The 288,358-nt window shown below is 45.7% G+C and overlaps 1 protein-coding gene and 2 pseudogenes across 5 annotated transcripts; 2 read left to right on the top strand and 1 right to left on the bottom strand.

Annotated features, from left to right (window-relative positions):
• Window positions 1-99,036: 99,036 nt before the first annotated feature.
• On the top strand, window positions 99,037-284,959 carry PFKP (phosphofructokinase, platelet). 5 transcript variants are annotated; one of them, XM_063922151.1, is made up of 23 exons: window positions 99,037-99,552; window positions 119,139-119,212; window positions 146,339-146,416; window positions 147,514-147,703; window positions 150,806-150,971; window positions 176,666-176,710; window positions 176,813-176,921; window positions 183,162-183,257; window positions 185,952-186,044; window positions 191,501-191,626; window positions 193,406-193,470; window positions 196,075-196,144; window positions 198,101-198,118; window positions 214,627-214,773; window positions 234,371-234,441; window positions 234,575-234,662; window positions 240,782-240,934; window positions 253,751-253,915; window positions 256,372-256,433; window positions 269,162-269,273; window positions 272,359-272,458; window positions 281,401-281,506; window positions 284,369-284,959. In XM_063922151.1, the coding sequence occupies exons 1-23, from the start codon at window positions 99,468-99,470 to the stop codon at window positions 284,520-284,522; spliced, it is 2,373 nt and encodes a 790-aa protein (XP_063778221.1). In that variant the 5' UTR covers window positions 99,037-99,467; the 3' UTR covers window positions 284,523-284,959. The 5 variants fall into 5 exon arrangements, with proteins under 5 accessions (XP_063778221.1, XP_063778224.1, XP_063778220.1 ...); XM_063922154.1 differs by lacking the exon at window positions 198,101-198,118 and adding an exon at window positions 235,149-235,301 and having other exon boundaries at window positions 99,038-99,552; XM_063922150.1 differs by lacking the exon at window positions 240,782-240,934 and adding an exon at window positions 235,149-235,301 and having other exon boundaries at window positions 99,038-99,552.
• LOC134930734 (5S ribosomal RNA) lies at window positions 106,923-107,041 on the top strand (annotated as a pseudogene).
• On the bottom strand, window positions 158,775-158,892 carry LOC134930702 (5S ribosomal RNA; annotated as a pseudogene).
• Window positions 284,960-288,358: the final 3,399 nt, after the last annotated feature.

Below are 288,358 nucleotides of genomic sequence, written 5' to 3'. Positions count from 1 at the left end.
TCAGACTCCCAACTCGTCACTTCCGGCCGGCGGGCAATCAGATCTATTTCCTACAAGTCCCATCCTCCTTTGCCCGCATCTCGGGCTCCCGATATGTCACTTCCGGTGGGCGAATAATCATAATAATAAAAAAGTGCCTCTGTAGAATTTCCAGCCCATAAACTAACGTTGTTTACATAGATAGTTGGAAATGAATTGAAACAGATGTATAATTCTCAGTGGAAGACATAACGCTGGAATTTTTATGCGTATACGTCATTTCCGGGGACATTCCTGGACAGGCAGACTCGTTACCATGGAAACGGAAAAAAGTATTTATAACATGTATTAAGATATATTTAAATACATTAAAAAGATATACTCAATACTTTAAAAATAATCACATTTCTCATTAAAAAACAATAAAAGAGACTCTAGTTTAAAAAACATTTGATTTCAAAGTCGGCATTTAAGCCGCCCGGTTTTAAAGTGCCTAGTTCATATATAGATTGCATTTCTACTCTCGCCAGCTGGCTTGCTAAATCTTTTTTCTCCAATGGTTTTTCACATGTTTTATTCCGCAGAAACGTTTAATCCCTGTTACACTGCAATTATGGTGAACCCTAAAATGTTCAGAAAGCGCATGGGTCGTAAGGGCCTTCTTAATATTTCGTAGGTGCTCACTAATCCTAATTTTGAGGGGTCTCGAAGTTCGCCCTATATACCATAAATTGCACGTACACTCAATTGCATAAATGACGTTAGCAGTGTTACAGGTTATAAAATCTGTTATTTTGCAATTAATACCATTAATTGCTACCTCTGTTAATTTGCTGCTGTTACTTGGGGTGTTTTTACACCCCATGCATAATCCACATCGGAAGAAACCCTTCGATTTTATAGTACTCATTGGTTTCTTAGTAGGTAGTGCACTTTTTACAAGGTTGGTTTTCAAATTCGGGGCCCTTCTAAAAATACACTTGGGTCTTTCTGGTAATAGTGCACCAATAACAGGGTCTTTTTTTAGGACCCCCCAATGTTTATTGAGGGATTTCTCTAAAGTTCTATATTGACTGTTAAATGAAGTAATAAAGGCCCAGTCACAATATGACCCTTTTTCTCTTCCCTCTTTCTCTTTGGGGTGCAAAAGATCTTTACGATCAATTTTTGCGATTTTCGTTTGTGCAGTTTCTATCTTCCCCATAGGATACCCCGAAGCTTCAAATTTTTTCTTCATCTCCTTCGATTGAGATTCATAAAGTGCAGAATTCGTGCAGTTGCATTTCAAGCGCGTAAATTGGCTATCTGGAATGGAATTTAAACAATTAGAGTGGTGACAGCTGGTGGCATCAATGTAGGCCCCCGAGTCAGTTGGCTTAATAAAATTTTTTGTTTCAATCTTATTGTTTTCGATAAAAATAGTTATATCTAAAAAATTAATCGTCTTCTTACTACTTTCAAATGTTAAAAAAATATTATCTGTATTGCAGTTAAGATAATTAAAAAATTGTTCCAAAGACTCCTCACTTCCCTTCCAAATAAAAAAGATGTCGTCTATGTATCTCTTCCATGACACCAGGTTCGCCCCATGGGGACAATGGTTCCAGATGGTTGCATCTTCCCATTGTCCCATAAAAATATTCGCATAACTTGGGGCGAACCTGGTGCCCATAGCGGTCCCAACATCTTGGAGGTAAAAAGAACCATCAAAGGAAAAATAGTTATTCTCCAGAATGAAGGACACCCCTTTCTTGATAAACTCTTGCAGATGTCCATTTAAATCGCTATCCTGTAAGGCTTTGGCCACCGCTTCCAGGCCCTTTTGGTGCTCGATAATCGTATAGAGCGAGCGTACATCTGCCCCTACCATAATATAATCGTCTTCCCATTGAATACTCTCTATTGTGTTCAGGAGGTCTCGAGTGTCCTTCAGATGCGAGGGGTATTTGATGACTAAGGGTTGCAGATAATAATCCAGGAATTCCGATAGATTCGAGGTAATCGAACCGATACCCGAAACTATCGGTCTTCCTGGAGGGTTCTCCGAATCCTTGTGGATTTTAGGTAGGACATAGAGAACTGGGATAACTGGTTCTTCAATCAGCAGAAACTTCTGTTCTTTCTCTGTTAAGGTCCCAGATGAAAAAAATTCTCCCACAATATTTTCAAGTTTACGTGCAATCTTCTCTGTGGGGTCCGATTTCAACTTGTGATAAGTATGCCCATCATTTAATTGTCGGAGGACTTCCTTATTGTAATTGTCCCTTGTCATCAGGACAATTCCCCCCCCCCCTTTATCTGCTGGTTTTATGATGATATTTTCACACTCTCTTAGTCTTTTTAAGGCTTGGCGTTCGTTAATTTATTCTCCATCTCCTTAATATCGTCTGCAACCAGTTTTGAAAACGTCTCCAGGAAATTCCCTTTTAAAAAGGTGGGATTAAAAGTGGACTTAGGTTTAAATGGGGTTTCCTCCACTTTTTCTGAACTACTCATTTCCTTATTCAAGAAAAATTTTCTTAAGGTGAGCTTCCTTATAAATTTTTGCAGATCTATAAAAGTGCTAAATTTATTTAAAGGTATAGATGGTGCAAATTTTAGTCCTTTTTCTAAAAGTGATATCTCCTCTTTCGCTAATAGATGATCTGTCAAATTGAAGATTTTAATTTTCCCTTTGTTGTCCTCCTTATTTATTTGTGTTGTTAATAAATCTAACTGCTCCTTCCTTTTGGGCTGTTTCCTAATTTTTTTCTTTTTTAATTTCTTTTTTGCCAATTTATTTTTCTTTCCCCCTCTGCAACCTCTATACCTTATCTTCTGGGATATTGCTTCCTCCGCCTCCTGCCGTATATGTCCAGTGGTACAGCCATATAATTCCAGTGATACTGCTGTATATGTCCAGTGGTACTGCCATATAAATCCAGTGGTACTGCCATATAAATCCAGTCCAGTGATACTGCCGTATATGTCCAGTGGTACTGCCATATAAATCCAGTGATACTGCCATATATGTCCAGTGGTACTGCCATATAATTCCAGTGATACTGCCGTATATGTCCAGTGGTACTGCCGTATAAATCTAGTGGTACTGGCGTATAAATCCAGTCCAGTGATACTGCTGTATATGTCCCGTGGTATTTCGTATAAATCCAGTGGTACTGGCGTATAAATCCAGTCCATGTGATACTGCTGTATAAGTCCAGTGATACTGCCGCATATTTCAAGTGGTACTGCCGTATAAATCCAGTGATACTGCCATATGTCCAGTGCTGCTGTATAAGTCCACTCCATTGCAGTTGTGCTGTGTTGTCCTGCATCAGTCCAGTGGTGGTGTCACAGTGATGCTGTATAAGTCCAGTGGTACTGCCGTATATGTCCAGTGGTACAGCCGTATATGTCCAGTAATACTGCTGCATATGTCCAGTGATACTGCCGTATAAATCCAGTGATACTGCCGTATATGTCCAGTGGTACAGCCATATAATTCCAGTGATACTGCTGTATATGTCCAGTGGTACTGCCATAAAAATCCAGTGGTACTGCCATATACATACAGTCCAGTGATACTGCCGTATATGTCCAGTGGTACTGCCGTATAAATCCAGTGATACTGCCGTATATGTCCAGTGGTACTACCATATAATTCCAGTGATACTGCCATATATGTCCAGTGATACTGCCGTATAAATCTAGTGGTACTGGCGTATAAATCAAGTCCAGTGATACTGCCGTATATGTCCCGTGGTATTGCGTATAAATCCAGTGGTACTGGCGTATAAATCCAGTCCATGTGATACTGCCGTATAAGTCCAGTGATACTGCCGCATATGTCCAGTGGTACTGCCGTATAAATCCAGTGATACTGCCGTATATGTCCAGTGGTACTACCATATAATTCCAGTGATACTGCCGTATATGTCCAGTGGTACTGCCGTATAAATCCAGTGGTACTGCCATATAAATCCAGTCCAGTTATACTGCTGTATATGTCCAGTGGTACTGCCGTATAAATCCAGTGATGCTGCCATATAATTCCAGTGATACTGCCGTATATGTCCAGTTGTACTGCCATATAATTCCAGTGATGCTGCCATATATGTCCAGTGGTACTGCCGTATAAATCCAGTGGTACTGCCATATAAATCCAGTCCAGTGATACTGCTGTATATATCCAGTGGTACTGCCGTATAAATCCAGTGGTACTGCCATATAATTCCAGTGATACTGCCATATATGTCCAGTGGTATTGCCGTATAAATCCAGTGGTACTGCCGTATAAATCCAGTCCAGTGGTACTGCCGTATAAATCCAGTGGTACTTCCATATAAATCCAGTGGTACTGGTATATAAATCCAGTCCAGTGGTACTACCGTATAAGTCCAGTGATATTGCCGTATATGTCCCGTGGTACTGCCGTATAAGTCCAGTCCAGTGGTGCTGCCATATAAGTTCAGTGGTGCTGTCCTGTGCTGTATATTATTTACTCCAAATAAAGGGGTAGTTAATATTGAATCCAAATTATTTTTTCAGCGTTTGACCTGTGTGGTGTAGAGGTACACTCTCCATTGCTGCATTTTGTTATATAACTCCAGAAAAATAATGGACAACAAAAATTTGGAGGATAAAATAGGGAAAGATCAAGAACCACTTCCTCCTACTGCTGCTGCTGCTGCTGCTGCTGCTGCTGCTGCTGTTGCTGCTGGGAGTCGATCGTCATCCCAGAGGGAAGTCGGAAGACCACTTGTACTACTTCAACTAAGCAAATGACTGTCCAACAGTCCTTTGTTCGAGGAAGATCAATTATGACAGCAGTCTTCCTGTTTCAAAGTGGATAACTGAGGCCTTGACAGCTATGTTGGTGTTAGACGTGCGTCCGGTGTCCGCCATTAGTGCAGTGGGACTGCAGTGCCAACCCTATATGGGCCAGGTGTTTGTGCTGCACACTTGTGTTGCTTATCTTAGTCATACAGCTACCTAATTGCACCTCTTTGCATTATGTGCTGTTTGGGGACTAGTTTGTTTTAAGTGCTATCCTGTCTGCCACTGCAGTGCTACTCCTAGATGGGCCAGGTGTTTGTGCTGCACACTTGTGTTGCTTAGCTTAGTCATACAGCTACCTCATTGCACCTCTTTTACTTTTTTGCATGATGTGCTCTTTGGGGACTAGTTTTTTTTAAATGCCATTCTGTCTGCCATTCTGTCTGCCAGTGCAGTTCCACTCCTAGATGGGCCAGGTGTTTGTGCCGCACACTTGTGTTGCTTATCTTAGTCATACAGCTACCTCATTACACCTCTATTACTTCTTTGCATGATGTTCCATTTGGGGACTAGTTTTTTTAAGTGCCATCCTGTCTGCCACTGCAGTGCCACTCCTAGATGGGCCAGGTGTTTGTGCCGCCCACTTGTGTCGCTTAGCTTAGTCATACAGCTACCTTATTGCACCTCTTTTATTTCTTTGCATCATGTGCTGTTTGGGGACTAGTTTTTTTCTGTGACATTCTGTCTGCCACTGCAGTGCCACTCCTAGATGGGCCAGGTGTTTGTGCCGCACACTTGTGTCGCTTATCTTAGTCATACAGCTACCTCATTGCACCTCTTTTACTTCTTTGCATGATGTGCTGTTTGGGGACTAGTTTTTTTAAGTGCCATCCTGTCTGCCACTGCAGTGCCACTCCTAGATGGGCCAGGTGTTTGTGCCGCACACTTGTGTCGCTTAGCTTAGTCATACAGCTAAATCATTGCACCTCTTCTACTTTTTGCATGATGTGCTGTTTGGGGACTAGTTTTTTTTAAATGCCATCCTGTCTGCCACTGCAGTGCCACTCCTAGATGGGCCAGGTGTTTGTGCCGCACACTTGTGTCACTTAGCTTAGTCATACAGCTAACTTGCACCTCTTCTACTTCTTTGCATGATGTGCTGTTTGGGGACTAGTTTTTTTAAATGCCATCCTGTCTGCCACTGCAGTACCACTCCTAAGTGGGCCAGGTGTTTGTGCCGCACACTTGTGTCGCTTAGCTGAGCCATCCAGCTACCTCATTGCACCTCTTTTTCTTCTTTGCATGATGTGCTGTTTGGGGCCTATTTTTAAAATCTGCTATCCTGTCTGCCACTGCAGTGCCACTCCTAGATGGGCCAGGTGTTTGTGCCGCCCACTTGTGTCACTTAGCTTAGTCATACAACCACCTCGGTGCACCCTTTTGGCCTAAAAACAATATTGTGAGGTGTGAGGTGTTCAGAATAGACTGGAAATGAGTGGAAATTAATGTTATTGAGGTTAATCATACCGTAGGATCAAAATTACCCCCAAATTCTGTGATTTTAGCTGTTTTTATGTTTTTTTCAAAAATCATCCAGATCCAAAATCAAAACCCAAAAGGGTGGTTTTGGAAAACCAATCCAGATCCAAAACATGAGCATGGAACTAGAACCAAAACAAAAACACAAAACACGAAAAGTGCCCACTGCACATCTCTAGTATCTTTCCCTGTCAGGGAATCCCTTAAATCAAGAGGAGGGCTCTGTGAAGCATGGCATGAACCTGGGGCTCCCTTACCCTCTGTCATATACTTATGCCACGGAAGCCACTTCACAGTGGGGGAAAAGAGGGCAGTAGAATACGGAATCTTCCTAGTCTCCGTCTCGAAGTGGAAATGAGTTTTAGAGATGACTTTTTCAAATGGGGGAGGGGAGGGAGATTTCCAGTGCTGAGCAATAGTATCTCTTGTGGATATTAAAATGTGGCCAAGAACATAATGGAGGACTTGGGAACAATACTAGGATACCAATGGAGGAGGACAAAAGAAGGATCCTGAGTCAACGTAACGCCAATAACCTCATATATAAGATCAAACACTTTTACCCAAAAAGGGCGCAGGACAGGGCATGGAAAAACATGGAAAAGATTACCTTCACAATGGCAAAGGTGATAGCAAAATTTAGAAGTAGCGGGCCATATCCTATGCAATTTAGATGGGGTAAAGTACAATCTATCTAATAATTTACTATGCATCTCAGCGTGATTGGTGCATTTAGATAGGGAGAAAGAGGAGAGGTGGATACATTCCCACTGTTTGAGAGTAAAGGTGTGGTGGAGGTCAGTCTCCATTTAACTTGAGCAGAAGATTTAACCGTAGAGTCTGGGGGTGACAGTAAACCGTACCAAAAGAAAATGGCACCACAGGATGAAGATCTAGTCAATCTATTCAAAACACGGTCCGTGAGGATTTGGAAGGCATTGGGGCTAGTAACCATGTCATCTACCCAATGCTTAAGTTGAAAATAATAAAAACCAAGCTGAGGGGCCTAGATTGAATTCAACACTCAAATCGGTGAACGATAAAATAAGACGAAGCACATTTTAAAAAATGATTTATTTATTTTTTGTTTACCCTTTTACATTCGGTCCATGAGGGCCTTCAATTAAGTTCTCTCTCCAACTCTGGATTAATCAGGGTCTCAGCATTCTGCATACCGAATGGCATGCATTATATTTCTGAAGGTTTGTATGGCTGAGACAGGCCTATTCAATGTTTGAAAGGCCCTCCATCCAGCGACCCATGTTAACTTAATAACTTAATAAAGTTTTTCTTTTCCTCATAATTTGTAGATTTTTTTTATGTTTGTTGTTCCTTTCTCCATTACCTCACTGAGGCTGATATAATTAGAGTTTCACAGTCAGACCACTACTGAATAATGGTCATCTCTGACTTCCACCTAAGCCCCCTGGTTCTCAGCTCTTTCTTTTATTGTTGTCACAACCAAATGGCTAGATGCGTCATTGCTTGGAGAATGAGAAAACAGAGAGAGAAAAAGTACCAGCCAATGAGCTCCTAAATGCCATGTCATATGCTGTGTTTGAAAAATGACAGTTAGTAGCTGGTTGGCTGGGACTTTTTCTCTCTGTTTTCTCAGTTTCCAAGCATTTCTTCAGGTTTTGTGATCTTTATTCTTTACTTGTAGATGTGCATTGAGCTTTTTCTGATTGAATCAGAATCTAAATAACCTTTTGGTGGAGGATTGTTCAAGCTTACTTGCGGGTCAGTATTACCCATATAGTCAAATATAAACAGGGCTGCCATCAGAAATTATGGGGCCCAGGACTGACAAAATAGACGGGGCCCAGGACTGACAAAATAGACAGGGCCCCTCCCTCCCCCCAAAAAAAGATTCTGCCGCATTGCTTCAACGCTATGAGATGTCATAAATTGTGACGTTACGTATAGGTGGAGTGTTGCCGACTTACAGAAATGGTTTACAGAGAGCTGATGCGCAGATAATGCTTGTTTTAAGAAGTCCTCCTTGCGCATCAGACTGTTGTTGATTTACAGACTGGTGCAACTCTATAGGTATTGACAGTCAGGGCCGGTTCTAGACCCTTCGGCGCCCCGAGCGGAAAATGGGGGTGTGGCTTCATACAGGGGGCGTGGTCAGTTACGCCCCCTGTACAGTGGAGTAGCGCCGCTGAAAAAAAAAATACTTACTATCCCCGCTCCCGACCGCTGCAGATCTCCGACGGCGCAGCTCCTTTCCTCGGATGACAGACACTAGAGGTCAATTATGACCCCCAGCGTCTGTCAGTCCCACAATGCTGTGCGGTGCGCGATGACGTCATCGCGCACCGCACAGCAAAGGTCCTCTACACGAAGGGAAACTAGACGTGTAGTGTCTAGTTTCCCTTCACAGCGGGGGACAGCGGGACCAGCGGGGGACACAGCGGGCAGCGCGGGGCACAGAGTAGCGGATCTTGCCATGGTGCGGCGCCCTCCGGAAGGCGGCGCCCCGGGCAAAAGTCCTGCTTGCCCGTGGCAAAATCCGCTACTGTTGACAGTAGGAGCCAAGGGTAGACCCCCCTCTCTGTAAGGGCCTGGGACACCAGTCCCCACAGTCCCCCCCCCCCCCCCCGCCTTGATGGCTGCCCTGAATACAAAATATCTTGTTCTGTAAAATGACGGTTTGCAATAAAGGAAAAAGAGTCTTGGTGATTAGCGGACACACTCCTATACTGTATATATGCCAACAATCCCCGAGTGTTCCAAGGAATCCAGACCACTCCGAACATAGGGGATCTGAGTCCACCGTAGCTGCAGCTCGGGTGTTCCCGGCAGACTCGGATTCCAAGTCAATATTTGCCCTACTCCCAGTATCAAATTCTTGCGGGAGTTGGTGCCATTTCACACTAATGCTCGCTGAAGTATGCTGCGCTGTACTCTGCTCTGAGGATGTGCTGTGTCCAGACTCACAAGTGGCTTTGCTCTATAGTGACTGTGTATCGGGCAACACTGCAAGCTGCTATATGCTGCTCTGTACTCTGCTGTATTGGCTGTGCTGTGTTCAGACTCACAAGTGTCTGTGCTCTGTATAGTGACAGTATAGGGGGCACACTGCATGCTGCTGAATGCTACGCTATACGATGCTGTAAATTGTACCGTTTGGTGCGCTTTACTAGTGCTCTTTTTTATGTGCAACTATAAGCCCCGTGATCAACACAGTTTGAACTGAGCTGCAAGTTAAAAACCAGAAACAAATATATATATATAGAAACCAAGAATATGGGCACAAGCGACCAATGGTGTCTATAGTAAAGGAACGTAAAAAGATTTTTTATATAGAAAGTAAAAGCATATTTATTTTACACGATTAAAAAACACTGATATACTTTAGTTTAAGAAAACATGCTTAAGCATAAGAATTCATAAAAAATGTGAACAAAAATATGGTTAAAAGAGAAGAAAAAATCTAAAAGTACAAGGTACACATGTGTAAAAAGTGCTTATCTTAGGTTCAGGAGGTTGGTCTGGGAAAGATCATGGAATGCCCAACGCGTTTCGTCCTTCAGGACTTCATCAAGGGTAGTGTGGTACTGGGACAGGGCTCGTATTTATACCTCTGTCAATTAGAAGACTATGTGTGACATCACTTCCTCCCACAGTGATGTTTAGGGAGAACAGAAATCTTAGTGTTTTTCACATTTAAATAGTTTGTATATCAGTAATACAAGTGTCTCTAAACAAAGCTGATCCTTATCACATATTTCAAAAACGAGTAGTTGTGAAGGTTAACTTACCACAAGTGGCGCTATTTTTTCCTTTTTTGCAAATATATATATATATTAGTGATGAGCGGGTGCGGATCCTCGGAATCCGAACACCCCCCCCCCGAACTTCACCCATTTTACACGGTTCCGAGGCGGACTCGAATCTTCCTGCCTTGCTCGGTTAACTCGAGCACGCCCGAACGTCATCATCCCGCTGTCGGATTCTCGCGAGATCCGTATTCTATATAAGAAGAGCCGCGCGTCGCCGCCATTTTTCACTCGTGCATTGGAGATGATAGTGAGAGGATGTGGCTGGCGTTCTCTCAGTTTCTGTGTTCAGTGTGCTGCAAATATCTGTGCTCAGTGTGCTGCAAATATCTGTGCTCAGTGTGCTGCAAATATCTGTGCTCAGTGTGCTGCAAATATCTGTGCTCAGTGTGCTGCAAATATCTACATTCTCTGCCTGAAAAACGCTCCATATCTGTGCTTAGTGTGCTGCAAATATCTGTGCTCAGTGTGCTTTATTGTGGAGACTGGGGACCACCAGTATTATATAGTAGGAGGACAGTGCAGAGTTTTGCTGACCAGTGACCACCAGTATTATACGTTCTATGCCTGAAAAACGCTCCATATCTGTGCTGCATTGTAGTATATAGTAGTAGGACAGTGCATAATTTTGCTGACCACCAGTATATAATATATAGCAGTACGGTACAGTAGGCCACTGCTCTACCTACCTCTGTGTCGTCAAGTATACTATCCATCCATACCTGTGGTGCATTTAAGTTTTTGTGCACAGTATATATATAGTAGTAGGACAGTGCATAATTTTGCTGACCACCAGGATATAATATATAGCAGTACGGTACAGTAGGCCACTGCTCTACCTACCTCTGTGTCGTCAAGTATACTATCTATCCATACCTGTGGTGCATTTAAGTTTTTGTGCACAGTATATATATAGTAGTAGGACAGTTCATATTTTTCTGACCACCAGTATATAATATATAGCAGTACGGTACAGTAGGCCACTGCTCTACCTACCTCTGTGTCGTCAAGTATACTATCTATCCATACCTGTGGTGCATTTAAGTTTTTGTGCACAGTATATATATATATAGTAGTAGGACAGTGCATAATTTTTCTGACCACCAGTATATAATATATAGCAGTACGGTACAGTAGGCCACTGCTCTACCTACCTCTGTGTCGTCAAGTATACTATCCATCCATACCTGTGGTGCATTTAAGTTTTTGTGCACAGTATATATATAGTAGTAGGACAGTGCATAATTTTGCTGACCACCAGTATATAATATATAGAAGTACGGTACAGTAGGCCACTGCTCTACCTACCTCTGTGTCGTCAAGTATACTATCCATCCATACCTGTGGTGCATTTAAGTTTTTGTGCGCAGTATATATATAGTAGTAGGACAGTGCATAATTTTTCTCACCACCAGTATATAATATATAGCAGTACGGTACAGTAGGCCACTGCTCTACCTACCTCTGTGTCGTCAAGTATACTATCCATCCATACCTGTGGTGCATTAAAGTTTTTGTGCACAGTATATATAGAGTAGTAGGACAGTGCATAATTTTGCTGACCACCAGTATATAATATATAGCAGTACGGTACAGTAGGCCACTGCTCTACCTACCTCTGTGTCGTCAAGTATACTATCCATCCATACCTGTGGTGCATTTAAGTTTTTGTGCGCAGTATATATATAGTAGTAGGACAGTGCATAATTTTTCTGACCACCAGTATATAATATATAGCAGTATGGTACAGTAGGCCACTGCTCTACCTACCTCTGTGTCGTCAAGTATACTATCCATCCATACCTGTGGTGCATTTAAGTTTTTGTGCACAGTATATATATAGTAGTAGGACAGTGCATAATTTTGCTGACCACCAGTATATAATATATAGCAGTACGGTACAGTAGGCCACTGCTCTACCTACCTCTGTGTCGTCAAGTATACTATCCATCCATACCTGTGGTGCATTTAAGTTTTTGTGCACAGTATATATATAGTAGTAGGAAAGTGCATAATTTTGCTGACCACCAGTATATAATATATAGCAGCATGGTACAGTAGGCCACTGCTCTACCTACCTCTGTGTCGTCAAGTATACTATCCATCCATACCTGTGGTGCATTTCAGTTTTTGTGCACAATATATATATATACCACAGGTATGCATCCATACCTGTGGTGCATTTAAGTTTTTGTGCACAGTATATATATATAGTAGTAGGACAGTGCATAATTTTACTGACCACCAGTATATAATATATAGCAGTACGGTACAGTAGGCCACTGCTCTACCTACCTCTGTGTCGTCAAGTATACTATCCATCCATACCTGTGGTGCAATTAAGTTTTTGTGTGCAGTATATATATAGTAGTAGGATAGTGCATAATTTTGCTGACCACCAGTATATAATATATAGCAGCACGGTACAGAAGGTCACTGCTCTACCTACCTCTGTGTCGTCAAGTATACTATCAATCCATACCTGTGGTGCATTAAAGTTTTTGTGCGCAGTATATATAGTAGTAGGCCATTGCTATTGATATATTACTGGCATATAATTCCACACATTAAAAAATGGAGAACAAAAATGTGGAGGGTAAAATAGGGAAAGATCAAGATCCACTTCCACCTCGTGCTGAAGCTGCTGCCAGCATCATAACTACTGTATATGCATGCATCTAAATACACTTATTAGTGAATAATCCCATATACCCTAACTCCAGGCTATTCCTGGTAGTCCCCCCTGGCCAGGATATTGTTGGTGCACTTTCTAAGGAATGAACGAATGAGCTGAATGTTATTTTGCCAAGTTTGTAAATCCACTAGAAAATGAGTCAGTTTTGAGGGTTCTGCAGTCTGGCTGTAAGGAAAGTTCAATGAGCTAATACCTGTTGTTTTGGGTCATTCTCTCTCATGCTTGTTAATTGTTATATGACATAGAGACAGGGCATTAACAGTAAACAAGGTTACTTTGCTGTCCCATATGTTGAGAGTCGATTTATAGCTATTCACCTATCATTATAACTTTTGTTTTGATGTTGCAATACAGTTTATAGGCTTTGGAGGCAGTATTATGCAGATGGAGCAAATAGGGAGAAGCTGCTCTAAGAAGCTTCTGCTAGTCCTTCCTTTTGAGGCTTTAGACAGTTTTGAGTGACTGATGCGTTAGGTTAATACTGTTCCCCTATCATATACTGTAGCCAGGTGTTATGTGAGTAAATCATTAATGGCCAGGCAGTCTCTTAACACGCATGATGCTATTTAGCACTTGTTCAATTGAGGGTTAGCTGGCTAGCTATGGCAGAGGGGGATATTGTTCTGCTCTACACCTGCTGCTAAAAGTGTTGTGCAGCATTTGCAGCCCTATTGGTATTAGGGCTGGGCCGCATAACTTGGTTAGGCTGTGCGAAAGTGAGTTACATATCACCACTGCTCTCTCCTTCACTCACGTCCCTGGACAGCTGCTGCTTTACTGCGCCCCTCCAGGCTCTCCTTAACATTTACCGATTGCAGTGGTTGCTGGGGGCTAGCCTCAAGTGTCTTTTCCACCAATAATATGTCTGCCTCCCATAGCCTCCTGTACTCTGGGGCAGATGTATTAACCTTGAGAAAGCATAAGGAAGTGATAAAGCAGTGATATGTGTAAGGGGTAGAGACCGACCTGCCTGCGTCCCTCTAAATCGGCTATGACCCCCCCATGAATAGACGACTCGGAGGCAGGATTTTTGAATGAATAATCTGGTCACAGTTTTATTTTTGTTACCGATGTTGCAGGGCACCATAAATAAGCAGTGGGCAAGGCAAGCTTTCGTTATCCCCCATATTATTTCCCAGGGGTGTGTCCGCCTACCCGGTAGGCGCCACAGCCACACCCCTCTAGGGAACCCGCCCCCTGTGGCGCATCTCACGCTCGCTTGGCACGCAGCCCACATGGCCCAACCGTCCAAAGCTGGTGCCGAGCGTGCGGCCATTTTCCGAGGGTGAGTCTGCAAACCACGGCTGGTTCCCCCTTTACCTATGCCTTGCGCGCTGCTTGTTTCCGCCAACCGAGGCTCTCAGGCCACCCTGAGAACCGAAGCCCCCCACCCTGCAACTAATGCTCAACAATTGCCTCCAAAGCCTCCTGCACTGCGTTGTTAAATAAATCAATGCCTACGTCTGACAGATGCACCCCATCCCGTCTGTACATCCCCTCCCTACAGCTCGTAATATCCCCGTGTCGTATTGTGCTGCCCCCCCATTGCCGTGACCAGCTTACTCACTGCTGCGTTCACTTTTTTCCTTGCTCTATCCACACCCGCCCCCCTCCAAGCTCCATACCACGTCAGCCTGGGAATGATGCTAGACCAAACCAACTCGGCCGAGCTCCAGCAGTTCTTCACCCATGCCAAGTCTAACCCTATGGCCTTAAGCAGATCAATAGATTTTACCTTGCCTAGGTCGTTGCCCCCTAAGTGCAGCACTATCACATCTGGGCAACCCGCAAACTCTTCCGTGAGCAAAAGAGCCCATGCCATCTCATTCCCCTCCTCCCGAACCAGAATACCTTTCCGACCCTGGCCGGGAGCCCCAGCTGCCGTCCATAGGGCCTGGCAGCGGCCCTGTTTGCCGCCCAATAAACGTAGGAATGCCCGACAATCCATATGCGCCTCCTTCCGTCGCGACCTGTTGGGGGGGGGGGGGGGGGGAATACTTATGTTAGGGAGTTTGCTGGTACACTTCCTACTATGGGCCTGATATATGTCTTATAGCTTTCGGACCGCCACCGACCTAGCGCCTTAATATCCTCTATCGGCCGCCCCTCGGTGGCTGCTGAGGTTGCAGCCCCTATCCTGAACGAGCGCGTTCCAAATTTCCGCACGTCCCACCCCAGCTTCCTAATGCATTTCTTAAATACTGCCGTGAACTGGAACTTAGTTAGCGAAGTCGCATCTCCGTGTACAAGGAAATTCTTTCCCGCCATAGGCCTGACGCCCAGATATTCTCTGACTGCAATCACTGGGCACACCGCTGCTTTGTGTTGTGCCTTCAACCGAACCCATCTACCCTTGCCCCCCTGATCCGTCTTGGACTTCTGTATCTTGCACAGCACCGTGTCCTCTGCGATTGTGACGGTCCCAGTCTGCAGTCCCGAGCCGAGTGCATGCTTGCTCTCGGCCACCAGCTCGCTCACCCTGAAAGCTCAGCTGAATGCCATAATGAAAGCTGTTCTAAACAACATAGCCTCACGCGTGTCCCTGCATACCAAAGGCACCGCGCTGACCAGCTTTTCTAGCCTTTCTATGGTCACTGGCTCTTACTGTCCGGTTTCTTCCCCTCCGCCCGGGCCCAGCCCTTCATTATTGCGCGCACCACGAAAGCCTTGGTCTCGTCCTGGCCGCCCTCAAGTTTTGTAAAAAAGGAAATACCGGCGAGTGTAGTGCTAACCTGGGCCCTGGAAGCTCGCTCCCTTCTTAACATACCTAGGAATGCCAGTAATCGCTGTCCTGCGGCCTCACCCTCCTGGCCTGGCGTGCTCCTAAACTATTGCCACTTCTGCCAGCCGGCCTCGTATGCTCTCCACGTCTTCGCCGCCAGTGATTGCTTGACGAGGTCACTCAAATTGGCTCGACTATCTGCCAAAGACGGGAGGGGCATGTTAAGCCTGACGTACGTGCCTGCGGCGCTAATGCCTTAAAGACCTCCCACTTCTGCCTGGACAATGCATCTGCTAAAACATTCTGTTCCCCGGGTACGTGTTTGTCCATGAATGTGATATTATGCCTGAGGCAGGCCGCAACTAGCCTCCTTACCAGCCTGATAACTGGCCGGGATGACGCACTTTGATTGTTGACAATCTGCACCACCCCTAAGTTGTCGCACCAGAACAGAATGCGCCTGTTGGCCAGCCTGTGCCCCCAGATGTCTACTGCCACTACTATTGGGAACAATTCCAAAGCTGCCAAGTTCTTGGTCAGCCCTGTGTCCGTCCACCGTGCTGGCCACCGCTCGGCGCACCACTCCCCCTGCAGATAGGCCCCGAAGCCAGTGGCCCCGGCTGCGTCGGTGAACAGCTGCAACGCGTGATTGTGCAAGGTTGCTGTTTGCCACATGCACACTCCGTTGAAGTGTAGGATGAATTCCTCCCATACTCGCAAATCTTCTCTAAGCTCCCTGGAAATGCGGATAAAATGGTGCCTTTTTCTAACGCCTGCCGTGGCTTGCTCCAGCCGCCTTTTAAAGATTCTTCCCATGGGAATTACCCGGCACGCAAAGTTCAACCTCCCTAACAAGGCCTGCATCTGAGCCAGCGTAACCTTCGTTGCTTTTACGCGATGGGCGACCTCCCTACCTAACCTCTCCACCTTGTCTGCCGGCAACCTGCATTCCCCCTTTTCCGAATCGATCTCTATGCCCAAGTATGATATTACTGCCTTTGGGCCCTCGGTTTTTTCCTGCGCAATGGGAACCCCGAATTCCCTTAGCATGCTCTGGAGCTCCTGCAACAGCCATCCGCACTGACTCGACTGCGGTGGACCTGCCAGCAAGAAATCGTCCAAGTAGTGCACTATGGCTTTCGCCCCTGTGCGCTCCTCCAGACACCATTGTAGGAATGAGCTAAATGCTTCGAAGAACGCGCATGAAATTGCGCATCCCATGGGCAAGCATTTGTCAATGAACCAGTACCCGTCAAAACGGAAACCCATGAGCCTGAAACTTTCTAGGTGCAGGGGCAGGAGCCTAAAAGCGGATTCAATGTCCAGCATTGCCATGAGCGCGCCCTTGCCCTGCTTCCTCACCATCTGTACTGCGCTATCAAATGATTGGTACTGCACCGAGCACTGACCCTTATCCAGCGCATCGTTTACTGATGCTCCTTCTGGGTATGATAGGTGCTGTATGAGCCGGTATTTTCCCTGTACTTTCTTAGGGACCAGGCCCAGCGGTGAAATCACCAGCTCTGGTACTGGCGGGGAACTGAATGGTCCCGCCATCCTGCCCAGCACCAGCTCCTTTACGATTTTGTCTTGTACTACGAGCGGTTGCTTCGCGATGGACTTTAAATTTCTGCTATTAACTGTTGGTGGCACCCTTCTTGATATAGGAATCCTGAACCCCTCGGCAAACCCTGCCCGCAACAGCTTGGCTTCATCAGGCTTGGGGTACCTGGAGAGCCACTCCAGGACCCTGCCCAGGTTGACGGGGCTAATTGCTTTTGCCAGCCCCCCCTGCTGCGGGTAACTTTTGTTTGTAACTAGCCCTTTTCTTGTTGCAGTTTTTTCCCGAGTGATTCGCGTTGCAGAAATTGCAGGCATGCTTAAACTTGCACTGTGACTCGTTGAATGCCCAGCATTTGAATTCCTGCTTCTGCGTGCTAGGCCTCCCCGCGCCGGGCTTCTGCCCTGGCAGGCCTTTCTCCAATGAGCCGCTTGCTTGCGCTCTGAGCCACTCATCTAAATCCCTGATTCCAAAGTTAATGGGCTTATCGTCTGCCACGTTCCGCCTAAATGCCTCGTCGTATGTGCGCCACACCGCGCCGCCGCACTCCTTGTATGCTGAATAAATAAGATCTGTATACTTTAGCATGCCCATGGCCGCGTCCGGATAGGCCTCCGTATAACAACCCGTGTAGGCAAACATGCCGCTCAACCAATTCTCTATTGTCTTGTAGGAGTCTGATGGCTCGCCCCCCTTTGGCGTGGCCTTCTCTTTGTCCCTCAACCCTGCCACTGTAAGCGAGCAAATATCTACGAAAGCTCCTTTCACAATTTCTTTCTTAGCCTCCTTCGGCAAGCGCATGGCCACTGACCCCAACTCGCATCCCACCGACACCCCTTCTTCCTTTTCTTCACGTGGCCCATCTGGCTACCCGCCGCATCTACCCCTGGGTTGCTAGTCTTCTTCTTTTTACTATTTTCCCTTGCTAGCTTCAGCTGTTCCTTTAACACCTTAACTGCCTCGTCCTCTTCAGATTCTGAAGAACTACTGTCCTGCGTATTGACCCGCACTGGTGACCTACTACCGCACACACCTGTAAACCTAACAATAGCATTGCTAACGTCATGCACAACCCCCGCATTAACATTCACAGTATCAACATTGCAATTATTACTGATGTTCTCACCATCCTTGCGCGAAGAAGAACCGTCTGTCCCGCTGCTGGTGTCCACTGCGACTCTTGGATTGCTCTCGCTGGCTGCGGCGTGAGGAAGCTGCGTTGCTGTCGCTGAGGCCACGCTGAACGTAGCGATGGCCGTGCCGTTTAACGTGTGCTGGGCCGCTGGGCTTGGTGACGTATGCGGCCGCTGGAGTAACCGCCAAGGTTGCTGCCTGTCGCGCTGCTGTGGTAGCCGCGCTGGGTGCGGCGTGGGCCGTGCTGCGATTCCCCGACGGTGTCTGACTGGACCCTGATGGCGCCCCCCCCTGCTGATGCTCCTCCCCTTGCGCTGGCTCGGTGCCTTGATGGTGTAGCAGATTGCCTTGCTGTTCGCTCCTGCCGCTGCGTAAAAAATGATGAATGTCCTCTCGCATGTCCCTATGATAGTGTCTCTCAGAACGCTCCCAGCAGCAGCGGCAGCCGTGATGCTGCATGCTGAACTCCTGCGGTGGTGAAAAAGCGTAGCAAGTGGCCCCGGCTGGCGACCTTTGTGCCCTGGTGTATCCGTGAGGGTAAGGGCAATGCCGTATGCTCCTGGGGGGGGGGGGGAAGAACTGTGGGGAGCTCTGCTGCTGATATGGTGACCTGGCTGTTTGATCCTCATGCTGTCTCTGCCCCCTGCTATAACGGGTCTCGAGCTGCCCTCTGTCCCTTGGTGTAAACGGCGGTGGCTGCACCGCCTTTTTAAATAGTTGCGTGGAGGCAAGATACACCCATGCCCCCTGCGAATCTGCCGCCGGGTCATGCTCACTGCTAAGATCTTCCGACCCCTGTTGCTGCCCCCCTGCCCCGCTTTGATGGACCCCTCTGCCCGCTAAATATGCCGGGGAGGGGGTATGTGACACTGTCTGTGATGCTGGGGAGCTGGGGATAAAAGGCTGCTGCTCGTTACCGATCTCCTGCTCCTCCCCTCCCGCCCCAGGCACGTCTGCGTCCCTAGCCACGGGCCTCCTCTCCGCTGTCCCCGGGGTGGCACTCACCGATTGCTGCCTGGTGTTGCTGGGGGGCTCCCTTGCTTGTCCCTTATTCCTTGCTGCCTGCGCTCTGTGCTTAACCCTGAACCTCTTCTTCTTTGGGTCCTGCTGTGGATGTTCGTCCCTCCGACAACCAGGGGGAGCTCCGGCCGGCCGAGCTCTTGCTACATGCTGCTGCTGGCTCCTTCGTCTATGGTCCGCTCTGTGCTGCATGCTTTCCTGCCCGGCTGGCTCCCGAAAACGCTGGGGCAATGCTCTCCTCCTTGCTGCCCTGGCTTGTGGGATCCCTTGGGCCTCCATGCTTGCGGTAAGGCCCTCTTTTGTTCCCCGCCTTGTGTGATGCAGCAGCGTGGTGAACGCTGCCCGTGCTGCTGTATGAATCCTCCCGTCCCCCACCCCCGGCTTTTAACCCCTTCTGGGCCACCCCCTCCCTTGCGGCTTCCTACTGGCCGCTTGATCCCCAGGTGTGAAAGGGGGAGTGCCCCCCCTTTCTCCCGCCGTTGGCCCGCGGGCCGCACGGCGTCCCTCCCCCTTAGCCTGCTCTGTCGCCATTTTGTCTCCTGCGCTCCTGTAAGGTGATAAAGGCACCAGCCAATCAGATCCTAACTGTTACTTTACATATAGGAGCTGATTGGCTGGTGCCTTTATCACCTTGCACATATCACTGGTTTATCACTTCCTTATGTCTTCTCCAGGTTAATACATCTGCCCCTCTGTGCACACCAGACCACTTGTTATAGGACAGCAGGGATCCTGCTCACTGGACCGTTACCTCTGCTCTCCCAACTGTCAGTCAGAACTTTTATTCATAACTTCTGTCAGTGCTTAAAGTGGTCCTAGAGAGGTGGTGGAACTCACCCCTCCTCCCCCCGGCGCCCATGCAATAAAAGTATTGCGCGCGCCTATGGCGAGCGCCCCCCAAAATGGGGTGTGGTCTCAATCCGAAAGGGGCTGGTCACACAATAGTAATAATGCCCACTGTAGTAGCACCACTAATACACATAATGCCCACAGTAGTAGCACCCTGTAATACACAATGCCCACAGCAGTAGCGCCCCCTTTACAATACAAACAAGAGAAAGGTGAGTATATACTGCGCCCACAGATAGCAGCAGTGAGGGTGTACAAGGAGATGTCACTCTCTCTCCACAAAAACATTAATAGAACAAGAGCAAGAGTCCACCTTCTGCTGCGCTATCCGTAAGTACTCAGATGGAAATGAATGACAATTCTTCAAACAAAAGAAGACAGTCTCAAATTCTAGAGTCCATGAAAGAGAGTCATCCACAATCTGGATAATTCTAGGAGGGTGGTATGTGTGGATCTTCAAATGACAGTACTTGACAGAAGTCTAATTCTCACGTGTAAATAAGGAATTCTTTATAGGTACGCACCGTACTCACATGTACAAAGTGCGTGCAGTATCCATAACGGTATCTTTCTCCTCCATGCAACTTGATCTTCCTCCCTTGCAGACTCCCCTCAAAAGCAAGGAAAGAGAAGAGGGGTATGGAAACCCCAATAGTGTAATACGTTCAACACGACACACAAGATACACAGAACTTCCAAAGACGTTTTAAATCTTATCCGTAATTGGGAACATACCCAACTCACATAAGTAAAAACGTAATACTCCTATAAAGTAGTGATGAGCGGGTTCGGATCCTCGGGATCCGAACCCCCCCGAACTTCACCAATTTTACACGGGTCCGAGGCAGACTCGGATCCTCCCGCCTTGCTCAGTTAACCCGAGCGCGCCCGAACGTCATCATCCCTCGGTCGGATTCTCGCGAGATTCGTATTCTATATAAGGAGCCGCGCGTCGCCGCCATTTTTCACTCGTGCATTGGAGATGATCAGGAGAGGACGTGGCTGGTGTCCTCTCAGTTTCTATGTTCAGTGGGCTGCAAATTGTGCTGCAAATATCTGTGCTCAGTGTGCTGCAAATATCTGTGCTCAGTGTGCTGCAAGTGCAAATAGCTACGTTCTCTGCCTGAAAAACGCTCCATATCTGACTGTGCTCAGTGTGCTGCAAATATCTGTGCTCAGTGTGCTAATTGCTTTATTGTGGGGACTGGGGACCAGCAGTATTATATAGTAGGAGGACAGTGCAGAGTTTTGCTGACCAGTGACCACCAGTATTATATGTTCTCTGCCTGAAAAACGCTCCATATCTGTGCTGCATTGTAGTATATAGTAGGAGGACAGTGCAGAATTTTGCTGACCACCAGTATAACCTCCATCCATACCTGTGGTGCATTTCAGTTTTGCACAGTTTGCTGACCACCAGTATAACTATATATATAGCAGTACGGTACAGTAGTCCACTGCTCTACCTACCTCTGTGTCGTCAAGTATACAATCCATCCATACCTGTGGTGCATTTCAGTTTTGCACAGTTTGCTGACCACCAGTATAACTATATATATAGCAGTACGGTACAGTAGTCCACTGCTCTACCTACGTCTGTGTCGTCAAGTATACTATCCATCCATACCTGTGGTGCATTTCAGTTTTGCACAGTTTGCTGACCAGCAGTATATACTATATAGCAGTACGGTACAGAAGGCCACTGCTCTACCTACCTCTGTGTCGTCAAGTATACTATCCATCCATACCTGTGGTGCATTTCAGTTTTGCACAGTTTGCTGACAACCAGTATAACTATATATATAGCAGTACGGTACAGTAGTCCACTGCTCTACCTACGTCTGTGTCGTCAAGTATACTATCCATCCATACCTGTGGTGCATTTCAGTTTTGCACAGTTTGCTGACCACCAGTATATACTATATAGCAGTACGGTACAGAAGGCCACTGCTCTACCTACCTCTGTGTCGTCAAGTATACTATCCATCCATACCTGTGGTGCATTTCAGTTTTGCACAGTTTGCTGACAACCAGTATAACTATATATATAGCAGTACGGTACAGTAGTCCACTGCTCTACCTACCTCTGTGTCATCAAGTATACTATCCATCCATACCTGTGGTGCATTTCAGTTTTGCACAGTTTGCTGACCAGCAGTATATACTATATAGCAGTACGGTACAGAAGGCCACTGCTCTACCTACCTCTGTGTCGTCAAGTATACTATCCATCCATACCTGTGGTGCATTTCAGTTTTGCACAGTTTGCTGACCACCAGTATAACTATATATATAGCAGTACGGTACAGTAGTCCACTGCTCTACCTACCTCTGTGTCGTCAAGTATACTATCCATCCATACCTGTGGTGCATTTCAGTTTTGCACAGTTTGCTGACCAGCAGTATATACTATATAGCAGTACGGTACAGAAGGCCACTGCTCTACCTACCTCTGTGTCGTCAAGTATACTATCCATCCATACCTGTGGTGCATTTCAGTTTTGCACAGTTTGCTGACAACCAGTATAACTATATATATAGCAGTACGGTACAGTAGTCCACTGCTCTACCTACCTCTGTGTCATCAAGTATACTATCCATCCATACCTGTGGTGCATTTCAGTTTTGCACAGTTTGCTGACCACCAGTATATACTATATAGCAGTACGGTACAGAAGGCCACTGCTCTACCTACCTCTGTGTCGTCAAGTATACTATCCATCCATACCTGTGGTGCATTTCAGTTTTGCACAGTTTGCTGACAACCAGTATAACTATATATATAGCAGTACGGTACAGTAGTCCACTGCTCTACCTACCTCTGTGTCGTCAAGTATACTATCCATCCATACCTGTGGTGCATTTCAGTTTTGCACAGTTTGCTGACCACCAGTATATACTATATAGCAGTACGGTACAGAAAGCCACTGCTCTACCTACCTCTGTGTCGTCAAGTATACTATCCATCCAAACCTGTGGTGCATTTCAGTTTTGCACAGTTTGCTGACCACCAGTATATACTATATAGCAGTACGGTACAGAAGACCACTGCTCTACCTACCTCTGTGTTGTCAAGTATACTATCCATCCATACCTGTGGTGCATTTCAGTTTTGCACAGTTTGCTGACCACCAGTATATACTATATATACAGCAGTATGGTACAGTAGTTCACTGCTCTACCTACCTCTGTGTCGTCAAGTATACTATCCATCCATACCTGTGGTGCATTTCAGTTTTGCACAGTTTGCTGACCACCAGTATATACTAAATAGCAGTACGGTACAGAAGGCCACTGCTCTACCTACCTCTGTGTCGTCAAGTATACTATCCATCCATACCTGTAGTGCATTTCAGTTTTGCACAGTTTGCTGACCACCAGTATATACTATATAGCAGTACGAGACAGAAGGCCACTGCTCTACCTACCTCTGTGTCGTCAAGTATACTATCCATCCATACCTGTGGTGCATTTCAGTTTTGCACAGTTTGCTGACCACAAGTATATACTATACAGCAGTACGGTACAGAAGGCCACTGCTCTACCTACCTCTGTGTCGTCAAGTATACTATCCATCCATACCTGTGGTGCATTTCAGTTGTGCGAAGTATATATAGTAGTAGGCCATTGCTATTGATATATTACTGGCATATAATTCCACACATTAAAAAATGGAGAACAAAAATGTGGAGGGTAAAATACGGAAAGATCAAGATCCACTTCCACCTCGTGCTGAAGCTGCTGCCACTAGTCATGGCCGAGATGATGAAATGCCATCAACGTCGTCTGCCAAGGCCGATGCCCAATATCATAGTAGAGAGCATGTAAAATCCCAAAAAATTAAGCTCAGTTAAATGACCCAAAAATCTAAATCAAAATCGTCTGAGGAGAAGCGTAAACTTGCCAATGTGCCATTTACGACACGGAGTGGCAAGGAACGGCTGAGGCCCTGGCCTATGTTCAAGGCTAGTGGTTCAGCTTCACCTGATGATGGAAGCACTCATCCTCCTGCTAGAAAACTTAAAAGAGTTAAGATGGCAAAAGCACAGCAAAGAACTTTGCGTTCTTCTAAATCACAAATCCCCAAGGAGAGTCCAGTTGTGTCGGTTGCGATGCCTGACCTTCCCAACACTGGATGGGAAGAGGTTGCGCCTTCCACCATTTGCACACCCCCTGCAAGTGCTGGAAGGAGCACCCGCAGTCCAGTTCCTGATAGTCAAATTGAAGATGTCACTGTTGAAGTACACCAGGATGAGGATATGGGTGTTGCTGGTGCTGGAGAGGAAATTGACAAGGAGGATTCTGATGGTGAGGTGGTTTGTTTAAGTCAGGCACCCGGGGAGACACCTGTTGTCCGTGGGACGAATATGGCCATTGACATGCCTGGTCAAAATACAAAAAAAATCACCTCTTCGGTGTGGAATTATTTCAACAGAAATGCGGACAACTGGTGTCAAGCCGTGTGTTGCCTTTGTCAAGCTGTAATAAGTGGGGGTAAGGACGTTAACCACCTAGGAACATCCTCCCTTATACGTCACCTGGACCGCATTCATCAGAAGTCAGTGACAAGTTCAAAAACTATGGATGACAGCGGAAGCAGTTCACTAACCACTAAATCCCTTCCTCTTGTAACCAAGCTCCTGCAAACCACACCACCAACTCCCTCAGTGTCAATTTCCTCCTTACACAGGAAAGCCAATAGTCCTGCAGACCATGTCACTGTCAAGTCTGACGAGTCCTCTCCTGCCTGGGATTCCTCCGATGCATCCTTGAGTGTAACGCCTACTGCTGCTGGCGCTGCTGTTGTTGCTGCTGGGAGTCGATCATTATCCCAGAGGGGAAGTCGGAAGACCACTTGTACTACTTCCAGTAAGCAATTGACTGTCCAACCGTCCTTTGCGAGGAAGATGAAATATCACAGCAGTCATCCTGCTGCAAAGCGGATAACTCAGGCCTTGGCAGCCTGGGTGGTGAGAAACGTGTTTCCGGTATCTACCGTTAATTCACAGGGAACTAGAGACTTGATTGAGGTACTGTGTCCCCGGTACCAAATACCATCTAGGTTCCATTTCTCTAGGCAGGCGATACCGAAAATGTACACAGACCTCAGAAAAAGAGTCACGAGTGTCCTAAAAAATGCAGTTGTACCCAATGTCCACTTAACCACGGACATGTGGACAAGTGGAGCAGGGTAGACTCAGGACTATATGACTGTGACAGCCCTCTGGGTAGATGTATTGACTCCCGCAGCAAGAACAGCAGCGGCGGCACCAGTAGCAGCGTCTCGCAAACACCAACTCGTTCCTAGGCAGGCTACGCTTTGTATCACCGCTTTCCATAAGAGGCACACAGCTGACAACCTCTTACGGAAACTGAGGAACATCATCGCAGAATGGCTTACCCCAATTGGACTCTCCTGGGGATTTGTGACATCGGACAACGCCACCAATATTGTGCGTGCATTACATCTGGGCAAATTCCAGCATGTCCCATGTTTTGCACATACATTGAATTTGGTGGTGCAGAATTATTTAAAAAACGACAGGGGCGTGCAAGAGATGCTGTTGGTGTCCAGAAGAATTGCGGGCCACTTTCGGCATTCAGTCACCGCGTGCCGAAGACTGGAGCACCAGCAAACAGTCCTGAACCTGCCCTGCCATCATCTGAAGCAAGAGGTGGTAACGCGGTGGAAGTCAACCCTCTATATGCTTCAGAGGATGGAGGAGCAGCAAAAGGCCATTCAAGCCTATACATCTGCCTACGATATAGGCAAATGAGGGGGAATGCACCTGTCTCAAGCGCAGTGGAGAATGATTTCAACGTTGTGCAAGGTTCTGCCACCCTTTGAACTTGCCACACGTGAAGTCAGTTCAGACACTGCCAGCCTGAGTCAGGTCATTCCCCTCATCAGGCTTTTGCAGAAGAAGCTGGAGGGATTGAAGGAGGAGCTAAAACAGAGCGATTCCGCTAGGCATGTGGGACTTGTGGATGGAGCCCTTCATTCGCTTAACCAGGATTCACGGGTGGTCAATCTGCTGAAATCAGAGCACTACATTTTGGCCACCATGCTCGATCCTAGATTTAAAACCTATGTTGTATCTCTCTTTCCGGCAGACACAAGACTGCAGAGGTTCAAAGACCTGCTGGAGAGAAAATTGTCAAGTCAAGCGGAACGTGACCCATCAACAGCTCCTCCTTCACATTCTCCCGCAACTGGGGGTGCGAGGAAAAGGCTAAGAATTCCGAGCCCACCCGCTGGTGGTGATGCAGGGCAGTCTGGAGCGAGTGCTGACATCTGGTCCGGACTGAAGGACCTGCCAACGATTACTGACATGTCGTCTACTGTCACTGCATATGATTCTGTCACCATTGAAAGAATGGTGGAGGATTATATGAGTGACCGCATCCAAGTAGGCACGTCAGACAGTCCGTACATATACTGGCAGGAAAAAGAGGCAATTTGGAGGCCCTTGCACAAACTGGCTTTATTTTACCTAAGTTGCCCCCCCTCCAGTGTGTACTCCGAAAGAGTGTTTAGTGCAGCCGCTCACCTTGTCAGCAATCGGCGAACGAGGTTACTTCCAGAAAATGTGGAGAAGATGATGTTCATCAAAATGAATTATAATCAATTCCTCCGTGGAGACATTCACCAGCAATTGCCTCCAAAAAGTACACAGGGACCTGAGATGGTGGATTCCAGTGGGGACGAATTAATAATCTGTGAGGAGGGGGATGTACACAGTGAAAGGGGTGAGGAAGCGTAGGATGAGGAGGAGGTGGACATCTTGCCTCTGTAGAGCCAGTTTGTGCAAGGAGAGATTGATTGCTTCTTTTTTGGTGGGGGCCCAAACCAACCAGTCATTTCAGTCACAGTTGTGTGGCAGACCCTGTCGCTGAAATGATGGGTTTGTGCATGTCCTGTTTATACAACATAAGGGTGGGTGGGAGGGCCCAAGGACAATTCCATCTTGCACCTCTTTTTTCTTTCATTTTTCTTTGCATCATGTGCTGTTTGGGGACTATTTTTTTGAAGTGCCATCCTGCCTGACACTGCAGTGCCACTCCTAGATGTGCCAGGTGTTTGTGTCGGCCACTTGGGTCACTTAGCTTAGTCACACAGCCACCTCATTGCGCCTCTTTTTTTCTTTGCATCATGTGCTGTTTGGGGACTATTTTTTGGAAGTGCCATCCTGTCTGACACTGCAGTGCCACTCCTAGATGGGCCAGGTGTTTGTGTCGGCCACTTGGGTCGCTTAGCTTAGTCACACAGCTACCTCATTGCTCCTCTTTTTTTCTTTGCATCATGTGCTGTTTGGGGACTATTTTTTTGAAGTGCCATCCTGTCTGACACTGCAGTGCCACTCCTAGATGGGCCAGGTGTTTGTGTCGGCCACTTGGGTCACTTAGCTTAGTCATCCAGCGACCTCGGTGCAAATTTTAGGACTAAAAATAATATTGTGAGGTGTTCAGAATAGACTGAAAATGAGTGGAAATTATGGTTATTGAGGTTAATAATACTATGGGATCAAAATGACCCCCAAATTCTATGATTTAAGCTGTTTTTGAGGTTTTTTTGTAAAAAAAAACACCCGAATCCAAAACACACCCGAATCCGACAAAAAAATTTCAGGGAGGTTTTGCCAAAACGCGTCCGAATCCAAAACACGGCCGCGGAACCGAATCCAAAACCAAAACAAAAAATCAGAAAAATTTCCGGTGCACATCACTACTATAAAGGTATCTTTCAGCAATTCAGGAAAAAATGGGGGTGATGCGTACCCTAAACTCACGTTCTACAGGATTCATGAAGACACATCAGGGTTTCTTTAGAGGGTGGTTTTCCTGCCTCTTCTCTGTCCCACTCTCCCTAGGGCCGCCAGGTGTATAGAACCCACAAAGAAGGAAGGTTTTATGGTAATGTGTCCATTTATTGTTGAAAACAATTTAAAACATTCGTATAAAAGCATAATTCACCATGCAAACAATGGAGGAACACATCCAAATACACCCGGTGGTTAAGGAGGCACGCCCCGATACCCAGGAGATCAGTACTCAGGAGTGTGGGAATCCGGATGTACCGCACCCCAGGTCTGTTTTTTCACAACTACCTCCTAGTATTTGGATGTGTTCCTCCATTGTTTGCATGGTGAATTATGCTTTTATAAGAATGTTTTAAATTGTTTTCAACAATAAATGGACACATTACCATAAAACCTTCCTTCTTTGTGGGTTCTATACACCTGGTGGCCCCGGGGAGAGTGGGACAGAGAAGAGGCAGGAAAACCACCCTCTAAAGAAACCCTGATGTGTCTTCATGAATCCTGTAGAACGTGAGTTTGGGGTACGCATCACCCCCATTTTTTCCTGAATTGCTGAAAGATACCTTTATAGGAGTATTACGTTTTTACTTATGTGAGTTGGGTATGTTCCCAATTACGGATAAGATTTAAAACGTCTTTGGAAGTTCTGTGTATCTTGTGTGTCGTGTTTAACGTATTACACTATTGGGGTTTCCATACCCCTCTTCTCTTTCCTTGCTTTTGAGGGGAGTCTGCAAGGGAGGAAGATCAAGTTGCATGGAGGAGAAAGATACTGTTATGGATACTGCACGCACTTTGTACATGTGAGTACGGTGCATACCTATAAAGAATTCCTTATTTACACGTGAGAATTAGACTTCTGTCAAGTACTGTCATTTGAAGATCCACACATACCACCCACCTAGAATTATCCAGATTGTGGATGACTCTCTTTCATGGACTCTAGAATTTGAGACTGTCTTCTTTTGTTTAAAGAATTGTCATTCATTTCCATCTGAGGACTTACGGATAGCGCAGCAGAAGGTGGACTCTTGCTCTTGCCCCTTTTACAATGACCACAGTAGTAGTGCTCCTTATGCAATGTCCACTGTACTGGTAGTGCCCCTTATATAGAGCCCATAGTAGTGGTGCCCCTTATGCAATGCCCCCAGTAGTAGTGCCCCTTATGTCCCCAGTAATGATGCCACTTATGAAGTGCCCCCTTTACAATGCCCTCATTAGTAGTGCCCCCATTAGTAATGCCCTTAATGGTAATGGCCCTGTGTAGTATTGCCACCAGTAGTAATGTTGCCTGTAGTAATGCCCCCAGTCGTTTAGCCCCTTTAGTTTAGCCCCAGTAGTTATGCCTCCAGTAGTTTAGCCACCAGTAGTAATGCCCCTGCAGTTATGACCCCAGTAGTTTACCCCCACTTTAGTTTAGCCTCCCAGTGGTAATGCCCCCAGTAGTTTAGCCCCTGTAGTTTAGTCCTCATGTAGTTTGCCCCATGTAGTTTAGCCCCAGCGGTAATGCTCCCTGGAATTTAGCCCCTGTAGTTATGTCCTCAGTAGTTTAGCCCCCCCAGTAGTAATGCCCCCAGTAGTTTAGCCCCATGTAGTTTGCCCCAAGTAGGAATGCCCCCAGTAGTTTAGCCCCTGCAGTTATGCTCCCTGTAGTTTAGTCCCCCAGTAGTAATGCCCCCAGTAGTTTAGCCCCATGTAATTTGCCCCAAGTAGGAATGCCCCCAGTAGTTTAGCCCCTGTAGTTATGCCTCCCTGTAGTTTGCCCCCTTGTAGTTTAGCCCCCCCTGTAGTTATGCCCCCAGTAGTAATGTGCCCCTGTAGTTATGCCCCCATGGCTACAGGGGCTGCCAGGCAGTGCCGCTGATGCTCTCATTCATCCGGCTGACAGCTGCTGCAGTCCCAGAGCCGGATTAAGGGGGGAGCCCAGGGGACACTTTACCCTGGGCCCCCCAAATCTTGGGGCCCCCCGTGCCTGTGTCAAGCACTGGCAGTTTTGCATGTTTTTTTTTTTTAATGAAGTTCAGCAAATTTCCCCTTCCCCCGCAGACGAATTGTGTTTCAGAGACGGAGACAGCCTGGTCTCCGTCTCTGCACCCGGCGGGGCCACCCACAGGCACTAACGAGCAGCTGTGAATGCTCCTCACACAGAGCTCTGATCAGCAGAGCTCTCTGTACTGGAGACATAACTCACCGTGGAAGGAGCTGCTGAGCATGTGCAGCAGCAGCAGTAGCTCCTGTGCTCAACTATCTCACATGGACTCCGGCAGAATCTCCTCCTCTTCTCTTAAATTGGTTAGTGGTGTGTGCAGAGCCGGCCATAGGTATAGGCAAACTAGGCAATTGCCTAGGGCATTTGATATGCCTAGGGGCATCAGCAGCTTCTGCTGATTAAAATGATATGCGGCATGCCTATATTCTGTGTGTAGCATTTCATATGCAGATACAGCCACAGTCTCACACAGTATATAGGCATGCTGCATATCATTTTAATCAGCAGAAGCTACTTGTGCATCCTAGCCACATAGCAATGCAAATTAGATGCATTTTCATTAAAAAAATGTGCCCGTCGTTAGCATTGAGGCAAGATTTATGAGGACACATCTGTATCCAAGCAGAGGCAAAGGTCACAGTGTTAGTGGCAGTGTGAGTGCTGTGTGCATGTGAGTGGGTTGGTTGTGCAGTAGTGTTCGTAATACTGTATGTGTAAGAGCATTATGTGTGTCATGTAAAAATGCATTAATAATGTGCAACATATGTGTAAGGGGCACTATGTGTGTCATTATGTGTATAAGGGCATTAATAATGTGCGGCATATGTGCAACAGTACTGCTGTATGTGTGTCATAATGTGTATAGGGGCACGAATAATGTGCAGCAAATGTGTAGGGGGCACTGTGTGTCATTATGTGTATGAGGGCATTAATAATGTGCAGCATATGTGTAAGGGACATTATGTGTAAAAGGGCATTAATAAAGGTTGTCATAATGTGTAAGGCGCATTATGTTTATAAGGACATTAATAATGTGTCTCATATGTGTAAGGGCATTACTGTGTGGCATTATGTGTATAAGGTGCTCTACTATGTGGCATTGCATATAGAAAGGGCACTACTGTGTCGTCTAATGGGAATAAAGAGCAATAGGGTGTGGTGTAATGTGAATAAGGAGCAATTCAGTGTGATGTAATGTGAATAAGGGGCTCTACTGTGAGGAGTAACGTTTATAAGGTAAAGTGATACTACTGTGGGATGTAATATGAATTATGGACACTATCGCATGATCAAATGTGAATAAAGTTGCAGTACTGTGTGGCGTAATTGGAATTGGGGTTACTATTGTGTGGCCATGCCCCTTGCCAGCATAAACACACCCCTTTTTGGGCTGTGCGCCAAATGTGCAAACTGTTCCTATTTAAAATATAGGGGGTACAAACACCAAAATAAGGACTGCTATGGATGAGGGGTGATGGTGCTGGGAAAGAGGTGCAAGGTCAGAGGCGGAACCAGTGGTGGTGCTAGTGGGCACCAGCCAAAATCTTGCCTAGGGCATCATATTGTTTAGGGCCGGCTCTGGGTGTGTGTGTGTGTGTGTGTGTGTGTGTGTGTGTGTGTGTGTGTGTGTGTTGTGTGTGTGTGTGTGTGTGTGTGTTTTTGTAGGTATGCTGTTTGTTTGTAGGTGTGTAGTGTGTGTGTGTGATGTATGCATGGTGTGTGTGTGTGTGTGTGTGTGTGTGTGTGTGTGTGTGTGTGTGTGTGTGTGTGTGTATGCTAGCTATCATACCTTCCAACTGTACCTGCCAAAAAGGCTTTGTACCAGTTTTTTACTCTACTTTACAATGAAAGCCCCCTTTACTCGTGACCACGCCCCTTTACTTGTGACCACGCGGTTTTGTGTGTAAAATGTTGGAGGGTATATGTGTGTGTGTGTGTGTGTGTGTGTGTGTGTGTGTGTGTGTGTGTGTGTGTGTGTGTGTGTGTGTGTGTGTGTATGTATGCTGTGTATGCTGTACAGGGGCAAACACATGTTTTGTAAAGGGGGTGGAGGCAAGCATAAGGGAGCAGATAGATATATATATATATATATATATATATATGGTAAAAGTCTGGGGAGTCGATAGATAGATAGCCAGCAGCAGTATCCGGTGGCGGTGGTAAGAGGGGGACGTTTGGGACTCGGGAGGAAGACAGTGTGTCACTCAGCCAGCTATCCAGCCCCATAGAAACTACATTACCTGGCGGATGATCTGTGCACTACCTCTGCAGCTACCCCCCTATCCCCAGCCAGCAGCCAGCTCTCCTCGTCGGAAGGGGGGCGATCGCATTGGATCCTAGCATATAATAATGCCTACACTCTGATTCACCTGAATACCTACCCATGGCATGAGACAGTTACCTGATTGTATTTATTCTGTATTGTACAACTTTGAAGAAGCTGTTAATAATAATAATAAAAAATTATTATTATTATTATTATTATTATTATTATTATTATTATTATTAAGGGGCAAACGTAATTAAATACAAGAGCTCCTGTTATTATAATCCTGCCAACACAGTGCAGTAGGGATGTGTGTAATTTTTGCATCTATAGATAACCAGACACATCCAATATATGTAGAGCCTACACATCTGCTGACTGCTTTAGGCAATGGGCTGCTGCTGACTGTGAAACTATAAGTGTCAGAATGATGAGACTTGCAGTTCCACTCCGTTTGCCAGGTACTGGCACCAAGGGGTGAGACTCACCGATGTGGTGCCCTCCTCCCGGGCCATATGCATCCTCTACATCGTCCTGATCAGCAGCTCCTGCTCCCTCCCTCCCACCCTCTGCTGCAAAGCTCTCAAGCAGCTCAAGAGCCACTTGCGGGACCACCCTGGACACCGACTAAGGGCCGCACTGCTTGGTCAGGTCCTGTAGCTCTGAGCCCGGGCTCTTTGCTATGCTGAACACATCGTCCAGGGACAGGAAGGCCGGGATCAGCAGCCACACCATCTCCTGCTGCTCCTCCATTACCGAGACAGTGTGTCTCATCACACTGAAAAGCAGCAGTGTGCTAGGGTAGGCGAGCGCCCCGATCGTTCCTCTCTTAAATCTGTGCCCGTCACCTACGGCGATGTATCGGCAGCTGGGGGGGTTTCTACAGTGTGATATTGTTTTTCTACAGTGTATACATATGCTAATTTTCTATTCAATAAAATGTGCTATATTTTGTTACTGCCTCCAACAGCTTTCTGCTTATACTTTTATCTATCTTAGTTAGATAGTTAGATAGATAGATAGATAGATAGATAGATAGATAGATAGATAGATAGATAGATAGATAGATAGATAGATAGACAGACACATGTAAGGAACCTCCCCTTCCTATATACACTATATTTAGTCCTCCGGGGCCCCCCTTGTCTAAAGTACCCCGGGCCCCCTGGAGCCTTAATCCGGCCCTGTGCAGTCCTATCCCGTCTGCCTCACTAAGAGGGGCGTGACTTATTGTGGGCTCAAGACACGGCCCCCTCAGTGAGGCAGATGTGATAGCTGCCTCCCCTGGTGTTTTTTCAATGCAGTATTACTGCCCACAGCGTCTCCCCGCCCCGCACTCCAGTTAGTTTCTTATTATGAGGGGGGTGGCTGAGCTTGTCGCTGTCTCACCTCTTCTCTAATAGTATTTGCAACGCGTGCTGCAAATTTTGGAAGGTTTGTCTATGAAAATTATTAAAATAATACAAAGAAGATATTAAAAACACAAAATCAGTGTTAAAATGCATTTATCTTCTTTGTATTATTCTAATTATCAGATTAGTGGAATAGGACAGGTGAGGCACACAAGTGGAACAGCTCCACCATTGAAACCATTCACCTTAGCTATAGTTTGCAACCGATGGTGATGGTTATTGCTTTTGGTTGCATGCTTTGCTCTGATACAGTACATTTCTACCAATGGTTGGTGATCTAACCCCAAAGACAAACATTGAGTTGGAGGCAATACTCGTTTGCAAATGCTCTCTCTCATGTGCACAAGTCTACCATTGATGGCTTAAACTATCAAATGCTATAAACAATTCTGATGGCCAAATTCAGTGACTCTAATGCCACACAGAAAGTCCTTAACCAGGTTACTGGATGTAATAGTAACTGCAGCTACAGGGTTAATGCAGGTAATGCACACAGTGGTATTGCAGGGATTAAAACATTAGTATTATAGTGTGGCAGGCTGGAGTACACAGGGGTTGCTGGGAATTGTATTGTAAAGGCAACGTGGTGCTAGTGTACTTTATTAGTGGTGATAAAGAAAAGACTGAGAGTAGTGTCATCCATTCAATAACAACCTCAAAGTACTCCTCCCCCTGCCCCTCCAATGTACACCTCACAGCATACTTGCCTACACTCCCGGGATGCCAGGAGGCTCACGAAAATCGGGCGACGCTCCTGGCCCCCCATAAGAGTGGGAAAGTCTCCCAGAGCAGGGTGAAGTGCTGCTGCTGCTCTCCTTGGGGGAAAAAAACTGCCAGAAACGCTAAAAACCTTATGTGGGTTGGGTATGCGTTACAGGACGTGACCGGCAGTCAGGAGACATAACTACATCCCCCTTATCGTTAGCAAGAGCTTTACAAAGCAATATCTGCAGGAAATTATATCCCAAATTAGGAACACAAACTATAGCCATTTAGTGGTTTCCTCGTATTATTTTATGTTTATTTTTTATTACTGTATGTTTATCATATATATATATGTATATATAATCAATCAAGGAAAAAATGGCGTCACTCCAGGTCTTAAGGTGGTAAATCTTCAATCAAAATAATATAGAAACATCACAAAAAACCAACGTTTCGGGGCCCGTAGCCCCTTTGTCAAGGTGTGTGTACACACTACACACACCTTGACAAAGGGGCTACGGGCCCCGAAACGTTGTTTTTTTGTGATGTTTCTACATTATTTTGATTGAAGATTTACCACCTTAAGACCTGGAGTGACGCCATTTTTTCCTTGATTGTCTATACTCACTGCTGTGGAGGGCACCCAGGCATTTATACACTATAGGACCAGGAGTGCTGGGCACTACATCTACTATATATATATATGTGTGTGTGTGTGTGTGTGTGTGTGTGTGTGTGTGTGTGTGTGTGTGTGTGTGTGTGTGTGTGTGTGTGTGTATACACACATAAAGCACCCATAGGATACCCTGTATAATAATTCTGATTTATTTATTTTTTCACACAGAGCATTTGTGGCATATACTATTTTTGCATCAAAATAAATAAATAAAGCATCAGAGCTTAGATGAGTGTAATCATTACACTTATCACAAATTAAACACCCACTTCCATATAATGCAAATTAGACCCATCCATCTCACACCACCAGTTACATCTTCAGCATTCCCCAAACCTCTTCCATTTCTTGAATATTTTTGTGTTCATATTTGATCTTTAAATATACTATTGTCATGTAAAAAAACTGAATGCATATCAAGCTAAAATGCTGCAGAATTCCTACTGATTCACAGGTTAATGCAAGTTTTTAGATCAGTCCAAAAATAGATTTTGAACGGTTTTGAGCATCTATTACCCTTTAATGCAATTTCTCTGATAGTCCACAAGATGGTGCTAAACAAACTAAAGACGGTGCCAGCACACAGTACTCAAATACAAATGACAATATGTCCATGCGTGACCTACATTTTCTTTGAGTTGAAAAAAAAAGTGATTGCCATGTCTATGTGGCCAATCTGCTGAGAATTCTCTGTACACTTTTAATTAAGGGGGTCATTCCGAGTTGTTCGCTCGTTGCCAATTTCAGCTATGCTGCGATTTGTTGCTAAATGCGCATGCGCAAGACACGCAGGGTAGTTATTTCACTAAAAACTTAGTAGATTTGCTGTGGAATCTGTGGCGCTTTTTAGTCGCTCTGCTGATCGGTGAATGATTTACAGGAAAGGGGCGTTTCTGGGTGGTAACTGAGCATTTTCCGGGAGTGTGCTAAAAAACGCAGGCGTGTCAGGGAAAAATGCGGGAGTGTCTGGAGAAACGGGGGAGTGGCTGGCCGAACGCAGGGCATGTTTGTGATGTCAAACCAGGAACTAAACGGACTGAGCTGATCGCAATCTATGAGTAGGTCTGGAGCTACTCAGAAACTGCAGAGAATTATTTAGTAGCAGTTTTGCTAATCTTTCGTTCACAATTCTGCTAAGCTAAGATACACTCCCAGAGGGCGGCGGCCTAGCATGTGCAATGCTGCTAAAAGCAGCTAGCGAGCGAACAACTCGGAACGAGGGCGTAAGTGTACTATGGGCCTAATTCAGACCTGATCCTAGCAGCAAATTTGTTAGCAGATGGGCAAAACCATGGCCCTCATTCCGAGTTGTTCGCTCGCTAGCAGCTTTTAGCAGCATTGCACACGCTAAGCCGCCGCCCTCTGGGAGTGTATCTTAGCTTAGCAGAATTACGAAGGAAAGATTCGCAGAATTGCGAATAGAAATTTCTTAGCAGTTTCTGAGTAGCTGCAGACTTACTCAGCCATTGCGATCAGTTCAGTCAGTTTCGTTCCTGGTTTGACGTCACAAACACACCCAGCGTTCGCCCAGACACTCCCCCGTTTCTTCAGACACTCCCGCGTTTTCCCAGAAACGCCAGCGTTTTTTCGCACACGCCCATAAAACGGCCAGTTTCCGCCCAGAAACACCCACTTCCTGTCAATCACACTCCGATCACCAGAACGAAGAAATTTCTTCGTTAAGCTGTGAGTAAAATACCAAACTTTTTAGCAAATTTACTTGGCGCAGATGCACTGCGAACATTGCGCAAGCGCAGTTTGCGACAAATCGCTCCGTTGCGGAAAAAACTAACGAGCGAACAACTCGGAATGAGGGCCCATGTGCACTGCAGGTGTGGCAGACATAACATGTGCAGAGAGAGTTAGATTTGGGTGGGCTATTGTGTTTCTGTGCAGGGTAAATACTGGCTGCTTTATTTTTACACTGCAATTTGGATTTCAGTTTGAACACACCACACCCCAATCTAACTCTCTCTGCACATGTTATATCTGCCCCCCCCCCCCCCTGCACTGCACATGGGGGGTAATTCAGAGTTGATCGCAACAGCAAATTTGTTAGCAGTTGGGCAAAACCATGGGGGTCATTCAGACCTGATCGCTCACTAGCTGTTTTTTTTTACGTAAACTGTTTTTATTGCGACAATAGATATACAAATTGAACAACATATTTCTGACAATAGAAGACAAATTCTTAGCAGATCAATCATAGTAATAAATCATCACTTAGTCTTCTAAAGTATGAAAAAACATTGTCTATTTTCAGACCCAAACAAAAATATAGGAATAACAGTATGATAAAACAGTAGAAAGAGAGAGGCTGAGAGAAAGGAGAAGAAAGAACGGAAAGAAAAGAGAGGGGAGAGAGTGTAGGGATGTAAAAAGTAGATATGGGTAAGCTTGTCTAGAAGCCCAAACGGGCCACACAATAGGTTAGAGGGAGGGCACAACTAGCAGGTGACCTGAAATATATTGAGAAATTAGCAGGATTAGTAGTAGGAGAGAGTATAAATAGACATGTAAGTCTTATATATGGGTGACTCCTTAAAGTCATACCAGGGGAACCAAATGGCTGTGAAATCGATTGATCTTCCTAATGAGAAGGAAATAAGATCCTCCATATCTAAAAAGTAATTGATCCTGTTAAACCATTGTTTGATCGAAGGAGGTGAGGTCGACCTCCAGAGAGTTGGTATTACGGCCTTGGCCGCATTGCTAAGATGTCTCAGCAGTGATCTCTTATAGTTGTGTGAACCTACCGAGGTGAGGCTGAGGAGCCAAAACTCCGGGTCTTTAGGGACTACATCTCCCAGTATCAATTTAGAACACTTGAAAACTTCCCTCCAAAAGGAAATTATGAGAGGACAGTCCCACCATATATGCAAAAAGCCCCCTGGAGCTCCCTTACATCGCCAGCAAAGGTTTGAGAGAGAAGGAAACATCTTATTAAGCGCCAAAGGGGTCCTGTACCATCTATATATGAGTTTATAAAGAGTTTCCATCGTTGACAAACATAGAGAGCTGGCCTGAATATTCCGGAATATAGATTCCCAATTAGATTGTATCGCCAACTTCGGTAATTCCCTCTCCCAAGCACTCATGAAAGTAGGGGGTTGTGGGAAAAGGTCCTCCATAATAATCACATAGATTTGGGATATGGTGTGTGGGGGGGGGTTGAGGAGAAACGCACATTTTTTCAAAAGCAGTAAGATTTCGGGTTATGTCCGAGAGATTCTTGGAGGATGCTAAGAAATTATGAACCTGGAGAAATTTCCAAAAAGCAGGATTCGGTATATCCCAAAGAGATTGAACATCTGAAAATGAACGCACCCTACCCGAACTCACCAGCTGACCGACTCTGAAAAGCTCCAGCCCCGCCCATAAGGTGAAGGCCGTTCCATGGAGTCCCGGAACAAACTCAGAGTTAGAGAGAAAAGAAGTTAAGGGCGACCATTTGGAGGATATATGACTTCTCAGCCTAAGTGTGTTCCACGATTTAAGCGTGGGTGAGACCGTGGGATGGGAAACCTTCGGGAGGTTGGGAAGCCACGGCATGATTTCTATATAGTGTGGCAGGCAGCCCTCCTCCAGAAGAACCCATTGCTTACAGTCCTTCGCCCGAGTCCATTCCAAAATTCTATTTACTTGTACAGCATGGTAATAACTGGGGATGTGCGGAAGCTGCTGCCCCCCCTGATGTTTTCTCCGAAATAGTATGTCGTGTTTGAATCTAGGTGTGTTGCTGCCCCAAACAAAAGCTCGTATAAGATTCTGAATGTCTCGGAACCATTGGGGAGGGATGTGGATGGGGAGGGTTTGGAGAAAAAACAATATCCTAGGCAGGGCATTCATTTTGACTTCATTAATTCTGCCAAACCAAGATAATCGTAATCTCTTCCACTTTTGAAAATCTACACGGAGCAAATTCAGTAAGGGGCTAAAGTTCAGGGAAAATAATTTAGACAAATCGTTAGAAAGCATAACTCCCAAGTATTTCAACTTATGATCATGCCAAGTGAAAGGGAAGGAGCATTTCAAACCCGCAACCACAGTAGGGGAGGTAGTCAAATTCAGTGCAACAGATTTGGAATAATTAATCTTGAAGTTTGAAAGGGCTCCGAACCTGTCAAATTCCGACATCAGGTTAGGGAGTGAGGTGACCAGGTTCGAAATTAAAGCGAGTAAATCATCAGCATATAGGGCCAATTTGTATTCGTTCCCTCTCACTAGCAGACCAGAAATATTTTGATTAGCCCTTATACTTCTAGCTAAAGCTTCCATACACAAAACAAAAAGTAGCGGGGATAATGGGCAGCCCTGCCTTGTGCCATTCGAAATAGTGAAAGAATCTGATAAGGAGCCATTAATTCTGATTCTGGCGGAAGGGGTAGCGTAAAGAGACAAGATCCTATGGAGACATGCGTTGCCTAACCCCAGATGCTTCAAAATACCAAACAAGAAATCCCAGTCCACCCTATCGAATGCCTTCACAGCATCAGTCGATAACAGGATCGAGTGGGACCTGGATTGGTTGGCATAGTGGATCATACTAAGCACCTTGGTTGTATTATCTCTGGCCTCGCGGCCTAAGACAAAACCAGCCTGGTCTCCATGAATCAAATCCGGCAATAATAGTTTAAGACGATTTGCGACCAGTTTAGCAAAAAGTTTTATATCAATGTTCAGCAGCGAAATCGGCCGGTAACTAGCACAGAGACTGGGATCTTTACCCTCTTTAGGTTGAACTGTAACATGAGCTTCAAGGGATTGAGAGGAGAAAAGTGACGTGTCAGAGATGGTGTTGAAGGCTCTCGTAAGGAGGGGGGTCAATTTCTCTTTGAAGGGTTTATAGTAGGCAATAGTAAACCCGTCAGGGCCCGGGCTTTTACCATTGGGCGAAGAATCAATGGCCTTCATGACTTCCTCGGCAGAGAAAGGGGCATCCAAGCCATCTGCATCTTCTTTGGACTATGTTGGGAAGTTTAGGGAACTCAGATAAGCAGATATATCTGCTCGATGGGATAATTTATCTGCCCGCCCTGTCGGCCCAGAAAGATTATATAAAGTGGAATAATAATCCTGAAAAGCCTTAGCAATTTTAACAGTCTCATGTTGGGGTCGGCCTACATCATCCTTAATTGAATGGATAAAGGTAAGTGCGCGTTTTTCGCGAAGAGCCTTACCCAACAATTTCCCTGGTTTGTTACCCCATTGGTAATACCTGCTTCGGCACTTCCGATAAGAAAACTTAACCCTGTCAGAGAGTAATTTGTTTAAATCGGCCCGAGCGGCCTCAAGATCAGAATAGTGGGGGTAATTCCAAGTTGATCGCAGCAGGAAATTTTTTTGCAGTTGGGCAAAACCATGTGCACTGCAGGGGGGGCAGATATAACATTTGCAGAGAGAGTTAGATTTGGGTGGGTTATTTTGTTTCTGTGCAGGGTAAATACTGGCTGCTTTATTTTTACACTGCAATTTAGATTGCAGATTAAACACATCAGCCCAAATCTAACTCTCTCTGCACATGTTATATCTGCCCCCCCTGCAGTGCACATGGTTTTGCCCAACTGCTAAAAAATTTCCTGCTGCGATCAACTTGGAATTACCCCCAATTTTTATGTAGAAGTTCTAGGGATTTAATTTTAGATAATAAGTCATCTCTGAGTTTTTCCCTCTGTTTTTTGCGAACGGAGCCTAACTGGATACACCCCCCCCCCCCCCTTAGGACGCATTTATGTGCCTCCCAGACAGAGATTTTAGAAATATCCTCTGTGTCATTAGTGCTAATGTAGGAATCTAAGGCTGCGTCCAGTTGTGAACGACATATCATGTCTTGCAACAAAGTATCATTAAATCGCCATGACCATTGACGTCGCGTACCGGACCGTAGACGTATTGTAAGATTAACTGGAGCATGGTCAGACCAAACAATTTGCCCAATGGAGGAGTCAGAAATCAAATGTAAATGTCGATGACTGAGAAATAGATAATCGATTCTGGAATATGTCTGATGGGGATGTGAATAAAAAGAGAAGTCTACCTCAGAGGGGTGCATCAGCCTCCAAGAGTCAATCAGCTGGTGGTCAAGCAGGGCACGTCTCACTCTCCGATACTCCTTCTCTGGCCGAAAGGCAACCTTCTTAGAAGTATCTTGAAGGGGGTCGAGAGTCCAGTTTAAATCACCCCCCATCACCACCACCCCCTCAAGGAGAGGTTCAGCAGCCTCCAAAACTCAAGACAGAAAGGAAGGCTGCTTAATGTTGGGAGCGTAAACATTTAAAAAAGAAAAACGTTGGCCATGTATATCACACTTAACCAGTAGCCCCCTACCTTCAATCAACCTGTGGGAGGATACATTAAGGATGGGTAGGTGACGGGCCAATAGAATGGCTACCCCCAACATCTTCCCGGAAGGATTGTTAGCCGTAAAAACATGGGGGTAGTAGTGACATTTAAGCGACAGGACGTTGCCAATCTTAAAGTGTGTTTCTTGAAGAAGGGCAACGTCCACTTTCTCCTCTCTAAGCCATTTGAGGAGTTTAGATCTCTTTTCAGGAATATTCAGGCATTTTACATTAAGGGTAGTTACACGTAAATCATCTGGACCCATTATAGTATAAGCATCAACAAATTGGCAAAAGGCATCCCTACCACAGGAGTATAGAGGGGAGAAAGAAGAGCATGAAGAAAGGACGATAGCTTGGAAAGGAAAGCAGTAAAAGTAGAAGAAGAAATTGCAATGTAGAAAGAAACAGTGCAAATGACATCAATAATAAACCTTGTTAACAGTAACATGAGAAAGAGAACTGCTGCAAAGGGGATGGAAGCGGAAGCCTGTCGTCTCCCAACCCAAGGAGATAGAGGATGCAGCATAGTGGGGATCTTACGGGGGGCCAAGGACGGCGACCACCCACGGTACAAAATTTACTCAATACGAAAAGATTTACCTAGGAATAATGATGAATATCATATGAAATACATGAGAGAGAGATCGAGATGTTGTGAAGAAAATAATGTGAGCATAAGCAAACAGATCGCTAGCTGTTTTTTGCAGTCCTGCGTTCGCATAGTCGCCGCCCACCGGGGAGTGTATTTTAGCTGTGCAAGCGTGCGATCGCATGTGCGGCTGAGCAGTACAAAAAAAACTTTGTGCAGTTTCTGAGTTGCCCAGAACTTACTCAGCCGCTGTGATCACTTCAGCCTGTCCGGGACCGGAATTCACGTCAGACACCCGCCCTGCAAACGCTTGGACATGCCTGTGTTTTTCCAACCACTCCCTGAAAACAGTCAGTTTACACCCACAAATGCCTTCTTCCTGTCAATCTCCTTGTGATCGGCTGTGTGAATGGATTCTTCGTAAAACCCATCGCACAGCAATGATCCGCTTTGTACCCGTGCGACGCGCCTGCGCATTGTGGTGCATGCACAGTTCTGACCTGATCGCAGCGCTGCAAAAAACACTAGCGAGCGATCAGGTCTGAATGACCCCCCATGTGCACTGCAGGGGGGGGCAGATATAACATGTGCAGAGAGAGTTAGATTTGGGTGGGTTATTTTTGTTTCTGTGCAGGGTAAATACTGGCTGCTGTATTTTTAAACTGCAATTTAGATTTCAGTTTGAACACACTCCACCCAAATCTAACTCTCTATGCACTTGTTATATCTGCCCCCCTGCAGTGCACATGGATTTGCCCAACTGCTAACAAATATTCTGCTACGATCAGGTCTGAATTAGGCCCAGTGTGCGAGTTCTCCCATTTTTTTTGAAAGTGCCAATCATTTACACGGCAACACTAACCTTGCTATTACATCCACCCCCACCCCTCCAGCCCCCCCCCCCCCCCCCCCCCAAAAGAAGAGTATTTTGAAAATGACTTTAAAGCTCCCATATGAATGTACCTGTATTTGTGTGCCATATTGTCCACAAAAAATGCCCCTCCCCCCCCCCCCCCCCCCCCACACACACACACATCCCAGCCCTGCATTGACATTTTAAAGAGGGAACACTTGCGCGCGCCTCCTCTGCATGTCCAAAAAGGGGGCGTGGCCTTGTTGCAGTGGGTGCAGCATAACTGCAATGGGTATGGTCTTGCAGGAAAAGACTACCTTCATCCCAGTTTTCCCTCCTGATATAACACTTTTTACCTTGCTCCCCCACCCTGCTTGTATAATGCCCTGCACCTCCCCCCTGCTTGCATTATGCTCTGTCCCCCACGCTTGTATTATGCTGTGCCCCCCCACCCTGCTTGTATTATGCTCAGCCTCCCCCACCCTGCTTGTATCATGCCTTCCCAGCCCTGCATGCATTATACTCTGCCCCCCCCACCCCCTGCTTGTATTACACTCTCCTCTCCTGCTTGTTTTATTCCTCCCCATCCTGCCTGTATTGTGCTCCCCTGCTGGTATTATGTTCCCCACTGTTGTTATGTTCTGCTTTCCCTTCCCTGTTTATAACACACTGTCTGTGGGTGAACTAAAGACATTGCCGCAGCTGCCTGCCATCTTCTTGCCTAGGGTCGGGTCTCTCTCGCCGAGTTGCTGGTCACTGGGCTGTTCACTACGCACCTCCTCACTGCTGCTCTGCTCTAAGATGGCGGGCACCCCCTCCTCCATGGCGTTCCTTAATGACGGCGCAGGCTACTAACGTGACGTCAGGATGTAGCTGCCCCATTTACAGTAACTCTGCCCAGTGAGTGGAGTACTAGGGGTGGGAGGGAGCACCTGGAGCAGCTCGGACTTCAGGCAATAGCAGCCAGCAGGTGTCACGGTGGGCACCCCATGCATTTGCACATTTCGCTTGACGGTAGAAACGGTCCTGCCAGCAATGGCCCCCACCAGGGGCTGGGCTGAGGAGGGGGGCAGGGTGCCATCTGCCCCCAGGCCAGTGCAATTTAAGTGTTCCAGGGCCATTTGACTGCAGATTCCCTGTGAAAAACTGTCCCGCTTGCTTGAGTTTGCCCCCAGGCTGAAAGTTGTCAGCCAGCCCCTGGCCCGCACGCATGCATGGCGAGCGGACGGATCATGTGGAGGTGTCCTGCAGGTGTCCTGGCACTGGAGTGAATTAATCGCAGGGATGGGCTCCTTTCAGAGAGCCTGTCCCTGTGTGTGCTCCTCCTTTGGGTGGGTAATCACATACTGCAATGCGATCTTGGGTGCTAATATTGCACCCAGATTGCATTACAAATGCGATTATTGGAAAATTATTGATTATTGATAAATGGACCCCTTTGATTTAACAAAGCACCATCTTCTCTGTGCTACAAAGTACAATGTCAAGGTGTGTCTGCCTCTGAAAACTTTTACATGACTCAATTACACTGGTTATGTAACTGCTGCCATTATTCTACTTAGTCAATGAATGAAGCAAAAAAAAAAAAAAAAAGAGCCTTTCTTTTGCCTCAGTACAAGAAACTTCTGCAATATCAGAGCAACTAAAACCTTTGATCTATCTCTGCACTCCAGGATCAGCAGAGCTACAGGTGTACAGCACAGTAACAAATCCTGGCTTATATGGCTTCAAATAGGCTTTGCGAAAGTTTTCTATTTTTTTATTTTTTGTGAAAGAGTACAAAAAATGAAATTGCTATTTTCTGTAGCATGTTTTTTACTTATTGAACTCCACTAAACTTTTCCATAGTAGAGCGCCCTTGGGAATGGGCAAATATCGGTGGTGGTAATGGTGGCCCAGTCTGTACTATCATTTTGGGAAGAGGGCTTCACTACTAGAAAAATAGTTTTAAGTAGAGGTCTTTAAACAGAACCTGTATTCTGGATTCCTTTGTATGAGGGTGGTTCAGTAAGGGAGGTAACAAGACCTCTCACGTGTGTAATGTTCTCTGTTTCATTCTAATTTCCCACCAGGACAGAGCAGGTAGACCACTGCTTCCCCTCATGGCCATTAGACTTCGCCTCATATCAGTCTTACTGTTCCAACATCAGATGTAAGATGGTGTGCCTGGCGGAAACATGATCAAACACTGAGATACGTAGTGTGATCAGCAGCTGAAATTTATCACCAATTTGTTGAGGTGTACAATGATAAGGGCATGTCACGGAAACATGTATGGGGCAGCCGCACGCGTGATTTGTTACATCGCTACCATTGGGAGGTATGGGACCATCCTCCCTGCAGCCCTGACCTGGCTCTGAGTGATTTCCATCTCTTTGGACCATTGAAGAAGCACCTGGATGGAATGTGATTCGCAACCGACGGAGAAATTCACCAAACCATCATGTCTTGGCTTCAGGTGCTTGACACTGATTTCTTCTGTGCTGGGATAGATGCCTTGGTGTACTGTTGGAACAAATGCTTATTCAATTATGGGGATTATGTGCAAAAATAATCTGTACCAAGGCCATACTATTGATTATACTTATGTGTATGAGTTGAATAAATTTACGCAATGAGAGGTCTTGTGTCATTTTTATTGAGCCACCCTCGTGTTTATGCATGCATGGTAACATGAACTAGGAATATATATGTTCTGCTTCATTTGCATACGAGAGCACCTATAAGATAAGCTTACTCAGCATGATTCAGAGGTGGACGCAGTGGCAATGTCACATGCAAGCGGACTATATTAAAAGTCTGCGCATGCATGTAATACGCACTGCACGTATCCTGATGGTTACCACTCAGAGACGCAGAATGAATTTGGATGCAGACAGGGAGATTTTCAGTTGGCATCCCTGAGAGGTAACCAGGTAGGGAGTTTCACTAGACGCAAGTGTGTCGTGGATGTGTTGCTGACAGTAGCTGCATACAGAGATGCAGAATCACTTATACCGGAGGCCAGGTTCAGATGGAGAAACTGCTCCTGCCATAGGGCTGGTGCAAGTTTCGATGGTGTGACCAATCTGTGCATCTGACCGACTGCAGTGAAGGTACGTCTAAATACGCACTCAGGTGGCTTAGCGCCACAACCAGTATGCTTCTCTGTAGGAACAGAATTGGTTGCAGCATTAGCTTAAAGACACTAATACATCTGCACAAACAGATGTAGAATCATTCCCACAGGACTGCCATCAGAAATTGGGGCCGTTACTGACAAAATAGGCACGGTGTCCATAAAAAAAGCACATAAAAAACATTGACCCCGACAGGAAAAAAATCACAATAGCCTCCACACAAACAAAAATAAAATACATTGCCCCCCACAGGAAAAAAGTAAACACATTGGCCTCCACATGAAAACAAAGAAATAGATAATTGCCCTAGTCCCCCCTAGACTGCAGTACTTGCCCACAGGCCATGGTCAGAGAGGCAACTGCAGGGCTCCTGGGTGGTCCATCTCCCATCCAAAGGTGTAGCAAGGAGCTGCAGCATCCTGAGCAGGCACATGCTATGATGCCCCATCCCCCAGTACAGAACTGTGTCTAGGGACAGAATGTGGGGCTGAGAGGGAGCATGTGTACATGATGGGCAGCACCCACTATATCATTAGTATATTTCCTGAAGGCCAGGGGAATATTGTATGTGGCAGAGACTGGGAGGCAGAGCGGGTGATTTATGTCCCTTGGCCTGGGGTGGATAGTGTATAACCCTGGCACCAGGGTGGTTAGGGTGGGAAGTACATGTCTCAGGGGTTGGTAGACTGTGTCTAGGGGGATGGTTAGTATTTGTCCCTGGGGCCAGGGTGTAATTTAGATCTACAGGGCTGGGTTAGCAGTGTATGCCCCTGGGTAGGCAGGTAGTGCATTTCCCTGGCCTGGGGTGTACTGTATGTCTAGAGGGATTGTAGTAGGGTGGGGAGGGTATGTCCCTTGGGCTGGGGAGGTACAGTAGTGTATGTCACTGAGGCCAGTGGGGGAAGAGCAGATAGGGTATGTATCTGGGTTGGGGGTGTACTGTATGTCTAGTTGGCCAAGGAGTGGGTGGGAAATGTATTTCCCTGGGGCCAGGGGGTAGGGTGGGTAGTTTATAACTCTGGAGTGGGGGGATGTAGAGTGGGTAGCATATTCCTCTTGGGCTAAGGGGGTAGGGTTGATAGTGTATGTCCCCGAGGCTGGGGGAATGGTGATGATGGATGCTGGTTATAGTGACAGCAATGGCCAGTCACTTGCTGCTGCCCTGCTGGGGAGGAGAGGAGCAAAGGTTGTGCTGGGTCTGCAGAGCGATGCAGGCGGGGGAGAGCCAGACAGAGCACACAGCAGTAGCCAGCACTGGTGGGGTATATGGTCGGCATTGCTTCTTGCTTATAGCACCCAAAAGTGACTGCTAGCCAGAGCAGATGACAGCATCCGCTTTGCACTCCATAATGGAACACAAATCCCATAAGCTCTGCAACCGGCCCGGCAGACATATGAATCAGCCCGAGCCAGCAGGCAGTGTGAGCCGGCATGGCTGCTGGCGGGCCACTTCTCTGTCTGGGCCCAGGACTTCAGTACCTGCAATTCCCCCAATGGTGGCCCTGCGTCCCCAAAGTACATAATAGAATATGCTCTCTCTATTGTAATGGGCTTACCTTCTCATCATTTGCTAATTATAAATGTGACAGTTAAACCATATATTACATATGTCTTGCTATGCTTAACCAGATCTGAAAAAAGGTATTACTAAAGAATCTCAACTAATGTAGCCAGTGGTGAGATTCAAATAAATTAACAACAGGTTCTATGTCCTAATGACCTTTTTTCAGTATACCAAAAGATAAACCGAAAGGTAGTTTAATAATTCATGCATTTAATACTCACATAAGAACAATATTGTTACCCTCAGGCCCAGAATATTACATGGCCCATGCAGCTGCTGTTTAGTAAGTGTGTTTACTCACAGTTTAACATAACAGTTATTGGCCCTCATTCCGAGTTGATCGCTTGCTAGCTGCTTTTAGCAGCATTGCACACGCTAACCGCCGCCCTCTGGGAGTGTATCTTAGCTTAGCAGAAGTGCGAACGAAAGATTAGCAGAATTGCTACTAAAAAATGTCATGCCGTTTCTGAGTAGCTCCAGACCTACTCACTGCAGTCAGTTTAGTTCCTGGTTTGACGTCACAAACACGCCCTGCGTTCGGCCAGCCACTCCCCCGTTTCTCCAGCCACTCCTGCGTTTTTGCCTGGCACGCCTGCATTTTTTAGCACACTCCCTGAAAATGAGTTGCCTCCCAGAAACACCCACTTCCTGTCAATCATACTACGAACACTCGAGCGACTGAAAAACGTTGCTCGAGCTTGGGTAAAACTACAAACTTGTGTGTGAAAGTACTTAGCGCATGCGCGATGCGTGCCGTGCGCATGCGCATAAATGCCATTTTTTCACCTGATCGCTGCGCTGTGAAAAACGGCAGCGAGCGATCAACTCGGAATGAGGGCCATTGTATTATAGCAGAACTTAGGTATGACTAGGTGGTCGCAGTCAGTCAGTCAGTCACACTCACACTGATGTGAAGTGAATACAAGTGATCTTTTGTTATCTCCTCCTTGGCTGGCCTAGGAACTATGAAGAGCAGCACTGCTCCTCCACTCACTCTCTGGCGCAGCACAGAAAAGCCAGGACAGGGGCGGGCGCGCGCACTACGAGGAGGATTGTAAGCCAGGGGTGGGGACACAGTCACTCACAGAGTGCAGTGCCAGTGTCGGCGGCGCGGCCCGGCCCGCGACCGCTAGTATTAGCGTCGCGCGAGTCCGCGATAAGCAGCAGCAGCACCGCCAGTACAGCCCAGGAGTGAATGACCGGGGCAGGCGGCAATGACCGGGGTGGCAGGCGGTGTTGTGGGAGGTGGCACGGTGAGGGCCGTGCGTCGCGTGCGTATGGCGTCATGACGTCCACACCCGCTGCGCCCCCCCAGGATTCTGCATTCCAGGCTGCAGCCTGATCGGTTGATCAGGCAGGCCCTGTGTGTAGGTGCTGCTCCTTAGCATACGGATCTCAGAACCATACCTAATATTAGGTATCGCTTCTGCAGAACGAGTGCGAACCGGCTGAATCCTACCACTGATTGTAGCCAATGTTTTTAGTAATTTATCACTTAATAACATGAGAGCACATCTCAGTGATAGCTGTGTTAAACTTATGATCACTTGAAGGGCTTTGGTGAGAATAAACTGACCGTCAAATTATTTGAAATGTTTTTACATCTTCTGTTACTTGTTTGTTTCAAAACATTATAAACTGTGTATAAACAAAGAGAAGAGGCAGCAAATCACTAAGTACACATAATACTGCCTCTAAGCAGGGCGTTTCTCTTCTCAACAGCTGTCTTGACCCCTGCCGGCCCCTCAGGGCAGCCTGGTCCTGGGTAATTAGTACCTGCTCCACTCTCCCTCTAAACACCCCTGCCTAGCATTAGTCAGATTTTTCAACATACCCAGTATCAGATTCTCTTTTTGATTGAATCAGATGAGGCAAAACATGCTATAGAGGTGGCTTGTTTCATTTCAAAGCCAATCCAGGGCCGGATTAAGGTTTTTGGGGGACCCTGTGCAGCAAACTTGTGGGGGTCCCTTTTAATGTACAGTAGTACACACGGGATCTGGTCTTTAGGTCGACAGTAAGTAGGTCGACACTGTCTATGATGACCACTATTGGTCGACAGTAAGTAGGTCAACAGGGACTCTAGGTCGACAGGGACTATAGGTCGACATGTTCTAGGTCGACATGACATAAGGTCGACATGAGTTTTTCACATTTTTTTCATGTTCAGAACTTTTTTATACTTTACGATCCACGTGGACCACAATTGGGAACGGTAACCTGTGCCGAGTGCAGCGAGGCACCTTGCCCTAAGCTCGCTTGCCATGCGAGGGGACATGGTGCACTAATTGGGGTTCCCGGTCACTGTATGGAGAAAACGACACCCAAAAAAGTTAAAAAAAACTCATGTTGACCTTTTCTCATGTCGACCTAGTACATGTTGACCTAGAAACCATGTCGACCTGCTTACTGTCAACCAACAGTGGTCAACCTAGACACTGGTGACCTAAGTCTTATCTACCTAACATACCACACCCGTACACAGAGCTTTCTCTGACTAATTGGGGAGAAATACAAAGCACCACTTAAGGTTGGGCAGGTTCCAAATCCTTTATTTGTGGTAAATTATACTATTGGTACAGGTTTAGTAATTATGCCATAAGGTGCAAAAGCACCACTGTTCAAGTGTGGTATCTACACAGTGGACCATTTCCTTCACACATATCCTCTGTTGAAATTATACTTTACTATACCTTAAAGATATACCCCTGTTGAAGTCTAGTGAGACGAATCGCGTTGGGGTTCATACGGAAAGACACAATACTGTGATCCCTGTCTCTCCATTGCAAGAGTTCTGGGAAATCTGTGTCGGATCCACTTTTGGGGTGTATTCCAACAATATTGAATGAATCAGCTAAAGAATCTGTAAAATGTATGCATTTTTAGAATACTTATTGGTAGATTATATTTATTTGTGACGAGATCATTGTGTATACAGTAATCATTTTAATGTAAAAAAGAGATTAGTAAATAAGCCACCAAAAGGAATATTTATTGAGTAAAATTTATTTATTGCGTAAAATTCAATACATTTAATTCTAGTATCATTCTAAATATACATGTAAGAGCGCCCTCTCATTCTATTTCTAAGTATCTCCTATATAATAGCTCAGATCTGTCACTCTGTGACTGTGTGGATAACGCAGGGCGTGGCTAGGAGCTCTCATTGGGTTAGCAGCAGGTCTATCACACCCAGTCCACAGCTGATTGGTCGAGAAACGCCCTCCCACACAGGTTACATCCAATAGGAGGCTCTGCCCTTTGGCTGCTGTGTGTTCCCAGAGCAGGATTAACAATGGGGCTGATGGAGCTGCAGCTCCATGTCCACACCCCAAAAATAGGCCCACTGCATCTGCAGCAACATACCCTCCAACAATTTACAGATAAATATTGGTACAAATTAAAAAAGGGGCGTGGCCTAAACTTTCAATGGAAGTTTGGAGAGCCAAAAATCAGGAAATAGGGGTAAAGGGGAAGGGAATTTCTGTTGCACTGGAAAAATAATACCTTACCTAAACAGGTGGTATAGGGGGGCCCCTTTTTTTTTGGATAGAAATATAATTGTTTAATTCACAAGTGGGGGTGCAACCACAGATCGTATATGGTACAAATGCAAGCAGAAAGAAAAAAAGCGATCTGTTAGGTGGTGCACTGGGTTTTAAAATTTAACTTTTATTTACTGTCCTGAAACATGATTGATCAGCCAGAAATATTGTATACCATAGGCAGAAAGCACGGTATTAAAACAGTAGATCATATGGTTCAATTCAGTGTAGTGAAACCAGAATGTATACAAATGCTCAGTGAAAGTCATAATAGGAAGTGATATTACCTGCTCATATAGAATCCGTATATAGTGGTGCTGTATATAGTATTATATCATCATATACTATATATTTATAATATCTGGGCACTAATAGAGTGGAGGTATTTTGGATATATTAATTAGTTGTGCACTCTTGACGGAATTATTAAAATTATGGAGAATGTAAACTCTGAGAGTCACTTACTATGATAATAAAACGCTTTCACTAATCAGTGTACTCTAGAAAGAGACTAACATTGGATTACATTATTACCACCTGTCCAGCAATTTGATTTGCTTCAATAATAGATGTAAATAAGGGGTAGATTTATTAAGCTCAGTGAACTGATAAAGTGGAAGGTGATAAAGGACTAGCCAATCAGATCATTACTGCCATGTCACAGGCTGGGTTTGAAAAATGACAGTTAGGAGCTGACTGGCTGGTGCGTTATCACCTTCCACTTTATCACTTCACCAGGCTTAATAAATCTGCCCCTAAATTCTCTACATTATAGTAAGAGAATCTAATATGAGTACATTCTAAGTTAGACCGATACGGGGGCAATTAATGAATTATAATCACAGTGTATTGAAACATTACTGGTAGCCCTACAAATCTGTCTATTTCAACACGGATTTACATCATAGTACCCCTGATTATTATCACTGTATTAATGGCATATAGAAGGATCCTCAAACTATTCATGCATTTATAGTTATACGCAGCACAAATTAATCATATATTGTCTATTTGATCACATATATATAACGTGCACATATATTATATTAGCAGACAAGGGATTAAAAGCGCTAATATCCCCAGGTCTGCTACAAGGCAATAGTAGTATAAACTGACACCTAGTGGGCCACAGGAGAGAATTAGTGAAAATGAAGGTTGTTTAACCGCAGAGACTACGGCCGATACAAGCAAGCTGTCAGTATTGAATTATATTCTATAACTGCTGCATGATAACAGCACTTATATTCAAATCAGAGGAGTTGCACACTGAAAGATCACAGTGCAGAACATAATCAATGCATGCTTTCCTTCTAGCCAAGACACTATCAGCAAAAATATTACTTTGCTGTAGCAAACATTGTTTCATAATGTGATCTGGCTGACTGCCAAGAACCAGAGCTGGGCTTCAATAAGAAACATTAGTTTCCAATTCTTTTGAACATACTCAGTGGGGGTCATTCCGAGTTGTTCGCTCGGTAAAAATCTTCGCATCGCAGCGATTTTCCGCTTAATGCGCATGCGCAATGTCCGCACTGCGACTGCGCCAAGTAAATTTGCTATGCAGTTAGGAATTTTACTCACGGCTTTTTCATCGTTCTGGCGATCGTAATGTGATTGACAGGAAATGGGTGTTACTGGGCGGAAACAGGCCGTTTTATGGGCGTGTGGGGAAAAACGCTACAGTTTCCGGAAAAAACGCAGGAGTGGCTGGAGAAACGGAGGAGTGTCTGGGCGAACGCTGGGTGTGTTTGTGACGTCAAACCAGGAACGACAAGCACTGAACTGATCGCAGATGCCGAGTAAGTCTGAAGCTACTCAGAAACTGCTACGAGGTGTGTAATCGCAATATTGCGAATACATCGTTCGCAATTTTAAGATGCTAAGATTCACTCCCAGTAGGCGGCGGCTTAGCATGAGCAAATCTGCTAAAATCCGCTTGCGAGCGAACAACTCGGAATGAGGGCCAGTATTTTGACCATACTCAGTAACACATTCAGCATCATTATTTAATAAATTACCAATAAAAGGATACAATAAATATATAACATATAGACACAGTAAAGACACCAAGGCTGTTTTAATTCTTTTTCATATTTATTCTTCTTTGTATCGTCTCACATTGTCGTAATCTTTTCACATATATGTTTGTAATATTTCGCATAGTGTTTTTCGATCTAGTATGATAGATCATCATGTTTTAGGACAGTAAATAAAAGTTAAATTTTAAAACCCAGTGCACCACCTAACAGATCGCCTTTTTTTCTTTCTGCTTGCGTTTGAGCCAAAAATCAGTACAGACCATAAAAAAAAGGTACTGTACCTGCCAAAAAGGTACAGCTGAATGTTATGCCACTGCATCTGCAGTAAGTGTGTGTGGTGTAGATAGGGGGAAAAAAACCTTTTACTGTAGCGTCCTTTGTCCTGCTGCCAGTCCGCCTGCCCCCTCCGGCATCAATAATCCCCACTCCCTAGCCGTGGAGCAGGTGGAACAAAAGCTGCTGCGGCCACCGGCATAGATGTGTATGAAAGCGGTGCAGCGGAAGGCTTTCATAGCCCTCCCTACGCCGCATACTCTCTAAGCCCCGGAGCCTCCTCTGTGCGTGATGTCACAGAAGTGCCTCCCCGACACAGCCGCGCCCAGATCCCAGAGGCCCTGACTCCGCAACACAGCACCTGGGCTGCCAGCCTGGAAGCTCCGAGATGGCTAATGTAAGGGATAGAATGAGTGATATCGCGGAGGGTAATGTCTGGGCGCTGAATCAATCTAAAAGGTGACAGTGCTGTGCAGTGCAGTGGGTGTGCAGTGTCACTGACACTGCACAGCACTCTCACCTTTACACTGATTCAGCGAGTCAGTCAGTTCTGCCAGCCAGTCACTATTGTTAGTGCCGGTGTCCCAACTTGCCGCATTACAGGAAAGTAGACGCACTAAATAAACTACAGCTCCCAGCAGCCCTTAGCGCAGAAGCATTCCTATGCTAAGGCCTGCTGGAAGCTGTAGTTTATTGAGTGCATCTTCTTCCCTGTAATTCGGCGCGTTGGGACACCAGCGCTAACAATAGTGACTGGCTGCTTTGCTGCTGTGCGAGTCTCTGGGAGAGCCACTGCCAAAGAGAGGACAGCAGCTTAGCTGCTCCCAGGAGAAGCAGGATAAGCATTACTCGCCCCTTCCCCACTCGCAGTACCTCCGGGCCCTATCTGTGGCGCCCCCACCCCCCCCCCCCCCTCCACCACCCATGGTAGCTCCGGACCCTCTCCCCCATCCGCGGCACCCCCACACCCGCTCCTCCCCAACCCGTGGCACCACCGTAACCGCACCTCCCCCACTCGCAGCAGGGAGAGGGATCAGAGAAGGGGGTTTGGGGCGGGGATCATAGAGAATTCGGTAGGTGGCAGAGATCAAAGAAAAAGGTAGATGCACTTGCTGCAGGATTTGATGGTCAGACTCCTCACAGCTCTTTTGCAGTTTCCCGATGATTATGCAGATTGTTTGCTATTCTCTGCTTTCTGTCAGACTTGCTACATGGACCCCCATCTTGTGGCCATCAGCCAGAGAGCGTAGGGAGGTGCAGTGTGCCGCAGACCAGTCTCTCTGCCTTCCTTCACTGGCCACCGCAGCTGCTGCTGGGGAACGGGCGATGACTGTCAGAACACACTGACTGAGCCGCAGAGAACTAAGTGTCTACGTTGCTGCACCCTGCTGTGGGAGTCGGCAGCATGGTAGGCTAATGGTGTCGTGGCCGGCAGGAGAAATGAGCAGTCCGGGGGTGTGGCATCATGATCATGTCATCGTAGCCCAGCCCCTGCTAGACAGGCACTGTATAGTGGGGGGTGGAGCTACAATGACGCGATTTAGCTCAAACTGCATCATCGTATCCCCCTCGGGCTGCCCACTTGTTCTCTGCTGTGGGTGGCCAAGGGGGGGTGCGGGGTGCTGCCAGGGAAGCGGGTGACTTGCCCATCCCATTTTTGGGAGCCTCCCGGCCATTCTGGGAGGGTAGGCAAGTATGCATTAATTTAGTGATTAAGAAGGGTGCAGTCAGAAGTGCCATATTGTATCAGCTAAGACCCACAGAAGGATTGCTAAATCAAGACTGAGTTAGACAAGTTCAAGAGAAATATTTATGCTTCAGAGCAGAGTTTAAGGATAAGAGAGATATCTGTGCTAAAGGACTAAGGAGGTGCAATGCCAACTAATAGTTATTGTTGGAAGGACTGAGCTAATTAAACAAGTGTTAATCAAGACCTGCAACTGAAAGAGACTGAGGGGGTAATTCAGACCTGATCGTTAGGCTGGGTTTTCGCACAGCGGGCGATCAGGTCTAAACTGCGCATGCGTATGCGCTGCAGTGCACAGGCACGTCGCACGGGTACAAAGTGGATCACCACTCAGCGATGGGTTTGTGCGAAGAATCCATTGCACAGGCGATTGCAAGGAGATTGACAGGAAGAGGGCGTTTGTGGGTGTCAACTGTTTTCTGGGAGTGTTTGGAAAAACGCAGGCATGTCCAAGCATTTGCAGGGTGAGTGTCTGACGTCAAATCCGGCCCTGAACAGGCTGAAGTGATTGCAGCGGCTGAGTAAGTCCTGGCCTGTGCAGAGACTGCACAAAATCAGTTTGTACAGCTCTGCTACACATGCTTTCGCACACTTGCACAGCTAAAATACACTCCCCCTGTAGGCGGCAAATATCTGATCGCAGCAGTGCAAAAATTGCCTGCTAGCGATCAGGTCTGAATTACCCTCCGAGTTTGCTCCATATCAAAACACTCTTATTGTGACATAAGTGCCATTGGCAAGAGACATTGCTTCTCCTTCGCTAGGTACATCCTCTTTGAAATAAAGAACTGAAATATATTGACATTTCCTATTCCAGGATCCCCTTAATTACTGTGTGCCTATTTGCCTCATTGACACGCTGTGACACGACAAATTTTATTATGAGCTCCAATGTACATTCCGGTGAAGATACTTGTTACCTTGGCTAGGTAAAGTTAGAGAGTCAGTATTTACTGAAACGTATTGTCTTTATTCTTCTTGTGATCACATTATAGAATGGAATACACAGTATCTGATTTGATTTTCCCTGATTCCAATGATTTTATGTTAATTTTGTGATTCCAATTGTTTCTCATCCTAATTCTAATTATTCTCCTTCATAATTCTAATAATTCTTATTTTTTTGTAAATTGGATGACAGTTTGTGGTGTGAACTGTAGAAAAATTGCATATTCCTGTTTCCGTTGTATGTCAAAGTCTTTTTGTGATGGGGAACAACATTTCAGGGGAAAGGTCAGTCACATAGCCACCCAACACTTATACCTTTCTCAACCACTAAGACATACCCTGCCAACTGTGATAGTGTTACACAAACATTCCAGGAGACTATGGATACACAGCAGCCACCCAGTTGTGTCTGACCCAGTAGTCTATATTATAAGTACAAAAAAGAAAGATAAAAAAATTCAGATGGCACCTGCCAGCGTCCCCACCAGCCGTTGGTGCCCTGGAGAACCTGCCCCACACTTTATACCCACTTTATAGCTCGAGACTTACTCCTACACTGCGATCAGCTCAGTCCGTTTCGTTCCTGGTTTGATGTCACAAACACGCCCTGCGTTTGGCCAGCCACTCCCCCGTTTCTCCAGACACTCCTGCGTTTTATCCTGGCACGCCTGCGTTTTTCTGCACACTCCCAGAAAATGGTCAGTTTCCGCCCAGAAACACCCACTTCCTGTCAATCACACTACGATCACTTCAACGATGGAAATTCTTCGTTCGGACGTGAGTAAATCTACTAAGTTTTGTGCTAAAATACTAACCGCATGCGCACTGCGTACCATGCGCATGCGCATTTTCGCCTTAATCGCTCCGTTGCGAAAATCGGCAACGAGCGGACAACTCGGAATGACCCCCCCTGACAGGTGTATTTACTCATATTTGCTAGTCTACATGAGCCGCATTTGTGTAAACATACAGTCCCCTCACTGAACTTTGACTACGTGTGAATGTCCCTTCCAACCCCCTTTTCAGCCTCGCTGGACATAAGGCTCAATACAGTACAGTATGTGCAAAATATGTACAACTCTGCAATCGCTCACCTACAGTACATGCATTCACATTCTGGGCTAGTAGAAGGGCAGACATTCTCTTTGCTCCTACTTGACCTCTTCACATAACATTTGACTTTTCTATTATGATTCAGGCTTTCCTCACGTCACTTCCTGGCCCAAGAGGGTACAACAGGTGCAGGGATGGAAAACGTAGTAGTCACAATATCAATAAATCCTACAATGATATATTGTTCCATTCCATTATAACTCAACTGTCATCAATCCCAATTTAGTGTGACCCTGGAAGTTTTTGTCCAGGATCATGTCAGCACTGTGTAGTGTCCATTCTCCCATTCATAAATGCTTTGACCACACGAAGACCAGTGATGTGTGCGTGGGGTGAGGCAGGCGAGGCAGAGATTTTCCTGTCATACTAACGTTTGTACCAGAGTTTTGATTGTATAAAGTTTATGAAACATACAAAGAATATGTTTTAAATATCTTCTTTGTATTATTCTAATCATTTTTATAGCCAAAACTCTGGAGTAAAAAGTCTATGGCAGGTGAGGCAGTGCCTCACCTGGGTAACTTTTCCACACATCTCTGATCAAAACTCACCAAATTTTCAGGAGTTTATACTGCTGCACCTGTGTATAATGACCAGATGTACCCTTTGGGTCATATTGTGTGTGTAAATCTGGCTCTGGTGCTAGCTAGTGCCTCCTTAGCCTTTTAGCTCACCGCACGTACCTGACGAAGACGCATATACAGACTAATGTGACTGCATGACATGGATGCAAATTGCCTACAATATTTATTAAAATAATCTGTTTGGTGAAACATTATACTTCATATCCAATTGATATTGCATTGCTTGATGTACCTGTTGACATCGGCATGCCGCGGTGGGTATTCAGAATCAATAAAAACATTTTGAAAAAACAAACAAAAAAAACAGAGGAGCAGTTATTAAGCATTACAAGCACTTTAACTAATGTAATTCCCTACGCTTGATTTAAATACCCTATTAAAATGCTATTCAGCGGGTTGGGATTGAAAGGCCGGTGGTCCGGACGCCAGAGGTTAGAATACCCACCGCGGCATCCCGATGTTCTAAATTCCAAGTATATTTACCATTCCCCAATGGCCCCCTAATCCTACCTTTTAGCAGCCTAAACCTAACCCTCCCCCCTTCCATCACAGCCTAACCCTAACCCTCATACCCCTCCCCCCCTCTCCCCACAGCCTAACCCTCTCCAGAGGTACCTAAACCAAACCCCCCTCCCCACAGCCCAAACCTATCCCCCCAGCCTAAACCTAAACCTCCCCCCCCCACAGCATAAACTTACACCACACACATCCCTTTCCCCATGGCTTATAAGTCAGACGGTCAACCAGTCGCTCGTTCGGGATCCCGGCACTGGGCTTGTGCCCTATTCGGGATGCCGGTGATGGCATCCCAAGTAGTGTCGGGATTCCTGCAATGGTATTTCGAATGCCGGGATCCCGACCGTATCCTCTATTCAGCACCATCAGTGATTTCCAATGTGTGCAGTACCACCAGTTGGGGGAGGGGTGTGGTATGGCTGACCAACGGTCAGGAGACCGCCGGTCAGCATACCGACACCGGGATCCCGGCAGCATGGCTGGATTACCGTAAGTGTTATGGGTCAAACTGGCAGGAGGGGAAGCTGGAGGAATAAGCATACAATAATGGAAATATCAAATGTCTTTTGTTACTAACTTGCTATCAAAGTAAAATATTTCTTACGTGACATAACATAAAACAAAGTTAATCCAATCCTCTTACGGTGTATTATTTATGTAAGCTGGATACACACTTTGCAGATCACTCGGCAAATCATATAAACGCTCCGATCCTCTAGTAATTCAATCAGTGGGCACCTCATACACACTAAGCTATGTTTAGCTCATTGCTTGCTTTCTTCAAGGAGATCAGGAGGTCACGCATTACCATTTTTAAGCAGTACTTTTTAGAATCTTAGCCTCTAGATCCAGCCGTCACAAAAGTGTTTGAAGCTGTTTAGCAGCTAAAGCTCCTGCATACACACCTATGCAATTTCTTGATTGCTGTGTACCCAGCTTTAGTCATTTCTCTCTCTCTCTCTTTTTGTTTATACTGTATATTTAATTCTGTTTCGTACCTGGATGATTTGTTGTAAGGGAACTTGGGTTGTTGGGGTACTTTTGCATATGTTGGAGCGCTATATATATAAATGCAAAAGCCCCCCTCACTCACTCACTCACTCACTCACTCACTCACTCACTCATCATTAATTCTCTTACTTCCCAATATGTTAGGTAGCTGAAATTTAACATAGGTAGTCTTCAGGTGGGAAATAGGAATACTACGTAATTAGAATTTTAATAAACCTCCCCTAAGGGGACGAAATGGGTATTGACATAATGACATCATTATCAATGTGTGGCTTGCATTGTGCTAACGATAACGCCCAAACAGACAATCGGATCAAAATTTGCATTGTACCTCCAGTGTGTAGAATTTAATAAACTACAAAAATGGTCCTGTCACTTTTGACCGTATCTGCTACAGGTGCTCCTTGGGTAACACCAAGAACCATATTTACTTACATTAACACGTCTCAAATTGACATCTCTATAGATTTACCAAATAAGTATCTCTCATTTGTATTTACAACCGTGAAAATCAGAAACTCCCATACGAACAACGGGTAGAACAGCTAGTATATATATATATATATATATATATATATATTTTTTTTTTTTTTTATTATACACATTAAAGGTTATATATTACTAAAACATAACAATCTGTACAGAACCCTTAGTAACAAATAAGCATCCACTTGTTAATTCTGTAGTGTAAGTTAAGCAGACCACATATGCAGCAGTATCCTGATAAAGGGCAATTACCTGACCCAGGGCCTAATTCAGCTGCATTAGCAGATGCGATGCGATCATCCATCCATCCTGCCCAATCTTTTGCTCTTTCCATTGCTCCTTGCTGGGAGCTTGGCACGGTACGATTCCAATCATATTTATATAAAGTGAAGGACCACACTTTTAATTGGATGAAAGAAAAAGTTATTTTTATGTGTATTTTTTTAAATATGTAAATAAATTGTTAATTTTTATACAAAATACTACACTATATGCTACCTTTTCTTTTTGTTTGCATGGACATATGCTTATAAGGAATTCCCCGGTTTGAAGAACTTTGGAGGAAAGCAAATCGACAGAAATATAAAGTCACTTAAAGAAAAACTTTCTGGGACATTTGAATAGACTTTACCATTACTCTCCTATATCATAACCATTTCTGTTACTTTAACCATTTTTTTGTAACCTGACATAAGGTGGTAGCGCCAAAGATATATTCAAACGTTTGTCTTTTTACTGTTTGTCCTTAGTGATTGGGAATCACCAGAACATATCTAGGCGGCTTTTATTCCACCAAGCGCTATTTTCTAATCCATATATTTATTTATTTATAACCCCTCCCCCAGCCTAACCCTCACCTCCCCCCGCAGTCTAACCCTAATCCCCTTCCCCAGGTGGCATCTAAACCTTACAACCCCCCCCCCCCTCCCCCCCCCCCGCCCCCACAATCCAAATCCTTCCAGCTATACTTATCATCGGGATCTGGTCGGGATTCTGGCATTGGTGTTCAGACGGGTGTTGTGATTTCGGCATCAGGATTTCAACTGCTGGGATCCCGTCAGCCCGGATCTTGAACATATACCATAAAAATATAGCACAAGAGTAAAATTTGTAAATGAGGTAGAATAACTTACGCATCACTGAATTTTATGAAGTGTATCTATTCATGACTGATAGAGACCTCAATGAAAAAATACTAAACATCCTAGTGACATTTGGTGGACCCCTTCATTCTAAGTACAGCGTTCGTTACCTTTAATACCAAGAAATAAAGACACGGAGACTTGAATTTGGCAGAAAAAATTGCTAGCTATTTATTTGACCCTAACCAAAGCAAACCTGTAAATTAAAACTTTGTTAAGATGCCGATTCAGCCGGCATATGGTGGCAGAAAAAAGAACGGCTCTATTAAACTGACGCTAACCTTAAAATGCTAAAAATCAAAACCATCCTAATTTAACTACAAACTATCAAAACAGTAATAGGTGCTAGCTCAACCCCCACAGTGACTACCCACCCTGATGGGTGCCCATTCCGCTGCCTCCCGGTCGGGTGGTCGAGCGGCCAATAAGTCGATGGAGGTGAGTGCACCTAAACCAAATCAAACTGTAAATCACTACAGCTTACCATACAACTACAAACTGCCGTTCTTTTCTGCCAATAAATAGCCAACGATAAAACCAGCCAACAATTCAATGCCAAGGCACTCCGTGCCAGAACCTCTACCAACAGGGCGGGAGGGCGGGAAGGCAATTTCACCAACAAGAGAGAGACAAAATGGCCTATCCTTCCCTATATATACTAACCCTCCCCTTTTTCCAAAGGGCTGTACTTTCCTTCCAGCTAGGTCCACCCCTCACAAGATGTTTAACTCATTCCTTTCCTATGCTGTCAATTCTCTCTCCTAAACATCCTAGTGACATTTGGTGGACCCCTTCATTCTAAGTACAGCATTCGTTACCTTTAATACCAAGAAATAAAGACACGGAGACTTGAATTTGGCAGAAAAAATTGCTAGCTATTTATTTGACCCTAACCAAAGCAAACCTGTAAATGAAAACTATGTTAAGATGCCGATTCAGCCGGCATATGGTGGCAGAAAAAAGAACGGCTCTATTAAACTGACGCTAACCTTAAAATGCTAAAATCAAAACCATGCTAATTTAACTACAAACTATCAAAACGGTAATAGGTGCTAGCTCAACCCCCACAGTGACTACCCACCCTGATGGGTGCCTATTCCGCTGCCTCCCGGTCGGGTGGTCGAGCGGCCAATAAGTCGATGGAGGTGAGTGCACCTAAACCAAATCAAACTGTAAATCACTACAGCTTACCATACAACTACAAACTGCCGTTCTTTTCCGCCAACAGCGAAAGACTCCTCCCCCAGAGTCTTCGCACCGCCACCATAACCTCACCCTAACTCCTGCAACACTAGGAACAGATCCTCCAGAAAAAACATCATCCCCTCATTGGATAGATGCACACCATCAGGCCGAAAAAGGTGACTGTCTCGGAACCGAATCCTAGGGTGGCGAACTACCTTGCCTCCGTGGGACAGCACCCACTTCGCCACCGCCCCATTCACCTTCTTTCTGGCCTCATCCATCAGGCGACCATCCGCCACCCCTCGCCAACTCAACCTTGGCACTATCAGGGAGAAAACCATTGCACAATTGGTCCATGCTGCGGCCACACTTGCCAGATCCTGTATCATGGCACACCGCAACTCCAAAGATGTCGTCTTCCCTAGGTCGTTGCCACCTAGATGGACAACCAATACTCTAGGAACTCCATGCTTGCTGGCCTGACTAACTAGCCTATTCCTCAGATCTTTCCACATCATTCCTCGCCAACCAAGCCATCTAACTCCCTGAGCCCTAGGAAACCGCTGAGCCCCCGCCGAGGCTAAAAACTTTGCGGCCCAAAACACATACGAGTGGCCCACCACCCAAACGGTCAAGTCATCAGCAAACCAACCTGAAGAGGAGGAAAGGGGGTAAAAATTGGTTACTAAATATCTATACCATAGTTAGTAAGTGCGTTAACCTGAAGGATCTGCCAAAAAGAAAAATGTTGTTTCCGTATATTGCAGAAGTCTTGGCCTAGCCGATCTGCACGAGCTTCCAGCCAATTTGAAGCAGAACATGAACACACAAATGGGAAAGATGAAAACAAAATTAAGAAAATAAAGGGGGGGGGTAACAAAAGGGGTAAAACATGTAAGAAACTCAGCTGGAGGTGAAAGCATAAAGACCTGCAGAGGGACTCTGATTAGAACAGATTAGCCGAATTGTGGATTAGAATTCAGTCCGTCAAATCAGGCAAAAAATCGCAAAATAACTCCAGACCCCCGCTGCCGGCTCATGCCCGCAATGGCGAGTAGCTAATCCCTGAGTAGGATAAAAAAACGGGAAGACAAACCAAACGCACAACACCATAACGTACTGAACTGTAACAACATGATTAAACAACTGTAATTGAACAAAAAGTACGCGCGAGCCAACATCTCATGCAACGGGGCGTATATACCGTCTGTAACTTGACGACTTCCATCGCCCCACCGCCTGGATCTCAGCCATGGAAAATCCCGCTGCTGCAGCCGACGTCGCAGCCCCTGTGCGGAAGGAATGCGTCCCGAACGCAGCGGGTGGAAGACATAAGCTCGCAAGACAGCGTCCCAGCATCCAACGAAATTGATACTTCGTCATCGGCAGCCCGTCATAATGCAGCAGCCATGACCCCCGACTGTCGGGCCGTACTGCCTCATATTGCACTGCCAAACTTACTGGGCAAATGCTCTCATCAAGTGCCGGAACCAAGGTGACCCAGCGACCTCTCCCCACTTGGTCCGTCTTAGAGCGACGCAATCTGCAAATCAAGGACCTCTCACCTACCACCACGTCCCCGACAAGCATGCGCGAATCTGCTCGCTTAGAAGGCGCTACCAATTCCGAAACCCTAAAGGCCCCGTGGTAAGCCATTGAGAACGCCAAACTGAACAACAGCGACTCAAACATGGACGATGCGACACCTCCCACCGCCCTGATGACAGCCGGCAACAAAGCCGCATCAATGGGCCGCCTCCTGTCAGGCGAGGTCGGCGCGACTCGCGCCCATCCTTTCATCGCCTTCAGCAGAATCCCACTTTTCGTCACGTCGGGGACGCCCTTTATTTTGCTGAAAAACGAAATGCCAGCCAAGTACCGGGATACCACCGCTCTGGACCTACCCGAAACATACAGCTGCCAAATAAAAGAAAGCATCATCCGATGCCCGCTCTTACCTTGTGAATTTCGTCCTTGAACAAACTCCTCCCACTCGCTCCAAGCTTGCCTGTAAGCCTTAAGCGTGGTTGGCGCGACTGACCGCAACGCTAGACCCTCCAGTCCGGCCCGATCACCTGCCAAACATAACCGGGACAATGAAAACCATGCTCGTCGGCCTCGGGTGCCAACAACCAAAATCTTTCCCACTGCCCTCGTGACAACACGTCAGCAATTCCGTTCTCCAGCCCCGGCACATGCTGCGCGCGGAACCACACGTTCCGACGTAGGCATGTCAACAGCAACTGCCCCAGCACCCGCAGAACCACCAGCGACTTCGCCCTTTGGTTATTTATCACATGCACCACGCCCAGATTGTCACATCTAAATAAGATGCTGCGATGAGCCAGCCGATAGCCCCATACCTCCAGCGCCACCATAATGGGGAAAAGCTCCAGAAGCAAAAGGTCCTTAGTTAAACCTTCGCGATGCCATTCCGCCGGCCACGAGGCCGCGCACCAAGATCCCTCCAGATAGCAACCGAATCCAGAGGCACCCGCTGCATCGGGGAACAGCTGCAACCTAGCGCTGTCCACCATTGGGGCCTGCCATATACACACCCCGTTGAAGTCCTCCAGGAACGAGGCCCATACGGCCAAATCCCTCTTAATCTCTGAGGACAAACGCACGAAATGGTGTGGTCTGGCACACCCCGCAGTCGCCCTTTCTAGCTTCCGGCAGAAAACCCTGCCCATCGGGATTACCCGACAAGCGAAGTTCAACATGCCCAGCAAGGACTGCGCCTGCCGCAGCGTGACCTTACGCGACCTCTCAAACCGGCAAGTAGCATCGCGGAGCTTCACCACCTTGTCCCGAGGCAGCCGACACGATCCTGCCACTGTGTCAATCTCAATCCCCAAAAAGGACAAACAGGAGGACGGGCCCTCTGTTTTATCCCCGGCCACAGGAACGCCGAAGTGGAAAAACAGCGCTCGGATGCTGAAAAGCAAGTCGCCGCACCGTGGTGAATTTGCTGGACCCGCGCACAGGAAGTCATCGAGGTAATGGGCGACCCCGTGACCCCCTGACGAAGACTCCACGCACCAATGTAGAAACGTGCTAAACCGTTCGAAAAACGAGCATGAAACGGAACATCCCATCGGAAAACATTTGTCGATGAAATACTCCGTTCCAATCCGGAAACCCATAAAACGGAATGAGTCCGGATGTAACGGCAGCAACCGAAAAGCGGACTCAACATCAATCTTAGCCATGAGGGCCCCCGTCCCGTAACTGCGGACCATCTCCAACGCTTCATCAAACGACTGATACACCACCGAGCAATGAGCCGGCGGTATTGCGTCATTGACCGACGCCCCCGACGGGTAAGAAAGATGCTGAATGAGCCGGAAAGCGCCTGGAGTCTTCTTGGGAACCACCCCCACTGGAGAGATGACCAAGTCATCCACCGGGGGCGATAGAAACGGTCCCTCCATCCTGCCCAACCTGACCTCCTTATCCACTTTCTCCCGCAGCACTAACGGCAAGGCTCGGGCAGACTGGAGGTTCCGCTGGGCAAGCGAAACCCAAACTGAAAACCGGCCCATAGTTTCCAATTTAATTGGTGTTGGCGCTCTGCGGAGCGCTCCCGCCCGCGGCCTTCCTGGGGTAAGTTTGCTTACCCCGGGCCCCTTGCCGACTTCCTTTGAAGCAGGAGGAGGCTGGGTGGGATCCGCCACATTGCAGGCACAAGTGTCGAAAACGACACTGCTTACCAAAGGAACATGCCGCGTTGTTAAACGCGAAACATTTTCCTTTCGTGGCGGCTCGCCCCCCTGCACGGACGGCCGACCTACCTGGCTTGGCCAATCCGCCGTCCGCGCCGGACCCCTGGGCGGACGACCCTGCGCGGTGCCCGTCCGCCCCCGGTTTCCGGGGCTCCTCAGCCTGTTGCGAAGCCCGAGTGACCTTGAGCCAGACCTCAACGTCCTTGAACCCAAAGTCCATGACCTGCAAACCGTCCTGCTTCTCCCTGAATTCCTGGTCATACCTACGCCACTCCGTTCCTGAGGATGTGCGCTGCATGTCGTGTATGAGATGCAGGTACTGAATTACGTTCATGTGCTCGTCCGGCCTGTCCTCCAGGTAACACGCCGCGAAGACCCAAAACCCGGCCAGCCAATTATCGAAGGTGCGGAATGCCTCAGCCCCGATGCCCTTCTTTGCGGCCGCCGCCTTATACTCCTTCTTTGCGTCCTTCGTCAAGACGAAAACATCAACAAAGTCCCCCCTGCGAATCTTCCTGCGGCAGCTATCACGCAGCCCCCGCATTACAGCCATGTAGTCGCAGCGCACCACCCCGGGCAAATCGAGGCGCTTTTTGGCCCTATGAGCTTCCCCGCTAAGCTGCTTGCGCCTCTTCCACCTCTTCTGCTGACCCGCTGCCCTCTTGGCGAATTTCGTCGCCCGCTTCTTTGCCCTAGTCGTGCTACTGACTTCAGACGCCTGCGACGACACAGAAGATGAAGAGGAGGAAGAGGAGGAACTACGAGAACTAGAGCTCGTGGAGGAAACCGATACCGACTGCACCACCTCACCTGATGCCGTCGACTGCCCCGACATGGAATCCTCCGGCGTGGCCAAACCGACGTCATCCTCCTCGTCTTCTGCCATCTCCACTTCCACGTGATCCCCTGTAAAAGAGAAAGAAGAGAAGGACCCAGCCAGGATTCGCGGCGCATGCCGAGCCCTACGTGAGGGGGGCGTTGCCGCCGCGCGTCCCTGCCCATCTTACCCCGGACCCTGCTCCAATTCTGTGGCGGCCGCCCCAAGCTCCCGGCAGGCGCGTGCCACTCGCTGCGCCGCCGCAGCCCGCCGCCCGCCGGACCCACCTGCCACCGCAGGCCCGCCGGAACTTGCAGCCGCCCTCGGGGAGGCAGCCGCGGCTAGCGGCCCTAATGCCTCCACCACCGTGGCCAGGGCCGATGCCAGCGCTCCGGAGGGGTCTTGACCGCCCCAAAACGCGGCATCGGGCCCCGAGGGACCTCCGGCCGGGGCCCGCGCGCGACCACGCGCCCGCCGCCCGACAGGCGTGAACCGGGCGCCCGACGCCCGCTGCCCCGGCGGGAAAGCGGGGGCACCCCTGTCGGTGCCCGCGCTGCCCTCACTCTCCCCCTCCGAATACGCCCCCTCGCCCTGCGGATCGGAACTATCCCTCGCCGCTGGGGGGGAGCCGCCGCGAGCCCAAGCAGCGCGTGCAGCAGCCCTGCGGCCACTAACCCATTCCCTGTCCCCCCTCCTCCCCCGCAGGCCGCTGGATTCCGGCCCCAGGGGAGTGTTTTGGGGAGACAGAGAAAACCACGGCGCAGCTGCGCGCGCACGGCGCCGCTCGCAGTGGGCGCGGGCTCGCACGCATCCCGTGCGCGCGCCCCGTCCCCTCTCGCTGATGCACCTCTTTGTGTGTATCCTGCGCACCCTTGCCATCCAACTTCGGTTGCTAGTGCCCTGCCTCTCCTTCCCCCCCGGCCCCCGCCGGACTCCGGCTGCTGGGGAGTTATGTGGGGAGACCCTGGGGCTGGCGGCGCCGCTGCGCGCACCTCGTGCGCGCGGCCCACTGGTTCCCGCCACAGAGCTCCCGCCTGCCGCACCTGATATACCCGCCGCGCGAGGCTCCGTAACAAGCCCCGCGCGGCGAGCAGACGACCACCCCCCCCGGCCTCCCCCCCACCCGGCACCTCCACCCGGCCGCGGCAAGGGGGGAGTGATAGAGGCCGCGTGAGGATGCACCGCCGGGCGCCCGCCGCGGTGCGCATGCGCGTGTCCACGGGCGCCGGACACCGCCGCTCCATCTGCCGCTCCCGGAGGCGAAGGCCGATGCCCGTCTACCTCCGGGCGGCCTGGACGGACCTCCGGCCCACCCCGCCGCCTGCGCCCGCCCGGCTAAGCCGGCCCGGCCCCCAGCGGCGAGGCCGACCTGGTCCGCCGCACTGCGCTCCCGCCCGAGCCCGTGGAGGCCCCGGGGGATGGAGCCCCGTCCCCCAGGCCCATCACCCCTTCCTCCGGTCCAGCTCCACCGCCAGAAGCACGGTACCGAGCTGGGGGCCCGGCGGAACGTCGAGGGCGGGAAGCCATATTACCAAAGGGAATGCAGGAGCTAAATGCAAAGCAGGGAATGCAGGGAATAAAACACCCAAAAAACTTGGAAAATCCCGAATAAAATGGGAAGTTCTGCACTGCAGACTTACCCACTCACAAGGCAATTTCACCAACAAGAGAGAGACAAAATGGCCTATCCTTCCCTATATATACTAACCCTGCCCTTTTTCCAAAGGGCTGTACTTTCCTTCCAGCTAGGTCCACCCCTCACAAGATGTTTAACTCATTCCTTTCCTATGCTGTCAATTCTCTATCCTTAAGCTCCTTGGCCTTTGATACTGCTGACATATTTGACTACTTTAATTCACTATCCGTTCCAGCTTTCCATTGTGAGCTTGACAGGCCTCTCAATGACTTTTAAATGTAGAAACCACCTGTTATGCCCTTGGGTGAAGTTCAAAGGGTCCTGAGTTCACAGTGACCACACATACCATGATCAGACTATATATATCCAACAAGCATAGCTGTCATGTTCACTCTTTTTGTAATCTACTAGGAAGATAGTATTAGTTTGGAAGAAAAAAATTAGTGACTCTTCTTATAGGCATATCATAATCTACTACACTATGGGCCCAATTCAAGGTTGATTGCAAAAGCAAAATTTTCCTCTAATGGGCAAAACCATGTGCACTGCAGGGGGGGGGGGGGGGGGGGGCAGATATAACGTGCAGGGAGAGTTAGATTTGGGTGGGTTATATTGTTTCTGTGCAGGGTAATTACTGTCTGCTTTATTTTTACACTGCAATTTAGATTTCAGTTTGAACACACCCCACCCAAATCTCTCTGCACGTTACATCTGCCCCACCTGCACTGCGCATGGTTTTGCCCATTAGAGGAAGATTTTGCTTTCGTGTTCAACCTTGAATTAGGCCCTATATACTTGAAAATGCACTCATAACACCCCAATTAAACTCTTGCCTTTTTGCTTATGATAGCATGTGTGCAAGCAAATAATAAGCACGTAAGCTGCGTACCGAGAGATAAAATAGGCAATTGAACCACCTGTGAAAAGCAGACAGCAGGACACTTTGGGGCTAATGCAAAGGTGTTTTAAAAAGGAGCATGAATTGTAAAAGTGGCAGAATATAAAATAAAAATGTCACATTTTCAAAGAGACGTTTATATTTCAAGATGAATACACCTCCACATCAGCAGCATATGCATTATTACACATCATCGTTATCAATGTGTATTTGCACCTGCTCTATAGCTAATAAAAAGATCTGCCTCCTACCAAGCGTAAGTTAATATTTATGCATCTTCATATCGGCCATATTTGCTTATCAATCCTTTACTGTACTCAGCCTACCTTAAAATGCATCTTTCCTTTCCAGTCCCACATCCTGAGGTGTCGGCAAGCATAAATGTCAGATAGGTACTGGTCTGCAATCACACATATTTGTGTGTTCACTTTCTACTGCAAAATCATACATTTGCAAGCATTATTTAAACAAAAATTACTACAAATAGAAGAACCCACTGAGATCTCCAACTGTAAATTTGTATGGATAATCTTAAAAGATCAAGGAATAAGGAAGAAAGATTTTTAATGTAAAAAAAGCAACAAATATGAGCTTTTCCCCAGTAAGAAATAATATTGCTCTTCACTAAGCACTATATGTCCCAGCTAGGCCTTTCATTTTAATTAATTTAAAATCAAAAACGTACAGAGAAGGCTGGAAAGATCCTTGAGAGTCTGCGGTGGACTGAAAATCTGCTGGGGGTTGTATTTATACTTTTAATAGTGGAAATCAGGACAGCGATTTCTGTTCTGAAATGCAGGTTTGAGTTGAGTAAAATGCCGCACTTATGCCAAGGATTTTAAAACCCAACGTTGAATACATTTCCAACATAAAAGGGGGTCATTCCGAGTTGATCGCTAGCTGAAAATATTTGCTGCGCTGCGTTTAAGTAAAAAAATGCACTTCTGCGCATGCGTATGCGGCGCAATGCACACGCGTGATGTACTTTCACAACGGCCGATGTATTTTCACACAAGGTCTAGCGAAGCTTTTCAGTTGCAATGGCCGCCGCAGAGTGATTGACATGAAGTGGGCGTTTCTGGGTGTCAACTGACCGTTTTCAGGGCGTGTTTGTGACGTCAAATCCGGAACTGAATGGTCTGAAGTGATCGCAAGTGCTGAGTAGGTCTGAAGCTACTCAGAAACTGCACAATATTTTTTTGTAGCCGCTCTGCGATGCATTCGTTCGTACTTCTGCTAAGCTAAAATACACTCCCAGTGGCCGGCGGCATAGCGTTTGCACTGCTGCTAAAAACTGCTAGCGAGCGATCAACTCGGAATGACCCCCATAGTTCCATTTTATAGGTATTTTTTTGTGTAGCTCACTGCCCTACTAAAAACAAGTTATCCTTTGGATCATGTCAAACACCCCTCTAGGGTTGTTGTTTTTCACAAATAATTGCTCTTTAGTAGCATAATTGCAAAACAGGGCATCAAACCAGTATAACCTGAAAACTAGAAATTGTTTTGTTGATAAAACCAAGTGGACTATTTCAACTGCAAACCACCTGCCAAATAAAGTGGCTATCAACAAGCCATTTCTGCTGCTTCTTTCTGGTTCTTGTGCAAAACAGCAGTACGGCAACAAAAAGGTCATGGGTGAATATCAGATGTATTAAAGAATAAATGAACATTTAATTTATACTTGCCTACTGTCCCAGAACGGCCTTGGAGGCTCCTGAAAATCGCATAGCCTCCACCGCCCGTAGAATAGCTCCCCCGTGCCTAATCTCGTCATCGTAGCCCCACCCCCACTTTACAATTCAGGTAATATGGAAATTGTATAACTGGGCGGGGCTGCAATGACGAGATCACGATACCATGGCTCTTGTTGCGCCAACCCAGTCGGTAAATATGATCTGGTTTTACACCAGCTGCACCAAATTAAGTTAAGGACAGTGACATTTTTTTAAGTATTTGGCTGCAAACTAAGATGCAATAAATGCAGTACATGCAATGCTTTCTCTAGAGAATCCATATGTGGCTAGCCACATATATCACTGTAATAAATTAACAAACTTTATTAGTGGACGATTCCAGTCCAAGGAGCTCACAATCTAGGGGGTGGAGGGAGACAGAAAGGTGACATGAGGTGCAAACAAGCAGAATACGGCCTGATGGCAGAAAGTGAGTGAGACAGAGATGGCCAATGCTTGAGGCAGAAGGTTATGTTAGTGGCCTCGAGACTAGGTTATGCCAAATAGTACACTTTGATGAACAGGTGGGTTTTCAGTGCCTGTTGGAAGCTTTGCAAGGTCGGGGAGAGTCTAATAGAGCGAGGGCGCTCATTCCAGTGAATTCAGACTTACTTACTGCTGTGCAGCACATTGCCTGAAAACTGTAGATTTTTTTGTATATATTTTTACTTGAGCTTTGTATTTCTTTTATACTTTTCATGACGTTATTATCTCTTTGATACAAACTAACTGCACTACTGATCCCCCTATCATGTGCTGTGCGTGGCAGGTTCTGAGCCGTGTATGTGCGTTTGAGTTGGTAAGCAAATAAGGCATATGAGTGGGAGCTATGGGAAAACACATAGCCTATCTTTTTACATGGCCTCTAAACTATTTTATGCCAATTGTCAAGTCAATCAATTCAAAAGTTTGGGCATAATTGAGCAAAAAACTTATGTTTCATTTTGATATATTAGTATACTGCTTGTTATACAGTATCGCCCCCTATGTCACTACGATGGTATGTAATGATAGTATGAATTCCAACCCCTCCCACCTGTTTCTGTAATGTTATTTCCAAAGCGATCCAGCATAACAAACATCTATATACTCGCAAACCACTTCATGATGAAAACAAGACATGCCTAAAAATTACCCAATAGCAACACTATCCGCAACCAGTTGTCGTGGCTGCTGCTGCTAAATTATGATAAAGCAGGAGGAGGCATCTTGTGTAAACACACACCTCCTGCATGTTGGTCCATCCTTCATGGGGGGTCAGGAGGGTCACACGGTTTTCTGGAGCCTCCCAGCCAATCCGGGAGAGTAGGTAAGTATGTCCCACTCGAAAAATTATGTATTTGTCACTGGAAAGCCTGGAAGAGAAACCAGGAAACCAGATGGACATACACCAACCAATACAGTCATATGTATGAAACTGGACATTATTTGAAAATAAACTTCAGTTCAGTTCTTTACATACAAGTGTTACTTGAAAATATGTTTGAGTCACTTACTGTATCTACAATCACAAATTCATGAGTTATTTAAACTTTAAGCCCATGCCCACTTTCCTAAATGCCAGTGATCAGTAGTGGATTTAAATGATCTGGGACTTTACTGTACGTACATCATTACATCATCGTGGGCAGATCTCGGTGTGGCAGGTGCATGGAAGCCACTAGGTTGAACTCACCATTGGTGCTAGATTACAGTGGAAGTGCTATCTCTTGGACGCTGGGGGATGGATATTCCTTTTGTATTACAGATCACAGCAGCTGGGGCAAGACACAAAAGGAGCATTAGAATGTGACGTTCCTTGCTTGACAGGAAAGGGAAAGGGATACTTTAAGGGTGACATGATACTGTCAGGATCTTGTTTTGTTTGGGCTCTGAACTGGAACCACTGAGCAGGACTGGTAGGGGCTGGGGTGAATGAAGTTAGACGGTCTTATGACGCTCCTCTCATACATTAATATCATAGGAGCCTGTCTAAAGGTGCCCATACACTAGACCAGGCTTTTTCAACTAGTGTGCCGTGGCACACTAGTGTGCCGCGACCAGTTGCAAGGTCTGCCGCGGAGCCAGAGCAGCCTCCTGCACCTTCAGAGTGAACTGTTGGCCCGGGCTCTTCTTAGAAGATCAGTCATGCTCCGACCGTGACCTATGACTTGGTGACGCGGCAGTGTGATATCATAGGTCACGGCCGCCATGTCTCACCACCAAGCCAGCCCACCCGCCTGTATACACATCTTCCAGTTCCTGCCTGCATCCAATGCTTTCCTTGCCCACCCACAATCACACCTGCCCGACCGCCCGCTGCTCAGTATTCGCAGCACTCCACTATGAACGATGCCCACCACTGAGGGACAGGGAGGAGGACAGCTGACCAGTAGGGGCTAATCTTTGTTATGGTATTTTTCCTGTTGGCAGTAATAGGATTTATGGATTTATGGGGGGAACAATGTGAATAATTCATGTGGGGAGCAACAGGATTTATGTGGGGAGAAATGTGATTGATTTATGTGTGAGCAACATGATTTATGTGGGGAGCAATGTAATTGTTTTTCCTGTGTAGGCCAATGTATGTGTGGATTCTTTTTTTACTGTGAGGGCCGATGTGTGTTTTGTTATTACCTGTGGGGAACTGATGGTGTGCCTTGGCAATTTTAAATTATTGTTTGGTGTGCCGCGAGTAAAAAAAGGTTGAAAATCACTGCACTGGAGGGGCGTGGCTTAGCTAGCAAGCTGAGCAGACGTGTCTGCTCTGAGCTCCTGCTAGCCCTAACATATAAGTGCCTTTTCCCCTGACATATCCACTTCTACCCATCCACCCGCTGCTGCCCACCAGGTTCGGGACCCAGAGAGACCGGTGAGGCGCCCCCCCCCCCGCTGTATTTTTACATTGAGGCCTCCATCCAACACCACAGCCGGGGCCTCGAGTGAGGGACCTGCCCGGGCGCGGGCTCCGTGATCGGTCCGCGGGCACAGTGTGGTCTCCGGCAGCTCCCTCCAGCCTAACATCCAGCTCCCTGTCCGCTTCTTACCTGCTCCGGGCCGCCGGGTGCAGCGACGGACCCCGGACCTCCGATCCCCGTCCTCTGGAGCTGCGGCAGCGGCTTCCCGGGCCCTACACCCAAGCTGACGGCGGCCATCTTGCTTCACCCAGCCCTCTCATCAGCCGCTCCGTACCGCTCTCACGGGTAGCGGCTGTGCCCCGGAGTCCTACCACTGCAAAGGCGCCCCCTCCACAGTGCAGCTGTGTGGCCCTCCATATTACTAGGAGCCCCCCACAAGTCGGGGCCAACGTGGGAGCCAGAGACCGCGGCCTGGAGTAGTAGTTGGGCTGCCCCATAAGGAGGCTGGCAGTGCGGCCTACACCACAAATTTAAGCCGGGGCCTTGAGTCTGGAGAAGGCCCGGCAGGACCCTCAGGTACCTCTCCATTACATGGGAACCCTCCAGGAGCCTGCAAATCTCAGACGCAGCCCTGTGTCTCCTTGCCTGCCCCTGCTGCGGCGGCCATTTTAAATCATATAAAACAACACACGCTGGCTGCACAGAGACTGAGAGCTCCCTGGCTTGGGCTCTCTCACTGCCATAAGTAAATTACACACCCAGTCCTGCTGCACTATATCAATTGCATCCACCATCAAATGCTCCCTGGGGTGCCTGGTGTTTAGAGGCATTTGCTGACTGACACCTGTCAATTTGTCGCACAGAATACTCAGATCTCCCCCCTGCAGCTCTAATGCCTTGAATTAGACCCTTGCCCCATGCCATGACCCCCTGAATCACCCGCATACAATGGGGTCTGGTGGCTGATGTCATAACCCGGGACACTCGTACCGCAACGGGGACTCTACAAATCAGATATGGAGTGCTTCTGATCCACCTATGACTTTCCTCTGCTTTACTGTATATGAAGGTGTATAACATCTGCTGATGGGGAAAACTAAGAGGGGAGGGAAATCATCTGCAGCTAAGAAATCTGGTGACAAGTCCCTACAATCTAATTTGTTCCGCTATCTTCAACCGGACACTGAAAGTGAGGACACTCGTTCGTCATCCTCTGTGTCCAGCTCTCCTGCTGGCATCGGAGGGATGGCGGGAGCCGACTCTTCACCGTTGGACAAGGGGCCTGAAGCTTCAATGGCGATGTTTTGACGTACTTGCGTTCACTTCCTACTAAAAAGGATCTGCCTACCAAGAGAGACTTTCTGGATCTGGAACAAAAGATACGGGACACGGTCAAATCCGAGATCTCCGTACTTCAGGCAGATATCTCTCAAATATCCCACGAGTCTCAGATATGGAAGACCACGTCGATGAAGTTTCCTCATTTCAACAGAAACTCTGCGATACTGTTACTCTTCAGGCTCAGGCTCTCTGGCGTCGACAAGACGACCTTGACAACTTACGCGTCAGGGGGTTACCGGAAGACGTCCAGGGTCCGGGGATTGCAGACGCCCTTACTAAGATCTTCAATGAGATCATTGATGCAAATCCGGATAACATCATACTGTTCGATAGGGCTCATACAGCACTACGTCTGAAAGGTCTTTCTTCTGAGGCTCCCAGAGATGTTATATGTCGTCTTCATTACTATCACATCAAGGAGGAGATTCTTACTAAAGCCCGAGAACTAGATCGACTGGAATTTGATAAGAATGTGATTCAGATCTTCCCAGACCTGTCATGGTCGACGCTCCAGCAACGTCGATCTCTTAAGCCCCTGACGGAGGCTCTTAAAGAGAAAGGTATACGATTCTGATGGGGCTTTCCCTTTAACATTCAAGCCACATTTGAGGGAAGACAGGTTTCCTTGCACATGCCAGACGACTTGGATAATTTTTGTTCTACACTGTCTATACCTAAACCTGCCTTATCGGATTGGACACAATCCTACCACCGTTTTGATCCTGCGAAGCCTCCAGCCCCAAGGGCGTCTTGGACCCCGGTCAACAACAGGAAACGGGGTTCGAACCGGTCGCCCCCGAATAATGGCGAAGCTGGGACTTGATATATATAACATGTCTCTTTCTCCTTAATATAAAGTTGTTTGATAAAGCTTAGCATTGAGCGGCTCTGCTTGGTCCTTAGATGTCCGGTAGAGCCAATTCGGGAATGCAGTGCTAGGTCATTGCTCTTCCTCCACACCAGTGAGTCTGCTTTAAAGTTTAGTCACTTAGTGATACTACCTTAGCATGCCTATACCCCTTCCCTTTCCCCGACACTTCTGTTGATTGGATCTGTTGCGCCCTATTGTTCTCTATAAGATTTTATTTTATTTTTCATTTTCAATTGTCTAGATAGAGATGACTGTCCCCACTGCGTTTACTACACAATAGGGGGACCCTTATATATATAATGAAGATGTCAGATGGTTATTTTTGGAGTCTCCTTAGTTATACGTTGTACTGTTCTTGTCCCGAGGTTGTGTTGTCTCTACTGTACCCCAGTTGGGTCAGGCTGCCTGCCTATTTTGGCTCTTAAGTCGTGGGTATGATCTCCCTATGACTTAACGGCGGTGTAATTACCATTTTACAAGACGTAATATTATTGTCATATAGTTCTCTGTTCTCTGTACTGGTCTTTCTTCTCGTGCTTTTCTCTTTCTTGCCCTCTCTCCCTCCCTCTTCTCTCTTGGTCTCTCCGCCTATCTCCGTTGCAGCCCGAGGTACCCAATATGGTCGGACCCTGTACCTTCCTCGCATTCTCGGTAAGTCAATGTTACCTTTATTGTTCACTGTAGACAACCAACTCAACTTTCCCAATGTCTTCTGACCTTAGGCTATGTTCCTTCAACGTGAAGGGGCTTAATATTCCTGAAAAGTGGTCCACTTTGCTACGGGAGTTATGGGCGGAGCGTATAGACATTGCTTTTCTCCAGGAGACCCATTTTAAAAGTCAAGCCTCCCCTAAGTTAGGGAATTATCATTATCCCCAAGTTTTTTGTAACAATAACGCTGTCAATAAATCCCTGGGGGTAGCGATATTAGTGGCACGCCGGGTCCCGGATGCTTCCCACCTGATCCTAGAAGAAGGTCGGTGCCAGGTTGTTAAATGCACAATACACAATCAGGTCTACACTCTTGTTAATATATACGCTCCTAATAAACGCCAAAGACAGTTTTTCACCAAAATACTGCGACAACTAGAGCCCATTAAAGAAGGGCGTCTGATTGTGGGGGGCGACTTTAACTGGTCCCTAGACCCGGGGATAGACTGTTCCCCTTCCCTGACTAGACAGCTGACACGGGATCACCGTCGTGTGAGCCGACTTCTCCGTGAGTTTCAGTTGATGGACTTATGGAGAACTCAACATCCGACGGGAAAGGATTACACCTTCTTTTCTCCTCCTAACAACATGTACTCACGCCCAGACTACTTCTTAGTTGAGCATAGGTTTTTACACTTATTCCCTTCAAGTGCAATTGGGCACATCACATGGTCAGACCATGCCCCGGTATATATCTCTGTTTCACTCTCCCCGGCCACCACCGTACCATGGTCATGGAGGTTTAATAATTCTTTGACGCAAGATCCTCGTTTAAAGGCCAAACTCGCCTCCGCCATCTCAGACTATATTGCGACAAATGACACCCCAGACGTTAGTGCAGTTACAATTTGGGAGGCACACAAATGTGTAGTTCGGGGAAGATGTATACAGCTTGGTTCTCAGCTCAAGAAGGAGCGAACGGCACAGAGGCAGCAGCTCATTGAACGAATAGCGACCCTAGAGGCCTCCCTTGATGCAGGGGTATTTCTCGAACTAACTGAGGCTCGTCAAGCCCTAAATAAATTCTTATGGGATAAAACCAAATTGGGAATGACCAAGTGTCGCCATAAATTTTACTTGTGGGGCAACAAACCAGGTGCTATGCTCGCTAGGGCATTAAGGGCCCAAAGACTGCAGTCTTATGTTCGCTCCGTTCATGGGCCGGGGGGACATGCTCAAATACATTGCCTCAGATTGCTCATTCCTTCCAAAATTACTACGAGTCCCTCTATAATCTTAGAAAAGACCAAACCTCTCAGGCTACCGCTGACCTGAGGATACTGATACAGAGATACCTGGCGGAAATCGAATTTCCAAAACTTCCTGAGTCAGACTTGGACACCCTGGAACAACCCTTTACTATAGAGGAGCTGGAAGCAGCCTTGGCGCCTACACCGACTGGGAAGAGTGCAGGCCCGGATGGTTTCCCAGTCGGATACTATAAAGCCTTCAAACAATCCTTGTTGCCCCTCTTCTTGAAGGCGTGCAATGCCATCTCTGCCGCGAAAGGCTTTTCCCCGCAGACCCTGGAAGCATATATAACTGTAATCCCAAAAGAGGGTAAGGACCCCACCCAGTGCTCGAGCTACCGACCTATTTCCCTCCTTAACTGCGACATTAAACTCTTTGCCAATCTGCTTGCGGGACGTTTAGGTCGCCTTCTCCCACAGGTGATTCATGGGGACCAGGTGGGATTTATACTGGGACGAGAGGCTAAGGATAACACTTCTAAAGTTATTGATCTCATCCACCATGCTCAAAGCGGGTCCTCCCACATGGTCCTCTTGTCCACTGAAGCGGAGAAGGCCTTTGATAGGATAGATTGGCAGTTTATGGAAGGTCTTCTTGAGCACATGGGTCTGGGTCCGACCTGTCTTAGTCGTATATTGACTCTTTATAAGTTACCATCGGCTAGGGTCAGGGTGAACGGTGCCATCTCTGCTCCCTTTATGATACGAAACGGAAAAAGACAAGGCTGCCCTCTGTCCCCGCTTATATTTGTTCTCTGCATGGAGGCGCTTGCGAGAGCAATTCGGGCCAATCCAAATATTCACGGCGTATGGGCGGGGAAGCAGGAACATAAATTGGCACTGTATGCAGACGACCTTTTGGCTACTTTGACGGACCCGGTAACTTCTCTTCCAGCTCTTATGCAAGAATTCAATAGGTTCAACTTGCTCTCCAATTTTAAGGTAAATTACACTAAGTCGGTGGCCTTGAATATTTCAACGCCTTCACGAGTACTGGAAGGCATCCGAGATTCGTTCCCGTTTCAGTGGCATCCTACTCAGCTAAAGTACTTAGGAGTTCTTCTGACTAAAGATCTCTCGGACTTATATCGGGTAAACTTCCTTCCATTATTGCATAAGATTAACACGGATTTTAATAAATGGGCTACACTCCAACTTACTTGGCTGGGTAGGATTAACACGGTAAAGATGACGATCCTCCCTAAAGTTTTGTATCTGCTGCAAACGCTGCCTATAACAGTACCAACCTCCTTTTTCACTTAGGGGGTGTACAGCGTGTCATACATGGGGGGTAGGGGGGTGTAGTATGTTATGCCGGCGCTTGGGATTCCGACCACCGGCATGCAGGCAGCGGGGTGAGCGCAAAAGAGCCCTTGCGGGCTCGCTGCGCTTGCCACGCTGTGGGCACGGTGGCAAGCAAAGCGCGCCACGCTACTTATTCTCCTTCCAAGGGTGTCGTGGACACCCCAAGAGGGAGAATGGTTGTCGGTATGACGGCTGTCGGCATGCAGGCTGTCAGGATTCTGGTGTCGGTATGGTGAGCGTTGGGATCCCGACAGCTGGCATATCAAATGCCACCCTTCAGGGGGGTACAGGTTGTCACACAGGGGTAAGCGGTGTACACTGTGTCATACACATGGAGATAGGGGGGTACAGGGGTCACACACTGGAGGGCAGTAGGTGGGTACAGGCAGGGCCGGATTAAGGCTCCACAGGGCCCAGGGTACTTAAGACAAGGGGGCCCCCTGAGGGCTAATTGTAGTATATATATATGGGGGGAAGGGGGGGATTCCATACACTATATATATATATGAATGCTGTTAAAGTACATATTATTGAACAGAAAAATAGAAAGCCAATGAGTCCAAAGTAGCAAAACAAAACAATATCACATTGTGGAACTCAGCTGGACTCAGAGAATCAAATGTTGAAGCTGGTCTGCAAGGTACAAGGCCACCCCAAACCTGTCACACGGTAGGTGGTGTTAGTATGATGTGGGGGTACCCTCTGCCTAAGGGCACACAAGCTGCTGGTCACAATAGCTTCAAGAAGAAAACTGTTACCACACATACAGCATACTTACACACACACACACACACACACACACACACACACACACACACACACCATACATACACACCATACATACACACAACATATATACTGTACATACATGACACACACACACACACACAGCAAACCTATAGACACACACACAGCATACATGCACACAACATACATACTGTACATACACAACACACACACAGCATACATACACGTCACTAACCAAGAGAGAAGAGGAGATTGTCACTGCCCGAGTCCATGTGAGCGGAGCTGCTGCTGCACATACTCAGTAGCTCCCTCTGCTGTCTGCAAATGTATCCAGTGCTGCAGATAGCTCTGCTGATCAGAGCTTTCTGTGAGGAGCAGCCGTCCATGCTTGCGCGGCTGCCCTGATGGTCAGTGACTGCAGGTGTGCCCGGCCGGCGCAGAGATGGAGACAGGGCTGTCTCCATCTCTTGAAAACAAATTTGGCCCACGCGGGAGGGGTAGTTCTGCGCCACTGCCACCAATGGCAGAACGTTCTATATGTATAAATAAATAAATCAGTGTAAATGTCCAGTGCTTGATGGCAGACAGGGGGGCCCCAATATAAGGGGGGCCTGGGGTAATGTGTCCCCTGGGCACCCCCTTTAATCCGGCTCTGGGTACAGGGGGTCACACACTGGGGGTGAAGGTAGGGAAGTACAGAGGGTCACACACCAGAGGGGGCAGTGATAGTGGGTACAAGGGTCACACACCAGAGGGCAGTAGGCGCAGGGGCGTAGCCAGAACTTTGTGAGCCCCATAACAACATTTTGAAGGGGCCCCTAACCCAATGCTTCCAGAAAGACACCTCTTTGCAGCAGTTGTTAATGTGCCTCATAATAGTGCCCTAGTTCATTTTCTGAACCATAGTAGTGCCCTAGTTAATGTTATGCCCCACAGTAGTACCCTAGCTTACATTATGTCACAATGAAAGGGTTGACAGTACACGTTAAGCAACACAGTGTCCACAGTTCATATTATGCCACACTATAGTGCCTCCACTTCTTACTGTGCCCCAGTTCATATTATGTAACATTATAATGCCCTCCAGTTTATTTTATACCACATACAATGAGCAGGCCCAGGGGAATACCTACATATATTGTAAGCCCAAAAGCAAAAGTTGTAACAGTTTCAATGTACTACCCAATGGTGAAAATGTATATAACACATGTAACTGTGACAGGGAAGGTGGGCCCCTCTCAGCTCTGGGCCCCACTGCAGCTGCACTCCCTGCACCTACGGTAGCTATGCCCTTGAGAAGGTGGGTACAGTGGGTCACACACTGGGTGTGAGACGGGTAGGTGGGTACAGGGGGTCATACACTGGGGGTGAGGAGGGCTAGGTGGGTATAAGGGGGTCAAACACCAGAGGTCAATAGGGGTACAGAGGGTCACACAACAGAGGGAGTAGGTGGTACATGGGGTCACACACTGGGGTTGTGGAGCATTGGGGAGCACAGGTAGCGCCGTAACTAGACATTTTAGCGCTGTGTGCAAGAAGCAGCATCGCCGCCCCCCCATATTTAAAACAGGGCCAGTGCGCACCAAAAATATAGGGGAGTGACTTCACGGGGAAGGGGCAAGGCCACAAATTAATACCAATTCCTATTACGCAGCACAGTAGTCTCCATTATTAAAATTACGCTGCACAGTAGTGCCACTTACACACATTACACCAGGTTGGGCCCCTTTTACACATTACGCTAGGTAGATCCCCTGTAACACATTAATGCAGGCAGAGTCCCCTTTTACACATTACAATAAGCAGAGCCCCCTTTTACACATTGCGGCAGGCAGAGCCCCCTTCTACACATTACGGCAGGTAGAGTCCTCCTTTTTACACGTTACAGCTGCAGAGTCCCCCTTTTTACACATTATGGCAGCAGAGTCTCCCTTTTTACACGTTACAGCAGCAGAGTCCCCTCTTTAAACATCACTTACGTCAGCACAGTCCCCTCTTTTGAATACATTACGGCAGCAGAGTCCCCCTTCTTAAACATTACGACAGGCAGAGTCCCCTTTTTACACATTACAGCAGCAGTGTCCCCTTTTTAACATTACGGCAGCAGAGTCCCCTTTTTACACATTACAGCAGCAGACTCCCCTTTTTACACATTACAGCAGCATGGTCCCTTTTTACACATTACTGCGGCAGAGTCCCCATTTTTACACATTACAGTAGCATGGTCTCTTTTTACACATTAGAGCAGCAGAGTCCCAATTTATACACATTACGGTAGCATGGTCCCTTTTTACACATTACAGCAGCAGAGTCCCCATTTTTACACATTACGGCAGCATGGTCCCTTTTTACACATTACAGCAGCAAAGTCCTCTTTGTACACATTACTGCAGCATGGTCTTCTTTTTACACATTACAGCAGCAGAGTCCCCATTTTTACACATTATGGCAGCAGTCCCCCTTTTTACACATTACAGCAGCATGGTCCCATTTCACACATTGGCCCTCATTCCGAGTTGTTCGCTCGCTAGCTGCTTTTAGCAGCCGTGCAAACGCTAAGCCACCGCCCTCTGGGAGTGTATTTTAGCTTAGCAGAAGTGCGAACGAAAGGATCGCAGCGCTGCTACAATAAAAGATTGTGCGGTTTCTGAGTAGCTCGAGACCTACTTCTAGCTTACGATCACTTCAGACTGTTTAGTTCCTGTTTTGACGTCATGAACACGCCCTGCGTTCGGCCAGCCACGCCTGCGTTTCCCCAAGCACGCCTGCGTTTGTATCTGTCACGCCTGCGTTTTTCCACACGCTCCCCAAAAATGGTCAGTTACCTCCCAGAAACACCCACTTCCTGTCAATCACTCTGCGGCCAGCAGTGCGACTGAAAAGCGTCGCTAGACCTTGTGTGAAACTACTTCGGCTTTTGTGAAAGTACGTCGCGCATGCTCATTGCGCCGCATACTCATGCGCAGAAGGGCCGCTTTTTTACCTAAACGCTGCTCTGCGACCGAAAACAGCTAGCGAACAACTCGGAATGACCCCCCTTGTGTTATACTTGTGACCTGGTGCCATCGATAAAAAAATGCGTTAGCAGACCAATAGCAGTCGGATCCCCCAGCCAAATCCTCCTCACCCTAATCCACCAGCCCAACTACCTGTTTTTGCTGTGCTGCATGTCAACCGCTGTGGCTTATAGAAATTGCAGGGGTAAAAGACTCCATACGGGAAAGAATTGTTACTGCAGACACATCTGTCCTTTCCAGAAAACAGGGAGCACTTTGGACATGGCACATCAACCAATGGTACGCAAAGCAAGGAAAAGTGGGAAAAAGAGAAGAAAATTAAAAAGATAACTGGGAATGAAAAGATGAGAACCAAAGTCGGGAGCAAATGGGAAAGGAGAAAATAGAACAAAGAGATGAGGCAGACTGAAAGATATGAGATTACCAGCTGAGATACAGACAGCTTGAATGAAAAGTTCAGTTTATAAGGCAAATATACACAAATGCAAGGCAATAAAATCAATTAAGAACAGGCGGTGAATGAAGCAGTTACAAAGGGCACCTTCCTTGCAGACATTTGAGGAAAGATGCCTGAGCCTTAAAGCAACAGGCTTTAATAAACTCCCAATAACCAGGGGTGAAGCTGGGCTCTGGGGGTATGGGTCGTTGGGTTGACACAACTTAGGTTGACCACTATTGGTCAACATGCATTAGGTCGACAGGGTCACTATGTCGACATGGTCAAAAGGTCAACATGAGGTTTTTTTACTTTTATTGGTGTTGTTTTCTTCGTAAGATTACAGGGAACCCCAGTTAGTGCACTGTGTCCCCTTTGGGCAGGTTACTGTTCCCAATTGTAGTCTACATGGATCGTAAAGTATGAAAAAGTAAAAAAAAATTATTATTTTTTGAAAAACTCATGTGGACCTTTTGAACTGTTGACCTAGTACATGTCGACATAAAGACCATGTCGACCTTGTGACCCTGTCGACCTAGTGCATGTCGACCAATAGTGCTCGACCTAATGACTGTTGACCTAATGAACATATCCCGGCTCTGGTCTCAAAGACTCAGTTTGGTTTACACGGCAGCTTGTGCAGCAACGGGGTCTGTTCAGATTCCTCCCCATAGAGTCCTTTTGATGCGCTGTGAGCTCCACCACTGCCCCTTCTCCCATCTCCATTGCATACTTGCCTACCCTACCGGAATGGCCGGGAGGTTCCTGAAAATTGTGTGCCAGATGCGGCACACTGGAAAGGTGGACAAGCCTGCTGCTGCACGGCAGCCCCGCCATTCCGCCTCAGCGGCCCACATACCAGAGCACAAGTGGGTGGTCAGAGGGGACTTGATGATGCAATTTGTGCTGAATTGCATCATCGTAGCCCCACCCCACGCTGTACAATGCCTGTAACATTGTCATTGTATAGTGGGGCGTGGTCACGATGACGCAATCATTCGGGCCCTCTCTGCCCCCTGCTCCGCTGAGCTGGCTGCCCTCTCCCAGAAAGTCGGCAACCCTGCTCCACTGCACTTGCCGCCACTGCTGCATGAGAGGACTGCTCCCTCTGATAATGCTAGATTGACTTCCGTCTTGTCTCTAATCGCAATGCTGCCCATGTGCGAGATGTTCAAGGTACAAAAAAAAGTCTGCAGAGATTCTCAGAAAAGCAGCATGGGAAAAGTCTTCCCTCTTCTGAATAGCTGTCTCCGCTGAAAGAGCAGCTTTTCAGATGTGATATTTAAGTAAAGGAGACATGATGAATGCCTCAGATATTTACATTGAACTCTATGCAAGTTCAAACCATAATTATCACCTGACACATTTTTTTACATGATGAATAGGCCCCACACATAGTGATTGCTGGCCCTGACTGTGTTCTGTACTCAATGGTGAAGGTATGGAAACTGTACAGTTGCTCTTAGTCCCCATACAGTAATTTAGGAGTTTTTACAGTATCGCCACATGCAGGCAAAGATCAGTGCTGAGCAAACCGGAATATATTATGGGCAGATGCGGCTGGCCAGGAGAAACTCTTTGCTGGCCCGGGTTGCAGCGGCTGCGCGTGATGTCACGCAGCCGCTGCGGCCCGCCCCCCCAACAGTCCGGCCACGCCTGCATTGGCCGAACCGTGCCCCCTAAACTGTGGCTTAACGCCGCCGTCCAGCCCCCTCCCACCCAGCGACCGCCTCTGCTTCAGAGGCGATTGCTAGGTAATGACGGCTGGCATGCACGGCGCACTGTAAAACCGTTCCGACCCGAACGCTGCGCTGCGATAAACTGCAGCGAGCGATCGGGTCACAATTACCCCTATTGTCCGGTTTTAAAAAAAATCTTAATTTATCAACAACATTTCTGAAAAACCGGAGGTACACTGGGGGTGATGAAAGCGGTAATTACTGCTAGTTAGGAAGAAAACAGCTGTAAAGAAATTTAAAACATAAACACAAGTATGCTCTTTGATACATTGTTGTACATTTTTTTATTTAGCTCATTAATTAATATGTTGAAATTCAAAGTATTACTGAAGCAAAAGCAGGAAAAAAAAAATAATAAATACTGTAGCCAACGTCGTCAAAACCAGTAGTTTCGATGTAAAGCCATTATAACTTTCACTTTGGGTTTTTATAAATGAAGCACTGTGTCTGTGATACACATTCACTTGTCATAGAGCAACTTTTACTAATAACACTTTATTTGAACTATTTTACTATCTGGTACAATTTAATTATTTTAATATTGGATACAAATTAATTACAAACAAAAGGAAAATGATGAAACTGAACAAAAGAATTATAAAACTGGATTAATAATTAAATAGTTGGCAGAAAGATAACACCTGCATCCTAGTCATTATCATGGCAATCTTCTTCTCTGTACTGTGACTCCATAGTTACCAACATATAAAAATAGTTTGCAGGGACACTTAGCAGCGGAGCCATTGCATAAAAGCAAGCAATGCATTATATGGTCTCAGCGGACCTTCAAGCACATTTCCTGTCATGCCATGGTTGCAGCTTTCATTTTAGCATACTTTGTGCATTGCAAATCTGTCTACTTAGTAGATATTAACTTTGTAAAACTGATAGAATAACAATGGGGGTAATTCAGACCTGATCGTAGCAGCAAATTTGTTAGCAGTTGGGCAAAACCATGTGCACTGCCGGTTTGGCAGATATAACGTGCAGAGAGAGATAGATTTGGGTCATACTTACCTAAGCCCGAAGAGGAGACGCTGCAGGTGTCTTCGGGGGCGGGGCAGGACTGTGACATCACTAAGCCCCGCCCCCACATCGGAAATGCCGAGATTCGCGGGTCCGCGGGAAGGGGGCGGGGCTAAAATGACGCAATTTGCGTCATTTTAACCCCTTCTCCACCCGACGGACCCGCGATGCGGGAGGTAATCTCTCCATCCTGCTCGCATCACTAGGGTGCGAGCAGGATGCGGGAGACCTGCCCACTCTTCCGGGGGTGCGGGGGGCTACCCCAAAAAACGGGAGCCTCCTGCAGCTTCCGGGAGAGTAGGTAAGTATGATTTGGGTGGGTTATATTGTTTCTGTGCAGGGTAAATACTGGCTGCTTTATTTTTACACTGCAATTTAGATTTCAGTTTGAACATACCCCACCCAAATTTAACTCTCTCTGCACATGTTATATCTGCCCCCCCCCCCCCCCCCCCCTGCAGCGCACATGGGGGGTAATTCCAAGTTGATCGCAGCAGGAAATTTTTTAGCAGTTGGGCAAAACCATGTGCACTGCAGGGGAGGCAGATATAACATGTGCAGAAAGAGTTAGATTTGGGTGTGGTGTGTTCAATCTGCAATCTAAATTGCAGTGTAAAAATAAAGCAGCCAGTATTTACCCTGCACAGAAACAAAATAACCCACCCAAATCTAACTCTCTCTGCACATGTTATATCTGCCTCCCCTGCAGTGCACATGGTTTTGCCCAACTGCTAAAAAAATTCCTGCTGTGATCAACTTGGAATTACCCCCATGGTTTTGCCCAACTGCTAACAAATTTGCTGCTACGATCAGGTCTGAATTACCCCCAATACTCAGTATGAATTGCAGTCTTTAGAGATCTGATCTTTACCCAGGTGAAGCAGTCCTGGAAAAGGTGATAAAAAAGTGTAGTTTATTAAAAATAGGTGTGGACTGAAACAAGTAATACATTATTATTATTATTATTATTATTATTATTAACAGTTTCTTTCATAGCGCAGCAAATTCCGTTGCGCTTTACAATTGGACACAATGATAAAACAAAACAGGGTAATAAACAAACAGTCATAGAGGTAGGTAGGTCCTGCTCGCAAGCTTACAATCTATAGGGAAATAGGCATTGATACACAAGGAAAGGCACTATTGCATATTTGTCCACTGGACTGCAAAGGTTCTAGGTGGGTTGCATGATATCACATCATAGTAATGATGAACCATGGTCAAAAAGAAGGGAAAGTGAAGAAAGAGAAAATATGTGGAGGATATGTGCGGACTGTACAGTCAGTGGGAATATAATCGGACAGAAAAGCTTATGAAGGTTGCGTGAGCGGTTCTGGAATGAGATAAGCTAGCCTGAAGAGGTGAGTTTTCAGGGAACGTTTGAAGGTTTGGAGACTAGGGGAGAGTCTTATTGTGTGTGGTAGGGCATTCCACAGAGCAGGTGCAGCCTGAAGAAAGTCCTGTAATCGTGCATGAGAGCAAGTAATGAGTGTGGATGAGAGACGTAGATCTTGTGAAGAGCGGAGAGGTCGGGTTGGGAGATATTTTGAGATGAGCAAAGTGATGTACATTGGTGTAGTATGGTTAATGGCCTTATGTGTGAGTAAAAGTATTTTAAATTGAATACGGTAGAATACAGGTAACCAATGGAGGGACTGACAGAGCGGATCTGCAGACGATGAATGGCTAGCAAGGAAGATTAACCTCGCAGCAGCATTCAGAATGGATTGTAGTGGTGAGAGTCTCTTTTTTGTAAGACCAGTAAGAAGACTATTGCAATAATCAATGCGGGAGATAATGAGAGCATGGATTAGGGGTTTTGCAGTCTTGTGTAAGGTATGGTCGTATTTTAGATATGTTTTTTAGATGTATGTAACATGATTTTGAGACAGATTGAACGTGGGGAGCAAAGGACAGTTCTGAGTCAACTATGACACCGAGGCAGCGAGCTTGTGGGGTAGGGTTGATGGTTGAGTTCTCAACAGTGGTAGAGATATCAGGTTGGTACCTACTATTGGCCGGTGGAAATACATGAATGCATAACAGAAAAAAACAGGCTTATTTGTTTTTTTTGTTGGTGCAGGTTCCAAGGATTTAAAATGGAACTTGTTTACATTTGTAGTAGAAATAAAAAGCAAAATAGTGTAGCACTGTATATGGGATGGAAATAGTATCAATAGTATTTTGCACATACTGTATACTCTTTCCACCCTAATTAGCTAAGATCTTTCCCATTTCCAACACACATGAGCAGTGGGATCCGGGGTGCGCATCCCAACAGCTCCCACTGCTAGGGACATGGGACTGACCTAGTGCCGGAGAGAAGGAGCACAATCTGTGCTGCCAAGAAGGGTGTAATTATGGGGGTGGGATGGAGAAGGAGCAGGACAAGGAGGGTAGGGGGGAGGGATGGAACATTGATAGGTGGAGTTTAGGTGACGAAGCAATGAGTGGGGTGGGACAGCAGCAGAATGGTGGTCAGAGTGGGGAAAAAGAGTGAGGGCAGAGCAGCAGATAGATAGGGACAGACATACATTATAGACAAGGGATAAGTATGAATGACCGATTATGTCACATTTCATATTGTTAATTTATGGCATCTTAAATTGTTTCTTCTGCTTTAAGTGTGATGTGTGGTGCATAAGCAGCGCTATCTGATTATTAACCATTTGTCCCGTTTTGTAGAGGAATAGCACACCTCTATCCAGTGCAGCAGCTGCACTCGCACTTAAATACTCATACTGTACTATGGGCCGAATTCAATTAGCCACGAAAGAAAAAAAGACACAAATTAATTTGCGAAAAACAGTTTGACAGTAATTTTTACACTAATTTCAATACACCAACTCTGAGCAGGTGATAAACTTGGGGAAAATCCCTATTTAAAAGTTAAAAATGTTGGGATTTGTTTCTGAACACCTGAACCCCTTGAATGACTAATTAGGCACTTAGAAGTTTTTTATTATTTTTTAATTGGCCAATAATGAAATGTCATTTTTGGGGTGAAAAAGTACAAAATGATGGAAATTGGGGTATAAGGTATGGGATTGGAATATTGGGGTGCTTTAGAGGGATAAGTATTTTTAGACTTGCAGGTGGGAGTAATCGGTCTGTTTACACTTTTTTTTAAAAGTACCTAAAATTACCCAAATATCTATGGAGGGAAATGTTACCAGTGGAGTACCCCAGGGATCTGTACTTGGTCCAGTTCTCTTTAATATCTTTGTTGGTGACATTGCAGATGGTATTGAAGGGAAGATATGCGTTTTTGCAGATGATACAAAGATATGCAACAGGGTAGACACACCGGGAGGGGTAAAACAAATGATTAATGACCTAGGTAGGCTTGAGAAATGGTCAAGAACGTGGCAACTACAGTTTAATGCTAAAAAATTCAAAATCATGCACTTGGGTCTCAAAAACCCAAAGTCTAAATATAGTATCAAGGGTACTATAATGGAAACTACTGAGGAGGAAAGGGATTTAGGAGTCACTATTTCAAGTGACTTGAAGGCAGGAAAGCAATGCAACAAAGCAATGAGAAAGGCAAGTCAGATGCTTGGTTGCATAGGGAGAGGAATCAGTAGCAGGAAAAAAGAAGTGATAATGCCACTGTATAGGTCATTGGTACGGCCCCATCTGGAATACTGTGTCCAGTTCTGGAGACCATATCTCCAGAAGGATATAAATACATTAGTGTTACGCACACCAGTGCTAACAGGAGTATACCGGTGTATGAACAGAGAGGGATGCGAGGCAAAACGAACTCACAGACAATATAACACAACATACACAGGAGGTGATGGAATAACTAATAAACACAAAATGAACGGGGAAGCCCAAAGGCTCAGGAATTGGGTGTCTCCCTAGTGTCAGGAATGCTCAGATGGAATAGAGTGGACAATGAAGCGAGATGTAGTGATTTAACATGTGGAGCACCCAAAATGATGTTGCTAAGAGCAACAGGAAAAACCCCAAAGGGTTACCAACGGGTGTGGGAATAAACTCCTTGGTCAGAGATAGAAATATAGACACAAGGAGAGTATCCACAATCCTAACCCCCACTTGCAGGGCACAGGTTCAGCTTACTGCCACTAAACTGACACCTGGACGCCCTGCACAGTGAGGGAGGATTAAGAAAGCAGGTCTGAGAGTACAGCCGCAAACCTCCTGGGTTCACAGAATAGCAAAAGAACCCCAGCAGGTTAAACAACTGACTCCAGTCTTACTGCTAGGTCCGGATTGGCAGAATGAAGTACCGAATCCCAAGGCCTATTCGCAGTAAGCAACAAGTAAATACAAAGTCACACAGTACTAGCTAACTCTCTGGAACTGACTAACAAACAAAGATTCAGCAGCATTTGCCTAGCCTGAGAGGATGGTTTATATAGCAGGTGCTGTCCACGCCCCACTCAGACCTCACAGACTGTGAGCACAAAACCAGCACCGGATTCCCTGCCGTGCACAGAGCCTGTAACCACTACACAGTAAAAACCCGGACCGGAGTATCAGCTGCGCTCAGGTTACTTCGCTAACACTTGCCTCCCGGTTGCCATGGCGACGTGGCAGTACAGAACAGGAGATCCTAACAGTACCCCCCCTCTGACGAGGGGTCAAAGAACCCCTACCACCGGGTTTATTGGGGAACTGCGAGAAGAAAGAGCGTATCAATCAGGGGGCATGAAGATCACAACTGCGCACCCACGACCGCTCCTCCGGGCCATACCCCTTCCAGTGCACCAAAAATGACAGCCGACCCCGAACCATCTTGGAGTCAAGAACCCTTTCAACCACAAACTCCCTCTGACCCCGTATCAGAAGAGGAGAAGGTCTTCCACTGGAAGAAGGATTACTAACCGCCAGTTTTAAAAGGGAACAATGAAATGTTTTATTGATACCCAATGAACGGGGCAGATCTAACTGAAATGCCACCGGATTGATAACCCTGGTGATCTTATAAGGGCCGATGAACCGGGGGCCTAACTTATGAGATGGCTGTCTCAACTTCAAATTCTTGGTGGACAACCAGACGAAGTCTCCTAATTTAAAGCTGCAGGGTCTTCTCCGCTTATCAAAAACCCTTTTGGTCACTAATGACACAGACACAAGGGCTTTCTTAACTTTCCTCCAAATACCCCTAAGGGCCGAAACCACAGAGGAACCACCAGGCGTGGAATCCAGGGGGTCAAAAGAATTGGCCTTAGGATGATGCCCATACACACAAAGGAAGGGAGAGATCCCTGTAGCAGAGTGAGCCGCGTTGTTATAGGCAAACTCCGCCATGGACAGATGAGCAACCCAGTCAGTATGACACTTGGAGACATAACACCTGAGGAACTGCTCCAAGGACTGGTTCACCTTCTCAGTCTGCCCATTAGACTGTGGATGGTAGCCTGACGACAAGCTCACAGAAATCTGGAGATCAGAACAAAATGCCCTCCAGAATTTGGCCACAAACTGGGATCCACGGTCAGAGACCACATCAAGTGGCAACCCGTGGAGGCGCACAACATGCTGCATAAATAACTCAGACAGGCGTCTGGCCGATGGCAACCCAACCAGTGGAACGAAATGCGCCATCTTCGAAAACCTGTCAACGACAACCCAAATGGCTGTCATCCCCGAGGATTTGGGCAAGTCCACCACAAAATCCATGGAAATGTGGGTCCATGGCTTAGATGAAATAGAGAGTGGATGTAATGGGCCGACAGGAACCCCTCTAGGAGTTTTATTTCGGGCACATACGTCACATGCCCGAACCCACTGATCCACATCCCTAGCCACCGAGGGCCACCACACCGCCCTAGACAGCAACTCCCGAGTTCTGGCAATACCCGGATGCCCTGCCGACCTCTTGGCATGGAATTCCAGGAACACTCGCTGTCTTAACCTAGGAGGCACAAACAAGAGACCTACCGGAAGGTCTGGAGGAGCCTGCTCCTGTGCTCTAAGGACTAATGACAAGAGGTCCTGGGTAATGCCCACTTTAATACATGATGGGGACACAATGGGCAATGGCTCCTCGGTGGTCTCTTGGACTGGAGCAAAACTCTGCGAGAGCGCATCAGCCTTGATGTTTTTTGACCCAGGGCGATATGTTATCAAAAAATTAAAGCGAGCAAAAAACAAAGCCCATCGTGCTTGCCTGGCATTGAGCCGCTTCGCTGACTCTAAATATGCCAGATTCTTATGGTCGGTGAGAATTGAGACCACAAACTTAGCCCCCTCAAGCCAGTGTCTCCACTCCCCGAGTGCATCCTTTATAGCCAGCAATTCCCGGTTACCCACATCATAATTCATCTCGGCAGACGAAAATTTACGGGAAAAGTAAGCACAGGGATGAAGGCGATTATCAGACACCCCCATCTGAGAGAGCACTGCCCCAATACCTATCTCAGAGGCATCCACTTCTACCACAAAAGGACGCTCTGGATCTGGGTGTCGCAGCACCTTGGCCGAGACAAATGCCCTTTTGAGACGGGCAAAGGCCGCTTTGGCCTCACAAGACCAGTGAGCAACATCCGCCCCTTTCTTAGTGAGTGCCACCAAGGGGGCCACTATAGACGAAAATCCAGCGATGAACCGTCTATAAAAATTCGCAAAGCCCAGAAAACGCTGAAGCGCCTTCAAACTAGTGGGCTGCACCCAATCCAGGACTGCCTGTACCTTAGAACCCTCCATTTGGAAACCTTCTGAGGAGATAATATACCCTAGAAATGCGATTCGCTGGACTTCAAATTCACACTTCTCCAGCTTCGCCCCAAGCTGGTGGTCTCTGAGTTTCTGGAGGACTAAGCGTACATGCTTCCGATGTTCCTCCAGGGAATGGGAGAAGATTAGGATGTCATCTAGATAAACAACTAAAAATCTATCCAAATATTCCCTGAGCACATCGTTCATGAATTCCTGGAAGACTGCCGGGGCATTAGAGAGCCCAAAAGGCACCACCAAATATTCATAATGCCCTGAGTGGGTATTAAAGGCAGTCTTCCATTCATCCCCCTCTCTTATTCGGATTAGATTGTAAGCACCGCGTAGGACAATCTTAGAAAAAATGGTGGCAGTACGAAGCTGGTCAAACAAAACCGAAATGAGAGGCAGTGGGTACGAGTTTTTAATCGTGATACGGTTCAATTCCCTGAAGTCGATGCAGGGTCGCAACAAACTGTCCTTTTTACCCACGAAGAAGAACCCCGACCCAACTGGGGACTGTGAGGGTCTGATAAATCCCTTAGCCAAGTTCTCCTGAATGAACTCTGCCATAGCCTGAGTCTCAGGACGTGACAGGGAGTACAACCTGCTCTTGGGAAGCTTAGCATCCGGCAACAAATCAATGGCACAGTCATAGGGGTGATGGGGAGGTAGTACCTCCGCAACTTTTTTTGGAGAACACATCCGCAAAATCTGAATAACATCCTGGCAATCCTGGCAAAGTTAGCTGCGAGAGCCTGACTGGAAGGCTCAAGCAACTCCTGAAACAATCACTACCCCAACTAAGAATCTCCCCAGAGATCCAGTTAAATTGAGGGTTATGGGCCCTTAACCAGGGTAACCCCAAAACCAATGGGGCAAAAGAACAGACAGTCACATAGAAAGACAATTTTTCAGAGTGTGTGGCTCCAATAAACAAAGGAATTTGGCTGGTGCAGGAGGTAATTTTACCCTGGGACAATGGTTCCCCGTTTAACCCACAGATCTCAATCTCTGATGCCAAAGGTACTGAGGGAACAGAGTGTTCCAGGGCGAATTGACGGTCCATGAAAACCCCATCGGCCCCACTGTCAACAAAGGCCTCAGTCTTGACAGTTTGACCGAGGATCTCCAAAGTCACCGGAATGAGAAAAGTCTTTTTGGGAAAATCTGACTTCTGGCCTGACAGGATATTTCCCATTACCCTCAGGCCCTGAAGTTTTCCGGCTTTTCTGGGCATGATACTACGACATGACCTTTATTCCCACAGTACAAACACAAACCCTGCTGTCTCCTCCGCGTCTTCTCACGCGAGGAGAGGCGGGTAGCCCCAATCTGCATAGGCTCCTCGGAATATTCCTCAGAGTCTGAGGTTCCCTTGGGAAAAAAGGAAACTGCGGTCTCCCTTTCAAGCCTACGCTCTCTCAGCCGTCTATCCACCCGGATGGATAACTGCATGAGCTGATCTAAGCTATCAGGCGAGGGATATTGTACCAGTTGGTCCTTTATCTGGTCAGAAAGGCCCCTTCGGTACTGGTTTCTATGGGCTGGGTCATTCCACTGGGTATCATGAGCCAACCTCCGAAACTCCGTACTATAAACCTCAGCTGGCCGTCGCCCTTGCTTTAGGACCGTAATCTGAGCCTCGGCTGAAGCCATCTTGTCAGGGTCATCATACAAAATGCCCAGTGCCGTAAAAAAAGCATCAACACTTTTAAGCGACGGACAGTCAGGCTGCAACCCATATGCCCAGACCTGTGGGTCTCCTTGTAGCAAGGAAATCACAATGCCCACCCGCTGAATCTCCGACCCAGAAGACTGGGGCCTAAGCCTGAAATATAGCTTACAGCTCTCCTTGAAACAAAAGAACTGCGAGCGATCTCCAGAAAAACGATCCGGGAGATTTACTTTCGGCTCCTTAACCCCTAAACTTGCCGCTGCTGCTGCGGGAGCTCCGCTAGCGGCCTGCGGGGTGTTCATTTTAATGGACAACTCATTAAATTGTCGAGTCAGGACCTGCACCTGATCGACCACCTGTTGCAAAGTATTTTGAGGGGTATGCTCCATATTCCCACAAAATTTCAACAGGAGTAGGGCTGCTGAATATGTTACGCACACCAGTGCTAACAGGAGTATACCGGTGTATGAACAGAGAGGGATGCGAGGCAAAACGAACTCACAGACAGTATAACACAACATACACAGGAGGTGATGGAATAACTAATAAACACATTGAACGGGGAAGCCCAAAGGCTCAGGAATTGGGTGTCTCCCTAGTGTCAGGAATGCTCAGATGGAATAGAGCGGACAATGAAGCGAGATGTAGTGATTTAACATGTGGAGCACCCAAAATTATGTTGCTAAGAGCAACAGGAAAAACCCCAAAGGGTTACCAACGGGTGTGGGAATAAACTCCTTGGTCAGAGATAGAAATATAGACACAAGGAGAGTATCCACAATCCTAACCCCCACTTGCAGGGCACAGGTTCAGCTTACTGCCACTAAACTGACACCTGGACGCCCTGCACAGTGAGGGAGGATTAAGCAAGCAGGTCTGAGAGTACAGCCGCAAACCTGCTGGGTTCACAGAATAGCAAAAGAACCCCAGCAGGTTAAACAACTGACTCCAGTCTTACTGCTAGGTCCGGATTGGCAGAATGAAGTACCGAATCCCAAGGCCTATTCGCAGTAAGCAACAAGTAAATACAAAGTCACACAGTACTAGCTAACTCTCTGGAACTGACTAACAAACAAAGATTCAGCAGCATTTGCCTAGGCTGAGAGGATGGTTTATATAGCAGGTGCTGTCCACGCCCCACTCAGACCTCACAGACTGTGAGCACAAAACCAGAGCCGGATTCCCTGCCGTGCACAGAGCCTGTAACCACTACACAGTAAAAACCCGGACCGGAGTATCAGCTGCGCTCAGGTTACTTCGCTAACACTTGCCTCCCGGTTGCCATGGCGACGTGGCAGTACAGAACAGGAGATCCTAACAATTAGAGAGTGTACAAAGAAGGGCAACTAAAATGGTGCATGGCCTACATCACAAAACTTACCCGGAAAGCAGTGTCGGACTGGGGTATGAAGGGCCCTCCGGGGAATGCAGTGCTAGGGGCCCATACTTAGGGGTGTGACCAGCCAACAAAGGGGGTGTGGCAAGCCTCTACAAAGGCTTGAAATGCACAATAGTCTTGTGCAGTGTAATGTAACATATCTACCATGTATAATACAAGTGCACAGTATGGAACCTGATCCCTAGAGGAAGGAGAGGACCCTCAGGCAGTGGGGCCTACCGGTGGTTTCCCTGGTACCCCTGTGGGCCAGTCTGACCCTGCCGGAAAGGCTAAAAGATCTTAACATGTATAGTTTGGAGGAGAGAAGGGAAAGGGGGGACATGATAGAAACTTTCAAATATATCAAGTGTCTTAACAAAGTTCTGGAGGGAAACATTCTTCAAAAGAAAAGAAGTATTAGAACTCGATGGCATACATTGAGACTGGAAGGGGGGGAGGTTCAGGGGAAATTTAAGGAAAAATTACTTCACAGAAAGGGTAGTGAATAAGTGGAATAGCCTCCCATCAGAGATGGTAGAGGCTAAGACTGTAGGGCAATTTAAACATGCTTGGGACAGGCATATGAATATCCTTACAAAGAATTAAGGTTAAAAAAGGGTTGAGATTGCATAAAGGATAAAATAAAAAAGGGGCAGACTAGATGGGCCAAGTGGTTCTTATCTGCCGTCAAATTCTATGTTTCTATGTTTCTATATACTTATACACATTGTTATGTACACAAAATTTAATTTTATAACTTATTTTGCTGAAAAAATAGCTTTCTATCATTTAATTCAACTAATTTGCATTTGAATGGGGCGATTCGCGGGAGTGCGCATATCTGCAAAAGTTCGTTTCATGACAAAAAAATGCAAAAATGGCAATCGCGGAAAATTAGTGATATCTACTGCAGTCTAGCGCTAAATACTTAACCCCTCCGACGTCGGGATCTTCAATGTTGGGGATGCAGGTGTCGGTCATGTGACCGCTGGCATCTCAACAACCTGGATTTCATACCGAACCCCACAAAAAAAAACATGAATTTGCTAGGATAATGCAATGCAAGTTTGAAATTAAACTACAAATGCATACCTCCCAATTTCTGTCCCTTCTGAATAAGGACACGCCGTGCCGTGGGGGAGGGGCTTCAGGTAGAGAAGCGGGGCCTCAAGATAAGCAGGCGTGGCCTAGTGCTGCTACCCCTGTTTTCGTCATTTTGGGGGCGTGCCCAGCTCTCCATGAGCAGATGGACAGTCCCCGTCTCCCCTCCTTGTGCTGATAGATGCCGTGCGCATGATCACCGGCTGCTTTGCAAAGCAGAGCAGCGGTGATCACTGGCTCTCCAAACTGCCCCCCGCCCGAGGGACACTGCGACCAACAGGAGGGACAGTGTCCAATTAGCGGGACTGTCTCGCTAAATTAGGGACAGTTGGGAGGTATCTAGAGAGGAGGGGACCCATGTGCAGTCTCTGGGTGTGGGCCCCCTCCTGTCCCGTCAAGTAGCTGGTAGCAGCACTGTTAGCGCTCTGTCTGAGGGCTAGAGACTCTGGCACAGTGCCAGAGTGTACAGCGCATGCGCAAGTCTCGTATGGTGGCCATTTTTTCGGAGACCTGCGCATGCCCTGTAGACTCTAGCACTGTGCCAGAGTCTCTAGTGCTCAGACAGACCACTAACAGCGCTGCTGCCGGCAATGGGACTCGGGAGAAGAAGGGACCCACACCCGGACACGAGAAAGGTAAGTATATAGAAGAAATGGGTGCACTGTGTGTGGTGTGTGCCCCCTCCGGACCCAGGGGGCCGTATGCACCGCACACACTGCACTCATTATAGATACGCCAGTGGTTCCTATGTGTAGCAAACAGAGCCGGGTTAAGGATGGGGGAGTCTGGGGATAAGTACCCCGGGCTCCCCAACTAAAAGGGCCACCCGCCGCAGATCGGATCTCTCTTCAATCTAATACGCGATACTGCGCTCACGAGTCCGGGCTCCCCGCTTCCCTGTCAAACATGCTCCCCCGCTGCCCTGTCCCTCCTCCTAAGAGCTGTAGTCAGGACAGCTGAGCGACGGCTCAGCTGTCCAATTGCTGTCCGGCTCAGTAAGCCTGTGGCTCAGTCATTGGCGTGCCACAGGCTGCATTGAAGAAGGAGGAGGGATTCTTAGCGAAGTACTGCTTGCCAGCAGCATAACCATTAATGTAAGGCTGGCTATATCTTCATTTATTTTACGTTTGGTCATATGTTATATATGTGTATATATATATATATATATATATATAAACAAAAGAAAATAATCAAATTGCGCTAAAAATTTGCCTTAAACACAATACTCCTCAAGGAGGATCAGCTGCTAATCTCCAAAACAGTCCTCCTGCCAGTTGAGAACCAGTGGTTGAAAAGTGTTGATAGTTGTTTGGAGAGCGCTCAAGTATGCATTAAAGTCTCTTTGCAATCTCTCTATAGTATCTCAAAGAATAGTCACGGATAGTGGGATGATCCTGAAAAATACCCTCGCACCAGATTCACCAGACAGTAAAATCACTCGTTAGTCCTTCGCCAAAATTAATAAAAATTCATTTATTTTTTTAAAAAGTTTATAACTCTTACTTTGATCGTTAGACAATCATGGAATATGATCTTATAAGGACTAGCTGTCCACCCCAGCCGGGGAGGAGCTCAATGACAGCTTGTCCACCCACTATGTCTCATCACCCAACGCGTTTCGTCTAAACATAGACTTCCTCAGGGGTGTTTTTATATGTAAGAGCGATGTCCTAATTGTAGAACCGTAATGCTTGGGAAAGTATCCCTAAACACGCACCACTAAAAATCCTAATGCTAATATCCTAAATTTAGAGGAATATCCAATGTAGGGTACTGCAAACTTCTTAAACCAGCGTACAGGAACAATTCTGACTCTCTAATACAGCTTTTATTTTTTGTTAGCTGCAATCTGGAGCTGCTGTCCTCAATGCTGTCCTTACACAGTGTAAGGATTAGAGAGTCTGTATTAGAGAGTCTGAATTGTATTAATACTTATTAATTGAATTATTAATTGAATTAATTAATTGAATACGTATTAATTGAATTAATACTGTAGCTCTTCCTGGAGCAGCAGCAGCTCTGATATTCCTAGCTAGGCTGTTTACTCAGCGTTGGCTAGAAAGAGCCTCAAGGGGATGTACAGTAAGGCCACACCCACCGGCGACTTTCCGGCATCAGCATCAGCGGCCAATCACCGCCCACTTTTCTGTCTCCGACTCCAGAAGCGCTGCAGCCTGCAGCCCGGAGAAGGGCGTGGTTACCGGGCGATGGGCGTGTCTCGCGGTCCGGCTCTCGGTTGCTGAGCAGCGGCAGTGTCACAGCAGCAGCTCACACTGTGGAAAGGAGGACGGAGGAGAAGAGGAAAAGGCGGAGATCAGGGCTGCAGCAGCCACCCACACCCCCTCCGTGCTGCACTCATCGCTGCAGCCTCCTGTCTATTCATTTCATGCACACTTTTATTTTTTATTATTGCCTACAAGGATTTTAATGCTATGAGCGTATATATTTGCAGGAGAGCTAGCACTGCACCCTGTGCTATAGAGTGACACCTTATATAGAGCCAGCGTTATACACATATATATTTATTCCTGGTGGCACTGAGTGAGGGCAGCTGCAATCATGGCACAGCCGCAGAAGTTTTTTGAGAATCTTTCGGGAGCCGGTAAAGCGATCGGTGTCCTGACCAGCGGGGGAGATGCCCAAGGTAAGGATGCCCTGTGCCCCTATGGCTGCTGAGCCCTCTGTCCCTGCTCTGTACCCACTGTCACCTTATCCCGGCTGTCACATCTATCACTCCTGTTCCTGTTGCCTCTCTCTCTCTCTCTCTCTCTCTCTCTCTCTCTCTCTCTCTCCTCTCTCTCTCTCTCTCCTTGTCCCTGATCCCAGCAGGCAAGGTGCCAGGCTGTATGCCCCAGGTGCATACATAGGAGAGTCCTGCAGATGGAGAATGGGGATCATCAGGTGGCTGGTCCAAAAATGGTGGAGTCCCCTGTAGGTCAAGCAGCAGTATAGGCATGTATGGGCCTGGATAGATCTAATACCTAGGCCACCTACTGGCACATTGCACAGGTACCAATTCATCCTGCCCTGATATGTGGGTACCACTTGTAGGGTGACCATAATATCCCTTTAATCTGGGACACATATGATTTACACAGGTTCTGTGGCTGACTAAACTGTAGCCTGAATTTCTTCTGGTTTTAGCCAGCTACAGAACCTGTGTAAATCATATGTGTCCCAGATTAAAGGGATATTATGGTCACCCTACTTTTGGCTCAGGGGGTATGGTATTATGGGCAGTGTGGAAGAGGTTACACTCTATGGAGACATGTTACTGTATTTGGATACATAGTATATCTCAGGCTTACAGTGGCATCTACAAATATAGACGTACCCGTCAAACAAGAGTGATGATATGATAACCAAAGTGAATTTAGGCCACCGCCAGCACCAAGACCAGTGCTCCCAGTATATGGCAAGCTATTTCCCAGCTCTACCTGTTACGTCTTCATCACAGACACTTGTAGTTACATCTCCTGTAGTTGTTACACAGACCCAGGACCTGGACAGCAGGTGTCCCCGGCTGGAGGTCCATAGGACAGTGTGGAGGAGACTGGTCACCTATGGCAGGAGGCGGGTCCCATGCTGCTGCACTGCGGTCTTTCCCTGCGATGACTAATATTACATAGCAATACGATTCCTCCTCATCCTCCCCATTACTTCCCCTCCCACACCGGCCCTGTATTACAGAGCGCTCTTCTCACTGTCACTGCTCATCTCCTTTACTATTACTTCTTACACAATGCAACAGGTGGGGGATCTCCTCCTATAGGGGAACTACATGGCCCGGTGTGACCGGTTACCCGGGGACGGCCCTTTTCCCATCACAGCAGCTGCAAGGCCGCAGGTTACAGTGGAGCACGCATTGCTGCACTGTGACCAGATGCCCATTACTGTCACCTGCAGCACTGACCCAGTGCATTCCAGTGACACCAGCAATTACCCTGCTATGTCCTCCTCCAGAGTCCTGCTGTCTTCTAGGACCACGCCGCAGCCCCAGCCATCTAATGGGACGTGTAACAACGTGTCAGTCACTAGGCAGCCATCATCGCTACAATGTATAGCTTACCCATCTCACTGTAATAGACACACCTTTCCCTTGCACTCCTACCCTTTCTATGCTCCCAAATCCGTCTAATAATCCCATTATCACCTGGGTGTTATAATAAATGTTACTACAGTATAATTATATATAACACTATTATTGCACATGCAGTTGTAATACGAGCAAATGATGCATCTCGTGTCTGTGCATTAATACCCAGCGTCTGTATCATCTTCCATCCCTCCTCGCTGCTCTCATCCTCCTCCTCCCTCCAGCCTGTGTGTGTACGTGCGGCCATGGGAGTCCTTGCAGGAGGCAGAGAGCTTCCTCTGAGTCACACATTCCGGGGGTAGCAGCTCCCTCATCATTACCTTCACATGCCAAGGTCTCAGTCCCCCCCGTCCCGTCCCCCCTCCAGCCGCAGCAGCACACCCACTGACACCCCACTCTCGGATTCACTAATATTAACCCCTCTTCTTCCAAACCATCCTTTCCTCATCCTCTGTACAGATTCACTTGCATAATTAATATTCAATCACCAGACAGGCCTGGTTCACCAATGTGTTGTATTATGTCTATTTGTAGGGAAGCTTACAGTAGGATGTGAAATGTGATATACAGTAACAATGTTTATTATTGGCTTGGGAGTTGATTAATAGTTAATTGACAATTGTCCTTGAGGTATTGACTCATAGTGATATATGGTGCTGCACTGTGTATAATTGTAGTTGTGTCCCTGGGCGTAGGAAAATGACTAATTTCAGTTTCATGTGTGTTTCTGTCATTAGAAACCAAGGAAGTGAGGTTTTCTGTTCGTCTATCTGAAACTAGAAGTGTGTCTGGTTACTGTCACCGATAATGACAGTTTTTGTGAAATATGTATGAAGTCATGCAAGGAAACCACATAGAAACTTAGAGCTCAGGGGGCTGAAGCATCATGAAAATTAAGCTGTATATAAAAATATGTATATATATATATATATATATATATATATATGTATTATATTATAGGGAAAGTGATTCAAATCATTAAAATGCCTATACACAGTTGAATCCTCTGAAGGTGAATTGGTCAGCGGTTGAAGGGCAGTGGTTGTGATGAAAGGATGCATTAAAATAGCCACTGACTATCAGATGCCTTTGCTTCTATACAATCATGCAAGGTCATTAGGGGGCAGGATGCATATTTAGAGAAGAGATTGCACTATGGGGATGTGGCTTGTTCTGTTATTAGAGCCTGCTGGGAAAATAAACCAGGAGGCCCTTAGCTTAAAATAGACCTTTTATCATCCACATTTAAACTGAAAAATATTGTTGTGCAACTCAGATATTGAAATTGAAGCATAGCACTCCTCAGCTTCCTCTGCCAATATTACCATTACAAGAGTCCAGTACATTCAGATTTATGCTGTAAAAATCTCCATAGTTTATTAATTGCTGATACAAAATTTCCACCTGCAATATGCCCACATCTGCAGGGCAGTAGAGTATGTCATCTACATAAAGTGATATTTTAGCATATATACAACAGAGCCTGTGAATATCTGGGTGCAAATACAACATACAAGCTAAGGGTTCTATTGCTATAGCAAATCATTTGGGGGAGTTTGGGTTGCTGTTTCCCCAAAGTAAATGCCTTTAATAGCATCCACCAAAATTACAATGCTTGACGGTGACCCATATGTAATATGATTGTATTTAAGTTAATATATAAACATCTGATATTAATTAATGTAGATGTATGGGAACCCACCCCCCTTCCTCCATGTGACTAGGATGTTTGATAGAGAGTATCCACTTATTTGATAGTTTTGAAATGTATTTAATATTTTAGGATTTTCATATCTGAATTAAGAAGAAAAATGAGTCTATATTACTACATTAATTATATATCTTTTTCTGGATTGAAGAGGCAAATGCAGTATTCATATGGGGGTTTCATGGGATCATGGTCAGCTAAAAAAAACAGTAAGTCCCTGTCTGTGCCACAGCTTCAGTCATAAATCAGATAATAATCCAGTCTTTGTGGCAGAATTATATAACTCCAGCAGTCTGGGGACCAAGCCGTTCCTAGCTAATTTATGTAATGCAGTTGGGAGATCATCTTTATATGTGGATTTCTTTTTAGGAAAGGAGGCAAATGTAAATTGTTCTTCATCTACAGACAGGGCTGTCTTTTAATATGGGCTCAATGGGCTCTTACCCAAGGGCCTCAGGAGTATAAGGGCCCTAGGCTGATAGCTGAGGGTCCCCTCTTTCTTTGGCCACCAGATTTTTGAAAACCGGGCCTGGGGAACCGGAGATATTCGACTTGAAAGCAGTGGTCCCCATCCAAGCCTGTTAATTGCTCTTTCCAACCAGATATCTCTGGTTCTGTCTGACTTAGAGTTTTTCTGAGGGTATACTCCAAAATCTGGGACTCTCCCCTTTTGGTGGCCACTGGCTGCTTGTCTCTACTATGTCCAGAACCAGAAATATCAGCCTTCAAGCAGCCGGTCCCTGCTCCAGCTCCACACACCTAATATGCAGTTTTATATTTTCGTTGGTGAATTGCTCTGGCTACTGAACTCCTGATCCCCAAGTCCCCAGAACCTCCTGAAAGGCGTGACTCTAGTTTTTTTTTATCCCATTCAAAGATAAGAAATATATTTTCAGGAACTTGAGATATCTGCAGTCAAGCAATCTGCCCTCCCACCGGAAAATTATAAATATTAAGCCCACTCCACTATCCACCCCTCCCCTACGTATTAAGCACCCCCTACCATCCTGGAAGTCATGTATCAGGGCTTCTTCATTCAGCCCAATGCCCCCTTCTACAGTTTAGCCACATTTGTGCAGTAAAGGAGTAATTAGTAGAAATTACTGCTCCAGGTCCTACATGCTGAGCAGAAGATAGAACACCCCCTACCGCCCGCAGGACATCAAAGCTGCAGCTGATAGCACCCCCCATCCATACCGCTGGAGGATGGGTAGGGGACCCAGTGCATTGCTGTGCCCAGGGGCCTACACTGCTGTTAAGACGGCCCTATCTACAGAAATGATAACCTCCAAACATATCTGTTGTCACATGGCATGACAGGGAGAAGTACCCTTTTTTGTCATAATCCCTGGTACTGTAGCATAGTAGGATGTAGGATACTTCTTCCCTGGGTTGGTCATTGGTGAGATACTGTAAATGGTGTTGAGTGGACAGTCAGAGTTGTCCCTTTGAAGATACCCAAACTCTGTGCAGTTAGCTGGGTGTTACCATGTTGTAATCAGTCTTAGAAAAAGATTTATCGCTAGCAGGGAAGCTGGGGTAAGCAGTTGCAGGATGATGTGTACTATTTGTTTCTATATTTAAACTATTCCCACTGACTCAAATATAGGAAGAAAAAAACCACGTCCCAGAGGGAGGAGTCTGACCTTAATGCCTCAAGGAATTTATCATGAATTTTCCAACAATCCACTAAGTTCCTAGAACTCTTCCACTTTGTTTACAATATTTAAAAGTCCCAACCAAGAGAATACTTTATGGGAATATTTAGACTTATTTTTATACCACAACCATAACTAAGGTGACTTGTACGGGTTCAGTATGATTTACTGACGGACACAATACCGACGGTTATAATCCCGACAGCCTTTGACCTACAGTCAAAATACCAACACTGTCAAAATAACGACATTCATTATGCCGACATGTTCTAAATGTCGACACAGTCGGAACACCGTCATTTGAAATGCTGACATGTCGAAATACTGACATGAGTCTTTCAGGGTTCTGTGTCAGTGTCGACATAGGTCGATATGGACACTGTCTAAGTGTAGCGCGTCCCCTCGCATGGCTCGCTGCGCTCGGCACACTATTATATTCCCTCCAGGTCCACTGGGTTGGTAAAGTATGAACAAGTCTGTTCTTGTGAAAAATTTCCTTAAAAACGCATGTCGGTATTTCAAATGTTGGTATTCTGACTATGTCGGCATTTTGTTCATGTCGGCATAATGAATGTCGGTATTTTGACCGTGTCGGTATTTTGACTGTAGCTCAATGGCTGTCCGGATTATGACCGTCGGTATTGTGTCCATCGGAAAATCAACTGCTACCCGACTTCTACGTATATACAGCGTTCCAGCTCAAGGCTATATACTATGAACATAATTCTGAGTAAAGTTGAACACATCTATATTTTTACATACAATTTATATGTACTGTTTTTAAAACCGTGTGCCCTTTGTGAACACAAGTATTTTAATTGTAATTTTAAATAAGAAATAAAATAAATCTATGTGATCTTATACGGTTTTATATTTATACTTATTTTTATTAATTTTAACACACATGCGCTCTTTCTATATACTAGAGTGTCTCTTGAGGTAGTTTATCATTGAGGCTGCAGACATTCCAGGATAACATAGTAACATGAGGGCCATAAATCAGAGGGTGAATGAGTTGATGTGGAGCTACAGTAGAAGCCATATACAGAATAGAGCATATTTTGTTGCCTGTAGCAGTAACGGCTTACATGGTGCTAATAATAAGCACATGTGACGTGAGACAAGAAATAGGGGACTTATAGTAAGCAAGGGACAATATGGAGAAAATCATTACGGGAAATTAAACACTAACCATGGGGCCTAATTCAGATCCCGAAGGATGTACAAATGTTCAGTATATTACACATGTGCCAGACCCATAGTGCACATTTACAGCACTGGTCCTGCATCTTTGGACGCACTATGGCTGCAGATGTGAAGAGTTTGACAGCCTGCAGCCATTTGGGGTCGGGGAGGCGGTGGTGACGGCCTCCGTTCCCCAAAACAGAGGTGTATCGCTGCCGTTTTGGGGAGCACTGAGGCCAGGTTCTCCATCAAAAGACGAGATTTCCTGGCCTCTTGGTCATAGCTGGGGCAGTTGTCTTGAGCTGGCCGATGGCGTTGCAGGTGATCAGATGCTGCATCCTAGGAGGAGTCTGCTTACCCCAGACGCTTCCTATGCTTCCTTCCATGCTAGTGCATTGCTGCTTCTTCCATGTAAGCAGCAGCAATAGCACCTTTGTTTCTATTCACATATGAATTAGGCCCATTTTTAGCATTTGCTTAATACCTAAGTTGTAAAATTGCTCCTTTCTAAGCTCAGTAAAGTACAGAAACACATAAGTAACACAATAAGGGAACCTTATACATTTGAGGGTACCCCAGGCATGTTACCTCTGACCTCATCACTTCTGCAGCTGCAATTCGGGTTCTGACCCAGCCATCACTGTATAAGGGTCATGTGATTTGGCCTGTTGGTGGAAACTTCTCCAACATAACAGATGTCTCTCTCGGGGTTGCAGTGAGAAAAGTTTGTGAAAATCACCTGCATCATGTGACCCCACCAAAGGTTTTTGTTATATAATTGTATCTGCACAAAGACTACATATTTTTGAGGTGTTGGGTTCGTGTGACTGGCTGTTGGGAGACTGCCGGTCACCATACCGACGGCGGGATAATAGGTGACACTTTGTATAAATGTATAAATAGTAAGGGGTACTTACCAATTCACTTTAGGAGTACTTGATAAATATTTACCATCTCTTATATCCATATCCTATGCCAAATTGTTTATATGATTGAACAGTTAGCTGCCTTTGCAGCCCTAGTGGTATATTCTAAGGGTATTGTCATATTGTCACACGGTACCTTTCAGTGATAGAAGTCAACTGCTTCTTGCAGCCCATGTGGTCTATCCTAAAACAATTGCATCTGTCTGCATTGTGTTATTGTGACAACTAAATACAAATATTTGTATCTATCAGTGATATAAGTCAGCTGCTTCTTGCAGCTTATGTGGTTTACCTGAAAACAATTGTATCTGCCTGCATTGAGACACAGTGCTGCCTAGACACATTTTTATGCAATACTAACAACTCAATATTCCTGATCACGGAACCACATTTTGCTAAGAGTGGCAGCCATTTTCTATGCTGAGAGGTATTTACCATTTTTCCTACAGTCATACCATGCTGGACCTGCCCGATCTCGTCTGATCTTGGAAGCCAAGCAGCACTGGGCCCGGTCAGTACCAGAGAGGGTGACCTTCTGGGAATACTGGGTACTGTAGGCCTAATAGGTTACATGCCTTTCTTTGATCAGCAAAACGCATTTGCAAGCTAATATTGCAGAATACGCATTACAGCTGACCACTCAAACAGGAGTCCGGTGATACAAAAGCCGGTTCTTTCTTGTGTCTCTCATATGAAATATACATGTGTATATCCAATCATAAACCGATAGAGATAACAAGAATTTCTATTTTCGCACAGGACAAATGTCTAACATTAATACTCGCTTAAAATCCAGTGGGTGTATAGACAAACTTTCTGTCACCCACTTTTAAATAAGCGAGTGACATATCATTATATCGTCTTCTACACATGCTATTTAATACTTGTTTTAACCTATTTTTCTGATTTATGCAGCGATGCTTTTTCTCATATGGCTAATTAATTAATTTTTTCCTTACAATATTGCAATATATTTATTTTATTATTTTTTTCGTCTGTAGAACATATTAAAAGTTAAGTTTTAATGCTTCATACACAATTCATGGCTTCATAATTCCATTATCCAGTTAATTCAAATAAAGTGTGCCCCAGAGAGACATACCAAACAGCCTTTCTTTTGCTTCTTTGCAAAACAACCTTTTACAGTTCTTTCTGAAATAATGTCCAGGAGCACCGCCAACCCTGCCCTGCCCTAAAAGCCTTTTTAGGCAAAATTGGCAGCTTTATGTTGGTCTAAATTCTAATCTCTTATCTCATTAGTATCATACTTGTCAAGTAATGTACAATCTGGTCCAGTGCAGATTCCCAAAAAAAACCACCCAGTATAGATTTAATTAGGTGCAAGGTTTACCCTGAGCCTAATGTGCTAAACTCCAGAGGGTGGATTTGCGGGATCAGTACGTAATCCCGCCGAACGGGATCTCGGTGGTCGGAATACCGACACCGGGATCTCGACTGGCACAATCCCGACAAGGGGGCGAGCGCTACGCTCGGCACACTCATTTATTAATCCTCTATGGGTGTCGTGGACACCCACAGAGGGAGAATATGTCGGGATTGTGCCGGTCGGGATCCCCGTGTCGGTATTTCGACCGCCGGGATTTCGTCCGGCGGGATCTTGACCGCATCACGGATTTGCAGACTGTGCATTTAATGTGCGTGGGAGCCCATAGATTCCAGCACTTTGCGCAAAACCCATGGGCTACTGCACGTTAGGTCATGGTTTATGCCAAATAATTGAATAGCTCCAAGCATGAAACTCTGGGCTTTCCCCCTTGCGGCAATCCCAGTGCCTAACTGAATTACCACCTGAGGTACATGCATGGAGAATCCAGTACAAATGCCTTACTTTTCAAAAAACTAGATCTACAGGGTATATTTACTAAAGCTTCTAAAATTGAAAAGTGGTGATGTTGCCCTATCAGATTCTGTCTATCATTTTCTATGATGCAATAGAGAAATGATTGACAGAATTTTATTGGTTGCTGTAGGCAACATCACCACTTTTCATTTTTAGAAGCTTTAGTCAATTTACCCCTATTCTTGCCCCAGTCTGTGTATTTGGTGGTAACCTGCCATGGACTGTGAGATCAGTACACTCTACTGCAGCTTTGTCTAGAAGAAAAGACAGGTAACTATAAAAATATGGTCTGATTAGTTTTCCTAATATGCTGTCACCTAAAGAAGGGCACCTTTGTATTTCAGTGACGTGGTAAAACAGGTGACTTTAGTATAAGACGTGGAAAGGTCCATCTCTCACTGTACTTTGAGTTGAGGAAAACATAAGGCCCACTACAAATCTCATAATCTTATTATGCAGGCATGGCGTTCAGCCTTACAACTACTTACTGCAGTACAGTCATTGTGTTTTTTAAAGCTTTCCATGCAACTTTGACATTCTACTTTAGAAATACACTGAAATACAAACTAGTGTAATAGTTTGCATTGTATATCACTACTTAAACATATAAGTGCTTATAATGGCCACAAATGCATGTCTCACAAACTGAGCATTAGGGGACTGAGTTGGAAGCAAGTGGAAATGTTGGGCCTGGTTCAGATGTGAATGGAGGTGCGCCTATCACCGCAAAGTACCGATTATCGGTCAGGGAAGCAAATGCACAAATGGAAAGAGGGCCCTACTCATTAGAGCTTGCAATCTATAGTGAAGGCACCTGTGATAGATTTTAGTGAAATCCGCAACATGCATGGACTGCCTAGCACTGGCAGTGACTTACCACTCCCTGCTAGTCACAGCTGGACAGGCAGTCTTAGAGGAAGGTGTTTTCTTCCCCTGGGACTGCCTGTCTGGACTGCGATAGTGGAGAGTGCTTTCCATGGGAAGCCACTCTGCTTCTATTATGGCATCCCTATCTGGCTTTTAGGGGGTAAACATCCAGCTGCGGGAACTTTAGTAGTGCAGAGAGTGAAGAGGCGGCCATCCGTTCAACAACAGAAGCCGTTGCGAGACCACCCGCTAATACTACATCACCAATGTACATTATCATAAAGCGTGAAGCATAACAACACACTGTACGTCAAAAAAATATGATACAAATCTTAATTGCATGGGCGCCATCTACAGTGGTAATAGCTACATGCTTTTAGCCTATGGCGGCCAAGATGTAGATTGTGCCAGAGGGCTCATACCATAACTGGTGGCCGCAGAAACCGTGGGGGACACAAGAATGCCATCTCAGACACGTTAATGTGTGGCCACTATGAGTCACACATAGATGACTCCAGGGCCACCCCTATGCATCCATAGGGCTAATAGCAGGTAATAACTGCACATGAAATATTTGCCCCTGACTATGCTGGCAGGCAACTAAGATGCATCAGTTATAAAAAAATAACACATTTTACATACTTATGTGGCGGCAACTATGTGTCACACAGCGGTGACCTAAGGACCAGCCACATTCCCACCAGTTGTGTGGAGGCCACTATGTGTCAAACAGTGGTGACCCCAGGACTAATCATGTCAAACATGAGGGCAAAACAAACAAGTATAAACATTATGACCATTATGTGTCACACGGCGGTGACCCCAGGGTCAAATAGATGAAATAAGACATAAGTCATCTGTAAGGGAAAATCAATTAAAAAAAAAGGATTGGTATGTTTTTCTGGAAAGATTTTCATAGGGACAGACCCTTGCCCCCCATCTTTCAGTTGTTGCATCATATGATATGGGCAAAGTAATTAAAGAAAACACATCCATGCGAAACTCCTCAATGAGACTACCAGGTGATAAACTTTTTAGTTTATGTATCCACTGTTCTCTTTGTAAAAGGATCTTTTCTCTGTCACCTCCTCTCTGTAATGGTGGAATTTGATCAATAAAACAACACTTGAGTTGGTTAATGGTATGTTTTTTTTGTCTCTGAAGTGTCTAGCTACAGTAAGCTTCTTCAGGTCTACTTCTGTTGCTGAAGTTCCGTTGCTGATCCTGCCCAGCAGGGGTCGACCACAAATTAATGCATCCGCAATTAAATTGCAGACGCATTGTGGGGTGCCGCCACACAGATGCTGGACGGCCCTGCCCCGTGCCTGGCAGCCACTAGCATGTGAGTAGATGGACGCAGATCTTGCTGCGGATGCAAGATCTGCATCCATCTCTGAATAGCTCCCTTAGTCTTTCTTTCAGCATTCTGCTGCTCTTGCCGACGTAGATGAGATTACAAGAACATCTCAAAATGTATACAACAAATCTGCTGTTGCAATCAACTGTATGTATGATGCCATATTTCTTGACATCTTGTGGGTTAATAAAGTGATCACCTGTCAGGATGAATTGACAATTAGAACAACCCGTGCATTTGTACATGCCTGGTGCTTTCTTGAGCGAATGTGTGGACTTGTGTCCAGCTTTTTTTTAAGAATATGTCACAACCAGTAAGTTCTTTAGATTTGGGCCTCATCTGTACGCAAATCTTGGGGCATCTCCAACTATATGTGATAATGTTGGCTCACTGGATATAAGATGCCAGTGTTCAAGATTTTTTTTGCGTATAAATCCGGAGGCAGTGGTGAACGTACTGCAAAAGATGAGTTTGTCTGATCTTGTTTCTGCATCAAAACATTTTTTGTTTAGAAGATCTTTCCTTCTGAGCTGTCCAGTCTTCCTGAGGGCCTCATCAATGTCTGCATATCCCTGTTCCAGAAAATGCTGGTCCATCGTAGCTAGGGCAGCAGGTATTTCAGAAGGATCTGAGGTGATCCGCACTGATCTAAGATGTTGAGAAAACAGTAAGCCCCTTTTAAGGGGTCCTGGATGTTATATATTCTGGTGAGCAATTCAACTTGGCATTTTGAGATATACACATCCAAAAAATTGATGTGTGTACTTCTAAACATGAGGCTAAAACAAATGGATATTAACTGCCATTGCCATCACTCACTTCCACCAAAAGGAGGATCCAGATATGGACTTTTTATGATCATCATTGTGGACGGATGTCTACAGAACACACCACCACACTTCAGCACCTATATGGAAACCCAGTGATTCATCCTAAACAGATAAACCTCAGGCTTCATACCTAGAGACTGTGTTGAGCGCTGCCTCACCGTGGATTGAATAATACCAACTGCTTTTATTCTAAGTGCTTATGCATTTATTGTAGAGTAACAGCACAGCGCCGGCCTTCTATAATTATTTTAAAATGAATGGAGTCAGGCAGAGTTCAAATAGTCAATGAAAGAAAGAAATTCAGTGTCTCCCCCTTACAAGATAAAATATGAGTAATCTATGTAGTGCACATAGAATAGTAAATTGTCCTTGTATCTTGTGTTCCCATTGATGTGTATCTTTTCATAAGCTACAATGCAAATGTTAGCATATGACGGGGCCATATTGACCCCCATCGTCGTCCCTTTTGTAGATAAATGTAGATAAATAGGAAGTAGTTTTTGTTCAAGATGACGTCAGTCATAAAAGACATGTATTCCATTGGTAAAGCAACGTAAAGTGAGTCAGTTGTCATGAGTTGACGACATGCTTGTGTCCACTGTGTGTGTGGCTTGTTTGTGTATAGGCTTGACATGTCTAAAGTCACTGACTGTTATGCACACCAGTGCCAGCAGGAATGTACTGGTGTCTGAACGGTGAGGGATGCAAAACAAATGAACTCACAGACAGACTGGGGAATATGACATTACATACACAGAAGGTGATAGGGTAACAAAATAAACACAAAGTGAACAGAGAAGCCCAAAGGCTAAGAAACTGGGTGTCTCCCTAGTATTAGGAATGCTCAGATGGAAAGAAGCAAGATGTAGTGATTTAATACGTAGAGAACCCGAAATGCTGTTGCTAAGGGCAACAGCAAAACCCTAAAGGGTTACCAACGGGTGTGGCAGTAAACTCCTTGGTCAGAGATGGAATAATAGACACAAGGAGAGTCTCCACAATCCTAGTCCTCACTTGCAGTGCACTGGTTCAGCTTACTGCCACTAAACTGACACCTGAACACCTTGCACAGTGAGAAAGGATTTTGGCAGGCAAGTCTGAGAATACAGCCGCAAACTTGCTAGGTTCACAGAGTAGCAAAAGAACCCCAGCAGGTTAAACGACTGACTCCAGTCTTACTGCTAGGTCTGGATTGGCAGAGTGTAATACCAAATCCCAAGGCCTATTTGCAGTAAGCAACAAACAAATACAAAGTTTACACAGTACTAGCTAGCTTTCAGGAACTGACTAACTAACAAAGATTCAGCAGCATCTGCCTAACCTGAGAAGAGGGTTTATATAGCAGGTGCTGTCCACGCCCCACTCAGACCTCACAGACTGTGAGCACAAAAACCAGCACCGGATCCCCTGCCGTGCACAGAGCCTGTAACCACTGCACAGCAAAAGACCCGAACCGGAGTATCAGCTACGCTCAGGTTACTCCGCTAGCACTTGTCTCCCAGTTGCCATGACGACGTGGCAGCACAGAGCAGGAGACCCTAACAGTACCCCCCCTCTGACGAGGGGTCAAAGAACCCCTACCACCGGGTTTATCGGGGAACTGCGAGAAGAAAGAGCGTAACAGTCTGGGGGCATGAAGATCACAACTGCGCACCCACGACCGCTCCTCCGGGCCATACCCCTTCCAGTGCACCAAAAATGACAGCCGACCCCGAACCATCTTGGAGTCAAGAATCCTTTCAACAACAAACTCCCTCTGGCCACGTATCAGAAGAGGGGAAGGTCTTCCACTGGAAGAAGGATTACTAATCGCCCGTTTTAAAAGGGAACAATGAAATGTTTTATTGATACCCAAAGAACGGGGTAGATCTAACTGAAATGCCACCGGATTGATAACCCTAGTGATCTTATAAGGACCGATGAACCGGGGGCCTAACTTATGAGATGGCTGTCTCAACTTCAAATTCTTGGTAGACAACCAGACGAAGTCCCCTAATTTGAAGCTGCAGGGTCTTTTCCGCTTATCAAAAACCCTTTTGGTCACTAATGACACAGACACAAGGGCTTTCTTCACTTTCCTCCAAATACCTCTAAGGACCGAAACCACAGAGGAACCACCAGGCGTGGAGTCCAGGGGGTCAAAAGAATTGGCCTTAGGATGATGCCCATACACACAAAGGAAGGGAGAGATCCCTGTAGCAGAGTGAGCCGCGTTGTTATAGGCAAACTCCGCCATGGACAGATGAGCAACCCAGTCAGTCTGACACTTGGAGACATAACACCTGAGGAACTGCTCCAAGGACTGGTTCACCCTTTCAGTCTGCCCATTAGACTGCGGATGGTAGCCTGACGACAAGCTCACAGAAATCTGGAGATCGGAACAAAATGCCCTCCAGAATTTGGCCACAAACTGGGATCCGCGGTCAGAGACCACATCAAGTGGCAACCCGTGGAGGCGCGCAACATGCAGCATAAATAATTCAGACAGGCGTCTGGCCGATGGCAGCCCAACCAATGGAACGAAGTGCGCCATCTTCGAAAACCTGTCAACGACAACCCAGATGGCTGTCATCCCAGAGGATTTGGGCAAGTCCACCACAAAATCCATTGAAATGTGGGTCCATGGCTTAGATGGAATAGAGAGTGGATGTAATGGGCCAACAGGAACCCCTCTAGGAGTCTTATTTCGGGCACAGATGTCACATGCCCGAACCGACTGATCCACATCCCTAGCCACCGAGGGCCACCACACCGCCCTAGACAGCAACTCCCGAGTTCTGGCAATACCCGGGTGACCTGCCGACTTCTTGGCATGGAATTCCAGGAACACTCGCTGTCTTAACCTAGGAGGCACAAACAAAAGACCTACCGGAAGGTCTGGAGGAGCCTGCTCCTGTGCTCTAAGGACTAATGACAAGAGGTCCTGGGTAAGAGATCAGTACTAATTGCCGCCGGTCGGAATCCCGGCGGTCGAAATACCGACGCCGGAATCCCGACCACACAATCCCGACAGGGGTGGTGAGCGGAACGAAGCCCCTTGCGGGCTCGCTTCGCTCGCCACGCTGCGGGCACGGTGCCTCGCTACGCTCGGCACACTATTATATTCTCCCTCTATGGGTGTCGTGGACACCCACGGAGGGAGAATATGTCGGGATTGTGGCGGTCGGGATTCCGGCGTCGGTATTTCGACCGCCGGGATTCCGTCCGGCGGCATCCTGACCGCATCCCCCGGGTAATGCCCACTTTAATACATGATGGGGACACAATGGGCAATGGCTCCTCGGTGGTCTCCTGGATTGGAGCAAAACTCTGCGAGAGCGCATCAGCCTTGATGTTTTTTGACCCAGGGAGATATGTTATCAAAAAATTAAAGCGAGCAAAAAACAAAGCCCATCATGCCTGCCTGGCATTGAGGCGCTTCGCTGACTCTAAATATGCCAAATTCTTATGGTCGGTGAGAATTGAGACCACAAATTTAGCCCCCTCAAGCCAGTGTCTCCACTCCTCGAGTGCATCCTTAATAGCCAACAATACCCGGTTACCCACGTCATAATTCATCTCGGCAGGCGAAAATTTACGGGAAAAGTAAGCACAGGGATGAAGGCGATTATCAGACACCCCCATCTGAGAGAGCACTGCCCCAATACCCATCTCAGAGGCATCCACCTCCACCACAAAAGGACGCTCTGGATCTGGGTGTCGCAGCACCTTGGCCGAGACAAATGCCCTTTTGAGACGGGCAAAAGCCGCTTTGGCCTCACAAGACCAGTGAGCAACATCCACCCCTTTCTTAGTGAGTGCCACCAAGGGCGCCACTATAGACGAAAATCCAGCGATAAATCGTCTATAAAAATTCGCAAAGCCCAGAAAACGCTGAAGCGCCTTCAAACTAGTGGGCTGCACCCAATCCAGGACTGCCTGTACCTTGGAACCCTCCATTTGGAAACCTTCTGGGGAGATAATATATCCTAGAAATGCGATTTGCTGAACTTCAAATTCGCACTTCTCCAGCTTCGCCCCAAGCCGATGGTCTCTGAGTTTCTGGAAGACTAAGCGTACATGCTTCCGATGTTCCTCCAGGGAATGGGAGAAGATTAGGATGTCATCTAAGTATACAACTAAGAATCTATCCAAATATTCCCTGAGCACATCGTTCATGAAGTCCTGGAAGACTGCCGGGGCATTACAGAGCCCAAAAGGCATCACCAAATATTCATAATGCCCTGAGTGGGTATTAAAGGCAGTCTTCCATTCATCCCCCTCTCTTATTCGGATTAGATTGTACACACCGCGTAGGTCAATCTTAGAAAAAATGGTGGCAGTACGAAGCTGGTCAAACAAGACCGAAATGAGAAGCAGTGGGTATGAGTTTTTAATCGTGATACGGTTCAATTCCCTGAAGTCGATGCAGGGTCGCAACGAACCGTCCTTTTTACCCACGAAGAAGAACCCCGACCCAACTGGAGACTGTGAAGGTCTGATAAATCCCTTAGCCAAGTTCTCCTGAATGTACTCTGCCATAGCCTGAGTCTCAGGACGTGACAGGGAGTACAACCTGCTCTTGGGAAGCTTAGCATTCGGTAACAAATCAATGGCACAGTCATAGGGGCGATGGGGAGGTAGTACCTCTGCAACTCTTTTGGAGAACACGTCCGCAAAATCTGCATAACATCCTGGCAAACTTAGCTGCGAAAGCCTGACTGGAAGGCTCAAGCAACTCCTGAAACAATCAGTACCCCAACTAAGAATCTCCCCAGAGACCCAGTCAAATTGAGGATTGTGGGCCCTTAACCAGGGTAACCCCAACACCAATGGGGCAAAAGTACAGACAGTCACATAAAAGGACAATTTTTCAGAGTGTGTGGCTCCAATAGACAAAGAAATCTGGCTAGTGCAAGAGGTAATTTTACCCTGGGATAATGGTTCCCCGTTTAACCCACAAATCTCAATTTCCGATGCCAAGGGTACTAAGGGAACAGAGTGTTTCAGGGCGAATTGGCGGTCCATAAAAACCCCGTCGGCCCCACTGTCCACAAAGGCCTCAGTCTTGACAGTTTGACCGAGGATCTTCAAGGTCACCGGAATGATAAAAGTCTTCTTGGGAAATTCTGACTTCTGGCCTGACAGGATATTTCCCATCACCCTCAGGCCCTGAAGTTTTCCGGCTTTTCTGGGCATGATACTACCACATGACCTTTATTCCCACAGTACAAACATAACCCCTGCTGTCTCCTCCGCGTCTTCTCACGCGAGGAGAGGCGGGTAGCCCCAATCTGCATAGGCTCCTCGGAAAATTCCTCAGAGTCTGAGGTTCCCTTGGGAAAGAAGGAAACCTCGGTCTCCCTTTCAAGCCTGCGCTCTCTCAGCCATCTATCCACCCGAATGGATAAATCATTAAATTGTCGAGTCAGGACCTGCACCTGATCGACCACCTGTTGCAAAGTATTTTGAGGGGTATGCTCCATATTCCCACAAAATTTCAACAGGAGTATTGGGCTGCTGAATATGTTATGCACACCAGTGCCAGCAGGAATGTACTGGTGTCTGAACGGTGAGGGATGCAAAACAAATGAACTCACAGACAGACTGGGGAATATGACTTTACATACACAGAAGGTGATAGGGTAACAAAATAAACACAAAGTAAACAGAGAATCCCAAAGGCTAAGAAACTGGGTGTCTCCCTAGTATTAGGAATGCTCAGATGGAAAGAAGCAAGATCTAGTGATTTAATACGTAGAGAACCCGAAACGCTGTTGCTAAGGGCAACAGCAAAACCCTAAAGGGTTACCAACGGGTGTGGCAGTAAACTCCTTGGTCAGAGATGGAATAATAGACACAAGGAGAGTCTCCACAATTCTAGTCCTCACTTGCAGTGCACTGGTTCAGCTTACTGCCACTAAACTGACACCTGAACACCTTGCACAGTGAGAAAGGATTTTGGCAGGCAAGTCTGAGAATACAGCCGCAAACTTGCTAGGTTCACAGAGTAGCAAAAGAACCCCAGCAGGTTAAACGACTGACTCCAGTCTTACTGCTAGGTCTGGATTGGCAGAGTGTAATACCAAATCCCAAGGCCTATTTGCAGTAAGCAACAAACAAATACAAAGTTTACACAGTACTAGCTAGCTTTCAGGAACTGACTAACCAACAAAGATTCAGCAGCATCTGCCTAACCTGAGAAGAGGGTTTATATAGCAGGTGCTGTCCACGCCCCACTCGGACCTCACAGACTGTGAGCACAAAAACCAGCACCGGATCCCCTGCCGTGCACAGAGCCTGTAACCACTGCACAGCAAAAGACCCGAACCGGAGTATCAGCTACGCTCAGGTTACTCCACTAGCACTTGTCTCCCGGTTGCCATGACGACGTGGCAGCACAGAGCAGGAGACCCTAACACTGACAAGGAATCTTGAGTGATCCCCCTGACTCTTTTTAGTTTCCTTAGAAAATATATAGCATCTTCAATGAAACTGGAGGTATTTCTCACCAGTGGCTGACGGTAAAGATCCACCAATTGGGTAACTGTTTGGTTTAATGAACCCCTTGACAAATGTATCTTTTGGGGGGGGTCAAGGATTTGTGCACCTTAGGTAAGGTATATAAAAATAGTATCTTGGGGTGATATAAATACCTAGATAGCTCAAGATCTATTTTGCAGGAAAATCCAACTATATATTAATCACTAATCAGGCATCTTATCTTGACTCATTAATTTGCAGTATACATGTCAATCCAGTAGATGGCACACCATGACAAATGCTACATATCATAGTGTCGCTGGTCATGTTACTTGCAACCTTTCATTGTTACTGTATGTTAAGTTGCAACGGAATTGGGGGTCTACAAAATAATATTTGTTTGACTAAAGTGAATTTAGACTGGATTGTAAAATTGATTGCCTCTTAAATGGGATTTTGTGGTTTCCATTAAAATTAGAAAACAGTGGATTATTGTTTAGCGGTGTACTGTCACAGGGACAAACACTCAGGTCTTTAGGTGTAGAATTCAGGACCAGCTGCTTCTCCTATGAACAGCTTTACAGTATGTGGCTTACTCACAAGTTGGTAGCCCCAAGCATTTTTTGTGTTAATTCCTGAAGAAAAAATTGCAAATATTGTTTACAAAGACATTTTTGGGGTAAAATTTACTAAGGTGTTGGTTTTATAGAAGTGGAAATGTTGCCCATAGCAACCAATCAGATTCCACTTAACATTTATTTACCTGCTTCTAGAAGATAATAGGTAGAATTTGATGCTATGGGCAACATCTCCACTTCTAAATAAACTCACACCTTAGTAAATATCCCCCTTTGTGATTAATGATATTAAATATACTTAATATCACAATATTAGATGCCACTACTATCTTTGTAAAATTAGTTCCATTCAGCAATAACAGACATACATGCGTGCGAAGCCGCACGTAAATGCTAGTAAAGAACAATTCAAAAATGTAATCTTTTGCTCTTTATTGTATACAAACATACAATGTACTGTAATTTAAATGTACATGTAATCCAGGGGTATTAGCATTCAGCTCTCCAGCTGCTGTGAAGTGAAACATTCCAGCATACCCTTCCACAGTTTTGGCATGCCTTAATGCCCATGGCAGAATGTGTAGTATTTGGGGGGCTGAATGTTGAATACCTCAGATGTACAGTAATCTAATTTAAGACACGTTAGGCAGAATTTTTTTTATTGGGATTATTGCACTAACAGACCTTTAATATGTCTTCCAGGTATGAATGCAGCGGTCCGTGCTGTGGTTCGTATGGGAATCTATGTAAAAGCCAAAGTTTACTTTGTCCATGAGGTAGGTTTCATAGAGTTGAATGTGAAAATAAGCGGAGGATCAAAGGCGACAACTATAACAACACAATGAGATAAAATAAAATATCAAAAAGTGTGAATTATACAAGGACAACCCACCACTGAAGGGGTTAAGACACACATCTGGTAGCCCCAGGTTCATTTTGACGGTGGGCTACTCCACTTTAGTGTGTCAGTCGGCCCTCATGCAATTTTGTAACCGGCGCTCACCTCTCATATAATGACACGTGGTGCTCCGCAGTTTCCACGTTGGTGATTCACAGTGGTGCCATTTGTCCAGTCACGATGCGCCTTCACCACAGCAGCAAGCTAACAGTTCACAAACTGCGCTATGTCAAAAATACTGCCGCCCTTAACCCAAAAGCCAATAATCATCCATTTTTGCAACTCTGAGAATCGCCCCTTTTACCCATGACAGCAACAAATGTTATGTGTGCAGACGGCCTATCGCACACCTTATATACCCACCTAGCCAGCACACAATGCGTAATGTACTTCACGGGCCATGCGCTGCCGACATCAGATGTAGGAGATGGTCATAATAATATGACTCAATCATGTAATATATATATATATATATATATATATATATACACACACAGTATATATATATATGCAAATATATATATATATGCAAATAAAACAATGTTGTAGTGAGACTGCGCCAGAGGAGATGTGTATTGACTCCCCAACAGATTGCTATTGTAATCTTGAAGTTTATGAATAAACAAATATAAAAAATGTACAATGTTTCCATTTCATACATTTATTAAAAACGTTTTTTTTAGTATATAAAAGACCATGATTGTATATGATCAAATTAATAACATTTCATCTGTGTTACAACCGAATATCCTTCTCCCTGATCTCTTGTAGAGAAGATCTGGGAGTCACAACTGTACTTTTTACAACCCAACGCGTTTCGTCACTCACAAAGACTTCATCAGGGATATAGCTTCAGTCACAGTATTGGTATAATAATCTAAGGTGGTGTCATGGACAATGTTCATAGGATGAGTTTTCTAAAAAAAAAACTGGGGCTAATTCAGACCTGATCGTAGATGTGCTAAATTTAGCACATCTACTATCAGTCACACTGACATGCAGGGGGACGTCCAGCACAGGGCTAGTCCGCCCCGCATGTCAGTCCCTGCCCCATCGTACAAGTACAAAAGCATCGCACATCGGCGATGCTTTTGTACTTCAGGAGTAGCTCGCTGGCAGGGAGCTATTAGTCACTGCCCGGGTCGCATCGGCTGCGTGTGATGTCACGCAGCCGTCGTGCCCACCCCTCCAACGGTACGGGCACGCCTGCGTTGCTCGGACCGCACCCCCTATACGGCAGCTAAACACCGCCGGCCCGCCTCCTCCTGCCCAATCAGGCAGAGGCAATTGCAGGGCTACAACAGCCATCGGCTGTCTGCCATACGCTGGCGCACTGCAGCACCGGCGCAGTTCAGACCTGATCGCTGCTGTCTAAATCGGCCTCACTGAGTATATAATAAAAACCAATTATTGGTCAATTGAATTCACCAGAGAACATATATAGGAGGTTCTGCCTAGCTCCAGTGCTAGTGTTCTTCCAATGGTTCCCAATTAGTGAAGATATATAGTGAAGATAGATTCACTAATTGGGAACCACTGTGTTTACATGTGTGCTTTTGGGGAGTATACGAGAGACTAACAAAATTTTATAGAGCCCAACAATTATTATACAGTATTTATATTTTTCTACAAATCTCCAGACTGTTAAAGTCTTTCTCAGTACATGCTAAGCACATTGTCCGGTACATACTAAGCACACTGACAGTGACAGTGATAAGGGTTGTACTTTGAAGTTATCATACTGAAAGTGATTCAGAGTTTACAGTATGCCCTGTGTGCTCTGCTTATCATTTATTAAACCTTTATTGGCTTAAACACTGCACAATATTACCTCTGTTTCTAATGATTAATCCTGAGAGTTATAAAATGTCTTTATGACATGGGAGGTGTGTTTTACCGTTATTCTGTTTTTTTATACTGAGTGTAGCTCAATTCAAGATAGATCTTCTGTCATTGTATATGCTTGCCTTTTCCTTTCTGCATTCAGTATATGACTCTTATGGTAGCACTCCATCTCCCATGATGCTCCCATATGTGGTAGTTCTTAGACCGCACCTGGAAATGTCTTCCAGCACTTGCAGCAGGAATTGTTTGATGTACCATCCCCAAGTGACGGTGCGCTGCTGCAAGAGTGGTATGGTAGCTACATGACCAGTCTTGGCCACAAAAACAGTTACCATCTGGCTGACCACGCTGCGCTTACGTCGGAATTTTCGTGGTCACGCACCTCCATGTGGGCTCCACTGAGCCCACTGTTGTTTGGTCCTATGGTCGAAACTGTAGATCCAGGATTCATAGCAACTGATCTCCCAGACATAGTTTGAGTGATCGCCATCAAACCTGGCCAGCATGTTGTGGCACCAAATCACCTGAGTCTCCTCCTACTCTCAAGTCAGCTAATGGGGCACCCAGTGTGCAGAAACCTTGCTCAGGCCAAGCTTTTCATTGGATATCAAGCAGATGGATCCCAATGAGATGTCTTTCTCCTTCTCTAACTGGGCCACAGTCACCCTGGCGTCTTCCTCAACTATGGCCCGCACAGCAGCAATGTTGTTCTCGGTGGCGGTGGACACAGTCGGCTGTAGCACTCGTCATCGTCTAGGGAACGTCTCCTGCATCAAAGTTCTGCAGACCACTCAAACACAGTGGTTTGGGAAGGTGCCTTGTCCACAAAAGCAACTTGCAGTCAGCCAAAACTCTCCTGCTGTCACAGACCACTCTTGTAGTCATAGAAGATCATGGCTTTCCAGTGGCCTCTGTTGGGCTCCATAATGAGTTTATGAAGGAAGTGAACATGACACTGACTTCTTTGGTGTGCAGTGCTGCTTATGTATGGTTCTATGCCTTGACATTTCACAAGAACTTTAGTCAGAGATTACAGTTCACAACCAGACAGTCAGATCGTGTCTACTCTACCTATGCACTGCACATCCGGAAACTTATTGCACACTCCTTGTATGTTAACTGAATGCTAGGAGCAAGTTATCTCACTTATTCTTGTTACATATTTGCCCACTGTCCCGACGAAAGCTCTGGGACTCCCGAATTTGGGGGAAAGTCTCCCATCTATTGGTAAAGTGGGCAAATTCCCTCGAATCCCAAAGACTGATTGTGAAGTAGGCGCAATGCGGGTCTTGATGACTACGAATTGCCTCATTTTGTTGATAATGTGATTTGTAGTGTTCCGCACCTGTCTCACCCACCTGCCTCCCAGAGCGAGACATGCAAAAGTTGGCAAGTTTGTTATGCACACATGTTATCATGTATGTATGTATTTTTTTTTTTTTACTGAGCAGTGTAGTTTGAGAAAGGTATATATGTACATGGCTCAGACTGTCACACATTACAAATTTCACTTTTCTCCTAGCTCAGTGTATATTGACTAATAGTTTTGGTCTTTTAGGCAAAGATTCATCTATTTCAGTTCAAACGTGCCAATTTTGAGGTTTGTGATACAGCACTGCCCGGTAAATCAGTACAGTTGAGGTGCTTATTTCTGCTTTTAAGGAAACATTGACATGAGTAAAAGTAATCAATTCGTTATGTATGAAGAAAGCTACTAGGCTTTATAGACAAAAATGACACAGAAGTTTTTTTATTTCTATTGTGAAAATGTCCGAATCATTGCTAAATAATATTAATTTTTTTAAAAAAAATATGCAGAATAAATGAGTTTTTGTTTGAATTCACCATTAAAGCCTGGATAATATCTGACTCGTGACCTAGATAAGTCTAGTGTTCTGTGTTAAATGTTTCCTTGAACTGTTTTCTTGTAACACCTAAAAATAGTATAGTAACATGTTTCCATCTGCATTGGTCAAATGTGTATAAATGCTATATTTATGGTATGCCTATGTGTCTGACCTGCTGTTCTGATATGGGATCGGTATGGGATCCCGGCGTATGGGATGCCAGCTGTCACTTTACCGACAGCGGCATCCCGGCCGCCAGAGTGCCGGCAACGGGGTGAGTGCATCGAGGCCTCTTGCGGGCTTGCTGCAGGCACGGTGGCTCGCTGTTCTCGCCAGAGGTTCTATTCTCCCTCTATGGGTGTCATGTACACCCACAGAGGGAGAATCACTTACCTCACCGGTATTCCGGCAGTGGGATTGTACCCCTGTAGGAATTTTGGTGTCAGTATTGCGACCGCCGGGATCCCGACGGGTGCTATTTTAAACGCATACGTATGATACAAAGGGAATGTAATATCTGATAGCAAGACAAGTTATTTTCCACATATAATCATATTGCTTTTGACTCTTAAATTATAAAGTATAGTATCATTATCAATTTTATGTTAATAAAAGAGACTTACGAAGCAAAGTGGGACACAGCAACAAATTAAAGAATCTTAGGTGAGTACAAATAAAAATAAGGAGGGTGGAAGGGAGATAAAAACGATGTACTCTTCAGTATAATAATCATGGCATTAATCAATACTTGATTAAGGAAAATATGCAAATTCCTATGATATAAGCATATGGATATCAATTTTGAGGTTACCAATTTATCACTGTGTAACATCCTTGTAGCTCCTCCCAGATACATGCATGTCTGGTCTCTCTAAATGGGATGAGTAAGGGAATGCCTAGTTATAGCTTTATGTCATGGACACAGTTTTATGTGTGTCATAGCCTGAGTAAGAGGGAGAAGGAGGGCGCTCAGGGACGAGTGCTCTGGGACCCACCCATTTAGTAAGTCCACCAGACCGAAGCCACACAGCGTCAGCAGCCATTCTGGACTCTACGCAGCCCAGCACACACTACTGGGTTGGGTAGAAAGGCTATAGCCTTCCTTAGCTCCCTGCATTATGTCCTACTGCCACTGGGCTGCAATATACTACAGCGGCCTGTGGGAGTAGACAAATAAGTGTTATGGGGCTGACAAGAGGGGGAGAGACAGAAGAGTGCCTCTCCCCCCCCTTTTCCCAATCTTAAGTGTTCATGGCCCCCAAAGGCTTAATACAGTCCTGATGTGTGTACCCTCCCAGGGCTGGAGAGCTCTCTTGTATTTCAGTTTCACATTTAAGTAGCCCCTAATGAAACCTATGGGAGCTGCTTGTGTCATCGGAAATGAAGGAAAAACACTCCAGTATCTGCTGCGGAACCTCCCAGCTACTGTACATCCTAGGGATAGTTCATTTTTGTGGTTAACTGTGCTAAGTTCCTGTCTTTGCTCCACCAGTTGGACCAAAATCTCTAGCCAGAGGAGGATAGGAGTTTGACTGGAATGGATTGATGGCGTGATAGAACAGTAAGACACATATTCAGCTGATACAACTGAAAATGTCAAAAAAGATTAAATCAGACAACCATGCATAAATAAAATAGGGCATTTAAAATTAGAAATCTGTGCTTGATCATTACAGTTAACTCACCAAATATACTTGGGATTAGCAGTGGGGAAAACTTTAGTCATATTTAAATGATGCAGTATCTTCTACATCCTTACCTCCTTTAGGAATTAATTGCCAGCTTAGAATAATCGCAGCCAGGGATGCCATATAGCAAGCCGTATTTCAGCATGCAACATCGCAGCAAACATGAGCATGGCTACATCTGTATGTACAAACATTTAAATTGAACTTCTGAATACAGTATTATGAGGAAGTGTATAAATCCACTAAGCACCTGTGATATCAAACAGTTAAACAATATGCTAAAATCAGCTATGTCATTAGGTTGTATTCTCAGTTTAGGTACTACTTCTTAGTGAATTGATTGGTTCCATTGTCAGTGACGTCATTGCTTCTTAGAGTAGTGATTGGATGCGACACCGCTGGATGGAGAAGCGCAACCGTGCCTGCAAGGGGCTCTTTTGCGCTCGCCCCGCTGCCTGTATTTTGGCGGTCGGTATCTCGGCGCCTGTATGCTGGGCTCCGGGATCCCAACAGCCGGCCAATCGTACTACACTCCTTCCTACAATGGGTATCCGTTCACATGGTCGACCATGAGTTTTTTAACTTTTTTTTCTTTTGGGGAACTTTTCCATACTTTACGATCCACATGGACTACGATTGGAACGGTAAAGTGTGCCGAGCGAAGCGGTAGCGGAGCGAAGGCACCATGCCCGAAGCATGGCGAGCGAAGCGAGCCATGCGAGGGGACGCGGTGCACTAATTGGGGTTCCCAGTCACTTTACGCAAAAAACGACACCCAAAAAAGTTAAAAAACTCATGTCGACCTTTTCATGTGTCGACCTTTCATGTGTCGACCATTTCATGTGTCGACCATGTGTCCATGTCGACCATGTCAATGTCGACCAATAGTGGTCGACCTAATGACTGTCGACTATAACATGGTCGACCATTCATACCGGAACCCCTACAATGTGGGAGTTTGAACCTTTTATTTTTCTCACGTATTTCCTTGTTGTAACATCACATCAGTGCCAGCTGGCAGGGTTCAAACATTCTTCACGCTGGTCTGTGAGATACCATGGAAACAATGAGCCGACTAAGATTAGCCCTGTTTGTACCCTCCCAGTCACTTTCCTAACTACAATATTTCACCACTTCATTTATTAATAGTAATGATACTAGGGAACTGACACCACTACTTCTGCTGAATGCTCTTTACCCTGTCTTGCCAACAAGTGATTGGTAAATGAACAAATACTCAGTTCAAGCAGCAGCACCTTGCTCTGTATCATGTTATTCTCCTGTCCCTTTTCTTTCACAGAATATAGTTTATTTTAAAAACAGATTTTAGTGACTACATGTTAAAACAGAACTTGCCTTGGGGCCGGCATTCCAAGAAAGGTCAAATAAACTTTGCTTCTACTTCACAAACTGTTGCGTAAGTGACTGATATAAAGCTTAGCACAGCACTGACTCATAACCTGTGGTAAATAGCAATAGACGGGATTTATGTTTCCTAGAAATACCTTCAAAATAATTCTATGGCCTATATTATCTAAACAATTTCCTTCACATCTGGCTAATCCATTTTCTCTTACGTCCTAGAGGATGCTGGGGACTCCACAAGGACCATGGGGTATAGACGTGCTCCGCAGGAGACATGGGCACTCTAAAGACTTTAGAATGCGTGTGCACTGGCTCCTTCCTCTATGCCCCTCCTCCAGACCTCAGTTAGATCCTGTGCCCAGAGGAGACTGGGTGCACTGCAGGGGAGCTCTCCTGAGTTTCTCTGAAAAAGACTTTTGTTAGGTTTTTTATTTTCAGGGAGCGCTGCTGGCAACAGGCTCCCTGCATCGTGGGACTGAGGGGAGAGAAGCAGACCTACTTAAATGATAGGCTCTGCTTCTTAGGCTACTGGACACCATTAGCTACAGAGGGTCAAAACGCAGGTCTCACCCTCGCCGTTCGTCCCGGAGCCGCGCCGCCGTCCTCCTCACAGAGCCGGAAGATTGAAGCCAGGTGAGTATTAAGAAGAAAGAAGACTTCAAAGGCGGCAGAAGACTTCAGATCTTCACTGAGGTAACGCGCAGCGGTAACACTGCGCGCCATTGCTCCCACAAATACACACACAGCGGGCACGGTAAGGGTGCAGGGCGCAGGGGGGGGCGCCCTGGGCAGCAATATTAACCTCACGGGACACTGGCATAGAGATTAGATACGGCAGAGGTGGTATATTAAAAAAAACCCGCCAGTATAAATAATTTGAGCGGGACCAAAGCCCGCCGCTGAGGGGGCGGAGCTTGATCCTCTAGCACTAACTAGCGCCATTTTCTCCACAGCACACTGCAGCTGGCTCCCCGGACTCTCCCCTGCTGAACACGGTTACAGAGGGCAAAAAAGAAGGGGGGGGGCACATTTAATTGGCGCAGTGAGTGTAATTATATATTTCTCTGACGTCCTAGTGGATGCTGGGTACTCCGTAAGGACCATGGGGAATAGACGGGCTCCGCAGGAGACTGGGCACTCTTTAAAGAAAGATTAGGTACTACATCTGGTGTGCACTGGCTCCTCCCTCTATGCCCCTCCTCCAGACCTCAGTTAGAATCTGTGCCCGGCCAGAGCTGGATGCACTTAGTGGGCTCTCCTGAGTTCACTATAAAGAAAGTATTTGTTAGGTTTTTTATTTTCAGTGAGATCTGCTGGCAACAGACTCACTGCTATGTGGGACTTAGGGGAGAGAAGCAAACCACCTGCTTGCAGCTAGCTTCTGCTTCTAAGGCTACTGGACACCATTAGCTCCAGAGGGATCGAAAAACAGGGCCCGACCTCGATCGTCCGTTCCCGGATCCGCGCCGCCGTCCCCCTTGCAGAGCCAGAAGACGGAAGATTCCGGGAGAAAATCGGCGGCTGAAGACTCCGGTCTTCAATAAGGTAGCACACAGCACTGCAGCTGTGCGCCATTGCTCCCACAGCACACCACACGCTCCGGTCACTGGTGGGTGCAGGGCGCTGGGGGGGGGGCGCCCTGGGCTGCAATTAGTATACCTTCTTGGCAAAAAGCACATAATACAGTTTTAAACTGTATATGTGCCCAATCCCCCGCCATAATTTTTATTAAAAAAGCGGGAGAAGCCCGCCGCTGAAGGGGCGGGACTATCTTCCTCTGCACAGCCAGCGCCATTTTTTCTTCACAGCTCCGCTGGAAGGACGCTCCCCAGGCTCTCCCCTGCAGTATACACTACGGAAAGGGTAAAAAAGAGAGGGGGGGCACATAAATTTAGGTGCAGAATTGTGATAATAAGCAGCTATTGGGGGAAAAATTCACTTAGTATAGTGTAAATCCCTCTGTTATATAGCGCTCTGGTGTGTGCTGGCATACTCTCTCTCTGTCTCCCCAAAGGACTTTGTGGGGTCCTGTCCTCAGTCAGAGCATTCCCTGTGTGTGTGTGTGTGTGTGTGTGTGTGTGCGGTGTGTCGGTACGGCTATGTCGACATGTTTGATGAGGACGCTTACGTGGAGGCGGAGCAGGAGCCGTTAGTTGTGATGTCGCCCCCTGCGGGGCCGACACCAGAGTGGATGGATATGTGGAAGGTATTAACCGACAGTGTCAACTCCTTGCATAAAAGGTTCGATGACGTAACAGCTTTGGGACAGCCGGCGTCTCAGCCCGTGCCTGCCCAAGCGTCTCAGAGGCCATCAGGGGCTCAAAAACGCCCGCTACCTCAGATGGCAGACACAGATGTCGACACGGAGTCTGACTCAAGTGTCGACGAGGATGAGACAAATGTACAATCCACAAGGGCCATCCGATGCATGATTACGGCAATGAAAAATGTGTTGCACATTTCTGACATTAACCCGGTTACCACAAAAAAAAGGGTATTATGTTTGGGGAGAAAAAGCAGCCAGTAACTTTTCCCCCATCTGATGAGTTAAATGAATTGTGTGAAGAAGCGTGGTGTTCCCCGGATAAGAAATTAGTGATTTCTAAGCGGTTACTAATGGCGTACCCTTTCCCGCCAACGGATAGGTTACGCTGGGAGACATCCCCTAGGGTGGACAAGGCGCTCACACGCTTATCAAAAAAGGTGGCACTGCCGTCTCAGGATACGGCCGCCTTAAAGGAGCCTGCAGATAGAAAGCAGGAGGCTATCCTGAAGTCTGTGTATACACACTCAAGTACTATACTGCGACCTGCTATTGCTTCGGCATGGATGTGTAGTGCTGCAGCAGCATGGTCTGATTCCCTGTCAGATAACATTGATTCCCTTGACAGGGATACTATTTTGCTAACCATAGAGCATATTAAAGACGTAGTCTTATATATGAGGGATGCACAGAGGGACATTTGCCGGCTGGCATCTAGAATTAATGCAATGTCCATTTCTGCCAGGAGAGGATTGTGGACTCGGCAGTGGACAGGAGATGCAGATTCTAAAAGGCACATGGAAGTATTGCCTTACAAGGGTGAGGAGTTGTTTGGGGATGGTCTCTCGGACCTCGTTTCCACAGCGACAGCTGGGAAGTCAGCATTTTTACCCCATGTTCCCTCACAGCCAAAGAAAGCACCGTATTATCAAGTACAGTCCTTTCGGCCCCAGAAAGGCAAGCGGGTTAGAGGCGCGTCCTTTCTGCCCAGAGGCAGAGGTAGAGGGAAAAAGCTGCAACATACAGCCAGTTCCCAGGAACAAAAGTCCTCCCCCGCTTCCTCCGCATGACGCTGGGGCTCCACAGGCGGAGCCAGGTACGGTGGGGGCCCGTCTCAAGAACTTCAGCGACCAGTGGGCTCGCTCACGGGTGGATCCCTGGATTCTACAAGTAGTATCTCAGGGGTACAAGCTGGAATTCGAGACGTCTCCCTCTCGCCGTTTCCTCAAATCTGCCTTGCCGACAGCTCCCCCGGACAGGGAGGCAGTGCTGGAGGCGATTCACAAGCTGTATTCTCAGCAGGTGATAATCAAGGTACCCCTCCTTCAACAAGGACGGGGTTACTATTCCACAATGTTTGTGGTACCGAAACCGGACGGTTCGGTGAGACCCATTTTAAATTTAAAATCCTTGAACACTTATATAAGAAGGTTCAAGTTCAAGATGGAATCGCTCAGGGCGGTGATTGCAAGCCTGGACGAGGGGGATTCCATGGTATCACTGGACATCAAGGATGCTTACCTGCATGTCCCCATTTACCCTCCTCACCAGGAGTACCTCAGATTTGTGGTACAGGACTGTCATTACCAATTCCAGACGTTGCCGTTTAGTCTGTCCACGGCACCGAGGGTATTTACCAAGGTAATGGCCGAAATGATGATACTCCTTCGGAGAAAGGGAGTTTTAATTATCCCGTACTTGGACGATCTCCTTATAAAGGCGAGGTCCAGGGAACAGTTGTTGATCGGTGTAGCACTAGCTCGGGAAGTGCTACAACAGCACGGCTGGATCCTGAATATGCCAAAGTCGCAGCTGGTTCCTACAATGCGTCTACTGTTCCTGGGGATGGTTCTGGACACAGAACAGAAAAAGTATTTCTCCCAGAGGAGAAGGCCAAGGAGTTGTCATCTCTAGTCAGAGACCTCCTAAAACCAAAACAGGTGTCGGTGCACCACTGCACGCGAGTCCTGGGAAAGATGGTGGCTTCTTACGAAGCAATTCCATTCGGAAGGTTCCATGCAAGGATCTTTCAGTGGGATCTGTTGGACAAGTGGTCCGGATCGCATCTTCAGATGCATCGGCTGATAACCCTGTCTCCAAGGACCAGGGTGTCGCTGTTGTGGTGGCTGCAGAGTGCTCAACTTCTAGAGGGCCGCAGATTCGGCATACAGGACTGGGTCCTGGTGACCACGGATACCAGCCTTCGAGGTTGGGGGGCAGTCACACAGGGAAGAAACTTCCAAGGACTATGGACAAGTCAGGAGACTTCCCTACACATAAATATTCTGGAACTAAGGTCCATTTACAATGCCCTAAGTCAGGCAAGACCCCTGATTCAACACCAGCCGGTGCTGATCCAGTCAGACAGCATCACGGCGGTCGCCCATGTAAACCGACAGGGCGGCACAAGAAGCAGGATGGCAATGGCAGAAGCCACAAGGATTCTCCGATGGGCGGAAAATCATGTGTTAGCACTGTCAGCAGTGCTAATTCCCGGAGTGGACAACTGGGAAGCAGACTTTCTCAGCAGACACAACCTCCACCCAGGAGAGTGGGGACTTCATCCAGAAGTCTTCCAAATGATTGTACACCGGTGGGAAAGGCCACAGGTGGACATGATGGCGTCCCGCCTCAACAAAAAGCTAAAAAGAAATTGCGCCAGGTCAAGGGACCCTCAGGCAATAGCTGTGGACGCTCTGGTAACACCGTGGGTGTACCGGTCGGTGTATGTGTTCCGTCTGCCTCTCATACCCAAGGTACTGAGACTAATAAGAAGGAGAGGAGTAAGAACTATACTCATTGTTCCGGATTGGCCAAGAAGAGCTTGGTACCCAGTACTTCAAGAAATGATCTCAGAGGACCCATGGCCTCTGCCGCTCAGACAGGACCTGCTGCAGCAGGGGCCCTGTCTGTTCTAAGACTTACCGCGGCTGCGTTTGACGGCATGGCGGTTGAACGCCGGATCCTGAAGGAAAAGGGCATTCCGGAGGAAGTTATCCCTACGCTTATTAAAGCTAGGAAAGAAGTGACCGCAAACCATTATCACCGCATATGGCGGAAATATGTTGCGTGGTGTGAGGCCAGGAAGGCCCCAACGGAGGAATTTCAGCTAGGTCGATTTCTGCACTTCCTACAATCAGGGGTGACTATGGGCCTAAAATTGGGTTCCATTAAGGTCCAGATTTCGGCTCTATCGATTTTCTTCCAAAAAGAACTGGCTTCACTACCTGAAGTTCAGACATTTGTTAAGGGAGTGCTGCATATTCAGCCCCCTTTTGTGCCCCCAGTGGCACCTTGGGATCTCAACGTGGTGTTGGATTTCCTAAAGTCGCATTGGTTTGAACCACTTAAAACCGTGGAACTAAAATATCTCACGTGGAAAGTGGTCATGCTGTTGGCCTTGGCTTCGGCCAGGCGTGTGTCAGAATTGGCGGCTTTGTCTTGTAAAAGCCCTTATCTGATTTTCCATATGGATAGGGCGGAATTGAGGACTCGTCCCCAATTTCTCCCAAAGGTGGTTTCAGCGTTTCATTTGAACCAGCCTATTGTGGTGCCTGCGGCTACTCGTGACTTGGAGGACTCCAAGTTGCTGGACGTAGTCCGGGCCCTAAAAATCTATGTTTCCAGGACAGCTGGAGTCAGAAAGACTGACTCGCTATTTATCCTGCATGCGTCCGACAAGTTGGGTGCGCCTGCTTCAAAGCAGACTATTGCTCGCTGGATCTGTAGCACGATTCAACTTGCACATTCTGCGGCTGGACTGCCGCATCCTAAATCTGTAAAAGCCCATTCCACTAGGAAGGTGGGCTCTTCTTGGGCGGCTGCCCGAGGGGTCTCGGCTTTACAACTTTGCCGAGCAGCTACTTGGTCGGGGTCAAACACATTTGCTAAATTCTACAAGTTTGATACCCCGGCTGAGGAGGACCTAGAGTTCGCTCATTCGGTGCTGCAGAGTCATCCGCACTCTCCCGCCCGTTTGGGAGCTTTGGTATAATCCCCATGGTCCTTACGGAGTTCCCAGCATCCACTAGGACGTCAGAGAAAATAAGATTTTACTCACCGGTAAATCTATTTCTCGTAGTCCGTAGTGGATGCTGGGCGCCCGTCCCAAGTGCGGATTGTCTGCAATACTTGTATATAGTTATTGTTTAACTAAAGGGTTATTGTTGAGCCATCTGTTGAGAGGCTCAGTTATATTTCATACTGTTAACTGGGTATAGTATCACGAGTTATACGGTGTGATTGGTGTTGCTGGTATGAGTCTTACCCGGGATTCAAAATCCTTTCCTTATTGTGTCAGCTCTTCCGGGCACAGTATCCTAACTGAGGTCTGGAGGAGGGTCATAGAGGGAGGAGCCAGTGCACACCAGGTAGTCCTAAAGCTTTCTTTAGTTGTGCCCAGTCTCCTGCGGAGCCGCTATTCCCCATGGTCCTTACGGAGTTCCCAGCATCCACTACGGACAACGAGAAAAAGACTTACCGGTGAGTAAAATCTTATTTTCTCGTAGTCCGTAGTGGATGCTGGGAGCCCGTCCCAAGCAGAGGCGTAACTAGGGTTTTTGGAGCCCAGGGCAAGATCAATAATGGCGCCCCCCCCCCCCCCCAAAAAAACAAATTTGTTTTTTTTTATAAAAATAGTAAATTAATAAAATGATAATAAAAAAACAAAACAAAAGGAAAGTATGTGCAGACACCACCGGTGTCACTGCATATAAAGATGTCAGGGTGTGTATGTATGTGTATGTAGGTGCAGTGGTCGAAGTTGAATTTGTGAAGGTGGAATGAAAGAGTGCAGATAGCAATTATCGCTCCGGAAAAGGGGCGTGGTCACTCAAAAGGGGCGTGTCCTTCAGTGTAGTAGGACCCCTTATACTATCTAGTACTGGTGCCCCTTTGACATTATAGCACACGGTATGAGCCGAAATTCACATTATAGCACACAGTATGAGCCGAAATTCACATTGCCCCACACGGCATGAGCCGAAATTCACATTATAGCACACAGTATGAGCCGAAATTCACATTACCCCACATGGTATGAGCCAAAATTCACATTATAGCACACGGTATGAGCCGAAATTCACATTAGAGCACACGGTATGAGCCAAAATTCACATTACTCCACATGGTATGAGCCAAAATTCACATTACCCCACATGGTATGAGCCGAAATTCACATTACAGCACACGGTATGAGCCGAAATTCACATTACAGCACACGGAATGAGCCAAAATTCACATTACCCCACATAGTATGAGCCGAAATTCACATTATAGCACACGGTATGAGCCAAAATTCACGTTACAGCACATGATATGAGCCAAAATTCCCATTATAGAGTTAGGGGATCCTACCCCCAGAATTAACATGGCCTGTGGGGCACTATGATGAGGGGAGCCCACCCCCTTAATAGACTAATTGCAGAGTTTAGCAGCGGAAGGGCTGCAGCTGTTTCTCACCCCAAGCTGCGGCGCTTCTGCCACCTCCGACACTCCACATCTTCGGCACCACCCGGGATGCAGAGCACCGCACCGGGTATGCACCCTTTTCAGTGTGGTCTGCTGCGCTCCGAAGGGGTTCTTGTTTCATGCTGCAGGATCCCGATGTGCGCCTTCCTCCCCGCTGTTACTGTCATGGTAAGCATTAGTATCGTTTACCGCAGAGGCCATTTTCTGAGGCATATGTGTTAAACCTCAGGAACTGAGATGCCCTTCTCACCATATAGCTGTGTGGCCGAGCCGGGCGGGGGGACAGCCAGCAGCAGCATGCCGGATATCAGCAGCAGAGGGTGCGGGCTGTACATACTTGAGGCAGCTGGATATTCAACAGTGCTGAAAGCCTGCGGAGCCCGCACCCCCGGAGCTGCAGTACACCGGCAGAGGACACCCATCCCCCGAACCCTGCGTAGCCCAAAGCCGGAGATCAGCAGCATGTTGAACGCGGAAGCAGAAGCTGCTTATTGCCGGTCAGCATGCTGCTGATCTCCGGCTTTGGGCTCCGCACGTGCATTACAGCCCCCACCCTCGGCTGCTGATATCCGGCATGCTGCCCCTGCTGCTGGCTTTCCACCCGCCCGGCTCGCCCACCCAGCTGGATGGTGAGTGAGAAGGGCATCTCAGTGCCCGTGGTTTAATACATATCTGTCTTCGGTAAATGGCCATTAGTACATCCCACACACACTGATTACACACACACAGACTTGCCACCCCCAAATCCTACACACACCCACTCAGACTACACACACACATTCTCATACTTTCCTCTCTCCCCCACACACACACTGGACTGCAAAAATTTACACACACTGACACTGTTCCACACACACACAATTAACACACACTCACACTGTCCCACACACACAATTAACACACACGCACACTGTCCCACACACCAGTGGCGTGCGGTGAGGCACTACAGCCATAATGTCCGCCGAATCCTGCTGATGACCCCTACCGCCACCGAGCCAATGCCCGCCACTGCTTCTGAGCCGATGCCCGCTGCCACCACCAATGGCTTACAAACTCGCCCACCATCAACTGACCCAGCCCTCCGCCACTAATTTGCAACTCAGTCCAAAGCCGCCAATGCCCGCTGCATGCCTGCTCATCATACTTGTGATATATTGTACATTTTTATAGAAAAAATTAATAATTAGTGTTTGGGACTGGGAAGGGAGTGGGAGGACATGAATGCAATTTTGTTGTCCAGGGTTTCCATTAACTTAATGGAGAAGGGTCTGAATGGGTTAAAAATGTAAAAAAAAAACTGCGTGAGGTCCCCCTCCTAAGTATAACCAGCCTCGGGCTCTTTGAGCCGGTCCTGGTTGTTTAAATACTGGGAAAAATTGGACAGGGGTTCCCCGTATTTAGACAACCAGCATCGGGCTCTTAGTCCGGTCCTGGTTCCAAAAATACGGGGGACAAAAGATGTAGGGGTCCCCCCGTATTTTTAAAACCAGCACCGGGCTCCACTAGCCAGGGACATAATGCCACAGCCGGGGGACACATTTATGTAGGTCCCTGCGGCCGTGGCATTACCCCCCCAACTAGTCACCACTGGCCGGGGTTCCCTGGAGGAGTGGGGACCCCTTAAATCAAGGGGTCACCCCCCCTCCAGGCACCCAAGGGCCAGGGGTGAAGCCCGAGGCTGTCCCCTCCATCAGTGGGCTGTGGATGGGAGGCTGATAACCATGTAAGTAAAAAAAGAATATTGTTTTTTGTTGTGGAACTACAAGGCCCAGAAAGCCTCCCCCGCTTGCTGGTACTTGGAGAACCTCAAGTACCAACATGCAGGGAAATAACGGGCCCGCCGGTACCTGTAGTTCTACAACAGAAAAAATACCCAAATAAAAACACAACTCACACACCGTGACAGTAAAAATTTATTAAAGCACACTGACACACTCACACATACTTACCTATATCCCACGCCGGTCACGTCCACTTGTCCAGTAGAATCCAATAGGGGTAGCTGTAAAAATGAGAGACAGATTACTTACCTACATCCCACGCCGATCACGTCCACTTGTCAGTAGAATTCAGTAGGGGAATCTGTAAAAATGAGAGACAGATTACTTACCTACATCCCACGCTAGTCACGTCCACTTGTCCAGTAGAATCCAGTAGGGGAATCTGTAAAAATGAGAGACAGATTACTTACCTACATCCCACGCCGGTCACGTCCACTTGTCCAGTAGAATCCAGTAGGGGAATGTGTAAAAATGAGAGACAGATTACTTACCTACATCCCACGCCGGTCATGTCCACTTGTCCAGTAGAATCCAATAGGGGTACCTGTAAAATAGAGAGACAGATTACTTACCTACATCCCACGCTGGTCACGTCCACTTGTCCAGTAGAATTCAATAGGGGTACCTGTAAAAATGAGAGACAGATTACTTACCAACATCCCACGCCAATCACGTCCACTTGTCAGTAGAATCCAGTAGGGGAATCTGTAAAAATGAGAGACAGATTACTTACTGTACCTACATCCCACGCTGGTCACGTCCACTTGTCCAGTAGAATCCAATAGGAGTACCTGTAAAAATGAAAATGATACTTACAAACTTCAATCCACAGGAGGAGAGAGAGAGAGAGAGAGAGAGAGAGAGAGAGGGGAGGAGGAGGAGGAGGAGTGGGGGGGGGGGGAGAGAGAGACTAACCTGCTGCTGCTGCTGGGGAGACCGGCACACACTGCAGGGCCACGACGGGAGGACGGAGCTGGCGAGGGAGGGGTAGAGCCGCACACCGCCGCTCCTGTCAGCGGCAGCGGAGGGGGACGGGGCGCACACTACAGACGCCAATAACCGCCGGGACAATTAACACACACACAATTAACACACGCACACTGTCCCACACACACACACACAATTAACACACATGCACGCACACTGTCCCACACACACAAATAACACACACGCACACTGTCCCACACACACAATTAACAAACACGCACTGTCCCACACACACACACACAATTAACACACTCACACTGTCCCACACACACACACACACACACAATTAACACACGCACACTGTCCCACACACACACAATTAACACACACGCACACTGTCCCACACACACACAATTAATACACACGCACACACAATTAACACACACTCAAACTGTCCCACACACACACAATTAACACACAATCAAACTATCCCACACACACAATTAACACACACGCACAATTAACACGCACTCAAAACTGTCCCACACACACAATTAACACACTCACACTGTCCCACACACACACACACACACACACACACACACACACAATTAACAAACACTCAAAACTGTCCCACACACACAATTAACACACTCACACTGTCCCACATACACACACACACACAATTAACAAACACGCAAAACTGTCCCACACACACAATTAACACACTCACACTGTCCCACACACACACACACACACACACACAATTAACACACACACACTGTCCCACACACACACAATTAACACACGCACACTGTCCCACACACACACAATTAATACACACTCACACTGTCCCACACACACACACAATTTACACACTCAAACTGTCCCACACACACAATTAACACACTCACACTGTCCCACACACACACACAATTAACACACACACACAATTAACACACACGCACTGTCCCACACACAACACACACGCACACTGTCCGACACACACACAATTAACACACACACACTGTCCCACAAGAACACTGTCCCACACACACACTTAACACACACACACAAAATGTCCCGCACCCCCTGTCCCGACAGGGAAGTATAAAGAAGATTACCCCGCTCACCTGCAAGGCTGCACTCACTGCTGTTCAGGGGCCGCGCGCCCCCAGATGTCGCGCACGCGCATGCGCGCACCTCCGCGGTCGCGATCGCGATCGCGTACACTTTGCAGGGGGGAGTAGGGGGAGGCTCCTGGCTGCCGCTGCCTGTCTATTGTGATAGGCACAGCAGCCGGGGAGACAGGGAAACCGCCGCGGGTAGCGCCTAGGAATCCCTGACGCATGGGGCGAGTGGGCCGTGCCGGTGGCGCCCCCCTCTGTTGGGGCTGCCCTGGCGCCCAGGGCACGTGCCCTGCTCGCCCCGTGCTAGATACGCCTCTGGTCCCAAGTGCGGACTTCTGCAATACTTGTATATAGTTATTGCTTAACTATAGGGTTATTGTTCTGAGCCATCTGTTGAATGAGGCTCAGTTTTTGTTCATACTGTTAACTGGGTATAGTTATCACAAGTTGTACGGTGTGATTGGTGTGGCTGGTATGAGTCTTACCCTGGATTCCAAATCCTTTCCTAGTAATGTCAGCTCTTCCGGGCACAGTTTCCCTAACTGAGGTCTGGAGGAGGGGCATAGAGGGAGGAGCCAGTGCACACCAGATGTAGTACCTAATCTTTCTTTAAAGAGTGCCCAGTCTCCTGCGGAGCCCGTCTATTCCCCATGGTCCTTACAGAGTACCCAGCATCCACTACGGACTACGAGAAATAGAATTACCGGTGAGTAAATTCTTATTATTTATATAAAAGCGCTGTACTACTGGGATTTTATTCCGGTGTCTGGTGGCGCTGGGTGTGTGCTGGCATACTCTCTCTCTGTCTCTCCAAAGGGCCTTATTGGGGGACTGTCTCCATATAGATACTGTATATCCCTGAGTGTGTGGGGGTGTCGGTACGTGTGTGTCGGCATGTCTGAAGCGGAAGGCTCATCTAAGGAGGAGGTGGAGCAGATGATTGTGGTGTCTCCGTCTGCAATGCCGACACCTGATTGGTTGGATATGTGGAATGTTTTAAATGCAAATGTGTCTTTATTACATAAGAGATTGGACAAAGCAGAGTCCAGGGATAGAACAGGGAGTCAATCCATGGCTTTAACTGTGTCTCAGGGCCCTTCAGGGTCTCAGAAACGTCCACTGTCCCAAGTAGTAGACACTGATACCGACACGGATTCTGACTCCAGTGTCGACTACGATGAGGCGAGGTTACACCCAAGGGTGGCCAAAAGTATTCATTATATGATTATTGCAATAAAAGATGTTTTGCATCTCACAGATGACCACTCTGTCCCTGACACAAGGGTATGCATGTTTAAGGAAAAGAAACCTGAGGTAACCTTTTCCCCATCTCATGAGCTGAATGAGTTATTTGAAAAAGCTTGGGAAACTCCAGACAAGAAACTGCAGATTCCCAAGAGAATTCTTATGGAGTATCCCTCACCGGCACAGGACAGGTTACGGTGGGAATCCTCGCCCAGGGTGGACAAGGCTTTAACGCGCTTGTTCAAAAAGGTGGCGCTACCGTCTCCAGACACGGCGGCCCTCAAGGATCCTGCTGATCGCAGACAGGAGACTACCTTAAAATCAATTTATACACATACGGGTGCCATGCTCAGACCGGCAATAGCGTCGGCTTGGGTTTGTAGCGCTGTAGTAGCGTGGACAGATACCTTGTCAGCTGACATTGATACCCTAGATCACAGGTTCTCAAACTCGGTCCTCAGGACCCCACACGGTGCATGTTTTGCAGGTCTCCTCACAGAATCACAAGTTAAATACTTAGCTCCACCTGTGGACCTTTTAAAATGTGTCAGTGAGTAATTAATACACCTGTGCACTTGCTGGGTTACCTGCAAAACATGCACTGTGTGGGGTCCTGAGGAACGAGTTTGAGAACCCCTGCCCTAGATAGGGAAACCATTTTATTGACCTTAGGTCACATTAAAGACGCAGTCCTATATATGAGAGACGCTCAGAGAGACGTTGGGCTGCTAGGTTCGAGAGCCAACGCCATGGCGATTTCTGCTAGGCGAGCCCTGTGGACCGGCTAATGGACGGGTGATGACGACTCAAAGAGACATATGGAAGTTTTGCCTTACAAGGGTGAGGTTTTATTTGGGGAAGGTCTCGCGGACCTGGATTCCACAGCTACCGCGGGTAAATCTACTTTTTTACCTTATGTTCCCTCACAGCAAAAGAAAACACCACAATATCAGATGCAGTCCTTTCGGTCGCATAAGTCCAGAAGAGGTCGGGGCTCTTCCTTCCTCGCCAGAGGTAAGGGTAGAGGGAAAAGAATGCCTGCTACGGCTAGTTCCCAGGAGCAGAAGTCCTCCCCGGTTTCTACTAAATCCACCGCATGACGCTGGGGCTCCACTGAGGGAGTCCGCCCCGGTGGGGGCACGTCTTCGACTCTTCAGCCACGTCTGGGTTCAGTCAGACGTGGATCCTTTTGCGATGGAAATTGTATCCCAAGGATACAAGCTGGAATTCGAAGAGGTGCCTCAGCGCCGATTTTTCAAATCGGCTTTACCAGCTTCTCCCCCAGAGAGAGAGATAGTTTTAGCTGCAATTCAAAAGCTGTGTCAACAGCAAGTGATTGTCAAGGTTCCCCTAGTTCAAGGGTGGCCAACCAGTCAGAGACAAAGAGCCAAAAAATCTTGTTAGGTACGTCAAAGAGCCGAAGGCGAGCATGCAAAAATGGGGTGTGGCCTTGTGCCCGCTAGGCCACGCCCTGGTATAAAATACATTGAAAAAGCCAGATCCACATAAATACATTTTTAAAGCCAGATCCAACATAAAATACATTGAAGAATTCACTTCAGCGTAAAATAATTGAAAAAGCCAGAACCATATAAAATATAATGAAAGACGATTCACATAGTACACTTCAGCTCTCCCATGTGTCACTCCAGCCAGCTTTCCCACATGTCACTCCTGCTAGCACCCTCATGTGTCACTTCAGAGCCCCTCCCAACTCATGCCATTGTAGCAGCTCCTTATTACCCCTTTCACACCGCACAAGTATCCCGGTATCGACCCGGGTCAACACGGGTTGGTGTTCAGTGTGAATGGGCCATGGTCGAATTCCTGGGTCGCCTGACCCGATAATTCAACCCGGGTTAGAAGCAGTGTTATTCCTGGGTTGAATACCGGGTCAGTGGCAGCATAAAAAGGTTCCTGGGTCGATGGGACCCGTTTACATAGGGAGAAGCGGCACGGAGATGAGCTCATCTCCCAACGCCGCCTCCACCCCCGCTGCCGCCCCCGCCCCACCTGCAGCTATGGCAACCGAACCAGCAAATTGCCGGGTCGGGAAGCCACCTGTTTGGGTCTAATGCCGGATCCCACCCGGGAAAAAACATTTCTAATTCCCGGGTGGGATCCTGCATTGGCAATGTGAAAGGGGCTTAAGGATCCTCTGTTTGACGGTGGGTGTTTTATCTCTAGTTTCTGGCTTCCACAGTCCACAGCCCTCATAATGCTTCTGCGTGTCTTTCTGGAGTGCAGTGGTTACCAGATCTGTTGTGGTAATGTGACTTCAAGTGTCGGGAGCCACATTTAAAGGAAGAAAGAGCCACATGCGGCTCAAGAGCCACAGGTTGGCCACCCCTGCCCTAGTTCAACAGGGGAAGGGGTATTATTCAACCCTATTTGTGGTTCCGAAACCGGATGGCTCAGTCAGGCCCATTCTAAATCTAAAATCCCTAAACCTGTACTTGAAAAAGTTAAAATTCAAGATGGAATCGCTTCGGGCGGTTATCTCCAGCCTGGAAGGGGGGGATTTTATGGTGTCACTAGACATAATGGATGCATACCTTCATGTCCCCATATATCCCCCTCATCAGGCGTACCTGAGATTCGCTGTACAGGACTGTCATTACCAGTTTCAGACGTTGCCGTTTGGGCTTTTCTCTGCCCCGAGGATTTTCACCAAGGTAATAGCGGAAATGATGGTGCTCCTGCGCAGGCAGGGAGTCACAATTATCCCGTACTTGGACTATCTCCTGATAAAAGCGAGATCGAGAGATCAGTTGCTGAAAAGCGTGTCGCTCTCCCTGAGAGTGCTGCAGCAACATGGCTAGATTCTGAATCTACCAAAGTCACAGTTGGTTCCAATGACTCGGCTATCATTCTTAGGCATGATTCTGGACATGGAACAAAAGAGGGTTTTTCTCCCGATGGAAAAAGCCCAGGAACACCAGAACATGGTCAGAGACCTGTTAAAACCGAAAAGAGTGTCAGTCCATCAATGCACTCGAGTACTGGGAAAGATGGTGGCGACTTACGAGGCCATCCCCTTCGGCAGGTTTCATGCGAGGACATTTCAGTGGGACCTTCTGGACAAGTGGTCCGGGTCCCATCTTCAGATTCATCAGAAAATAAGCCTGTCCCCCAGGGCCAGGGTGTCTCTTAAGGTACAGATTTCGGCCCTATATATATATATTCTTTCAGAAGGAATTGGCTTCTCTCCCAGAAGTCCAGACTTTTGTAAAGGGAGTGCTGCACATCCAGCCTCCTTTTGTGCCCCCAGTGGCACCATGGGACCTTAACGTGGTGCTACAGTTCCTTTCGTCACACTGGTTTGATCCTCTTCAAACAGTTGAGTTGAAATTTCTCACTTGGGAAGTGGTCATGTTGTTAGCCTTGGCATCTGCGATGCGGGTGTCCGAATTGGCAGCTTTGTCTCACAAAAGCCCCTATCTGATTTTCCATGTGGATAGAGCAGAGTTGAGGACTCGTCCTCAATTTCTGCCTAAGGTGGTTTCATCGTTTCATATTGTGGTGCCTGTGGCTACGGGGGACTGGGAGGATTCCAAGTCTCTTGATGTAGTCAGGGCCTTAAAAGTTTATGTAGCCAGGACTGCTCGGGTTAGGAAAACAGAGGCACTGTTTGTCCTGTATGCAGCCAACAAGGTTGGCGCCCCTGCTTCTAAGCAGACTATTGCCCGCTGGATCTGTAACACGATTCAGCAGGCTCATTCTACGGCTGGATTGCCGGTTCCAAATTCGGTAAAGGCCCATTCCACTAGGAAGGTGGGCTCTTCTTGGGCGGCTGCCCGAGGCGTCTCGGCATTACAGCTGTGCCGAGCAGCTACTTGGTCGGGTTCAAACACTTTTGCAAAATTCTACAAGTTTGATACCCTGGCTGATGAGGACCTCATGTTTGCTCAATCGGTGCTGCAGAGTCATCCGCACTCTCCCGCCCGGTCTAGAGCTTTGGTATAATCCCCATGGTCCTTACGGAGTCCCCAGCATCCTCTAGGACGTAAGAGAAAATAAGATTTTAAACCTACCGGTAAATCTTTTTCTCCTAGTCCGTAGAGGATGCTGGGCGCCCGTCCCAGTGCGGACTAAATTCTGCAAGTCTTGTATATAGTTTTTGCTTACATAAGGGTTATGTTACAGTTTTGATCAGTCTCGGGCTGATGCTGTTTTGTTTCATACTGTTAACTGGTTCATATATTCCATGTTATACGTTGTGGATGGTGTGGGCTGGTATGAATCTTGCCCTTATATTAACAAAAATCCTTTCCTCATACTGTCCGTCTCCTCTGGGCACAGTTTCTGTAACTGAGGGCTGGAGGAGGGACATAGAGGGAGGAGCCAGTGCACACCCATTCTAAAGTCTTTAGAGTGCCCATGTCTCCTGCGGAGCCCGTCTATACACCATGGTCCTTACAGAGTCCCCAGCATCCCCTACGGACTAGGAGAAAAAGATTTACCGGTAGGTTTAAAATCTTATTTTTTTGGGCCTGACCCGCAGTCTAGAAATCTCTGCAAGGATTATTTGCAAATGTGCAAAAATGCAGTGTTGGAGGTGTATTTTGATGATGTGTATGTACTCTCCACAAACGGACTTGTGACCAAAGATGGTGGCATCTGCAGGGCGCATATCTGATGGAAGAAATTAGGCCGTACATGGGCATTCCAGGCTCAGCACGAATGATGGGTCTGATTCTAAGTCGGACTCTTAGTGTCCTTGTCTGCATCTCCTTGCCGGTCTTGCATCTGCGGCTTCATGCTAATGCTGCTACAGGTGTTTCCCAGGTGTATAGCCGGGCATTCTAGTGAGTGTGGACTGAGACTCCCCCTTTGAGCATCTTTTGTCATTGAAATGCCGATTGGTGTGTCTTTATACGCAACCATCTGTACCGGTCGCACCATCGAAACGTGCACCAACATGTTCCTGGGGACTAGGGGTTCCTGGGGAATGGGTTTGACCACCACTGCTTTAATGGGATGTACTTGCAGCTATATGAGTTAGACTTTGTGGAAAATGACATGTTTAAGAGCACTTCAGCGTCAAACACACAAAATGTGACACAAGACAATCTCAATGGGGTAGATGTAAGAATCGTCGCTATAAGGGAGAAGTGATACCGCTTCTCCCACATGTATTACTGCGGTGGTGAATGCTGAATGACAGGGACGCTATGTGCCCTTGTCTATATCGGCGCTGCTACGTAAAAGAATGCACGCCGATGTGCGGGTTAATGTATGAACGTCAGTAGCACTGATCATTCCGACTCCTGCAACTGTCCATTTTGAAAGCTGCAGGTGTCGTTGCCCATACACCACAGCCAGGGACAGCGCTGTGATGTTCATACATCTCGGTGCTGCTGTTTCCTGCTTCACCTCAGTAAAGATGCACAGCAGGAAGCGTTATAACTGTATAATAAGTGTGGGTATAATATATTTACCTCAATATCGCTTAATGCTTATGATGAAATTAAATCACAAATGAGCGCTTTCAAACTGCGTCAAGTTTGCATAGTTAAAGAGACGCATGTTCAAGAGGCAGTGCATGACCAGTGGGATATTTACACTTACAATAAAGCAGATCAATTTTAGAATATCAGTTATAAATTGCCATCATAATACACTGGCAGTGTCATTCATACCCCTTTCAGACCACCAGCTTGAACACGGGTTATTGGCACATGAGCGCACATAACCATGTGATCATGTGATCTTCAAGCACCACCCCCACCGCATCACCGCTGATGTCACCAACCTGGCAATATGCCGCTTTGCAGACAGCGGCGCCTGGGTCGCACACTAGGAGCTCCCGTGTCAGGCTCCCGGGTGCGACCCACCTCAGGCAGTCTGAAAGGTGTAGAAGTGTAGGTTGTCAGGTCCGTCCCATGCAGTAACTCTATCACCCTTTCAGACCATCAGCTTTGAACATGAGTTATTGGCACATGAGTGCGTATAACCCATGTTTCTGTGCGATCTGAAAGGTGCTAGGGGAAATATACCGGGTCATTGTCCGGTGTGAACGGGAGCCAGGTCGATGCGACCCGTTTTCTGTGTGGACGGGCGGTGCTTGGAGAACATGTGATTACCTGAGGCGAGTTGCACCCTGTGAGCTCCCTTGCCAGGCTTCCGAGTGCGATCCGTTATACTGATCATACCTATCAAAAGCTGAACATTTCTACAGTAAGTCTTTTTATGGGCGTCATTTCCTTTAATAAATCCATCAGGCCATACAGGTTTGGTATTTGATGCAGGTTATAGGTCACATCAAGAACCGCCATTATTCTCAGTGACAGTGTATAATCCCTACATAGAACAAACATGTTAATGTTTCCTTTCTGGAAACTTACCAAAGAAGTGTTAGAGCAGGGTGAAAACCAGTGCAACTGGTTCTTACATATACCAGTGTAAGACACCACAGTACTGTACTGTAAGACTGAGTGGTAATTGTACATCATAAATGGTTCTCAGTTTTGTAATCATTTCTGTATGAGTAACTAAACTGAGAACAAGTGTGTGCTGTTCTATTTAGGTCAGAAAATAAAATTATAAACTACACAAACAGAGGTATATTGGGTGTAGATTGCTCTGAAACACAGGTAGAAAACGTTCAGTGTAGCTAAAATATCTCCAGTAGATTGTAAGCTTGCGAGCAGGGCCTTCTGACCTCTATGACTGTTTGTTATTTCCCAGTTTTGTCTTATCATTGTTATTTCCAATAGTAAAGCGCAACGGAATATGCTGTACTATATAAGAAACTGTTAATAAACAAATAAATAAATAAATACATTTTAATGCTATTTTTGTTGTCTAGCTACAAATGGTTGGAATTTAAGTATATCGATATGCATGAATCCATTTATTTGATATAAATGCACTACGAATAAGGGAATTTCCCTTTAAGTGAATGTACTACACTAGGTATACCCTCATGTCCTTTCTGCAATACAATTATATATATATATATATATATATATATATATATATATGAATCAGGGTGCACTCCCCAGTCTTCATCAATCAATTTTATTGTTCAATCTGTCGAGTAAATTTACAAAAAGCACTGACGTTTCAGTCCTATATCTGTCCATATGTAGGACCGAAATGTTGATGCTTTTTGTAAGTTTATTCGGATGGATTGAACATTAAATTGATTGATGAGGCTGGTGAGTGCACCCTGATTCCTTTTTTCTGTTCATTGAGGAGGATTTTTTCCTTTCTTACGGAGTTGACACCCCAGCAGCTGCATTTTTTTGGATACGTTAGTGTGGACTTCCCTGTTTGTGTGTGTGTGTGTGTGTGTGTGTGTGTGTGTGTGTGTGTGTATATATATATATATATATATATATATATATTTTATTTTTGATTTTTATATATATATGTGTATATATATATATGTATATATTATACACACTCACAAAGTAACATTGTCTTCTGCTTCTTTAAGGGTTACCAAGGAATGGTTGATGGCGGTCATAATATTGTTGAAGTATCATGGGAAAGTGTTTCAAGCATTTTGCAAGTGGTAGGTACTTGAAAAACATGTGCTTTATTTCTATTTTTTGGCCTGTATTTAACCTGATGACACATATTTACGTGTTTTCCAAAAGCGGTCCTGAAGGCACACTAACAGTCCAGGAGCGCCTTGAGTCCTTTCGGAGAAAGAGTGCTATATAAATAAAATTATTATTATTTAAGGATATACATGCTTAGGCACAGGTGACTTAATTAGTACTTTAGTCAGTTTGATTATACCATCTGTGCAGAAGCAGGGATATCCCTAAAACATGGACTGTTGGGGTGCCTTGAGGACTACGTTTGGGAGCCACTGGCATATTTGTTTACCATTTAGGCTTGTTTTTTGGACTAATAAATTAGAATATGGTGTAATTTAGTTGTTGGCTTTCCATAATAGCATAAAGCACCTTTAGGTCCTCATTTAAAAATGAACAAAGTATAATGCGTTTTGTTACACCGAATAGCAACAAAAACTAGCACCTGTGGTCTGAGTTACATGTTTCTTGCACTTGTGGTGCTCCTTGCACCTATAGATGACTCTGCACGCAAGTTAAGTACAGTATTTGTAAGTAAAGTACAAATATTTTAGAGACTTTTTTAGTGAAATAAAATAATATATTCTTATTTGCCACTTTATTTAAAAAACACATCTCCCACAACACAGCTGCTTTTTCTTACTTTATTCCCAATTCAGAATCAGGCCCTAAGTCAATAGGATAGGTGTAAATACAGGAAGTATACAGAAAACACAAATGTGCAGGCTTGTGTTTGGGTGCACTTTCCCGGACCATCTCTCAGGGGAAGATTTACTAACCAGCAGATTATCAAGGCAGTCGATCAGCGACGGCTTTGACTGATTGAATGAAAAACTACCATGAAAATGAATGCTAAATCATGCGTTTATTTCTATTGCTGGTCAATATACATTTGCCTTGAGATTGGTCCTCCTTTTCACGCCCAGAATTTTAACTGGAACTGGAAGAGTAACAGGGGAAGGGGTTAGGGCTGGTAACATTTTTCACTAGGTGGTAATGTAACTTTACATTTATGTCAATATCTATAGTCTTTTATGTGCAAGCAGCTAAATCTATGTTTCTATTACAGGGGGGGACTGTCATTGGCAGCGCTCGTTGTAAAGCTTTTCGAACCCGGGAAGGTCGTTTACAGGCAGCGTACCACCTTATTCAGCGTGGGATCACAAATCTTTGTGTCATTGGAGGAGACGGCAGCTTAACAGGGGCTAACCTTTTCCGCGAGGAATGGAGTGGATTTCTGGATGAATTAGTAAAGAATGGTAATTCAGATCCAGGGTCTCCAAATCTCTGACTCATCAGCCTCTCGGCCATTTTGTTTTTCTTAAGCACAAACTGCTTACTGTATTTGCTACATAGAAGAAAGTGATATAAGCTACAATACCAAAGAAACCTAACATATTAATAGAATGCTAAGTTAAAAAAAACAAAGATACAACATTTTTTCTAGGATTAGTTATCTTCTTGTTATCACTGTTCTATGGCAAGATAAATGACAATTTACATTTTAACACGTTTTAACCTCTCTATCGGCCGGGAATAACACAGCTTTAAAAACCACCATTGTTTTTTTAATTATACACAAGTATCTTCTTAGGTAGAACCTGCCGATAAGTGTCACCATATTTTATAATAAAATAATAAATACAAGTTATGTTTTAAATTACTCATTGAATATGTAAAAGAGTGCACCAAAAAGAAAGCCTTCTTTGAAGAAACTTCCTTTAAGTTTACTCACTCCCTACATACTTACACTGATAATAATATATGCAAATATGTGGGTAAATTATGTTTCGTAGGCTGAATAGTTTATATCCATGTGTTATGTAACATATATTTCAGTGTAGAGATATACAGTAAAGTAGCCCCAGTTTTTCAGCATTATTCTATGTCATTCAACACAATATATATTTGCATTTAGTGGAATTCATAGTCTATGGAATGTGCTGGAACAGCGGTCACATCTTTATACTGTGGTATGGTTGAGGTAAGACTGGGAACACTTAAGGACAAATTCCTCCAGTGAAACAGGCTGAATATTTAATGGAACAGTTAGGAACATTTTGCTAATTTTTACAATAAACCTAAAATATAGTGAATTTGTATGATTTACATGACAAGAAATTCCAATAACATAACTGGGACAATTACTGTACATCTAGACTATAGATATAAAAATATTTTGAGGCTTATTTATTAATATCGCATTTGCAGTGTGATCTGGGTGCAATATTATCATACGAAAACGCATTGTAATATGTAATTATATCACTGGAATGTATGAATGAACACACACAGGGATGGAGCCTGTCCCTGTAATGTGTTCACCCCTGTGTCAATTCCGACCACACATGTGAGGTGGCCATTGCTGGGGAGGGATCTGGAGGAACCCTCCCCTGGTGATTTCTGTGTATTGTACCATCTTCAGATGGTATAACTGAGGGAGCCAAACCACGGAATGCTGAGCATTCCTAAACTTGGTAAATCAGCATCACATCCACCATAGAAATGGGGACTGCGGCTGCTGTCGGAAATGGAAGGGCTGCAGCATATGGCTCCATCATACTGTACATTGGTGTGATACCAAATATTTGTGGGGAATATGCAGCAAATATTTAATGATAAATGAGCCCCTAAGTGGGAAATGTATCAAATCTTCTGATAAAATGGAGAAGTTGCCTATTGAAACCAATCAGCTTTTAGCAAGCATTTATCAAGTACATTCTATAAATGATAGGTAGAAGATGATTGGCTGCAATAGGAAACTTCTCCTCTTCTTCTTTGATACATAGCCCCTAATGGTCATGTGTGTATTTATCTGCAAGATATGAATTAATGTGTAATAAAATTAATACAAACATATAATATGTATAGAATCTGATGGTATACCTGGAGGGGGCTGAAGCCCCCTCTGTTTGTTTATACTAAATAACACTATATGCCATTCACTATTTGTCTTGGATTATATTTTAAAGTATTTGTGGCCAAACCAGTGGTTGCAGTTTAATCATCACTACTGAAAAATTTGATTGATTTAATTTCCAAACATTTAATGAAGAAGCTATTTTGCGTATTCCAACACACCTTAGTAGTTTGCTAACAATATAATGAAAGTAATTGTAAATCTCTTGTAGGACAGGGATTATTCGAGGCAGTGCCGTAACAGGGCGGCAGTGTGCCTTGTACTGGCTCCGCCTCCTAAACCTGTGATCACATGGTGTCACACCTTCAGGGCAGGGCCATCTGCTCTGGGAGGTAGAGCACTGCATGGAACGTCCTAAAGATGGTCTAGGCTGCAGGGAAGCTCTGCTATAGCACACCCTGCAAGCAACATGCAGGTGCCGTGGGGCAGCGACAGTACCACCCACAGGGCCCTGTGCAACAGCACTGCTCGCACACCCTAGTTCAGACACATTACCCCCAGCATAGAATACTTTTTAAAATGATTGGGATACTCCTGTTACTCATCCCCTCACAGCTGAGATATTCTGTGCATAGACATGCATAGGGCACAAACATTGGGAGCGCCCAAATACCCACAGCAGCACCCGATGAGCTGACTCCATGACCTCTAGTACTTTAAGGGAAATGTTTAATCTGCAGTTACAGCATTAAGTAGATGATTTAGACCGCAGGAAGACATTAATAAATGCTAACAATAAAATGTTATATTCATTAATACAAATTTCATATAAAGGAGTAAGGAGGTTATTCGGAGATCTGCATCCATCTACTCACTTGCTGGAGGCCACCCACCACAGGGCAAGGCCTCCCAGCATGTGTGAGGCGCCACCTTGCATTGCGTTCGCAATTTAATTGTTTTGAGGTTGACCCACGCACACACACACACACACTATTGCCAGTGCGCAGACCAGATGTGCGGCCATCTCTGAATAGACCCCTAAGTCACATAAAACAATTAGCATTTTATGTTGCTAGTGTAAATTGATCTTCAGAATAAAATCAAATAATTTGGGGAAAATATTAGGTTTGTGGAAGCGTAATCCCAAATACACTCCTCTGCTATACGTTTTCATCTACATAGAGGATATAAATGCCTCAACCTTCATACACAAACCATTTACTGATGACCTGGTTTAGCATTTACCCTATTTTCTATTATTATTTACCCTACATCTAACCATTTCTACTGGCATATCATTATTTTTACATTGTTTTCTTGTGCTGTGTGTAATGACCTCTTCTTATACCGATAAAAGGATATAGACTTGTTGAAATGACTAGAATGTATACATTATGTATAATACATTTAGAATCAGGTATACTGTTGTAGCTATTGTTCTACACTTATTACAGCAGAATACACTTTTCGACCATAATTATTTTTTTGGATGATCTTATAGGAAAAATTGAAGCTGGTGCTGCAGAGGAACATTCCCATCTAAATATAGTAGGAATGGTGGGCTCCATTGATAATGACTTTTGCGGAACTGACATGACAATTGGAACTGACTCGGCCTTACATAGAATCATCGAGGTTGTGGATGCAATCATGACCACAGCTCAGAGGTATAGTACATGTATTGCCCTGGAGGAAATGAGAAAAATAAAAGAAACATTTGATAAATCTCCAGGATACTTTCTGATTTCACTTTGTTAGCCGTGCACTGAAATTGTTTTGTGAGTGTGGGTAGAGCCTGGTGTCAGTGATGCTTTCAGTAACATTTCTGCATGACCGTTGAGCATATAACTGTGCATTGATTATCTGACTTCTCACTGACCTATTACTTGTATCACATTGGCATTGTGAAAATGGCAACATTCTTCAGATGCCGACATGTTCAATGTCGGCATTTAAACTGTTGACATTGTGTTGTCAATATTATAAAACTTGATATTTTGATTGCATCTCAAAATAAATATCCCTTTCTTGTCTATTTTTTATATTAACATTCTTCTTAATTACAAAGGGCATCACATGAAAAAGAGGGGTATTCAATTAAGTGCCGTTTTTTCCATTGGACAAAAAAACGACACTAATTTTGACATAGGGTATTCAATTGCAGGCATTTTCACACGTTTGTTTATTCCATTTTCGCTCATGCCGTTTCACTTTTTTTTTTTTTCCCACCACGGCCAAAAATTGCACCAAAAATTAGCGCAAACGCCCGTGAATTCGGCAAAACACGTGTATCGGCGGCGAATACACCGATACACATGGTTTTACCAGTCGGGCATTGAACAGGTCGAATGTAAATTCGAACTAAAAATGGGCAAAAAGTGCAGTTTTTCCACTGGTCTAATTGAATACCCCCCTAAAACTCCTACCCAAACATGGGCATTTATTACATAAAATATCAATATTATAATTCATGACAGAATGAAACACTAAACTTATCTCCCAAGCCTCCAACAGTTATCACACATAAATGTCCCCCTCTTCATAAATGACATACAGGGGCTAATTACCGTGTAGTGTGGGGAAAAGTTATTCAATGAAAGCCTTTTCCCTGCTTGGTAAATCAGGGGTTATGGCGCTAACCCACTGATTCTACGTAAAACATGTAACCAATGGGTTTTCCTGCACCTTTTCCTCACAGATGTTTCCTTGCAGATCTTGAGAGGAAAAGTTCACCCTTGGCAATTAATGCACGGGGTAATCTCTGCTAATTGAACCCCCCCAAAGAGAAGTGTTATATACATTAAACTCTATGGGCTGATTCTGGGTAGCACAAAGTGACTGTAGTTGCCTGATCTACTACCTTATATTAATGTGAGAATCTGTAGGGCTGATACGGGCTAATCTGACAGAAACAGGTTTCCCTGCGCCGGACGCACAACGCAGAGAGCTACATATATACACCCATGACACTCCCGCAAGACAGTGTGGTTCTGTTCTTGGTGGTTCTACGTGCTTGCATTGTTGCCAGTTTGCGACCCGAAACATACAATTTCACGGAAAGGCAGCTGTGGCTGAACGGACATACGCAAAAATGCGTAACTTCACATCTGCACATGCGTCGTATGCAAAAACGTTTTACGCATGTGAACAGAGCCTTCCAACTCAGATCAGCCTCTATGGCTAGTTACGCCCTGGTTATTGTACCCTGTCCGGGACTCATTATTATATAGTGTAAGTGATTGTAACCAGTAAGAAATGCAGTCACCAGGGCAATAACATGGAGTGTGCAGGTGGTGTCGTTGCACGTAGAGCAGGAGAGCAGGGTCCTGTGGGCGGCACCGTCACAGCCCCAAAGACACTGCATCTGGCTAGCAGGATGCCTGGAACGCACCCTGCAGCAAGTGTTGCCGCAGCAGCTCTGCCTGGAGAGTTATCCTGACATGCATATTGCAGCCTGTACAGCCTCCTGGACATTCTGTTCTTCCCGGTACTGGCGGCCTCGTCTCCTTGGTGTGATGTCATGATGTCATTCAGCCAGGGGGCTTGGTCATCACAGGGCACATTGCAGCCCTGTTACATCACTAGTAGTCACTACAGAGTTTTCATATAATTTACCATATATTGTAAAGCATTATAAAAGGAACAAGACATGTGACATTGGCCATCCTACATCATCATTCGTCATGTCCAGTTGGATGGAGTTTGTTAGTGTCCTTGCAACTAGTAGCCTTAATTGGTATAGTGCAAAGAAAATGTACTGCTACCTAAAACATAGTTGTTTTTTTAATACATATTACTCTGAACTATTGTAGAACTCTGTAAATAAAACCAATGAAAGTGCACAGCAAATGCCATTACTAACGACCTCCGGCTGTAATTGTTCTCAAGCATTCATTGGCATCCAGCCAGTTGGAGGCCTCTTGTGGTGTATGAAAACAATGAGCCACTGCGTTCAGCTTTGTAGGCTACAGCGTGTCTTACAGTATGCAAGCTTTTGTTCTTGCAGACATTTTTCATCATCTATTCATTTAGCTCTTCTCCTTTGTACGCACAGGTCAAACTTGTGCACCTTAGCACAATTGTCAAGGATATTGTTCTTCTCTCTTGCTTCCTGAATTTTTTTTATTAATGGTCTATGTGGGGCTCCTGGTGTTGATGCCCTTCTTGTTTCTCTATGACTATGGTAGACTGAGGTCTTTGTAAAATAGTCACAAACAAATTATCAGGCTTCCATAGGCTGGCGGGATCAGACCTGTTATCTCACTCAGATAGCCTGACAATTCTGAAATTGCTTCTGTAGAGATCATTTTCAAGATCCCCTGCTTTCTTGTTCTGGTCTGGTGCGGATTGTTTCAAGAAAATACAAGTATTTATCTTCCAGTGCACATACTCTGTAACAGGCATTATATAGCGCCTACATACTACACAGTGCTGAATATCTATCAGATCAGCCTCTGCACCAGTGAAGCTTGTAATAATTATTTCTTACCAGAAGGGGACAAATACCAGGATGTCTTTCGAGAGGGGGGGTGGGGTAATCCCTAAACCAATACACCCAGAGGAAACCCACACAAAGAAAGGGAGAATATAATCGAAACAGCTGGAATTGAAGCAATTAATTTATCACTGTGAGGCAACAATACAGTACTAACCACTTCTGCCCATAGCTCTGTAGTATGGCCTTGCAGTAATAGTAGTGTTTTCCTATGGGGAAGTACTGATGAGGGGGTTCTAGGTCTTGAAGACTTTGTGGACCTTGTCTTTTACCAAAAGTAGGTTGCCACCTGGGGTCATATGTAATAGGGTCCGATGGGTGCGGGATGCTGGCCAATCTCTGAGTTTTATTTAAAGAAGCAATAATTTACAAGCCAAAACCACACCTTGCAAATGATAAAAAAAACTTCTGAGATCGGCCAGTATTCCGCACCTCCGGCAAACTCGGACCCTATTACATATGCCCCCTGATTCCGTTCCCTGCTGATAACGGTGTGACTCACTAATTGGTCAACACTGATGTAAAATTGGTGACTATAGACTTTTTGGCTACAGTTGTATAGTAAGCTGTGCAGTGAACTTTTTGTTACTTGTTTTATTTGTATCTGGGGGGTTTTCATATTTATTTATATAAAAAAAAATAAAACTTGGTGTTTTCCTAAGTGATTCCAAATCCATAAGGTACCAGATACCCTCAGGCAGTAAATAAGGCTGCCTCTATTATTATTATTATTATTATTATTATTTTTTTTTTTAATTGTGTAATCTTTATTGGAAATTTAAAAAGTTACACACAGACATTAAAGAGGCATATGAATTGTAAGGCAAACATGAGGAATAATACAGGAGGGCATAAACAGTGTATAAATGACAAAATAAAGATTAGCCACCAAGCCAGCGGACATGAGAAATGGAACAATAGCAGGATATAGTAAAAACAATGACATACAGAATACCCCAAATCAAACACTGATAAGTTAATCGCCACCCGAAGGCGCCATTCGGGTGTACACATGAGAGAACCAGATTTATAATGGGGCATAGGTGACATACCATAAATAAAAATATAAATAACTCACATACATCAGAATATCAAAATAAAAAGCCTCACATTCCCCCACACCCCATATACCCTAACCTACAAACAAAACAAATACACAAAATAAAATAAAGACACCCAAAGCAAACCTCCCAAGAACCCCCCACCCTGTATAACCTAACCCCAACCTAGGCATACCTGGATCCCCATAAGAACCCCATCCCTAACTACACTACACCTAAATGCCTAACATCCCTCCACCCCCCAACCCCATAACACAGGAGAAGTATATCATATAATTGACAGGGGCAGCTAAAATAAATGGCCATAAACTAAGTGGAGCAGGTTACACCCGCAGAATAGTAAAGTAGTATGCAAATACGGAGTTAGCTGAGCTTAAAGACAGAATATAAATATAAATGGCTGTGGAACTAAAACAAGCGACCACAGACTAATTATGTCAAGCTTCTCCGACAAAATGGTAAAAAGTGCACACGTTCTTAGATACAAGGAGCTGGAAAATAGACATAATACTGATGTAACACTATATAAAGGGCCATACACCAATTAGAACAGGATTCTCTCGGAAAGTAAGTGTTGCACGCAAATATTTAGCTATAATGAGCACGAGGATAGCAGAACAACAAAACTGTAGCTACAGGATAAGTACACGATATACTGTAAATGAAAGAGGCAATTAAATAAAAAAACATAAACTAAATAGAGCAGGTTGTACCCATAGAATAGTAAAGTATTATGCAAATACCAAGATAACTGTGTATAAAGAACAGACATAATACGGCATTAAAATAAATGACCACAACCTATATATGGGAAGTTGCTCCTGCAAAATAGTGAAAAATGCACATACAGTAGGTTTAGATACACTGAGCCGGAAAACAGACAAATAATTATATAACTGACAATAACACTAAATAAATGGCCTTAAACTTTAGAGCAGAATTCTCCTGGAAAATAATTGGTTGTATGCAAATAATTATCTAGAATGAGCACAAGAATAGCAGTATAACACAACTGGAGCTTTGAAAGGATGTACAAACAATATGAAATTACGCAGTAGCTAACGAGAATCAGTATACAGAACAGAGCACAGTCAGTTCCCAGTCCCAAGGTGAGCAAAGTCAGTCCGGAGGATGAGTCCACCCTGGAACATAGTAATCCAGCCAAATAACAGTCCCTCGAGAGTGGGCAGAGGGATATACTTGACCATCAGCTGACACACACAGCTGTGTCAAAATAAATGTATAGGGACAAGTGGCAGCTGAAGAAAACCGGATTAGGGACAAAAACCTCCATCCACGGGTTACACCGAACCACTGTTCCAAATAAATATTAGAGCGGAAAGCCATTCCCTCTCGCGGACTGCCAGCAAACTGGAGGATGTTACGACGCCATTCTCCCTCTTCATCGGATAAGTGACTCTGTGTGACTGCAGATTGAATCTTCACGCGGGACCATGGAATCACCACTAAAGAAACAGAGACCGCTGGAGGATCCACACGCGCCATCACCAGCCGTAGTTCACGGTGAATATGCGTAAGGTCATCCCTCAGCTCCTCCAGTCTATTAGTAATTCGTTGCTCGGAAGAACCCACAGCGGTAAGCACCTGCTGTAGTGTAATAGTAAGTGGTGCAGATAAAGTCTCGCTAAGGGGCCCTGAGAGCTGCTGCACCGAATCAGGATAAAAGGACATAGAAGCAAAGCCATCCTGCTCACCAGCTACAGAGTTGTGGTAGAATTCGCACATTATGACAAAGCTGGAGACAGGGCACAGAAATCCACAGGATACTGCCACCAAAACCTCTGCAGAGCGCACTGGCCCCAGCTGAGTGAGGGCAGAGCTGCAGCAGGAGCAACAGCCACACTGAGAGCAGAGTCTATCTCAGGATCCAGTCACAGACTTCACCAGCCAGTAAGTTAGGACTCTTGGCACCGAGGATCCCCAAATTCACACTGCAGGAGCAGAGGGGGGTACTGCACGCTTGCAGACATTTTCAGCCACAGGACACCAGAGAAATAGGAGATAGATCAGGATATTAGCAGGAGCTCTGGCAAGCCACGCCCCCCCCCATTATTATTATTATTATTATTATTATTATCCTTTATTTATATGGCGCCACAAGGGTTCCGCAGCGCCCAATTACAGAGTACATAAATAATCAAACAGGAAAACAGCAACTTACAGTTGATGACAGTATAGGACAAGTACAGGGTAAATAAACATAGTTACATCAGCAGATGACACTGGAATAAGTATCAAGTGGCAGAAGACTGCTGGATGTGGTACAGTTGAAGATTATTAAAGTAAGACAAAGGATAAGCACATGAGGAAAGAGGGCCCTGCTCGAGAGCTTACAATCTAAAGGGGAGGGGTAGACAGACAGGGGTGACACAGATGGGGTACATAGAGAATGTGGAACAGAGGGTTAGGATGAGATTTGGCTGGGTTTGGTGAAGAAGTGGGTCTTGAAAGCCCGTTTTAAGTTTTGTAGAGAGGTGGAGAGTCTGAGGGGGAGAGTTAGGGAATTCCAGAGAAGTGGTGCAGCACGTGAAAAATCTTGGAGGTAGGAGTGGGAGGAAGTAATCAGTAGGCAGGAGAGTCGTCGTGCATTAGCAGAGCGAAGAGGACGGGTGGGAGTGTAAAGGGAGATAAGATCAGAGATGTAGATGGGAGAGGAGTGGGTGAGGGCTTTGTAAGTGAGTGTGAGAAGCTTGAAATGGATTCTGAAAGGGAAGGGGAGCCAGTGAAGGTCTAGTAGGAGAGGAGAGGTAGACGTAGTGCGTTTGGTGAGGGAAATGAGCCGGGCAGCAGCATTGAGGATAGATTGGAGTGGAGAGAGGTGTTTGTCAGGAATGCCAGTCAGGAGGAGATTACAGTAGTCCAGGTTTACCAAGTAGTACTGAGTATCAAAAGAGCCAAACATAAGCCCGGTAGGCCACTGTCAGTGGTTCTTCTGGTAGGGAGAATGGCCAATGCTGCTTGCTCCCTTGCTGCAGCTTTCTTTTTCTATTTGTCATGTCAATAGAGGCCTGAGTAGTTGTAGCAGCAATTTAGAGATGAGATTGGAGTATCCCTGTTAGGTAAATGAAGCACGAGAAAGAAAGACCTGGCACCGGTATAAATTGTAATGGAATGAAAAAGAGGCCAAAGTGGACAGATATTGAGAAGGAAAACGCTTTCTCAATTATGGTCCTTATTGGCGGTGCGCCCAGAGCTAGAAAGTATCTGTACATACACACGGAGAGAAAGAAAGCTCTGGTGTGGGCGCACTCTTGAGGGAAAAATCAAAAAAATATATATATATAATAATTTTTTGAAAATGAATAGCAAAAGTTGTAAAAGCAATATTTATTGGCAAATTGATTAAAAGTTATTAGTTATCCCACTATGATCAGAAAGTGTCTAGGTGTTGGTTAATAGGAAATTAAATTATTATATTGTATTATTCTTTATTGGAAATAACCAACAGAGGTATAAGACAGCAGGAGACAAAGAGAAAAGGAAAGAAATGTTCTGGTCTCGTTAATCACACAAGATAGATTAGAAGGGTTGCAGACACTGGCTAGTCTAGCAACCGTTTCTCCTGACCAGCACAGAAATTCTGTGTTACTGACAACAGAGAGATCCAATAATATATCTTTGAAAGACCAATACGATGGTCAATGTCGGACAAATTACTGATCACCAGATATACCATCAATCACAAATTGAAACATATCTGAAACATTTTTGGAGCATAATGCAGACATAGCCATGCTGGGTGGAAAAGAAGAGGAGAAAGAAAAGGAAAAGAAGAGAAAGAGGGAAAGAAAAAACGGGTACAAATGGAAAAGACAGGAGAGGGGGTATAGAGGTGAAAAAGTGGTGATCCTGCTGTTGGTGTCCACCCTTCTAATGAAGGGGAATAGTGTCCTTCTCTACAACACCAGGTATTCCCAAAAAGTCTCCTTTGAGGTACTGACCCGGCCCAACGCTGCTTAGCTTCCAAGATCGGACGAGATCGGGCATTAACAGCGTGGTATGATAGTAGAGAGGCTATCTACCAATGAGAGTGCACCTATATATGAGGAGTGAAAAGGAATAGGGAAAGGGGGGAGGTGCAGTAATGGTGTGGATCTGCTTTCCTCGTTAGGCGGGGGGACTCATCTACCTGATGGCAAATGATACCCCTGGATCGAGGATGAGAGTCCACAGAAAAAGGCTGGGTCAGTGAAAAAGGTCAGGGAGGAGTGGAAGAAATGGAAGAGTAAAATAGGTGGAATGATAGAGTTGAAGGTCGCGGATAGATTGTCCAAGGGAGGAGGATGGCGTGCCTGTTGTCTCTATATAGGAAAAATTAGCATGCCATGCACAAAACACAAAGATTGATGGACGGTTCCTGGGAAACTGGAACCAACTACGTCCTGTGCCTAAGCACTTAGTAGTGTAGTGGTGTAAATTCACAGTTTTTACACACGGTTAGCATGTTGTCTGAAGCATATACAGATAAATTCCTAAGTCATATGAACAGATGTCAGATAGGCTACAAACAATGCGGTAGGTGGAGAACCACCAAGTTAGGATTACTACGTCTCTATACCATGATTGTGATTAACATCTATGAGGTAAAAGATAAACAAGTTTGATACTCATGATAGGTGTAAATCCAATTCCAGGAACCTCTGGTAATCAGTGAATATCTCTGAAAGAATCTCCTGCTGGGATCCCGTGAAAACGCGTTTCACCCGCTGGGCTTGCTCACTTCCAGGATCTCTTCACAAAACACAAAGATTGATGGACGGTTCCTGTGAAACTGGAACCAACTACGTCCTGTGCCTAAGCACTTAGTAGTGTAGTGGTGTAAATTCACAGTTTTTACACACGGTTAGCATGTTGTCTGAAGCATATACAGATAAATTCCTAAGTCATATGAACAGATGTCAGATAGGCTACAAACTATGCGGTAGGTGGAGAACCACCAAGTTAGGATTACTACGTCTCTATACCATGATTGTGATTAACATCTATGAGGTAAAAGATAAACAAGTTTGATACTCATGATAGGTGTAAATCCAATTCCAGGAACCTCTGGTAATCAGTGAATATCTGTGAAAGAATCTCCTGCTGGGATCCCGTGAAAACGCGTTTCACCCGCTGGGCTTGCTCACTTCCAGGATCTCGGAAGGAGATATCATTTGCCATCAGGTAGATGAGTCCCCCCGCCTAACGAGGAAAGCAGATCCACACCATTACTGCACCTCCCCCCTTTCCCTATTCCTTTTCACTCCTCATATATAGGTGCACTCTCATTGGTAGATAGCCTCTCTACTATCATACCACGCTGTTAATGCCCGATCTCGTCCGATCTTGGAAGCTAAGCAGCGTTGGGCCGGGTCAGTACCTCAAAGGAGACTTTTTGGGAATATACCGCCTCCCTCCTGTTGAGACAAAAGAGATGCACTATAGGCGGGTCACGTGATCGGCGGGTCACGTGATCGGAGTTCCGATCACATGTCACAACATAGCCAAACATAACATCTCTGTATATTACATTGAGAGAGAGGCTTGACACGCACGCCCGACCATTTCCCACTTCCGGGATGGGCGATCATGTGACCAAAATGTATTTAATAAAAATTGGCTTTTAAGCTATTTCTACCCTTCGTTTTTATTAGTAATTAATGGGACTGTCCTCTGGCAAGATATTTTTTCATATAATCATGTTAGTTTTCAAATTTGATGAATTTTTTAATTAATTGATTACTACACATCTGAGGCTGATTATGATCAACACTGCTATATAAGGGCCCTTTTTACACTGCATCCACACCTTGAGAAAGCTGCACCTAGCAGTGAAACGCGTTGGTGACCAAGACTGGGTTTTTTAAACTACAAGACTTGCTGGCCTTACACCATTGGGAAAGGTGATTTGCATGGAATAACTTTTGGGAGGACATTGCCTCAGGACCTGCCAGGGTTCATCTCCCACATTCATTCCTGCACAGGACGACCAAACAAGTGAGAAAGAAAAAAACCCCATGATTACGGAGTGCTAACCGAGTGGAGGACTCACTACAGCTATCTGGTAATACACCGTCCACCTATTTCCCTAGGATAAGGCACCTTGCTATAAACTATGCTATATACCCAGCAACTCAAGAATTTCTTCAACCAATAAGCAGTGTTGATTCAGGCCCATATCTTTGGATCTTTTTATTATTTAATTTTTTTCTTTTTTAATAATTTTTTTAATTAATTTTTTCTAATTGTTTTGTGGTACCACTATTTTTCACCTGTTGCAACAGTGTAATGTATGTATATATACAATGAAATGTATGTTCTTAATAAATTTTAAATATATTTGAACTAGTCACTAGCGCTGAATCATCTCCTTCTATAGACTTTTTGGGAATACCTGGTGTTGTAGAGAAGGACACTATTCCCCTTCATTAGAAGGGTGGACACCAACAGCAGGATCACCACTTTTTCACCTCTATACCCCCTCTCCTGTCTTTTCCATTTGTACCCGTTTTTTCTTTCCCTCTTTCTCTTCTTTTCCTTTTCTTTCTCCTCTTCTTTTCCACCCAGCATGGCTATGTCTGCATTATGCTCCAAAAATGTTTCAGATATGTTTCAATTTGTGATTGATGGTATATCTGGTGATCAGTAATTTGTCCGACATTGACCATCGTATTGGTCTTTCAAAGATATATTATTGGATCTCTCTGTTGTCAGTAACACAGAATTTCTGTGCTGGTCAGGAGAAACGGTTGCTAGACTAGCCAGTGTCTGCAACCCTTCTAATCTATCTTGTGTGATTAACGAGACCAGAACATTTCTTTCCTTTTCTCTTTGTCTCCTGCTGTCTTATACCTCTGTTGGTTATTTCCAATAAAGAATAATACAATATAATAATTTAATTTCCTATTAACCAACACCTAGACACTTTCTGATCATAGTGGGATAACTAATAACTTTTAATCAATTTGCCAATAAATATTGCTTTTACAACTTTTGCTATTCATTTTCAAAAAATTATTATATATATATATTTTTTTGATTTTTCCCTCAAGAGTGCGCCCACACCAGAGCTTTCTTTCTCTCCGTGTGTATGTACAGGTAAATGAAGCACATCAACCAGGATAAAGCTGTAACCTCAGGATACTGGGCCTAATTCAGACCTGATCGTAGCAGCAAATTTGTTAGCAGATGGGCAAAACCATGGGGGTCATTCCGACCCGATCGCTCGCTGCAGTTTATCGCAGTATTGCGCATGCGCCGGCGTCGCAGTGCGCCGGCGCATGCCAGACAGCCGAAGGGCGTTGTTTCCCTGCGATCGCCTCTGCCTGATTGACAGGCAGACGCGGTCGCTGGGTGGAAGGGGGCCGCACGGCGGTGTTCGGCCACCGTTATGGGGGCGCGGTCTGGCCAACGCATGCATGCACAGCTACTATCAACTCGGAATGACCCCCCATGTGCACTGTAGGGGGGGCAGATATAACATGTGCAGAGAGAGTTAGATTTGGGTGGGGTGGGATCAAACTGAAATCTAAAGTGCAGTGTAAAAATAAAGCAGCCAGTATTTACCCTGCACAGAAACAATATAACCCACCCAAATCTAACGCTCTCTGCATATGTTATATCTGCCAGTGCACTTTAAATTTCTTAAACTGGGTGTGCTGGCTCCTCCCCTCTATGCCCCCTTCCACAGGCAGTTAAGAAAAAAGTGCCCTCAGGAGAGGATGCACATCTGTGCAGCTCCAGAGAGTTTTCTTCAATTTCATTTAAAACTTTTATTTTTTTCGGTATGCTGTCTGGGCAACAGCCAGTGGTGCAAGTAGAAAAGATGTCTTACAGGTACTGTGTGCGCACGCCCAAAAAAAATGGGTGTGGCCAAATGCCGCATGGGGTGTGGCCAATGAAAATGGGGGCGTGATACACATATGGGGGAGGGGCAGATACACATATGACCCCAACAGTGCCAGATACACGTTGCCCCACAGTGCCAGATATACATTGCCCCACAGTGCCAGATACACATTGCCTCACTGTGCCAGATACACAAATGCCCCCAGAATGCCAGATATACATTGCCCCACAGTGCCAGATACACAAATGCTCCCACTGTGTCACATATACATTGCCCCCCAGTGTCAGACACAGAAATGCCCCCACAGTGCCAGATATGCCCCCAGTGCCAGATACAGAGATGCCCCCCGTGCCAGATACACATTGCCTCACAGTGCCAGATACACAAATGCCCCACAGTGCCAGATATGCCCCCAGTGCCAGATACAAAAATGCCCCCAGTGCCAGATACACATGTCCCCCCAGTGCCAGATATGCCCCCAGTGCCAGATACAGAAATGCCCACACAGTGCCAGATATGATCCCAGTGCCAGATACACATGTCCCCCCAGTGCCAGATATGCCCCCAGTGCCAGATACAGAAATGCCCACACAGTGCCAGATATGCTCCCAGTGCCAGATATACATGGCCCCCAGTGCCAGATATGCCCCCAGTGCCAGATACACATGTGCTCCCAGTGCCAGGTATGCCCCCAGTGCCAGGTACACATGCCGACCCCCCTTCCGCTGCTGCTGTCCTGTGTGTGAGGGGAGGAGAGCGCAGCGTGCGCCTCTCCTGCCCCTCAGTCTCTGGTGGCGGTGCGGGTGTGTACCTTCAATTCAGCGCCGATCCGTGAGCCAATCAAATCTCATGGTCTGGCAGCCAATCAGGAGCCTTGGCTGCCGGTCCGCGAGCTCTGATTGGCTCACGGGCCGGCGCTGAATTGAAGGTAGACACTGAGGGAAGGAGAGGCGCACGCTGCGCTCTACTCCTCTCGCAACAGCGGCGGTGAACAGCAGTGGAGGGAGGGAGGACGTCGCGGCCCGGCGGCAGAGGGTACGGTGTACCCACGGCTAAATTCTTAAGGGTACGCCGTACCCACCCATACCCGCCCACTTGCACCGCTGGCAACAGCATATCTGCACCATGGGAGTTGTGGGGTGGGGGGGGCGGTCACTGGCCTTACGAGGTGCAGTGCCGCTTCCCCGCTGCAGGACCACCATCCTGAGGGGCTGTTTGTTCAGCGGGGCACTGCGCCTTGGCGTTGCAGTCGCAGCACGCCACACACCCCTAACGCTGCCTGAAGGTGACATCGGTGGTGAGTACACACTGGAGGCCCCACTACAGGGGTCCCCGGTTTCAAAGTGCGGTAGACCACGGGAGCGGTGTACGGGACCCTCCCTGGGGGTCCCGCTAAGATCCCCCGTGTGTAAACTGGCACAAATATGCAGAACTGAGCACTTGTGTGAGGTTTTAGACTGTTTGGAGACTTTGCCAGTATAAATAATATGCTTAATATGCTTAGCTCCGGCGCCATTGGGGGGGGGGGGGGGGGGGGCTTCCTCAGCGCGGGACCAGGGCGTTTTTGGCGCCTTCTCTGCTTACAGAAGCCATCAGCAACACACATTCAGCGCTTCCTGCCTCACAGACACGCTGGAAACTAGTGCAGGGTGTAGCAAAAGGGGGAGAGCCGCTAGTGTACACTGTCCAGTGTCAGTATTTAGGACTGTATTTGATAGTGTTTACTGTTAATTACAGAGCTGACAGCCTCACTGGGTGTGCTGAGGTCCTCTCTCCTGTGTCTCCTCTCACATACAGTAGGGCAGACTTGCATTATTACTGTCTGTGTGTATGTTGTTGTGTTTACTGTGAAATATGGGTAAGCACAAATTGTGCAGTATCTGTCACATCAGATTCTCTCCATTATCTAATGACTGTCTCCTGTGAGCAACGTAGTCAATCGCCCCAACTTAGTGAAGAGGTTGGTGGAGAGGGTACAGAGCCCCACTGGTTAGGGTCTCCTAAAACCATGATGTCTGATATGTCATCTCAACTCACTGCAAATATGCAGAAAACTCAGCTACTGCAACAAGCTGTGGCAGATTTAGCTGCTAGGGCCGCTGCACAGCCCCCCCTCTCCCATGCAGGTCCCCAGAAGCGTGGTTTACCTGCACTGCTGTCTGATACAGATGATGATATACCAGATGATGGGGATGACCTGGATCCTGTTAGTGGGGATCCTGATTCTGCCCAGGGTATTGAACCCCTCATTTTGGCTATAAGGGAGGTGTTAAAGCTCCCCCTAGAGGACGCTGCATCACAGCACTCGTTTTTCTTTGTGCAAAATAAGCGCAATGTCACTTTCCCTGATTCTCCAGAGTTAGATGACTTATTCAAACAAGCCTGGAAAAATCCAGACAAAAAATTCCAAGTGTCCAAAAAGTTTTTGCGCACTTTCCCATTTCTTCCTGAAGGTAGAAAATTTTTGGAGGAACCCCCTGGGGTGGATGTCTCAGTCTCTCGCCTGTCTACGAAGGCAGTGCTACCTACCCCGGGCTCCTTTTCCATGAAGGACCCTGGGGATCGAAAGATAGAAACTACCCTAAAGTCTATATACCCTGCGGCCGGCCTTTTACAAAGACCGGTTATTGCGGGTTGCTAGATGACCCATGCTATTCATTCTTGGGCCATTCAAATTCAGGCGGGTCTCTCGGGGGATATGCCCTTAGTTACTATGGTCACCCTATTGAAGCACATTCAGGACACTACGTGGGTCCACTGTTATTTCCTCAAGGAGATGGGGAATATTAATGCTAGGACGTCGGCCAGGCGGTGTCAGCACGCAGGGCCTTGTGGTTGCGTCAGTAGATTGTGGATGCAAAATCCAAACGTAGTGTGGAATCTCTCCCCTTGTCTAGAGAATGGCTTTTTGGGGTTGAGTTGGATACTTGGATTTCCAAGGCTATGGCTGGAAAATCCACGTTTCTCCCCTCTGGGGCCCTGCCAGCAAGGCGCTCTTATCCGGGGGCCGTCTGTCCAGTCTTTTCAGTCGCTGAGATTTCACTCGAAGGCCAGAGGTGCCTCCAGTGTGGTCAGAGGCACCAGAGGTAACCAGTTCTCAGGAACAGTCCACCGGTTCTGCTTCCAGTAAGGCCTCAGAATGACGGTGCCCACCCACCCCGAGGGGATCTTGAGGTAGGAGCTCGACTGCGTCACTTCAGCCACGTCTGGGAGAATTCCTGCCAGTATGAGAGCTCGTTTCTCAAGGCTAAAAGCTGGAGTTCGACAGTACTCCCCCCAAAGATATTTCAAATCAAGCTTACCAGCTTTGGAGGATATGCAAGTTACGTTGCAACTGGCTATCCAAAAGTTGGTCCAGTCCCATGTCATTGTTCCTGTACCACTGCGGCAACGCGGCAAGAGGTTTTACTCAAACCTATTCGTGTTACCGAAACCGGATAGTTCGGTAAGGCCCATTTTGAATCTGAAGTCTTTGAATCCGTATTTGAGGGTGTTCAAGTTCAAAATGGAATCCCTGCGAGCAGTGATTGCGAGTTTGGAAGACCGGGAATTTATGGTATCCTTGGATATCAAGGACACCTACCTCCATATTCCGATTTGGCCGCCTCATCAGGCGTACCTACGTTTTGCCCTGCTGGACGATCACTTCCAGTTCCAGGTCCTACCCTTCGGTCTGTCTACAGCCCCGAGGGTATTCACAAAGGTGATGGCGGAGATTATGTTACAGCTCCAGGTCCAGGGGGTCAATGTGGTCCCTTACCTGGACGATCTTCTGTTAAAGGCAAGATCCAGAGAACTTTTGTTGCTCCATATCGAGCACACCATCCATCTTATGTTAGACCACGGGTGGATCCTCAACTTACAGAAGTCCTACCTGGAGCCCACTCAGAGGCTCCTGTTCCTGGGGATGTTGCTGGATACTGTGGCCCAGAAGGTGTTTCTACCAGTGGAAAAAGAAAAAAAAAACACTACAGGAAATGGTCTGCATGGTGCTCCTACCTTCTCGAGTGTCCATCCATCTTTGCATAAGATTGTTGGGAAAGATGGTCGTCTCCTACGAGGTGATCCAATATGGGAGGTTCCATGCCAGAACGTTTCAGTTGGATCTCTTGAGCAAGTGGTTCGGATCACATCTGCAGATGCACCGGATGATTTGGCTGTCACCTCAGGCCAGGATTTCCTTCCTGTGGTTGCTACAGTCCTCCAATCTCCTGGAGGGCAGGAGTTTTAGAAATCAAGATTGGACCCTCCTCACGATGGATGCGAGTCTGAGAGGATGGGGAGCTGTCACCCAAGGGGTGCAGTTCCAGGGCAGGTAGTCAGCCCACGAAACCCTCCTTCCAATCCACATTCTGGAACTTTGGGCGATCTACAATGCTCTACTTCAAGCCTCTCCTCTGCTCAAGGATCTCGCAATCCAGGTGCAGTCGGACAATGCCACGGCAGTGGCGTACATCAGTCGGCAAGGAGGAACAAGAAGCAGAGCCTGCATGCAAGAGGTGTTAAAGATACTTCTCTGGGCGGAAAGAAATGCAAGAGCCATGTCAGCAATCTTTATTCCGGGTGTGAACAACTGGGAGGCAGACTTCCTGAGTTGTCACGATCTCCACCCGGGGGAGTGGGGGCTCCACCATCTGGTGTTCCAGCAGATCATCAACCGGTGGCATTGCCCACAAATAGACATGATGGCTTCTCGTCTCAACAAGAAACCTCCCTGGTATTGCTCGCGGACCAGGGACCCTCAGGCGAGGACAATGGATGCACTGTCGTCGCCTTGGCCGTATCAGCTGGTTTACCTGTTTCCTCCGATCCCATTGCTCCCATGAGTGCTAAAGTGAATCAGGAATTAAGGTGTCCAGGCAATTCTACTAGCCCCGGATTGGCCGCGGAGGACGTGGTACGCGGATCTTCTGGACATGTCCGTCCAAGACCCCTGGCCTCTACCGCTAAGAAGAGATCTTCTTCAATAAGGACCGTTCGTCTACCCGGACTTACGTCGTCTTCGTTTGACGGCATGGAGGTTGAGCGGAACATCCTCGCTCTGAAAGGCCTTTCCAAGAAGGTTGTTGCAACCATGGTTCAGGCCAGGAAACCTGTGACGTCAAAACATTATCATCATATCTGGAGGCGATATTTGTCTCTTGGTGCGAGGAACGCATGTATTCGCCTGCTGAATTTCTCTTGGGATGTTTCCTACGTTCCCTGCAGGCGGGTGTGGATAAGGGCTTACGTCTGGGTTCTATTAAGGTCCAGATTTCAGCCCTCTCCATTTTCTTCCAGAAGAAATTAGCAGCATTGCCAGAAGTTAAGACCTTCTTGCAAGGGGTACTCCATATACAACCACCTATTGTGCCTCCTATGGCACCCTGGGATTTGGATGTGGTGTTGAAATTTCTACAGTCCTCCTGGTTTGAACCTCTGACAGTAGAAGACAAGTACCTCACGTGGAAGACGGTGATGTTACTGGCCCTGGCTTCTGCTCGACGTGTCTCGGAATTGGAGGCCTTATCGTGTAAAAGTCCCTACTTGGTCTTTAATGAGTAGCGGAGCTCCGAACTAGACAGCAGTTCCTGCCGAAGGTTGTCTCCGTGTTCCACCTGAATCAACCTATTGTGGTCCCATCCTGTTCTGACGCTTCTGCTCCTCCGGAGATTTTGGATGTTGTGCGTGCTTTGAAAATCTATGTCAGGTGCACAGCTCGGGTCAGTAAGACGGTTTCTTTGTTCGTGCTCTATGATGCGCAGAAAAAGGGTTGTCCTGCTTCAAAGCAGTCTATTGCTCGTTGGATTAGGCTTGCTATCCAACAGGCCTATTTGTCGGCAGCCTTACCTGTTCCTAAGTCTCTGAAGACCCATTCTACAAGATCAGTGGGCTCTCCCTGGGCGGCTGCCCGTGGAGTCTCGGCCCTGCAACTATGCCGAGCTGCTACCTGGTCGGGAAAGAACACTTTTGTGAAATTCTACAAATTTGATACCCTGGCCAAAGAGGATACCCACATTGGGCAGGCAGTGCTGCAGCAGTCTCCGCACGTTCCCGCCCGTTTTGGATGCTTTGGGACGTCCCCATCGTACTAGTTCTCCCCAATATCCCTTATGGATGCTAGGCAAAATAGGATTTTAATACCTACCGGTAAATCCTTTTCTCGTAGTCCATAAGGGATATTGGGCGCCCGCCTCAGTGCGTTGACTTTTCTGCTGGTTCTTGTTCTGTGGTTACCTGTTGCTGTTATTATTACCAGCCGTTGCTGGTTGTTATATGGTTGTGGTGTGCTGGTGTGGAAATCTTACCACCTTTTGTTATCTTGTTCCTTCTCTCATATATGGCCTTTCTCCTTCGGGCACGTTTTTACCTATAACTGCCTGTGGGAGGGGGCATAAAGGGGAGGAGCCAGCATACCCAGTTGAAGAAATTTAAAGTGCACTGGCTCCTTTGGACCCCGTCTATACCCCATCGTACTAGTTCTCCCCAATATTCCTTATGGACTTCGAGAAAAGGATTTACCGGTAGGTATTAAAATCCTATTTTTATTTTGAATTAAAAATCCTTTGACCTATCTTGTACCCTTTTTGGTACATGTTAAGATGCACATTGCTTGAGTCATGTTCTGTTATATATCGGCTTCCTTGCACTACAGCCGAACGAACGCCATTTATATTACTGTAGAGAATTACATCATATCACAAGGTTAATAATGCCAGCATTTTACAGCTACAGAAATAAAAACTACGAATGCTTAAGCACTGTATTTCCCTTTTCCTAGCAGTCAGTCTAGACTTTTCTCACTGGAGCATTTTTACTATGTAGGCATAGGCTAAAATTACCTAAGATTAACGTAGGAAAGCAAAGATTAAACATGAGACAATACTGGATATAATTATAACCAATGTTCTGAGGTAATATGCTGGAAAGTTCTGATGTAGTACACCACAATGTTCTCATGAAGGGCCCTGTAATGTTCTGATGTAAGACTCTGCAAGGTTCAGTTGTATATCATTGTACACGTAAGAATCATATCTGAGTGAGCTTCTCTGGTTATCTGACTGCCCGGTCAATGACCACCTTTCCTCTACATTTATTGCATTACATTTTTTGAGTATTTGTGAAATTAGCCTTTCTTTATCTATTTATTGGCTTTGAATTCTGGAAATATGTTCCATACCTTGTTTCAGTAGTGTTGTCCTTACACTGTACCACATATGTACTTGTGTAGTAATATTGTTGGCAAAACTATTATGAGAATGTGACAAGGGGCAAATTAAGTTACTGAAGTAGCGGTGTACATTGGATGTCTTGTCAACCTCCCCTGTGATGTCTGACCTCCCATTACCAAGATCTAAGTATTCCATACACACGTACAGTACTGTAAGTAGGAATGCTTTGTCACCTTTTGCTGGAACTAATTGACATTCCTCCTCTTCTCTATCATCCCAATGATTCATGTGCTTCAATGTGAACACTTGAATGACTTCCAGCTGGCAAGGACAGTGCCCATGCTCAGCGAGTATTAAACATTTCCACAATGTGACACCAATGTCATGGAGCTTTACTGCTCTCCACTTGGCACACATTGTCATATTTGGCGTTTTAGCATTCACATTTTTATAGAGCCTGTTTATCTAGCAGGGTTGTGATCTGTTTTATTGATACCTCTCTTAGTGCATGGACAGTCTGCACTTTTGTGAACGTTGTTTCAGGCTACAAAATGTTTGAATCTGCTTTCTGTAGATGACAGGTTCTCTTTTAAGAGCTTAAGAACAGTACTGCCGTAGATGAGTGCAAGGAAATGTACGCTGCAATATTGCACAATCGTCTACACTCATAAAATGGTCAGGGAACTCTAACATTTCTGATAGCCATCTCAGACTCCAAGGAGAGTAAGCTATCCTCCTGGATATTCCTTCTCTTTTTTATGAAGCCATGAATTGATTTGTGCTAGTAGGCCAAACCACTATTGCCTGATCATGTAATTTGCAGCATTGTATAGCAGTGGGCAGGTCCTAGTGTCACAAATCCTGTCATTCTTAGGTATGGCCTTCAGTGTGTTTCCCATCAATGGTTTTCATTGATGGAAAACATAATATGAACCATCGGTACGAAAAAAAAGCAATGGAGTGGAAGACACTGGCGCTCAGTGCTTGTGATGTATATGAAAAACAAGAGTGAAAGTGGTTCCTATTTATATAGCCATTTCATTACCATAGTCTAAATAATTGTATAACTGTGGTTTTTAGGCAATACATAGAACACACTTTATTACACTCAAAGGGGGAGATTCAAATGTTTGAAAAGTCAGCTGGGTGTCTGTTTTTTCCTGTCTATTAGATAGGGAAAAACAGATGCCCAACTGACTTTTCAAACATTTGAATCTCCCCCAAAGCATAACATTAAAAACAGTATTCACATATATACATAGGTAAAATGTAGCTATAAAGTGCCTTGTGCTTGTGAAAATGGATTCTCATCCAAAGTGGAAGGTTCGGTGGGCTTAGCTTAAATAAGCTGATGTTAAGGTCCCGGGCTGGAGAGCCTGGCACCACCGCACAAAGCTTTGTGCCAGCTGTAGAGCAAGCATTAATAATAAAACCATTGGTCCACAGTTATCATCGATAGCAGGAACCCATGTGGCTCTCCGAACATCGATGATAAAATTATCTGCCATTGGCTGGAGACCATCGATGATTTGCAACCTTTGATGGTTGATGGCCAACCCTAGTCAACCCTGCTCCCACACTTTTCTTTAGGATGTCCAAAAAAGTAAGCAAGTATATGTTCCTCTACAAGCGCCATATTGCTCTAGGCCCCTCAAATAATTTTACTGACAAAAATACAAATACATACTATTATGCCTGATTCATAGATTTAGGTTAATTGAATATATATGTAAATCTCAGATGTTTGCAGATCTGTGCTCGTGCAGGAGATGGACTGCGCATATAAAGATCTGTGTCTGTGATGTTAGACACAGTGCCCCAAAAGCCGCAGTATGCTTGACATGCTGCTGGCATTTGGGGGTGGAGATGGGCAGTGTTTCAGAAAACGAGCAAGTTTTCCGGGCGTGCCGAAGCCGGTGGCTTTGTCTTTGGATGCAGCTACACTGATCCGGGCAGCATCATTTTCCCGGGCATCCTTAGGAACCTGAGGGATACTCAGATGTCCAATGCTCATACAGAGAATCCAATGCTGCGGTGGATGCAGCAGCGGATCAGAGAAGCCGGTAGGAGACATCTAATTACACAAGACACCTCCTGTTGCATTTGCATATTGTCACAGCTAATTCACCTCATTAACAATATATAGAGAAATTCACATCACATAGACATGTGTCACAGTAATAGCATATGCTATATGATGTTTTTTTCTGAGGTAACGATTTTAATTTGCATTAAGCCTGGTGAATGCCATCTTTCTTCCATTATCCTTTCTATGCGATTTCTATCCAAAATCCTATGTGGAACACATAAGTGTAAGTGCAGATAGCTTGGTATTTACCAGAATTCTGAACTGAGGTTTTATTTTTCAAGCTCTTTCCTCTGTTACTGAAAGACTGTACGGACATTAGTGTCTGGTACAATGGAAAGGCCCCAGGCTGTGAGTGTACAGAGCACATTAGTTAATCACAAAGGGCAAGTGAGAAGAGAACTCCAGGATAAGAATCTAAACCTACACAGACACACTGCCATTTTCTGGGTTGAACTATGACAATTAACAAAGTTAGCTGTAATCTATTGCAGACATCACCCGTGAATGTTAGCTATGCATGCAGATAGTGTCAACCATCACTGTATTACTGTCATCAAACAAATAAGATTGTTTTTCTCTATTTATCTAATCTATCTATCTAATCTATCTATCTATCTATCTATCTATCTATCTATCTATCTATCTATCTATCTATCTATCTATCTATCTATCTATATCAAATTAATATGCCCATCAGACAGAACATTAAAACCACCTGACTAATAATGTGTAGCTCCTCCTTGTTCCACCAAAGCAGCTCTGACCCATTGAGGCATGGCAGAGGCGTAGCTAGGGTTTTTGGAGCCCAGGGCAAGATGGAAAATGCACCCCCACCCAAAAAAAAAAAAAGCAGCAAAAAGTTACATTGCCAGATACATTGCCCCACAGTGCCAGTTACATTGCCCCACAGTGCCAGATACATTGCCCCACAGTGCCAGATACATGCCCCACAGTGCCAGATACATGCCCCACAGTGCCAGATACATGCCCCACAGTGCCAGTTACATTGCCCCACAGTGCCAGATACATTGCCCCACTGTGCCAGATACATGCCCCGCTGTGCCAGATACATTGCCCCACAGTGCCAGATACATGCCCCACAGTGCCAGTTACATTGCCCCACAATGCCAGTTACATTGCCCTACAGTGCCAGATACATTGCCCCACTGTGCCAGATACATTGCCCCACTGTGCCAGATACATGCCCCACTGTGCCCCACTGTGCCAGATACATTGCCCCACAGTGCCAGATACATGCCCCACTGTGCCAGATACATTGCCCCACAGTGCCAGATACATGCCCCACAGTGCCAGTTACATTGCCCCACAATGCCAGTTACATTGCCCTACAGTGCCAGATACATTGCCCCACTGTGCCAGATACATTGCCCCACTGTGCCAGATACATGCCCCACTGTGCCCCACTGTGCCAGATACATTGCCCCACAGTGCCAGATACATGCCCCACTGTGCCAGATACATTGCCCCACAGTGCCAGATACATGCCCCACAGTGCCAGATACATGCCCCTCAGTGCCAGATACATTGCCCCACTGTGCCAGATACATGCCCCACTGTGCCAGATACATGCCCCACTGTGCCAGATACATGCCCCACTGTGCCAGATACATGCCCCACTGTGCCCCACTGTGCCAGATAAATGCCCCACTGTGCCAGATACATGCCCCACTGTGCCAGATACATGCCCCACTGTGCGGCCCCACTGTGCGCCTCCCCCCCCCTTCCCCGGTCACTCACCTGCTGTTGTGTCTGTGAGGGGAGGAGAGCGCAGCGCAGCGCCTCTCCTTCCCCTCACCGCTCCCGGTCTCCGGCGGCTGTGTGGCGCCGGTTCACCAGCCAATCAGAGCTCACGGACCGGCAGCCAACCAGGAGCCGGTCCGCAAGCTCTGATTGGCTAACGCCGGAGACCGGACACACGCAGCGCTGCTGGCAGCGCTGTTAGTGCTCTGGCGGCGGTGAGGGGAGAGAGAGACGCTGCGCTCTCCTCCCCTCACATTTCGGCGTGATGGGGGCGAGTGGGGCATGATGCCCTGGCCACCGGCGGTGCCCCCCTCTCCTGGGCCTGCCAAGGTGCCCAGGGCACGTGCCCCACTCGCCCTACCCTTGTTACGCCTCTGAGGCATGGACTCCACAAGACCTCTTAAATGTCCTGTGGTATCTGTCACCAAGACATCAGCAGCAGATCCTTAAGACCTGTAAGTTGTGAGGTGGGGCTTCTGTGACTCGGGCTTGTTTTTCCAGTACATCCCAGAGATTGAGATCTGGGGAATTTTGAGCCAAATCAACACCATGAACTCTTTGTCATGTTCCTCAAACCATTCCTGAACACTTTTTACAGTGTGGCAGGGTGCATTGTCATGCTGAAAGAGGGCATTGTCATCAGGGAATACCGTTGCCATACAGGGCTGTACTTGGTCTGTAACAATGTTCAGGTAGGTGGTACATGTCAAAGTAACATTCATATGAATGGCAGGACCCAAAGTTTTCCAGTAGAACATTTCATAGAGCATCACACTGGCTCCGCCGGCTTACCTTCTTCCCATAGTGCATTCTGCTGCCATCTCTTCCCCAGGTAAATGATGCACACGCACCCAACTGTCTTCATAATGTAAAAGAAAATATGAATTATCAGAGCAGGTCACCTTCTTCCATTGCTACATGGTACAGTTAAGATGCTATATGCCCAATGTAGGCAGTCTCAGCAGTGGACAGGGATCAGCATCCACACTCTGGCCATTCTACAGCTACGAAGCAAACTGCAATCCTCTGTGTGTTCTGACACCTTTGTAACATAGCCAACATGAACTTTTTCAGCTCTTCTGACTCTGTCACTGGTTCACCAGTTGTCATTCCTTGGACCCCTTTTGGTAGGTACTAACCACTGTATACTGGGAACACCCCACAAGACCTGCCGTTTTGGAGTTGCTCTGAATCCCTCAATCGTCTAGCCAGTATGCGGGATCCCGGCTGTCACAATACCAATGCTGGGATCCCGCCAGGAGCACCATACCGCCGCTGGAATACTCGCCAGGGGCACCATACCGTTGCTAGAATACCGGTGAGGTACAGTAGGTGACTCCCCCTCTGTGGGTGTCCATGACACCCGTTGAGGGAGAATAGAACCTGTGGCAAGCTAAGCTCACCACCGAGCCTGCAAGGGGCTTCTTTGTGCTCGCACCCCCTGCTGGCATTCTAATGGCCAGGATCCTGACGTCGGTGTACAGTCCACCAGGATCACATACTGATCCCGTCTAGCCATCGCAAATTGGCCTTTGTCAGTACCTAAGATCCTTACCTTTGCCCATTTTTCCTGCTTCCAACAAATCAACTTCAAGAATTGACTGTTCACTTGCTGCCTAATATATCCCATCCCTTGACAGGTGCCATAGTAACAAGATAATCAATGTTATTCACTTCACCTGTTTTAATGTTATGGCTGATGGGTGAAAAATATACACCATGTGTACCTTGTGGAATAAATATCAGGCTTTTTGTGAATCACTTCTGCTCCTCAAGACAGCCCATGGATTGTTCTTTAACTACAAGTCTCATATTCTATATTAATGTCTGCATTACAATAATTGTAAAATTGACAAAAGTTGAAGAACTTGCACCAGAATGAGAACATACTACATGTGGCCTGATTCTGTGTTGGATTAAGCTCCAACTGTGGATACTTCTCATTATCAGCAGACCGTGAATGCCCCGCACCAGGAATGCACACCTTGGCGGAGGATACAAGGTGTGCCGGTTTGCTCCATTCAACTATACGCAAGAAGCCGCACGGCGGTAAATCTGACTGCCCCAGCCATCTGCACTTGCAGCTCAGAATCAGGCCCATAGTTGTTAGTTAATAAAGTCCAAAACATGTCTGCTAAAGAGTTGCAGAAGTCTAGAATAGCATATTGTAGGTCTGGGAAAAAATGGGTAACCTAAGTCACATTATAAAGCTCATAAACAGAGTTTTGATTCAGACTCTGCTTCAACAAAAGTATTAACCATTGTTTCCAAAGTGTATAAACAATTTATTAGGATATTACAAACATCAATGAGTTTAATGACCATATTAGGAAAAGTATTGCAGATACCGAATTTAGGGCCTAATTCAGACCTGATCATGGACGATTATCAATCGACTGCGCGTGCGTACGGATCGTAGTGTGCATGCACGAGGCCAAACTGCAAAAAAATTCTGTGTCTTTTTTGATCGCTAGGTGTACGCAAGTTGATTGACAGGAAGCCGGCTTTTGGGGGTGGTAACTGCCCATTTTCTGGGAGTGTCAGGGAAAACGCAGGCGTGCCCATGTGTTTTCTGGAAGGGTGTGTGACGTCAGCTCCGGCCCCCGATCAGCCTGATTCTATTACGCTGTAGGAGTAGGTCCTGGGCTGCGCACAGAGTGCACAGACTCGAAAAATCGCTCGCTGGTGAGTGAGTTGCAAACGGATTTGCAGCTGACCGGCGTTCGCAGAGATTTTCACAAGGTGTACCCAGACTTGCGGAATTTCACTCTGTCTGGGCGGCGACTATCCAATCGCAAACCTCTGCAAATTCGCAGAGGAGCGATCAGGTCTGAATTAGGTTCTTAATGTAATACATTTGTCCTCATTTGAATTTGTTGGTATATTTTTGTAGAGAATTATTTAATGCCTATTGGTTTTGCATTGAACTATATTGCATGTAATTTATCTTTCCAGCCACCAAAGGACCTTTGTCTTGGAAGTCATGGGCAGGCACTGTGGGTATGTGAAGTAAATCTATACACACACACACACACACACACACACACACACACACACACACACACGTATTCTCCTTACATGTGTGTGTTTCTGGGTCTCCAGGTACCTTGCCTTGGTCAGTGCCTTGGCTTGTGGGGCTGACTGGGTGTTTATTCCGGAGAGTCCTCCAGAGGAAGGATGGGAAGAGCTGATGTGTACTAGACTTTCTACGGTAAACATTTTAAAATGAATAATTTATGTCTTTAAGCAATTTGCTGGAATATAATAATGTAAATATTCCATTAAAACTGGTTTGGAAATGGAAGTGTTAAAAGCTTGGATGTTTTCTATTATATACTGTATCGATTTTAAAGTGTATTACTAATCATTCATTCTAATTTAATAGCATCTAATACACTAGTAGTTACTGTATAATGTTTAGTATTTGCTTGGAAAGTTCATAGTATTTTCATAGTATTTTGTTTCCTTCCTTTTCTGCGTAATGTCTATGGCCCTAGTATGCAAATGAGCAGGAAGAGACAGGGTCAGTGGGCCTGTGGTAGTGTAAAGAGAAAAATGATCACTGTCACTGTGATATTTGGGGGAGATAGAAGATCTAATCACTTAATGCTTGCAGTTAATAGGTGTTTATTAACACACTCGGGAAGTTTATAGAATATTGGAGAGAGAGATAAAGTGGAGAAAGATATTGCTTCGACCAATCAGCTTCTTACTGTCGTTTCTCTGACGTCCTAGTGGATGCTGAGAACTCCGTAAGGACCATGGGGAATAGACGGGCTCCGCCGGAGACTGGGCACTCTAAAAGAAAGATTAGGTACTATCTGGTGTGCACTGGCTCCTCCCTCTATGCCCCTCCTCCAGACCTCAGTTAGAATCTGTGCCCGGCCAGAGCTGGGTGCTCCTAGTGGGCTCTCCTGAGCTTGCTAGAAAGAAAGTATTTGTTAGGTCTTTTATTTTCAGTGAGATCTGCTGGCAACAGACTCACTGCTACGTGGGACTGAGGGGAGAGAAGCAAACCTACCTGCTTGCAGCTAGCTTGTGCTTCTTAGGCTACTGGACACCATTAGCTCCAGAGGGTTCGAACACAGGGCCTGACCTCGATCGTCCGTTCCCGGAGCCGCGCCGCCGTCCCCCTTGCAGAGCCAGAAGACAGAAGAGAAGCGATGAAATCGGCGGCAGAAGACTCCGGTCTTCATTAAGGTAGCGCACAGCACCGCAGCTGTGCGCCATTGCTCCCACAGCACACCACACACTCCGGTCACTGTAGGGTGCAGGGCGCTGGGGGGGGGGCGCCCTGGGCAGCAATAAAAATACCTTTGGCATAAAAATACACATAATGCAGTCTGTGACTGTATATGTGTAAAACCCCCGCCATTTTTAGTCAGAAACAGGACAGAAGCCCGCCGCTGAGGGGGCGGGGCCTTCTTCCTCAGCACACCAGCGCCATTTTCTCTTCACAGCTCCGCTGCAAGGAAGCTCCCCAGGCTCTCCCCTGCAGTATCCTGGTACACAAAGGGTGAAAAGAGAGGGGGGGGCACATCAATTTAGGCGCAAAAATTGTATATACAGCAGCTACTGGGTAAACACTGAGTTGTAGTGTAATCCCTGGGTTATATAGCGCTGGGGTGTGTGCTGGCATACTCTCTCTCTGTCTCTCCAAAGGGCCTTGTGGGGGAACTGTCTTCAAATAGAGCATCCCCTGTGTGTGTGGTGTGTCGGTACGCGTGTGTCGACATGTCTGAGGTAAAAGGCTCCTCTAAGGAGGTGATAGAGCGGATATGTGTGTGAGAGGGTGTCTCCGTCGACAACGCCGACACCTGTTTGGATATGTGTAAGTGCTAAGGTGAATTTATTGCACAAATGGTTAGGGAACAGACAGGAAATCTACCCATGTCTGTCCCTATGTCACAGAGACCTTCAGAGTCTCACAATGCTCACTATCCAAAATAACAAACACTGGTATCGACACGGAGTTTAACTCCACTGTCGACTACGATAATGCAAAGTTGCAGCCAAGATGGCTAGAAGGTATTCAATATATGATATTGAAATAAAAGATGATTTGCATATCACTGATGACTCATCTGTCCCTGACACGAGAGTACACATGTTTAAGGGGAAGAATGCTGAGGTAAATTTCCCTCCTCTCATGAGGAAATAGAACGGGAATCTCCAGACAAGAGACGGCAGCTTCCCACAAGAGAATTCTCAGGCTGTATCCTTTCCCCACTAGGGCCAGGATGTGTTGAGAATCTTCCCCTAGGGTGTCCTGTTTGCACAGACGGTAGCACTTGCTATTCTCAGGGATCCTGCAGATAGCGTGCACATTCTAGTATACTACCCAGACCGGCGATTGTGTCGGCATGGGTTTATAGCGCTGTGGCAGCGTGGACAGGTACCTTATCAGCAGAGATTGAGACCCTAGTAAATATATTAAAGATGCTGTCTTAAATGATAGATATATAGTTATAAAGCATGCCCAAAGAGACATGAGTATACTGGGTCCTAGAGTCAAAGCTATGTCGATCTCTGCTTGACGTGTCCTGTAGAATATGCATTGGACAGATGATGCCGACTTAAGAGGCATATGGAAGGCTGAGGATTGTGTGGAGAAGGGTTCTCGGGCCTGGTCTCCACAGCTATAGCTGGTAATTCTGCTAGTTTGCCTTATATTCCTGCACAGCATAAGAAAGCACGACATTATTAAATGCAGCCTTTTGAATAAAGAAACAAGAAAGTCTGAGGTGCGTCCTTTCTTGTCAGAGGCGGGATCAACACAGCTAGTTCCCAGGAACAGAAGTCCTCCCCGGCCCCTACAAAAATCCACCTATGCCGCTGGGGCTCCACAGGCGGAGCTAGGCCCCGTGGGGACACGCCTTCGTAAGTTCAGCCACAAGTGGGTTCACTCCCTGTTAGGTCCCTGGGCAATAGATATTGTGTCTCAGGGATACAAGCTGGACTGTGAGAAGATGCCCCCACACTGACGGCCCTGCGGGCTTCCCCCCAAGAGGGGGAGCCAGTGTTAACTGCAATTCACAAATTGTATCTTTAACAGGTGGTGGTCAAGGGTCCCCTCCTTCAACAAGAGGGTGTTATTATTCGACCATGTTGTAATCCCGAAACCAGACGGTTCGGTCAGACCCATATTGAATTAAAAATCCCTGAACATATACCTGAGAAGGTTCAAGTTCAAGATGGAATCGCTATGAGCGTTCAGGGCAAGCCTAAAAAGAGGGAGACTTTATCGTGAATCGGGTCATAAGGGATGCATACCTTCATGTCCCCATTTATCCACCTCATTAGGCGTACCTCAGAATTGCGGTACAGGATTGTCATAACCAAGGTAATGGCGGATATGATTGTGCTCCTGCGGAAGCAAGGTGTCACTATTATCACGTACTTGGACGATCTCCTCATACAAGCGAGATCAAGAGAGCAGTTGCTGAACAGCGTATCACTTTCTCTGGAAGTGTAACGGCAACACGGCTGGATTCTTTATATTCCAAAGTCGCAGTTGGTTCCTACAGCTCATCTGCCTCTCCTAGGCACGATCCTAGACACAGACCAGAAAAGGGTTTATCTCCCGATAGAGAGAGCTCAGGAGCTCATGACACTGGTCAGGAATCTATTAAAACCAAAACAGGTGTCAGTGCATCACTGCACTCGAGTCCTGGGAAGGATGGTGGCATCATACGAGGCCATCCCCTTAGGCAGGTTCCATGCGAGGACCTTCCAATGGGACTTACTGGACAAGTGGTCCGGATCACCTCCTCAGATGCATCGGTTAATCACCCTATCCCCCAGGGCCAGGGTGTCTCTCCTGTGGTGGCTACAGAGTGCTCACCTTCTCGAGGGCCGCAGATTCAGCATTCAGGACTGGATCCTGGTGACCACGGATGCAAGCCTCCGAGGGTGGGGGGCAGTTACACAGGGAAGAAATTTCCAAGGTCTGTGGTCAAGTCAACAGACTTGCCTTCACATCAATATCCTGGAACTAAGGGCCATATACAACGCCCTAAGTCAAACGGAGATCCTGCTTCGCGACCAACCGGTTCTGATCCAGTCAGACCGCAGGGGTTCGTGTAAACCGCCAAGGCGGCACAAAGAGCAGGGTGGCGAGGGTAGAAGCCACCAGAATTCTTCGCTGGGCGGAGAATCAAGTAAGCGCACTGTCAGCAGTATTCATTCCGGGAGTGGACAACTGGGAAGCAGACTTCCTCAGCAGGCACGACCTCCACCCGGGAAAGTGGGGACTTCATCAGGAAGTCTTCACGCAGTTTGCAAATTGATGGGAACTGCCTCAGGTGGACTCCATGGCGTCCCACCTCAATAAAAAGCTAAAAAAGGTTTTAAGCCGGGTCAAGGGACCCTCAGGTGATAGCTGTGGTCACACTAGTAACACCGTGGGTGTTCCAGTCGGTCTATGTATTCCCTCCTCTTCCTCTCATACCCAAGTGCTGAGAATTGTAATAAAAGGAGGAGTGAGAACAATATTCTTTGCTCCGAAGGGGCCAAGAAGGACTCGGTACCCGGAGCTGCAAGAAATGCTCTCAGAGGACTCAGGGCTTCTGCCTCTCAGACAGGACATGTTGCAACAGGGGCCCTGTCTGTTCCAAGACTTACCGCGGCTGCATTTGACGGCATGGCGGTTGAACGCCGGATCATAGCGGAAAAGGGCATTCCGGATGCAGTTATTCCTACGCTGATAAAGGCTAGGAAAGACGTGACAGCAAGACTTTTTCACTGTACATAGCGAAAATAGGTTGCTTGGTATGAGGCCGGGAAGGCCCTACAGAGGAAAACCAGCGCGGTCGATTCCTGCACTTCCTACAGTCAGGAGTGACTATGGGCCTAAAATTAGGATCCATAAAGGTCAAGATTTCGGCCCTATCCATTTTCTCTCAAAAAGAACTGGCTTCACTGCCTGAAGTTCAGACGTTGTTCCGGGGGTGCTGCATATTCAGCCTCCTTTTGTGCCACCGGTGGCACCTTGGGATCTTAACGTTGTGTTGGATTTCCTGAAATCCCACTGGTTTGAGCCACTTAAGACCGTGGAGCTAAAATATCTCACGTGGAAAGTGGTCATGCTATTGGCCTTAGCTTCGGCTAGGCGTGTGTCAGAATTGGCGGTTTTGTCATGTAAAAGCCCTTATCTGATATTCCATATGGACAGGGCAGAGTTGAGGACTTGTCCCCAATTTCTCCCTAGGGTGGCATCATCATTTAATTTGAACCAGCCTATTGTGGTGCCTGCGGCTACTAGGGACTTGGAGGATTCCAAGTTGCTGGACGTAGTCCGGGCTTTGAAAATTTATGTTTCCAGAACGGCGGGAGTCAGAAAGTCTGACTCGTTGTTTATTCTGTATGCAGCCAACAAGGTTGGCGCTCCTGCTTCGAAGCAGACTATTGCTCGCTGGATCTATAGCACGATTCAGCGGGTTCACTCTGCGGCTGGATTGCCGCATCCAAAATCGGTGAAAGCCCATTCCACAAGGAAGGTGGGCTCTTCTTGGGCGGCTGCCCGAGGGGTCTCGGCTTTACAGCTTTGCAGAGCTGCTACTTGGTCGGGGTCAAACAAGTTTGCTAAGTTCTACAAGTTTGATACCCTGGCTGAGGAGGACCTTGAGTTTGCTCATGCGGTGCTGCAGAGTCATCCGCACTCTCCCGCCCGTTTGGGAGCTTTGGTATAATCCCCATGGTCCTTACGGAGTTCCCAGCATCCACTAGGGCGTCAGAGAAAATAAGAATTTACTCACCGGTAATTCTATTTCTCATAGTCCGTAGTGGATGCTGGGCGCCCGTCCCAAGTGCGGACTCTCTGCAATACATGTATATAGTTATTGCTTAACTAAAGGGTTATTGTTATGAGCCATCCGTTAAATGAGGCTCAGTTGTTGTTCATACTGTTAACTGGGTATGGTTATCACAAGTTGTACAGTGTGATTGGTGTGGCTGGTATGAGTCTTACCCTGGATTCCAAATCCTTTCCTTGTTGTGTCAGCTCTTCCGGGCACAGTTTCCCTAACTGAGGTCTGGAGGAGGGGCATAGAGGGAGGAGCCAGTGCACACCAGATAGTACTAAATCTTTCTTTTAGAGTGCCCAGTCTCCTGCGGAGCCCGTCTATTCCCCATGGTCCTTACGGAGTTCCCAGCATCCACTACGGACTACGAGAAATAGAATTACCGGTGAGTAAATTCTTATTTTTTCTAGTAAAGCCTGCAGAATGACAGGTAGAAGCTGATTGGTTGGTACTTTCTCTCCAAGATTTGATAAATCTCACCCATAATTATGTATACAATCCATATTGTTTGGGGAAAAACATGTGGTTGTGAGAGCATGCTGGAACATGTAGTTTTGCATAAGTTTGAGAGCCACAAGTTAGCCAACCACTGGTAATTTGCCAGCTGAAGCTATACTGCAGTTAGTATTTGTTAATGTTCTTTTTCTTAGAACCGTGCAAGAAAGAAAAGATTGAATATCATTATTGTCTCAGAAGGAGCCATTGATTGTCATAACAAACCGATCAGTTCAGAAAAGATTAAAGATGTAAGTACTATAGTGTTGTATTGGATTTTTTATTCACATTGTACCAGCCTGGAAGTAACTAGTATGCAACAGTGTGCATAAGGTCTGATCTTAAATTATTGATTAGTATAAGATTGTTTGGGCAAAGCAGCCTCTGTCTTGTGTCTCATTGTAGCATTTTATGCAATTATCCTTGACGTAATCACCTTATTGTACTATATATACTACAGTATGTTGGTAACAAAACAATAATGAGATAGCTAATGTTTCCATGAATAATTTGTGTAAAAGCTATCTTCAGCCAAAACATAAAATTTGTTATGCATGATTTATATCGTATTCTGTAATTCCCCCTCCCCCATCCTGAGCTGTCTCTTCATGGAGCTCTGATTTTAATGATGTTTCAGTTGGCATTTATAAGCATAAAGTCTTGCCAGATCAGTGGGTCTCCCTTGTTCTGCTGGAATCACAGTGGCAGACTCGGGTTCCAGTACTTTTAGCCCAGGTACAAAATCATTATTACATGATGTTCAATATAAACCTCACCCTTGTGCCATCACTGGGACTTCCTTCAGCCTAGTGACAGCCAGAACTGATTCAGCTTGCTCTCATATATCTGCATTAATAGATCACACTAATAACAGTGATCTACATGTAACAGTTCTAATACAATAGCATTTACAAAAATGCATTAATGCTAAACAGAATATGTGTCCCAAATCTTTAAAAAAGGCACCATCATCCCATTTTTGTTCACCCATTATAGGACCTATCCCCACTCACTCCCACCTGTTAGGATTTGTTACATCCATATGAACTTATGTTATAACCGCAAAATAATTTGTTTTGTAAATATTATCTAAAAGTAAATTAATAGAATATTGTTTTTTTATTATATACTGTTAAATACAAACAAATGTATTTGAATATTCTAGTAAAAATCCTGTCTGTCCCTTTAAAAAAACTGTATAAAATAGAACACTAATGCCCAGGGAAACTTATACTGTATATCTCTAAACCATAACACTATTAAGAGTGATAAGAGCATACAGTATGTAAAGATGAAAGTGATGTGGGACAGGCTAAATAGGTGTGGAAGGGAAAGTGTCAGTGATGTGGTACAGGTAACGAGGTATAGAAGGGAAGGAGTCAGTGATGTGGGACATGCTAAATAGGTTTGGAAGGGAAAGTGTCAGTGTTGTGGGACAGGTAAAGAGGTAGGTAAGGTGTCAGTGATGTGGGACATGCTAATTAGGTGTGGAAGGGAAAGTGTCAGTGATGTGGGACATGCTAATTAGGTGTGGAAGGGAAAGTGTCAGTGATGTGGGACATGCTAAATAGGTGTGGAACGGAAAGTGTCAGTGATGTGGGACAGGCAAAATAGGTGTGGAAAGGAAAGTGTCAGTGATGTGGGACAGGCAAAATAGGTGTGGAAGGGAAAGTGTCAGTGATGTGGTACAGGTAAAGAGGTATAGAAGGGAAGGTATCAGTGATGTGGGACATGCTAAATAGGGTGTGGAAGGGAAAGTGTCCGTGTTGTGGGACAGGTAAAGAGGTATGGAAGGTAAGGTGTCAGTGATGTGGGACATGCTAATTAGGTGTGGAAGGGAAAGTGTCAGTGATGTGGGACATGCTAAATAGGTGTGGAACGGAAAGTGTCAGTGATGTGGTACAGGCAAAATAGGTGTGGAAAGGAAAGTGTCAGTGATGTGGGACAGGCAAAATAGGTGTGGAAAGGAAAGTGTCAGTGATGTGGGAAAGGTAAAGAGGTATGCAATAGGTGTGGAACGGAAAGTGTCAGTGATGTGGGACAGGCAAAATAGGTGTGGAAAGGAAAGTGTCAGTGATGTGGGAAAGGTAAAGAGGTATGGAAGGGAAAGTGTCAGTGATGTGGAACATGCTAAATAGGTGTGGAAGGGAAAGTGTCAGTGATGTGGGACAGGCTAAATAGGCGTGGAAGGGAACGTGTCAGTGAAGTGTGACAGGCTAAATAGGTGTGGAAGGGAAAGTGTCAGTAATATGGGACAGGCTAAATAGATATGCTAGTGCAGACAAACACTGGGGCAGATGTATTAAGCCTGGAGAAGTGATAAAGCAGTGATAACGCATCAGCCAGTCAGCTCCTAACTGTCAATTTACATATTGGAGCTGATTGGCTTGTGCGTTATCACCTTGCACTTTATCACTGCTTTATCACTTCTGCAGGCTTGATACATCTGCCCCCAATGACGCAGAGGAAGTGGCATCGATGGGAAAGAAGAAACTGTGTGTTCTAACATTTTACACTTCTATAACGTTTAAATCTGTAGAATAAACTGTTTGAATTGATAAACCTTCTACTCTGGGAACTGTACTCTCTATTTCTCTCTAGGAATATACCTGACAGAGATTGTCATCATTAATTTAAGCACTGGCTTATAATGATACACCATCTGGCTGCCATTAATGAAGAGAATTACAGTATGTGTAATCCTCATTCCTTAATTAGAATGAGTGTGATGAAGCAAAGTAATTGTTACGTGAATTATGTAACCAGTAAGCACAGCATAACAATATATTTAAATTAAATTGCATACAGTAAATTAAATTTAGATTTGTACATACAGATTTATTTGCTGTTTGGTAAGCTGACCATCAATACCATAATAAAGGTAATGAAATGTTATGTTTTATGTTGAGTAGTGATCATGAGCAAAAATATCTGTTCTCTTTCAGCTTGTGGTTAAATGCCTGGGGTTGGATACACGAGTGACAATATTAGGCCATGTCCAGAGAGGAGGAACACCTTCAGCCTTTGATAGAATTCTAGTAAGTTACATTATAATGGTTACCTATTGTCAGCCCAGGTTACTGCATTCTGGGAAATAACTCAGAATTCTGGGAATTGTGTAGGAGTTATGTTACAGGGTCTGGACTTATCCAACTGACATAAATCCAAAGATGTAAATGATACAGAACCACAGTCAGACCCAGACTTATGTAGTATCATGTTCTGTCCTGCATGTACGTTTTACTGTATAAGGATGTTAGGAAGGAAAATTATATATATATATATACTAGGTGCTTCATCGTGCCCTACGGGCGCTCTTCACACCGTCGTAAGGGGCTACGCCCCCTTAACCCCTGTACGCCGTTCAATATATGTATTATTTGAAGTATTACCTGCATTCCTAGTTTTGTGAGTGGTTAAATGTTGCACAATGAAAGGGAGTTGGATGATGAAGGGGGCGTAGCCCCTTGCGGCGGTGTGAACAGCGCCTGCAGGGCACACTGTACAGAATGCAGTGGGTGTGGGGGGGAACGCGGATGGGGGAGGGTGTCGTGAGGCGCTGCGGGTGGGGATGTGCGGAGGAGTGGGATCCGGAGGCGGTATGGGTGGGGGAGGGGCGGGGTTGCTGCGGGTAGGGGAGGGGCAGGTATGGGGATCTGGTGGATGGGGTTCCGGAGGCGCTCTAGGTGGGGAAGGGGCGAGTGCGCCGCAGGTGGGGTAGGGGGTCCGGAAGCGATGCGCGTGGGGGAGGGGCAGGTGGGGGGGGGGTGCGGCAGATGGAGGAGGGGGTCGGGAGGAGCAGCAGGGCTGTGCGGGTGGGGTAATGGGTCAGGAGGTGCTGCGGGTGGTGAAGGGGCGAGTGCGCCGCAGGTGGGGTAGGGGTCCGGAAGCGATGCGCGTGGGGGAGGGGCAGGTGGGGGTGTGTGGCAGATGAAGGAGGGGTCGGGAGGAGCAGCGGGGCTGTGCGGGTGGGGTAGGGGGTCAGGAGGTGCTGCGGGTGGTGAAGGGCAGAGTGCGCTGCGGGTGGGGTAGGGGGTCCAGAAGCGATGCGCGTGGGGGAGGGACAGGTGCGGGGGTGCGGCAGATGGGGGAGGGGGTCCGGAGGCGGTGCGGGTGGTTGAGGGGCGGGTACAGTGGGGCAGCGGGTGGGGTAGGGGGTCTGTCCCCCCAGCCAGGCACATCTCCCCCCCTTAGGCAGGCACATCTCCCCCCCCAGGCAGGCACAACTCCCCCCCGCCAGGCACACCTCCCCCCCAGCCAGGCACATGTCCCCCCCCCCCAGGCAGGCACATATCCCCCCAGGCACATTTTCCCCCTCCCCCCACCAGCCAGGCACATCTGCCCCCCCCCACCAGGCAAATGACCCCCCCGCCAGGCACATGTCCCTCGGCAGCCGGGGAGCACACCAGTGTGCGCTGTCCCCGCTGGTGCTTGAGCCGCTGTGCTGCACAACTTCCCCCGCCAGCTTATCTCCCTCGGCAGCCGGGGAGCACACCAGTGTGCGCTGTCCCCGCTGCCGCACATCTCCCCCGGCCAGGCAGATGTTCCTCCCCCCCTCCCCCCCCCCCCTCCCCCGCCAGGCTGTACCGGGAGGACCGGACGGAGGACTGTGGCGGCAATAGGAGCGGGGGTTGCCTCTCTCCTCGCTGGGGCAGGCGGCAGGGGAGAGGCGCCGAGGCTCAGGCGGGGAGCGGGAGTGACTCTGATCATCCCACATCTGTGATTCCGCCCAGCGTTATGGCCAGGCACAGAGTCACAGACTTGGGCTCATATATAGGAGATATATATAAAAATGTAATAGGGTCCGAGTTGCCGGAGTTGACTGTGGCACAGCAGGAACCAGCATGCCCTCCTAATGCTGGTCCCATTTGTGCCTCTCAGAACAGTAACAGTAAGTTTGGTAACTGCTCTTATCCAATTAGTAATGTCATCCAGGTGCATGAAAGAGAGGGGTTATTTTAAAAAAGAAACACTAGTATCCCCCAGCTGTTCTGAGAGGCACGGATGGGACCGCATTAGGAGGGCTTGTTGGTTCCTGCAGTGCCACAGAAGAATATAAGGGTATCTCCAGGTAGGCTTGCTCCCAATTAGCTACATTTGTGTATGTGCCATTATCATGTGGCCATGTACTAAGCAAATATATGTTGTTATTAGTTTGAGGATGAGCTTGGGGCGCGGTGCTCCCTGGACTGGTGGGGCTAGGCTGCTTTGGGGTAGCACACTGTAACAAGCACACTGTAACATTTAATTTAGCACTTTGTACGTCACTTTAATATAATTTTCTACTAATCACTTTTTTAATTACACTTTTCATGTGTATCTTCTATTTTATATATATATATATATATATATATATATATATATACACTGCTCAAAATAATAAAGGGAACACTAAAATAACACATCCTAGATCTGAATGAATGAAATATTCTTATTAAATACTTTGTTCTTTACATAGTTGAATGTGCTGACAACAAAATCACTCAAAAATTATCAATGGAAATCAAATTTATTAACCCAATGGAGGTCTGGATTTGGAGTCACCCTCAAAATAAAAGTGGAAAAACACACTACAGGCTGATCCAACTTTGATGTAATCTCCTTAAAACAAGTCAAAATGAGGCTTAGTAGTGTGTGTGGCCTCCACGTGCCTGTATGACCTCCATACAACCCACACAAGTGGCTCAGGTAGTGCAGCTCATCCAGGATGGCACATCAATGCGAGCTTTGGCAAGAAGGTTTGCTGTGTCTGTCAGCGTAGTGTCCAGAGCATGGAGGCGCTACCAGGAGACAGGCCAGTACATCAGGAGATGTGGAGGAGGCCGTAGGAGGGCAACAACCCAGCAGCAGGACCGCTACCTCTGCCTTTGTGCAAGGAGGAACAGGAGGAGCACTGCCAGAGCCCTGCAAAATGACCTCAGCAAGCCACAAATGTGCATGTGTCTGCTCAAACGATCAGAAACAGACTCCATGAGGGTGGTATGAGGGCCCGACGTCCACAGGTGGGGGTTGTGCTTACAGCCCAACACCATGCAGGACGTTTGGCATTTGCCAGAGAACACCAAGATTGGCAAATTCGCCACTGGCGCACTGTGCTTTTCACAGATGAAAGCAGGTTCTCACTGAGCACGTGACAGACGTGACAGAGTCTGGAGACGCCAAGGAGAACGTTCTGCTGCCTGCAACATCCTCCAGCATGACCGGTTTGGCAGTGGGTCAGTAATGGTGTGGGGTGGCATTTCTTTGGGGGGCCGCACAGCCCTCCTTGTGCTCGCCATAGGTAGCCTGACTGCCATTAGGTACCGAGATGAGATCCTCAGACCCCTTGTGAGACCATATGCTGGTGCGGTTGGCCCTGGGTTCCTCCTAATGCAAGACAATGCTAGACCTCATGTGGCTGGAGTGTGTCAGCAGTTCCTGCAAGACGAAGGCATTGATGCTATGGACTGGCCCGCCCGTTCCCCAGACCTGAATCCAATTGAGCACATCTGGGACATGTCTCGCTCCATCCACCAACGCCACGTTGCACCATAGGCTGTCCATGAGTTGGCGGATGCTTTAGTCCAGGTCTGGGAGGAGATCCCTCAGGAGACCATCCACCACCTTATCAGGAGCATGCCCAGGCATTGTAGGGAGGTCATACAGGCACATGGAGGCCACACACACTACTGAGCCTCATTTTGACTTGTTTTAAGGAGATTACATCAAAGTTGGATCAGCCTGTAGTGTGTTTTTCCACTTTAATTTTGAGGGTGACTCCAAATCCAGACCTCCATGGGTTTATAAATTTGATTTCCATTGATAATTTTTGTGTGATTTTGTTGTCAGCACATTCAACTATGTAAAGAACAAAGTATTTAATAAGAATAATTTATTCATTCAGATCTAGGATGTGTTATTTTAGTGTTCCCTTTATTTTTTTGAGCAGTATATATATATATATATATATATATATATACATATTATATAGCCTCTGCTTCCTAATATTCACTATAGCCTCACACTGGTGTGCTGCCTTGGGGTGTCTTGCCCTTGGGTTTGTGGGGTGTCGCTCCCCGGACTTAGACTTAATGTTAAGTACCCCTAGTACTCTGAGACGCCTTGTAGTTGGCCTGGGGGCTTCCCATAGCCTTGCAAATGTATGCAACTGAGATCTGTGACATTTCTACCACCATGTAGTTATCAAATCCAGTTGCTGATGTCATCCTGTGTGCTGGGGGATACTAATGTTTCTTGTTAAGAATAATAACCTTGCCTGAAGGCGAGCCATGTGAGGGAACGCAGTGCACTAATTGGGGATTCACTTGCTCAGATGGCGAAAATGACACCAATAAAATGCAAAAATGGTTTGTCTACCTTTCATATGTCGACCTAATGACCATGTCGACCTTTTGTTCATGTCGACCTTTTCACTGTCGACCTAATGATTGTAGACCTTCTCACTGTAGATCTATTGATCCGTAACCCTTTTTTTGTAACATGTATTTCTACTACATTACTGATTAGTTTAGCTTCATTTGTGTGTCAGCTTAATCATGAGAGTGGAGAGACAGCTATATTTATAATATGTAACCTTTGTGCTTGTTACAGTATTTGACCTGAAGGTTCAGAATTAATACCCTTAAAAGTACAGGAATGAAATTGGGATTTTATGATTATTAAATTATCCATTATTTATATGACATCACAAAGGTTCCGTAGCGACTAACAAAATACATAGACAAATGAGCAAAACAAGAAAACAGTAACTTACAGTTCAAGACAATGCACGACAAGTACATGGTATATAGATATTTCTGCATTAGGAGACAGGACACTGAAATAATCCTCAGGATGACAGAATCTGAGGGTAAAGTGTCATTAAACTATTCCCATGGTATAGAGACATTTCTGCATTAGGAGACAAGACACTGAAATAATCATTAGGATGGTAGAATCCGAGGGTGAGGTGTCATTGAACTATTCCTAAAATGATGCTGTTCTGCAGAATTTCACCTGGAAGCCTATTGACTATATGATGAGACTTGAGGAGATAAAAGCTGTACACCCTGCTGGATAGCTGGAATTATGCCCTCTCTTACCTCTTTTACATGATCACATACCCAAAACAAAATCTTATTTTATCATGGGCCTGATATGTATTTGGCAAGGAAACATACCGTTTTAGAAATCAGTATTTGTGCTGGCGTTTTGCTCTTCTGTGGCTCACAAATAAGTCTTAATATTTCTAATGCTGATTATTTATCATCACTACTTTGTACATCACGTGTAAAAACATGATCTAGACTACACTATTACAGGAATCATATGAGGATTATTTCCTTGTATTTCCATGAACTATGTGTGCAAAATAGGCTTCATTAAGTGTGACACAGTCATAGAACAGAAAGTGAAGCCACTATTAAAATAGCACCCTCTATATTTGAGAAGCTTTAGGATTAGATCTTGTCTAGAACCTTACGTTGTAAGAACACTGTGGCTATTCTCTTCACAGGCCAGTAGGATGGGAGTGGAATGTGTCCTGGCCTTGCTTGAAGCCACACCAGAAACCCCTGCCTGTGTGGTATCTTTATGCGGAAACCAAGCAGTACGCCTGCCTCTCATGGAATGCGTACAGATGGTGAGTTGTTAATCCACTTTACAGCTGAATATTCATTAAAGTACTGTCGTGAGCAATGGGAAACAGTCACTGGCTGTGTTTAGTAGCAGAACTTGCCTGGCATACCATCACAGTATTCAGTTTCAATGCAAGCTCTGCCCAGATTTCTTATCAAGAGAGGCTTTGATCTAGCTCTCTGTTCCTTGCTGTCTGGTTTATTGATTTTAACATTAAAGTGGGAAATCCAATTGCGGGTGAAGTGTACGAGTTGCCGTTGTAGCGGTGTTGAAAAACCGGCAACTGTGCTGCATAGCACACCCCTCGCAGCCCCTTCTCGAATTCACAGTTTTGTACGAGTTCCAGCTGCTGTAAAGTGCGGCTGTTTCCTGCGCTAACTCGCATTCCCCATTTTAGGGAGAACTTTTATTATTTAGCAAATCAGTCTAGATAGTATTTTGGGGATATTATTTAGAGTAGTACAAAACTGTATGAAGTTGAACTAATGCTAAGGGGTGGGGGGGATTCAATTTCTGGCGAAGGAGTTACATATGCAGACATTTGTTATGTTAATTGCATGCTGTTAAATCAGAAAATAAAGAGGTTTCATAACGACTTTAATAATATACTGTAACATTTTGTCACGGAACTTGTGCTGTCCCCCGTAACACCCTCCTCTTTTATATTTTATTCCCCTTAGTCTGTTCCTCTGTGTTTTTGATATTTCAGCATTAACCACAATATTAGTCACTCCATAATACTATAGATTTTAAAAGTATAATATTGCAATAGTTAAGGGGCATACACACAGTGAGATTCAGGCTAACCCCGATTCTCACTATGCGACAGGGGCTAGGTCGGTATTGCAAGCATATAATAACTGTGTTTGCGATACTGACTATGTGCGATTTTGGCTAAGTGTCATTTTTGACTATCTTTTCTATGAGATAGTCAAAATTGACTTGCCTGCACAGTCTATCTAGGCTTGCGATGCCGACCGCGCATCGGGATCGCAAGGTGACTTTCACCTTGCGATCTGCACTAACTTTTCTTACGATTTTGACTATATAGTCAAAATTGTAAGAAAATATCTCACCATGTGTACACACCATAACAATTCCAACACATTTGTAACCATTGCAAGATTCAGTTACTAGCAAGCATACAATTACAGTAACTCTGGGTACACACTAGACAATAAAGTGGATGATATGGCTGATATCTACACATCTTGATATTGTCCAGTGTGTATGCACTGTGTCACTGGCGATGCGTGCTCCCGTGTGTCGTGAGCGACCTCGCCGCTCAGCCGTGCATGCATGTCCGATGGCTGATATCGCCAGCGAGGGCTATGCTGCTGAATACAGCATGGCCCACACTCCACCTCCTCGCCGTTCCACATCATTCGTGGCATCAGCAAGTGTGTATGCACTTGCCGATGCCACCAGTATGTAGGGACCCGCTGCACATGATATCGCTGGGTACACACTGTTGTCTAGTCTGAACCCAGCTTAAAACTGGGTACACAATAGACGACGGAACCAGGCAGTGGGGCCGGCATCGGCATGTGCATACACACTTGTTGATACCGCCAGCAACGACCAATGCAGGGGGGGGGTTGGGATGTTGGCCATGCTGCATCCGACAGCATGACCCTCGCTGGCGATATTGGTATTGGCCACATCATCAACTTTATTGTCTAGTGTGTACCCAGCATTACACAATACAGTAATACAACATCGGGACTGAGATACATTTACAGACAAGGCGTATACATGGCTAAATGCTCTATTTTGTTTAAAGACTCAAGAGGTGCAGAAGGCGATGGATGAACAGAGATTTCAAGATGCTGTAATGCTGCGTGGAAGGTACAGATCATATTATATTATTACCTTAATTTATTGTTAGAATATCTATGATATTAATAGTTATTGTTACATAAAACTTGTTACTTTGTATAGATGTGTCCATACACATCTAACCCCAATACAACATGCAAGATGTCCGTGTGACTGAGCCACTCTGGGAGGTGCAGCGTACAGTCTACTTTCAATTTTGTATCTTATTCACATCGCAGACGCAGTGAGGCCCCACTCACAGTGCGCTAGAGACACGGCGCTGCGACTTTACCCGCACAGGAATTAATATTATACATGTACAAAGGTACGGATGACGCACAACAGAACTTGGCATGAGAAAATGCTGTGGCCGCCGCATCCTAGCACTTTGTACACAGAGTCAGACTCATTCAGACGTACAATTGTTGCACATAAAATTGATTAGTGTATCTAGCAGAGTAGTTTTGTCTCTTTCAGTTGTTTTATTTCTGAGAATAAGATGCAGAAAAAGACGCCCATCGCAGCCAAGTTGTCCGGAACCTGGCGTGCTGAGAGGGGCTGTTTGGCGCAGCTGAAGCCACGGTGTGTGAGGACACGTGTAATATGTAAAGGTCTGCACTGAACCTGAGGACACCATATTGTTTGGACAAGTGCCCCTACTTATTGTTCTTTCCAGATACAACAATCTGTTTCACAACAATTGTCTCCCGGCGCTATTTGTACCTTATTGAATAAACTCAGAAATAGGACGCATTTATAATCATCAGCTGCTGAGTGTTATTATGCTTGTGTAGGCATAAAACAAACCGGGTCTCCAAACACATAGGAGAACCAATTAACCAAATACTAAAGGACACTCTGCGCTAATCGATACTAGCAGGCCTGAAAAATTAGAGTGAATTCACGTGTATATAATCCAGGAATCTCGCTGGTAAATTACCGCTAGTGTCCGGCGCTTGCACAGTGATAAACAGGGATATCCACGGTAGATAATACTGTCATCGGTTTTTTCTCTAACGCGTTTCGCTCATTCCTGGAGCTTCCTCAAAGAGTCTTACAAGGAGTTTGTTGAGACTTTTTAAATAATATCAAGTGATGAACTTTTTATCCCAATGCATGGTCTCTTTTAATTGACAAGCGGAATATATTTGGTCATCTATAAATACACCAGTGATGAGGATAATCTCTACATAAGAGACTGTGGACCTAGTCTATATTTAATATCCGATCCGCCTATATACGGATTTCCACCATATAGCCGGCTATATAGAAAAAAGATCTGATTAGGTTACATATGTGGTCATTTGTGCATATATACAGTTTTTAAATATTAAGTACATGTATGTATCTATTTTTAGGTCTATAGGATCAATTCATTGAATAAATTGTTTTCTTTTTTATATACACGTGAATTCACTCTAATTTTTCAAGCCTGCTAGTATCGATTAGCACAGAGTGTCCTTTAGTATTTAGATACAACAATCTGGTTAATAATGAATGTGGCCAGTGTGCCTATTGATATGGCTTGCACAGTCAGCTGTTATTGACAGCCTACTTCAGTCCCCTCGGTGTAATGCTGGCAGAGGGTAAATCACTGCTTTACTTTGTATAGAAGAAGGGTTTGCAATTCATTTCCCTCCTGTTCTTTATGTTGTGCTAAAGTATCAGAAAGCAATGAAACCTAAACGGAATTGTACTACTGTTTCCTGAGAAATATATCCTACAGCTGCCTCACAGCTCCAGCGGATGTAAAACTGGATATCTGTACTTGAAATCAAAGTTGACCAAATACATCTCTGGTAACAGAAAGGAAACATGTGATCCTCATATCTAGTTCTGTGTTTTGCTCCCACTGTCAGCTATACTTTCCATTTAATAAAATCTATGTAACTTTTATGTGCTTAGTATTAAAGATATAATAATAATAATAATAATAATAATAATAATAATAATAATAATAATAATAATAATAATAATAATAATATAAACATACCTAAAAATGGTTCCAAGCATGGTCCAATAAATGGCACATATAGATGCTGACGTAGACTGAGTGTTACGCCCTTCTGTGAAATGTCAGGAAATTGGATGTGCACATATGCACCTGGGCAGATCTGTATGATTCTAGTGCTTCCATCTGCCTGCTTCTGAAGAAGCAGAATTGGGAAAGAAACAGTAATTCTTTTGAAGGCTGAGTACCAGTTGGTGATAATGGCCGCCAGCACTAGCAAAGCACTTCTGATTGCCTGACTGAAAATGCACAGTTCAAACTGATAAGTGCTTTCTCTGTTGCTCTGGCTTATATTATGCGTCTGTGTACGTATTATAGTTGTGTTGCACTGTTAGAGAGACTTTTGAAGTGTTATTGTTATTGTAATAGTGAATGTGTGTTTTTCAAGCAAGACCAATGGCCATACAGTAGGTGCATGTTACATAGGCTAGGCGTATATTGGGCACATCTGCTGCTGGTGCTGAACCTGTCCACTATCTACAGAGCCTGCTGATAAGACAGAGGAGAGACACCATTCTGTAGTATTTCTTTGAACCTGTGCTGCAATGTTTTCCAGATGCCTATGGGAACTGTAGCTATAACATATTACTTATACAAAATGTTTTTTTCTGTTCATGCTTTAGGAGTTTCGAGAACAACCTCAACACCTACAAACTCCTCTCTCATAAGAAAAATATATCTGAACTTCCTAAGGTAATGACTACCCTGAGATCCTCTTTACTCCTGATGCTATTGTGTCATCTACAGTAGTAGTAATGTATGAATTAATTCGTTAAGTAATCACATTACTTGCATGATACACTGTGGAGTTTTTTTGTTAATCTTTCAATATATTTGCATCAGTTGCTGAACTTCAGATAAAAACTCACAGTAGGTCAAAAGTGCAGCAGTAAAATAATAGAAATAAACTCTACACCCAATGCTTCTAGGAATAAATTATAGCTTAGACATCACAGACTTATTATAAGTGATGTTAGCTCTATATGTGATATGAGGAATATTTCTATAGAGGCCAGGTGTAGAAGTTTCCCATAGCAACCATTCAGTTTCTAGCTATCAGTTTATCAAATTTACTAGATGAATGATAGCTGAAAGCTGATTGGTTGTTATGGGCATCTTTTCCACTTGTCTTCTATAGAAGGTTTGATACATTTGCACCATAGCGTGTTCATCTCTGCGAGAGGGCTCACATTCCTGTGCTAAACTAGGACATAACCAATGCAAAAATGTACTGTATAATGCAGACTTATGCTGGGTACACAATAGGACAACGGATCGGCCGTACAGCTGATCCACCGACCTGTCTGACAATTGGCAAGTTTATACACACTTACTAATTGTCGACCCAATGTGTCGTGCCTGAAGTAACAACCGGACGGGCATTTACATGTGCCCACCCCTTTGTGATGTCAGTCTCCGTCGTGCAGCGACCACCCATACACACAGCATGATGCGATAATATATCTGCAGACATATTGGACTTCAGCAGTGCTGCACACCCGATGTTCTATGTCTGTGAACGATGTCATTCACAGACCTATTTCTGGTACACACTCGCCGATGTGCCCACGATGGGTGGTATTCATGTGACCGGCGGTCGGGAGACTGACGGTCACATGACCTCCACCGACATCCCGCCCCCTCACTATCCCGATGGTCGGCATGCCGACCAACAGGGACTATTTCCACTCCAGGGTGCCCACCCATAGAGTGGGAATAGAACCGGTCGCCACCGAGCCCGCAGCGCGGCGAGCAAGCAAGGGGCTTGCTGCACTCGCCCCTCACTGCCGGGATCCCGGCATCGGTATGCTGCCGGGATCCCGGCGTCGGTATGCGGACTGGTGGTCCCCTGACCGCCGGTCAGACATACTACACCCGCCCACGATATAGCAGCCGTTGAATGGAATGACTTTGTGACTAATTTGTTTGTGCAAAAAAGAGAAAAAAATATAAACATGTTCATTTCTCCTATATGAATGTAAATTGTATCCTGCCTCACAGTAACGGACAGGGATGCATCAAGCAATGCTATTCAGAATTTTCTGGAGACTTAAATACATTTCTGAAGGAACTCACCTTTGGTGAATATTTGATAAACTGAAGAGCTGAAAATTGTACTTTAACATTTTATTTTTGACAATATTTTATTAAATAAATATATTTAAAAAGCAAACATCTTTTTTATTATAAACCTTTCTTCAGGCTGTGTCTGTTTGAACCTTGCATAGGAAAAATGGGGATTAATTTGGCAACAATAGTCATTTATGCAAGAGTTGTAATGCTGAATGTTCTACAGCAATACGAGTGATAGGTGTAACTGCAGATCTTCAGCTAGCATATACGGTAATATTTATGTAATATTGCCTCTAGTTATTCCTGGAGAAAACCAAGACAATAATATATTGCTTTTATTATTATATTACCATTAGTACATTGTATGCCTTCCTTTGCATAGGTGCTGTCCCCACCAGTCACCAGTCATACAGCCATATAGATTTATATACTGCGCAGATCTCTTTACTACTATATACACAATGTGTCAATATTTATATATAATGTGTGTATTGTGAGTATTGATTGAATATTGATGCAGATTGCTAATGGACTACTAACACATAATGAATAACTATTTTCCCTTCTTCCTAACAGGATAACACCCATTTTGGTGTACGTAATTATGTGCTTAGAGCTTAAGACTGGGCAGCATTTCTATACAATATGCTTTATTACTGCATGTGGAATATCTTGATGAAGTTTTACAGCTTGCACGTGTCCTTCTTATGCATGAGCAAAGTATACTGCAGTCTTATAGCTACCTCCCATTCAGCCATGTAACTCTCTAACTGCTAGTGATCACAGATACACTAACCAATATACTGCACTCTTACATGCTGTATGTGCTGCCAGGCCACAGAGGATTACCATACATTACCAACCAAGGCACGTGCAGTATGCCCTCTTATTGATAATTAAGGGTAGCTTTCACTGGGAATAATGAAGATTACAGATAGTAGATTCTTACGTTTTAACCAGAAGTCTAAAATCCTTATTAACAGTGCACAGGGGAGGTTACCATAATAATTCTATAAACAGTACATATCACTATAGCACTACTTTTTTTTACAAGTTTTGAGGGAAACAACATATTATCTACTGTAAATTGTTATGCTGTTAATTGGGGAGGCAGTCAATTTACCGGCTGTCGGTATTCTAGCTGTCAGGATGCCGACGCCGGAATCCCAACACCTTGTGAAATACCGGTGGTCGGAATCCCGACCGTTGGCTGAAATCCCCACTTGGGTGGTGGTCCACACCACCACCCAAGGGGGAATATAACCTTGTGTCGCCACCGGGCCCGAAGTTTGGCGAGTGCAGCGAGCCCGCAAGGGCACATGCTGCACTCGGCGATCGGATCCCGGCGTCGGTCTCCTGACCGCCGGGATCCCGACATCCGGGATATCATATTGATCTCATTAATAGTAGCATCAGAAACCATATATAAAATAAAATTATTTGGTCTCGTCCATCAAATACTCCCCGATCCCTATCATTTAAACTAAGGGAACCTTGCATCATGTGTTATGGCATTTGTCTTCTTCATAATGCACAGTGTTGTTTTCTGTTATGCTAATAACAAATATAATCAGATAAGTAGGCAATTATTCAGACTTAAAGATAATCACCAGGGATAACTTATTTATTGCTAAGGAGGGGAATTCAGTTAGCCACTGTAATTTACTGCGGTCTAATTGATCTACCAGGGCTGTCCAAGTAGCCCTGAAGTCAGCGTGGCCGCAGCTATTATTGGGGATTTCTTTTTCAGGACCTCAGCAGGCTCCAAAAAAAAAACCTGTTAAAACTTAGCCAATTTTCACGCTCGTGGCAGTGAAAACACATAGGTCTGTGAATGTATCATAGATTCTGTTTTCACCTGAAAATAGATAGTTTTTTGGGTGCAAAAAATGGGCACTAATTGAATTGGCCGGAAAAAATTGCGTATTTTTTTTTTAAAAAGTCCAGTTTTTTTGCTTCTGAAAAATTATTGTCTAAATGAATTCCTTTCTAAATGTCAGTTCAGGGACTTCCAAACATCACGTCTCCCTCACTATTAGAGCATGGCATTCTATAATACCCATCATGGGTAACCCATGTACGGGTATAGTATGATATGCCGGCAGCTGGGATTCCGGCGGGCAGCATACCGGCGCTGGAATCCCGACCGCCAGCATACCGACAGCTGGGCGAGTGCAAATGACCCCCACCAGGGAGGGTCGTGGACTCTCAAGAGGGAGAAAAGGTGTCGGTATGCCGGCTGTCGGGATTCCGGCATCGGTATATTGTGCGCCGGGATCCTGACAGCTGGCAAACTGAAGACCACCCCCGTGTACCACCCCACATACAGCGATTACTATTATAACACAGTTTACATTTAAAGGGGAAATTCAAATGTTATCGCGGGTCCCCACAACCCCGCGCGCCTGCCAGCAGCTATTTAAATGTTGCTGCAGACGGCCACGAGACCTTCATTTCAACTCGCTACCCCCGGGGCGCCCAAATGGGACTTTTCGCGTCGTTCAATTGGGTTTTGCCGCTTTATGCGGCTAAACCCGACTGCTATGAGATCGGGCGCGATTAAACAATTGAATTCCCCCCAAAGAATTGTTAGCAATGAAATAAACGACTCTTTCATTATTCATCCTTTATGTCATCCAATGATAAAAGACTGACAACACTGACAGGAGAAAAATATATCATGTACATTACATAATATGTGTGTATTTGTTTATACATTTATAATCTATCCATTTATTTAATTTGGTAATTTTAATTTTTCTGCATTGGAAAAAGAAAGCAGCCAGTATTTACCCTGCACAGAAAGAATATAACTCACCCAAATTGAACTCTCTCATGTTATATCTGCCCCACCTGCAGTGCAACATGGTTTTGCCTATTAGAGAACAATTTTGTTGCTGCGATCAGGTCTGAATTATGCCCTATGGGGGTAATTCCAAGTTGATCGCAGCAGGAAATTTTTAGCAGTTGAGCAAAACCATGTGCACTGCAGGGGAGGCAGATATAACATGTGCAGAGAGAGTTAGATTTGGGTGGTTTATTTTGTTTCTGTGCAGGGTAAATACTGGCTGCTTTATTTTTACACTGCAATTTAGATTGCAGATTGAACACACCACACCCAAATCTAACTCTCTCTGCACATGTTATATCTGCCTCCCCTGCAGTGCACATGGTTTTGCCTAACTGCTAACAAAGTTCCTGCTGCGATCAACTTGGAATTACCCCCCATGTACGATACCATTTTATTAAACTTTCTTTTTTTATTTTACCTTAACTTCTACATTAAACATGAAGTTTTAGAATTATTCATCCTATAAATAAAAGAGTACATCAAAAAGCGAGTCTTCTTCAGTTGGACCGACCTTTAGATCCATCACAGTTCTTGACCTTTTGACACTGTCAACCTAAGTTAATTTTGACCAGATAACTGTTGACATTTGAACCTTGTCAGCCTATCGGATGTCGACCTATTGATTGTAGTGATGAGCGGATTCGGTTTTACTCGGTTTTACTCGGTTCTCAAAATAGAATCTTATTGGCTATACAAAACACGTGACATCCGGGAGCCAATAAGATGCCGTTTTGAGAACCGAGTAAAACCGAATCCGCTCATCACTAATTGACTGTCTATCAGTTTTCTATTTACTGCCTTCCATCCGGATACCGTGTATGATTGCCATTTGCATCATCACAGTGTTCCCCACCCAGTGTTTTCTCAGATGGGCACAGCTTGATGGTTAGGCATAGCTTATTGGGTGGGTATAGCTTAGATCAGGGGTGGGGAACCTTTTTTCTACCGAGGGCCATTTGGATATTTATAGAATCCTTCGGGGGCCATACAAAAATTCTCAACTTAAAAAATTACCCTGCCCCCCAGTAGGTCTGCCCCTTAGAGGTACTGTGCGCCAAAAAATGGGTGTGGCCAGTTAAAATGGGACGTGATACACATATGCCCCCAATAGTGCGGTGCCAGATCCACAATTGCCCCCACAGTGCCAGGTATACAGATGCCCCCACAGTGCCAGGAATACAAATGCCCCTCACAGTGCCAGGTATACAGATGTCCCCACAGTGCCAGGTATACAAATGCCCCTCACAGTGCCAGGTATACAGATGCCCCCACAGTGCCAGGTATACAAATGCCCCTCACAGTGCCAGGTATACAGATGTCCCCACAGTGCCAGGTATACAAATGCCCCTCACAGTGCCAGGTATACAGATGCCCCCACAGTGCCAGGTATACAGATGCCCCCACAGTGCCAGGTATACAAATGCCCCTCACAGTGCCAGGTATACAGATGTCCCCACAGTGCCAGGTATACAGATGCCCCCACAGTGCCAGGTATACAGATGTCCCCACAGTGCCAGGTATACAGATGCCCCCACAGTGCCAGGTATACAGATGCCCCCCAGATGCCCAGTGCCAGGAATACAGATGCCCTGCCCTGCCGCCCCCTCCCCTCCGTGCTGCTTACCGTGCTGCTTTCGGCGGGACACGGAGGAGAGCGCGGCTATTGATAGAGTCACTATCTACCTTTTTAACATTAGCTATATACTAATACCGTGTAGCCGTAATGGCTGCTAAACCATGTGCACATGCTATGCACTCCGTACGCTATTTGCATATGAAGACCTCGCACGTGGTACGCAAATTAAGTACACACGCTGTGCTGGGTGTACGGAATACCCACAGTGAGCATACACACAGACAGTAACCTTTATAAACTTTAAACACAGAATATGCTTACACTGTAAACCTTGTATGCAACACACTATGATTGAGTTTGTATTGTAAACCTTACTACTGAAATACTGCAGCGATATAATGCTGCTTAACCTTGTTAATGTAAATGCTGTTAGAGCGATTTAGAAACTCAGAAACCCTTTGTACCAGCTAGAGAGACACAGACACCCTGCTGAGGTTCCAACACCTTTACTAACAAGCTTTTAGATATATCAAAAGGGGTACACAGTTACAGCTTATACTCTACATACTAACATATAATTCTAACAGAATATCTAGACAGAAATACACAAATAGCAGCACAATCTTATACTATAACAGAGTGAGAGAGAGAGAGAGAGATCGTGGCACAATTACATTCAGAGATTAAGAATGGTTACAGAGAATTACTTACACACACTAGGAATGATCGCTGCGCTGCTTTCTGGTTACCAGCTCCAAGTTAGTCAAGATGAAAACCGTTTGTGGAGATTGAGAGAGACTGAGCTGCTTCAGGCTGGCTTGTTCTTATATACACTACATACAGTATACTACAAAGGGACCTATAATCTCATTGTTCATTGGACACAGGAATGTCTCCTCGCATCATAACAAAAGGTCATAGGTTAGTTTGAACAGGTGGGCTGTGACTATTACAACCAGCTCAGGTGGGAGGGAATCTCAGGATTTCCAACACATGGACAATGAACTGCAAATATAGGAAATGTCCAGAAACTACTAATGGCCATAACTATATGCAGGAGCGTTTAATCTATACCTAACCAACACCGGATTATTGCTATTAAAATACTCTTCGGTTAGGTACCAGACACAACTGTTCTACCTTAATCAGACCCTTTGTACCACGTAAAGAGGTATTCCCAAGTCCGTGAACAAGTTACATTAACCAAACTTACAGTTATCACTAAAGGGAACATTACCTATAAAACCTGCTATATGGATTTATTATCTAGCGATTGAGTCGCTCGCTAGACGCACACAAACTCTACCGTAAGTGCACATACCATGCGCTCGAGCGCACGCCTGTAGGGGCGCCGTCACGCAACTGCGAGTATGTGCACGCATGCCAAAGAAAGTGCATGTGCAGCGGGCAAGCGCATGAGGTGAATATATGGCAACGTGCAGCGCGATATTTTTCTGACTTTGACAGTCCACCCTTTGGCAGTCACCAATAACTGCCACTTCCTAAAACAGTTCAAAAAGAGAAAAATATATGTCATATGTAAATACATTTCTATGATTGGGTAAGGGAGGAGAGAAGAAGGTGGGAAAAAGGTATGACCTAGTGAGATAGTAGAAGCATGTATGTATGAGTCCATGTTTGAGGGGTCATGTATCATCGTGCCGTACGTGTTTTAGATCAAGCTTCGAGGTATTGCGAAGTATACATTTGAATTCCTTCTTATCCCGTATTACGGGTCTGTGGATGGGCTGTTAAACTTTACCGAGCTCTTTTCGGCTTTTGGTTGCAACAAAATGGGGGAGCACATTTTAGTTGATGATACATGAATGGGGGGATATGTGAGTGCTGATATCTGTGCCTATATTCCCTATCGACTATGTGTGTCATTACCTGAAGGTTGTAGAGGTGAAGATAAGAAGCAATTATGGTAAATGCAGTCGTAAACTATGTGAGTTTAATGTACATTTGTTGCTTGAGGTCTTGTCTTGTCTCGATGTACATGTTGCTATAATTGCTTGAGCAAAAAGCTTTCTCAATCTCCATAGACTTACAATCTTTGAAGTGTTGGGCTATCGTAAAATTTTAGAGTCACTAGGGAAAATGGGGGTCTATGGCATTGTCCATCAATGGTCTGTGTAAAAGGTTGTCAAATTCTTCTTCCAAGCGGATGTCTTTGTACCTTGGAGGAAAACAAAGGAGAAACGGGTGAAAGAAACGGACCGTGGAATCACATTTTCATCACAACGTTGTCTCTATTGTTGGGTCATACATCAAATTAATCGTTGTTAATACAGTGTCCTCGCTTCTTAAACTCATCACTCGGGCACTACGTTTACACTTCGTTAAAACCCGAACGCATCTAAATATCAGACCGACCAATATGATGACACCCAGAATACACAAAAGAAATTTCCCTACATCCATGATAATACCTTGGGCCCATTCTCCTAAACCAGAGAACCAATTTTGTGGGTTCAACCATGACACCCAACTGGTCAGCTCATTACCCACAGCAGCCAGGGTGAGATTGTGTTTCCTTCGGAACTCCCATTTTAATTGTAAAATGTCATCCATCTTTTGGTCTATGACCTCGGCTGGGTCCTCCGTGCTGTTTGTAATGTACGTGCAGCACTTGATTCCATATTGAGTTGCCAGGGTTACACAATACCCGCCTGTCACATCTGTGAGGTAATTGAGAATCATCCTATGCTGAACCAGTTCTGTTTTGTAGGCTTGTAACTCTTTCCCAGTGTACCTGAATGTGTCGTCATACATTTCGGTGATATTGTCTAATAAATTTGCAAGCGCAGATATATATTTATAATTTATCACTCCTCTAGTGGTGCGAGTGATATCTAACGCGAGTAGGAATTGAATCCCGGTGGATTCATGAATCAGGTCAGAGGCTGGATGCTCTGTTCTTTCTATCAGGTGCCGTTTAACGATGTGCTCGTAATGAGTGTGAGTATAAGGAGCTTGGGCACCACGGTGAATATCTTTCATTTTAGTGTGGGATACAGTCATTACCTCAGGCAGTACTTTTCCAATATAACATAACCCTTCTGAGTTTGGGGCAAGCCACTTATACGCCTTCCTCCCACATATGAAATATGCATCATCGGGGAGAACATATGGGACGGAGTGTGACATAACCATATTACAGATTTTCCATGTGAACTCTCCTAACCCTAATTCTTCCATCTGTTTAGTACACGTATCAGTTTGTACGATCTGTGCACAGTATCCTGGTGATACTTCTCCAACTCGCATGATCCTACTTCCTAAGGTGTACCTATACCGAAAGAATTTCCTATGGTCTGCTATCTGGCGTATAAGTTCTGTGTCTATGGGCAATCTGTCGGCTCTATGTGAGAATGTCATGGTTTGATTACTCCATGACACTTCCCAATTTCCCGGCTTTCGGGGATTGGAAATGTTAAAGCACACTAAGGACCTATCCACATGATATTGGTGGAGCTTCAAACTAGGAGGACTAGAGATATTAAACCTCTTGTCCACCGGCCTCCCACCACTTAGCTCAAGTACCTCTCCTACCGTTAAAGGGAATGGTACTAGTCCTGATTTGCTATGGCCTTGAGGTACTTGAGAGCATACCCAACAGTCTGTCTGATTTAACACTTTACCCACTAAGGAGTGATAGTCACTCAATGGATGCCGGTCCGTATGGATATTAAAACTGGACTGACATTTCTTGATGCACCCATCCTCGACTATACTGTCACAGTGTCTACAGATGCAGTTCTCTTTAGCTAACAATCCTTCACAATGTCTATAAATAACATGGCTGCTAGATCGTTTTCCGGTACTCGCCTTTGCTCGGTGATTGTGTTTCTATTGGAAATTTATGCCTCCGTCTTTGTCATCAGAAACCCATTCCGGATCCTTTCTCGACCTCACTGGTACTCTCACCGAAACAGACTGCTCTGGTCAACATCATGGTCAACAGGAAAACACGGACTGCAGTCTCTTGGGGCGAGTCCATCTTACAGGAGGAGAAAGAGAAATTTGTAATGGGGGTACAAAAAAAATACTTTGAGGGGAAAGAAAAATGTTACGATGATTAGTTCTCTAGTCTTGTTGTTCTTCTTGTTCTGTTGTCATCTCAAAGGTGCTGTCTCTCAGTCTTCCAAACGAACACTCCGGTGATACAATATTCCTTCCAAATCAGCGATCTCTCTGTAAGGAGCAAAAATCTTGCATTACCATTTGTCTAACTGATGTGTGACATACCATCTTTAAAACATGAGAAAGAAGAGAAAAGGAAAAAAAACAAATGAGAGAGAGAACAATTCATCACATTTTACAGTAAACAACAAACAAAAAAAACATTGTCAGATCTTCTGTTCACCATCAGGCTGTCACACCAACACTTCCACTGGTGTCCTTGCGAAGTCCCCTCCCCACCAGTATTTCCACTCCCCACCGTTTTGCGCCTGGCCAGGACACTCCGATGTCGGTAGGTCACACTGGGGTTTGGTAGACTTCTGCAAGGACCAAATAGCTATGTGATGTTTGAGTTCTTCCGATGAACATCAGAGATGGGGAAAAAGAACATTTACAGATAAATTTACAACGTTTACCCGGCCGTTCCTGTGTCTACAAGGAACTGACCTCCCAATTTCATTAACTGTAACCTCAGATTTACTGTCAGTCCTAATGATCACCTTTCCCGACTACATATTACAGGTGCGGCCCAAACTTCTTCCTGTATGATACCTGATTACAACTTTGTGTGTCATAATTCTGCGCGTGTTCTTGTCTAGGGGGTTGATATGACTTTTGTATATTTCTTGATCTACAATCTCTTGCAAAGTGTCCCTCTTTATGACAATTGTAACAGACTAACACATTTGAATTTCTCGCAGGGGTTTGGGGCTTATGCTGGAGTGGCCTTGTGGTCAGAGCCTGTATACTTACGGCCATCAGCTTATTACTCTGTGACTCCCTGTGTCTGGTGATGTTCCGATCATGATCAATAGCGGCCTCTCTTAATGTAGCCACCGAGATATTTCTCCAGTTTGGGTTGGTGGTCTGTACCCTTGTTCTCAACACCTCCTTTAAACCATTCATTAATAACTTAACCGCTACTTCTTTATGCTGTGCATTTGTTTTGATGTCTGTGATCCCAGTGTCTCTAGCCATTACTTGCAGTGCTCGATTGAAGTAATCAGAAGTACTTTCCCCTTCTCCCTGTCTTATGGAGAGGATTTTGTTCCACTTGACAATGGCTGGGAAATATACTCCTAACTGCCGGTTGATCTGCTTAATACATTCCTGATTGTGTTCCTCCGTACGAGGTACCTCTGTGTTTAATTTACAATCAGCAATAAATTTCGCAGGGTCAACGCTGGAGGGCAAACATGCCCTCAGCACTGTCCGCCAATCTTTGTTGGTGGGTTCTGTGGAATTTCCTAGTTCTTTAATAAATCTCTGACATGCAACTAGATCTTTCCTAGGATCAGGGAATTCAGACATAATTGCTCTCAATTCTATCCGGGACCAGGGACGGCGCATTGCACTGTCCTTGACAGGAATGATTCCCTGAGCGTCAGTCTTCCCATTGGGGACTGTGATCACCCTGACAAGACTAAATTCAATTACATCATCTTGTGTTGGTTCTTCAATATGAGGTACATTTGTTTGTGCGTGATATATAACACCGTACGTACCTGTGGACACGACCTCACCTGACCCTCCGTTAGGGGGTTTGATTACTGCCTTTACCGATTTGGTCGCGTCCACCTGGATGTCTTGTATGATGGCTGCTGGAAAAGGTGCCGACATCGTGCTGGGCTCACTTTCTTGCTGGTGATCCTGAGGGAAGTTTAACATGGGGTGCAACTTGCATGGTTTAATAGTTGTACATTTAACAGTATTACAATTATTCTTGTTACATTTATTACAATTATCCTTATCATCTATAATACAGTTGCTAAGTGCATTTTTATCATTCACCAGTGTGCCATTCTCTGTAACCACCTTCTCTCTCGCTGCCATATTTTTGTTACCACAGTGAGAGTCAGCTGTATGAGCTAATCCTCCTTGTATTTCACTTTCCCGTTGCCATAACTGTAAACAATCATAATATTTGATCCGTCTCTTTGCAGATTTAATGAGACATATCCTTCTCCTTAAATTTTGTAACACATCTGGGCTAAAACTGCCTACCCGTGGGAACTTTTCCACATCGTGCACAGTCATTCTTTCCCATTCATCGCACAAAACCTCTGTGTGTGATCCGTATTTCTCACACATTACATACCTTGCCGACCCGATTGGTCGGTTTACTAAGTCAACCCGAACCGAGGTTGATCGCCCCCTACCTGAACAACTGGCCCCCATCTTTGCAGGTGTTGCTTTCACTACCTCTGACCTTCAATTCAGGGTCTTCAACGAACCCTTACAAAAACCAAGATGTCCGGGGTAGGCCGGCGGCGGAAGTTTACCGAGTACCTCCACTCACTCCTCGCCCACGTTGGCCAGTACTGCAATCACTGACTCAGAGCTGCTGTACCCAACCTAGGGCCCCTATGAACCTTTATTTACTGGGGCGTGTTGGACCTCCCAGTCCCCAGCAAGTATCGGTTGTTAGAGAATTCCCGAGTGACCAGCGAACCTCCCTTAAAATGAAAAAAATTACACAAATCACGTTAGAATGTACAAATAGCGTTTATGACCCCTCTAGCGTACGCAAATGGTACTGGGTCAAGTTACTAACTAATGCACACAATTACGTGCGGTACAATCGTTCTGCACATAAGCAACTAATCTTATGTGCGGAGCGACCAGTGGAATCGAAAATTGTGGCTGCGAATTCCTTCAGCCTGAGCTTAATGGCCTATATGGGTTCCGCACCAACCCTTACTGGTGTTGTTCTACTCTTTATCTATAGCGGACTTCTTAGTCTGCTGTACCTAGACCTCCTGGTCTGTCTCTCTGGACCTCCTGGTCCGTGACCTCCTGGTCTGTGTCTACAGTAGACTTTACTCTGCTATACTCTAATGCTCCTATATATGTTTAACAAGGGATGCCTCCCAAGCCACCATGCAGTCACTTACATGTATGTACCTTCAAGAGAACTCGATTTCCTTTGGTTCAACCCCAAAAATTAGAAACTTGTATATATATGTATACACACTCTTTCACCTCATATACACTTTACTTTCGTTTCTGCGCAGAAATCCCTTTCATTCAGTAACACAGTCTAGTCCAGATGGGTTGCAAATTAGAGAAGGATCTATTAGCTTAAAATTTTGGACACTGAAATTGACTTGCGCTATTTATCGCGTTGCCTCCTTTTCGCCTATTTAAAATAATACTATTGTGTGATTTGTATTATGTGGGCGTACCCAGACGCTCCGTTGCGTAATATACGCTCCGTGCGTCGGCCCTTGTGTTGCGTACACTAGTTTCACCCTTTTGTTAGAGACACGTGTACGCCAGCCAGATATGTCCACAGAAATACAATTAACACGTTTATATCAATGTAGATGATCTTTAAATGTAATCATCTACGAGCACCACACAGGTCTTTCCTTATGTTTTTAGGCAAAGCTGTGTGCGTGTTTTACAAATTACCCCTTAATGTATTATTTTTACTTTTTAACTATCAATAGCAACAAATCTTTCTTAGCACGTTATCAATTATGAAATGGCAAACAGGAAAGTGAGATGTGAAACTTACACAAATGAACATGCAATTCTAAATTAATCTAATAACATACATTGATGTAAGCACACGCATATAGATATTACATATATGTACTAATCACTATTACTTATGTGAGACCTTATTCAGTGCTTCTAATTTGCATATGAATGTCCTTTTTTTTTTTTTAACTAACTCTGTAAAGGCGATTTCTTTCACTGCTGGGAGAGAAAAAAAAAAACCCGAAGGTTAATTTGCACTTCAATGGTTATCCTACACCAAGCAGAGTTAACCAGGCTCTTGAAGAGAGACAGTGACAAAACAAAAAAAAAAAACACTACGTTTTATTTGTGTATTTCCTAAATCAAATATTTAATTTATTATTAACTTTTATTAAACTCTATCTGAACCACTTATGATTGACTATGATATGGACTAAATAAATGCATTAAAAAAACTCATTAAATGATGATTTCTTTTTGACAATGGATGGCTGATTATTTCCTGAGTCAACTGAAAATCAGCCGCTTAGGGGAAAAAAAATAAAAATGTGACCTTCCCAAAATGGCCGCTGCTCCTCCCCCTTTCCACCTCCATGAGGGTTACACAAAATGGTGGACAGACCATGCTGTTCTTTTTTTGTCACAAAGAAAATCATCATGCCAGCCCCTTTTAGTTATTTATTTATTTTTAAGCCTGGTTAAAAACTATCACGCTATGCAGAGCGATTAAAAATACTTTTAAACCTATTTAAACAGACAAGCCATTCAATCTGCGTGTGCAGTTGGCACCAAATAGAAATAAAAACCAGATTTACAAAGACAATAGCTTAATGTTCCTACCTTCTTCGGATTCCACCAGCATCCCTACAGACCAAAAGAATCAGACGCAGACTCTCATCTGATCAGCACTACAAGATACTACCTTTCCTCTCTTTGCTGATTGATAAAGTCTGCGCATTTTCGCCTGACTGAGGATATGAGATGGACCGGACTTGCCCCCACTTGATAGAGTCACTATCTACCTTTTTAACATTAGCTATATACTAATACCATGTAGCCGTAATGGCTGCTAAACCATGTGCACATGCTATGCACTCCGTACGCTATTTGCGTATGAAGACCTCGCACGTGGTACGCAAATTAAGTACACATGCTGTGCTGGGTGCACGGAATACCCACAGTGAGCATACACACAGACAGTAACTTTTATAAACTTTAAACACAGAATATGCTTACACTGTAAACCTTGTATGCAACACACTATGATTGAGTTTGTATTGTAAACCTTACTACTGAAATACTGCAGCGATATAACGCTGCTTAACCTTGTTAATGTAAATGCTGTTAGAGCGATTTAGAAACTCAGAAACCCTTTGTACCAGCTAGAGAGACACAGACACCCTGCTGAGGTTCCAACACCTTTACTAACAAGCTTTTAGATATATCAAAAGGGGTACACAGTTACAGCTTATACTCTACATACTAACATATAATTCTAACAGAATATCTAGACAGAAATACACAAATAGCAGCACAATCTTATACTATAACAGAGTGAGAGAGAGAGAGAGAGAGAGAGATCGTGGCACAATTACATTCAGAGATTAAGAATGGTTACAGAGAATTACTTACACACACTAGGAATGATCGCTGCGCTGCTTTCTGGTTACCAGCTCCAAGTTAGTCAAGATGAAAACCGTTTGTGGAGATTGAGAGAGACTGAGCTGCTTCAGGCTGGCTTGTTCTTATATACACTACATACAGTATACTACAAAGGGACCTATAATCTCATTGTTCATTGGACATAGGAATGTCTCCTCGCATCATAACAAAAGGTCATAGGTTAGTTTGAACAGGTGGGCTGTGACTATTACAACCAGCTCAGGTGGGAGGGAATCTCAGGATTTCCAACACATGGACAATGAACTGCAAATATAGGAAATGTTCAGAAACTACTAATGGCCATAACTATATGCAGGAGCGTTTAATCTATACCTAACCAACACCGGATTATTGCTATTAAAATACTCTTCGGTTAGGTACCAGACACAACTGTTCTACCTTAATCAGACCCTTTGTACCACGTAAAGAGGGATTCCCAAGTCCGTGAACAAGTTACATTAACCAAACTTACAGTTATCACTAAAGGGAACATTACCTATAAAACCTGCTATATGGATTTATTATCTAGCGATTGAGTCGCTCGCTAGACGCACACAAACTCTACCGTAAGTGCACATACCATGCGCTCGAGCGCACGCCTGTAGGGGCGCCGTCACGCAACTGCGAGTATTTGCACGCACGCCAAAGAAAGTGCATGTGCAGCGGGCAAGCGCATGAGGTGAATATATGGCAACGTGCAGCGCGATATTTTTCTGACTTTGACACTATGTTGGGCGGCGGCGGCATGTAGGACTTAAAACCAGCCGCCGGTTCGAGAGCCAATCAGAGCTCGCGGACCGGCAGCCGCGGCTTCATATTGGCTGCCGGTCCGCGAGCTCTGATTGGCTCACGAACCGGCGGCTGGTTTCAAGTCATACACGCCGCCCGACAGCCGCGCTCTCCTCCCTGTTCTGACAGCTGAGACACGCTGCCGCCGGAATGAGCGGCAGCGTGTCTCACTGGTACAAGCTGGTGAGCCGGACCAAACGGCTTCGCGGGCCTTATACGGCCCGCGGGCCGGAGGTTCCCCACCTCTGGCTTAGATGGTGTAATCAAGGCACATCTCTGTCCACTTCATAGGGAATCACCCTTGCGGGAAAACTGCAAGTGTGTTTATTTGGAAAGCCTTGGGATTCTGGGGGCTGTGATCACACTTGTTCAGGTGTGTTCCAGACATTTCAGGAAAATACATAACTATTAACTCTTAACCCTTTGCTGACATTTTAAAATGCACACTATGGGGGATATTCAATTGTTTGAAAACTCAGTTGGGTGTCTGTTTTTTCCTATCTAATAGACAGGAAAAAACAGACACCCAACTGACTTTTCAAACATTTGAATTCCCCCCAGTAAGTGGTGTTCACGCTCTTCTGAGAGCACAATACTAGCTGACCTCAGCTGTCAACCATTTCTTCGCATTCCTGGCACCCTGATCGCAACACATAGCATTTATTCTTTTATCTCCTAGAAACAGCTCTCGTTTAACCTCTTTACGTGTCATCTTTTAATGCTAGCAAAAGGGGAGACCTAATTAACAAACCAGTATCTCTCCGGTTTAAAAGTAATTATAGAAACATAATAAAAAGTCAACACATTTATAGTACCCAGAATTTCAAAATTGGCAAATAAAACAGATCTGTCATGGTGTGTACTAGAATGTTGTTCCCTTTTTGTACTCTGCATTTTATAGATAACTCAGAGACACATTTCAGCTTCTAAGCCTGATGAGTAATAACCTTTCATATTACTAAATTCTTCTACATATTATGTGTTGGACAAACTTAAATTTGGGTTGCACGTAAATTTAAAGCCTACAAAACTCTCTTTTCACTACATTATTCCCACACTATTGTTCCCACTTCAATCCCAGTCAAAGCTCAGACACACTAGGAACATATGACGATATAACCACACCATGTATAACACTCAAGAACATGGTGCTCATGGCTAAGGCCAAGTGAAAACAAGCCTAATGACTTTAATAAAGCTTATTGCATTTTCTGATGTATCGGTCATCTAAATGCTTTAAAAGAGGTTTTTACTTGAAGTATCTTTTTCATAAGTCCCGTCTCTGTCCACAGGGTAGGAGCTAGATTGGAGTTCCTTCCCTGGGTTCTTAATGGTTACTTAATATTGCTGCCAATGCCCAACAAATACAGTAAGGAGGACACCACTGACAGTGAAACACTCAAACTGCTAGAGACAGAAGTGGGTAGTGATGGTGGCACCTAATGGATGGCCACAGCGCCTGACCAGGAGGTGTTCCCTTCAAAAGTGGGTAGTGACGGTGGCACCTAATGTATGGCCACACTGCCTGACAAGGATGTGTGCCCTTCAGAAGTGGGTAGTGATGGTGGTGCCTAATGTCTGGCCACAGCACCTGACAAGGAGGTTGTGCCCTTCAGAAGTGGGTAGTGATGGTAGCACCTAATGTCTGGCCACAGCGCCTGACCAGTAGAGGTGCCCTTCAGATGTGGGTAGTGACGGTGGTACTTAATATATGGTCACAGCGCCTGACCAGGAGGTGTGTGCTTCAGAAGTGGGTAGTGATGGTGGCACCTTATGTATGGCCATATCGCCTGACCAGGAGATGTGCCCTTCATTACAGATTTACTGTGTCTTCAGCAGCCATGGGCAACCTGATATACTTTGGTGGCAGCATTGTATGGCCCACTAACTTTCTAAAGGGACATACATTACTCTTACTGTAATCTCAGTAGTAAGTTAAATGAATTCATTAAATTGAGGCAAGAGACCCCTATCCGCATATTGCTCTTAACCTCACTAATAAATTAAATGAATGCGTCTAATTGAGGAGAAAAACACCTATCCGCTCATTACTCTTAATCTCTAGTAAATTAAAGGAATACATCTAATGGAGGAGACACCTACCTGTGATAACACACCAGTAGCCCTACAAGCAGTACAAGCTACAACAATGAAATATGACAACACATCAGAAAGGAGCTGGGTCCTACAAGTGAGCAGGGTCCTACTGTTCTAGAGTGTGCCCCCACAGCTCAAGCCCTACTGTAGACGGAACACCGTGGGGTTCGGTGACAAAATCAAAAAGTAATGTAGGGATCCTAAGTAAGGGGCAGAGTTCTTCTCCCGGGGGTGTCAAAAGTTTTACATCTCATTTAATAAAGCAAAATAAGAATAATTTATAATTCACAGAGAAAATGTTTAAGTGTAGGGTTCCCTGGAGCAATAGCAAATCTACATATGTAATAGTGATGCTGTGATTGTGTATTCATGTTTCTAGCCTGCTTGGCTGACTGTGTGGCTGCTTAGTCAGGTCTTCTTGTCATATGCTTACTTGAGCTCCCTTCTCCTTTCCAGAGTAACTTCAACGTGGCTGTACTGAATGTGGGGGCTCCTGCGGCTGGAATGAATGGAGCTGTGAGATCCGCAGTGAGAGTGGGAATTACGGAAGGACATACGATGTTTGCTGTTAATGATGGATTTGAAGGATTTGCTAAAGGACAGGTGAGTATTCGTGACAGACATAGAGCACTGGATTATCCTATCGTATATACTGGTTTGCAATGAAGACACTAAACGCTGCTTTTGTCCTGACTGCCGGGATCCTGACCGGAACCCCACCATGGTGCCTTGGTGGTCAATGTGTAGGTACATTTATTTTGTAATTTGCCTCCAGAGCCCCCTGACATCTTTGCTGCTTCTACAGATGACTATGCATAACATAAGTCGTAACTATCCAACATGTTTGCTACATTCATTCAACATTATAGATAGAAAAACACAAAGTAGACAAATCTAAAAAACTAAATGATATTAGGGGAAAAAAAAAAGGCTTTTAAGACTTATATGGGGGTGGGGGATGGAGATGTAAGAACGGTGTGTACTGTATGTCCCTTACTGCATCCAGCACACCACACCGCAGAAACCTTGTTTATTATATGTATAGAGTATATATCCCAATAAAATACATCTGTTATAGAAGCATAACACTCCTTGCCCTGATAATCTGGGGTCATCAGAAAGTTATATTATGGAAAAAAATAATAGTCTGGTGTAAATGAAGGTACCGACCCATGATACAGTATGTGCCATAAAACTGGGACATATCACGGAAGTTCTATGCATAAGACTAGAGCTAAAGAAGACATTTTCAGTCTCTGTGATTACATCTCCTGTGTTTAAAACAATTAAGAAAAGATAATAGTAATTTATGCAGTTTATGTGTCACTGTGCAATTAATCGCCCAAAGAAAATAAACACACTTCGTTTTTCTGTATCACAAAGAACATTTCCAGCTCCTAAATGTCCAATTAATCCACAATATTTAGAAGATTAATTGCTGGACGTCCCTATGGATGACTAAATTGTGGCATTGTGTGAATTAAGAATCTCTCTACAAGGCCGTTAAAAACCTGAAAAACCAAGTGACTGAAACTTGCCTGTAAAGCCTAGCCCAGTGGTACCCAAACACGATCCTCAAGGCAGGGTGTCTTAACTAACAGCAGTGTAGGTCCCTGGGCAAAGCAATGCACTGGGGCCCCTACCCATCCTCCAGCAGTAGGGATGGAGGTGCTATCAGTGGCAGCTTTTGATGTCTTGCGGGTGGTAGAGGGTGTTCTATCTTCCGCTCAGCATGTAGGACCTGGAACAGTAATTTCTGCTAATTATTCCTTTACTGCACAGATAGTAGATGGGGCGGGAGGTAGAACATTAAACTGTAGAAGGGAGCATGGGGCTGAATGAAGGGGCGCCGGTACATGACTTCCAGGATGGTAGGGGGTATTTAATACTCAGGGGAGGGGTGAATAGTGGAGTAAGATCAGAGTTCAGGAGTCAGAGCAATCTACCAACAAAAATCTAAAACTGTTGTTATGACACTGTAGCAGGATGAGTTCATGATCAACATTGGCAACTTTTTGTTATTATGTGCTAAACTATTGTTTGCAAATGTGAATTAACATTCTTAATGCTGTGATAGGTGAATATATTCATTCACCAGGCTGTAGATGTAACAAACACAACTGTACCATAACCAGGTACAGAATACTTCACCATTATTGTTGTGTGTTCATTTACATGTATACTATTGGGTGTATTCAATAACTGTCAGGAGCTGCCGTCTTGTCGGAAAGACGGCAGCTTCCGACAGAAATAGGTCGGAAGGGGTTCCGACCTATTCATTAGAGGCAGTTCTTTTCCAACAAGTAGGGAATTCCCAACTTGTCGGAAAACACATGGATCGGCGATCCGGGTGCGATCCGATCCGTGTGCTTCTGTCGGAAATGGGACCAAATCCGACAGGTTTTAGCCCCCTTTTCGACAAACTCAATTCGACTTGAAAACAGGTCGGATTGAGGTGAGGAGACGGGGGCGGGATGTACTAACCTGTCCTTTATTAAAGCTGAGACCTGAGTGGCCGCGGCGGTGCATGTGTAAACAAGGAGCAAATAACAGCGCCGGGGGTGCGGGAGCTGGAGACAGCAGGTTATCATGGACAATATCAGGGGAGCGCAGAGTAAAGCAGCTAACGCGGCGGGACAGGTTAGTACATCTCGCCCGGGGGAGCGGTGCGGTTGGGGGAGCTGAGATCGGCGGCTGGCGGGGGGAGCTGGCGGCGGGGGGACATGTCTGTGGCGGCAGGGGGAGGCGCTGCAGGGAGAGAGGTCAGTTCAGTCAGTTTCGTTCCTGGTTTGATGTCACAAACACACCCAGCGTTCGCCCAGACACTCCCCTGTTTCTCCAGCCACTCCCGCGTTTTTCCCTGAAACGCCAGCGTTTTTCCGCACACTCCCATAAAACGTCCAGTTTCCGCCCAGAAACACACACTTCCTATCAATCACACTCCAATCACTAGAACAATGAAAAATCTTCGTTAGACCGTGAGTAAATACCAACTTTTGTGCTAATTAACTTGGCGCAGGCGCACTGCGAACGTTGCGCATGCGCAGTTTGCGACTAATCGCTCCGTTGCAAAAAAAACTAACGAGCGAACAACTCAGAATGACCCCCACAATTAGCAGCCTTACACATAGCAGCCACAGTAGTGTTCCTTACCCATGATGTCTCCAGTATAGTGTCAGACACATAATGACCCCAGTAGTGCAGTGCCAGATAGACATGATATGCCTGACAGCAGTGCCACATAGACATGATATGCCCCCCAGCAGTGCCACATAGACATGATATGCCCCCCCAGCAGTGCCACATAGACATTATATGCCTCCCCAGCAGTGCCACATAGACATGATATGCCCCCCAGCAGTGCCACATAGACATGATATGCCCCCCAGCAGTGTCAGATAGACATGATATGCCCCCCAGCAGTGCCACATAGACATGATATGACCCCCAGCAGTGCCACATAGACATGATATGCCCCCCCAGCAGTGCCACATAGACATGATATGCCTCCCCAGTAGTGCCACATAGACATGATATGCCCCCCAGCAGTGCCACATAGACATTATATGCCCCCCAGCAGTGCCACATAGACATGATATGCCTCCCCAGCAGTGCCACATAGACATGATATGCCCCCAGCAGTGCCACATAGACATGATATGCCCCCCAGCAGTGCCAGATAGACATGATATGCCCCCCCAGCAGTGCCAGATAGCCATCATATGCCCCCAGTAGTGCCACATAGACATGATTTGCCCCCAGCTGTGCCATATAGACATGATTTGCCCCCCAGCAGTGCCAAATACACATGATAAGCCCCCAGCAGTGCCAGCCATCATATGCCCCCAGCAGTGCCACATAGACATGATTTGCCCCCAGCTGTGCCAGATAGACAGAATTTGCCCCCCAGCAGTGCCAGAAACACATGATATGCCCCCAAGCAGTGCCAGATATACATGATATACCCCCCAGCAGTGCCAGATACACATGAGATGGCCCCCAGCAGTGCCAGATACACATGAGATGGCCCCCAGCAGTGCCAGATACACATAATATGCCCCCAAGAAGTGCCTGATACACATGATGTGCCCCCTAGCAATGCCAGATACACATGATATGCCCCCAGCAATGCCAGATACACATGATATGCTCCCCAGCAATGTCAGATACACATGATATGCCCCCCAGCAATGCCAGATACACATATGCCCCCCAGAAACACATGTACCCACATTGCCAGATACATATATGCCCCACAGTGCCAGATACATATATGCCCCCAGTGCCAGATACATATATGCCCACAGTGCCAGATATGTCCCCAGTGCCAGATACACATGTCCCTACACAGTGCCAGATATGTACCAAGTGTCAGATATGTCCTCAGTGCCAGATATGCCTCCAGTGCCAGATACACATGTCCCTACACAGTGCCCGATATATCCCCAGTACCAGATACACATGTCACTACACAGTGCCAGATATGTCCCCAGTGCCAGATACACATGTCCCTACACAGTGCCAGATATGTCCTCAGTACCAGATACACATGTCCCTACACAGTGCCAGATATGCCTCTAGTGCCAGATACACATGACCCTACACAGAGTCAGATATGCCCCCAGTGCCAGATATACCCCCAGTGTCAGTTATGTCCTGATATGCCCCCAGTGCCAGTTATGTCCCCAGTGCCAGATACACATGTCCCTACACAGTGCCAGATATGTCCTCAGTGCCAGATACACATGTCCCTACACAGTGCCAGATATGCCCCCAGTGCCAGATACATATGACCCTACACAGTGCCAGATATGCCCCCAGTGCCAGATACTGTATGCCCCCAGTGCCAGATACACATGTCCCTACACAGTGCCAGATATGCCCCCAGTGCCAGATACACATGTCCCTACACAGTGCCAGATTTGTCCCCAGTGCCAGATACACATGTCCCTACACAGTGCCAGATATGCCCCCAGTGCCAGATACACATGTCCCTACACAGTGCTAGATATGACCCCAGTGCCAGATATATCCCCAGTGCCAGATACACATGTCCCCCAGTGCCAGTTATGTCCCCAGTGCCAGATACACCTGTCCCTACACAGTGCCAGATTTGTCCCCAGTGCCAGATACACATGTCCCTACACAGTAGCAGATATGCCCCCAGTGCCAGATATGCCCCCAGTGCCAGTTATGTCCCCAGTTCCAGATACACATGTCTCTACGCAGTGCCAGATTTGTCCCCAGTGCCAGATACACATGTCCCTACACAGTGCCAGATATGCCCACAGTGCCAGATATGCCCCCAGTACCAGATACAAATATCCCTACACAGTGCCAGATATGCCCCCAGTGCCAGATACGCATGTCCCTACACAGTGCCAGATATGTCCCCAGTGTCAGTTATGTCCCCAGTGCCAGATACACATGTCCCTACACAGTGCCAGATATGTCCCCAGTGCCATATACACATGTCCCTACACAGTGCCAGATATGTCCCCAGTGTCAGTTATGTCCCCAGTGCCAGATACACGTGTCCCTACACAGTGCCAGATATGCCCCCAGTGCCAGATATGCATGTCCCTACACAGTGCCAGATATGCCCCCAGTGCCAGATACACATGTCCCTACACAGTGCCAGATATGTCCCCAGTGTCAGTTATGTCCTCAGTGCCAGATACACATGTCCCTACACAGTGCCAGATTTGTCCCCAGTGCCAGATACGCATGTCCCTACACAGTGCCAGATATGCCCCCAGTGCCAGATATCTCCCCAGTGCCAGATACACATGTCCCTACACAGTGCCAGATATGCCCCCAGTGCCAGATATGCCCCCAGTGCCAGTTATGTCCCCAGTGTCAGATACACATGTCCCTACACAGTGCCAGAATTGTCCCCAGTGCCAGATATGTCCCCAGTGCCATATACACATGTCCCTACTCAGTGCCAGATATGTACCCAGTGTCAGTTATGTCCCCAGTGCCATATACACATGTCCCTACACAGTGCCAGATATGTCCCCAGTGCCAGATACACATGTCCCTACACAGTGCCAGATATGTCCCCTGTGTCAGTTATGTCCCCAGTGCCAGATACACATGTCCCTACACAGTGCCAGATGTGTCCCCAGTGCCAGATACACATGACCCTATACAGTGCCAGATATGCCCCCCCCCCAGTGCCAGATATGTCCCCAGTGCCAGATACACATGTCCCTACACAGTGCCAGATGTGTCCCCAGTGCCAGATACACACGTACCTACACAGTGCCAGATTTGTCCCAAGTGCCAGATATGCCCCCAGTGCCAGATATGCCCCCTGTGCCAGTTATGTCCCCTGTGCCAGATACACGTCCCTACACAGTGTCAGATTTGTCCCCAGTGCCAGATACACATATCCCTACACAGTGCCAGATATGTCCCCAGTGTCAGTTATGTCCCCAGTGCCAGATACACATGTCCCTACACAGTGCCAGATTTGTCCCCAGTGCCAGATATGTCCCCAGTGCCAGATATGTCCCCAGTGCCATATACACATGTCCCTACACAGTGCCAGATTTGTCCCCAGTGCCAGATACACATGACCCTATACAGTGCCAGATATGCCCCCAGTGCCAGATATGCCCCCCCCCAGTGCCAGATATGTCCCCAGTGCCAGATACACATGTCCCTACACAGTGCCAGATGTGTCCCCAGTGCCAGATACACATGTCCCTACACAGTGCCAGATTTGTCCCCAGTGCCAGATATGTCCCCAGTGCCAGATATGCCCCCTGTGCCAGTTATGTCCCCTGTGCCAGATACACATGTCCCTACACAGTGCCAGATTTGTCCCCAGTGTCATTTATGTCCCCAGTGCCAGATACACATATCCCTACACAGTGCCAGATATGCCCCCCAGTGCCAGATATGTCCCCAGTGCTAGATATATATGTCCCTACACGGTGCCAGATATGTGTTCCCCCCACCCACCACCTCCCCCCGCCCCTGCTGGCTGCTCACAGCGCATCGCTTGTGCTGACGAGCGGGGAGGCTGCTGCTGGCTTCTGCTCTTAAATTGAGGGCGGGGAGGAGAGCGCAGCGTGCACCTCTCCTGCCCCTTAGTCTCCGGCAGTCGCGACGGTGTTTCACTCCAGCTAGGCACCGGTCTGTGAGCCAATCAAAGCTCGCGGTCCGGCAGCCAATCGGGAACCTCAGCTGCCGGACCGAGAGCTCTGATTGGCTCACGGGCCGGTTAGCGGGGAGGGGGGTTTGGGCTGTGGGATGCAGCACGTCTCTGCTAGTAGGCGACACTGCTGCTCTCTAGGGACGGCTTCAGGCTCCAATATGGCGGCCAGAGCTAGCGGCGCCCATAAAGTGTGGCGCCCTGTTTGGCCACTCTATTGGAACGTGCCTGGAGCATACTTGCCTACCTGACTTTCTCCATGAGGGAGAGAATGCTCTGTTCCTGGACTTTCCTGGTAATTCACCAAAAAACCGCACTGTGTGTATACACAACCGCCCACACACTCGGGGGTGTATGGACAAGTGTATATACCCTCCGGCGCCAGTACCTACCAGGAGATTGAATAATAGTGCAGTCTGCTGCTCCTAATTATAAGGATAATTGCATTCCTTATATTAAACAAAAAAAACACTAACTGCAGGAATATAACCCCCTGTAGAAAAAAAGGAGCGCTGTCCGCACTAATTAAAGGAGACAATTAAAAATGTTCACAATAAAAAATAATGATATAATTTATTGACATGCAATGCTGCAGCATGAATAGCACTTAATCAATACATAATATGTATATTTATAAACCATAATACAAACAATCCACATATGACTAGTAAAATTATCTAGAACTCACTATAGTTCAGAGGCTTGGACTTTGATATTACTGAGTCTAGCAATGTCCACTGATTTAATTATGAACTGGCTAGGAATAGCTTTTCAAACACTCAATGTGTTCATGTGTGCTTAATTCGTTAGTGTTCCAAATGAACATGTGTGCACACATTTATTGAATTAAAATGGGTAATTACCATACATTATTAGCCTTTGCGTCACCTCCAAAATTAATTTTGTTGAGACAATCCCGGTTTTTAGGCTCCCTCTGCTGGTACTCATCCGTTTATTGCAGAATATCTGGAGTAGGTATCCACAGGGACTTGTCCACAGTGCTCAGGCTCCCTCTGCTGGTGGCTAGCCGTAATTGCAGGTACACTGATTATTAATCATAACCACAGGCTGGTAATCGCGTCAATGAGCAGGAGATGATCGTCACTGGTAATGGTCACTTCGAAAACGCGTTTCTCCGCCTTCCAAACACACTCAGCAGCTTACTCAGTTCGAATGACCATACTCAATAGGCTCAGTTTATATAGCCACCATAATTTGTATTTCCCACGGCCGTTCGCGCATGCGCACTCAAACGTGCGTTCCAAGCCTCATTTTCACCCTACACCTTAAATAGACTCCGGTGGCCATTTTGTCACATCATATCAAGCCTCACTTTCATATAAGACTGGTTATTAATATCAAGGAATCCAAGCCTCGTTTTAAATCCCGGAAGCTATATCAAGCCTCTCTTTCTTATACCTAATTAAATATTGATAATAACATATCCAAGCCTCGTTTCAAGTCCCGATAGTCATCTCTGGTTTCCATAGTTACTTGTATTGTTATTCCAAACCTCATTGATTTAAACACACATTATTAAAAAACTATTATTATAAAACTGTTATATTCCATTTTATTAAGGTCATACAATCAAATACTATATTAAATCAGTGCCCTATCTCCTGTGTGCATATGCAATTAATTCACATCCACACAGATAACCATTTAATATTTCCAACCCATATCTATGAAGATATCTTTTCATATGCACATCCTATTACCCGATTGTAGACCAACATATATATATACAATGTGCATATTCCCACGCCCTAATAAAACCAAAATCAATCATTTAAGAATTTCATATATGCACATATATACCCGGACATAGAAGGGAAAGGGGTGGATATAATGTCACATAACCCCATATTGTAGCTCATCTCCATAACTACAATCCCGTCATGTCACCATATACAAAATACACAGTCTCCATCTCCATCTCTCGGTATCACAAGGAACTGTACATTATCCCCAATTTTTATATATATTTACTTCAAGGTGGTTTTCCCTTCTTTTAAATTTTTAATTTTATTTAACTCCACTGAGTCATTAAGTCCCTGAGGGATCAGAGTTTTAAGATTAAATATCCAGAAGGCCTCTTTCTTACACAACCTTCTAAACCTATCCCCCCCCCCCCCCCCCATTGGTTACCGCCACCAGTTCAATGGCCGTAATAATTATATTTTCACTTTTACCCTCCCCACATTCCAGAATATGGCGATATAGATGAGTATTTCCTACTCTTTTATCTATCTGTTGCTTATGCTCCATAAACCTAACGTGGAGCGCCCGAGTGGTGCGCCCCACGTATTGTGCTCCACATCCACACTGCAAAACATAGATAACGTATGTGGATTTACAATTCAAAAAACTTTTTATATTAAATTTTTCTCCTGATACAATTGAGGAGAATTGTGTCGTTTTCTTTTTTGTATGTTTACATGTTACACAATTAATTCTTCCACATTTATGAAACCCTATTGGTGGTTTGGGTAACCATGTATTTATTTGTCCCCCTTGTACCTCTGGAGATACAGATTTGTCACATGATCTATTAAAAAAACTAGGTGCTAATGCAGATTTCAAACTATCTGATTTTCGAAATATTACCTGTTCACTAAGTTTTATATTGGAGTTCAACATTTCATCTAACTTTAAGATCGAGGAATTCTTTTTAATAATCTTCTTAATCTCGTATGCACTAGTATTATACTTTGTTAAAACATTGTTGTCCTATCCGTCATCTTTTTATTATTTTTCTTCCTAGAGTTAGTTCTAGTGGTATCAAATAAAGAGTCCCTCTCCAAACTGTCCACTTCTCTTAAGGCCTGATCCAACACAGATTTCGGATAACCCTGAGTGAGAAATGCCCCATATAGAGATTCCATCTATTCTCTCGCCCCTTCATTGGTAGAACAGTTCCTTTTAATCCGAAGGAACTGGCCCTTCGGTATATTATCTTTCCACCGTTGTAGATGGCTACTCTTATAATGTAAATATCGATTTTGATCCACTTCCTTAACAAAAGTACTGGTCACTATACTCTCATTCTCTATATTGAGCGCTATATCCAGAAAAGTTACCTCGGCAGTACCCCGTAAATTTTAACCCAAATTGATTACAATTCAAACTAGCAATAAATAACTCAGCTGATTCAGTGTTCCCCTCCCAAACAAAAAATAAATCATCGATGAAACAGCCATAGAGGACCAGGCTCGCCCCGAGATCGCTGCCCCAAACATGCTGCTCCTCAAACCGCCCCATGAATAGGTTGGCGAAACTCGGAGCGAACCTGGTCCCCATGGCCGTCCCCCTAGTCTGCAAATAATACCGCTTATCAAAAATAAAATAATTATGTTGAAGTATAAATCTAATACTCTTTAGATTTATACTTCAACATAATTATTTTATTTTTGATAAGCGGTATTATTTGCAGACTAGGGGGACGGCCATGGGGACCAGGTTCGCTCCGGGTTTCGCCAACCTATTCATGGGGCGGTTTGAGGAGCAGCATGTTTGGGGCGGCGATCTCGGGGCGAGCCTGGTCCTCTATGGCCGTTTCATCGATGATTTATTTTTTGTTTGGGAGGGGAACACTGAATCAGCGGAGTTATTTATTGCTAGTTTGAATTGTAATCAATTTGGGTTAAAATTTACGGGGTACTGCCGAGGTAACTTTTCTGGATATAGCGCTCAATATAGAGAATGAGAGTATAGTGACCAGTACTTTTGTTAAGGAAGTGGATCAAAATCGATATTTACATTATAAGAGTAGCCATCTACAACGGTGGAAAGATAATATACCGAAGGGCCAGTTCCTTCGGATTAAAAGGAACTGTTCTACCAATGAAGGGGCGAGAGAACAGATGGAATCTCTATATGGGGCATTTCTCACTCAGGGTTTTTTGAAATCTGTGTTGGATCAGGCCTTAAGAGAAGTGGACAGTTTGGAGAGGGACTCTTTATTAGATACCACTAGAACTAACTCTAGGAAGAAAAATAATAAAAAGATGACGGATAGGACAACAATGTTTGTAACAAAGTATAATACTAGTGCATATGAGATTAAGAAGATTATTAAAAAGAATTCCTCGATCTTAAAGTTAGATGAAATGTTGAACTCCAATATAAAACTTAGTGAACAGGTAATATTTCGAAAATCAGATAGTTTGAAATCTGCATTAGCACCTAGTTTTTCTCTGACGTCCTAGTGGATGCTGGGAACTCCGAAAGGACCATGGGGAATAGCGGCTCCGCAGGAGACTGGGCACAACTAAAGAAAGCTTTTAGGTCACCTGGTGTGCACTGGCTCCTCCCACTATGACCCTCCTCCAAGCCTCAGTTAGATTTTGTGCCCGGCCGAGGTTGGATGCACACTAGGGGCTCTCCTGAGATTCTAGAAAGAAAGTATATAATTAGGTTTTTTATTTTACAGTGAGACCTGCTGGCAACAGGCTCACTGCAGCGAGGGACTAAGGGGAGAAGAAGCGAACCTACCTGCTTGCAGCTAGCTTGGGCTTCTTAGGCTACTGGACACCATTAGCTCCAGAGGGATCGACCGCATGGAACTGGCCTTGGTGTTCGGTCCCGGAGCCGCGCCGCCGTCCCCCTTACAGAGCCAGAAGCAAGAAGAGGTCCGGAAAATCGGCGGCAGAAGACATCAGTCTTCACCAAGGTAGCGCACAGCAATGCAGCTGTGCGCCATTGCTCCTCATGCACACTTCACACTCCGGTCACTGAGGGTGCAGGGCGCTGGGGGGGGGCGCCCTGAGCAGCAATAAAAACACCTTGGCTGGCATATATATCACAATATATAGCCCCAGAGGCTATATATGTGATAAATACCCCTGCCAGAATCCATAAAAATGCGGGAGAAAAGTCCGCGAAAAAGGGGCGGAGCTATCTCTCTCAGCACACCGGCGCCATTTTCTCTTCACAGTGCAACTGGAAGACAGCTCCCCAGGCTTTCCCCTGTAGTTTTCAGGCTCAAAGGGTTAAAAAGAGAGGGGGGGCACTAAATTTAGGCGCAATATTGTATATACAAGCAGCTATTGGGAAAAATTCACTCAATATAGTGTTAATCCCTAAATTATATAGCGCTCTGGTGTGTGCTGGCATACTCTCTCTCTGTCTCCCCAATGGGCTGTGTGGGGTCCTGTCCTCAGTCAGAGCATTCCCTGTGTGTGTGCGGTGTGTCGGTACGGCTGTGTCGACACGTTTGATGAGGAGGCTTATGTGATGGCAGAGCAGATGCCGATAAATGTGATGTCGCCCCCTGGGGGCCGACACCAGAGTGGATGGATAGGTGGAAGGTATAAACCGACAGTGTCAACTCCTTACATAAAAGGCTGGATGACGTAACAGCTATGGGACAGCCGGCTTCTCAGCCCGCGCCTGCCCAGGCGTCTCAAAGGCCATCAGGGGCTCAAAAACGCCCGCTCCCTCAGATGGCAGACACAGATGTCGACACGGAGTCTGACTCCAGTGTCGACGAGGTTGAGACATATACACAATCCACTAGGAACATCCGTTACATGATCCCGGCAAATAAAAAATGTGTTACGCATTTCTGACATTAACCCAAGTACCACTAAAAAAGGGTTTTGTGTTTGGGGAGAAAAAGCAGGCAGTGTTTTGTTCCCCCATCAAATGAGTGAATGAAGTGTGAAAAAGCGTGGGTTCCCCCGATAAGAAACTGGTAATTTCTAAAAAGTTACTGATGGCGTACCCTTTCCCGCCAGAGGATACGTTACGCTGGGAGATATCCCCTAGGGTGGATAAGGCACTCACACGTTTGTCAAAAAAGGTGGCACTGCCGTTTTAGGATACGGCCACTTGAAGGTACCTGCTGATAAAAAGCAGGAGGCTATCCTGAAGTCTGTATTTACACACTCAGGTACTAGACTGAGACCTGCAGATAGTGCTGCTGCAGCGTGGTCTGTAACCCTGTCAAACAGGGATACTAGTTTGCGAACATAAGACGTCGTCTTATATATGAGGGATGCACAGAGGGATATTTTGCCGGCTGGCATCCAGAATTAATGCAATGTCCATTCGGTCAGGAGGTTATTAGAGACCCGACACTGGACAGGTGATGCTGACTTTAAAAGGCACATAGAGCCTTATAAGGGTGAGGAATTGTTTGGGGATGGTCTCTGGGACCTCTTATCCACAGCAACAGCTGGGAAGAAAAATTTTTACCTCAGGTTTCCTCACAGCCTCAGAAAGCACTGTATTATCAGGTACAGTCCTTTCGGCTTCAGAGATGCAAGCGTGTAAAACGAGGGAAGAGGGAAAAAGCTGCACCAGTCAGCCAGTTCCCAGAATCAAAATTCTTCCCCCGCTTCCTCTGAGTCCACCGCATGACGCGGGGGCTCCACAGGCGTAGTCAGGTACGGTGGGGCGCCGCCTCAAAAATTTCAGCGATCAGTGGGCTCGCTCACAGGTGGATCCCTAGATCCTTCAAGTAGTATTTCAGGGGTACAAGCTGGAATTCGAGGCGTCTCCCCCCCGCCGTTTCCTCAAATCTGCCTTGCCGACAACTCCCTCAGGCAGGGAGACTGTGCTAAAGGCAATTCACAAGCTGTATTCCCAGCAGGTGATAGTCAAGGTGCCCCTACTTCAACAAGGACGGGGTTACTATTCCACACTGTTTGTGGTACCGAAACCGGACGGTTCGGTGAGACCCATTTTATATTTGAAATCCTTGAACACATACATAAAAAAATTCAAGTTCAAGATGGAATCGCTCAGGGCGATTATTGCAAGCCTGGAGGAGGGGGATTACATGGTATCCCTGGACATCAAGGAGGCTTACCTACATGTCCCCATTTACCATCCTCACCAGGAGTACCTCAGATTTGTGGTACAGGATTGCCATTACCAATTCCAAACACCGCCGTTTGGACTGTCCACGGCACCGAGGGTCTTTACCAAGGTAATGGCAGAAATGATTATACTCCTTCGAGAAAGGAAGTTTTAATTATCCCGTACTTGGACGATCTCCTTATAAAGGCGAGGTCCAAGGAGCAGTTGTTGGTCGGAGTAGCACTATCTCGGGAAGTGCTACAACAGCACGGATGGATTCTATACATTCCAAAGTCACAGCTGGTTCCTACCACACGCCTACTGTTCCTGGGGATGGTTCTGGACACAGAACAGAAAAAAGTGTTTCTCCCGCAGGAGAAAGCCAAGGAGCTGTCATCTCTAGTCAGAGACCTCCTGAAACCAAAACAGGTATCGGTGCATCACTGCACACGAGTCCTGGGAAAAATGGTAACTTCTTACGAAGCAAAATTCCATTCGGCAGGTTCCATGCAAGAACCTTTCAGTGGGACCTCTTGGACAAGTGGTCGGGATCGCATCTTCAGATGCATCGGCTGATAACCCTGTCTCCAAGGACCAGGGTATCTCTACTGTGGTGGCTGCAGAGTGCTCATCTTCAAGAGGGCCACAGATTCGGCATACAGGACTGGGTCCTGGTAACCACGGATGCCAGCCTTCGAGGCTGGGGGGCAGTCACACAGGGAAGAAATTTCCAAGGACTTTGGTCAAGTCAGGAGTCGTCCTTACACATAAATATTCTGGAACTGAGGGCCATTTACAATGCCCTAAGCCTGGCAAGGCCTCTGCTTCAAAACCAGCCGGTACTGATCCAATCAGACAACATCACGGCAGTCGCCCATGTAAACCGACAGGGCGGCACAAGAAGCAGGATGGTGATGGCAGAAGCCACAAGGATTCTCCGATGGGCGGAAAATCACGTCTTAGCACTGTCAGCAGTGTTCATTCCGGGAGTGGACAACTGGGAAGCAGACTTCCTCAGCGGACACGACCTACACCCGGGAGAGTGGGGACTTCATCCAGAAGTCTTCCAACTGTTGGTAAACCATTGGGAAAGGCCACAGGTGGACATGATGGCGTCCCGCCTAAACAAAAAACTAGAGAGATATTGCGCCAGGTCAAGGGACCCTCAGGCGATAGCTGTGGACGCTCTAGTGACACCGTGGGTGTACCAGTCAGTTTATGTGTTCCCTCCTCTGCCTCTCATACCAAGGGTACTGAGAATAATAAGAAAACGAGGAGTAAAAACAATACTTGTGGTTCCGGATTGGCCAAGACGAGCGTGGTATCCGGAACTTCAAGAGATGATCTCAGAGGACCCATGGCCTCTGCCGCTCAGACAGGACCTGCTGCAGCAGGGGCCCTGTCTGTTCCAAGACTTACCGCGGCTGCGTTTGACGGCATGGCGGTTGAACGCCAGATCCTGAAGGAAAAGGGCATTCCGGAGGAAGTCATTCCTACGCTGATTAAAGCCAGGAAAGATGTAACTGCAAAGCATTATCACCGCATATGGCGGATGTATGTTGCTTGGTGTGAGGCCAAAAAGGCCCCAACAGAGGAATTTCAACTGGGTCGATTTCTGCATTTCCTACAAGCAGGAGTGACTATGGGCCTGAAATTAGGCTCCATTAAGGTACAGATCTCGGCTCTGTCGATTTTCTTCCAGAAAGAACTAGCTTCACTACCTGAAGTTCAGACGTTTGTTAAGGGAGTGCTGCATATTCAGCCCCTTTTGTGCCTCCAGTGGCACCTTGGGATCTCAACGTGGTGTTGAGTTTCTTAAAATCACATTGGTTTGAGCCACTTAAAACCGTGGATCTAAAATATCTCACGTGGAAAGTGGTCATGTTATTGGCCTTGGCTTCAGCCAGGCGTGTGTCAGAATTGGCGGCTTTATCATGTAAAAGCCCTTATCTGATTTTCCATATGGATAGGGCAGAATTGAGGACTCGTCCCCAGTTTCTCCCTAAGGTGGTATCAGCTTTTCACTTGAACCAACCTATTGTGGTGCCTGCGGCTACTAGGGACTTGGAGGATTCCAAGTTACTGGACGTAGTCAGGGCCTGGAAAATGTATGTTTCCAGGACGGCTAGAGTCAGGAAAACTGACTCGCTATTTATCCTGTATGCACCCAACAAGCTGGGTGCTCCTGCTTCTAAGCAGACTATTGCTCGCTGGATTTGTAGCACAATTCAGCTGGCGCATTTTGCGGCTGGACTGCCGCATCCTAAATCAGTAAAAGCCCATTCCACAAGGAAGGTGGGCTCATCTTGGGCGGCTGCCCGAGGGGTCTCGGCTTTACAACTTTGCCGAGCTGCTACTTGGTCAGGGGCAAACACGTTTGCAAAATTCTACATATTTGATACCCTGGCTGAGGAGGACCTTGAGTTCTCTCATTCGGGGCTGCAGAGTCATCCGCACTCTCCCGCCCGTTTGGGAGCTTTGGTATAATCCCCATGGTCCTTTCGGAGTTCCCAGCATCCACTAGGACGTCAGAGAAAATAAGATTTTACTCACCGGTAAATCTATTTCTCGTAGTCCGTAGTGGATGCTGGGCGCCCGTCCCAAGTGCGGATTGTCTGCAATACTTGTATATAGTTATTGCCTAACTAAAGGGTTATTGTTGAGCCATCTGTTGAGAGGCTCAGTTGTTTTCATACTGTTAAACTGGGTATGGTATCACGAGTTGTACGGTGTGATTGGTGTGGCTGGTAAGAGTCTTACCCGGGATTCAAAATCCTTCCTTATTATGTCAGCTCGTCCGGGCACAGTGTCCTAACTGAGGCTTGGAGGAGGGTCATAGTGGGAGGAGCCAGTGCACACCAGATGACCTAAAAGCTTTCTTTAGTTGTGCCCAGTCTCCTGCGGAGCCGCTATTCCCCATGGTCCTTTCGGAGTTCCCAGCATCCACTACGGACTACGAGAAATAGATTTACCGGTGAGTAAAATCTTATTTTTTAATAGATCATGTGACAAATCTGTATCTGCAGAGGTACAAGGGGGACAAATAAATACATGGTTACCCAAACCACCAATAGGGTTTCATAAATGTGGAAGAACCAATTGTGTAACATGTAAACATACAAAAAAGAAAACGACACAATTCTCCTCAATTGTATCAGGAGAAAAATTTAATATAAAAAGTTTTTTGAATTGTAAATCCACATACGTTATCTATGTTTTGCAGTGTGGATGTGGAGCACAATACGTGGGGCGCACCACTCGGGCGCTCCACGTTAGGTTTATGGAGCATAAGCGACAGATAGATAAAAGAGTAGGAAATACTCATCTATATCGCCATATTCTGGAATGTGGGGAGGGTAAAAGTGAAAATATAATTATTACGGCCATTGAACAGGTGGCAGTAACCAATAGGGGGGGGGGGGATAGGTTTAGACGGTTGTGTAAGAAAGAGGCCTTCTGGATATTTAATCTTAAAACTCTGATCCCTCAGGGACTTAATGACTCAGTGGAGTTAAATAAAATTTAAAAGAAGGGAAAACCACCTTGAAGTAAATATATATAAAAATTGGGGATAATGTACAGTTCCTTGTGATACCGAGAGATGGAGATGGAGACTGTGTATTTTGTATATGGTGACATGACGGGATTGTAGTTATGGAGATGAGCTACAATATGGGGTTATGTGACATTATATCCACCCCTTTCCCTTCTATGTCCGGGTATATATGTGCATATATGAAATTCTTAAATGATTGATTTTGGTTTTATTAGGGCGTGGGAATATGCACATTGTATATATATGTTGGTCTACAATCGGGTAATAGGATGTGCATATGAAAAGATATCTTCATAGATATGGGTTGGAAATATTAAATGGTTATCTGTGTGGATGTGAATTAATTGCATATGCACACAGGAGATAGGGCACTGATTTAATATAGTATTGGATTGTATGACCTTAATAAAAAGGAATATAACAGTTTAATTATAATAGTTTTTTAATAATGTGTGTTTAAATCAATGAGGTTTGGAATAACAATACAAGTAACTATGGAAACCAGAGATGACTATCGGGACTTGAAACAAGGCTTGGATATGTTATTATCAATATTTAATTAGGTATAAGAAAGAGAGGCTTGATATAGCTTCCGGGATTTAAAACGAGGCTTGGATTCCTTGATATTAATAACCAGTCTTATATGAAAGTGAGGCTTGATATGATGTGACAAAATGGCCACCGGAGTCTATTTAAGGTGTAGGGTGAAAATGAGGCTTGGAACGCACGTTTGAGTGCGCATGCGCGAACGGCCGCGGGAAATACAAATTATGGTGGCTATATAAACTGAGCCTATTGAGTATGGTCATTCGAACTGAGGAAGCCGCTGAGTGTGTTTGGAAGGCGGAGAAACGCGTTTTCGAAGTGACCATTACCAGTGACGATCATCTCCTGCTCATTGACGCGATTACCAGCCTGTGGTTATGATTAATAATCAGTGTACCTGCAATTATGGCTAGCCACCAGCAGAGGGAGCCTGAGCACTGTGGACAAGTCCCTGTGGATACCTACTCCAGATATTCTGCAATAAACGGATGAGTACCAGCAGAGGGAGCCTAAAAACCGGGATTATCTCAACAAAATTAATTTTGGAGGTGACGCAAAGGCTAATAATGTTTGGTAATTACCCATTTTAATTCAATAAATGTGTGCACACATGTTCATTTGGAACACTAACGAATTAAGGACACATGAACACATTGAGTGTTTGAAAAGCTATTCCTAGCCAGTTCATAATTACATCAGTGGACATTGCTAGACTCAGTAATATCAAAGTCCAAGCCTCTAAACTATAGTGAGTCTAGATAATTTTACTAGTCATATGTGGATTGTTTGTATTGTGGTTTATAAATATACATATTATGTATTGATTAAGTGCTATTCATGCTGCAGCATTGCATGTCAATAAATTATATCATTATTTTATATTTTTTATTGTGAACATTTTTAATTGTCTCCTTTAATTAGTGCGGAGAGCGCTCCTTTTTTTCTACAGAGGGTTATATCCCTGCAGTTAGTGTTTTTTTCTTTCCTGGTAATGTATGATTGCCATCACCTGTGGTGAAACACCTTTCTTATTAATTAACTAGCTCACTACAGGTGATGGCATTCATACATTACCAGGAAAGTCCAGGAACAGAGCATTTTCTCCCTCATGGAGAGGGTCAGGTAGGCAAGTATGGCCTGGAGCCGGCCCTGGATGAATTAACACAGTGAGACACATTGGTGTCAGATAAATAGATCATTCTCACTGTGAACATACCTCAAGTTGGGAGACCATCTTCCAATACAATCTGAAATTATTATTATAGAAACACCACCTGTCTCACTTAAGAATAATATGCAACTTTATTTACCACCACATCTAAATAATTACTGAGTTTACAAGAATGATTGATATGTGCTCCTGATTTAATGTTGCATCTTTTAAAGATAGAGAAAGTAAAAGTTATGCTTTAAATATTTTCACTAGACAATTCTCACAAAAGAGTGCTCCACAAATGGATTTTCTTCTTGGGATCATCTTGGATCCTTTAATATAAAAGAATATAAAACTGTATACCAGGTGTGTGGAGCTGAACAGGGACCAGCTGCTGGAAGGCGGATCTCTCTGGGCATAGTAGAGACAAGCTGCCAGTGTCAATCGAAAGGGAAGAGTCCCAGCTTTTGGAGTATACCCCCAGAAAAACTCTAACAGAACCTGAGATATCTGGCTGGGTAGAGCAATTAACAGGCTTGGATGGGGACCACTGCTGTGAAGTCGGTTATCTCCGGTTCATCATGGACAATTTTAAAAAATCTGGTACCTCTGGGGAAATGGGACCCTCAGCTATCAGCCTAGGGCCCTTATACCCTAGGGGCCCTTGGACAACTGGCCTTTGAGTCCATACGAAAAGACGGCCCTTCCTCGAGACACCCTGACGGTCCAGGTTTTAATTGTTTCCATGCTTGGTCACAGGTGACTTGATTAGTAGCTCAGGCAATTTGATTTAACCATCTGTGCTGAGCCATGACCATCTATAAAACCTGGACAGTTAAGGTGCCTCGAGGACCGCGTTTGGGAACCTGTTGCATAGCCAATAAAGGCATTACTGGGAACCTGCTTTGTAATAGTAGGTTAATGCAAAGGTAAAATAAGTAATTATTTCACATTAACTCATTCTCTACATTAGATTAAAGAGATAAAATGGGGAGATGTTGGCGGCTGGACCGGTCAAGGTGGATCCCTCCTAGGGACAAAAAGGTAATTTTTACAGTAAATATTATAATATATGATTTTATAAGTGCATGCTTGTGTTACTTCATTGTACACTATGCCTGTTTCCTGCATGTACCATGTAAAAAAAAGGTTCTTACATTTTTATTCTCATTATTAGATCTCTACCTGGTAAATATTTTGAACAAATTGCTGACCAGATACGTGCTCATAACATCAATGCCTTGCTCGTTATTGGGGGATTTGAGGTATGGATTTCCATTATACATTTTTCTTCTTTTCCTTTTTCCTACTATAAAGAATTATGTTTTAAGAAATGAATAGTTATGTTTTAAAGTAACAATGTCTTATATACATTATACAAACTTTTGTGATGACTAAATTAGTCCAATTGTAATAAAATGCATTATAGCATCAATTTTAAATGCTGTAAACAATTTTTTCTTTAAATAAAGATTAGTGACAGAGAAAATGTTTGTGCTCTTTTTAGCTATGTTTATAAAGGTGTGTTATTTCTGTCAATATTGACTTTTTATGTTATGTCTAGTATCTTAAGTTATGTCTTTTTTTGTTTGTTATGATTATCTGTATTGTATTTTAATGTGTCTAGTGGTTCCTTTCCAAGTTCATCTGTGTGCTGTGGTAGAAGTGGCTCTCCCCGTGGTCCCTTAAAATTTGTTACCCCCTACGACTTATCTCCTTTTTCCTCCCCACTCTGTGCCTGTGCATCCCAGGCCTACTTGGGACTTATGGAATTGACTGTTGCAAGAGGGAAATATGATGAATTCTGTATTCCAATGGTTATGGTTCCTGCTACTGTGTCCAACAATGTACCGGGTTCAGATTTCAGCATTGGCGCAGATACTGCTCTGAACACTATAACAGATGTAAGTTTCATCAGACTCTTTTGAGCGCACTTACTAAACCTACATACCTTTACAACCCTGTGGCTGTCATCTTAATTTATCAGAGCAAAGAAATATCAGCTTCATAAAGCTGTACAATAGTGTTACTACAGATAACTGCATACAGATGGAGTGGACTTAAGTTCATATTCTGCAGTGCAAAACAGTGCTGATGTCATAGATACAACCTATTAATGTCAGTGGAACAAGTTGTATTAAAGCTCTCTTGAATTGGTGCTACATGATGAGCCAGGTGAATGAGCTGTTTCACCAAAGACTGTTCCATCTTTATATAGGTTGATTTAAATGACAGTTGCAATCATAATACATCTATGATCTTTATCTTTGAATAATACCCTATTCACAAACCTAAAGGGTAAAAAGACTACCAGTCTAATTTATGCTGCATGAAATCAGTGAAGCAGATAACAAAGAGAGGTCTGAAAATCTGTATGCTGAATAGTAATTCATTTCATAGTCGATGACTAGTGTTGTTGTTAATGGCCAATCTATATAAAAAATCACAGATGTGTCCTCATATTGTACATCTAGCCTAAATATGCCGTGCAGCGTGAGATGCCTTGCGTGAGTCTGCCGCCAGGTGCTGTGCAACTCTGCTAACGTCTGCCATCTTTTTTTTTTCTGAAAATGCATCTTATTTGCAACACAGTGTGACTAGCACGTATGAGGCGACTGTGCTGATTAATTTGTTATATGACACTTGTATATTGTGTGAGTCTGTAGATAAAGCAGAACAGAACTGGTGTTCCTCATGCGTCCTACTCACATTGAGCTGCTAGGGCCAGATTAACAATGGGACGGATGGGACTACAACTCCAGGCCTCCACATAAAAATAGGCCCATCATCATGACAGCATCAGGGTGACCAGCCACCAGATGGCCACACAGTCACCCATAAATCATAAGTATTCAAATTGCATTTCTATTTTCTACACAAAATGATGCAATGTATGTACTTTTATACATTTAGGAAGACATTGGTGCTTTTAGAGGGGTGTGGTTCATAGGGTCGACCACACTTGGGTCGACAGTGTCTAGGTTGACCACTATTGGTCGACAGTGACTAATTCGACACCCAAAACAGGTCGACACAAGCATTAGGTCAACATGAGCAAAGTCAACATGACTAAAGGTCAACATGAGTTTTTTTTCAAATGTTGGTGTCGTTTTCTTCACAGAGAGACTGTGCTATTAGCATGGCTGGCAGGTTACTGTTCCCAGTTGTAGTGCACTTGGATCGTAAAGTATGAACAAGTAAAAAAAAAGAAAAAAAAAGTGAAAAACTCATGGCGACCTTTTGTCATGTCGACCTACTGACCATGTCAACCTAGAAACCCTGTCGATCTAAGGCATGTCGACCAATATTGATTGACCTAATGCCTGTCGACCCAGACCGGATACTCTTTTAGAGTATGGGGTCTACATGCCTACATGGCATTGGCCTCACCTACTCTTCTCATAATAGGCCCTAAAACATTTTCAACTCCAGGCCCATGAGGCCCTTAATCCGGCCCTGTGTGTTGCAACTAAGACACATTTTTGGCAAAAAAGACGATAGAGAATTCTCCTGGGACCTGGCGTGCTACGAGGGCTGTTTTAGGGTGACTGCAGCAAAGATGTATGAGGACATATCGGTTTGTATGTATGTGTGTATATATATATATATATATATATATATATATATATATATAAAAATATCTAATTCCTTTGGAGTGATTTGATCTGTACAAGGTCTGATAAATAGATGGCAGAAGAGGGATGTGAGTATTGCATGCTGCTTGTTGCTACTATAAGCTTTCTACTAATTCGCTCTTTATTTAATCCACCTTTCTCTCCACTGCTCCTGCTAATCATAATCACATTGTTTTTGCGTATTCCTTTGTAGTGCAAGCTTATTAGATCTCTAGGCTACTAGCTAGTGTATAGAGATTATTTTCTTTGGTAACTCACAGCAGCTTTAATGCTTGAAAGGTGGCCACATACCGTACTAGTAATGCTTCTGAATGCCGCCTAGTGGCATTCCGCCAAAGGTACAGTATCCTGTTAGACCAGTTGACTTAGAAAGCAAAAGGTTACTTTGCATGATAAATCCACTTTGCAGTTAGTGCGTAAGCTGCTCATGTATTCTTGTTTTCATATCTGTACGGCTCTGCCACAGAGCCCTCCTGTCACCTGGAAATGAGTACAGCCACAGTATACTGACTGGGGAAGAGACTGGCTGTGTTCTTTATCTGTGGCAAGCATATCTGCATGTTTGCAGTTCTGTTACCATGGCTTTCCAATTACAGTACTTGAGAATATACTGTAGCTCAAGTTTCTTTACCACTTCTGTAATTAATACACCTAGAATTATAAATCATTTCACAAAGCATTACATGCAAAGCATCTAGATAAACGCCAAGCAGACTGCTTTTATGATTGAAAATACATTTTCTTATTAAAAAAATGACCACATGTTATGGTACATCCCAGGCAACCGCCAAGACTCCTGGAACAAGATTATTGATTATACCCAAGTTGGAACCAAATGTCCCAGCATGCCTTGCCAGTCTCTGGTGCCTGTAGTTTCATTACAGCTAGAGAATTAAAGTTTACTATACTTGTGCTCAGATGACTTTAGCAGATCAGGCAACAAAACAGAAACAGATCTTGCTACTATGATGTACTTAGCAAAGGATACTTGATTAGTAAGAGAGTATGGGGCTGATTCAGACCTGATCGCTGCTGTACATTTTCTCACAATGGGCATTCAGGTCTGAACTGCATATGCACCGCAATGCACAGGTGCGTCGGTCCGCAGCAACGGGGAGCGCCTGGCAGCGACGGGATGGTGCGAAAAATCCCATCGCACCAGCGAACACAAGGAGATTGACAGGAAGAGTGCATTTGTGGGTGGCAACTGACCGTTTTTGAGGAGTGTTCAGAAAAACGCAGGAGGGACCAGACGTTTAGAGGGAGGGTTTCTAACGTCAGTTCCGGCCCGATCATCGGACTGGAAGAGTGAGTCCTGGGCTGCGCAGAGACTGCACAAAATTAGTTTGTGCAGTCTCTCCAACACATCCGAACGCACACATACACAGTGATTTCCCCCTCCCCGTGTAGGCGGCAACTGCCTGATCGCAGGGATGCAAAAAACGCACCCTAGCGATCAGGTCAAAATTACCCCCAATAAGTCAGTGTATAACAGACATATCTGTTGAGATGGGATGTGGTTAATATAGCGCCTGTTGTGATGTCGGTGTTTATAATACTGACGCCGGAATCCCGACATGCGAGGAAATGCCAACGGTCGGAATCCTAATGGAAGCTCCGTATTCCCACTCGGGTGGTGGGCCCATGCCACTACCCGAGTGGGAATATAACCTGTGTCGAGCAAAGAACGTCACCGGTCCCGAAGCGTGCCGAGGCATCGAGGTCATTAGCTAACAGGATGCCGCTGTCGGTATAGTGACAGCCGGCATTCCGTCAGCTGGTCACCCGTATGTATTCCATTGGGACGAGATAGTGAACAATATTTTCCAGTACCAATCCTTTCCATGTAATCAGGCTTAGGGCTTAGAATGCCTGCAGAGGTGTTTGTCAGTTTAGTATTACTGTAGCACTTCGTGATCCTTATTTTTTTATTACATAGATTCCCTGATTTTGAACAGGTGTTCAAATTTCATTTCAAATCTGGTAAATATACAGCATTAGTTATTAATATTGTTCCCATTGTTCTACATTGCTAAAATACTAAAGAAACAAAACAAAACCTTTTTAAAAATGTATTTTTATACCTATAATACAAAATCTTCTGCTTTACTGAAAACTACTATATATAATAATCATTAATTTGCCGGGACTTGATTTTGAGTAATATTGTTAATATGTAATTCTAAAACCTTTATTTCCTTTTAAAAGGGCCAGTAAAAAGTTAAAGTGATTTTGTGGTTGTACACACAGGGATCTGGAAGGTGTATGTCTGTAGGTACACTACATATTTCATACCAGACATGTTAGCAGCACTTATAGATCCAAGTCTCAGGGAAAGATGAAATTAATAAAGGGACGTGGGTTTAGGGCACACTATAAAGTTACATTACTCTTCTTATCTGGCGTATTTCCAGACAGAACCACACCCTGATTGGGCTGAGATTGATTACCTGCAAGTAGAAAACCCTATGCTCAGCCACAGTTCCAGTGAAAGTGATATTTATTGGTTTCAAAGGGTATCATAAACCTAGGCAAACATGTTAGATAACAATGGTGAATGGAAACGCCTCAACAGGAATAACAAATTGAGAAACCGTAGTGAGATACCATATCTGTAATCAGTGTTCAGTTTTATTGTTCACTTTCGGAAATTACTTTTTATGATTATGAGACTTGTGAAGCAGCAGTTTTACTTTTGCACTCGCTGCACTGTTGTTCCATAAAATCACAGCATTCAGCACATTTTATTATATATTTTGGCTGCACTGTCTGCTTCTTGTGACATCCTGCTCCAAAGCTGGAACACAGGTATACAGAGCAGAACTGGAAGTTTTTTCAGTGTTAGTATACAAAAAAACCAATACCTTCTTTCTTTGAGAACAGTATTGTTCAGCAGCAGTGGACTTGATGAAGCTAATGTATAGACAGGTGCATAACTGGAACCCATAGCAAAACCTTAAGTGGGGTTCAGCTATGGGGGTGTAGCTTCTCAGGCCCCCAATGTGCTATGAAAAGAGCAGGGAGGGGGTGTCTGTGCATGTGTTGACTGGCACATGCACCACTCAGTAGAGGACTCTGCTACTTTCAGGGCTTCATGGAGCGCTGCGTGCACCCATCGTAGTTCCACTGATGTATACTGGCAACACAGTGCCCCATTCATGCCAGTAATGTACTGTATTTTGCATCACAGTGAGGGACACGCAGGAGAGGAGTGCCAGTTGTCATCCATGCCAGTGTCAGTTTTATATGAAAAATAAATGAGAAAAGCCTAAGAGCATACACCTTCTCCCTGTGGTTGCAATGTTAACCCTTTACTGGTATCCACTTCTACCCACTACTTACCAAATGACAATCAAATATTTATGCTCCCCAAAAACTAATGTTGTTCTTCCACCTCTGCTGATCTCTCTGCTTAAAACATTGTGATCTTTTCATAAATTTTTAACTTTTTTTTTCTTGCTCTGCATGGGGGAATCCTCTAAATTCACTTCAGAACTTAATTGCGCCAATGCAGCCTCAATACAATTTTTGCTACATGAGTAATTTGGTCCGTAACATTATACTGAATATTACAGAACGCTTCCATTATGGAATCAACAAAATTCTGAGCATCATCTGAAGTTCTGACAGCAAAGAGGCTATTTATGCTGATATCTCCCACCACACAGGAGGAAGCCAAATCTCCCACCACACAGAAGGAGCCACTAACACTAACATCTGCTAAACTCATTTTCATGCTGCCACTTTAGGCTTTTGAAAGTATGATGCAATTATCTGGGGCACGAGCCACTTATCAAGAGTTTTGCATCCCTATGTGCATAGTGCCTGCCACCATTAGCAACAATGTCCCTGGCACTGACTTAAGTATTGGCGCCGACACTGCACTCAATGCCATTATGGAGGTAAGATGTCTTGTATTTTCAGTAATGTCTTTAAGATTCCATTCTACATATAACAAGCACTGCACTCATTTTAATCCTATGAATACCAAATAGCTTGAGGCTATTTTCTGTTTGTCTCATAGGATAACAAAATTAACAAAAATAACATTTTTTTTTTTTTGCAAATGAATCAGCTCATACAAGTTCTTGGTACAGAGTAAGTACACATGAGATGCGCTTCTCATATAAAGTGCAAACATTTCCAACATCACCTGCACATTTTCTGTGACCAGGAAATATTGTCGGGATTTATGGAAACTGGTTTATAGGTATTGGTGGGAAAATGTGCTTGTAACCCGAAGCAACCAATAAGATGCTGTTTTTCATTTTGTAGATCAATAATGGGTAAAGGTGAGTACACACTAGGCAATATGCTTCATGAGCAACATCGCCTAGTGATATCGCACAGTGACATCATGCTGCAGTCGGGCTGTACATGCAGCTTTGGCCGATGAGTCCAAATTGAGCTGCATGTGTGGAGCGGGATGTAGTTATGTGACCGGTGTTCAGGAGACCGCTGGTCACATTACAGACGGCTACATCCCGTACCCCCGAATTCCCGACAGTCGGCATGCCAACTAGCAGGGACTATTCCCACTCTTGGGTGTCCACGACACCCATAGCACCTGTCGTTCACGCCTGCAAGAGGCTTGTTGCGCTCGCACCCCTGCCGGCATTACGCAGCCGGGATCTCGCGGTTGGTATGCTGACCGCTGGGATCTACAGCGGCAGTCAAGCAAACCCGTTCCGTGCGGATCGCCTGTCGTCTGCTGCATACACACTGGGCGATATAGTAAACGATATTGCTACTGAGGAGGAAAATGGGTGATATTGTTTACTATATCACTAAGTGTGTATGCACCTTAACAGTCAGTCCTTGGGCTGTTCTGAGCTTTCACTTGTGGCTCCCAACTCCTTCCTGCTTTATTGTCAGGTTGTATTTTATAGCCTGCTACTGTATATCAGGAAATGTTTCCTGATATGTTATTATAGGTTTCTCTTTCTTTGATTTAGGGGCACAGTGGCACACATAGGGAGGGTTTCTAAAGGGGAGTACACACGGAGAAATCCGTGCTTAAATTAGAGATGAGCGGTTTCGGATTTACTCGGTTCTTAACGCCAGAGTTATCGCAAGTTCTTTTTCTCTAACGTCCTAGAGGATGCTGGGACTCCGTAAGGACCATGGGGATAGACGGGCTCCGCAGGAGACATGGGCACTTTAAGAAAGACTTTGACTCTGGGTGTGCACTGGCTACTCCCTCTATGCCCCTCCTCCAGACCTCAGTTTGATACTGTGCCCAGTGGAGACTGGGTGCATTTCAGGAGCTCTCCTGAGTTTCCTGTAAGAAAGCATTTCTGTTAGGTTTTTTATTTTCAGGAAGCCTGCTGGCAACAAGCTCCCTGCATCGAGGGACTGAGAAGAGAGAAACAGACCCACTTCTCTGAGTTCAGGGCTCTGTTTCTTAGGCTACTGGACACCATTAGCTCCAGAGGGATCGGTACGCAGGTCTCACCCTCGCCGTCCGTCCCATAGCCGCGCCGCCGTCCTCCTCGCAGAGCCGGAAGAAAGAAGCCGGGTGAGTATGTGAGGAAAAGATCCATCTGAGGCAGCAGAAGACACTTGGATCTTCACTGAGGTAACGCACAGCACTGCAGCTGTGCGCCATTGCTCCCCTTCACCTCACACACTCCGGTCACTGTAAGGGTGCAGGGCGCAGGGGGGGGGGGGGGGGGCGCCCTGGGCAGCAATATAAACCTCTCTTATGGCACAGATGTATATATACATGTACAGCTGGGCACTGTACATGTATAAAAAGAGCCCCCGCCATGTATTGAAAAAATTGAGTGGGACAGAAGCCCGCCACCGAGGGGGCGGGGCTTCTCCCTCAGCACTCACCAGCGCCATTTTTTCTCCACAGCACCGCTGAGAGGAAGCTCCCCGGACTCTCCCCTGCTTGACACACGGTGAAAGAGGGTTTTAAAGTAGAGGGGGGGGGGGCACATAATTGGCGCAGATACATAAAACAGCGCTGCTGGGTAAACATTAATTTACTGTGTTATTCCTGGGTCATATAGCGCTGGGGTGTGTGCTGGCATACTCTCTCTCTGTCTGGTGGGGAACCTGTCTTCCGAAAAGAGCTTCCCTGTGTATGTGTGGTGTGTCGGTACGTGTATGTCGACATGTCTGAGGCTGAGGGCTCACCCAAGGAGGAGGGGGAGTTTATGAATGTTAGGTCTCCGTCGGCGGTGCCGACGCCGGACTGGATGGATATGTGGATTGTTTTAAGTGCAAATGTTAATTTATTGCACAAAAGGCTAGACAAAGCCAAAGCTGGGGCACAGTCAGGGAGTCAACCCATGCCTGTCCCTATGTCGCCGGGACCTTCGGGGTCTCAGAAGCGCCCACTATCCCAAATAGTTGACACAGATACCGACACGGATTCAGACTCCAGTGTCGATTACGATGATACAAAATTACAGCCAAAGGTGGCTAAAGGTATTCGATATATGATTATCGCAATAAAAGATGTGTTGCATATCACTGAGGAACCCCCTGTCCCTGACACGAGGGCACACATGTATAAAGGAAAGAAACCTGAGGTCTCCTTTCCTTCCTCACATGAGCTGAACGAAGTATGTGAAAAAGCGTGGGAAACTCCAGACAAAAAACTGCAGATTCCCAAAAGGATCCTAACAGCGTATCCTTTCCCGTCGCAGGACAGGATACGGTGGGAATCCTCCCCTAGGGTGGACAAGGCCTTGACGCGCTTATCAAAAAAGATAGCGCTTCCATCCCAAGATACGGCTACCCTCAAGGATCCTGCTGACCGCTAGCAGGAGGTTACCCTGAAGTCCATTTACACACATTCTGGTACGTTACTCAGATTGGCTATTGCGTCGGCCTGGGTTTGTAGTGCGGTAGCAGCATGGATAGATTCCTTATCAACGAATATTGAGACTCTTGATAAGGATACTATTTTATTGACCCTAGGGCATATAAAAGATGCAGTCTTGTATATAAGGGATACTCAAAGAGACATTAGTTTACTGGGTTCCAGGATAAACGCTATGTCTATTTCTGCTAGGCGTGTCTTATGGACCCGACAGTGGACTGGTGATGCCGACTCCAAGAGACATATGGAGTTGTTGCCTTACAAGGGTGAGGAATTGTTTGGAGAGGGACTCTCGGACCTTGTCTCCACGGCTACGGCAAATCAAATTTTTTGCCATATATTCACTCACAATCTAAGAAAGCGCCTCATTATCAAATGCAGTACTTTTGTTTCAATAAAAGCAAGAGAGCACGTGGATCGTCCTTTCTTGCCAGAGGTAAGGGCAGAGGGAAAAAGCTGCATAACACAGCTAGTTCCCAGGAACAGAAGTCCTCCCCGGCCTCTGCAAAATCCACCGCATGACGCTGGGGCTCCCCTGAGGGAGTCAGCGCCTGTGGGGGCACGTCTTCGACTGTTCAGCCACGTCTGGGTCCACTCACAGGTGGATCCATGGGCAATAGAAATAGTTTCCCAGGGTTACAAGCTGGAATTCGAAGAAGTGCCTCCTCGCCGGTTTTTCAAATCGGCCCTACCGACACAACCCCTGGAAAGGGAGATAGTGTTACATGCGATTCACAAATTGTGTCTTCAACAAGTGGTGGTAGAGGTTCCCCTGCTTTAAAGAGGGAAGGGGTACTACTCAACTCTGTTTGTGGTTCCGAAACCGGACGGTTCGGTCAGACCCATTTTAAATTTAAAATCCCTCAACCTTTACCTAAAACGGTTCAAGTTCAAGATGGAATCGCTCAGGGCGGTCATAGCCAGCCTAGAAGGGGGAGATTTTTTGGTATCTCTGGACATAAAGGATGCATACCTGCATGTCCCCATATATCCTCCTCATCAGGCGTACCTGAGATTTGCGGTACAGGATTGTCATTACCAATTTCAGACGTTGCCGTTTGGGCTTTCCACGGCCCCGAGAATTTTCACCAAGGTAATGGCGGAAATGATGGCGCTCCTGCGCATAGAGGGCCGCAGGTTCGGCATTCAGGACTGGATCCTGGTGACCACGCGAACCTCCAAAGTTGGGGAGCAGTCACACAGGGAAGAAATTTCCAAGGACTTTGGTCAAGTCAAGAGACTTGGCTTCACATCAACATCCTGGAACTAAGGGCCATATACAACGCCCTACGTCAAGCGGAGATCTAATTTCGCAATCGACCAGTTCTGATCCAGTCAGACAACATCACCGCAGTAGCTCATGTAAACTGCCAAGGCGGCACAAGGAGCAGAGTGGCAATGGCGGAAGCCACCAGAATTCTTCGCTGGGTGGAGAATCATGTAAGCGCTCTGTCAGCAGTGTTCATTCCGGGAGTGGACAACTGGGAAGCAGACTTCCTCAGCAGACACGATCTGCATCCGGGAGAGTGGGGACTTCATCAGGAAGTCTTCGCGCAGATTTAAAGTCGGTGGGGACTACCCCAAATAGACATGATGGCATCCCGTCTCAACAAAAAGCTACAAAGGTATTGCGCCAGGTCAAGAGACCCTCAGGCGGTAGCTGTGGACGCCCTAGTGACACCATGGGTGTTCCAGTCGGTATATGTGTTTCCTCCTCTTCCTCTCATACCCAAGGTGTTGAGGATAATAAGAAAAAGAGCAGTGAGAACAATTCTCATTGTTCCAGATTGGCCACGAAGGACCTGGTATCCGGAACTGCAAGAAATGCTCACAGAAGATCCGTGGCCTCTTCCTCTAAGGCAGGACCTGTTACAACAAGGTCCCTGTCTGTTCCAAGACTTACCGCGGCTGCGTTTGACGGCATGGCGGTTGAACGCCGGATCCTAGCGGAAAAAGGTATTCCGGATGAGATCATTCCTACGCTAATAAAGGCTAGGAAGGACGTGACGTCTAAACATTATCACCGAATATGGCGAAAATATGTTTCTTGGTGTGAGGCCAGGAATGTTCCTACGGAAGAATTCCATCTAGGCCGTTTTCTTCACTTCCTACAAACTGGAGTGAATTTGGGCCTAAAATTAGGCTCTATTAAAGTTCAGATTTCGGCCTTATCCATTTTCTTTCAAAAGGAATTGGCCTCTTTACCTGAAGTACAGACTTTTGTGAAGGGAGTACTGCATATTCAGCCTCCTTTTGTACCTCCGGTGGCACCTTGGGACCTTAACGTGGTGTTAAGTTTCCTTAAGTCACATTGGTTTGAACCACTTAAAACTGTGGAGTTGAAATATCTCACTTGGAAGGTGGTCATGTTGTTAGCCTTGGCTTCGGCTAGGCGAGTTTCGGAATTGGCGGCTTTATCACATAAAAGCCCCCATCTGGTTTTACATATGGATAGAGCGGAGTTGCGGACCCGTCCTCAATTCCTACCTAAGGTGGTCTCATCCTTTCATATGAACCAACTTATTGTCGTGCCTGTGGCTACACGTGACTTGGAGGATTCCGAGTCCCTTGATGTGGTCAGGGCTTTGAAAATTTACGTGGCCAGAACGGCTAGGATCAGAATAACAGAAGCACTGTTTGTCCTGTATGCAGCCAACAAGGTTGGTGGCCCTGCTTCAAAGCAGACTATTGCTCGCTGGATCTGTAACACGATTCAGCAGGCGCATTCTACGGCAGGTTTGCAGTTACCGAAATCGGTTAAGGCCCATTCCACTAGGAAGGTGGGCTCGTCTTGGGTGGCTGCCCGAGGGTCTCGGCACTACAGCTGTGCCGAGCTGCTACTTGGTCGGGGTCAAACACCTTTGCAAAGTTCTATAAGTTTGATACCCTGGCTGAGGAGGACCTCCTGTTTGCTCAATCGGTGCTGCAGAGTCATCCGCACTCTCCCGCCCGTTTGGGAGCTGTGGTATAATCCCCATGGTCCTTACGGAGTCCCAGCATCCTCTAGGACGTTAGAGAAAATAAGATTTTAAACCTACCGGTAAATCTTTTTCTCGTAGTCCGTAGAGGATGCTGGGCGCCCGTCCCAAGTGCGGACTACTTCTGCAAGACTTGTATATATAGTTATTGCTTACATAAGGGTTATGTTATAGTTTCATCGGTTTTGGGCCGATGATATGTTGTTCTTCATACTGTTAACTAGATAGTATATCACAAGTTATACGGTGTGATTGGTGTGGCTGGTATGAATCTTAAATAGAGATTGAACATCCGTGCACAGTCAATTATCTCTACTAAAAACCATAATCACGAAACAGAATATATATAGCCCACACTGGTTGAAAACTTATTGGTGTGAGGAATTTCATCTGGAAAGTATAATTCATTGGCTGTATGCGTGTGCCAAAAAACTGTAACATGTGTGAAGAATCCAGGTGTGCTAATTGACCGGACAATTGTCCTTTATAACAACCAAGGAAATCAGCTGGACATATGCATTGAGTAGTAACATTCACGCGTTTATGATTTACTGTTAAAAGCATATAAGGAAGTAATATCTAGTTCTAATATTCAGCTGTATACGCACATAAAAAATCAGTGAGGAACGGTTTTCTCTGGTTCGGTATATATAATTAATTATAATTGTTTTTACATGGTATGGATATGTAAGATGTATTTTAATATGTGGTATTAAATCAATAACTTTTTAGTGTAAAAGTGCCAGCGCTGTTCTTTTTTTGTGTGGTATGAATCTTGCCCTTGGATTACAAAAATCCTTTCCTTGTACTGTCCGTCTCCTCTGGGCACAGTTTCTCTAACTGAGGTCTGGAGGAGGGGCATAGAGGGAGGAGCCAGTGCACACCCAGAGTCAGTGTCTTTCTTAAAGTGCCCATGTCTCCTGCGGAGCCAGTCTATCCCCATGGTCCTTACGGAGTCCCAGCATCCTCTACGGACTACGAGAAAAAGATTTACCGGTAGGTTTAAAATCTTATTTTTTCTGGATTTTTCTTAGTGGCTAACCAAAACACGTGACGTCCGTGAGCCAATAAGGAGATTCGGGTAAATCCGAGTAAATCCGTGTAAAACCGAACCCGCTCATCTCTGGCTTAAATTCTGACTAGATTGCTTAGAAATTAAGCACAGATCTCTCTGAGTGTATGCCCCGCAGCAATATCGATGCATGGCCCCACACGTCGCTATCACTGGTGCTAGATTGGCCTGAGCGAGGGAGAGATGTGTGCTCAGCATTCGCGCTAGATTGCTCAGCATACATCTCTGGGTCCATCTCCCCGTGTATACTGGCCTTAAGACCAGATATTTTTATTTTGAGATGAAAACCGCTTTTCCTCCATCTCTACACTAAACAGAAAAATCTACTATCTATTCCCGGCATTCAGGAGATTGGCGAAGGGCCATTAGAGCTGCAGCAGCTCACCACAACTACTAGTGTCCTATCCTGCAGCCTTCCCCAGTTCTGTTTGATGGTGAGCTGTGAGGGACATGAAGGATATATTATATATACAGGTTGAGTATCCCTTATCCAAAATGCTTGGGACCAGAGGTATTTTGGATATCGTAATTTTCCGTATTTTGGAATAATTGCATACCATAATGAGATATCATGGTGAAGGGACCTAAGTCTAAGCACAGAATGCATTTATGTTACATATACACCTTATGCACACAGCCTGAAGGTAATTTTAGCCAATATTTTTTTATAACTTTGTGCATTAAACAAAGTTTGTGTACATTGAGCCATCACAAAACAAAGGTTTCACTATCTCAGTCTCACTCAAAAAAGTCCGTATTTCGGAATATTTGGATATGGGATACTCAACCTGTATGTATATATATATATATATATATATATATATATATAGTTTGAACAAAAACTGCGGCACTCGTGGTCTTAGAAAAAATTTGTGTTGGAAAGTTTACATAGCGCACCCGCGCCCCACCAACGTTTCGGGGAGTCTAACCCCTTCGTCAAGGTGTAGGTGACATACAAATTTTTTCTAAGACCACGAGTGCCGCAGTTTTTGTTCAAACTATCCGTCAAGCATTCTGAGGGCACCGGGGCATGTCAGCAACGGAGGGAGTGCCAGGCTTCAGGATATTGCATATATATATATATATATATATATATATATATACATATACGCTAACCCAATGGTTGGCGTACAAGTCCAAAGGTGGGAACACTGCACGTGTGCAGGACCCGTTCTGCATGCACTGCCCCCTAAGCCCCAGCCTGATTCACAGGCTGATGGCATTGTGGGCGGGGAAGGGACGGCGACCGAGTTCATTCCTCAAAACGGAAGGGTGTCGTCTCCGTTTTGTGGAAGTGCCGAGGCCAGACCTAGGCTGCGGAACTGAGAAGGAAATATGAGTAACCTGAAAGTTACTCAGATGACCGATGGTCCTGCAAAGTGATTTGATGGTGCACCTTGAGACACATCAGCAGATAGTTCCCCTTACACATAATGCCCACAGTAGTAATGCCCCTTATTCATGTGGGATCCGTTCAGGATCATGGCTATCAAAATACCAACAGCAGAATCCCAAATGGAATCACAATCCCAGCACCGGCATACCATCACCCAGAATGTCTCACTGCCGGGCCACAGGAGAGGTAAGCCGCGGGGGAGGAGGTTAGGTTTAAGTTGCGGGGGAAGGGTTAGGCTGTGGGAAGGGGGGTTAGGGTTAAGTAACACTGGGGAGGGTTAGAGTTAGACTTTGGGAGGGGTAAGTTTAGGCTGCAAATTGTAATTGTGATTTTCTAGGCTACGGATCTGCTAATGTTAATAAGTAAAGTTGCTGGACAGAAATAAAATGAGATGCCCACTGGAGTTATCGCAATTCATTCGCAATTGCGCACACATTTGCAGCCTTAATGCAAAAACAAGGAACATCGACTGCTCGAGTAGGTCTATGGCTACAGAGACTGGATACGTCAGTGGCGACGCAGGCGCCATGTTTCTCTGCATACATGATCGCCATTCACGTCAATGGGAGCCCGGCTGCAATGCATATGCACGCAGCTATATGCAGCATAGCTGTAGCAGGACACATCTGTATCTCTGTCCACTTTATCTCTCTCAAAGGCTTAGGGTCTTATTCAGAGTTGTACGCTAATGCAGTTGCGATTGTGATTTTCTAGGCTACGGATCTGCTAATGTTAATAAGTAAAGTTGCTGGACAGAAATAAAATGAGATGCCCACTGGAGTTATCGCAATTCATTCGCAATTGCGCACACATTTGCAGCCTTAATGCAAAAACAAGGAACATCGACTGCTCGAGTAGGTCTATGGCTACAGAGACTGGATGCAGCAGTGGCGACGCAGGCGCCATGTTTCTCTGCATACATGATCGCGGCTGCTGTCCAAGCAGTGCAGGAGGGAGCTGGCCAGGACATATGAACATACATATGTAGTTGTATGTAACATAAGTCAAGGCTTCATTCACCGGGGATCCAACGCCGCAGCATGGAACACAGTGCTCAGGCTGTCAATTACAATTTAGCCCACCCCTGGAGTCCCATTGACTGGTTTCATAGAGTCCAAGGATGGGCTAAATGGTGATTGAAAGCCTGACATGCAACAAGCCCATTGTGGGCTCGGTGGCTCGCTGCACTCGCCACAGGTTTTTTTCCCACTCTATGGTATCGTGGACACCCATGAGTGGGAATAGTCCCTGTTATTCGGCATGCAGGGGGAGGTTTTGTGACCGGCGGTCACATGACTACATCCCGTTCTGTAAAGGTACAACTAGCAAAGGCTCTATAGGTTTGACATATGCCAAGTGTGGAACTTCAACTTTTGTTGACATGGCATGCTGGGACTTGTAATTCTACCAGAGTTGGAGAGCCACATTTTGCCTGGGTTTTGCTACAGATACTGTACCTTTAACTAAGAAAGTCAAATATGAGTGTATCTTTCCACTAAACCGATATTCTGAAATGGCACCTTAAAGCCAGTGGGTGCCTGTACACTTATAGAGGATTATAGTTAAGCCTACTGGTAAGCAGGAGCCTTATATTTATCAGTCTCTTTTGAGCAGCAGCCAATAAGACAAAGTTACTGTGAATACTTGGTACTTATCTAGGGAGAACATCATCAGATCATCCATAGTGATATAAAATGATATGCCCTAAAACCAATCTTGTATCAAAGCAGGGGATGTCAGTTCCCACTTAACAGGTATTACTGCTTTGGCTGCATTGCTGAGATGCTTAAGAAGCAATTTACTAAAATGGGAAAATTGGAGTGTCTGATGTTCAGTAGCCAGAAGCTTCTTCCACTAATATAGCCTTGGTAAGCTCTATGACGTCCGTCCAGTACAGTTTAGTGCAGTCCCACCATATATGTAACAACGTACCCAGTTCTTGGTGACGAAAATAGATATTTTTAATGTGCAATGATAATTCAGTCTGGGAATTATAGATGGGCAATGGCTAGATAGCATATAATTTACATAAAAGTGACTATTATTGTAGTATTCTTACTTATTAGCATAAAACAGGTGAAAGGAATGGAAACATGATAACATGTTACAGAATAACAGAATACAGCAAAGGAATTATATAGATTATCCCTCATTATATATTGCTTACAAAGGAGTGAAAATGTGCAGTGTAATGGCAGTTAGTATAATAGACTGCTGGTGAAAGTACTGTATATAAGATGTGTAGAATATTGCAGGGAAGTGATACGCTGAGTGGGAGGATATTACATAGTTCTTGGAAATGACTCAGTGCTCTAGTGTCACACTGACATTGTATCATCCCAGTCACAAACTGCTACAGCTGCACATGAAAGCTGAAAGCCTAATAACTGCTGTCATACATCCCTCCATGCTGCTGCATTTTTGTTTCCACACTTGTTTAATTAAAATGTATCAAGATTGCATGTAATATCACATGATGTTCTATAACTACACATACTGTAGTTACGCAATAGTAATTAAATAGCCCTAGTGTGAACAATGGCATTCTACTAAATGACATCTGTTTTACAGGCACATGTCATCTGATTAGAAAGCAGGCAAAGCACATTAATATAACAATCTAAGGGGCAGATGTATTAATCCTGGAGAAGGGATAAAGCAGTGATAAGTGGAAGGTGATAACGCATCAACCAATCAGCTCCTAACTGTCATTTTTCAAATCCATAATGATTGGCTAGTGCGTTATCACCTTGCGCTTATCACTGCTTTATCCCTTCTATAGGTTCATCTGCCCCTAAATCCTGTAAACAACAGTGAACAGTGGACTGACAGTTTATATAAAGAGAGGATTGTGCTTTATTATCTAATCCTCGAATTCAATAATTATATCTCATTAAGGAAAGAATGGTGGGGGAGTGTGGGCATCCTGTGGTATGCCATTCATTGCCACCCTTTGCTTACTCCATACCCTTATCAGTATTTTTACATTATGGGGTTCATTCAGAGTTAGAAGTAGATCCAGCAAAATGGTACAAATTTGTACTCAGACAAATCACATAGAGATACAAAGGGAGTAAATGCAATTTTATATTTGCTAGCAGGTAAAACACTGCCTGTTTTTTTAACACGTAGCACATAATGTTGAGGAATTTATTTTCAGATTGCTACTTAACATCCCCCCACCCCATGAAGACTTACATAAGAGTGGGTGGACCTCCAACATCCCACCCACTTCCTAGTGAAACAGGCAGATTGGGGATAATGACACTGGGACTCGGGCCCCATGGTGAGGGATGAAGCCAACACAACATGAATCTATCATAATATCGTTTGACCCCGCCCAATTATAATAGATACACAACTCACGTCATCTTGATGCAAATAGACCAGCCCCGCTCGCATCAGCTGCCACCCTCACCTCCTCTCTGGGTTTCTCGGTAAGTAGCCTATGCCCCACCCCCTGCAGTGCTACATAGTTTTACCAAGTGGAAAAATGCACCTTTATGAAAATTTTAATTTACTCCTTACTCTTAATCAGTCCGTTTCCAAAACTCACATTTCTTTCCAACTGCCGTAGAGGCTTATTTACTAGTAGGTGATAAATTTGCTTAATCTACAGTATGTAATTGTAATGGCAATAATAAAAAGCCCAACATTTTGTTAGGACCCAAGCAAATTATAGTATTTGAGTAGATTTAACATTTTAAGTAATCACAGTTTACTATACGATATAGGGGGTCATTTCGAGATGATCGTAGCTGTGCTAAATTTAGCACAGCTACGATCATTCACACTGACATGCGGGGAGACGCCCAGCACAGGGCTATCCCGCCCCACGTGTCAGTGCCGCCCCCCCCCCCCCCCCCCTAAGCGTGCTGGCCAGGAGCTACTCATCGCTCCCCGGCCCGCAGCGGCTGCATGTGATGTCACGCAGCCACTGCGGCCCGCCCCCCGTTCGGTCTAGCCATGCCTGCGTTGGCCGGTCTGCGCCCATGAAACGGCGGCCAAACGCCCCAGCGACCGCCTCTGCCTGTCAATCAGGCAGAGGCGATCTTAGCGGCGATAAACTGCAGCTTGCGCTCGGGTCAGAATGACCCCCCATAATACGGTTTTCCAGGCATGGAAAGACCAGATTCTCTAGACCATTACAATAGGAATAAAGTGTAATACAAGCAATATTTCCCACCCACAACTCATGTCTGACAGAGTACCTTCAGCACAATTGGTGCAAACCTTACAGATGTCTTAAGGGCCTCTTATATGCTGGAAATAGAAATTTGTATTTCCCAGCAACATCTGCTGCATTTAGATACCAAAGTGATGCACCAGCCTTTGCACCGTTCTCCGCACTCTTTATCAGTCATATGACATTATGCTGTTTGATAATTCCGTTTGTGTCTAATGGTAATGTATTTGTTCATCATACGTTTTCATTAGACGTGTGATCGCATCAAGCAGTCGGCCAGTGGAACAAAGAGACGCGTCTTCATCATCGAAACAATGGGAGGATATTGTGGTTACTTGGCCAATATGGGTGCTCTTGCTGCAGGTGCTGACGCAGCTTACATCTTTGAGGAGCAGTTTGACATCCGTGAGCTCCAGGTAATTACTTATTAGGAAACTCAGGAGTAAAACAAGGTATTTACTATAATGAGCAGGAGGACACATACTTCCATAAATAAAAGTACACTGAAGGTGCACAACCTTTTTGAAACAGCAATAATGGATTAACATATACTGATTGCCAGGCCTGGCCGACCTGTGGCTCTCCAGCTGTTGTGAAAGTACAAGTCCTAGCATGCCCCAACACAGTTTTGCTATTTGGGAATGCTAAATCTGTGGCAGGGCATGCTGGGATGTATAGTTTCCACAGGTTGGCTAGGCCTGCTGTATGCTATTAAATAGACTTAGCAATTCTGACAGAGAAAATGTTTAAATAAAGCTTTCACAATTTATATAATTTTTAATTGTTATGTGTAACGTACTGTGGCTATAAAACATTCATCCCTTTACCATTGTATTGCATTTGACATTCTTGCATCATTGAAACCAATTTATTCAGGTATTCTTATCACTAATCACAATGAATTGCTGTAATGTCAAAAAAGAAACAAACAAAATCTGTAAAACTTTTAATTAACAAATTCTCATGGCTGCAGCTCTTTCTGAGATTTCCTTTGAATTTAGCCAGCTTCTGACAGGGGGAGCAAAGATGGACATATAGGTGCCTCAAGCACAGGTGTTTCACAGTTCAAATAGCAACACGTAAATAAAAGTGTTACGTGAAAATTGGAACTATTTGGGGAAATAAAGGGACAATTTGTGTGTATGACCCCACAAAGCAAATAATTACTATAATGAGATTCAAATTGTAAATTATTATTCAGATTAATCCTTAATAATAGAAAACAAAATATATGGAAATATAGTTCTAGTGTAATTTTCACTTTGAAGTAAATATAGTATATCAGCTGTGTACTGTTATAGGCCCTACACACTGGGCGATATTATTGAAAGATATGAACGATCTCGTTCATTAATTAATGAGATACCGTTCATATCTTTCAGTGTGGAGGCTCCAGCGATGAACGATGCGCGGCCCTGCGCTCGTTCATAGTTGGTGCCCCGTCGCTTGTGCATGCAGGCCAATATGGACGATCTCTTCCATATTGGCCTGCACCGCTATGGAGCCGAGTGACGGGGGGTGTGAAGAAACTTCACTGCCCCCCCGCCGCCGGATCGCCCGTATCAGCCGTCGGGCAGCAAGGCGGTGGATCGCATAGTGTGTAGGACCCATTATTGTGTTATGTAGGTCTCTAGTCTCTACTATGCCTCATAACCTCTCACACAGCTAGGAGTATGGGAGCCAGGGCTGCTGCCAGGCGGGTGCCAATCATCCTCTGTGCCATGTGGCCATACCAATTCTACATGGACACCAACTATCTCTATGTTGAAAAAAATGTAAATGCTTTCATTGTTTACGTCAATTATGTGAGTGCTATAGATAATTGAAAAGATTTATTTAGATGTAATCTAGCAATAGATATTTATGACAGTAGATATACAGTATGTAACTAGTTCAGAATGAGCTTCCTACATGTTGGGGATTGTCATATATATATATATATATATATATATATATATATACACACACACACACACACACACACACACACACACACACAGGTAAACATGGAAACATGGAAACATGTTAACTATGAGCATATTACTAGAATAGTAAGGTAGTTAGAGGGGGAGGCCGTGAATTTAACGCCTGTTGGGATCCCAGCGGTCAGGATACCAATGCCGGAATCCCGACAGCAGCTGAAATACCAGAGTGGAATAGAACCTTGTGACGACCGATGGTCACCACCAGGCCCGTGGCAAGGCGAGCAGACATGCTGCGCTTGCCACCGGGATACCGGCTGTCGGGTTCCCGGCGTCATTTTCCTGACTGACGGGATCTCGTACTGATCCCGTGTTTTGTAACACTAGTACAGTGCATGTGCAAGCAGAAGCAAGCTGTTTACACTGATCAGTTACGCAATCACGCTTCCACTAGTATCTTGGAACATAACTTGTCAGCCACATCTTTTGCCGTTCACACTTGGTTACAGCAAGTAAATGCATTGGAGAAACGTACGGTGTCCTCTAACGGGATCAGTACGAGATCCCGGCGGTCAGGAGACCGATACCGGGAGCCCGACAGCCGGGATCCCGGCGGTGAGCGCAGCGTGTCCGCTTGCCACGCCACGGGCCCGGTTCTATTCCCCTCCTGGTGGTGGCGTGGACTACCTCCCAAGACGGGTAACCAGCCGGCGGTCGGGACTTCGACCGCCGGTATTCCAGCTAGTGTCGGGATTTCGGCATCGGTATCCTGACCGCCGGGATCCCGACAGGCGGTAAATTGATGCAATTAATAGCATTAGGCTTAAAATATAAACGCAGCAGAGTATTTTGTGTTGGTCAGTGATAAGAATTCCCGAGCATATCTATTTTCATTTCATGATTTAAGTAGATATTGCTTCTTTACTATGTTTTTGTTGTCATTTTAATAGGCAAATGTGGAGCATTTGACAGAAAAGATGAAAACGAGCATCCAGAGAGGCCTTGTTCTGAGGTACAAGAGACATCAGTATTTGAATATATATTATTTAATATAAACAGAAAAAAACAGCCCTTAGGATGACATTGTAATCATTTCTAAGTGATTCTGTCATATCGCATAAGTACAGTGGTTCCCAAATCCAGTCCTCAAGGACCCCCAACAGTTCCCATTTTCCAGGTCTCCTCACAGAACCACAAGTGAAATAATTAGATCCACCTGTGGATCTTTTAAAGTGTATCAGAAATACCACTTTCAGACAGAAAAGTCTGAAAGTCCCAGCAATTACCCGCCATTTCAATGCCGGATCGTTGTGCCGTGACCTGCCTGACCCCCCCCTTTCACACAGACATGCAAATTACCGGGTCCAGAATTTCTACACGGTAATTTGCAGATCAACACGGGTATTTCTGCAGCGGGGTACACTATGTTCCACAGAGAAGACATCCGCTGTAGAGATGGATTTTGATCCAGAGGCACCAACAGGCTAAAGCTTTAGACTGTCCCAGAATGCATTGCGGGGCCTCCTCTATAACCCCGCCTCCAGGAACTGTGAGCTCAGTTTTAGAGTTGGTGCCCTCATGAAGCAGGTCACTTAATAGGGGGGCTGCGCTAGGCAGCCCTGAAAAAGCTTTTTAGAAGACTTCAAGGGCTGCAGCACTTCATATGTCAGTGTGACATACTGTGCTGCGGCTCCATCACCTCCCAAACGGCGTTGCATACTCCCGCTGGCTCTGTTCCTGGGTACTTGCGGCTGAGGCGCTCCGGTTCCTAGGCACACCACCGCAGACGCTCTCTTGGATCGCGTGGCTGCTACTAAGGGAGAAGGTAAGAGGGTCCCCAAGATGGGACCCACCATTAAATCGCGTTCCGTTTGCGGTTTAAGGAGACGAACCGCAACGCTGGCATGGACACTTTGACAGAGCAGGGACCCCACTATATCCACCAGGGCATGGGAGCACAGGTCGGATAGTAAAATATACACTTTAATAAGGCTCCATAGTACCCGGTGGTGAGGACCAGCATAGCGGAAAGCATAGAGGAAAAGGCGCTTGACCTGTAGCCCCTCTCCCAGCTCTGGGCGCCATCTACTGCTGGTGTTCCCAACCTGGAGCCGCCTCACATTCTCCCTCACTCCCTGACTGAGACGCTGGGCACCATTTTCTAAAGTAGATGCGACTGGTCTCCGGGACTGCGGGGCAAGGTCTCCTTTGTAAACTTGTCTGTACATCAGCGCCGTGGTTTTGCAAACACTTAAGAATTCTGCATGTCGATAATAAGACAGCGTTAGTTAAGAACAAGTGTACCTGTGCCAGAATATATTGTACGAGTATTCTGATATATACCGTATTTTTCGGACCATAAGACGCACCTAGTTTTTAGAGGAGGAAAACAGGAAAAAAAAAATTCTGAACCAAATAATATGCCAGTACTGTATGGTAGTATATGGGTACCTTATTATGGCAGATATTACGCTGCCCAAAGCACTCTGAGGAAGAAGGAGGTGAGGGGGGGGGGGGGGGGAGTCACTTTATTGTGGCAAATATTGTACTGTGTACACAAGGTTCCCCGCATCCAGCCTGTCAGTTTACGCCCGAAGCACACTACTCTGAGGAAGGACTCGGAGGAGGTGAGGGGAGGGAGCGGGGGAGTCACGTGATGCCGCCTCTCAGATGACGGCAAAGCAGCAGCAGTACTTTGAGGAGGCGAGGGGAGGGAGCTGGGGAGTCACGTGATGCCGCCTCTCAGATGACGGCAAAGCAGCAGCAGTACTTTGGAGGAGGCGAGGGGAGGGAGCGGGGGAGTCACGTGATGCCGCCTCTCAGATGACGGCAAAGCAGCAGCAGCAGCAGACAGGACCCGCCGCTACCCGCACTCGTCACTGCTGCCTCTCCCACCCAGTGCACTCCCACCCAGCGCATTGAGAGCGTTCCATAAGGTTATTACTCTGCTATTATTCGGACCATAAGACGCATATTCGGACCATAAGACGCATGTACTTTCCCCCCCACATTTTTGGGGAGAAAAAGTGCGTCTTATGGTCCGAAAAATACGGTACATCCGGTCTCAGACCGTGCATTGTTATATATACATATATACAGGTTGAGTATCCCTTATCCAAAATGCTTGGGACCAGAAGTATTTTGGATATCGGATTTTTCCGTATTTTGGAATAATTGCATACCATAATGAGATATCATGACGATGGGACCCAAGTCTAAGCACAGAATGCGTTTATATTTCATATACACCTTATACACACAGCCGGAAAGGTCATTTTAGCTAATATTTTTAATAGCTTTGTGCATTAAACAAAGTGTGTGTACATTCACACAATTCATTTATGTTTCATATACACCTTATACATACAGCCTGAAGGTCATTTAATACAATATTTTTTATAACTTTGTGTATGAAACAAAGTTTGTGCACATTGAGCCATCAGAAAACAAAGGTTTCACTATCTCACTCTCACTCAAAAAAATTCCGTATTTCGGAATATTTGGATATGGGATACTCAACCTGTATTTATATGTGTTCATATAATAATCCAATGCAATTTTATTGTCATGAAAATAATTATCTGCATTGCAAACGTGACTATGTGTGCCTGTATCTGCTATGTGATTTCACTGCGGTGTATTCCAGATATATCTATCACTGTATACTGTACCCTAGGGGACTAGGTGCGTCTGGGTCCATATATAGTACGTCACAGTATTTACCTATTACGTGTATTCTACTGTGTACTCAGTCACATAATACCGGATATATTCGCAGGTGTTGTGTACTGGGTACTCAGTCACATGCTAACGGATTTATTCGCAGGTATTGTACTCTGTCTGGCTTCATCGTACTAAACTGCTCTCTGTTGCATTTGTGTATAATGTTTAACATGTAGGGCAGTAAATCTGGGGACGCTTCTGCATCCTGCAGAGCATGCGCAACGGAATTACCTGAGGGGAAAGTTTTGTGTGATGGTCTGTGTGCTATGTCTCATACATCTCCCAGTCAGTCCACAGCTCCTGTAATCAATCAGGAGCCAACCTGGGCTGCATTCTCAAACCTGCAGGGTTCTCTAGTTGAACACTTTATGCCCCCTATGGGACCACCTGTAACATTACAGTCACTGATGTCCCCATGGTTACTCCGCTTTGGGCGGGAAAATTTTGCCTCACAGATTGTAGCATATGACTCATTCCTTAGTCAGGCAAAACCCTCGTGTCTCTGGGTAATCTGACCGGGCTGCTTCCTCCTCCCTATCCAATAATCTCTCTGATATTTTATCTGAAGAGAGGGAGATCATGCTGTCCTGTCAGTCCCTACATTAGGTGTTCCTGACAAGGATTTTCCATTGCTAAATGATACCACTGCCCTTGTGGTTACTGGGTAACAAATCTTATAAATCACCGATAAGAAGATTCCCCTACTGTGGTTAAGCAAACTGATATGTTCACATGTCAGAGGGTAATTAAAAAACTCTGTTACCACAATTTGAACATTAAGTGTACATCCGACAATCCAAGGAAGACATTCCACATCTACAACGGGCATTAGCTCGATATCCTCCCCCTGCAGAGTTATATAACGAGTAGGTAATACACTGCTAGTGAACTCATGTGTCACCCATCGGGTGTCGTCCACTATGCCTCTCACCACTGTCCCCTCACTGTAGGAAACGACAGGTAAGCGTGTGGAGTGATGAGTGAAGTCTATTACTCCCTTATGAGTGTTGTACATAGGGGTGGTCTTCAGTATGCCGCTGGCCAGGATCCCGACCACCGGCATGCCGACACATTCTCCCTCTTGAGGGTCCACGACCCCCTTGGAGGGAGAATAGCGTGGCGCGTGCAGCGAGCCCGCAAGGGGCTCATTAGCGCTCGCCCAGCTGTCGGTATGCTGACGGTCGGGATCCCAGCGCAAGTATGCTAGTCCCCGGGATCCCGGCCGCTCATGCTACACCTGTACATAGACCACGATTGCGTCCTCTTGGGGCTGCAAAATAGATTGATTACTGGATCAGGCATTAGAGGAAGAGCTGCCCGAGGATATATCTGACAATATATCTGACAATGCCAGACATTCCCTGTCTCACAATACCACTGCCACCTTTTTCTACACCAGGAGGCGTCCCCTGAGGCAGGTGTGTTGGCTGCCAAGGCGTTGAATATGTCTGTCCTGGCTCGCCGTATTCTGTGGTTGAAGTCATAGATGGTGGACCTGGACTCCAGAAGTCCTTGGAGGTCACCTTAAATTGGGTCTGAATTGGCGGCTACTATGACTGCCTTTCTCCCAAATGCTACTCCTTCTGCACAGAAGGCAAAAGGTACCACTTTTCCCTGCTTTCAGCCTTAAGGGAAAGCGAAGGTCAGGCATATCCGAGATTTCTCCCAACAACCACTAAGCCCAAGGCCTTAACGTTCCTGGGCTGCTCGTCAGCCTGCTTCTCATGACAAGCCTGCTGCATGACGGGACAGGCCTCCCCCTGGGGGATCACAGGATGTGGGGCCGACTTCTATGATTCATCCAGGTCTGGTTAATGACCACTTCAGACGCATGGGTGTGAGAAGTTGTCTCTCACGGGTACACAGTTCCCATCGCCAGTTCTGCACATTGGTTATCCCTTCGGATCCGTTAAAGGTGCAAGATCTACTGATGGTTGTGCATTCCCTCCTGGATACAGGAGTGGTAGTGTCGGTACCTCTGTCCCAGAGAGGCAGAGGATACTACTCGACCCTGTTTCTTGTCCCGAAACTTGATGAGTGTCCAAGTGCCGTATGGAAACACTGCGCTCAATTGTACTGGCCATGGACCCAGAGACTATATTATTATACAAGATGCTTACCTGCATATGCCTATTGGCATATCGCATCAGCAATGTCTGCGGTTTGCTATTGCCAACCTTCACTATCAATTCCAAACTCTGCCGTTTAGACTGGCCACGGCCCCTCGGATCTTCACCAAGGTTATGGCCATGATGACCGCTCATCTCCGTCACCAGGGAGTCATGTTCCTGCCGTATCTGGATGATTTGCTGATTCTGGCAAACTCCCACGATGTCCGACTCAGTCATCTACAACTGAAGATAAACTCCCTACAAGCCCATGTGTGGCTCATCAACTGGAAGAAGTCCTCACTGGTCCCTGCTCGGAACATGGTGCACCTGGGGGCACTACCAGACATACACAGTCAACAGCTGTTTCTGTCTCCAGAGAAGGTCCTGAAACTTCAGGACAGGATCAGATACTTCCTCTCTCACCCAAGAGTGTCGGTACATTCGGCGATGCAAGTACTAGGTCTCATGGTGACGGCTTTTGACATGGTAGAGTACGCTCAATCCCATTCCCGCCCTCTACAGAGGTTAATCCTTTCCAAGTGGGAAGGCCTACCTCATCGAATCAGGTCTCACATGATCTCCTTAACTCTGGAGGTTCGCCTGTCACTAACCTGGTGGCTAAAGGACCAGCAGTTGAGCAGGGGCCATCCCTTCTGGATCCCCAACTGGGTCCTACTGACGACAGACGCCAGTCTGAAGGGTTGGGGCGCGGTGTTGGAGCAACACTCTTTCCAGGGTCGGTGGGCCATGGAGGAATCACTCCTCCTGATAAACATTCTGGAATTGCTGGCAGTGTTCAATACTTTGTCTCTCGCCCTGCCTCTGATATAGAACAGGCCTGCTAAAGTATGGTCAGACAAAGCCATCATAGAGGCGTACATAAACCATCAAGGCGGCACTCGATGCCGCATGGCAATGATGGAAGTGTTAAAAATCCATCGTTGGGCGGAACGCCTTCTGCCGGCAATATCGGCAGTGTTCATTCCGGGAGTCCTCAACTGGGAAGGTGATTTCCTCAGTCGTCAGGACGTGCACGCCGGAGAGTGGAGTCTTCATCAGGAAGTCTTTCAACTCCTAGTGAACAAGTGGGGCCTATCAGATGTAGACCTGATGGCGTCTCGACTCTATCACAAAGTTCCGGTCTTTGGCTCAAGAACCAGAGTTCCTCAAGCAGCGTTCGAGGACACTATGGCAATTCCATAGAACTTTCGGCTGCCCTACGTGTTCCCTCTAGTGTCACTCCTGCCCATGGTACTACAGAAGTTCAAACAAAAAGAATGAATACTACTTCTAGTCGCTCCAGCATGGACCAGACGGCATTGGTTCTCAGACCTGCAGGGTCTATCAATAGAGTGTCCTCTTCTACTTCCTCAACGCCCAGACCTCGTCATTCAGGGCCCTTGTGTCTATCCAGACCTGGCCAGACTGGCTTTGACAGCTTGGCTCTTGAAGCTTCACTCCCGAGGGCCAAAGGATTCTCCGAGGCGGTCATCCAAACTATGCTGAGGGCCCGCAAACCAGCATCAGCAGTTGCAAGGACATTCATAAAAATTAGGTAGATGAAAATACATTTACAGAGGAGAAGGTCCTAACAGAACTTTCAAAACTAAAAGTAGATAAATCAATGGGACCAGATGGGATACACCCAAGGATACTCAAAGAGCTAAAAGATGTGCTGGTTACACCTTTAACAGAATTATTTAACCAGTCACTAAATACAGGTGCTATTCCAGAGGACTGGAAAAGAGCAAATGTAGTTCCACTGCACAAAAGTTGAAGCAAGGAAGAAGCAAGTAACTACAGACCAGTAAGCCTTACATCAGTAGTAGGGAAAGTAATGGAAAAACTATTAAAAGAAAGAGTAGTGGAATATCTTAAATCAAACAACTTACAGGATCCAAAACAGCATGGATTTACTGGTGGGAGATCATGCCAAACAAATCTTATTGACTTTTTTGACTCTGTGATGAAAATAATAGATCAAGGGGGAGCTGTAGATGTAGCATATCTAGACTTTAGTAAGGCATTTGACACTGTCCCACATCACAGACTGCTAAATAAACTTGAAAGCCTGGGGGTGGATTATAAATCATTTAAATGGATAAGAACCTGGTAGCGGGATAGAAAACAGACAGTTGTAGTTAATGGAGTGCAATCTATGGAGGGAAATGTTACCAGTGGAGTACCCCAGGGATCTGTACTTGGTCCAGTTCTCTTTAATATCTTTGTTGGTGACATTGCAGATGGTATTGAAGGGAAGATATGCCTTTTTGCAGATGATACAAAGATATGCAACAGGGTAGACACACCGGGAGGGGTCAAACAAATGATTAATGACCTAGGTAGGCTTGAGAAATGGTCAAGAACGTGGCAACTACAGTTTAATGCTAAAAATGCAAAATCATGCACTTGGGTCTCAAAAACCCAAAGGCTAAGTATAGTATGAAGGGTACTATAATGGAAACTACTGAGGAGGAAAGAGAATTAGGAGTCACTATTTCAAGTGACTTGAAGGCAGGAAAGCAATGCAACAAAGCAATGAGAAAGGCAAGTCAGATGCTTGGTTGCATAGGGAGAGGAATCAGTAGCAGGAAAAAAGAAGTGATAATGCCACTGTATAGGTCATTGGTACGGCCCCATCTGGAATACTGTGTCCAGTTCTGGAGACCCTATCTCCAGAAGGATATAAATACATTAGAGAGTGTACAAAGAAGGGCAACTAAAATGGTGCATGACCTACATCACAAAACTTACCCGGAAAGGCGAAAAGATCTTAACATGTATAGTTTGGAGGAGAGAAGGGAAAGGGGGGACATGATAGAAACTTTCAAATATATCAAGGGTCTTAACAAAGTTCAGGAGGGAAACATTCTTTAAAGGAAAAGAAGTATTAGAACTCGAGGGCATACATTGAGACTGGAGAGGGGGAGGTTCAGGGGAAATGTAAGGAAAAATTACTTCACAAAAAGGGTAGTGGATAAGTGGAATAGCCTCCCATTAGAGGTGGTAGAGGCTAAGACTGTAGGGCAATTTAAACATGCTTGGGACAGGCATATGAATATCCTTACAAAGAATTAAGGTTAATAAAGGGTTGAGATTGCCTAAAGGATAAAATAAAAAAGGGGCAGACTAGATGGGCCAAGTGGTTCTTATCTGCCGTCAAATTCTATGTTTCTATGGCCCTCATTCCGAGTCGTTCGCTCGTTCTTTTTTATCGCATCGCAGTGAAAATCAGCTTAGAGCGCATGCGCAATGTTCGCACTGCGACTGCGCTAAGTAATTCTGCTATGAAGAAAGGATTTTTACTCACGGCTTTTTGTTCGCACCGGCGAACGTAGTGTGATTGACAGGAAATGGGTGTTACTGGGCGGAAACACGGCGTTTTATGGGCGTGTGGCTGAAAACGCTACCGTTTCCGGAAAAAACGCAGGAGTGGCCGGAGAAACGGGGGAGTGTCTGGGCGAACGCTGGGAGTGTTTGTGACGTCAAACCAGGAACGACAAGCACTGAACTGATCGCACAGGCAGAGTAAGTCTGGAGCTACTCTAAAACTGCTAAGTTTTTTTTGTTCGCAATATTGCGTAAACTTCGTTCGCACTTTTAAGATGCTAAGATACACTCCCAGTAGGCGTAGACTAAGCGTGTGTAACTCTGCTAAATTCGCCTTGCGACCGATCAACTCGGAATGAGGGCCTATGTTTCTATCTGCGCGGATTTATTATAGGGTCTAGATCTAGAATTCTTACTTCACCTGGTGTGCTGCTAAAAATTACAATGCTTACAAATTCAGTACTTCCAGACTTCTGACTTTTTTGCAACAAGGCCTGGACTTAGGCCTGCCTTGTCGATTTGGTTTCAGAGAAAAATTGCCTCTATTCCTGACGTTCATACTTTCACTCAGGGTGTTTTACAGATTCAGCCTCCCCATTTCCTTCTACTGCTGCTGATAACAGGCTACACGCGGGGACAGCTCCTCCAAGACCCACTGAATCACCACTGTAACTGGTACCAGGGGGTTATAGTGAGGGGGGAGCACATAAACAGCAATTCTACCGCTGTGTGCAAAATTACACATTAAGGACACCCAGCAGGGCACTGCTCAGTCTGTGGTGTACTGTGCTGGTTTCCATATCTCTCTGTGTCACTCCATTCAGGGTAGTCTGGGTTAGTGTGCATATCTCACTAATACTGCACTGTGTTTTTCATACCAATCTGTGTAATTTTCTACTCAAGCATGTCTGCAAATAAGTCCTGTGTGTACTTTATGCAAGGCTAGGTTAACACCTTCCTCACAGGGGTCTCTTATGTGTACCCAATGCCCAATTCCTTCACAAGTTAGTAATGTGCAGGAACCTGAGTGGATGGAATCATTTAAGACTATGATTTCAAATATTAATTCAGAGTTAGCTACGGCTAAGCATGAAAGACAGACCTTGAAACAAACTATGGGACACGTTTCTGGTTTCTGCTGCAGACCACAGGCAGGCTCCCCAGCGCCTGCTGTTGGTCTCTCACAAACGCACTCTCCCACAATTATTGCAATCTGACTCTGAAATACCAGAGTTTGAGGAAGGAGAGGCTGAGGTGGACAAGGATAATTCCTTGTCCCCGGGTGTTGAGGCACTCATTTATGCCATTAGAGAGGTACTCAATATCCCTGGTAAGGAGGAAGAACAGACAGAGGAACTGTTTTTTAATGTGAAACCAAAGTCCTCTGCTACTTTCCCGGTTTCTAAGGAATTAGATTCCCTGGCTAAGGCAGCATGGATAAATCCTGATAAGAAATGTATTACCCCTAAACGGGTATTAAATTAATTCCCTTTCCCTACAGAGGATAGGAAAGTCTGGGAAACCCCGCAAACAGTGGATACTTTTGTGTCCAGGCTGTCACGCAAGATTGTTTTACCTGTACCAGGGGCTGTTTCCCTTAAAGACCCAGCTGATTGCAAAATTGAAACTACTCTTAAATCAATTTATACTGCTGCAGGTGTAGCCTAACGCCCTACCATAGTTTGCGGCTGGATTTCTAGAGCCATGGTAAAATGGTCTGATGATATTCTGAAATCTAGCTTACGCTACCTCAAGACGAGATAGTTACATTACTGCAACACATCCAAGATGCTGCAAACTTTATGAGTGAGGCTGTTAAGGAACTTAGTATCATTAATGGCCGTACCACTGCTATGCTAGTATTGGCTAGCAGAGCCCTGAGGCTATGTCAATGGTCAGCGGATGCGGATTCTAAAAAAGGGGTTGAAAACCTTCCTTTTACAGGTGATACCTTGTTTGGTGAAGAACTGAACAAGTGGATATATCAGGCAACTGCAGGTAAATCTACATATCTATCATCTGCCCCACCACCTGCCAGGCGTCCCTACCCTGGACCCTCCCTGCAGTCCTTTCGGGGGGGGCCAGATTCAGAGGCAAAGCCAGAGGTGCCTCCAATGCTGCTAGAGGAACTTGTGGTAAGTCCTGTAAACCAGCAGCTGCAGGACCAGGCCTCAGGATCCCCTTCCACGAAGCCCTCCGCGTGACGGTTGGCCCCAGCAGCAAGGCGACTTTCAGGTAGGTGCTCACCTTCAACACTTTGCCCACATATTGGCAGAGTCCTGCCGGGATCTTTGGGTGAGGGACCTCATATCCCAAGGATACCGGCTGGAATTCCAGGAACTCCCTCCTCTGAGATTTCTTCAGGTCAGGCTTACCAGCTTCACAGGAAGCCATGGTTTCCGTAGAGCAGGCAGTGCAAAAGTTGCTTTCTACAGGAGTTACTGTTCCAGTGCCTCCACAGCTGCACACAAAGGGGTTTTACTCAAATCTCTTTGTGGTTCAGAAGCCGAACGGCTCGGTAAGACCGATCTTGAACCTCAAGTCCCTGAACCCATATCTTCGGGTGTTCAAATTCAAGATGGATGTATAGAAATATACTGGCGCCGGCTGTGATTCCAATAAAAGCACAATAAAATGATTTAATAAAAAATTGGTTCATCAATTTATTACACATTCATTAAAAAATAATAATAAAAAGTATCACAATTCTGATTCTGTAGGGTTATTAGCAAAGAAAATTACCACTTGAATCCCACTCAGAATGTAAACTGTACACAGCTTCTAGCTAGGGCTCATTCCTCAGTAAAGTCCTTAGTTCATTTTAAGTGTTGGTAATACCCGTTCTTTTATGTGCAGTCCCCAAGGAATCTCAATTTCAAGCGGAGATCCAGATAGTAGCAGGGGAGATGATCCGGGTTCCAATGTTGTAACACTTGTAAGGATCCAAATAGAAGCAAATGAGTCCAATTAATGCCAGACAGCAATGATAGGGGGAGTTGCTGGTGTCCCTGGATATAAAGGACGCATACCTACATATCCCAATTTGGCCACCTTATCAAGTATTCCTCAGGTTCACGATTCTGGACCAGCATTACCAGTTTCAGGCCTTACCCTTCAGTCTCTCCACAGCCCCAAGGGTGTTCACAAAAGTCATGGCGGAAATGATGCTACAACTGTGCATGAGGGGTGTCCAAATAATTCCGTACCTGGACGATCTATTTATAAAGGCGGTGTCCAAGGAACAGCTACTGCACAGTATTGACTTAACTACCCGTGTGCTTACGGATCACGGAATGATACTCAATTTCCAGAAATCTCACTTGGAACTGTCTCAGAGAATTCAGTTCCTGGGGATGACCCTGGATGTGGTGTCTCAGAAGGTTAACCTTCCTCTGGACAAGGCCTCGACTATTCAGTCTATGGTCCAGTCGGTGCTGAAACCTCACAGGGTCTCAATTCACCTTTGCATCTGCTTGCTGGGCAAGATGGTGGCCTCCTACGAGGCAATACAGTATGGCAGGTTCCATGCGTGACCGTTTCAACTGGATTTGTTGGACAATGGTCGGGATCTCACCTGCACATGCATCAGCGTGTAACCCTATCCCTGAAAGCACGGATATCCCTGCAATGGTGGTTACAAGTTCCCCATCTGGTGGAGGGTCGGAGTTTCAACACCCAGTCATGGACGCTGTTGACAACGGATGCCAGCCTCCGTGGTTGGCTGTGACTCAAGGAACGCAGTTCTAGGGGACGTGGTCCTTTCAGGAATCTGCTCTTCTGATCAACATCCTGGAACTCAGGGCAATTTAAAATGCTCTAATGCAGGCCTCATCCCTTCTTCGAAATCAGGCCATCCAGGTACAGTTGGACAATGCCACGGCAGTGGCGTACATCAACTGATAGGGAGGAACCGGAAGCAGGGCTGATATGCGAGAGGTGTCAAGAATACTCCTCTGGGCAGAAGCAAAGAAAAAGGACATCTCTGTACATTCCAGGAGAGGACAACTGGGAAGCAAACTTCCTAAGCAGGCATGACTTCCGTCCAGGGGAATGGGGCACCCACAGGTGTTTCAACATCTTGTTCACCGTTGGGGTTGTCCACAGATAGACCTGATGGATTCTCGTCTCAACAAGAAGCTCCATCGTTACTGCTCCAGTTATGACATCACTTTTAGCCATGTCAGATAATCAGGTTGCACCTTTTTTTGTGTTTTATGATTTATTTCCTTAAATTAAGAGAAAGTTCTCAACCTCCACTAATAAACCATACCTCTCAACATGACCCTCTCCAGGAGGGACACAATGCTCTGCTTCTGGACTTTTCTCTTAATTTATGATTACCGGCACCTGTTTTGAACAGGTTAGTGGATAAGAAAGGTGTTTCCCCACAGGTGATGGCAATCATAAACTATGATTTGGGATGTTCATGATGTGAGGTATGAATAGACTATGACACTTGTTAATCCAAATACTAGAAAACAATATTCACCTTTATATATTTTACATTAGGTCTGGCTGTTTAGCTTCTCTTGTCCAAATTTATCATCAATTTAGAATATTATATTTATTTCCAAAGGAATGAAAATTGCAATGAGAACTACACCACTGACTTTATTTACCAGCTCTACTCAGAAGAAGGGAAAGGCGTGTTTGATTGCAGAAAGAATGTACTTGGACATATGCAACAGGTAGTATATTCGGTGCTGTATGACAAATATACATGTGATGTGCAAGCACACATACCATTCTGTTACTTATTTGCTCCGCCCAGCATTTCATTATGTTCTAGAGCAGACTTTCTCAAACGTGGTCCTCAAGGCACCGCCAACAGTACAGGTTTTAGGTTTTCCATGGCTCAGCACAGATGGTTAAATCAAACTGACTCGGGTGCTAATTCAGTCACCTGTGGCCAAGCATGGATATACTTAAAACCTGGACGGTTGGGGTTCCTTGAAGACCGCGTTTCAGAACCTCTGTTCTATAGCCTCCTTGTAACGCTACACCGGTGTCATTTACTGGCTATTAAAATAGTTTAAAAGAGTGACATATTGATTCAATCAGACAAAGAAATCATATCCCATGGCTATAAAAAAATTTGTTTTCTTTAGACAGGAAGTTTACAGTTTAAAAATACTGCAAAGTCTAAGATCAATTACAGATGCTTTATTTATTAAGTTTCCTATATAGCACAGCATATTCCATTCAGCTTTACAATTGGAAACAGTGATAGAACACACAGGGTAATAACAGACAGACACAGAGGTAGGAAGGTGTGTCATCATACATCTTTGCTGCAGTCGCGCAAGGTCCAGTGAGACTCTACGACAGGGCTGGCCAAACCGATCCGAGATCTACCAACAGTTCATGTTTTCCAGGCCTCCTGGAGATCTGTAGAATTGTTAGTTAGGAATGAATGCAGCACATCTTAATTAGTAATGACTACACCTGTGCACCAGCTAGGTGGTCTGGAAAATGTGAACTGTTGGTAGATCTCGAGGACTGGTTTGGCCAGCCCTGCTCTACTGAAAATAATGTGCTACAATGTAGTAGCCGTGTCATGTTCGGTATTGCTTTATATCCAGATATACAAGCATACCTCCCAACATGACCCTCTCCAGGAGGGAAAAAAATGCTCTGTTCCTGGACTTCCTTCTTAATTTAGGATTGCAGTCACCTGTGGTGAAACACCATTGGTATCAATTAGCCTGTTTAACACAGGTGACTGCAATCATACATTAAGAAGAAAGTCCAGGAACAGAAGAAGGGCAGATTTATTAAGCCTGGTGAAGTGATAAAGTGGAAGATGATAAAGCACCAGCCAATCAGCTACTAACTGTCATTTTTCAAACCCAGCCTGTAACATGGAAGTTAGTAGCTGATTGGCTGATACTTTATCACCTTCCACTTTATCACTTCTCCAGGCTTAATAAATCAGCCCCGGAGTATTTTGTACCTTCTGGAGAGGGTCATGTTGGGAGGTATGTATACAAGTATCGCATACCAAATTAATCAGCACATTATGGAAAAAAAGACGCCCATCGCCAGTAAAGTTACTCGGGACCTGGCATCTCCCACTGCGTGGCATATTGAAGCTACAGTAGATGTATAAGGACACATCTGTACAACAGGCAGAGACCATGTAGAAAGGGAGAGTATATAGTAGAGAAGAGGCCGGGATTGTGACCCAACAGTTTGCAGTTAGGTCAATGCATTAAATACTGTAAACTTCAGTGGACTTAAACATCGGCCTTTTCCATAGAGCTCAGGTGAACCGTTCAAGCAGATCTGATCATGTTGCCACACAACTGGCTGTTTTTGCAAAAATAATCCATAGCAATGCAAATGCAGTAGGAGGTGCATACATACCTTCTTGCTGCATTTGCGATCGCAGCCTGGCATCAAACATCATGACCATCAGTTGCGATGTTCATCTACGACAGCAAGTTGAGTAAGCCTCAGTTTACTCAGACTTGAAGTTGCAGGACGGATTGTGAGGCCAAGGTAAACTTCATCTCGCGACGCAGTCCTTTGCCTCACCACTCCCGGGAAACGGGAACAATGCTGGCTGCCCCCCATCTCTACCCACGAACGACTCTGCCTGTCAGTCAGGTAGAGGCATTTGCAATCCTGCGATGCGATTGCAGGACTTGTTCTGCACATGCATAGTTTCCCGATTACTGAGACACTGTGCAGGGGATCGCTTATGCGATCCATCCTGAATAACCCACTGTCTTTTGTTTTCACTGTCCACTATGAAGTCCAGCATTTTCAAAATCTACAATGTTAAAAAACAAGAAAGGGTTAATATTCTGTTCCTTGCTCACCAATGGACTAGATAGGCTCTGCCAGTGTTTCTTGCCTTTAGCAAATCCCCCAAACTATTCATGCTGGCTTCAATGGCTGTAGTTCCACCCGTAGGTGGACGGGTCACACATCATTCCAGGATACTGAGCAGATGACGGCCCTTCCCCTTCTTAGCTATGTTTATGAGGAACAAATACTGTAGATATAAAAAGTGAAATGTGTCTTATACAGAGCAACATTACCATGACCTGCTGCCAAGGCAATAGTATGCTATTGCAAAATGATAGTAACATGAGTGAAATAGTAAAAGAAATATCCTACAGATCATATAGGCTATCACAGAGAGGCCCTTCACCTGTCTTTGCACAAATGTTCCGGCATTTACAGTGAGTGCTTTGGGTTTTACATGTGGTAGATTCTTGCTGACTGCGAATTAGCCGTGTATGTGCAGACATTTTGCGGGAGAGGATTATATAAAAGATCTGGCAGGGGTGGAAGTGGCACATTTACAAAGGTGTGCCCCGATTTATGAACAGGCCTACAGCCACGCACAAAAGAACTTGAATTGATTGGATGAAAACCAGCCTCATTTCTATACGTACATCAATAAATGTAATATAAAGTGTGAGACACCCCTGTTGTCTTCCCACTTTTATGATTCATTTAAGCCATACAAGAGAGCAGACTGAGCAGCATTGTAGGATTGGACAGTTTTGGATCCCACCATGCACGTTTTCTGGAGTATTCGCCAACAAATAAAAGTGGTTGTGAACTGAAATGCACTACATAGACAAGTAGGAACAATTGTACAAATAAAGAAGGAGACAGTTTGCTGTTCATAAATGAACCTTAATGATTAACAAGCTTTTGATAGTGAACAAAAAGCTGAAATAAGAAAGCATTGCATGTCAGTTTAATTTCAAACATTGTTTCACCGTAGCAGTTATGACAGCAAACATTGCTTTACAGGGTGGTGCGCCTTCCCCGTTTGACAGAAATTTTGGTACAAAAATCTCAGCAAAGGCAATTCAGTGGATCTCTAGGAAGCTGAAAGAAACGTACAGAAGAGGTAAAGAATTCTTACCATTGAAACTGCATATGTTTATTGATTATTGTAGGAATATATTTGTATTTGTCCGTCTTAAGTCATGCTGTTGCTGTCCATGTCCTTTTGCTTCCAAGCGGTTATATTTTACATTTAGTATAGCGTTCTGCCTGTTTTCTAAGAAACATGAACATAAGATAGGAATATATTTGTTAGAAGAAAGCTGTAACTCAGTTTTAAATTAATTTGAGTAGACCATAGGATAAAATAAGATTTTAAACCTACCGGTAAATCTTTTTCTCGTAGTCCGTAGAGGATGCTGGGACTCCGTAAGGACCATGGGGATAGACGGGCTCCGCAGGAGACATGGGCACTTTAAGAAAGACTTTGGATCTGGGTGTGCACTGGCTCCTCCCTCTATGCCCCTCCTCCAGACCTCAGTTACAGAAACTGTGCCCAGAGGAGACTGACAGTATGAGGAAAGGATTTTTGTTAATCTAAGGGCAAGATTCATACCAGCCACACCGTATAACCTGTGATATACTACCTAGTTAACAGTATGAACAACAACATATCATCGGTCCAAAACCGACGAAACTATAACAGAACCCTTATGAAAGCAATAACTATATACAAGTCTTGCAGAAGTAGTCCGCACTTGGGTCGGGCGCCCAGCATCCTCTACGGACTACGAGAAAAAGATTTACCGGTAGGTTTAAAATCTTATTTTCTCTAACGTCCTAGAGGTTGCTGGGACTCCGTAAGGACCATGGGGATTATACCAAAGCTCCCAAACGGGCGGGAGAGTGCGGATGACTCTGCAGCACCGATTGAGCAAACAGGAGGTCCTCCTAAGCCAGGGTATCAAACTTATAGAACTTTGCAAAGGTGTTTGACCCCGACCAAGTAGCAGCTCGGCACAGCTGTAGTGCCGAGACCCCTCGGGCAGCCGCCCAAGACGAGCCCACCTTCCTAGTGGAATGGGCCTTAACCGATTTTGGTAACGGCAATCCTGCTGTAGAATGCGCCTGCTGAATCGTGTTACAGATCCAGCGAGCAATAGTCTGCTTTGAAGCAGGGCCGCCAACCTTGTTGGCTGCATACAGGACAAACAGTGCTTCTGTTTTTCTGATCCTAGCCGTTCTGGCCACGTAAATCTTCAAAGCCCTGACCACATCAAGGGACTCGGAATCCTCAAAGTCACGTGTAGCCACAGGCACGACAATAGGTTGGTTCATATGAAAGGATGAGACCACTTTAGGTAGGAATTGAGGACGGGTCCGCAATTCCGCTCTATCCATATGGAAAACCAGATAGGGGCTTTTATGTGATAAAGCTGCTAATTCCGAAACTCGCCTAGCCGAAGCCAAGGCTAACAACGTGACCACCTTCCAAGTGAGATATTTCAACTCCACTGTTTTAAGTGGTTCAAACCAATGTGACTTAAGAAAACTTAACACCACGTTAAGGTCCCAAGGCGCCACCGGAGGCACAAAAGGAGGCAGAATATGCAGTACTCCCTTCACAAAAGTCTGTACTTCAGGTAGAGAGGCCAATTCCTTTTGAAAGAAAATGGATAAGGCCGAAATCTGAACTTAAATGGAGCCTAATTTTAGGCCCAAATTCACTCCAGTTTGTAGGAAGTGAAGAAAACGGCCTAGATGGAATTCTTCCGTAAGAGCATTCCTGGCCTCACACCAAGAAACATATTTTCGCCATATTCGGTGATAATGTTTAGATGTCACGTCCTTCCTAGCCTTTATTAGCGTAGGAATGACCTCATCCGGAATACTTTTTTCCGCTAGGATCTGGCGTTCAACCGCCATGCCGTCAAACGCAGCCGCGGTAAGTCTTGGAACAGACAGGGACCCTGTTGCAACAGGTCCTGTCTTAGAGGAAGAGGCCACGGATCTTCTGTGAGCATTTCCTGCAGATCCGGATACCAGGTCCGGCATGGCCAATCCGGATCAATGAGTATTGTTCTTACTCCTCTTTTTCTTATTATTCTCAACACCTTGGGTATGAGAGGAAGAGGAGGAAATACATAGATCGACTGGAACACCCACGGTGTCACTAGGGCGTCCACAGCTACCGCCTGAGGATCTCTTGACCTGGCGCAATACCTTTGTAGCTTTTTGTTGAGACGGGACGCCATCATGTCTATTTGGGGCAGTCCCCACCGACTTGCAGTCTGTGCGAAGACTTCCTGATGAAGTCCCCACTCTCCCGGATGCAGGTCGTGTCTGCTGAGGAAGTCTGCTTCCCAGTTGTCCACTCCCGGAATGAACACTGCTGACAGTGCGCTTACATGATTCTCCGCCCAGCGAAGAATTCTGGTGGCTTCCGCCATCGCCACTCTGCTCCTTGTGCCACCTTGGCGGTTTACATGAGCTACTGCGGTGACGTTGTCTGACTGAATCAGAACTGGTCGGTCGCGAAGTAAGGTCTCCGCTTGACGTAGGGCGTTGTATATGGCCCTTAGTTCCAGGATGTTGATGTGAAGACAAGTCTCTTGACTTGACCAAAGGCCTTGGAAATGTCTTCCCCGTGTGACTGCTCCCCAACCTCGGAGGCTCACGTCCGTGGTCACCAGGATCCAATCCTGAATGCCGAACCTGCGGCCCTCTAGAAGGTGAGCACTCCGCAGCCACCACAGGAGAGATACCCTGGCCCTGGGGGACAGGGTGATCCGCTGATGCATGTGCAGATGTGACCCGGACCATTTGTCCAATAGGTCCCATTGGAAAGTCCTTGCATGGAACCTGCCGAAGGGAATGGCTTCGTATGTCGCCACCATTTTTCCCAGGACTTGAGTGCAATGATGTACTGACACTTGTTTCGGCTTCAACAGGTTCTTGACTAGAGTCATGAGTTCCTGCGCTTTTTCTATCGGAAGAAAAACCCTTTTCTGGTCTGTGTCCAGAATCATGCCCAAGAAGGGCAGGCGAGTCGTAGGATTCAGCTGCGACTTTGGAATATTGAGAATCCAGCCGTGTCGCTGTAACACCTTCTTTGAAAGGGATACGCTGTTCTGCAACTTCTCCCGTGATCTTGCTTTTATGAGGAGATCGTCCAAGTACGGGATAATTGTGACACCCTGCTTGCGCAGGAGCACCATCATTTCCGCCATTACCTTGGTGAAAATTCTCGGGGCCGTGGAAAGCCCAAACGGCAACGTCTGAAATTGGTAATGACAATCCTGTATCGCAAATCTCAGGTACGCCTGATGAGGAGGATATATGGGAACATGCAGGTATGCATCCTTTATGTCCAGCGATACCATAAAATCCCCACCTCCAGGCTGGCGATGACCGCTCTGAGCGATTCCATCTTGAACTTGAACCGTTTTAAGTAAAGGTTCAGGGATTTTAAATTCAAAATGGGTCTGACCGAACCGTCCGGTTTCGGGACCACAAACAGGGTTGAGTAGTACCCCTTCCCTCTCTGAAGCAGGGGAACCTCGGCCACCACTTGTTGAAGACACAATTTTTGAATCACATGTAACACTATCTCCCTTTCCAGGTGAGAAGTTGGTAGCGCCGATTTGAAAAACCGGCGAGGAGGCACCTCTTTGAATTCCAGCTTGTATCCCTGGGAAACAATTTCCATTGCCCAGGGATCCACCTGTGATTGAACCCAGATGTGGCTGAAAAGTCGAAGACGTGCCCCCACTGGAGCGGACTCCCTCAGGGGAGCCCCAGCGTCATGCGGTGGATTTTGCAGAGGCCGGGGAGGACTTCTGTTCCTGGGAACTAGCTGTGTTGTGCAGCTTTTTCCCTCTGCCATTACCCCTGGCAAGAAAGGACGATCCACGTACTCTTTTGCTTTTATTTGAACGAAAGGACTGCATTTGATAATGAGGCGCTTTCTTAGATTGTGAGGGAATATAAGACAAAAACTCCATATGCCTCTTTGAGTCGGCATCACCCGTCCACTGTCGGGTCCATAAGACTCGCCTAGCAGAAATGGACATAGCGTTTATTCTGGAACCCAGTAAACTAATGTCTCTTTGAGCATCCCTCATATATAAGACAGCATCTTTTATATGCCCTAGGGTCATTAAAATGGTATCCTTATCAAGGGTCTCAATATCCGCTGATAAAGAATCTGTCCATGCTGCTATAGCACTACAAACCCAGGCCGACGCAATTGCCGGTCTGAGTAACGTACCAGAATGTGTGTAAATGGACTTCAAGGTAACCTCCTGCTTGCGGTCAGCAGGATCCTTGAGGGTAGCCGTATCTTGGGATGGGAGCGCTATCTTTTTTGATAAGCGTGTCAAAGCTTTGTCTACCCTTGGGGAGGATTCCCACCGTATTCTGTCCTGTGACGGGAAAGGATACGCTATTAGAATCCTTTTGGCAATCTGCAGTTTTTTGTCTGGAGTTTCCCACGCTTTTTCGCATAATTCGTTCAGCTCATGTGAAGAGGGAAAGGTGACCTCAGGTTTCTTTCCCTTATACATGTGTACCCTCGTGTCAGGGACAGGGGGTTCCTCAGTGATATGCAAAACATCTTTAATTGCGATAATCATATATCGAATACATTTAGCCACCCTTGGCTGCAATTTTGCATCATCGTAGTCGACACTGGAGTCTGAATCTGTGTCGGTATCTGTGTCATCTGTTTGGGATAGTGGGCGCTTCTGAGACCCCGAAGGTCCCGCCGACATTGGGACAGACATGGGTTGACTCCCTGACTGTACCCTAGCTTCAGCTTTGTCTAATCTTTTGTGCAATAAATTAACATTAGCACTTAAAACATTCCACATATCCATCCAGTCAGGTGTCGGCGCTGCCGACGGAGACCTAATATTCATACACTCCCCCTCCTCCTTAGGTGAGCCTTCAACGTCAGACATGTCGACACACGTGTACCGACACACCACACACACACACACACACACGGAAGCTCTTTTCTGAAGACAGGTTCCCCACCAGGCCCTTTGGAGAGACAGAGAGAGAGTATGCCAGCACACACCCCAGTGCTATATGACCCAGGAAAAAACACAGAATGTTTACCCAGTAGCGCTTTTGTAGCATGTATATGCGCCAATTATGTGCCCCCCCTCTACTTTAAAACCCTCTTTCACCATGTGTCAAGCAGGGGAGAGTCCGGGGAGCTTCCTCTCAGCGGTGCTGTGGAGAAAAAATGGCGCTGGTGAGTGCTGAGGAAGAAGCCCCGCCCCCTCAGCGGCAGGCTTCTGTCCCGCGCAAATTTCCTAATAACATGGCGGGGGCTCTTTTTATACATGTACAGTGCCCAGCTGTACATGTATATATGTGTATTTGCCACAGGAGGTGTTTATTGCTGCCCAGGGCGCCCCCCCCTGCGCCCTACACCCTTACAGTGACCGAAGTGTGTGAGTTGAATGGGAGCAATGGCGCACAGTTTCACTGCTGTGCGTTACCTCTATGAAGATCAAGGTGTCTTCTGCCGCCTCTGAAGTCTTTTCCTCACATACTCACCCGGCTTCTCTCTTCCGGCTCTGCGAGGAGGACGGCGGCGCGGTTCTGGGACGGACGGCGAGATCTGCGTACCGATCCCTCTGGAGCTAATGGTGTCCAGTAGCCTAAGAAACAGAGCCCTGAAACTCAGAGAAGTGGGTCTGTTTCTCTCTCTTCAGTCCCTCGATGCAGAGAGCCTGTTGCCAGCAGGCTCCCTAAAAATAAAAAAACCTAACTAAAATACTTTCTTTTACAGGAAACTCAGGAGAGCTCCCTGAAAGCACCCAGTCTCCACTGGGCACAGTATCAAACGGAGGTCTGGAGGAGGGGCATAGAGGGAGGAGACAGTGCACACCCAGATCCAAAGTCTTTCTTAAAGTGCCCATGTCTCCTGCGGAGCCCGTCTATACCCATGGTCCTTACTGAGTCCCAGCATCCTCTAGGACGTTAGAGAAAAAGAGATGAACGGAAAGAGTAATACTGTACATAAACATGCAATGGTCTACAATAAAACAACTTCTTTGTAAAGCCTACCTATAGGCAGTGTCTCATTCCCTGTACATGGCAGATGCCACCTTGTTGACTGCTGGATGTATGCCAAATTCTCACAAGCAGGTACCTGTCAGATGACGTGATTACCCACTGTGGAGTAATAGTGGCAGAGCTGGAATCTCCATCTGACGCCATGGAGCTGGAGAATGGATATTACATTTATGTACTTATTAATCACAATGTATAGGTACTTTTACCCTCCGATGAATTACACACTGTGTATATAGCAGTATTTTCTAAATGTATGTGTCCATGACCGGCATGTTACCAAGGTGTTCATCTTCCGGTATGACTCTATACCAACTTGTGTGTGTATATAGAGCCAGAACTGCTACATGACCTTACCTAAACAAATGAATTAATTTGCCTAGTAACCCACAAATATATATGCACACACTGTATATATAGTGAATTTACAGTAGAAAATCAGTTGTGATAGCTAGAGCCAGTATACCCATCACCTACATACGGTATATAGGATGCCTATTTGTGGAATGAGCTTATTGACAAGTCTTTCAGTATATACTGTATGATGCAGATGTCTCAGTGATGTCACTAATTCTAATGTATTGATAGTTTGTCTGAAATAAAAATCTAAGTGTATATGGTGTCAGTATGCACAGTAATGGGCTGACTGTACAGATCATTGGCTCAGGCACTGTACTGTATGTTACACTGTATACCCGTGCTTACACTCACACTGAGCTTGCTACACTCTTGCTTCTCATTGATGTTCTGCAAATCCGCTTTGCACACAGTGCATGCAGCTGGCTTTTAGATTGTAGTAAATTTAATTAGCTAAATATACTTTCTTTTTTGCTTCTATATTGTCTGTACTTTGATGGCTACTCTGGATACTTAGAGGAAGGTAATGTTTCATTATTTCTCGGTGTAAATATTTTGAAACTCCATACACAATATAAACTATAGTTAAAATGGTACCATTACTTTGGTACCTCCCATCTCGCTGTACATTCCGTCCCTACAGCTTTTTCACTTGTTCACTCTTTGAGACTTGATATATTTCCCCCCTAGTTATAGAACCAATAAAATAGGGCAATATTACTAGTTACCTATATTTTAGCTATAGTGAGGGGTTGGTATTGGGATCCCAGCGCTTGGGATGCCTGCGGTCAGAATACAGACAGCGGCATCCCGGCCCGCAGGATCCTGACACCTGTTTGGTAAGTATAACACCACCAGTCCCCCTACCTCTTCCCCACAGCCTTACCTTAACCCCCCCCCCCCTCCCCTGCCGCCTAACCCTCCCCACACAGCCTAAACCTAACACCCCCATTCCACCGCAGCCTGACCCTAACCTGGCCTGGTATACTTCTGATTGGAATGCCGGCACTTGGGATTCCAGCACCGCATTTTCAGCTGTGTTGGAGTTCCGGCACTGGTCTTTGGACCAGTGTTGAGTTTCTGGTGTTGGCACTCCGACTGCCGGTACACCGATCATCGGTATGGTGACCAGATCCCATAGCGAGAAACTCTTATGTTCTTGCCAATTACACACCTAATCACACAAAGCTACCTCTCTTCTCACTGATTATGTAGCAGTGACGTACGGTGAGATGAGGCAGAGCTTTTCCTGTCATGCTCCAGTATACGCTAGTTTTGACTATATACAGTATATGAAAATTACAAAGAATATATTATAAATATCTTCTTTGTATTATTCTAATCATTTTTATAGTCAAAACTCTGGAGTAAAAAGTCTATGACAGTTGAGGCACTGCCTCCCCTGCCTATCTTTTCCGCACATCCCTGATCAACACTCACCAAATGTTAAGCAGTGTATACTGCTGCAGTGACGTGCGGTGGGGTGAGGCAGAGCCTTTCCTGTCATACTAACATTTGTGCCAGAGGTTTGACTGTATAAAGTATACGAAAAATACAAAGAATATATTTCAATTATCTTCTTTGCATTATTCTAATATTTTTTATAGCCAAAACTCTGGAGTAAAAAGTCTATGGCAGGTGAGGCAGTGCCTCACCTGGCTAACTTTTACGCACATCTCTGATAAAAATTCACCGAATTTCCAGGAGTTTATACTGCTGCACCTGTGTATAATGCCCAGATGTATGTTTTGGCTCATATATTGCATGTAAATCTAGCTCTGGTGCTAGCCAGTGCCTTAAGAGCTATTTAGCTCACCGCACGTCCCTGTACTGCTGCACCTGTGTATAATGCCGACATGAACCCTTGGGCTCATTTATTGTGTGTAAATCTGGCTCTGGTACTAGCCAGTGCCTCACAAGCATTTTTCCTTACCACACATCCATTCTTTGTAGATTTTAGTGAATTGGTAGAACATTATATCAGACCATAAAACGGTATACTTTCAAGTAGACTTATTGGCTACCATAGTGACAGTGGTTGTCATTGATAATGCTGCTGATCTATTGGTTCCTTTGTAGTGACTCATAGCTTGTAGTAGTATGGTGTGCTCTTGCTGCAAAGAGAAAGACTACTAATGCACAATGCAGCGCCTCTGCAGGTTATTAGGAGGTATTGCGTCCCATAAGTAGAGTTCAGCACATGCAACAAGTAATGGCAGGACCAAACTTTCACGAAGTCATAAAGGATAAAATATATTTTAAAGGTGGAGTCTTAAGTGTTTTACTACCCCTAGAGGAATAAAGACTGCTAATGGCTGAATATATTGAAAATTGACAAAAAAAAATGTCTGTTCAGGTCTAAAGCATCAGATCACCATATATTATTAGAGTAGTTCTGAAGTATCATTATGTGAACAATACAGATTTCTGTCTTGTATAATTTGTGAGTTTTGTGAATGTGTCCCTCATCTTTTCACGTGTTGTATCAAACTTTTTTCCCCTGAAAAGATAATTGGTGTACAGTACAGTATATAAAAAAAAACCTTACATTAATGCAAATGATACGTAAACCAAATGTTGAGAATGGTCCTCTGCTAACCAACCTTTTTGTACCATTTCCAGGCAGAGTATTTGCTAACACAGAGGACAGTGTCTGTCTGTTAGGTATGCGCAGACGTGCTCTCCTCTTCCAGCCAGTCATGCAACTCCAGGATGAAACAGATTTCAAGTAAGTGCTAAAAATCAAACATCTAACATACAGGGATGAACCATGTGCAGGAATAGAGGTCCTCTCATTTATCGATATAAGGCTTTAGACCAGTGGTTCTCAAACTCGGCCCTCAGGAGCCCACACAGTGCATGTTTTGCAGGTCTCCTCACAGAATCGCAAGTGAAATAATTAGCTCCACCTGCGGACCTTTTAAAATGTGTCTGAGTAATTAATGCACCTTTGCACCTGCTGGGTTACCTGCAAAACATGCACTGTGTGGGCTCCTGAGGACTGAGTTTGAGAACCACTGCTTTAGACATAGGATGCTTTACAGTCATCCCGATATTATCCTTTACATATCACCAACACATTACACAGCACTTCACAAATGTAATCATTTACATTGGTCCAGTGACATTGTCTATATTTGTTACCCCAGAAGCACACACACTAGGGTCAGTTCTATCAATTAACCCAGACATCAGCATTGACCTTATGAGCTAGGCTACAATAGCAATTGTTTATTTATTAACCTTTATTTTTGTAGTGCCTACATAGAATGTTTAGTCAACCACGTCAGGCTGCTAGTATTAATCTATATAATATGCAGTGACTGGATCATGATAACAAATTACATACAGTGACATTAAACAGAATGTAAAGATGTGTTTTGCAATAAATGACGTGTGACGGTTGTACTGGATGAGATTATTGAGCTGTACCCGTGGCCTACCGCCCAAACCATTGTACCGGAGGAGACCATATAGCCATACCTGTGGCCTGCCGCCTAAACCATTGTACCAGAGGAGATCATAGAGCTATACCCATGATCTACTGCCCAACTTATTGTACCAGAGAAGACCTTATACTGTAGCTATACCTGTGACCTGCCGCACAAATTATTGTACTGGAGAAGACCATATACAGTAGGTATACCTTTGCCCTGCTGGAGAAACTAGTCTAGCGACGTCACAGTATGTTTGACAAACACTGTGCCCGGTGCAGGAATTCTCCACAGGATCCCAGATCGTAAATAGCAAAACAGAACAGGTTTCAAGAAGGAAGGAAAATTTTCTTAATGCAAACCAGTAAAAATGTCAAACCAGCGCTAGTAACTTGACGCTTACTACTCAAAATGTACCAAATGTAAACTACATTAATTGAAATAGAACACAAAATTCTTAATATCCATTAGGAATATACACATCAGATCTGACAGTTCCGGGGAGCACATATCTCAAATGTGTACCGAATGGTGTTCTGATGAATTATATGTGCAATAGAGAATCTCCCATTGGAAGTCTTCCATATGCATCACTAATTGTAAAGTGCACTTGACAGTGTGAATAGAAATATCTTTCTTTTAGTAGCAGAGTTTAGTTATATTAGGGTATAAAATTGTAATTGCATACAGGGATTCTTAAAATGGCTGTGAAGCTTTTTCTTATGGAACAGTCCTCTTTTTTTGGTGTAGCAAGTCCCTACGCTATCTCTTGAGTGTGAATTCACTGTCTTGTCCAAGCAAATCCAACATGGAATTCACAGCTTTTCCCTGGAAGAACGGAAACAGCTTACAGGCACCTGCTGACGCGTTTCTGTGTGCAATGCTTTGTTCTCAGAGGAGTTGGTATTTGAGAGAAGTGCACTGAAACAGGACATTCTATAGTGCACATAAGGGGCCTGATTCAGAGGTGGATGCAATGGTCATTGTACGCAGTGTATCTGAGAAGATATGCAAGTGGCACAGACACCAGGATTTGTACAGAGATGCCCACCACTGGCTTCCGAGATCAGTAGCTTATGCATAAAGATGCAGCATCGGACCACCAAGCAACCCTAAGGTATTTATCGTAAGTTGCCAGAACCACTGCGTAAGAGTTGCTGTTTGCGACAAGCCACTGAAACGGTCACAATACGCCTGTGTTTGAGAGTCCTCACCCATCATTACCACCCACATACGGTCACTGCCTGTCAATCTACGTTGGAAGACCATCGCTGAGCAACCGATACATGCACAGTAGCAGAAACATTGTCCAGCTGCACAAACATCGGCTTTACATCCACTACTGAAACAGGCCCAAAGGGATATATAGCACCAGTCAGTACCCGTTCCAGAGATTTATACTCTGTACCTGTATAAATCTCTGGGCTAGTGCATATTCCCATTGCATTTTCATTACTATTTGTATTTCTGAAATATGTCATTTACATTTATTATTATCCTTTATTTATATGGTGCCACAAGGGATCCGCAGCACCCATTACACAGTACATAATAAAATGAGTAAACAAGAAAACAGCACTTACAGTTCAAGAAAATATAGGACAGGTATAGAAAACCAGGGCTTAGGTGCCATCAAAGAGAATATGAAGTATAAGAGTGTAAGGATAGGCACATGAGGAAAAGTCCCTGCTCTTCGGAGCTTACAATCTCTAAAAGTATTTAAGTATTAAGCTTCACATTAGTGCAGGTTTGGTTCACAGTATGTTTCCATTCTATCACAGAAAGGACAAGTGCAGTCTAGTACTAACATTCTTTTCGTGTTCAATTAGCAACTCAATGCAAATGAGCAATTACAGCATCCGAATAGCTACCATGGGTGCAGCCTCTCCAGGGCTTCCGCACTCCCCTCTCCCAGAAACACACTGCACGTTGCACAGAAGCAGCATTACCAGGCCCCCCAGTTTTGCTGTGGGGCCCAGGGATGCACTGCTCAGCCCTGAGGTCACAGTAAGTTATAGTTTATATAGAGCTCTTCTAAATGGTCACGCTAGGAAGTTACCTTTGATGTATTTTATATAAATTATAATAGTAAACCTGTATCTATGTGTGTGTGAATAGGATAATGATGATGTTTTATTTCTCCTGTCCAAAACCAGACACAGGATTCCAAAGGAGCAGTGGTGGCTGAAGCTGCGGCCGCTCATGAAAATCCTGGCCAAGTACAAGACCAGCTACGACATTTCAGATGCTGGGCAGCTAGAACATGTTCATGTGCGCAGACCAAAAGAATCAGACGCTGGAGCCATCTAAAGGCCAAACCCAGCATCACGTCTAGCCATAGTCTATCTCCATTGTGTGCTTTACCGCAATAGAATTGCCACTTTATCTTTTGTAATTTAAATTATATTGTTCCAGCACTTTATTTCAACACAAATGTCCTAACCAGGTTACATCCGAAACCTGGAAAATGTTTAGTAAAAGAAAATATATATCTAAATAAATAAATATAAGAGGAAATTCTACGATAGAAATATAAACACAGCTAAATAGTTTTATTTAATTACATAATATTTTGCCACAGATATGAATGGGTTCAAATGTTGTTTGTTGTGTGTAATTAAGTTATAAGTTACACTTTATATTGGATCCACGTTTATATATTGTGTGTGCATTTTCTGTTAGTTTTTCCCCAGTGATGTTACAGGATGCATTGATGTAATGTAAAAATAAAGTACTGTTGCAAAGCAGTATGAAGATTATTTACAATGGTAAAGAGCAACAAGACATGTCCAAGGCTGTATGTGTGTCCTAACCGCCATTAATGTCACAACTAAACAAGCTCCAACAATGGCCCTGATTCAGAGTTGTTCGCTCGCTAGCTGCTTTTAGCAGCAATGCACACGCTAGGCCGCCGCCCTCTGGGAGTGTATCTTAGCTTAGCAGAATAGCGAACGAAAGATTAGCAGAATTGCTACTAAATAATTTCCTGCAGTTTGAGTAGCTCCAGACCTACTCACAGTTTGCGATCAGCTCAGTCCGTTTAGTTCCTGGTTTGACGTCACAAACACACCCTGCGTTCGGCCAGCCACTCCCCCGTTTCCCCATCCACTCCTACGTTTTTTAGCACACTCCCGGAAAACGCTCAGTTACCACCCAGAAACGCCCCTTTCCTGTCAATCATTCACCGATCAGCAGTGCGACTGAAAAGCGTCGCACGAACAGCAGCAAAACTGCTACGTTTTTAGTGAAATAACTAAGCGCATGCGCACTGCGTACCATGTGCATTTAGCAGCAAATCACAGCATAGCGAAAATCGGCAACGAGCGAACAACTCGAAATGACCACCAAAATCTCATCCTAAAATGCTCCACATGCCTCTCATGTGTTTCAAAATTCCAGAACATGAAACATAGACCCCCACCCCACCCCCCCAATACATACTCTTAAAACACAAAATGTCCCCCCACATGCACACATTACTGCAAGAGGGGTTTCTTTTTCAGTTTCTATAAATTTGCTAACCTATACGTTAGGGCTCACATGGAGGTAGGTACACACTATACAGTTAATGGTATCGATTTGCCAATATCTTGGTATTCAGCCCAATTTATCGTATAGTTCAGCAGTTCCCAACTTCAGTCCTCAAAGACCCCTAACGGTTCTTGTTTTCCAGGTCACCTGTGGATTTTTAAAATGTGACAGTTGGTGATACACAGTGCTCCTGCCGGGTGACCTTGGAAAACGTGAACCATTGGGGGTCTTTGAGGAATGAATTTGGGAACCACTGGTATAGTGTGTAGGCATGTTCCTTTAGGCCAAATGCAGATATTGTGCAGTAAGTGCGGATTCTCGATAAACTGCCCACATTTCCTACACCATATGCGGATTACCTCATCCTCCAGACCTCAGTTAGAGAAACTGTGCCCAGAGGAGAAGGACAGTACGAGAAAAGTATTTTTGTTAATCTAAGGGCAAGATTCATACCAGCCCACACCGTATCACCTGGAATATACGCAACCAGTTAACAGTATGAAACAAAACAGTATCAGCCAACGACTGATCTTAACTGTAACATAACCCTTATGTAAGCAACAACTATATACAAGTCATGCAGAAAAATGTCCGCACTGGGACGGGCGCCCAGCATCCTCTACGGACTAGGAGAAAAAGATTTACCGGTAGGTTTAAAATCTTATTTTCTCTTGCGTCCTAGAGGATGCTGGGGACTCCGTAAGGACCATGGGGATTATACCAAAGCTCCAAAACGGGCGGGAGAGTGCGGATGACTCTGCAGCACCGATTGAGCAGACAGGAGGTCCTCATCAGCCAGGGTATCAAACTTGTAGAATTTTGCAAAGGTGTTTGAACCCGACCAAGTAGCTGCTCGGCAAAGCTGTAAAGCCGAGACGCCTCGGGCAGCCACCCAAGAAGAGCCCACCTTCCTAGTGGAATGGGCCTTTACCGAATTTGGTAACGGCAATCCCGCCGTAGAATGAGCATGCTGAATCGTGTTACAGATCCAGCGAGCAATAGTCTGCTTAGAAGCAGGAGCGCCAACCTTGTTGGCTGCATACAGGACAAACAGTGCCTCTGTTTTCCTAATCCGAGCCGTCCTGGCTACGTAAATTTTTAAGGCCATGACCACATCAAGGGATTTGGAATCCTCCAAGTCTCCCGTAGCCACAGGCACCACAATAGGCTGGTTCATATGAAACAATGACACTACCTTAGGCAAAAATTGAGGACGAGTCCTCAACTCAGCTCTATCCACATGGAAGATGAGATAGGGGCTCTTATGAGACAAGGCCGCTAATTCGGACACCCGCCTTGCAGATGCCAAGGCCAACAACATGACCACCTTCCAAGTGAGAAATTTTAATTCAACTGTTTGAAGAGGCTCAAACCAGTGAGATTTTAGGAACTGTAACACTACGTTAAGGTCACAAGGTGCCACTGAAGGCACAAAAGGAGGCTGGATGTGCAGCACTCCCTTCACAAAAGTCTGGACTTCTGGAAGAGAAGCCAATTCCTTCTGGAAGAATATAGATAGGGCCAAAATCTGTACCTTAATGGAGCCTAACTTTAGGCCCATATCCACTCCTGTCTGTAGAAAGTGGAGAAAACGGCCCAAGTAGAAATCTTCCGTAGGAGCATTCTTGGTTTCACACCAAGATACATATTTCCTCCAGATACGGTGATAATGTTTTGCCGTCACCTCCTTCCTAGCCTTTATCAGAGTAGGGATGACTTCCTCCGGAATACCTTTCCCAGCTAGGACTCGGTGTTCAACCGCCATGCCGTCAAACGGAACCGCGGTAAGTCTTGGAACACACAGGGCCCCTGCTGCAACAAGTCCTCCCTGAGAGGAAGAGGCCATGGATCTTCTGTGAGCATCTCCTGAAGATCTGAATACAAGGCCCTTCGAGGCCAATCTGGAACAATGAGTATTGTCTGCACTCTTTTTCGTCTTATGATTCTCAATATTTTTGAGATGAGAGGAAGAGGAGGGAACACATAGACCGACTTAAACACCCATGGTGTCACACCAGGGCGTCCACCGCTACTGCCTGAGGGTCCCTTGACCTGGCACAATACCTCCGAAGTTTCTTGTTGAGGCATGACGCCATCATGTCTATTCGAGGAAGTCCCCAAAGACTTGTTATTTTTGCAAAAACTTCTTGATGAAGTCCCCACTCTCCTGGATGGAGATCGTGTCTGCTGAGGAAGTCTGCTTCCCAGTTGTCCACTCCCGGAATGAATACCGCTGACACAGCGCTTACGTGATTTTCCGCCCAGCGCTGAATCCTGGTAGCATCCGCCATTGCCACTCTGCTCCTTGTCCCGCCTTGGCGGTTTACATGAGCCACGGCTGTGACGTTGTCTGATTGAATCAGAACCGGTAGATCGCGAAGAAGATTCTCCGCTTGTCGTAGGCTGTTGTATATGGCCCTTAATTCCAGTATGTTGATGTGTAGGCAAGCCTCTTGGCTTGACCACAGTCCCTGAAAATTCCTTCCTTGTGTGACTGCTCCCCATCCTCGGAGGCTCGCGTCCGTGGTCACCAGAACCCAGTCTTAAATGCCAAACCTGCGACCCTCTAAAAGGTGAGCACTCTGCAACCACCACAGGAGAGACACCCTGGCCCT

This window comes from Pseudophryne corroboree, chromosome 5 (genome assembly GCF_028390025.1).
Source record: "Pseudophryne corroboree isolate aPseCor3 chromosome 5, aPseCor3.hap2, whole genome shotgun sequence".
Classification (NCBI taxonomy): domain Eukaryota; kingdom Metazoa; phylum Chordata; class Amphibia; order Anura; family Myobatrachidae; genus Pseudophryne; species Pseudophryne corroboree.
This window is presented reverse-complemented; position numbering and strand designations above follow the sequence as displayed.

Coding starts and splice junctions, on each gene's coding strand:
- PFKP (XM_063922154.1), top strand. CDS start 99,468: ATGGCACAGCCGCAGAAGTTTTTTGAGAATCTTTCGGGAGCCGGTAAA. Junction 119,213..146,338: donor AAGTTTACTTTGTCCATGAG/GTAGGTTTCATA, acceptor TGCTTCTTTAAG/GGTTACCAAGGAATGGTTGA. Junction 281,507..284,368: donor CAGGATGAAACAGATTTCAA/GTAAGTGCTAAA, acceptor GTCCAAAACCAG/ACACAGGATTCCAAAGGAGC.